Genomic DNA, 225993 nt, shown 5'->3' with positions numbered 1-225993 from the left:
CCAAGGTTAAAATCAGCCATGAAACTCACTGTGTGGCCTTGGGCCTGTCACTGTCTCTCAGCCTAACCTACCTCAAAGGGTTGGTGTGAAGATAACATGGAGAAAAGAATGCCACCTGTGAATGCCACCTAGGCCTGTTAGGGGGTTATCATTGCTAAAACAGTTCAGTACACTTGCAAAAAACTAGTTTCTACAATCCTTTGGAGAAAGCACTGCACCTTAAACTAGTTTAATCTTGTGAAGTATATGTGCTGTTTTGATCTTGGTGCCATCCTGACAATGGTTGTATGTGTTCCTTTGTAGTACACAAAATGGGAGTGGAGGAGGTATTCCAGAAAAATCTCTTGTCCAAGACATTTCGCCATTCAGATGGTAGCAACAACAATTTATCAGTCTCTGGCAATCCTGCAGTTTATCAGAATTTAGTATAGGCTAGCCTGACCCAGCTTGTACACTTGTACTGACTTAAATGACTGTATAAGAGTGTGCACAGATCACAGAAGTGCAACAGTAACACCTGTATGGAGTACCTGAACATTCTTTTGTGCTGTATTGCTACAATAAGAAAAAACTGTGCCTTTTTAAAAAATCCATTCTAATAACATGATATATGCCTTTGCAAATGTGTACTACGAGTAATAAGCATTATGGAAGGATTCTGACTTAAGTGACTGGCTTTATGTAAACATCTTTTGCTCCCAGTTGTAATGAATCTATTTTTTCATATATTTTCACAGCTTTTTAAGTTACTAGTTCTGTAGTTTCACACTTCATGCACACTTACCAATGCTAGCAGTGTGATATATTTTGTAATGTTGTGAAAGTAACAGCACTACAGAACAATGTTATAAAATAAAGTGCCTGTGGGGAAAAACGGTTCATACGGTGTACAGCATTTTGAAATGTGTATATTAAAAAACTATAGTCTTAATTTCCTTGCACACCTGTTATTTTCTGGTCTCTTCCATAGCGTGCTTAAAAAAACAATTCTGCACCAGAAACCCTACATTCTGTAACCTGCACACATTATACAAAATGAAGAAATTTGCATATAGTAGTTTATTTCGCATAAAATGGTGTCTAGTCCATGGAGACATGCAGGCACTGCAGCTACAACCACAGAAAATCCTCAGCAGCAGCCTTAAGGACTAGAAGCTGGAGGCATGGTCCAGACAACATTAACAAGATAGCTCTGTATATACTTTCTTATCTATTGCCTTGAGCTACTCAGCACTGGCAATGCAACTCTTGGGATGGATGGCTATGGCTACAGTTCCATGAAGACTTACTTAGGAGTAGGTCCCATTGAATTCAGTGGGACTTGTGCATCTCAGTAAACATCCATAGGGATAAGTTGTGTGTTTTTATTTATTGAACCATTTATTTACAATAAAAGGGGTCCCCAAAGCAATTTACAATTAAATCCAGAATATTAAAATAAGCTAGACTGTGTCACTAGGTGATGCAGGTGTTGACCCATCTTGCATTTCTAGTTTTCTTGAGGCTAGGATGCGCTGTTCCAAGTCCTCCTGAACCACATCAACTAGTTTATGTCACTGTTTGTTTACCTGTTTCTGTTCCTTTTTCGCACTGAGACTTGTTTATGAATTCAGTCTGTCTAGGATGCGGCAGTGGTTTTGTGTTAGGCCAAGCCAGATGATGCAGTGCCTTGCAGGTTTTTGCTGACTTTCTGCATGTCTTCCAGGATGGCAGCTGTTCTGGATACTTCCAGGTCACTCTCTACCTTTTCCCAGGCTCTGCTGCACTTCATGGAGAGTTCAGCCTCTTGTGCTTCTAGAGACTCCCTCATCTTATGTTAGTTTCATTTTTCTTCTGTTTGACAGGGATGCAGCACTTTCAGCCTTATCCTGATTGCCTTCATTGCAGTTTGCTTCATTGGGAAGTAGCATTGTGGAAACCTGCATTTTGCAGTTTGCAAAGGCTTTCTAAAATGGCTGCAGTTTCTAATGTAGGTAGCTGGACTGCAGTTTTGCTTGGAGTCCAGCAGGTGGACTTTGGCGCTCACTCAATGTGGGGAAATAGGGCTGGCTCCTTGTAGGCCAATCTGCATTTTGAGCTGAGTACAAGGTGGTCTGAGGGCTTGCCTTGAGCAGTCAGGCTTTGTGAATAGCTGGTGGGCTACTGCCTTCAGCATGGTTGGAATACCCGTGTGCTTTGTTCTGTCTCCCGCTTGGCTTGGTCTGCGCCGTCTGGGGGTTGGAGAACTCTGCGTATGAGTTTCCAGTCTGCTTTGGAGTAACATACAGCCAAACACAGTCTCCTGATCACTCAGAATGGGTCCCGCTACTTTGTGAGACAAGCAGGCTAGAAACTTGTAAGAGAAGCTGAGTGGATTTTTTAGCAGGAGGGTTAAATGCTAATTCACTTGCTTTCAAGACTTCAGAGGAAGTATAAGACACTCCTTTTTGTACTGTTCTGAGCCCGTGGTTATGAAACCCACTTTGCCAGACAGTCAACTCAATCTCTCTTTTAATCAGAACTATTTTATTAAACCAGAAAACACAAAGGTATAAAGAAACTTCAAAGGAAGTGTATAGTCTCTGGGGATGGGAACTGAGGATGGTGGTGGTGATGATGAAGAAGGTTGATAGCAGGTAGGATATTGTAGGATTGTTGAAGAGGTAGATAGATTCAGTGGAGGAGGTACGGTCTGAGAGAGACAGCTTCTGGAAGAGGTAGTCCCCAATAAGGTGTCCAGTGCAATATCTGTTGCAACCTTAGAAACTGTTTCAGCTGATGTTGCCTGATGACATAGACAAGGTCCTTGCGATGATGCAGCCATCAACATGTCCTCTTGACCCTTGTCCTTCTTGGCTTATTAAAGCTTGCTGAGGGAGGTTGACCGAGTGGATCCAGGGTGTGGTCAATGCATCATTGCGGGAGGGAATGGTTCCAGCCACCCTGAAAGAGGCAGTGGTCCGACTGCTCCTGAAAAAGTCCACCCTGGACCCATTGGTTTGCAACAATTACCGACCGGGTTGCAAATATTTAAAATTTTTTAGGGAAGGTGATTGAGAGGGTTGTGGTGCAGCAATTGCAAGTACTCTTAGATGAAAGAGATTATCTTGACCCATTCCAGTCTGGGTTCAGGCCTGGTTATGGGATTGAATTGGCCTTGGTCACCCTGATGGATGACTTTTATCGGAAGAAGTACAGGGGGAGTGCCACCCTGTTACTCTTACTTGATCTCTCAGTGGCTTTTGATACCATTGACCATGGTATCCTTCTGGTATCCTTCAACTAGGTGAGATGGGTATTGGAGGCACTGTTTTAGCGTGGTTCTGATCCTATCTCCAAGGTCGTTTTCAGATAATAGCATTGGATGATTGTCGTTTGGTCCCCTGGCAGTTGTGCTGTGGGGTGCCACAGGGTACCAACTTGTCCCCCATGGTGTTTAACATCTATATGAAGCCCTTGGGAGTAATCATCAGGAGATTTGGGGCGAGGTGTCAGCAGTACCCTGATGATACCCAGCTCTATTCCTCTGTAACATCTGAATTGGGAGAGGCTATGCAAGCCCTGGACTGCTGCCTGGACTTGGTGGTGGGCTGGATGAGGGCCAATAAACTGAGTCTGAATCCTAGCAAGACAGAGATTGATTGATTGATTGATTGATTGATTGATTGATTGCACTTGTATACCACCCCATAGCCGAAGCTCTCTGGGCGGCTTACAGCAATCAAGAACATTAAAAGAAATATACAATTTAAAACACATATTTTAAAAACAATTTAAAACACAATTTAAAAATTTAAAACAATATAAAAACAATTTTAAACACATGCTAAAATGCCTGGGAGAAGAGGAAAGTCTCGACCTGGTGTCGAAAAGATAACAGTGTTGGTGACAGGTGCACCTCATCAGGGACATCATTCCATAATTTGGGGGCCACCACTGAGAAGGCCCTCTGCCTTGTTGCCACCCTCCCAGGTTCCCTTGGAGTAGGTACCCAGAGGAGGGCCTTTGATCTTAAACATAGTGTACGGGTGGGTTCGTATCGGGAGAGGCGTTCCATCAGGTATTGTGGTCCCAAGTTGGGTAAGGCTTTATAGGTCAAAACCAGCACCTTGAATCGAGCTCAGAAACAAACAGGCAGCCAATGCAAGCGGGCCAGAATCGGTTTTATATGTTTGGACCGTCTGGTCCCTGTTACCAATCTGGCCGCTGCATTTTGCACAAGCTGCAGTTTCCGAACCGTCTTCAAAGGCAGCCCCACGTACAGTGCATTGCAGTAATCTAATTTGGAGGTTACCAGAGCATGAACAACTGAAGCCAGGTTATCCCTGTCCAGATAGGGACGTAGTTGGGCCACCAACCGAAGTTGGTAGAAGGCACTCCGTGCCACCGAGGCTACCTGAGCCTCAAGTGACAGAGATTATTCTAGGAGAACCCCCAAGCTACGAACCTGCTCCGTCAGGAGGAGTGCAACCCCATCCAGGACAGGTTGGACATCCACCATCTGGTCAGAAGAACCACCCACTAGCAGCATCTCAGTTTTGTCTGGATTGAGCCTCAGTTTATTAGCCCTCATCCAGTCCATTGTCGCAGCCAGGCACCGGTTCAGCACATTGACAGCCTCACCTGAAGAGGATGAAAAGGAGAAATAGAGCTGTGTGTCATCAGCATACTGATGGCAATGCACTCCAAAGCTCCAGATGACCGCACCCAACGGTTTCATGTTGAACAGCATGGGGGGACAGAACTGACCCCTGCAGAACCCAATATTGGAGAGTCCAGGGTGCCGAGTAATGTTCCCCAAGCACCACCTTCTGGACGCGACCTGCCAAGTAGGAGTGGAACCACCGCCATGTAGTACCTCCCACTCCCAACTCAGCCAGTCTCCCCAGAAGGATACCATGGTCGATGGTATCGAAAGCCGCTGAGAGATCAAGGAGAATCAACAGAGTCACACTCCCCGTCTCTCTCCCGACAAAGGTCATCATACAGGGAGACCAAGGCTGTTTTCGTGCCAAAACCAGGCCTGAAACCCGACTGAAATGGATCCAGATAATTGGACTCATCCAAGAGTGTCTGGAGCTGGCCCGCAACCACTCGTTCCAGGACCTTGCCCAGGAATGGAACATTTGCTACCGGCCTATAGTTATTAAGATTTTCTGGGTCCAGGGAGGGTCTCTGCAGGAGTGGTCTCACTACTACCTCTTTCAGGCAGCCAGGGAGCACCCCCTCTCACAGAGAGGCATTAATCACTTCCCTGGCCCAGCTGGCTGTTCCATTCCTGCTAGCTTTTATTAGCCAAGAAGGGCAAGGATCCAGCACAGAAGTGGTTGCACAAACCTGTCCAAGCACCTTGTCAACGTCCTCAAGCTGCATTAACTGAAACTCATCCAAGAAGTCGGGACAAGGCTGTGCTCTGGATACCTCGCTTGCTTCACTTGCTATAACACTGGAGTCTAAGTCCTGGCAGATGCTAAAGATTTTATCCTGGAAGTGCCTAGCAAATTCATTACAGCGGGCCTCAGATGGTTCTACCCTGTCCCTGGGGCCAGAGTGTAATAGCCCCCTGATAATTCTGAAGAACTCCACTGGCCGGCAGATTGATGATTCGATAGTGGCAGCAAAATATTGTTTTTTTGCTGCCCTCACTGCCCCTAAATACAGCTTACCATAGGCACTTACCAGTATATATATTGTGGGTTGGTAGTTTCCGAGTTCAGATAATTGGTAGTTACCTGCTTTGGATGGGGTTGTACTCCCTGTGAAAGAGCAGGTCTGTAGTCTGGGGGTGCTCCTTTATCCATCTTTGTTCCTAGAGACCCAGGTGACCTCAGTGGCTAGAAGTGCCTTTTACCAGCTTCGGCTGGTAAGACAGCTGCGGCCGTTTCTGGACCGGGATAGGCTGACCACTGTTGTCCATGCTCTGGTAACCTCTAGGCACAATTACTGTAATGCGTTCTATGTGGGGCTGCCATTGAGGTTGGTCAGGAAGCTGCAGCTGGTGCAGAATGCGGTGGCGAGACTGCTGACTGGGGCAGGTATCGCCCACATATCACTCCACTGCCCATTTGCTACCAGGCCAAGTTCAAGGTTCTAGTTTTGGTGTACAAAGCTTGGGACCAGGATACCTGAAAGACCGTCTTATCCCTTATATACCCAGTCGATCACTGTGCTCTGCAGGTGAGGGCCTCCTGTAGATACCATCTTATCAGGAGATCTGTTCTGTACAACATAGGAAACGGACCTTTAGTGTGGTGGCACCTACCCTGTGGAATTCCCTATCCTTCAATATTACTCAGGCGCCATCTCTGTTATCTTTCGGCGCCTATTGAAGACCTTCCTCTTTGAACAAGCCTTTTAAGTTGTGACTTTATCCCAGTCTGTGTCAGTTGTGGAACTGGTTTTTAATATGTTTTTAAACCTTTTTTTAAAACAATATGCTCCTAACCTTTTTAAAAAAAGATGTCTTGAAAGCTTTTAAAAAAGTTTTTAAAGATCCTTTGTTTTAATGTATTTTAAAGTCTGTTTTTATGATGTTTTAAATGTTTTTAGTGCTTTTGTTTGCGCTCTGGGCTCCTGCTGGGAGGAAGGGTGGGATGTAAATCAAATAAATAAATAATAATAATAGTTATTATTGTTATTATTATTTTATTGTTATTATTACCACCTGCCCTTAACTGGTAGGTCTCAGGGTGGGTTGCAACAATATGTTGTTGTTATGTGCCTTCAAGTCAATTACGACTTATGGCAACCCTATGAATCAGTGACCTCTGATAGCATCTGTCATGAACCACCCTGTTCAGATCTTGTAAGTTCAGGTCTGTGGCTTCCTTTATGGAATCGACCCATCTCTTGTTTGGCCTTCCTCTTTTTCTACTCCCTTCTGTTTTTCCCAGCATTATGGTCTTTTCTAGTGAATCCTGTCTTCTCATGATGTGTCCAAAGTATGATAACCTCACATCATTGTAGCTTCTAGTGATATTTCTGGTTTAATTTGTTCTAACACCCAATTATTTGTCTTTTTCACTGTCCATGGTATGCACAAAGCTCTCCTCCAACACCACATTTCAAATGAGTTGATTTTTCTCTTATCCGCTTTTTTCACTGTCCAACTTTCACATCCATACATAGAGATCAGAAATACCATGGTCTGAATGATCCTGACTTTAGTGTTCAGTGATACATCTTTGCATTTGAGGACCTTTTCTAGTTCTCTCACAGCTGCCCTCCCCAGTCCTAGCCTTCTTCTGATTTCTTGACTATTGTCTCCATTTGGGTTAATGGCTGTGGCGAGGTATTGATAATCCTTGACAAGTTCAATGTCCACATTGTCAACTTTGAAGTTACATAAATTTTCTGTCGCCATTACTTTAGTCTTTTTCATGTTCAGCTGTAGTCCTGCTTTTGCGTTTTCTTCTTTAATTTTCATAAGCATTCATTTCAAATCATTACTGGTTTCTGCTAGTAGTATGGTATTGTCTGCATATCTTTAATTATTTATATTTCTCCCTCCAGTTTTCACACCTCCTTCATCTTGGTCCAATCCTGCTTTTCGTATGATATGTTCTGCATACAGATTAAACGAAAAGGGTGATAAAATACACCCCTGTCTCACACTCTTTCTGATTGGGAACCAATCGGTTTCTCCATATTCTGTCCTTACAGTAGCCTCTTGTTGAGAGTATAGGTTGCGCATCAGGACAATCAGGTGCTGAGGTACCCCCATTTCTTTTAAAGCATTGCATAGTTTTTCATGATCTACACAGTCAAAGGCTTTGCTGTAATCTATAAAGCACAGGGTGATTTTCTTCCGAGATTCATTGGTCTGTTCCAATATCCAACGTATGTTTGCAGTATGATCTCTGTTGCCTCTTCCCTTTCTAAATCCAGCTTGGACATCTGGCATTTCTCGCTCCATATATGGTAAGAGCCTTTGCTGTAGAATCTTGAGCATTACTTTACTTGCATGGGATATTAAGGCAATAGTTCGATAATAGTTTGATACTGCATTCCCTGGGATCCCCTTTCTTTGGAATTGGGATATATATTGAACGCTTGCAGTCTGTGGGTCATTGTTTTATTTTCCATATTTGTTGACAATTTTTTGTCAAAATTTGAACAGATTCCATCTCAGTCACTTGTAGCAAATCTATTGGTATGCCTTCGTATCCCAAACGGAACAAGCAAGCCTTCGTATTCACCCACACCCTTCTCAACCCTGCCTATCTTGTGCAACCTAGAGAGAGGCGACAGCAAGCCAGGATGCTCGCCCCAGTCGAGCCTCCCTCCCTCAGCAGCATAAACCAAGGCTGCTGAAGCAGAGCCGCATCCCCACAGGAAACAACAGACAGGAAATGTAAATGTAAAATGTAAATGTAAATTTAATTTCTTAGTCACCTATCTGGCCAAAGCCGCTCTAGGCGACGTACACATCAATTTCCAATAAATACAATAAAATACAGTAATATACAATTGATACAATAAAATATTATATAATCAACAATACAAACAGCATATACAGTGCATAACAACGGGCATTCAGTATGTAAATTAGCCCATCTTGGTGGTCTCAAAGGCCTGTCCAAACAGCCAAGTTTTTAATGCTCGGCGGAAAATATCCAGGGAAGGGGCATGCCGAAGATTGAAGGGGAGGGAATTCCAGAGAGCGGGGGCCGCCACTGAGAAAGCCCTCTCCCTAGTCCCCACCAACCCAGCCACTGTTGTTGGTGGGACTGAGAGAAGGCCTTGCGTGGCTGATGTTGTCGGGCGGCATAATTGGTGATGCTGGAGATGCTCCTTCAGATAGACTGGCCCGAAACCGTATAGGGATTTAAAGGTTAACACCAACACCTTGAATTGGGCCCGGAAAACTACTGGAAGCCAGTGTAGATTGAATAATACTGGCGTAATATGATCACGGCGATGACTGTTTGTAAGTAAACGCGCCGCCGCATTCTGTACCAGTTGAAGTTTCCGGACCGTTTTCAAGGGTAACCCCACGTAGAGCACATTGCAGTAATCTAATCGAGAAGTGACCAAGGCATGTACTACTAGTGGGAGCTGATGAACAGGAAGGTAGGGTTGCAGCCTACGTATGAGGTGTAATTGGTACCAGGCTGCCCGGCTCACCGCCGAAATCTGAGCCTCCATGGACAGCCTGGAATCAAGAACACCCCCAAGGCTGCGGACCTGATCCTTCAGGGGTAATTGAACCCCATTAAACCTCAGGTCAACAGGGCCCAACCTTCCTTTGTCTCCCACAAGCAGCACCTCGGTCTTATCCGGGTTTAGTTTCAGCCTGTTCCTTCCCATCCAACCACTCACGGATTCCAGGCACTTGGACATGGTCTCCACAGCCAACTCTGGTGAGGACTTAAACGAGAGATAGAGCTGAGTGTCATCTGCATATTGGTGACACTGCAGCCCAAAACTCCTGATGATGGATCCCAGCGGCTTCATATAGATGTTGAATAGACATCTCTCCCTCTTTCTTATCTTCATTTTTTTGGCTTTCTTCCTCCCACCGGATGCATTATTTCCAGAACGACAACGGAGAGCGACACAACCCCCCCCCCACACACACACATAGAGGCTTTACCCAACTCTGCGCTTTGTTGCTTAGCTTGACTTTCTTGCACTGGCTTGCGGGTAAATCCATTTGCAGAGAGTGGGGGAGCCGCGGGGTTGGAAGAGGAAGGAAGGAAAGAAAGAAAGCCACAGCCAAGACAGGCGCCCCGAGCGCAACAATTCGACACAGTACGGAAGAAGAAGGAGAAAATATAAAGCCCGGAGGGGAGGGACGGAGGAAGAGAGAGAGAGAGGAAGGATGGATGCTGTGTGCTTAAGATGCCGATTTGGTGGAGATTCCTGACCAGGCTGCGCACAAACCCGGCTTGTAAAACGAAGAGGAGGGGAGTAGGTGGGGCACGCGCAAAAGACGAGAAGGGACCGAAAGGGAGGAGCAAGAACGAAGCAGGGAGGGCTGAAGCGCGCGCAGAAGCGCGTTCCCGTTTCCCCCTACTGCCACGCCGCCCAGCGCTTCCTGCGGCTTCTCTGCGTGCGCCTGCCCAGCAAGCAAATTGACGCTAGAGAAGGAAAAAAAGGGGGCGGTGCCAAGTCGGATCCGGCGTATAGAGAGAAGGAATGGGATGGCCAGTGCTTCCGGGTTTGCCGCTCTAGGTTCCTCCTCTTCTTCTTCGTTTTCTTGGTTTACTGGCGTTGCAAGGTATAAGACGTTCTAGTGTTGTAGACCCTTGCTCTCTTTCGTCCGCTTGCGGAGTAGAGTGCTGCCAGAGGCGTGGGCGGGAGGTAGATTAGAACTTCTGACTCCCCAGTTGTTTAATAATTTTGTTGTTACGTGCCTTTAAATCGATTACGACTTAGGGCAACCCTTGTTGTTATGTGCCTTCAAGTCGAATACGACTTACGGCGACCCTATGAATCACCGACTCCAAAAGCATCTGTCATGAACCACGCTGTTCAGATCTTGTAAGTTAAGGTCTGTAGCTTCCTTTATGGAATCGATCCATCTCTTGTTTGGCTTTCCTCTTTTTCTGTTCCATTCTGTTTTTCCCAGCATTATTGTCTTTTCTAGTGAATCATGTCTTTTCATTATGTGTCCAAAGTATGATAACCTCAGTTTCATCATTTTAGCTTCTAGTGATAGTTCTGGTTTAATTTGTTCTAACACCCAATTATTTGTCTTTTTTGGGGTCCATGGTATGTGCAAAGTTCCCCTCCAACACCACATTTCAAATGAGTTGATATTTCTCTTATCCGCTTTTTTCACTGTCCAACTTTCACATTCACACGTAGAGATCGGGAATACCATGGTCTGAATGATCCTGACTTTGGTGTTCAGTGATGCATCTTTGCATTTGAGAACCTTTTCTAGTTCTCTCATAGCTGCCCTCCCCAGTCCTAGCCTTCTTCTGATTTCTTGACTGTTGTCTGCATTTTAGTTAATGACTGTGCCAAAGTATTGATAATCCTTGACAAGTTCAATGTCCACATTGTCAGGTTTAAAGTTACATAAATCTTCTGTTGTCATTACTTTAGTCTTCTTGACGTTCAGCTGTAGTTGTGCTTTCCTCTTTAAACAGCATTTGTTTCAAATCATTACTGGTTTCTGCTAGTAGTATGGTATCGTCTGCATATCTTAAATTATTGATATTTCTCCCTCCAATTTTCACACCTCCATCTTGGTCCAATCCTGCTTTCCGTATGATATTTCTGTGTATAGATTAAACAAACAGGGTGATACAATACACCCCTGTCTTGCACCCTTTCCGATTGGGAACCAGTCGGTTTCTCCATATTCTGTCCTTACAGTAGCCTCTTGTCCAGAGTATAGGTTGCACATCAGGACAATCAGATGCTGTGGCACCCCCATTTCTTTTAAAGCATCCCATAGTTTTTCATGATCTACTAAAGCACAGGGTGATTTTCTTCTGAAATTCTTTGCTCTGTTCCATTATCCAATGTATGTTTGCGATATGATCTCTGTTGCTTCTTCCCTTTCTAAATCCAGTTTGGACATCTGGCATTTCTCGCTCCATATATGGTAAGCGCCTTTGTTGTAGAATCTTGAGCATTTCTTTACTTGCATGGGATATTAAGGCAATAGCTCGATTACTGCATTCTCTGGGATCCCCTTTCTTTGGAATAGGGATATATATTGAATGCTTCCAGTCTGTGGCTATTGTTTAGATTTCCATATTTCTTGACAGATTTTTGTCAAAATTTGGACAGATTCAGTCTCAGTAGCTTGCAGTAGCTCTATTGGTATGTCATCTATTCCTGGTTATTTGTTTCTTCCAAGTATTTTAAGAGCAGCTTTCACCTCACATTCTAAAATTTCTGGTTCTTCATCATACGGTTTCTCCATGAATGAATCTCTCATCCTGGCATCTCTTTTATAGAGTTCTTCAGTGTATTGCTTCCATCTTCCTTTTATTTCATCTCGGTCAGTCAGTGTGTTCCCCTCTTAATTATTCAACATCCCTACTCTTGCTTTAAATTTTCCTTTCATTTCTCTAACCTTTTGGAAAAGGGCTCTTGTTCTTCCCTTTTTGTTGTCCTCTTGTATTTCTATATAGAAACTATTATAATAGTTCTCTTTGTCCCTACATACTAGTCACTGTATTGTTGCATTTAGGGTTCTGACCATGCTTCTGTCTCCTCTTGCTTTTGCTTTCCTTCTCTCTTTAACCATTTTAAGAGTTTCTTCAGTCATCCATTGAGGTCTTTCTCTCTTTTTAACTAGAGGTATTGTCTTTTTGCATTCTTCCCTGATAATGTCTCTGACTTCACTCCATAGTTCTTCTGGTTCTCTGTCAACTAAGTTTAAAGCCTTAAATCTGTTCCTTATTTGATCTTTATATTCTTCTGGGATGTTATATAAATTGTATTTTGGCATTATGATTGGTTTGTTCTTCTTCTTTAGCTTTACTCTGATTTTCGATACGACCAGTCCATGTCTGTACCGCAGTCTGCTCCTGGTCTTTTTTTTGCAGAAAGTATGGAACTTCTCCATCTTCTACTACCAATTACATAATCAATTTGATCCCTATATTGACCATTTGGTGATGTCCACGTGTACAGTCTTCTTTTTGGTTGTTCAAAAAATGTTTTTGAAGAAACAAATTATTGGCTTCACAGAATTCTGTAAGTCTTTCTCCTGCTTCATTTCTGTCTCCTAAGCCCCATTTCCCCACAATTCCTAGTTCTTCTCTGTTCCCTGCTTTTGCATCCCAGTCCCCCATGATTATCAGCACATCTTGTTTTGGTGTGTGATCAATTTCCTCCTGTACATCTGTGTAAAATCTCTCCAGTTCCTCTTCTGCATTTGCCGTTGGAGCATAGACTTGGATGATGGTTATGGTAATAGGTTTCCCATTTAATCTCATTGATATCACTCACTCAACTTGTGTTGTAGCTTCTGATTGCGTTTGTTACATCACTTCTCACTATTAAAGCAACCCTGTTTCTTCTTAATTTCTCATTTCCTGCATAAAATACTTTGTAGTTTTCTTATTGAAAATGTGCCATTCTCGTCCATTTTAATTCACTCACGCCAAGTATTGAAATGTTGATGCGTTCCATTTCTTGCTTGACAATTTCTAACTTTCCCTGGTTCATGTTTCTCACATTCCATGTTCCTATTGTCGTACAACTCTGGACTCTCCTTTCGCATCTGTGCGCATCAGCCTCTAGGCTTCCTTTCGGCTTTGACTCAGCTGTGTCATTAGTCACAGCGCTACTTGTACTTGTCCTTTGTTCTTCTCCAGTAGCTCGGTGAGTGCCTTCTGACTTGGGGGGTCTCATCTTCCAGCAGTATCTCATGTTGCGTTTTGGATACTCTGTTCATAGGTTTTTCGTGGTAAGAGGTATTCAGAGGTGGTTTATGTCATGAAATTGTAAAATGGTTTAAAATGCTTTTTTGCAACATGGCTCAGATGCAGAGAATTGTGGGGATTTCATCTTGGGAGGAGATGGGCCTCTGTGTGAGTGGAAAACTTTTAAGTTTCGTTTCTCAGCTGCCACTAATTAAGAGCTGGAGAAGCAGCACCTGGTTATCTCTGTTAGCTGTTGAGAGCCTGGTGCTGAAGGTGAAGTGGGCCTGAGAAGAGTTGAGATCAGAAAAGGAGGGGGGCCTGCTAAGGCGAGAAAAGTGAAGAAGCTTCGGGAAAATTACTTCATTAGGAAGCCCGCTGATTGGCTGATTCATTGTGACCTGTTGCTAGGGTTTTTTCCTTAAGTATAGGGGGTGACACCTATAGTTTTTTGTTCCCCTGGGTTCCATCTGGACGGTGGTTACCTGAGTGGGGTTCCACTGCCTTCACTACCCTACTTATGTCTCTCTGAGGAGAGATGAGATTTACAACAACTACCTCTTCAAGTAAGTAGAATAGGTTAATCAGTTTTGTTATTTTGGTTGTGTCTGAACTCTCTTGTATGTCTCACCTAAATACCTGGTTGGATGTGGGTTTTGAGGAACTGTTTTGCTTCTATTAATTGTGCACTTATATTTTATTAATAAAGCTACTTCTTATTTACCCTGGTGTGTTCATTGAGCGAGAATAACTTTGGTTCTGAATCTGGCACCTTGACCACTGGCCACAAACTACCAAGAGTGTGTTTTGGTTTTACCAGAGGGCTTCTGGACGAGGGGTGCCTGTTTGGCTCTTGTCCTTAGAAATCTTTGGTATACCTATATCTGGGCTCTGGGTCCCCCTGACTCAGAGTGTGAACCAGTAGAAGGGGTGGTGGCAGCCTATCTTCTACCTTTCAGGGTTGGTGTTGGTTTGCACAGCCTTGGCAAGGGGAAATTGGGTTCCGGATCAATTACCAAGGGTGGAGAATTGGGTCCGAAGCATGTACCTGGCAACCCTGGGGGTTGCAAGGTCATGACAGTTTACCATTGCTTTCCTCTGAGTTTGGAGGCATTCTGTTGGGCACAGGGCACGGATGAGGTCATCTGGCCCAGGCGGGACGCAGTGGCATCTCATAGAGGACACCCTCCCCTTTCATGGGGTGTATGATTTGTCCTGGCCCAGAGCAGATTTTGGGGTGGGCACCCCCAGTTACTTATTTTTCCTGTATGTTTTTCTCTGCTTTGATTTTGCATAGATGCCCTCCTCTGTGCCCTACACCCAGCAGAAGCTCTGGGCCAGGTGGGACGCAGTGGCATCTTATAGAGTATACCCTCCCCTTTCTTGGGATATATGATTTGTCCTGGCCCAGAGCAGATTTTGGGGTGGGTATCACCAGTTACTTATTTTTTTCTGCATGTTTTTGTCCATTTTGATTTTGTATTTATGCACTCGTTCGTGCCCGGTGCCCAGGAGAAGCTCTGGGCCGGATGGGATGCACTGGCATCTCATAGACGACACTGTCCCCTGTTCTGGGGTATATGATTTGTCCTAGCCCAGAGCAGATTTTGGGGTGGGCACTGTCAGGATCCCACCTGCTGCCACCGCTTGTCAGGCTCCTTCCCGTCAGGATCCCACCTCAGGCACCACCTGCTAGGATCCCGCCTGTGGTCACCGCCTTGTCCCACCTCAGGGTCCTGCTCTCAAAATGGTTCTCTCACTGGCTCTAGCAAAGATCTCTCAAGATCCCACTGCTAGGCAGCAGCACCAGACACTCCCTGCAAACAATATTGCCTTGAGACTGTGCCTTAGTCTCCTTCTGGTTTATTGCTACTTTGTGTCTGGGTGTGTGATGTCCCTGTATATTACTGTAAATATGGTAAGTGCAGGTTTATTAGAGTAAATGAGGTAAGTAGGCAGAGTGAGAGGGGGAGTACATGGGCTAGAATGCTGTATGATGATTGGCTGAGCATTTGAGTGGCTGAAGGTATAAATGAGAGGTTCTGTAGGGGGAGTTTGTGGAGTTTGGAATTTGGTTGTGGGTTGGAGTTGGTTGTGGGTTGGATTGTATTAGGCTGGTATTGAGGCAGATTATATATGACTAGAAACATAAAGAGTAATGCAATATATGAAATCATACACTTGTTAAATATACCTTAAGTAATCTTGTTATTTCCTGGTGTTTATAAATAAGTATTTTCTTGGTTTACCAAAGGCCTGATCCTTCGCTGGGGCTTTCACAGACCAGAAGGGTGGGCAGGGTATTTACCAAGGTGGAGAAACAGTATCAAATGGTGGCAGCGGTGAAAAGATAGTGTATCATCAAGTATCCAGAGCAACCCAGGGCTGTATGCTTTATTGGCACAAAGATACAGGGGGATTGTGGCCTGCAAGTGCACCCAGACACAAAGTAACAATAAGCCAGAAGGAGACTAAGGCAAAGTCCCAAGGCAATATTGTGAAATAGGGAGTGGCTGGTGGTGCTGCCTAGCAGTGGGATCTTGCAAGATCTGTGCTAGAGCCAGTGAGAGAACAAATAAAAACCAGGATCCTGACTGGAGGGACCTGACAGGTGGTGGCAGCAGGAGGGATCCTGACACGGTGCACTTGCAGGCCACAACCCCCCTGCATCTTTGTGCCTATAAAGAATTCACTAATAGGCAAAAAACCTTGCGGTTTAAGAATGTACCTATAGCCCACAGCTATTTCTATCAAACTTTAAAAAGCAGGGAAATTGGGCAGCTATAGTGAATGCACCAGGGAAGCAGGAGACCTGAACTCCTCTCTGAGATATTGGACTGCCCTACAAATTTGTCAAAATTCAAACACCATTTGGGTTGGTCTTTCACAGTCCAATCCACTTCCTGTGTAGCTTGTAAGAATTTAGTAACATGTCCCTCTGAGCATGTGGTGAGTGGTGGCAACACCTGCCATCTCCAAAGATAGAGAATTATATTTTTGTATGTTTGTTGCTGTTCTTCTTACTTTGTTTCTTTTCTGTGTTATTACTGTTTCTACAGAGAATCTAAACTAGAAAAGTTTATTTTCCTCATTATTCATCCCAGAAATCTGTGTCAAATTTATTTTTACTAATTTCAAAGCCTTTTTATTGGTCAGTGTCATATGATGGTGAAGACAGCCTTTTGTGTTTCAAATTGGAGGTTATGTTCTATTTCTATTTTGGGTGCATTAACAGTGGAATCTGAAACTGTAGTTTGATGTAAAATTAGACTGATTCCAATATGTTGCTCCTTCAGCAATGACTCTAGCTGTTGGGAAAAAGAGGATGCATGTTTTGATCCTGCTATGTTTAAACCTCTTCATTTAAGGCAAGGTGGGCACGGTCAATTAAAAACATAGAGCACACCTAGCATTTTGCTAGAATATATTTCACCTCCCACTGTTTTATCTTGGCCAAATTGACACACTCCTGAGGTCTACTGGAGACTATTCTGCAGAAGTCAGAGCCATTATTATGTTTGGAGTTTTTTTAGTATAAATTTTGCGAAGTGTTGCTGTACTTCACATATTCACAGAAATAGAAACAAAAGAAAATGATTTCCTATAGGAAACTTCACTAAAATTGCAAAGGAAATCAGACATATTCAAAGTGACCATCTGATCTATATCAACTGTCTTAATAATGTTGCTTCCTCCCCTGCTAAAACAAGATCAGCACAGCACATGTCTTCTTTCTATTCTTTGGGCTGATTGCAGGTGTTGCCACCACTCACCATATGCTCAGAGGCACATGTTACCAAATTCTTCCAAGCTGCACAGGAAGTGGATTGGACTGTGAAAGACCAACCCAAATGGTGTTTGCATTTTGACAAATTTGTAGGGCAGTCTAATATCTCAGAGAGGAGTTCAGGTCTCCTGCTCCCCTGGTGCATTCACTATAGCCCAATTTCCCTGCTTTTTAAAGTTTGATAGAAATAGCTGTGGGCTATAGGTACATTCTTAAACCGCAAGGTTTTTTGCCTATTAGTGAATTTCCCTGCTTTTTAATCCGGGAGGTAAGAGATGGGATCCTGTGCAAGTTAGCACCAGCAGTAACAGAAATAGTTCAGCAGTGTATTTAAAATGTTATATTACCATCAAGAATGCCTTTACTTTTACAAGAGGGTCATGGCTTAGTGGCAGAGAACATGCTTTGCATGCAAAAGTCCCCACATTCAGTACCCAGCATCTCCAATTAGGGCTGGGAGAGAGCATTATCTGAAACCTTGTCAGTCAGTACTGAGCTAGGGATGTCTATTGTTATAGGAGAAGGCATTAAAAAGGATCTTATTCTCAACCCAGCAGCAAAAAAAGAAGGAGGGGCATAGCTGTGACTATCATGAAGAGACCCTGCACTTTTTAATTTGATACTGTGCTACTGGTCACAAAGAGAAAAACCACTTGGCCACCTCATTCGTGTAATATGGTACTACACTAACTGCAAATGTTTGATGCCCCTGCAAATGTTTGATGAAGACCTTCTGTTCTCTGCAAAAGACGAAGAGGAAAATGCCTCTTCCCTATACAGCAAAGGCTTTCACATAGATGCCCTCATCTGTGCCCTGCGCACAACAGAAGCTCTGGGCCAGGTGGGACGCAGAGGCATCTCATAGAGGACACCCTCCTCTTTCATGGGGTGTATGATTTGTCCTGGCCCAGAGCAGATTTTGGGGTGGGCACCCCCAGTTACTTATTTTTTCCTGTATGTTTTTCTCTGCTTTGATTTTGCATAGATGCTCTCCTCTGTGCCCTGCACCCAGCAGAAGCTCTGGGCCAGGCGGGGTGCAGTGGCATCTCGTAGAGGATACCCTCCCCTTTCCAAGGGTATATAATTTGTCCTGGCCCAAAGCAGATATTGGGGCGGGTACCCCCAGTTACTTATTTTTTTCTGCGTGTTTTTGTCCGTTTTGATTTTGCATTGATGCACCCTTGCATGCCCGGTGCCCAGAAGAAGCTCTGGGCTGGACGGGATGCACTGGCATCTCGCAGATGACACCCTCCCCTTTTCTGAGGTATATGATTTGTCCTGGCCCAGAGCAGATTTTGGGGTGGGCACTGGTAGGATCCCCACCTCAGACCTCCACCTGTCAGGTCCCTCCAGTCAGGATCCTGGTTTTTATTTGTTCTCTCACACGCTCTAGCACAGATCTCACAAGATCCCACTGCTAGGCAGCACCACCAGTCACTCCCTGTAAACAATACTGCTAGAGACTTCACCTTAGTCTCCCTGTGGCTTGTTACTTTGTGTCTGGGTGCCCTTGCTGTCCACAACCCCCTTGTATCTTTGTCTATAAAGCATACAATCCTGGGTTGCTCTGGATACTTGACAATGTTACAATATCTCCCTTCACCGCTGCCACCATTTATTTGATACTGTTTCCCTCCAGCCTTGGTAATTACCCTGCCCTCCCAGGTAATAACAAGATTACTTTAGGAATGTTCAACAAGCGTATGGTTTCATTTAGTGTCATTCTTTATGTTTCCAGTCATATATATTCTGCCTAAATACCAGCCAAATATAATCCAACCCACAACCAACTCCAATCCACACTCCACAACCAATCGCCAACAACTCCCTCCCCACTCAACTGTCATCCTCTCATTTATACCTTCAGCCATTCAAACACTCAGCTAATCATCATCCAACATTCTCCAGCATTCTAGCCCATGTACTCCCCCCTCTTACTCAATCAGTTACCATATATCACTTAATAAACCCGCACTTACCATATTTACAGATATTAAAATACAGGGACATCACAAACACCCCCAGTTACTTATTTTTTCCTGTATGTTTTTCTCTGCTTTGATTTGCATAGATGCCTTCATCCGTGCCCTGTGCCCAACAGAAGCTCTGGGCCAGGCGGGATGCAGTGGCATCTCGTAGAGGACACCCTCCCCTTTCATGGGGTGTATGATTTGTCCTGGGCCAGAGCAGATTTTGGGGTGGGCACCCTCAGTTACTTATTTTTTCCTGTATGTTTTTCTCTGCTTTGATTTTGCATAGATGTCCTCCTCTGTGCCCTCGCCCAGCAGAAGCTCTGGGCCAGGCGGGATGCAGTGGCATCTCTTAGAGTATACCCTCCCCTTTCCTGGGGTATATGATTTGCCCTGGCCCAAAGCAGATTTTGGGGTGGGTATCCCTAGTTACTTATTTCTTTCTACGTGTTTTTGTCCCTTTTGGTTTTGCATTGATGCACCCGTGCATGCCCGGTGCCCAGGAGCTCTGGGCCAGAAGGGATGCACTGGCTTCTTGCAGAGGACACCCTCCCCCTTTCTGAGGTATATGATTTGTCCTAGCCCAGAGCAGATATTGGGGTGGGCACCCCCAGTTACTTATTTTTTATAATTTTATATCATTATGTAGTTATGATAATATCAGAAGCCTGATGATTTTGATTGCATAAATGTATTGTTATTCTTGATGGGGAGGGTCCCCCGATCACAGTGATATATCATACAGGGTACCCCAACATATATTTTGGGGTTCAGAGACATGTTAAGTTTAGCTTGAAGTTGTTGTAGCTGTCAACTTTTCTTGTGTTTTAGTGTTTTGAACTTTCAAGCAAATAAGGAACTGGGAACTGGGAACTAGGAACCAACTTCAGTGTCGTGATTGGGGGAGGGGGCGAGGCAAGTGTGGAGAGCCGAGGCAAGTGTGACGCCACGCCTCGGGGGAGTTCGCCCTCTTCCCAGCGCTCTGAGCTGAGATCCGCGTTCTGATTGCTCCTCCTCTCCCCGCGGGCTGCCAACCAGAAGAGGAGGAGGTGTGGTCCCCGGAGGCTTCAGTCAACGGGAGCCGCGAAGAGGATGTAACTGCCGCGGAGAATCCAGGGGGAGACCGAACAGTGGATCCGTTTTGCACACGGACAAGGATGGCGGCGGCGGCGGCTTTGGACTGGCGGCCCGTTCTAATGCAGCATCCCGTTAGCTCGGCGCTGCTGGCAGCCGCCGGACTCCTGCTGGGGCTGTGGTGGCTGCTGCGCCGTCGGCCGCTGCAGGGACTCCCGCCGGGTCCCAGGCCGTGGCCTTTGTTAGGCAACCTCACCTACTCCCTGATGCCCAGCCTGCTGCTGCCCAGGCGACACAGTGGCGACAGACGCCACTTCCACCGCAAGTACAAAGGCGGCGGCGGTGCCCCCCGGTCCCTCGCGGCCCATCTGCTGCTGACCAATGCGGCAGAGATCTACGGCAGCATCTTCACCTTCTTCGTGGGCAGTCGCCCCTTCATCGTGCTCAGCGACTTCGAGGCCGTGCGGGATGCCCTGGTCAACAAGGCCGAGGTCTTCAGCGACCGGCCCAGCGTGCCCATCGTGGACATCGTCACCCAGAAGAAAGGTAAAAGGAGGGAGGGAGAGACGGAGATCCGCGCGGAAGAGGGCTTTTTCCGCGGCCCTTCCAACTCCTATAGCGCACGGTCGCGTCAAACTCGCAGCATCTGTGACAGACATCATGCTGGCACTTCCCAGGTGGGCACTCGTTACGTGGAAGGCCCATCTGCAGGGTTGGCTTTGGAAAAGCTGGGCTGAGAACATGGCAGTCGGGTGACAGCTTATCATTACAGGGACATCGTGGGAGTGAAAATCTCTATTTAATTGGGGGCTTGATGAGAATAATACTTAACATTAACAGAATGCTTCACATATATTATCTCAAGCCAGCCTTCACTACCCTGGGGCCCTCCAGACATTTTAGACTTTGACAGCTGCTGATGGGACTTGTGGTCCAAAAGATCTGGTGGGAACATTCTTAAACAGTAAGGTTTTTTGTCTGTTAGTGAATTTCTGTGGTTTTTAATCCAGGAGGTAAGAAATGGGATCCTGTGCAAGTTTGCTGAGAATGACTTGATCATTTGCATGTTTATCAAGTTCAATGGGGTTTACTCTGCTGCAATTATGGTTAGGATAGGTAATACTGACCATGGGGGAGAGGGAGGAAGGGGAGGGAGGGGAGAAGGAAGGGGCAAAAGGGAGGGGATAGGAGGGAGGAGGAGGGGAGGGGAGGTGTGATCATTTGCATGCTTTTTGAGTTCAGTGGGATTTACTCCTGTACAATCATGCCTAGCATAGGTGAAACTGATATGGGGGAGGGGGAAGGAGGGTGAAGGGAGAGAGAAGGGGAGGAAGGGGAGGATATTGGGTGGGTGGGCACTTGGCAGAGGGAAAGCCCCTTTCCTTTCCAAAAGGAAAATGTTGTGAACAGTATCATTGTTTTTCAGGGTTTCCCCCACCTTTTTATTCTACAGCAGGCACATGTGTTCTCCCACCCAAATTTAAACCAAAACTGTCACTGGCCACATCCACACCAAACCTTTATTTCATTTTAGAAAGTCATGGCTTCCCCCAAAGAATCCTGGGAAGCATACTTAGTGAAGGGTGCTGAGAGTTGCTAGGAGATGCCCTGTTCCCCTCACAGAGCTACAATCCCCAGAAGAGGGGCTGACTGATAAACAACTCTGGCCGCTGGAGCTCTCTCAGGGGAATAGGAGCGTCCTTACAACTCTCAGCACCCTTCATAAACTATACTTCCCAGGATTCTTTGGGAGAAGCCATGACTGTCTAAAGTGAAATAAATGGCTGGCGTGGGTGTGGCCACCTGATTAGCCAAGCCAAATGGCTGTGAGTTTGGCTTTTAGAACATTGACAGTTGCTTCTTAGTGAGTATGACCGATGTTATCATTGAGTTCCATGTTAAATTTCTTAAATTAATTAAAAATCATCCATGCATATTTTTTTAAACTGCAGAAGATGGTCAGAGTATGGGACAAGGTCAGTAATAGGATTACAGGCACTCTGTGAACATGGCTGATTTTTAGTTAATTTCAAAAAATGCAGTAATTATCGAACTATTGCCGTAATATCCCATGCAAGTAAAGTATTGCTCAAGATTCTACAACAAAGGCTCTTACCGTATATGGAGCGAGAAATGCCAGACGTCCAAGCTGGATTTGCAAAGGGAAGAGTCACCAGAGATCATATCGCAAACATATGTTGGATAATGGAACAGACCAAGGAATTTCAGAAGAAAATCATCTTGTGCTTTATGGATTACAGCAAAGCCTTTGATTGTGTAGATGAAAAACTGTGGAATGCTTTAAAAGAAATGGGAGTCCCACAGCATCTGATTGTCCTGATGCACAACCATACTCTGGACAAGAGGCTACTATAAGGACAGAATATGGAGAAACTGATTGGTTTCCAATCGGAAAGGGTGTGAGACGGGGTGTATTTTATCACCCTATTTGTTTAATGCGGAACATATCATACGGAAAGCGGGACTGGACCAAGATGGGGATGTGAAAATTGGAGGGAGAAATATCAATAATTTAAGATATGCAGACAATACCATACTACTAGCAGAAACCAGTAATGATTTGAAACTAATGTTGAAGGAAGTTAAAGAGGAAAGCACAAAAGCAGGACTACAGCTGAATGTCAGGAAGACAACAGAAGATTTATATAACTTTAAAGTTGACAATGAGGACATGGAACTTGTCAAGGATTATCATTACCTCGGCACAGTCATTAACCCAAATGGAGACAATAGTCAAGAAACCAGAAGACGGCTGGAACTGGGGAGGACAGCTATGAGAGAACTAGAAAAGGTCCTCAAATGCAAAGATGTATCACTGAACACTAAAGTCAGGATCATTCAGACCATGGTATTTCCAATATCTATGTATGGATGTGAAAGTTGGACAGTGAAAAAAGTGGATAAGTGAAAAATCAACTCATTTGAAATGTGGTGTTGGAGGAGAGCTTTGTGCATATCATGGACTGCAAAACAGACAAATAATAGTGTGTCAGAACAAATTAAACCAGAACTGTCACTAGAAGCTAAAATGATGAAACTGTGGTTATCATACTTTGGACACATCATGAGAAGACATGATTCACTAGAAAAGACCATAATGCTTGGAAAAACAGAAGTGAGTAGAAAAAGAGGAAGACCAAACAAGAGATGGATTGATTCCATAAAGGAAGCCCAGGACCTGAACTTAGAAGATCTGAACAGGGTAGTTCATGACAGATGCTCTTGGAGGTCACTGATTCATAGGGTCACCATAAGTCATAATCAACTTGAAGGCACATAACAACAACATATTGCCCTTAAATTCAAATAATAGAATAGTAGAGTTGGAAGGATTGTATAAGGCCATCAGGTCCAACCCCCTGCTCAATGGAGAAATCCATCTTAAAGCATACCTGACAGGTGGCTGACCAGCTGCCTCTTGAATGCCTCCCAGTGTTTGAGAGCTGACTCATCCCTAGGTAATTAGTTCCATTCTCATACCTCTCTAACAGTTAGGAAGTTTCTCCTCATGTTCAGCTGAAATCTGGCTTCCTGTAACTTGAGCCCATTATTCCATGTCATGCTCTCTGGAGTGATTGAGGAGAGATCCTGGCCCTCCTCTGTGTGGCAACCTTTCAAGTACTTGAAGAGTGCTATCATATCTCCCCTCAGTCTTCTCTTCTCAAGGCTAAACATGCCCAGTTCATTCAATCTCTCCTCATAGGGCTCTGTTTCCAGTCCCCTGATCATCCTTGTTGCCCTCCTCTGAACCCATTTCAGTTTGTCTGCAGCCTTTTTAAATTGTAATGCCCATAACTGGATGCAGTACTCAAGATGAGGCCTAATCAGTGCCAAATAGAGGGGAACTAGTACACAGTTTGAACACTATACTTCTGTTAATGCGCCCTAAAATAGCATTTGCTTTTTTTGCAGCTACATTGCACTGTTGGCTCATATTCATCTTGTGAATTACAGCAATTCCAAGATCTTTCTTGCATGTGGTATTGCTGAACCAAGTTTTCCCCATCTTATAATTGTGCACTTGGTGACTTTTTCCTAGGTGTAGAACTTTTCCTAGGTGTAATCATTTTCAAGGGCAATTTCCAGTAACTCATAAAACACAGTACAAAGAACAATAATCAATGCAAACAGTTTACAATAGTTGCAGAATAAACAAATTTATTTATTTATTTATTGGTTTATTTATATCCCGCCCTTCCTCCCAGCAGGAGCCCAGGGTGGCAAATAATACACAAAGTGTGGGGAAAGAATGTCTTTGCCTGGCAGGCACCTAAAATACATTAGCATACATCATAGTGGTGTGTGCAAATCCTGCCTGTCATTAGACAAAGATGCCATTACTTGAAAATGGGGTAGGCACTTTCCAGGCATCACCTCTGTCATGAACTTGTCAGAATGGTTCAGAATGGTTCAATGTAACATGGCTCTGATCCAGGGAATTGTGGGGATTTCATCTTGTGCAGAGCTAGGCCTCAGAGTGAGTGGGAAAATCCCAGTTTCATTTCCCAGCTGCAGTTAATTAGGAGGCCTGAGAAGATACACCTGTTTATCTGATAAGAGCCTGGTACCAAGGTCAAACAGGCCTGAGAACAGAGGGGAGGAGGGGCTTGTTAGGTGCAAAGCCTCGAGAAGCATTACCTCATTAGAAAGCCCCCTGATTGGCCAAGATAGTATGGTCTGTTGCTAGGATCTTTATCTTAAGAATAGGGGGTGAAACCTATAGCCTTTGTTCCCCTGGGTTTCATCTAGATGGGTGGTTACCTGAGTGGGGTTCCACTGCCTTTCACTACTCATGCTATGCCTCTCTGAGGAGAGGTGAGATTTTCAACAACTACCTCTTCTAGTAAGTAGAATAGATTAGTTAGTTTTGTTATTTTGGTTTCTGTCTGAACTCTCCGTATTTTACCTAAGCCCCTTTTTTGGGTGTGGGTTTTAAGGAATGTTTGGCTGCTATTAATTGTACACTTATATTTTATTCAAATAAAGCTACTTCTTATTTACCCATGTGAGTTCTTTGCAGGAGGGGAAATCTGGCTCTGAATCTTGTACTTTGGCCACTGACCACTGACTGTCGTGTTTTGGGGCTGCTTGGGGCTCCAGGACAAGGAGTGCCTGTTTGGCTCTTGTCTTTGGGAATCCCTGGCAGAACTATTTCTGGGCTCTGGGTTTCCCCTGACTCAGAGTGGTTACTCAGATTAAGGAGCGGTGGCAGCCTAAGTACTACCTTGTAGGTTGTTGTTGGTTTGCTCAACCTTGGCAAGGGAGTATACTTTGCTGGGATCAGTTGTCCTGGGTTGGGAATTGGATCCTGGAAATGTACCTAGTGCCTGTGGAGGTTGTCATGCCCTAGTGTCACCCAACAACACCCACACTTCATACAATACTGTTTTCTCTTTAATTAATCTGTCTGACAGGAATCCAAGAGGAGAGGTTTCCAATTTATGCCTCTTCTCCTACCTAGTCAAAATGAGAATTGCCCCAAGTTCCCATCTCCAAAGGGTTCATATGTTACAGTGGCTTGTCTCATGCCTGCTAACCCAGGCACCCACCCCATTGATTGGGCTCCTGTATCCACCCATGACAGAGGTGATAGTTCTTGTCTTCATCAAAACATCTTGAAGAAGCATGCATATTCCAGGGATGTAAGTTGAACTTTGTAGCTTGCTCAAGGCTAATTAGATGCTTGAGTTTTTGTTTTATTTTATCTTGTACTCTGCTTTTCTCTCTTCCCCCTTACTCGCTACTTTTAAAATAATCTCTATATCATTTGGAACATTGGAAGTTTAATGCAATCTGTTACCTATGAAGTGTGCTTAGGTCTACAGGCAGGCAACCAGAAATCTCTCAACAGCAGCACATAGAATGAATTATTTTGACAGTCGCTGTTGGAAGTGGGGCAACAGCAACTCTTTTTGGGTTCTTTTGTTTGTATTACAGAAGAGAGATAGAGTTAGGGTCCTCCAGCTGGCTAGGCTTGCCTACCTTTACCTGGGCTCTTCTCTACCTAACTTCCTTCCGTTGTAAACTGATATGCTCAGGGAAGCTGACCTGCCTCTCCTTCCTTTGTCTTCTTCAACTGTCTGAGGAGAGAGGAGACATCTTTGTCTTTGCTCTCTCTCCTGAGCCATGAGGGCAATACCCAAGTCTGGGCATTGCGCCTCCAACTTAGTTAGTTAGGAAAGGTATACGTAGTTCTAACTATCTGCTATGTATTTCTATAAATTAAGTAGCTTTTCTGATTTTACTAAGTGATCTCAGTGATCTAAATGCAGGGTAAAAGCCTGCTACTTAGGTAAAAACACACACTGGCACACACGCAGCTCAGATGCTGAGGATCTGTGCATATTTCCTTAACAGTTGCTCGTATGATGTCCTGAAGACATGAACGGAACAGATCTACCCTACTGTGCTGTGTGACATAAGTAGGATGGGGTGAAATTTGACTTATTGAAAGGTGAACCTATCTAATGCACATTTTCCAAACTAAAACCCAGCCATCCTTTGAAATCCACATTTGTTTGGATTTTGCAACGCAGTGCTCTAGCTGCTAAGAAATTTACACAAAAATGCATATTTGGGATAAAGTGTGCATAAAAATGCATATATTCATGAAAATAGCATCCAAAATGTGTTCTGTTAGGGAGCATTGCTTTGCAAAAATGTGTAAAATGGCATGCAAAAATGTGTAGATTAAGAGAAAAATGCTAATTAATTTTGATGAGGGCTTTTTAAGAAATCCTAAACTGATGTGGAAATGTGGAGAATTGAAGATTGGAAAAATGAGAAACAAAAATGGACAAAAGCACCTATCCCTAGTTATAAATTGTAGCTCCTCAGCTGCTTACTGATAGAGAGGCCAGTGCAGTAGAATGGGACCCACTGCGGGAATTTCAGCTGGGGCAATCTGTATTCATACCCTTGCTAGGTTCCAAAGTCCATTGGGTGGCCTTGGGCAAGATATCTTGGTAACAGTGTTAACTATTGTGAAGATACAGTTTCAGATCTCAGCATTTTTCTTTTCGTTTTCTCCAGGTGTGGTGTTTGCACCTTACGGCCCGGTATGGAAGAAACAGAGGAAGTTCTGTCTTTTGACTCTCCGCCACTTCGGATTAGGAAAGCACAGCCTGGAGCCTAAAATTATTGAAGAATTCAAGTATGTGAAAGCAGAAATCCTGAAGCATGGAAAGGAGCAGTTTAACCCCTTCCCCATTATTGGCAATGCGGTGTCCAACATCATCTGCTCTATGGCGTTGGGCAGGCGCTTTGACTACGACGATAAGGCATTCAAGAGCTTACTGGAGCTCATGTCGCGTTCTCTGGAGGTCTGCCTGAATGGAAACATCCTTCTGATCAACATCTGCCCTTGGCTCTACTACCTCCCTTTCGGCCTTTTCCGAGAGTTCAGGCAGAATGTGCTGGACATCACAGCCTTCCTGAAGATGATAATTCAGCAGCATAGGGAAAGCCTGGATGCTCAGAATCCCCGGGACTTCATTGATATGTATCTCCTTCATGCAGATGAGGAAAAAAAGACGGACCATGAAAGCAGCTTTAATGATGACTACTTATTTTTTATCATTGCAGACCTCTTTATTGCAGGCACAGACACTACATCCAACACCCTAAAATGGAGCCTGCTTTACATGTCACTTCACCCACAAGAACAAAGTAAATGGCATCTTTTCTCCTGTGGCTAATTCTGAATTGGATTTCCTCTTAAGCTTCTTGTTTTCAAACTTTCTGTTTCAGGGGAGTTTTCCACAGGGGTCTGCATTGCTGGAAAGAATTGTGCGTAGAAGCTGGTCTTAGCTGCACCTTTTGAGCTAATCTTCCTTGCAAGCAATCAGTTGCCACCTCTTACAGTGAACCCAGTGCCCTTGTGCTGACAAGCTCTCCATGAGTAGTACTAGTCAAAATGGCTTTATATTTCCTCCAGTGTTGGAGGCAGTATACCTCTAAATCACAATTGCCAGGGAACAACGGGTGGGGGTGGGTGGGATAGGGCTATTGTGCTCAAGTCATGCTGTTGTGCTCAGGTCATAAGCATCTGGTAGGCCCCTGTGGGAAGCAGGGTGTTGGAGTGGATGAGCCTTTGGTCTGATCCAGGAGAACTCTTACCAAGTTTTTAAAGGAGCCAAAATGGGGCCACTGCGGAAGAAGCAGAAAGATGTTGGCATGCTTGAGTGAGCCCTGAGGTATGCAGAACTTCCCAGGCTATGGTCTGAAGGCACATTAGGCCAGCTCCCTGCTGAATCTAAGCAGGGTCAGGTCTGGTCAGTGCCTGGATGGGAGACCACCTGGGAACCTTATGTAAGTCGCCTTGGGTTTCTATCATGGAAAGAAAGGTGGGGTATAAATGTTAATAATAATAATAATAATACACACACCACACAAAAAAGAGTTTTGTAAAAGTACTGGACATACCTGGTGTTCTCCAGGAGCCACGGAATGTTGAGAGTAGCAAAAGAAAAACAGGTTTTCTTGAGCCCCCTATAGCAGAGCTGGGGAACCTGGTCCTCCGGATATTGTTGAACTGCAGCTCCCATCAGTCTCAGCCACTATGGCCACTGGTCAAGGATGATGGGAGTTGTAGTCCAACAACATTTGGAGGGCCACAGTTTCCTCATCCTTGGCTTATTATAGCATCCTGGACTTAAGGCATGAGGGCCTGGCTTGAAACTTGAATAGGAACACTCCTGACGGGTGGGGATGAGAGGATAAAACAATTAGGCTATACTGCAACATTTTGTTGCAGGTTTGACTTGTACTTACCTGCCTGAAAAGGATACTCTTGTTGTGGACTGTTTATCAAGCCAGCCTCAGAAAAGCCCCCAGGAGAAGACTGCATTTACTGTAAATGTTCCTGTTCTCCATGACCTCTGCTTGGGCCTTGCTGTTCTGCATGTTTGTCTACAGAAGGCCAAGAGAGTGCTTCTGAACAAACAGATCTTGTGCGGGTCAGGCACCTCCCCCATCGTCACTTTTTTTGTAGTTTCAGGGAGAATGTGAGCGGAGGAGGAAGGAGGAAGAAACTTGCCAGAAGGGAAATAGCTCTTGTGCTGGTGAGGGGAATTTGTAGAGCCCTGCCTGGGACACAGTAGAAAACCACCAACACCATACCATTTTTGGTGTCATCCATATGTGAAACTGATCCACATTTGAATATCTCAAAGTTAAAACATTTCTTGTCCTTCAGTGGACTGCATTCGGACTTCACCCAAGGACAAGGTTAAACAACTGTGCCTATCTGCATGATTGACCAATTGTTATAACCACGTGATAGCTTTTTATTTCATCTTAGCTTGATTGTCTGCCACAATACGTTACACAAATTATCAGTCTCAGTAGAGCTGAGTAAGGCCCAGTCTACACGTGCAGCAGAATGAGGTGGTGGAATGGGTTGTACTACTTCAAATTGCAGATAGGGGTTGTTATTTCCAAGCCAAATTGATGCAGCCATGGGTGGTTGGTCCATCTCTAGTGAGAATAGGCTTCTTGGTTTGCTTGTAGGGCGTAACATATTTTGCAAGAAGCAAAGAAGGAGGAAGCTGTTAACAGAATTAGTGCCTCTTGCATCACTCTGAAAGTATTAAAAAACCTCTCCAAATTCTACGAAAAAATCCAGACTTTGCAGCTAGAACCGGCTGAAGATTTTAAGTAAATGAAGGTGTGGGCTTAATTTTCATAAATTATTCTAGATACAGAACCTGGGCTTACTCGTTACAGGGTTATCTTGCGGCAGAGATCTAGGCTCACATATCCTTAGTGTTATTAAAGCAAACGTTACTTAACATTTTTACTATATCCCAACTATTAGTCAGGCCCCATCTACATTATAGTTTTAAAATAGTATCATACTACTTTAAATAGTCATGGATTTCCCTGAAAGAATCCATGGAACTGTAGTTTGTCAAAGGAGTGGAGAGTTTCTAGGGGACCCCTATTCCTCTCACACAGTGGTTTAACAATTAACCCCTCATCTCAGTGAACTCTGGGAATTGTAGGTCCCTTAACAAACTATATTTCCCAGGATTCTTTGGGGACACCATGCCTTTTTCAAGTGACATGATACTGCTTTAAATGCATGGCATATTCTCTTTCCACGATAGCCTCTTTGACCTCTAAATCACATATCTGTGATGAGTATTGCAACTGCAACTCAGTGTACTGCACTTTGGATATACTGATATGTGGTTAGGAAAACCAGATAGCTGTTGGCATTCTGGGATATTTCTTGGTTTGCCCTTAAATGCCACTATGAATTGGACTGGCCAAGTGTGGTACAGATACACTGATTATGGAGAGATTTAACAAACAGATAGAGGGAAAACATACATCTTGTGGTAGACCAAATATACTTGCAATATGAGATGGATCCTGCATAGTCATTTCTGAATGTGCGGAGGAGGGAGGCTGGTGTGGGTAGGTGATGGCTGTGAATGCCCATCTCAGCTTGGGTTTCCAGATGTTTATGATTTACAGAGCAGTCTTAACCATAGAAAGCCAGTGTAAGTGACTCTGGCGTGCATTAAGCCGGCATAAGTTATCTCTGTTCCAAACTCCATTCAGGAGGAACTTTACTTACATCACTCTTTTTGCCAGCCTTTTTATGCTACGTCATATGACTGAACTGAAAGAGGGTTGGAATAGGTGTAAGTCTCTCCTTGCTCTGTCCCACCATGCCCCTGGAATGCCCTTTTTTGGGGACTTACTCCAACTTAGGTTCTGCAGGATGAGCCAAGGTGAGCGACTTACATCAGCATAGCCCTAGCTCAGCTGGGAAAGCCCAAGATCCACCATATCAAAACTCTGTCAGCCCAGCTGATCTTGGATTTGAAATGTGCTGTTAAATAACTGTGGGACTGGCAGAAATTGAATAATCCAATCATGGCATCTCCAGGCTCTGAAAAACACAGAGTAAAAGTCTAAAAGAAGTGTAAAGCAAAAGGCACATTAAAGCTAGCTACATAGTCTTTTCCTCTTATGCTTGCACATGTCAAAATGTGGAATTGAATGTGCATTTCTGCAATGACTCCAAAAATGTTCAGAGCAGCTGAAATGAGGTCAAATAGAAAACCAGATCAGTTTATTTTAGTGCCTGGAGTATTGTTAATGCTAGTTGTCTCCCCCCCCCCCAAAAAAGTATATTATTTTAGTTTCTTCTAGAAAAAAGACAGCTACATCTTGATTGTATGTTAGATGGGTTGTAGCATAAATGTCAAAGATAGCGGTGTAACCACAGGCAGTCTGTCATGTTTGGTCTTCATCTTGCGAAAGCTCTCCAAAAGTAGTAATAGTGCCCTTAACCATAAAAATTTTTGCAGCAGTAGAACATTCCTGTTCTAATTTAATTCGAAGAGAGTCCCATTTATTTTACTTGTGATTGAGGTCATTTCCAGACAACCTGTTCGTTGAGCATTCTTTCTGATTTGCTTGCAAGGAGGTTAGACAAAGTTACATCAAGCAATTGTTCTCACGCAGTTTCCAGTGTATTTCCCCATCACTTTGCTTATTGCAAAAAGTCTGATTTTGTTGGGGGGGGGGATGGTATGTGCAATCTTTTTTTTTTAAAGCCTTGCCACCTAACTCCAGAAGCATGTGATGTCATCATGGAAACCTAATTTAATGTAACGTAAGTTTTATAAAGCCATCTTTTTAAAAAGCACTTTTGCTTATACTTATTTTAAATCTAGTATTATTTCAAAATTTGTAATTTTTATGACAGAGAAGGACAAAATCAACAGAAGAAGGACACCCCCAAAACTGGCCCAGTCTGGAATGGCATTGCAAACCTCTCCATAAGCCTGTTGCATGAATGACCGTATTCCTCGTATCTGTCATCCTACATTATTGTTTATGGCTACAGATGAGTCAACCTGCCCCCATCTCTTCTAATGCTTATCTTACTGTCTTTTGTTCTGCATAGAAAAAGTTCAAGAAGAAATTGATTTGGTCATTGGATGCAATAGACCTTCCCTTGCTGACAAAGCACGCATGCCTTTCACAGAAGCAACTATCATGGAAGTTCAAAGGATGACAGTGGTCGTCCCTTTGTCTATTCCTCGAATGGCCTCAGAAAGTACAGGTATGCTTTTTGGTGGGCTTCAGCTCTCACCTTTTGCCACAAATTCATTTAGCTGAGAGCTGCACATTGCACATTGGAGAGAAACAAGGAAAACTGAAATTTGAACAATGTGCACTTTTGCTTTTCTTGCTTCTGCTTTAACTTATGAAGTAGAGGCTCAAAACATAGTTTTTAAAAATAAAAATTGGGAGGGGCAGGGGATGGCAGAGGACACCCATGGTGACCACAGGAGCTACATTGGGGACCATAGGAGTAGAATAAGATATATATTTTTTTGCCAAACTGTGTTGGGTGTACTATATTGCAAAATAAGATGGGGTGTGTGTGTTCAGATTAAACATATCTGTCTACAGCTGACACACAAAACACAGGAAAGTTGTTGTCCTGTTAAAGGAGCCCTGTTGAAATATAGTTGCAAAGCCACTTTCTCACGTGGCCATTAATCATGTGCTTTTTAAAAAAAAAAATCTATTGCAACTCAAGTATTTTATAACTGTATTTCTGTCATTCACACCAGCACAACAAGAATAGGAGAAAAACTCAAAAGTGTTTTAAGTAGTATGTATGAATTCAGTCTAGAAATGGGACAGTCGAAGAGACAAGGCCACCTTGGGCTCCTACTGGGAGGGTGGGATATAAATTTAATAAATAAATAAAGAATAAAGGGCTGTGGCTTTTGGAAACCAAGCCTTCTAGCTGAGCTTGGTTTGGAGTTGTGGAATTTAAACTAGGGAAGCCTAGAAACAAGGTTTATTCTAATGTGCAGCTAGACACATTTTGTACAGCGCAAAAAAAATTATACAGTGCGAAATAAGTTTTTGTGCAGTTGATCATATGGGATTTAATAAGGAGCTAGGTAGTTTCTAGAAAAGAATATATGAGAAAAAATTAAAATAAATAGAAAATGAAGATAAATACTGGCTCCTTTCAGATCTTCATAACCATATGCTACTAGTCAGTGCTTTTTTGGTAAAAGAAAAATATGAGATGCCAGTACTCATATATTGATAAAAGCGCTATGGTTGCCAGCACAAAATGCCACGCATCAGCAGGAAAAAAAGAGGTGCAGTTGCTCCGTACCTGTGAGTACTGTCACCAAAAAAGCCCTGCAAATAGTATATTATGGGACAAATTACTGACTAGTTTGGGGCTGACGGTGTGCTGGCTGCTTGTGCAGTAGGAAAAAAAGCTTAGAAATAAACATAGCAAGCTTTCTTATACTAAGCCAGACCTTTGGCCCATCTTGTTTAATATTGATTGATGGCTGCTCTCCAGGGTTTGGAGCAGAAGTTTTGGGAATTTTACAAACAAATTCACCATTATCTCTTCTTTGCCAGAGCTGATATGAGAATGACCTATGATCAGGCTCAAGTGCATCAGGTATCTCTCATTTTGTAGATATGTCATTAATGAGTTACTTTTGCAGCTAGTTGAGTCACCAAGGACGTGTTTTGAACTGAAGTAAACTGTAGCACTGATTGCAGTAGTGCTTCATGGAGTATGCACCACCTTTGGGTTGGATGGCATCCTTTAGTGGCTGACAAATCTGAAGCAAGCAACTCCTGTGTTTACATAGTAGTGTGTGATATCTAGTGCCAAGAGGGCTGTGTTGGGCACATTTTTCATCTCCTATGCTATGTGAGGTTTTTACTTGTCCTGCATGTTCTTAGAGAGGCCCATAACACATTAAATTGCATATAGGAATACACAATTGTGTATTTAAATTGCATATAGGAATTTCACACAGTACTGAAATAACAATTTGCCACAAACTCTTGCTTGCGGTAAAAAAGAGAAAAGTCCAGTCCTCTCAGACTTAAGGATTTTTATGTTTCTTTGATTTTTGTGGACAGAGATTAAAAGATTTATAAGTAAAATCTTTCTGTAAGGAAAATGCAGTATATTAATATAGTTAACTCTCTGGCTATGTGTATGTTTTTTTTAAAGTGCTCCAGGGCTACACTATTCCAAAGGGCAGCATAATCATTCCTAACTTGTGGTCCGTGCACAGAGATACCAACGTATGGGAGAATCCCGATGATTTCTGCCCAGCAAGGTTTCTGGATGAAAATGGCCAGCTCATCAAAAAAGAAACATTTATTCCTTTTGGAACTGGTAATTTAACTTAACTGTATTTGAGGGGAATATTATGGTGACACGCATAGTCTCTTGATAGTAGTAGATCTTTAAAACCATGTATATTACATATTGTATGCTCAGTGTCTTAAAGGAGCCAGATAAATGCTTGCTTCTCTCTCTCTCTCTCTCCCCGTATATTTTATTACAGGGGAAAGCAGATTTCAATCTTGTCAGATTTGCCTTGTTCTGTTTTTTTTACTAGAACGCCAAGATCTCAATGGGAAACCATGCAAAGGCTACTTCTGATTTTTTATAAGAAATCCTCATGAAAATTCTCTAGAATTTTAGTGAGAATTTCTACCACGAAACACATTTTTGTGCGCCATTTTCACTAATGTACACATTTTTGCAAGCAGTTTCTCCTCATGTAATGCATGTTTGTATGTTATTTTCAGGAACATATTCATTTTTATGCACACTTTTCCCTGGGCACCTACTGGGAGGAAGGGCGGAATATAAATATAATTTTGTTGTTTTATTGTTATGTGCCTCCAAGTCTATTACAACTTATGGCGACCCTATGAATCGGTGACCTCCAAGAGCATCTGTCATGAACCACCCTGTTCAGATCTTGTAAGTTCAGGTCTGTGGCTTTCTTTATGGAATCAATCCACTCGTTTGGCCTTCCTCTTTTTCTACTCCCTTCTGTTTTTCCCAGCATTGTTATCTTTTATAATGAATCATGTCTTCTCATTATGTGTCAAAAGTATGATAACCTCAGTTTCATCATTTTAGCCACTCGCTATGGGCGGTTTAAAAATGAAACAAATAAAAATAAATAAATAAAAATAAATAGTGATAGCTCTGGTTTAATTTGTTCTAACACCCAATTATTTGTCTTTTTCACAGTCCATGGTATCCGCAAAGCTCTCCTCCAACACCACATTTCAAAGGAGTTGATTTTTCTCTTATCCGCTTTTTTCACTGTCCAACTTTCACATCCATACATAGAGATCGGAAATACCATGGTCTGAATGATCCTGACTTTAGTGTTCAGTGAGACATCTTTGCATTTGAGGACCTTTTCTAGTTCTCTCATAGCTGCCCTCCCCAGTCCTAGCCTTCTTCTGATTTCTTGACTATTGTCTCCATTTTGGTTAATGACTGTGCCGAGGTATTGATAATCCTTGACAAGTCCAATGTCCTCATTGTCAACTGTGACGTTACATAAATCTTCTGTTGTCATTACTTTAGTCTTCTTGACATTCAGCTGTACTCCTGCTTCTGTGCTTTCCTCTTTAACTTTCATCAGCATTCATTTCAAATCATTACTGGTTTCTGCTAGTAGTATGGTATCGTCTGCATATCTTAAATTATTGATATTTCTCCCTCCAATTTTCACACCTCCATCATCTTGGTGCAATCCTGCTTTCCGTATGATATGTTCTGTGTATAAATTAAATAAGTAGGGTGATAAAATACATCCCTGTCTCACACACTTTCCGATGGGGAACCAATTGGTTTCTCCATATACTGTCTTTACAGTAGCCTCTTGTCCAGAGTATAGGTTGTGCATCAGGATAATCAGATGCTGTGGCACCCCCATTTCTTGTAAAGCATTCCATAGTTTTTCATGATCTACACAGACAAAGGCTTTGCTGTAATCTATAAAGCACAGGGTGATTTTCTTCTGAGATTCATTGGTCTGTTCCATTATCCAACATATGTTCGCGATATGATCTCTGCTGCCTCTTCCCTTTCTAAATCCAGGTTGGACGTCTGGCATTTCTCGCTCTATATATGGTAAGAGCTTTTGTTGTAGAATCTTGAGCATTACAGGAATACCCCGCATTAACATACGCAATGGGACCGGAGCGTGTATGTAAAGTGAAAATGTACTTAAAGTGAAGCACTACTTTTTTTCACTTATCGATGCATGTACTGCACTGCAGTCGTCATATATGGGCATAACTGATGTAAATAACGCATTTATAACTAAAATAAACATAAAATAAAATACTGTAAACCCTTTAAGAAAAAGGGTAAGCTTACCTTTAATGTCAGCTGGCAGATGCGAAATGGATGAACAAAAATTTACATGTATTGCAGGAAGGATGAAGGAGAGGGCTTATCTTCTGTTTCATAAGTTGAGTCATCAAGGGCTAGACGCTTTCTTGCTGGCGATTTGGATGGACTACTTGAAGTAGGAGTAGGGCTTGGGGCTGATGCCGATGCTAGAGATGGACTTTCAGTGGATGTTGATGGTCTGGGAGATTGACTGGGTGCTGCTGCTGGCCTTTTACGAAAGAAGGTGTCTAAGGAGGTTTGAACTGTAGCTCTTTTCTTTTCCCTGTAGATTTCTTTGTAACAGGCATAAGTCCCCGAAATCATAGCATTGACTTTGGAACTTCTTTCAAAGTCCCTATCATGCTTTTCAAAAAGAGCCATGGCGCTATCAAGATGACGGAAAGCTTCCAAGAGAATTTTTGAAGTTAGGCCTTCAGGCTGTTCCATGGTCTCATCCTCATCCCGCACATTTTCTTCTTCTCTCTCCTCTTCAAGTTCCAGAAGATCTTCATTGCTGAGGGGTTCAGTATGGGACGCCATAAGTTCAGCAACATCTTCTGGCTCCACTTCCAGCTCTAACTGCCTTGCCATCTCTACAGTATTTTCAGTAACATTAGCTACAGGATCTTCAAAGCCTTTGGAATCATCAACTAACTGTGGGCATAATTTTTTCCAGGCCCCTTTCATTGTTGTTTCCTTGATGTCATAAGCATCTCTTATAGTTTTGATGCAATCCAAGATGTTGTAGCTTTTCCAAAATTTCTTTAGGACTTCTTGCCCTGTTCCCTCTTCATTGTCTATTGCTGCAATACACTTACTGAAGGTTCTTTTCAAGTAGTTCAACTTGAAGGTGGCTATGACACATTGATCCATGGGCTGCAGGAGTGAGGTGGTATTCGGTGGTAGGAATACCACTCGAATGTTAGGTAGGGTTCAGTTCATCTAACGTTCAAAGGTGGCCAGGAGCATTGTCTACAAGGAGCAAAATGTTAAAAGGGATATTGTTGCCCTTGCAATAGGCTTTCACCTCTGGTACAAAGCAGGTGTCAAACCAATCTTTGAAAATCGCTGCAGTCACCCATGCTTTTCTATTAGACCTCCAATGCACTGGAAGTCTAGTTTTCACGTAGTTCTTCAAAGCTCTAGGGTTTTCCCAACGATAAATTAGCATAGGCTTTAGCTTTAAGGTACCAGAGGCATTGCCACCTAACAGAAGGGTTATTCTATCTTTAACTGCCTTGTAGCCTGGCATTGTTTTCTCCTCTCTTGCGATGAAGGTTCTTGCAGGTATCTTTTTCCAGAACAGCCCAGTCTCATCCACATTAAAAATTTGTTCCTTGGAGTAGCCTCCCTCTTCAATAATTTTGGCAAGGTCGCGTGGATAGCTTTCTGCAGCCTCAGTATCTGCAGCAGCTGCCTCTCCTTGCACTTTAATGTTATGTAGGGTAGACCTCTTCTTGAACCTATCAAACCATCCACTGCTTGCAACAAATTCGGCATCCTTCGCTGCCTCACTTTTCTTAGCCTTCAGGTCATTGAATAGGCTTAAGGCCTTACTTTGAATCATTGCCTGGCTTACAGGAACCTGGCGTGCAGTCTGATTTTCTATCCAAACTATTAAGAGTCTCTCCATGTCTGCAACAACACTATCCCTTTTTCTAATTTTTGTTGTGTTTACTGGCGTAGCACTCTTAACTTCTGCAAGAATTTTTTCTTTGCTCTTCATGACCGTGTTAACTGTAGTTCGAGTGAAGCATAGCCTTCGGCCTATCTCAGCTTGAGGAACACCTTCATCAGACATTTTAATAATTTTAAGCTTCATATCTAAGGTGACAGATTTATGACTTTTCTTTATATCTGCCATTATGTACTGTAATACTGTACAGTACTACTGTACTGTACTGTGCTGTACTGAAGGCAAGGGAAAACAATACCAATACAGTACACCCCCCACACACACGCTATTGGTAGTCACAAGCCAGCAGTGGCAAAAGCCAGAACTAACGATGGGCAGAAACAGAGAGAAAAGTATTCAATTAAAGCAGGAAAGGAAGATGGAACAATGGAGAGGTATAAAATGAAATCTGGGGGATCTAAAGATTTTTTTATTTTATTTTTTTATTATTATTTTTTTATCACAATCAAAGCAGGAAAGGAAGATGGGACAATGGAGAGGTATAAAATGAAATCGGGGTCTACAGAATTTTATTTATTTATTTATTTATTTATTTATCACAATCAGTTAAAGCAGGAAAGGAAGATGGGACAATGGGGGACAGTGGAGAGGTATAAAATTAGACAATGGAGATATATACAATGAAATCAGGGGGATCTACAGTAAAGAGCATGAGGTGCCCCACACACACACACACACACACACACACACACACACTGCCACCACCGACCTAGGCCAGGGCAGGCAGAGCTCTGATTGCTCTGTACTGTACAGAGTAAAGTACAGTACAGTACTCTAGTACTAACAATTTAAATAAGATCTTTACTGTAAACAACGAGAACCTTCAGGTCAGCAGTCGCTCAGAGTCGCTCTGATCGCTCTGAACACTACGGGAGATGACAGGGAGATGACGCTTCGCAACACACATGGCACGTGGAACGCAAGTTCGGGCGTTCCATCAGTGTCTGTAATTGCAAAGCGTGTGTACTTTAAATGGGGTATGGTGGAGTATTGATCATGTCTGCAATTGTGAGGGTCCGTTAAATGAGGGTCCATTAATCGGGGTATTCCTGTACTTTACTTGCATGGGATATTGAGGCAATAGTTTGATAATTACTGCATTCCCTGGGATCCCCTTTCTTTGGAATTGGGATGTATATGGAACGCTTCCAGTCTGTGGGTCATTCTTTAGTTTTCCATATTTCTTGATTTTTTTTGTCAAAATTTGGACAGATTCAGTCTCAGTAGCTTGTAGCAACTCTATCGGTATGCCATCTATTCCTGGTGATTTGTTTCTTCCAAGTATTTTAAGAGCAGCTTTCACCTCGCATTCTAAAATTTCTGGTTCTTCATCATACAGTTCCTCCTTCAATGAATCTGTCATCCTTGCATCAAAGAGTTCTTCAGAGTATTGCTTCCATCTTCCTTTTATTTCATCTTGGTAAGTCAGTGTGTTCCTGTTGATTATGCAACATCCCTACTTTTGGTTTAAATTTTCCTTTCATTTCTCTAATCTTTTGAAACAGGGCTCTTGTTCTACCCTTTTTGTTGTCCTCTTCTATTTCTGTACAGTAACGTAATAGTTCTCTTTGTCCCTACGTACTAGTTGCTGTATTGTTGCATTTAGGGTTCTGACTGTGTTTCTATCTCCTTTTGCTTTTGCTTTCCTTCTCTCTTTAACCATTTTAAGAGTTTCTTCAGTCATCCATTGAGGTCTTTCTCTCTTTTTAACTAGAGGTATTGTCTTTTTGCATTCTTCCCTGATAACGTCTCTGACTTCATTCCATAGTTCTTCTGGTTCTCTGTCAACTAAGTTTAAAGCCTCAAATCTGTTTCTTATTTGATCTTTATATGCCTCTGGGATGTTATTTAAATTGTATTTTGGCACCATGATTGGTTTGTTCTTCTTCTTTAGCTTTACTCTGATTTTTGATATGACCAGTTCATGATCTGTACCGCAGTCTGCTCCTGGTCTTGTTTTTGCCAAAAGTATGGAACTTCTCCATCTTCTACTACTAATTATATAATCAATTTGATTCCTATATTGACCACTTGGTGATGTCCATGTGTACAGTCTTCTTTTCAGTTGCTCAAAAAATGTGTTTGCAAGAAACAAATTATTGGCTTCACAGAATTCTCTAAGTCTTTCTCCTGCTTCATTTCTGTCTCCTAGGCCCCATTTCCCCACAATTCCTAATTCTTCTCTGTTCCCTACTTTTGAATTCCAATCCCCCATGATTATCAGCACATCTTGTTTTAGTGTGTGATCAATTTCTTCCTGTACTTCCGTGTAAAATCTCTCGAATTCCTATTCTTCTGCATTTGCCATTGGAGCATAAACTTGGATGATGGTTGTGTTGATAGGTTTCCCGTTTAATCTCATTGATATAACTCGCTCAGACCTTGCGTTGTAGCTCCTAATTGCTCTTGCTACATCACTTCTCACTATTAAAGCAACCCCATTTCTTCTTAATTTCTCATTTCCTGCATAAAATATTTTGTAGTTGCCTGATTGAAAATGTCCCATTCCCGTCCATTTTAGTTCGCTTACACCAAGTATTGTAATGTTGATGCGTTCCATTTCTTGCTTGACAATTTCTAACTTTCCCTGGTTCATGCTTCTCACATTCCATGTTCCTATTGTGTGCGTAGTACAACTCCAGACTCTCATTTCGCATCTGTGTGCATCAGCCTCTAGGCTTCCTTTCGGCTTTGACCCAGCTGCATCTTTAGTCACAGCGCTCCTCGTACTTGTCCTTTGTTCTTCCCCAGTAGCTTGTTGAATGCCTTCTGACCTGGGGGTCTCATCTTCCAGCACTATCTCGTGTTGCATTTTGGATAATCTCTTCATAGGGTTTTCATGGTAAGATGTATTCAGAGGTGGTTTACCATTGCCTTCCTCTGAGTTTGGATGCATCTTAGTCTGGTGTTTCAGCTTTGACCATTCCGCCTTGGGTGCCCCTGCTAGGAGTCTAGCCTCTTGGTCTAGACTCCTGATGGCATTGCTCTCAGCTTCTTCAGCACTCTCAAACCCCCTCACCACGTTAAGGTGTGCATCCTAGAGGGGGATAAATGTAATAAATAAAGAAAATAATAATATATGATTTTTTGCAAGCATTGCTTAGTTGGAGAACTGCATTGCAAAATTTGGGTAAGTGTGAATTTCAAAGGATGGCTGTGTTTCTGTTCTCATATTGTTTCGAAAAGTGCAAATTTGATAAATTTGGCATGAAATATGAACCAAAGTGAATTTCTCCCCCATCTCTAGTGGCTTTCTGGGGTTTCAGTCAAATGTCTCTTACACCCCTACCTGAAGATGCTGAGGACTGAACCAAGGATCTTGTGCATGCAAAAAAGATGCTCTACCACTGAACTATGGTTCCCTAAATGGCTGTGTAGCCTCATTGTATAAGGCTGCTGTTCGGTAGGGGGCAGGTCCCGGCTCACAAAGCGTTCTTTGTCTGAAGGAAGCTTCTTGTACCACTTGTGCTATAGGAGTTATTGCTGTATGAGACACATATTAGTGGTCTCCATCTTCTGGCCATATTCCAATACAAACAGCAGCTGTTGCATGGGAAGGATTTTGATGTTGGAGAATTGTCCCTCCTTTTACAAAAAAAAAATCAGCTGAAATATGCCTTGAAGTATTGAGGAACTAGGGTGATTCTTGATTCACATAGATCTAATATTCAGCCAGGCTTCTGTTCCTGGCGACCGTGAAATATCATTGCCTGAGAAATGTGATTGTTTTTAACTATTTTTAGAATGTTTTTAATGATACTGATGTGCTTGCTGCTCCGGGCTATTTTGGGAGGAAGAGCAGGATATAAATGGAATAAATAAATAAAATAATTTTTTTCTATACAGAGAGTACTGCTTTAATTTCCCCAAGGGAGGGGAGAGCTTACCTTTTGTGCTGGCCCATTTTAAATATTGATTGATAATGATTGATTAAATATTGATAATAACTTAGAAGGGGAATAATAGGGCTTAAAATTAGGGGATGTCAGGCGTATTCATTAAGAGCTGCCCACCTTTCCCTCTCATTCTTTGAGCACTTTTGGGAAGGGACGGAGGCAGGACAGGGTAATGGGTGAAACAGAAGCACCTTCCCTGCTGTACTGTGCTCATACATTAATGGATGATGAGACTCTTTATTCTTCACCTGTAACTTGGCAATCAATACAGCAACTGTATCTAGAACATAATTGGGGCTTTATGAAGAATAACATGATATTCAAACTTAAAAACATGCTGGAAAATTAAATTAAGGAGATTATCATCTTATACCAGTTCTTCTTTTAAGGGGCAGGAGCTTTGTGCTTAAAAAATCTTAATGGATTTCTAAAGGCTTTTTATGATAGGACACTTCATGAATCTCTTATTTCTTTTTTTTAAAAAGAATCCAATGCTACTATTTATTTAAAATATTTTCTCTTTTATCTAACCCTTTTTGTTTTCTTTTTCAGGAAAACGTGTGTGCATGGGAGAACAACTGGCCAAGATGGAACTCTTCTTGATGTTTGTGAGCCTCCTGCAAAATTTCACGTTTCAATATCCCGAAGACATGAAGAAGCCATCAATGAATGGAAGATTTGGTCTGACTTTAGCTCCATTTCCATTCAACATAATTGCCTTAGAAAGATGAAGGAACCTCAGACAAAAACGCTGCAAGAAGTTTGTATTACTCTTATGAAACTTCAGGGCTATATTTGCCGCCCTGGGCTCCTACTGGAAGGGCAGGATACAAATTTAATAAATAATAATAATAATATTAAATGCACTTCTATTACAAAATCACCAACCCTGAGCAGGGATAGGGAACTTGCAACTAATAGGGTACCCAAACCTCATAAAGCACTTTCCCCTTAGCCAGGGGGCTCTTTTATTTAGATGTGATGAAGCTCTTGAATGTGGGAAAGAAAACCAAAGTTTTTCCCCAGGTAGCATGCCATCATGTGGGTTATATAGTGCCTCCTAGCGTCCGAAGGCAAGAATGCAAAGGAGTCAGGATCCCAGCTGCTCCTTCTGGTCCCACTCCAGTTCATTCTTGCCTTCGTCTGAGGCTATTGTCTTTATCCTTGTCTCCTGTTCTGTATAAGTGAGTTGATTGATTCTATAGTGTGTGTTACTGTGTGTGCTTAGTGTGTGTAGGGGTGTATTGTGGGGACTGGTATAAGTTTTTGTTTTGTCTGTGAGGGTGATTTTTCTTTCAGCCCCAACAGTGAAGTTTAGACTTCTTCACCCTTAACCCTCCCCACCTGTTCCAGGACCCTACCTAATCCGCCTTCCTGGCACGATACCTAGGAAAACCACCTTTCAGGTGAGACCTATGGTCCATTCTAGTTCTCATAGTTGCAGGGTAACAAGTGACAATTGGTGCAGAAACTGTTAACGAAATTGTCAGGCATCAAGTGTCTTTTTATATTAAATTAGCAGGAAAAGCTTGAAAATCCAATTTATATTCACAATAGGAGATAAAAATCAACAGAGTAAATAATGTCTGTGAGTTTTGGATATCTCCTTCATTCAAGAGTTGTGACATCCTTTGACAAGGACACATTGAAAGTGCAACAAAACATATCATAAAAACAGGATTCATCTGGTGTTTGCTCTCCTGGGGTGAGTCCAGGTTCTATCCACCTTCACTGTGAAGAGAGCAGCCTTACACACCACTGATTCAAGTGCTGATTCAGTCTTCAGGGTTGCCTCTCACCTGTGTTTCAGGCAGATAGACTTTTTTTTAACTTTCAAAGCATTGAGTGTGCATTTGTGTGCAAATATACATTTCATCCCTTTTAATAATAAAAAAGCAAAATCGTTTTTAAACTGTTGATGGGTTGCTGACATCACCAGTTCCAGACAATCAGCACTGAGCACAGCTGAGGTCTGTTTCAACCATGCAGTATCTATTTCCCCTTAGTTTAATCTAGAGATCACTTCCACAGCAGGCTTACTGCTCAGATGATATGCATCTGTATGAACCCTGAGGTTTGTCTCTTGGCATCTCCATTTATTACTGCTAACAATACCTCTTGAAATAGTAAACTCTTATTTTCTGTCATTATTTCTTCTTAGGACTGGCCTGTATTCTGAGTTTTCTGCAGATCACCACTGCGCTAAACCTGATTTTTAGGTAGCAACCACCCTGCAGTATTGGCTAACAACCACCCTGCACCCTGTAGTGAATGTTTGAAGATCAGTGTTGGTGCCATAGGAAGCAGTGTTTACATGGTTCAAAGTGTACTGCTCCATATAATTGGGCAAATCTTCACATTCGAACTGTACATGATGACAAAATGTGTACAGGAAGAGAAACCTTAATTATTGATTCCATACTTCTCATTTTGCTGTGTGTGGGAGGAACCTTTGTCCTTATCCTCTCTCTTTGTTCTCCCTTTGTGGGAATGTGAAGGCACAAATGGCAATGCATGTATCCATGCAAGACAGGAACTTTTTTTTGTTAGTATGAATTCAGGCAATTGCATTCCTTCATTGTGCTATCTGTGTGCATCTGAATGATGATAATTTTTTTAAAAGGTCATCAAGGAAGATGGCAGGCATGTAATATTTCCCCTGCATAAATATCATACCTATATACCCTAGGAGGGAAAACTATACTGCCAAAACCTGGGTTGGCCATTTTGGCAGGGGATAATCCACTTTGATATAAACATGGAGTTCATTTCTAATTCATTCCCAAGGAGGAATGAATTAGGTAGTGACATGAGACAAAGTGGTACAAACGTACAAAACAAATCAACACTCTGCAGGTTTGAGCTTCAGAAAGCTTGCAGTGTGACTCAGACTCTTTGGACAGTTCTTAATAACTGGAATCTTCAATAGAAAAGCTGAAATTGTACTGATAATTTTCAGCTGAATACTGTTAAACAGCCAGACATCAGTGGGGCAAAATGACTGCAATGCTGGCAATGCAACTAATTCTTTGTATGGGATGTAAGCTGTCTTGTAATAAGCCAGTCTTTTTAGTGAAGCACTTTATAATTTGTCAGGATCCAAAGATCTATATTCTTATCTTTTAATAGGTCTTAAAGGCCTCATGAATGGTAATATATATTATGTGTATTGCCTATATGTTGCTGACGTTTACCTTGCCTGCTTTATTCCCCCCTCGCCTCCCCATGAATTCCTTGTTTAGAATTTTAGTATGGAAGATGTCATAGCTGTTAGAAACTAGCATTTGAGACCACTGCTGACTATTTTTAAAAGATGCCTATATTTCTACATATAGCTTGAGATCTGTTTCTCAGTATGAATCTTTGTCTAAATAAACCTTTTTTTATTTCAAAAGCATTACTGTCTGGAAATTGACTTTGCTTTTAAACAAATCATATTGTGGGTATAAATTGTTACTGATTTCAGCCTTTTTTCTTATTGAGCCCTCTTAAAGATCTTAAATATCATAATTCCTTCTATTTGCAACATTTAGACTGGGCATGCTGTTGTTTATGTAACCAGAACAATACCATTATTGCACACGAGGGAGGTATCAGCAGGCTTGGGGGAATCCTGAGACTTGCAGATGTATAAAAATAGTGGGTTTTTTTGGGGGGGGAATGGAACAGTCTGTTGAGAACTGAACTTGCTCAGTGGTCATAGGATGTTGATTATTTTATTTGCAGGAGGGTGGGGGATGGACTGAAGATGCTTGATTCCTGAACAAGGAGCACTCCGCATTTTGTTGCAGGTAACACTTGTTTATCTACATAGAAAGTTGCCTTACACCTGGAAAGACCATTGGTCCATCTAGCTCAGTATTGTCTACAGTGATTGGCAGCAGCTCTCCAGGGTTTCAGGCAAGAAATCTCTCCCAGCCCTACTTGGAGATGCTGGGGACTGAATCTGGAACCTTCTGCATGCAAACCAGATGCTCTACCACCGAGCTATGGCCCTACCCCTAATTTAGAATATATCACATAAGTCCCATTTTGTTGTAAGTGGGGCAAGACCAACTCCTGTTTGGGTTCTCTTTGTTTGTATTTCAGAAGGAATACAGAGTTAGGGTCTTCCAGCTGGCTAGGCTTCCCTACCTTTACCTTGGCTCTTCTTTACCTAACTTCCTTCCTTTGTAAACTGATATGCTCAGGGAAGCTGACCTACCCCTCCTTACTTGTCTTCTTCTTCAACTGTCCGAGGAGAGAGGAGACATCTCTGTCTTTGTATTCTCTCCTGAAACGTGAGGGCAATACGCAAGTCTGGGCATTGTGCCTCCAACTTCGTTAGTTAGTTAGAACTAGGTATGCCTTTCCTATCTACTATGTATTTCTCTACATAAAGTAGCTTTTCTTATTTTACTAAGTCTCAGTGATCTAAATGCAGGGTAAAAGTCTGCTTCTAAGGTAATTATACACACTGGCACACACACAGCTCAGACCACTGAAACACTCTGCATACATATATTTCCATAATAGAGCACACTTGTCTAGCAGCTGCTCTCCAGAAGACTGGCTTCATCTGGCAAAGCTTAATGCAAGTGTCCATGCACACACATGAAGTGCTAGAGATAAGAGGAGAAAGCTGTTGCCTTCATGTCCTGGTTGAAGAGGAAACATGCTGCACACCGTAGGAGACAGAATGCTGGCCTCGACAGAGCTTTGATGAGAACCCAAAAAAACTCTTCTTGTGTTTTTGCTAATATGTCTTAATTGCTAGACTTTATGCAGTTTTAAAAATATTTCATTTCACTGATGCCTACTTCTTGAACATCTCATCCTGATTTATTTGGAATCAAAGCAATCTTTGCACTGTAACGTTCAAGTATGTACTCTTAAGATCTGAATGTAAAGTTCATGCTGGAAGTGGCAGAAATGGCATCCTTGTGCAATATGCATCTTTGAAGTGCCCTGGAATTCATTACATTCATGTTAATTTTATGCCAATTACATAAATAGTGCTGTCCTTTGGCTTAAGATGCCATTGCACATTCCTCCTCCCTGTGAAGATTCAGTAATTTTTTTCAGCTATAACTTTGTAGAGTTGATTCTACAATGGTATATTTTGTAAAGATTTGACACAATTTAAATGGGGGTGAGGGGAGAGAATTTCTCAACACCTTTTGTTTCTGCAAATATTACCCAAACACATTACAATATCCTAGCAGCCAAAAAGAAAAATAATAAGTACATGTTAGCACATACAAGTACACATACAGTCCATTATGGTTTAAGAGCTCTGCATGTCTAGAATGCATATGTTAGAAGTGTTGACATTGTTCCTGACTCATAAATTAAAAGAAATTTGGATAAGTTCATAGTAAGAACTTACAGTTGGACAAGTAGTAATATCACCACAGAGGGCACTTTCAGACACCATTTGAAAAATCCTCTAGTCCAGGGTTGGGGAACCTGAGGCCCTCCCAGTATTGTTGGACTCCAACTCTCATCAGCTCCAGCCAGCATAGCCAATGGTCAGGGATGCTGGGAGTTGTAATCCAAAAACATCTGGAGGGCCACAGGTTCCCCATTCATGTGGCTCTCAACCTACTTTAGGAACACAGGGAACTGCCTTATGTTGAGTCAGACTATTGGTCAATCTAGCTCAGTATTGTCTACACTGACTGGCAGTGGCTGTCTAGGGTTTCAGGCAGGAAGTTTTTTCCACCCCTACCTGCCTTCTGCATGCAAAGCAGATGCTCTACCATTGAACTATGGCCCTTTCATGTGGCCCTCAGCCTAATTTCATATGGGTGGCAAGGAGACGGGGAAAATGGAAAAAGGAGTGTCCCATCATCACCACCACTATGCAACCCTGACACAGAACCCCTGGGGGAATGGGGCCCTTGACAGAAAACAGGTTCCTTTTTCCTGCTCTATGTGTTCCAACTGCTAAGTAATCCCAATGTGAAATGCTCCCATTCTACTCCTATATAAACTATGCGGGGGTGGTTATGCAAGAAAATCCTACATATAAACTTTTACCTGTATTCTTCCGAGAGGCAGTGATTGGAATCCCATGATTATTTTCTCATAGATGACCTGTCAGTTTCTATGCAGGAATGCATGCCGTGTACAATGTAAATTGCATTCTTTGTGCATCTTATGAAAGCTTTGTGCATCTAGCAAATGGGCCCAATTAAGGTACTGCAGGAAGAACCTGAGGTGCCATTTTGCTGCCTGAGGTGGAACAGCAAATGGTGTCCCTGTCCCCCTGATTAAAGGTGTATAGGACAATTTATTTTGGTACCTGACGCAGAAAATCCCACAATAACCTCTCCCTGAGAGATGATGATTTGTTGTCCTCTGATGCTACCCAAAATCAGCTGCCTGAGGAGGCTGCCTCACTCTCCCTAATCTTAGGGTGTCCACTAGCTCAGGGTTAGAACATAGGAAGCTGTTATATTGAATCAGACCATTGGTTCATCTAGCTCAGTGTTGACTACAGTGACTGGCAGCAGCTGTCCAGGGTTTCAGGTAGGGAGTCTCTCCCAGCCTTACCTGGAGATGTCAGCGATTGAACCTGGGACCTTTGCACACAAAGCAGATGTGCTGCGACCCTTCCCCTTATTCTCTTTTTAAGGTGGAATGTAGTCCCTGAAAGGGGCCATATAGATGTCATGGTACTTTTTAATACTACTTCTTTTTTTTTAATGAGAACAAAAATTCTTTTCCTTATCTGTTGAGATTAATTCACCAAGATAGCTTTGGAGCCTTTTTGGAGGAAAAAGAACCCGAGCAGAAGGGTCAGGATAGGAGGACGTGATTTCTGCAGCCACCACTGATTACTGTGGTCTTTTAGGCTATAGTTAATAGTCATAATTTGCTTTCATTCTTTTTAGTATCGTCATCAATCTTTATTTACAGTCAACTGACCACAAATATAAAACATAATGCTGGGAGTTATAAAATAAGATTACTGAATTATATAAACAACTCAAGTTATTTAATTACCGTTGACAATCATACAGGGTCTAGATTGGACTTTTTGGTAAAAACAGTGAAGAATTTTGTGGCACCTTTTAGACTGAGAGATTTATTGAGACATAAACGTTGATGGACTACAACCCACTTCATAAGATACTTGCGTCTTGAAGACTCTCTTTTTAAAAGTCTGCGTTAACAGACCATTTCTATTACCTGATTTGACACTCACAACGCGTTTCGTGGATGTTTACTCAAGAGCAAGGCTCACTGTGTCCAATGAGGCTTTCTCCCTAGCGTGTTGTACTGTTGCAGCCGAATACCTTTTTAAATAAATAGGCCCATGGCTGCTAAAAAGTCATGAAAAGACTGAACGTCTGGCATTGATGTTTCTCTCTCACAGAGCTACAATTCCCAGCACCTTCAACAAACAACAGTTCCCAGGAATCTTTGGGCGAAGCCATGTGCTTTAAACGTGCTGTGGGGAGGTCAACCTTTGTCACGAGCTTTCCGAAGGCCAGTCACATGAATATTTTGAGTATGTGCAGACGCAGTTTTTTTGTGTGTTGGAAAATAATGTGTGAATACTATTTCATCTCGAAACGAGGGAGTAGAGGGAAACAGCCCAAGGAGAAAGTAAGCCGACCACCATGTTTTCCTAAAACAAGGTAATAAAGAGCGAGTGAAGCTGAGTAAGCTGCAGGCAGGCTGGGACGCCTATAGCCAAGAGCTCCCGCCCTCTTCCTCCGCCGCCTCCGCCTCCTTTGCCTGGGCTTAAGGCAAATAGGAGGAGCTGATTCGCAGCACGGCCCTCCCTGGCTCAGTTGCACTCTGTTGGGTTTCTTAGCGCAGGCCCGGCCCCAGCCGCCGCTCGTTCGGCGGCCCGCCTTCTCCTCCTCCTCTGCTCCCGGTGCAACGCGCTTCGCCATGGCCTTCGCCACCCGTCCGTTCGTGCGCTTGGCGTCCACCGCCGCCGCCAAGAAGCTGGTGGTGAAGCATCTGACGGTGATCGGAGGCGGCCTCATGGGCGCCGGGATCGCCCAGGTGAGCGAGCGGGCCGGCGGGCTTCTTCAGTGGAAGGCAGGGGGTGGCCGCTACAGCAGTTCGCGTTCAGGGGATCGACTTGCTGAAGCGTCTTTTCCTTTTCTTTACTGCGCTCAAGTTGCTCAGGGGAAGCCTGCTCCTCTCCCCTCCCCGCCGCCCTGTTTTTACATTCCCACGCTGTGCTGACAGAGAAGGCAGGAGGGTGTCCGATGGCTAATTCCTTAATCTCTTTAATAAATAGAGGATGCTGTTAGATTATGTAGATATAATAGTAAGGGTGTATTAAGACTGCTGGGACGCTAGATCACCTGACGTGGTAAATTGTGTCCCCTTTGTCCTAGATATGGGGGGGGGGAAGGTTACTCGGCGACTTCCCGCCCACTTTCGTGCCTGATTAGGGCACACTTGCTGCTCTGTTGTTGTTGCAGGTTCTCCTGTCTTCCTCCAAGGCTGTGTGCCTCTGATGCACGCCTATCTCATTTTCTGAACCCCAGAAGTAAAATATTCTTAGCACTTGGTTGGCAAGGTGCATGTTTCAAATACCAACCAAAATACCAATGAACTATGTGCAGAAAGAAAGTGGTTGTGCAAAATGTCATGGCCAAGTCCAACACTATCTTAGGCAGGAGGAGAGATTGTATCTTAGAGGCCAAGCATCAAATTGACAATTACTTAATTTATTGTTATATATTTACCATCATGGAGGGTTGTGCTATTTGCATTTTCTGCCTCTGAACCCAAAATGCATTGGTTTAAACTGTCCAAATATGTTGGATATTTTTTCATAAGTCAGCTAATGATGATTACTGCCACTGTACACCAAACAAATCCTAATCGTGACCATCTTCCATCTGGAAACCGATGTCCTCACTGTGGGAGGCTGTGTGGATCCAGAATTGGCCTCCACAGTCACTTAGGGACCCACTGTTAAAGACCTTATCTCGGAAGACAATCTTACTCAGCCACGAGTGATCGCCAATGAAAAATGAATGAATAAATGACCCTTCTCCATGACCACAAGTTTTGTGAAGTGTACATCTGCTTTATTTTTGCTGTTCTTACACTTGACTATATTAATTACTCACTGTGTGAACATACCCACCTGAAGTGATCGTTGCAGAGGGCCCTGGTCTGTATTCCCTCAGTGTGAGAAGTGGCAGAAGGGAGGGATTTTTTTGGTTGTGGTGCCAGGACTGTAGATCAGCTTCCCTCTTATACCTCTCTCCTGGCTTTCAGGCAACTTACTTTTTGGGAACTCATAAGAGCTGGATCCTTTCACTTTTTTGGGGGGTGGGGGTGCATGCAAGAGTTTTATGCTATGGGCAGTGAGTGGTATTGCTATTGCGAGTTGCTTGTGATGTTGGGTTTTATGGAGATTCTTTAATTGTGGTTATTGTGTTGAATTGTACACTTATTGGAAAGGTAGAGAAAAAATTAGAAATCCTTGAACTGAGTGACATTCCTAACCTTCCGTTTGCCAAATATGGTAATATTGCCTCACTAGAGAATTTGTTTTCCCACCCAAATAATGAGAGCCCTTGTAACTGTATGACTTGCACCTTGATTCTGCCTTGCCTATTCAGGATATGTCCTATGTGCCTGTAACATTAGGCAGAGTGAGGCAACCAGGGCTGTGGAGTCAGTATGTCAAACCTTCGACTCCGACTCCTCTATTTTTCTACTCTCCAACTCCGACTCCTTCATAAATGGCAAATGTATATTATTTTATTTATTTATTTATTTATTTATTTATTATTTGATTTATATCTCGCCCTTCCTCCCAACAGGAGCCCAGGGCGGCAAACAGAAATGCTAAAAACACTTTAAGACCTTAACATACATTAAAACAAAAAAATTAAATTATTAATTTTATTTTGAAGTCAGAGTTGGTACATTTCTTCCAACTCCACCCAAAATTGCTTCCAACTCTGACTCCAACTCCACAGCCCTGGAGGCAACTACCTCAGGTAACAGATGTGTGTTTGGGGGGAGGGCAGCAGTAGCTTCCTGGCCGTACCCTTGTGTTAGAGCAGTGTTCTTCTCTAACGGTCTCCAACGGTCTTCAGATGCTGATGGAGTACCACTCCCTTCATCCCCAGGTAGTTTAGCCAATAGTCAGGGATAACGGGAGTTGCAGTCCAACAACACCTGGGGGCCCAAGGTGGGAGAACACTTTGTTAGATGACAGAGCCGTATGTGCCATATTGGCCTGGCCTGCAGTCCCATTAACTAGCCTGTCATCGTCAGGTGCAGTGGAGGATATTGTACCATTGGCAGTATTGAAATAAGAGACAACTGCCGGTCCAGCCGGCTTCTATACATGGAATGATAGGGGTGTCATCTTGTCCTTTGATTCAGGCAGCAAAATGTTTTGAGCCAGCCCTACTTCCAAAACAGGTAAAATGCTTTGATGTAGGAGTACACAAGGCTTCAAGTTACACAATACTTTGTCTGCAAGTGAAACACAAAAATGTGCACGTTCCTGCAGTCCTGTCTACTCTACATTAACAAGATGGTGCAGTAAAAGGCAACAGTTTACCTATACACACCCTATAATTGTGTCTATTTTGCTAACATAAAACAAATGCACTATCGAGCATGTTACAGAAGCTTTGGATCACTGTAATAATATGTTTATCCCAATATTTTTACAGAATGGTGTATGTTAAATTCCCAGGAACATCTCTTCAAAGTGTTGCAGAGAAGAGTTTTTTTTCTAGAACAAGGACTTGCCATGTCGGAGAGTGTCTGATGGCTTTGGGAATTGATTGCTATTACAAAGTAACTTTCCTGATGAGGGAAATGAATTCTGTTACCTTGTGAGGTCTCTGTGGGTGTGGCTGGTGAAGGTTCATCTTGAACACTCATGCCTATTGTTTCTGACTGACTTTTGCTCTAGTAATAAACGTGAGGTCATTCCAGCACAGGATTGGCTGAGGCATTTCATTTTCCATTTGTATCTAGGGATTCAAATGTTATTATTTAGGAAATGCTTGGTGTTCTTTTAACATTCATGAAGTCCATTTTGCTTCTTCTAGAAGGCATGGGATAACCAGGGTGCCATCACCATCCACCACCTGATTTAATTCTTGTTCCAAATTGGGACTGCCACCACTTTGGACACGTAGGGATGGCAGAGGTCTTCTATCTTCTTCAGAGCTTTTTTATGTGCACAAGGGAGGAGAGTTCCAGGTGCACTGATGTATATGTTTTTATTTTTGTGTCCAACCCTTGGTTTTATCCAGGAGTGTCCCTAATTGCAGGCATTGGTCTAAAGACTTGCAAGTATTTTCTGCAGAGTTTGGACACAAAACCTGAAAATGGTTGTGCTGCAGAGTGCCCCAGAAGAATTCAGTTTGAAATGTGTTGAAACATGTACATGGAAGTCTCCTGGTTTCTTTATTTGGTGCCTTCTGGAATTCCCTTTTTCCTTTCTCAGCCTCTCTGTGAGACCAGGCCATAAACTGGGGCAGCTCCCCTTGCTTTTTTTTGTTGCATTTATGAGGTTGCAGTTTCAGTCACAAGCATCTGTTATTTACGAGGATGTCAGATAACGGCCCTGGGAAGGGTGTTTCATCTCTCTAATTGGAAGGTAGGAGGATCAAAGATCTGAGTTCAGTGTATCCTTGTTGGCAGCTGCTGAAAACTGCTGGGTCCTTTCTGTAGGTGTTGAGCAGTACTGCTTGGTACTGAAGGGCAGCTCTCTGGTACAGTAGCTGTTTTAAATGCATAAGGTCTCAGTTCAATCCCAGGCATCTCTAAGTAGGGCTGGGACTTTCCACTGTCTGCGACCCTGAAGAGCTGCTGTCAGTCACTGTAGACAATGCTGAGCTAGATGCACCAATGGTTTGACTGAGTATAAGGCAGCTTCCTATATTGCTGCCCTTAAACCAAGAGCTGGAGTACTGCAGTGGATGTGTGGTGGACTAAAACTGGGGACACTCGTGTTCAAATCCCTACTCAGCCATAAAATCCACTGAGTGATCTTGGGCCAGCCACAGTCGCTCAGCGTAATCCACCTCACAGGGTTGTTGTGAAGATAAACATTTTGGGGAGCAACCATGTATGCCACCTTGAACTCCTTGGCAGAAAGGTATGATATTAATGTACTAAATAGATATTAGCAATCAGCTCAACTCACTCAGTTTGGTTTTCATGGGTTACTTTTCTTTCTCTCCCCCATGGAGTTCATCCTTGTAGACTGACTTTGTTTCTCTCTCTCTCTCTCTCTCTCTCTCTCTCTCTCTCTCTCTCTCCCTCCTCCCCCCCTTTCCCCCTTAGATTGCTGCAGCAACTGGCCACACTGTGATATTGGTGGACCAGTCAAATGAAATACTAAATAAATCCAAGCAAGGAATTGAAGATAGCCTGAAAAGACTGGCCAAGAAAAAGTTTGCAGACAAACCTGAGGTGATATCTTAGAATTTATAAATATTGGATATGGTCGTTGAATGTTGACAAATCTATCTTGTTTCTTTCGTTTCTTTTGAGCTTTAATGCCTAGACAGACAAGTACAGCAATGTTAGATTAATAGGATATTTTAAACAGATTCCTTTCAAAAGCTGGGTTAAATTGCAGGCTAATAAACACTCTTTCTCCGCCATCCCCACCCATCCTTCATCAACAAGGGAAAGCTGCAAGCAGAATAAAACTTCTATGGCGCAGGTTGTCTTTCTGCAGAAGTTAACCATGCAAAAGGGAGCTGTGTATAGGAAGACTCCTGTGAGTAGGAGTAGCACCTATGACTGCACACATAGTGACCCTTGCTGGTTTTCACATACACATACACACCTCTTAGCAGATGAGTGGGACTGTCATCTAAGAGTGCATCAAACACCAATTAGATGGGGAAGTTAGGGAACGGAATTCTGCCCCTCCCATCCTTATCTATTGTACATGTCTGGTTTTAGAGCAGCTTACAAGAGTTTTTTTAATGTTAATAGTCCTTTCCCTTAGGGCACCATAATGCTGGAGGAATCAGTTGGTTCGGGGGATAAAAGTGGCCAGTCAAAATCAACATGACATTTACAACATTTGTTTAAACATTGTTGGATTCCAACTCCCACCAGCCCCAGCCATCATGGCTAATGGTGAGAGATAGTGGTAATTGTAGTCCAACAGCGTTCAGGGGGTAGGGGAAGGCTGTACTATGCTATGCATAAACAGTCCAAAAAGCCACTGAAAGGATAGTGCATTTTGCAGGCAGCCTCAAAGAGGTGCTGCAAAGTGGAACAGACTGTCTGACTGGGAAGCAGAGCTCAGACCCAGCTGTGATGGTTTGTCTGGAGTTCTGCTCAGGAGGTTGATGAATCTTTACTCCCAAGCCCGGCAATGCTGCTTCACCACCACCAAGTGTCACTGCCAGCCAGTGGGAAAGATGCTGCAAAGTGGGGAACAGAGATCATTTCTGCATGTGATGGTTCTGCCCAGGAGGTAGATGGATTTTCCCTGAATTTGGACATTTGGGTGGGGAGAGAAATGATAGACTTAAAATTATTTAATGCTTAAATTTAAGAGAGAGAGGTTTATACTGCCACCCATTTAATAGGCCATTTGCTTTTCTCTTTACTGGTTAGTGTGTTAGGAGGATGGGAAAGTAACAGCATTCATGCACAGTTAGCAGGAACTGTTAATATTATTTTGCAGTGCTTAATTGTTTTGTCAAAACACATTTTTATAGTTGAAATAGTGGTCCTTCCTGTGAAGACAAATGAAATGTTCTGTGAACAGGTTTTGTTGTTTCTCCAACTTCTCAGGCTGGTGCTGAATTCATTGAGAAGACCTTAAAGAACTTGACCGTGAGCACAGATCCAGTCTCTGTAGTACACAGCACTGACCTCGTAGTGGAAGCCATTGTGGAAAACTTAGCAGCAAAAAACGAGCTCTTCAAGACACTGGATAAGTTTGCCCCAGAGTATGTTCATTAAATCCTACAATGCTAATGCAAAATTATTTTTTTATCTACTAGCTTGCAGTAAAATATGGGCCCATGTATCGATTGAGGATGGAAAGCAATCCAAAGATAGTTGAAAGCTATCTTTTCTACTTTTGATTTTATTCCTTGTATCTTTTGACCATCAGTTTCCATATCTCTGTGCCTCCCTGAGGACTAGAACCACACTTTTCTTTGTAATAAATAAAAAGTGAAAGCAAATTAGGCTGTCAAAAATATGTCACATATTTCCATAATAGGTCTATTAGTGAAGTGTGGTTTTCACATCACATCAAGGCTATTCAATTAGCATAATTGTTCTGATAATGTTTCTTTTGCATAGTGAAATATCTTTTGTTTTATTTATTTATACTTAAGCAATTTTTTATACTTAAGCAATTTTTGAATCAACATATATCATTTAAAATAAAATATAGCAATGACAGAATCCAGCAAATATTAAAGAATCTGCATCTATAAGCTATAGTCATAAGCAGGCAATGATAAATTCAAAACTTATTGGTAAGTTGTTATCTCCTTCCAGAAGCCTGGGCAGAAAGGTGTGTCTTCACCTGATGATGAAAAGTTAGCAATATCTGTGCCAGATGCAACTTGGAGGAGAGGACGTTCCAAAGATGGGGAACCACTGGGAAGAATGCCCCCTGTCTCTATTTTTGTGTTAGCCTTTTTTTAACCTTTATAGCACTGTATTTTTTAAAAAACAAATTACTGCTAACCAGTAGTGCAAACTGAGATGTTTCAAAAGGAAGCATTCCATATGAAATTTCAGTTCTACAGGAAGTTTGGAAGCTCATCATACTTTCATATTTATTCTGTGATAACATATCATTTGAAGATCTTTTTTTATTTTTCATTTGCTCACTGGGAGAAGCCTGAGAAGTGAAGATATTAACTTCTGAAGGGAAGGTGAAGATTTATCTGCTTGTGAGCAAAGATTAAAAAGAAATTCTTATACCAAAGAACCACTTCCAATTAATTATTTAAATGAAGTCCCACCCAGCTCTCCAGCTGCTCATGCCAAAGGGGTTTAATCTTTGCTGCTACCGTAGGTTCTGAAGATTCCTACCAAGTGAGCAATATTACCATATTTTTTCTAGATTGATAAATAATCAACTAAGGCTACGGGTGGAGGGAGACATAATAGAATATAGGCCTATTCTAAAGTGATATATTTGTAGGCAGTGTGCTAATTACCATCAAAAGATTCCATTCTTCTTCCATAGTGGATAGTACTTTGCTGTCATTTATTATTTATTGAAACATTTCTATATCACCTTTCACATAGTCTCAAACTGGTATACAATAACTTTTCAAATATAAACATGAACATTTCAATGCAGCTGGTAACCAAGGGCAGAATTAGAGTTACAACAACCCGCTAAAATAAAACACCCACAAAAGCCTGGGAACATAAATATGCTTTTCACAGGCATAGAAATGCCATCAATGTTGGTGCTTGCCTAAGCTTAGAGGAGAAGTGATTCTATAGAGAGGGTGCCGCTGTAGAAAAGCCCCCCCCCCCCAAAATCACTGCTAAGTGAATCTCCAAAGGCTGTAGTACAACCAGCAGGGCCTCCTCAGCCAAACATAGTGACCAAGTAGGACAACGGAGGAGAAGGCACTCCTTCAAGTAACCTGGTCCCAAGTTGTTTGCAGCTTTATAGGTTAGAACCAAAACATTAAACCTGGCCCAACAGAGCTTATTGGTGGCCAGTGCAGCTCCTTTTAGTGAAGTAATGTGCACGCAGTAGGGTGTCCCAGAGAGTAGCTTAGCTGCTGCATTTTGCACTATATCTGCAGCTTCTAGACCACCCTTAAGGGCAGCCCCATGGAACACATTGCAGTAGTCCAATCTTGAGGTTACCAGTGTGTGAGTTACAATGGCCAGGTTATCCCTGTCCAGGAACAGTAGCTACTGCCATACTGGCCAAAGGTGCTCATAGCCACTGCAGCTCCATGGGTGTCCAGTGACAAGGATGAATCAAAAAGGCATGCTACCCATTTCCTGGATCTGGGAACCACTCACACACCATCTTGTCAGGATTCAGTTTTCAGGTTATTGGCCCTCATCGAGCCCATCACTGCATCCAGACACTGGACTGGGCCTGTATGACTCCACCTGACACAGATGTGGCAGATAACTAAAGCTGGGTATCATCAGTTTGTTGATGACACCATGCTTAAGAACCCCTAACATGAATGCTAATTGTTTCATATACTTATTAAATAGCATTGGGGAGAAGGTGATTCCCTGTGGCACCCCACAGCATAATTGCCAAGGAGGCACACAGTATAGTCACCCAATGCTATTTTCTAAACCAGCCCTGCAGATAAGATCAAAACCACTGCAAAACAGGGCCTCCAACTCACATTTCAAAGAATCAGTTCACAAAGATACCTTAGTCAATTTGACAGCCACTGAGAGATCCAGCAAGAGCAGTAGGGTCCTGGTGAAAGTCATCCATCACAGTTGATTTGGTCCCCAAACAGGCCTGAACCCAGATTGAAATGGTACTAAATCAATAGTTCCCAAACCTTTTTTTCACCACAGACCACTTGAAAATTGCTGATGGTCTTGGCAGACCACTTAATGATTTTTCTGCCTGTTGTAACAATTGTAATGCACTGTGCTAGATGCTGTATGATTTTAATTGCATTTTTATTGCTGCTTTTAGTTCCTGTATATTGTATTTATTGTATTATAATTTGAATTTCAAGGAACATTTAAAAATCGCTTGAAAGGTTATCTTTAACTAACCAATTTCTGTGCAGCCTTCATGGCAGCAGCCAGCCCTTTTAAGTGCCCAGTCTCTGTCTGTCAGGCATACAGATTAATGAGGTAGCAAACTTGAGTTGTAGACTAAAGTTTGTAGTAATTCATTGCATCATACTATCAAATAAATCTGGCATTAAATCTGTTCACAAGTCACTGGAACTAGTTTGAGTTTACCCCTTTTACCAGCCTGTTTTCTTGTGGCTTTGGACCACACTCCTGTCTTCCTAAGGCACTACATTGGAGCTATTTTATTTATACTACTAGTACTACGTAGTAATAGTACTAGTAATAGTAAATACCCTATCCTTCCTCCCAGTAGGAGCCCAGGGCGGCAATATTGATAGATTGGCTGTTTCTGAGACTTACAAAATTAGGTTACCAGTTTTATTAGTAAATTTGATGAACTGGAAATGAACAGTGACGGATAACTTCTTAACCAGGATATTTTAATATTGATTCCTGTTATATTTCCCACTAGGTGGCGTTGCAATTATAGGGATAGATTTTATGAAGGATATTTGAGTGATACTGGAATTTTAAAGGATGTACATCCCTTGTTTGTTAAAATCAGTACTTTAAAGAGTGTGCAGTGTAAACTCTTATCTAGAATTAAAAGCTGAAGATTTGAGATCTAAGAGCATCTGGCTATAACTACTGTGGCACTGAAGCTTTTCTTGACATTGACAAACACACAGCACTTCACAGCTGTAGGATAAGATTAACATGTTTCTTTTAAACACTGAAGCCATTAAGGTTTTTTGGTGTTCATGCCTTCTGTCATACACCTGGTGCATGTCTAAAGAACAATGTAAATCATACAGATTTAAGATGTGCTCCAATAAGTTTTTTATTTATTTATTTGAGGTATTCCTAGCCTGCTCTTAGACTCAACCCTAGAGTGGGTTACAATATAATAAACATAATGCATAATAAAACCACATTATATATAAACCGAGTTATGTTCTGTTACAATATAAGTTGAGGGAGGGCAGGCCCTGTTTCTAGAAATAACACTTTAGCTAAAAGCTTAGGTAAATAAACATGTTTTTTAAGTGGTGCCTAAAGCACATTGGGGTTGCTGCTAGTCAAACATGGGTTTCCACAGTTGGGGTGCCAGTATCAGTCATCCCTGCTGCAACAATAAGTCTTCATTCTTTTGTGTGCTTAAAATGAAGAGTTTTTTGGGGATTTTTTTTTAATTATATTTATCAAATATCCTAACATTCTGGTGATAACTTGCTGCCAGTATGTTACCAAGCTGTTGGTTGGTTTATAAATCCCTAAACAATCTGAGGTAGGTATACTTAAAAGTTCACCTTATTTCTTACTCCACTGCCTAAACTTTGTAATCGGCCACTAAGGCACTTCTGACAGTGCCTAGCAGATGGTCTTCAATGAGAAATGGTGCATTTTGTGTGGTGGCACCGAGAATATGGAACTCTTTACCTAATGAAATCAAGCTGGCAGTGTCTGTAATGAGCTTTTTAGGAGCCAGCTTAAGACGGTTATTTCAGCAAGCTTTTTAACAAAAATTATTTATTGTTTTTATAATCACCTTGTCAGATGTTCCATTTGACTTCTGTTTGCTTAATGTGTTTTGCTTTTATTTTATTTGTTACGTTGTTTGTGGGATAATTGAGATTTTTGTACACTGCACAGATATGTTTATATTAATTATTAATTTAAGACACTTCTAAACCGCTTAATCATTTGCATTTGTAAGTAGTGTACATAAAAACAAGCTGTACAGAAAATAAAACATTAAAATCATTATAAAACCAAACGCTACCATAAAATGCTTGCTGGAACAAGAAAGTCTTAATCATGAGCCTTAAGTTCAACAAGGAGGATGCCTGCCTAGTCTCAGTTGGGAAGGAGTTCCACAGGTTTAGCCCCCCTCCACTGAATGCACAGCTTGAGTTTGTGGTAAACAAATGTATGAAATAAAAATAACTATTGTGTTTTGAAATGACCCTACAAAAAACATTATTTTGCCTGTAAGAGACTGTTTGGAGAAAGGCATTTTGAATTAGATCAGTAGGTTACAGGATTCTGTATTTTGAGTTATATTTTAATAGCATAGATAGAGTTCTGAGGGTGGTGAGCTATGACTGATGCAAACTGCCTATTGTTTCTCTACAGGCACACAATATTTGCTAGCAACACTTCATCATTGCCAATCACAGATATAGCCAATGCTACCACCAGGCAGGACCGGTTTGGTGGCCTACATTTCTTTAATCCAGTGCCTCTGATGAAACTTGTGGAGGTAAAGGGTCTTGAAAATATTGCAGCATGGTCAGTATGAATTGCTGCCTGTGTGTGGTTGAAGTTCTCCATATTTATTTCTTTAAGACTTTATTATTTCAATTTCCGTCCATGATCAGTCATGATCCCAGGGTGGGTTCCATCATAGACATAAGAGCGTAAGAGCCTGCTGAATCAGGCCAATGGCCCATCTAGTCCAGCATTCTGTTCTCACAGTGGCCAACCAGATGCCCATGGGAAGTCTGCAAGCAGGACCTGAACGCAATAGCTCTCTCCCCTCCTGCAGTTCCCAGCACCTAGTATTCAGAAGCATACTGGCTCTGACAGTGGAGGTAGAACATATCCATCAGGGTTAATAGCCATTGATAATCACAATAAGATCAAAATAAAATTTAAACTCCAGACAAAAAAAAGTTAAACTATCTAAAACAAAAAATCAGCAGATGCCAGCATGTCAGTTCACAGCTGCCTCATTATGTCAATACCCTCTGAAGGCCTGGGCAAAAAAGGTGCATCTGGTGCCCAAAAGTGAATTGTGTCTGTGCCACTCCCACCTACCAGGGAAGGGTATTCCATAACACCACAGAGTAAGCTGCTATTCTGCTCCACTCATTTCCAGTGCTATTCTGATAGCGTTGGCATTTACAGGTTTTTAAAAAGGGGAGCAAAGGCTGCTCAGTTAAGCTGGTGATGGGATGAATAGTTGCACTAGGAGGTGTTCTATTATTCCCTCTAATGGTGAAAGTGGGTGGTGAGAGTTGACAGAACTTGTGCCAGAGTGGCACCACTGAGAAACGAGAGGTAGGTATTGGCATGCTTAGAGGAACCCTGAAGTTTGCAAAGTTGTAAAACTTTTTTAAAAGGGGGCACCCCCCCCAACAGCTCAGTGAGGACTGAGCTTGCTTAGTAGCCACAGAATGTGGAGTGCTGCTGGGACAGAAAAACAGAGAGAGGGAGGAAAATAATTCCCTGCTTGAGTCCCTTGCAGCTTGCAGTATCCTAGAGGCTGACTAGTAGGAAACCTGAACAAGCAAATCAGTAAAACATTTTTTTAAAGAAAATATTGGCAAATGACAACTTAAAAATGGCTAAACAGAGGAGAAGACTGAAACAGTCATTTGGATGGCTTTAAAAGTGCTTAAGACAAATTCACGGAGCAAGCAAAAACGGATCATAGTTACAATGGCTGTGTACTCCCTCCAGTATCAGAGGCAGTATGCTCTGCATACCAGTTGCTGAAGAATATAGGAGATTGCTGCTGCATTCATGTCCTGCTTGTGGGCTTTTCAAATGCCTCTGATTTGCCACTGTGAGAACAGGCCTGATTCAGCAAGGCCCTTTTTATGTTCTTATTAAAAACTTGATGGTGCTTCAGAGGGACTAGTTCACACCTGTTGATGAAGCACTTTGGTTTTTTTAATATTAAATGAGAGCCCAAGCTTTCCATATGCTTCTGCAAAGACATTTAGGATAGTTTGAAGATCTTTCTCTGAATGTGCAGAGACTACATTATCATTGGCATATTGAAGTTCTACAACAGAGGTTGACATTACTTTACTTTTTGCTTTCAGCCTACTGAGATTAATAAGCTTTCCATCTGTTCGAAATATGATTTCCACACCAGTAGAAAGTTTCCCCTCAATAAGGTATAGAATCATAGCAATGAAGATAGCAAATAAGGTAGGAGCAATGACACATCCCTGTCTTACGCCTGATCCGACTCTGAATGGATCGCTCTGAAAGCCATTGTTATCCAAAATTGTTGCTGTCATGAAGGAGTTGCAAAATATTCACAAATGTATCAGGGCATCCAGTTTTCAGAAGGATGGTCCAGAGAGCGGTTCGATTCACAGTATCAAAGGCCTTAGTCAGATCAATAAATGCCATAAATAAAGGTTGATTCTGCTCTCGGCATTTTTCTTGAAGCTGTCCTGCAGTGAAGATCATGTCTACTGTCCCCCTGGAAGGGCAGAAACCTTTTTGGGATTCGGGGAGGACATCCTCTGAGATCGGTAGAAGGTGATTTGTGAGGATCCTTGCAAGGATTTTACCTGTGAGAGCAAGAAGAGAGATACCTCGATAGTTCCCACAATCTGTTCTTTCACCCTTCTTAAAATGGGTGATAATTATGGTGTCCCTAAAGTCTTCCAGGATTGCCTCCCTCATCCAGATTTTTTCGATGAGCATATGAAGTTGTTGTGTAAGTTCAGGCCTACCTTCTTTAAAGACTTCAGCAGGAATCCCATCAGGTCTGCTAGCTTTGTTGTTCTTCATTTGATTGATGGCTTTACTGACTTCATCCAAATTAGGGGATACTGCAAGCTCGTCTCTAGTTGTTGTGGAATTTGCGAGAAGACCTCACCAGCCACAATACCTTGTGGAACGCCTCTCCCGCTATGAACCTACCCGCTCACTTCATTCAGAATCTAAGGCCCTCCTCCGGGTACCAACTCACCAGGATGCCCGGAGGACTGCTACTAGATCTAGGGCCTTTTCTGTGGTGGCCCCCGAATTGTGGAACAGCTTACCGGAGGAAATACGCCTGGCGCCTACAGTTCTTTCCTTTAGGCGCCAGGTTAAGACCTGGCTATACTCCCAGGCATTTTAATGTTTTATGTTTTAGTTTAATGTGTTCCTTTCTGTTAGTGATTTTATTCTATATTGTATTTTAATCTTGTTTTGTACACCGCCCAGAGAGCTATTAGCTATGGGCGGTCTAGAAATGAAATAAAATAAATAAATAAATAAATAGAGTTACGATTAAGGAGGTTGTGGTAATGTTTTTTGCAGCGCAGTTCAATAGACTCTTTATCCTTAAGAAGTTTGGTACCATCCATTGAACGTAAGGGATTTGTACCTTAATTTGTTGCTCCATAGATGGCCTTTGTGGCATTAAAATAGCCCAGTGCATCGTGAGCATCTGCAAAGTGCTGGATTTCTTGAGCTTTCTTTATCCACCAGGTGTTCTTAACTTCTGTAGTTCTTCGTTGGACCTCAGCCTTTGCACTAGCATAGATTTTTTTCTTAGCAGCACAGTTAACGTCTTTCTGCCATATCTGGACGGCTTTCCTTTTCTTGTTGATGATATGTTCAATCTCACTATCATTCTCATCAAACCAATCCTGATGTTTCTTAGTTTGGTATCCAATAGTTTGTTCACATGCTGCAATAATGGATGTCTTCAGTTTAATCCAGTGTTCCTCAACATTTTCAGGGAGTTCTGTTGGTAGATGTTTCTTGAGAGTTGTTTGAAAGCAGGCTCGCTTAATAGGATCTTGAAGTGCATGGATGTTCATTTTACGCCTTGGTTTTCTTCCTTGGAGCCTATGTTGAGGAACAGTATTAATGGCCATAGTGGATTGAATTAATCGGTGATCTGTCCAGCAGTCATCAACACTCGTCATGACCCTAGTGAGGAGTACATCATGATGATTTCTGGCACGGACAATAACATAATCCAGGAGATGTCAGTGTTTTGACTGAGGGTGCTTCCATGATGTTTTAAATTTATTTTTCTGGTGAAAGAGTGTGTTTGTAATAAGATTATGCTCTGCACATTTAGTCAGCAGTAGAATTCCATTCAGGTTGCTATTGCCAGCTCCTTCTTTCCCAATGGTTTCTGGCCATAAATCGAAATCACGCCCAACTCTTGCATTGAAATCGCCCAAGAGGATACTTTTACCCTCTTTGGTATCTCTGATAAGATGGTGTCCAGCTGGTTATAAATTTTTTCCTTGATGTCTTCATCAGCATCTCATGTTGGTGCATAAGCACTTAGAATAGTTGCCTGCTGGTTTTTGGCAAGTTTTAACTGGAGAGTTGGCCGTCGTTCATTAATGCCAATAGGAACTTCTGACAAAAGTTTCACAAGATTATTTTTAATAGCAAAGTCTACTCCATGTATTTGTCGTTCTAGTTCAGGCAACCCTTTCCAGAAGAAGGTATAACCTTTTTCTTCCTTCAGTTGTCCTTCTCCTGCTCTTCAAGTTTCTTGGAGTGCTGCTATGTCAATATTAAAATGTCTCAACTCCCTCGCGATGATGGCAGTCCTGTGTTCAGGATGTTCACTATCTGTATTATCCATATATTCCATGTTCCAAAGTTCAATTGTCTTTTGCAACCGTTAAGTGGTGACCCCACTGGACGCGGTAATCCAGCCAGGGAGAGAGATGAGGCAGACTATGTTTAGGGCACCTTTTCTAGACCCCTCCCCATACGGGGTGAGCAGAGTGGATTCTGGATAGGACTGCTCAGTCGTGGATATAGCTGCTGAACTACTCAACTGCCTCAGTCCTTGAGCCAGGACGACTGAGTTTGTATCCATCACCCGTGTGCCGGTCCATGACTAGGGGCTTCTGGATTTCACAGTCCTGCCCCTGTTGCCATTTGCCGATCACCATGGGACTTTGGTTTGGTGGAAGATTCCTGCGCGTGAATTTGTTTTATGTGGGGAGATTGGTGCACAACGATCAAAGCACAATCTTAGATAGAAAAAGGCTTTGATCCAATGGCATGGATACCACGACAATTGGAAGTCTTTTATCTGCTGCAGCCTTCATCCGCCTTCACAGTCATTGTAACATACACATTGTTATCCTCTGCCTGTTCTGCCATTAAGGACATTCTTGGATCGTTCTTTGTCTGGTTCCTCTCCTTTGACCTTACCGCCATGTGTGACCCTGCTGGGAGTACATGACTCCAGACGGCACCGCTCATAGGGTTCATTGGAACACACAAGCCCACTCACCACTACAAGGTGACGATCCAGTGAGGTGGTTTGCTACTCCCAGCAGCCCCAGCCAGCACAGTCTATGGTCTGGGGTGATGAGAGTCCAGCAACATCTGATGGGCCAAAAGGTTCCTACCCTGACTTCTGTAGTCCAGCATGCTATTTCCTATAGTGGCCAACCAGATGTCTATTTATTTGAAGTTTTTTTTTTACCCCAACCTTTAGCCAAAAAGGCTCCCAGACTGACTTACATGATTAATGGTAAGATGGTTCCTGCTATCAGGCTTACCACCTAAAAGTCATGGGACACAAGGAAAAGGGGATGGGGAAGGAGGAGGGGGGGAAAGCAAGTTCAGGCACCAGTTTCTTAAAGTTGTACTTGTTGTAATAACCAGCAGAGATGGAAGCAGTTCATGTAGCATGATAGAATGGCTGTTGCTAGGTGACAGTTGAGGGTGAACCAAAGGCAACTGGTTTCTCATAGGCAATGGAATAGGCCTGCTTCCCTATTCTCCGTCTGCTCTGTAGCTTGATGGAATGGCTGCTGCTACTACTGTGTGACAGTTTTGAAGAAGCCTACAGGACATGAGTGCCGTGGCCCTTCTGTTGTTCCCCAGCAACTGGTACTCAGAGGCATGCTGCCCTTGACTTGAAAATAGCTTATAGCCATCATGACTAGGAGCCATTGATAGTTTTATCCTCCATGAGTTTATTGATAAGATATTCAGCCTATTATACATGTTGCATTTTGTCAAAGGAACTCCTATTCATATATAAGCGTTGTGTGCCTCTCTTTTAATTTTAGGTAAAAGTGGGTGGAGAGGGACTGAGGGCTTCCCCTGGTTTGAAGTGACGGTTCTTTTTGCGGGTGTTGACACATCACATTCAATGAATGTACAATCTGTGTACCTGTCCTGCGTGCACAGTAGCTGAGCTGTAGAAGTGAAGAAGTGTACACTCTTTCACACAACCCCTTGTGTATGCATAGAGACAGCTTGTATCTGTGTTCAGTATAGTTTTTGAACAAGCCTTGGGTTGGTCTAGCTTCTCCTGAGGTATGGTTATTTTTATGAAAGATAATTTCCTATTAATGTAAGAACCCACCTTGATGGCTTTATTGCCAGGTTGTCAAGACGCCAATGACCAGCCAAAAAACCTTTGAATCCCTCATGGATTTCAGCAAAGCATTGGGGAAGAATCCAGTCTCGTGTAAGGCAAGTATTTTTTTACAATGAAGGAGGGAGGTCTATATAGGTTCAGCATGCTTCAGACTTGGCCACGTTGAGGATTTTCCTGCTCTAGCCTGCTATGAAGTCATACTTTTAAATTTAAAACATGTCAAGGATGACAGGTTGCTAAAATGAATTCTTCGTAAGAGCTAATAAAATTGGGATATTTGTCTCCCTTGCACTACTTGGAGAGCAGGTAATGAATCAGATGGTTTGAAGACTATGTAGAGGAGAAGGTAGGGAGCCCCTTCAGTGGGACTGGATGCTCTGCAGAACCTGGGAGCACCCCTTTGCCTTCACCTGTCCCATGGTAATTGTCCATGCAGGAAGGGGACGGATAGATGAGGGCAAAACAGATGATGAGGATTTGGACTGGGAACCCGGGAGGCTGGCATAGGGGTGGACTCACAGGGTGCTCCAGCCCCCGTCTTTGACAGCTCAGCCCCCTCAGCTCCTGACCCCCCTGTGGAAGCACCACCTGGCCTGTCGGACACTCTCCAATTGGACACACACGCCAAAGACTCAGCCTTGCACTTCAGACGTTTCCCAGCCAAGTGCTGCCCAGCTTCCCACGCCTGTTAGTAGCCCCCCTCCATTGGAGGGGGAAGTTGGGGTCAAACCACCTTTGCCCCGAGCTTGGAGGTGCTTGAGGCGGGGAGTTCAACACTTAGAGCTGCGACGGAGTCTTTGTTTGCACGTGCGATCCAAGCCTACTTAAGCTGACTTGGGTGGGGGGGACCCGGTTGCTGAGTCAACGTCTTAGAGTCGTGAAGTCATGCTTAGTCAGTGCTAGAGCAGAGCTGAGTTCCTAGAAAGAGTAGCTGGGTTAATGAGGTGAACTGCTTTGGATGCATCTATTACTTTAATAAAAAGATAAAAAAACACAGCTGAGTCTTAGTCTGAGTCCCTCGACTTCGGGCAGGACAGTAATTTACCTGGCTTTGAAGGAAGGGGAGGTGGAGGTGGCCGGCACTTCTCAAGTGCTTTTGAATCTTCACAAGTGTTAAGTTGGAATATTCCTAAAGCCCCGATGATGAGAGGGCGCTGCCCACCTCTGGTTAGCAGGAGAAATTTGTTTTGTTTAGAAGATTTCTTAATTGCTTTATATTCAAGAGAACAAAGCAATCTACAAAATAGAAATACAATACAGTATATTAATAATTTGATAGATACCTATTAAAACAATGTTACATTGTTCCAAAACAGACCAGGTAATGATTATCCTTCTGGGAAGGCCTGTTGGAATAAAAGGGTATTCAGCATATAGTTGGTATGTCAAAAGTCAAGATGCTATTATATAACCATTTTGGGAAACGTGAGCCTACATCTTCTGACTAGCAGGAGAGAGTGGTCCTTTAGGGCGAAGGGGGCCCTGGCCCACCAACCACAGTCCTTGGCCAGCTCCCCTTGCCTGCTTGCCTTACATACTTCCAGTCCAGGGGGTGGTCCTGGCTGTTAGCTTTCTCCTCCTTAGTCTCAGTGTTGCTCTTGTAGAACTGAGCAGGGAGGAGGATGGTGTCTGCCTGTCATTGCCTCTGACTTCACCTACTGTTGGTCTCCCTGCTTTCTACCCTACCTGTACCGGTGGCCACCAGCCGCTGCTGACTAGGTTTGTTTCAAACATTTGTTGGTTTCAAAGGCTAGTCTGAGTCAAAGAAAAGAGGTATGTGGCAGAAGGGGAACAAGATAACAAGACATTGTAGAATGGGCTCTGCAAAATAAACCACAATGCCTATGAGGCAAGCTGGTGTGATATAATGGCTAAGTCTTTGCTCAGGCAGCCACTGGTTTGAATCTGCCATTAAGTGGTCTTAGGCAGGTCTGTTTTTCAGCTTCAGCAACTCCCCCCCCCCCAAAAAAAATCTACCTAATACAATCTATTGATTATTCATTCTGGCTCTTCACATCCTAGCTCTTTGATTTCTGCATTTAGTTTAGTAATTGTATTTCAGTTATGGTTTATTATGGTTTTTTATTTTTTGGTAAGCCGCTTTGTGTGACTCTGCCTTGGAAGAGGTTGGAGACCAGTATTATTACCAAATTTATTTATAGTCTCCTTCACAGAGTTGTAACAAGATAATGTATGTGAAGTATTTTGAACATTTGAAAACATCCTATCAATGCTGATTTAGCAGTGGCACAATAAGAAGCTCTTCATTCCCCTTTTGTGTTCTGCATTTGATTCCCCTGCCTCACATCCTAGTAGGCACCTTTTTAAGTAATACTCCATCATTTATAGAACTTGATTGGGTTGTAATAGTGGTCCATTTTAACCCCTGCCTTTCTGTTCACAGGATACTCCTGGGTTTATTGTCAACAGGCTCCTTGTGCCTTACCTGATGGAAGCAGCTCGGCTCTTTGAGAGAGGTAAAGATGGGTGGAGTTTTACGTTGCTTTGAAAACACATGTTTAACATTATTCTTGTTCTGTGGAGAGATGACCTCTGCAAAGTAGGAGCTTGTGTGAAGATGAATGGGAGATGCTTAAGGATTGGGGGTTTAGTTTGGTTAAATAAAAGCCTTTTGCATGGCATGCAGCTTCAGATGGTCCACACCAGATCTGTTTTTATTCATGTATTCATCATCCAACCTCTGCTTTCTCCACTTTGCATGCAGGGTTGCTCTTTTATCCCCAGTGTGTTCAGTTTGTTCAGTGCTAGCCATATTGAAAATACAACATGAAGTGGAAGGATGGTGCCATTTTGCATACTGTAGTGCAGATGTGGGGAACCTTTGACCCTCCAGATGTCGCTGAACTACAGCTTCCATCATCCCTAGCCATGAGCCATGCTTGCTAGGGCTGATGGGAGTTGTAGTTCAGCAACATCTGGAGGTCCATAGGTTCCTTGCTCCTTCTGTAGTGGCACTCGGTTATTACAGTCTGCATGGCTGCATCCCAGATACGCTATTTGGCTTTATCGTGTGCCAGAAATATTTCAGATTTTTCCCCTTTGTGATATAGCACAGTGTGTTACTTGTCTGCTCTTACAACTCTTGTTGTTGTTTTTTGTCTGAAGAAATTCTCCCCATACCCAAAAGGAGCTTGTTATGCTTTGGTAGGGAGAATATCTCTGGAACTGGATCTGTAATTATCATTTTAATTAAACTGGCAGATGCCAAATTGTTCAGTACAGTGCCTTCAACTGCAGTGTTCTTCCTAAGCTGTTACTTGTTTATATATACAAAGTCTGAGCCAAAAAGAATCTAGATACATGGATTGAAAAATAAGTATTAAAAACATACGTCAATAGTAATGAATAAGAGTTTTGTTCTGCGTGTCCAAGCTGGGTATACTCTGTGCTAAAACATTCAAATTGTGCAGTAAGAATACAATTGATTCTGTAAAGAGCTATGATAGGCACTGAAGACCTACTGCAGCAATGGGAAATCCTGCTCAGCCCCACCCTGTATCTTTGGAGATTTTTCATTTTTTTTCCATTAATTTTTATTCAAATTTTTAAAGACAAAAAACAAAACAAAACAAAAATTATTAAACAATAAAATAAAATGTTGACTTCCGATTTATCGCAGATCTTTGGAGATTTTTCACAAGCTTTGTAATCATACTTTCAAGCCCATCTTTATGTTATTACTAGCAGCTTTGTACCTGTTATTGCTTAGGATTTCTAAGAAATGAAAAAGTGCCATTTTGAAATCGGTGGTTGAAATCAGTGCAGTTTTGAAAGGTTCAGTCCACCATGTTGATTCAGAATGGTGTCCAGTTGTATCCAAACAGACCAAAACCTGCTCTTTGATCTTGGGAACCATCATGCAAAATTTGGTTGCAATATCTTAAGAAGTGTCCAAATACCTAGTGAACAAACAACTTTCCAAAATACAGAGTAGATGCCATTAAAGATAAGAAACTTGCTTCAAAAAATCTGGCCTTTGGAATACTGAATCCTGTGATCTAGCCCAAGCCACACCTTTCTTGCCTGCTCAGCCCTACTCCTTCTGCAGTATTTGCCACCACGTATTTAAAGCTGTTTGCTGCAGTAATGTGGGCTGGAAACTAACATTTTTAAAAAAGTGAAAATTCAGAATACCAGTTGCTGGAAACTGCAGGAGGGGAGAGTGCTGTTGTGCTGGTTGGGTCCTGCTTGTCAGCTTCCCGCAGGCATCTGGTTGCACGGCTGTGGAGTCAGTAGGCCAAACCTTCGACTCTGAGTCCTCTATTTTTCTACTGTCCGACTCCGACTCCACCCAAAATTGCTTCCGACTCCAACTCTAACTCCATAGCCCTGGAAAGCGCTGTAAATGTCTTTTTAAATTGGAAGCTCTCGTAGGAGCATTTTTATCGCTGCCTGAATATGCGCTGATCTTGGCATCACAGCATTTGTCTTCATCTGGGTCTTGTGTCATACAATGACACACAAAATGTTTTCCATCCTGAGTTATGGTGAAATGCTCAAATACAGCTGACTTCATGGGAAGCTTCTTTGACATTGTGAATTTATATTCTTTTAAAATTGTCAATCAACATTTATTTTTAAGTCAGAGTCAGTACGTTTCTACTGACTCCGACTCCACCCAAAATTGCTTCCGACTCCACAGCCCTGTCTGGATGGCCACTGGTCTGATCCTCCAAACTGTTTTTATGTTCTTATTACATTCCAGCATCAATAACGGAAAAGCCATGGTTTGGTGCGAGTGCCCATGCTGTGCAAATAAAAGATGAAAGGTTCTGTCCCTGACATCTCCAGGTAGTGCTGGAAAAGACTCCCCTCCAAAACTGTGGAGAGGTGCTTCAAGTTGCTATAAGACAATACTAAGCTAAATGAACCAGTGATCTGACTTGGCATTGGCAGCTTCTTGTATTGCTAGTCTCCAGGACAGCACAAAAGTGTGAAGTGAGGGGTGAAAATGGGTTGTGGTGTTTGTACTGGTAACAAAGGGACTAGCAGCACATCTTCTCTGTTTCATTTTGCTACTACAGAGTGGCTCTTAGGCTGACAGCACAAAGGGGGTGGAAGAAGGCAGCTTGATAGAAGTAGGAATAGTGAGTTGGAGTAGATTAACTGGTAGCCCAAAGTGCTGGAGAGAGTAAGGAATTTTTTTTTCAAACCTCAGAGCCAGTCTTGAAATGAACCTTGTTGTCTTCAAAGGAAACATGCTTGTTGTGTGAAAAGCTAAAGAGAAAGTTACTCTGTGTAACTGTTCAGATTAAGTCCCCTGTCATGGCTGTCTGCTATTAAGACTGTTATTTCAAACATTTTATTTGGAAAGCAGCCTTCCCTTACAGATGAAAGACCTCCATTATTAGGATCTCTGTAAATATATATTAAATATTAAAGAGTCCCTTTGTAGTTCATAAAAGTGTCTTTGACTTGTGAAACAAAATTAACCATACTCCTTGCTTATCCATCAACAAATATTGCTAATTACTTCTCAAAGGCAGTATAAGAACAAATTGGAGTGATTTTTCAAAAAGCAAAAGAGTGGCATTATGGAAACAACTTCTGTTTTGTCTGAAACCTTGCCATATAAAATGCTTCAGCTAAACGTTGCATTTCTGCATGCATAAAATATATAACCATTTTAAATTTACATGGGTGGCCTTTTCTGATTAAATGTATTCTTTAATTTAATTCTTCCCTCCTTTTGACTAAGTAGTATCCTGATTTTAGTTTGTGAAGTGGCTTTTTAAAAAATGTAAAACTAGGGATTTTAAGAACTTGTTGGAAAATATATTAAAACTAATATGGTAAGAAATAGGTTGCCATTTCACTGACATTGCCGTGGTGTTTTATTTTAATTGTTTGTTCCAGACTTGAGTGAGATGCCATTTATTCCAGTAGGCAAGATGAATCCCAATGTAATTCTCTGTTTATGAAATCACCACTAATTTATGCTTGATCTTTTAGCCACACCCTTTGCACCCATCTGAGTAAGATGGAAGTTCTAGCATACTTTTTAAAAAAAACTTCTCTATTTTCTGGGCACAGTACATTGACAGGCTTTGCTGAAGAACCTCTAAGCATCTACCACAGAACCCTTGTACATTGCAAAGGATTCTAGAACACATTCTAGAGTATGTGCACGTGGGGCACTGAGCCTACATTTTTGGCTTCACTTGCTTTAAGGCTGAATGCATGCAACTGCTATCATGCAGACACTACTGTTGTGCTCCTCCCCTCTGGGGGAGTGGAGAGGAGAGAGTCAAACTCAGAATGAAGCCACTGGCTTCTGTTAAACTGGTGGTATCAAACAGGCATCAGACATTCAAAACCACTGTGAAGCCACACCGCTAGTGCTGGTCTACAGCTGGCATACCAATACTGTGCAGTATCGACAGCAAATTCTTGGTGGCCATTGCCTTCTTAAAAGCCACTGCTTTACCAAGTGGAAATAGCTCAATAAGCTGAACCACGTTTTAGGTCTTAAGAGGGAGAACGGATGCTGAACTTGGTTAACCTGCCTGTCAATTGTTTGTCTAGGAGATGCATCAAAGGAAGATATTGACATTGCCATGAAGCTCGGGGCAGGTTATCCCATGGGCCCATTTGAGCTCTTGGATTATGTTGGCTTGGATACCAGTAAATATATTATAGATGGTATGTACATTTTCCCTGACTAGCTTGATAAGAGATTTTTTAAATTTTATTTTACATTTGTTCTTTCCTTATTAAAAAAGAAACCCAAAGCGGCTCACAAGTTAACATAGAAATGGTGGGATTTCCCTCCTGCTTTTGCAGACGTGTGATTTGGTTTTGTGAAACTTCAGCTGTGTTGAATTCAGTTTCTGTTCTCACATAGAGGGAACACTGACATTTTTCTTCCTCTGAATCATAGAAGGGAATTCATCATTGTTTGTCCTCTCTCTCTGGTGAATCTTTCTTCTGATAAGAGTGCGTGCTTGACTCAACTACTCTGTTTATGCTGTTTTCCCCCCACTTTATGGGATTTTGAGGAGCTAAAGATAATAATCACATTAACATAGTCTCTGTGTTAGGGAGAATTTTACTGAATTCAGGGCTCTAATATTCCCTGTGGTCAAATGTAAAGGAATTTGCACTGTCCACCTTAACATTCCAACTTCATCTCCTATACATTTTATTGGTGCTTTTCAAAATTATTATTATTATTGCCTCATACCCAATGGTCTCTAGGTCAAGTCCTATGGAGAGAGGCGGTCCTTGAGATATTGAGGTCCTGAGCTGCATAAGGTTTTATAGGTCAAAACTAGCACTTTGAATTGAGCTGGAAACTAGCCTAGGAGATCTATATTTTAATACTCCTACAACAGGGTTTGGGAACGTGTTGCTCTCCAGATGTTGTACTATAACTCCCGTCACCCCTGACCATTGACCATGTTGGCTGGGAGGGCGATGAAAGTTGGAAGAACATCATCATAACATTCACAGATTCCCCAACCCTTTCCCTAGAGGAAAATCATATGACCTAATTCACACCTACGTAATTCATGGTATTGGCCTCAGGATCTGAGGATCTGCATAACAACACTAAGTCCCACCCCAAGATTGCTGGAAGGGAGAGGAGAAGGTGCTGGTCCTGTGCTGGATTGAATGCTAAATGAAATAACCACCCTGGGCTCTTACTGGGAGGAAGGGCAGGATACAAATCAAATAAATAAATAAATAATGTACTGTTGGAAATCCCCCCTGCTCCCTTTGAGTATGTCAAGTATCCAGTTTCCCCCTCCACTCCAGAATACCATTGTGACTTAGTTGGGAATGAAGGGTTTGAGAAATAACAGAAGCATCCTGATCAAATTGAGATTGTATGCATTGGGCACCCACTGCTCCTTTTACTCTCTCTCACCAGGGTGGCATTTGTTAGAGCCAGACAACCCTCTTTTTGCTCCAAGCCCACTACTGAATCAACTCGTAGAGGAGAAGAAACTGGGGAAGAAGACTGGAGAAGGATTTTATAAACACAATTGAACCTGCTTTTCTCATACAAGGATAACCCTTCTGTGCCATTTGGCATTCCCATGCTGTACTTGGAATACTGCTTAATCAGGGCTTTAAAAAGAAGAAGTCAGCACTCTATAATCAAAATGTACAATGTGTCTGGAGGCAGTTGTTTTCCCTGTCTAATGATTCCCTTGATCTCTAATACTGAGAGCTTTACATACTCAAGTGCCTTTCTTTATAAGCTCCCTTTATACTGGTTCAAGACACTGTCTCAAAGACCAAATGGGGTCTGAGTTCATAAGACTTGTTAAAAAAAAAAAGTTTAAACTGGCAGACACTTTAAACCAAATAAAATTGTCCCAAGATCATCATGATATGAAATGCATTGCTTTTAATTAACATTGGATATTTTATTTTTGGCCAGTAGGTGGCATTATGACGATGTTGTTTTGGTTCTTAGGTGGAAGCAGTTTTTGCAAGTCGACCTTGGTAGCATTTTATCCAGTGAAAACATGCACATATTGGTGTAAATAAGTGATATGTACATCATAAGCGCCTGTATTCCATTGTCTTTGTATAGGTTTTCAACCTTTAACCACCTTTTATAATATGGAGGTGCCTCAGATTTAGAGCAGCAGCGAAGAGGTCCTAAGGTACTTAATACTTAAAAAAAAAAAGACTCCCTTCCTAAGGAAACTGAGGTAGGATCAGTTTTCTTTACAGTCCCAGTTCTCATAGAATTTTTGTTGTTTGTCATTTAAAAACCATCCTATTGACTTGTGGCTACAAGTCAAAGCTTGTACAGAGTTTACTAAATCCATGGCACAGGTTCCCCATTTCTGTTTTCAGAGCCTCAGGCAGGAGAAATGCTGGAGCCTTGCAGATATTAGCCATGCAGTTCAAGACTGCTGCTCATGAGCATGTGGGGTTTGCAGGCAGGACTTGGATACAAAGACAGACAGCAAGTATGTTAGTTTTCCCATATATCTAGCTTAAAGTATGATTCAGGCATAGAAGCAAGACAAACATAAGTGAAAGTACTTTGCGTGAGTGGTAAAAATTTTGTTCAGTATAAGCTACAGTTTAAATTGCTGATATACATGCATTTCCCATGGAAGAGAACCCCATACTGTCAAATCCCTTCCCAGTAGGTCTGGGCCCTTCACTGCCTTAAGGTTCCCTGTTCTACTAAATAATGCTGGGTTTGAATTAGGGTCATTTTATGGCTATAAAACTAGTGTACCATTATATTTTCTCTATAAATGCAGGACTGACCTTTGTGCTGAAAAGTACAAGTATTTGGTCTGCATTTTGGTCTCCATCAGAGAGCAGGTTAATTGGAGTAAAATTTGGGTCCACAATTGCGTAAAAGCAGCTATTTGTCCAAATTGGTTGTACCAAGTTTATGTAAAATATGTGCTCTGTAAGCATAACTGAATGCTGACACCAGATCTGCAAAGACAGAATACAAGGTTGGTACAACTGGCAGGATCTCTCAAAACAGCTGAGTCTTCAAACTTGACAGCCTGCAGGTTTCAAGATACTTAACTTGCTCAACAGTCTGTGATATCAACAGATATTAAACAAGGAGGCCTAAGTTAGGACAGAGCCCTACAGTAGACTTCTCTAGTCAGGCAGCCACAGCAGGGAATCTGCAGAACTTTGTCAAATGATGAAATCACACAAAATGGCAGGATATGCAGAAATACTAAAATAAAAAAGTGGGCTGCTGTTAGATAAGAGCAGCTGTTTTCAGACTCCTCTGAAGGCATCCTTGGCCAACTGTCCCAATTTGTGGTGTAACATCAAAATGAAAGTGTAGACTCTGCTGCACATTGGTCATATATCAACAGCTCACACAGCCTAGCCCCACCCCAGAGGCATACAAGCTGCAATGAGGTCAGAGGCTGAGAAGTGCATTGAAAATATACAGGCTTACAAGGACTGCTCTCAGACATAAGATGAACTATTTACTGCCTGATCCTGTGTGCCAGTCAACAAGGTTAAAAGATAGGTTCAAGAGGCAGGGCACATCAGAAAGCAAGGCAATTAATGGCCTAGCACTAGTCAGGTATGCTTGGATATAGGCCAGGTCATGGCAACAGCAACACTATGTACAATTCTGTCCACATTTCTTCTAGTAAACATTGAGGCATACTTCTACAGCCAGATTCTAATCCACCCCATGTAAATATTAGAAGGCAATTTGTAGAGACAAGGGGGCTGGAAAAAACAGACCACCATGGACTGTGATACAAGGCAATGCCTTATGCAGCCTGTTCTGTAACCATCTAGCTGGTTTCATGTATCAAGATAAAGATGCACACTTTAGGACAGAGGAGGGGAACCTTTTTGGCCTAATGGGCCAGATTTTTATCTTCTCTCAACCCTGCAGACCACCTTTGGCAGGTGGGCAAGTCCACTGACCTGTCAATAACCTGTCATAATAGCAGGTAATTGACAAGTGGCTTGTCTCCTCCATTTGTCAGAAGTGGTCTGTGGGGGAAGGTAATGACTTCAAAGCACCATATAAGGCTTGCAAAGAGTCCTGTGCGGTGCTTTGCAGCCACTGATCAGCAGGCTTGAACTCCCTGCCCATCAGCTACCAGTGCCACACCTGATGTTGCACATGAAGGCAGATGGCTGTGGTTTGGAGAAAACCTTTGCAGGCGAAATAGAAAAGCCTGGTGGGCCAAATTTGGTCTGCAGACTGGAGGTTTCCCACCCCTGCTCTTAGGACATTGTAGATAAGAAAGAATGCCGGCAGCTGGATTCCATTAATCAGGTTTTAATTGTTATTCACTCCCACAAAGGTTCTGAAGAGCCAATGGAATTTGTAAGCAGTTGAATTTCGTGAACCAGGGAGTACCTTGTGACTTTCCCCAATACTACATTATCTATTTGTGCCACACAATGCTTTATTTTAAAATCACACATTTGGAGTAGTGGTGATGTGTTTGAATCGCTTAATTAACTGTCTCTCTTCAATTAACTTTCCTTCCCACAACATGCAGCCAGACGTGCACAAAAAACATTTCCAACGCATTCCTCTATATGATATGACCTGCAAAGCAATGTTATTGTGAAGAGAACAAATGGCTGATTGAACAAATAATGATTGGTGTTTTGCAGGTGAAACGTAGTGCACACTAAAATGGCCTAACTTGCACTTTCCGATGCAATACACATACCAAAACAGCCATCCTTTGAAATTTGCACTTCTTTGAATTTACTGTGCAGTTCTCCAGCCAAGTCCTAGGGTAAAGTATGCATAACAACACATACATTAGTGAAAATAACATTAAAGGTATGCTATATTAGGGGAAATTGCTTTGCAAAAATGTATATTAGGTAAAACTGCATACAAGGTGGTGTTAGGAGAAATTTGCACTAAAATGCTGATGAATTTTCATGACTTTTTCTAAAGACTGAAAACTGATTTGGAAATGTGGAGAAGTGAATTTAAGATTGGAAAAATGAGAAACAGAGAAACCAAAATTGACAGATTTGCCAATCCCTATGTCTGAACATGAGATCATTTCTCAGTCAATGTGCACAGAATCAGGACTGACCCACTTTGCACCATCCAATAGGTTACAAATAAGTCCTATTAAAAGCAATGGTAAATGAGATCCATTGTGTGTGGATAGGATTGTAATCTTGGCCATGACTTGAGTTCCACTAATTTCAAAGAAACTTTGCAACAATAATTTTAGCTGGATCATGTCCACAGAGTAAGAAAGCATGCAAGTCTCATAACCACCAAATATCCTTCCAGTGGGGTACTTTTGCTCTTCTAAGTTGGAATGTGTTGAATAAAATCTCTCATTTAACCAGACATAATGTATTTTGTAGTTTTATTACAAAGCTTTTATTTAAAAAACAAAAACAAAAAATGCTCAGCACATTATTAAATCAAATTGGAATGACAAAATATGTATCAGTTGATGGGCATTTTTGGCAAAGGCTGTGCCTTAACTATTTTTTAAAAATGGGTACATCAATGCTCATTTCAACAACTGGCATAAAATCCCACTAAACAGGCTAACAAAAACAGATACAAATACAGAACAAGTGAAGTAATAATAATTCAAGTGCTGGGCTTTTTTTTTACAAGGAAATTCAGGATAGGTAAGGAGGAGAGCTCACTGTATTCAGATCTGATGAAATTTCTTGCCTTTACACATAGAGCAAATGAAATGGATCAACGTGGCCAGTGGCCAGCTGATAGTTATGTTTAGCATTTTAGAACTCCATAGCACACATATACAATGAGGGATGTTACAAATTGTTAACAAAACAAAACAAAATCCACAGTCCTCCAAATAGTTTGGTTACCTCCTGCAAGGAAAAAGAATCCTTTTCTTTAAAAAAAGGAAATGGGGTGGGAGTTTGGATACTTCTTTAAAAACTCAAAGACAAATAAAATGTACACCAAGGAAATAACTAAAATATAAAAGCATTCAAGTTTTCTTTTTAAAAAGCTAAAAATCCAAGACTGATCCTTTTGCAGCATTAAATAAACTGGATTGTGCCTTCCTTGACAAATTAAAATTTGTTCCTTTGGTGTGAAGGGCCAGGAGGGGAGCTGCTGCTGGCTTTACATCATTTGCTGTCTGAAGCAAAACAAACACAGCCGAACTATTTTGTTGCTGACTCAGTACTGACAACATATGAGATACAAATGTAGGAGTGTTAGGCGGAGCAAAGACAAACAAAATAAAAAGCTCTGCTGACTGGGGAAGTTCTGAACTGCTCTTCTTGCGCTCTTTTACTGTGTCAGATTTGGGACTCCATGATAGCAAAGGGGCCTGCCAGTGATTGTCTTTATGGTTCAGTGTCTTTAGCAGTGACATCAGGGCAATTGTTGACATCCTAGACATACTCCTTGCTGGTTGTTGTCTGTGCAGATGAAGGACATGCCTGGAGATTTTAACAAGCTTCCATTTCAAGAAGTGGCCCTGATGCCGCTGCCTTTGATTTGCACGTTGAGAAAGCATTTCTCTTTCCACCTGCAGGGATCAGTAAGGGGAGATGTTTTAAGTACATTAAAAAAAACCACCCCACTTTATTATGCATTTGTTTAATTATACTACTACCTAATATTTATAGAAGTGCTTTAGAGCGTGGGTGTGGAACCTCAGCCTTAATGTGGCCCCTCCCAGCCTCTATTTGGCCCAGACGACTCTTCCCAGCCTTGCTCTGCATCAACCTTGAATGCGTTCGCCTTGATCGAATGAATCCTAGAACTGATAATGCCTCTTTGCTTTCCTGGATGGAGAAGTGTGTGTAGGGATGGATAAACCTGGGAGGAGGGGGAGGTGGTTAGTGGATAGAATGTAGACTACAAATGTTAAGAGTTACATCAGTTCTTCCATCCACTTTTGCTTCTGGCCGCAGCCACCAATGGCATGCAGCTCCCAGATGGTTGCCCAGAGCGACTGTGGCCCTTGGATTAGAAACGGTTCTCCACTCCTGCTTTAGAGTGTTAATGGAGATTCACATAACGTGATCTTATATACCCACCTTTTAAAGTAGGTGTATTATATTATCACTGTATTGCAGATGTGGCAGCTGATAAGGCTGTGGCTTGCCAAAGGCCACCTAATGCCAACATGATTTGAACCAGGGACTTCCTTATCCACAGTTCACTCTTTCAGCCACACTGTTTTGAGACTAGTCTATACATTTTGTTCCTCCAATGGGTTTTATACTTGGATGTCAATAGACCAATCATCTACTGCATTAAGACATAACTAATGTTTTGTCTTGTTTTGTTTTAATATATTTCAAAGTCCCTTTTAAAGATTTCTTAGTGGTTTTTTGCCTCCCAGAGGCAGTGCAGAATATAAATTTAATAAATTATTATTATATTATTATAAGTAGCAAATGTTCAAAGGATCTGATTAGCTTGTGTTCCCAAAACCTTAATAAAAATGCCCATTATGCTGTACAGAAAGTAATCAAGCACTTAGATTCAGAATATCTATTTCATGCCAGATGATTTTATTTGCAGCAACAGTTTAGTCGTGCACTAGATATCCTCATTGCTGAAACGGTTATTCCATATAAGCCCTATGCCCACCTACAAACTGGAATTGTGGAGTGAAGGAATGGAATTGTGCCCACTAGCTCCCCACCTGACCTCGGCATAAGGTTGGGACAGACCTGTATGCATCTTGCTCCGGATGTGTGATCAGGTTCATGCCGCTCTACTACAAAGAAAAATCTATGCACAGTTGTGCACATACACACAGAGAGTTCCTTTTACAGCTTCCACTGTAAGGGGGCTAACAGATGTGATCTTGCTTCCGCTCCACACATTCCATGAACATAGCTTTAAGGTCAGACTAGAGAGTGTTGAAGAAGCTGAGAGCAATGCCGTCAGGAGTCTAGACCAAGAGGCAAGACTCCTAGCAGGGGCACCCAAGGTGGAATGGTCAAAGCTGAGACACCAGACTAAGCTGCATCCAAACTCAGAGAAAGGCAATGGTAAACCACCTCTGAATACATCTTACCATGAAAACCCTACGAACACAGTATCCAAAATAGGTCACTGATTCATAGGGTTGCCATAAGTCGTAATCAACTTGAAGGCACATAACAACAACAAAGGGCTTTAGAAACAAGCATTCATGTATTTATTTCATACTGTTTTTCCACTGTTCACAGTGGTTTACAAAACAAGAAAGATACAATGGGTGGTATCAAAGCTAGTCCCACTCAGAGTAAACCAACTGAAGCTAGTGGGCGTGACTAACTTAGGTTCATCAATTTCAATGGTCTAACTCTGAGTAGGACTTAGTTGAACACAACTCATTTAAAAAGGTTATTGCTAACAATATCCAGCAATTAAGACTAAACAGACACACAAAAGGACTATACTCAAAAGCTAGCTTAAAATGGTAAGTCCTGCAGACCTTGTGCAAAGAAAGCAACACAATAGATCTGCTACTGGGAAGAGATTCCATAGTTTCAGAGCAGCCACAGTAAAAGCCCTACTTTGAGCTGTTGCTTTACTTGCTGCTTACAGTGTGGTGTAGTGGTTAAGGTGCTGGACTACAAGCTGGGAGGCAATGGTAAACCCTCTCTGAATACCACTTACCATGAAAACCCTATTCATAGGGTCGCTATAAGTCGGAATCAACTTGAAGGCAGTCCATTTCCATTTTGAGAGCCAGTGTGGCGTAGTGGTTAGAGTGTTGGACTACGACCTGGGAGACCAGGGTTCGAATCTCCACATAGCCATGAAGCTCACTGGTTGACCTTGGGCCAGTCACTGCCCCTCAACCTCTGAGGAAGGCAATGGTAAACTCCCTCTGAATACCGCTTACCACGAAAACCCTATTCATAGGGTCGCAGTAAGTCAGAATTGACTTGAAGGCAGTACATTTACATCTTACAGGGTCTCAATAAGCACGCGGGCTCATACATCACTTTGGTTTTTAAAAAACAACACAGCCCCAGGGAACACCTGCTGGCACTCTACACTAGAGCAACATTTGGCCCTTTCTCTTCATTGGCTGAGGAGGAGACATTTTCTAAGGGGTTGATGTAAAAGACCACTAGGACCTGCTATTTAGCAGAGCCAGTACCTGACGGTGATGGAAGAACGTTGAACAACCTCATGGTTTGACAATCCTATCAACATATGCAGCTGCCTTACAGCAGACCGTTGGCCCATCTAGGCCAGTATTGTCTATTTAAATCTTTTGCTCATGTGGTGCTGGCTGGGGCTGATGCGAGTTGTGGTCCAAAACATCTGGAGGGCACCCTGTTGGTGAAGGTTGGTCAACTGTGACTTCATTCTCCAAGGTTTGAGGCAGAAGTGTCTCCCTCGGCTCTGGTACCCAAGATCCTTTTCACTAGAAACGCTGGAAGTTTAATCTGGAGGACCTTATGCACTCAGCCCCTCCATTAGTAGTAAAACACCACATGCTTTCTTCCCTCACCATAGACAGATAGCCCTAAACACTCTGCTAACATATCAAGCCAAGTTCTTGGGCAAGTCAGGCCACATCCACACCAGATATTTATTCCACTTTAAACAGTCATGGCTTTCCCCAAAGAATCCTGAGATACGTAGTTTGTGAAGGGTGCTGAGTTGTTAGGAGACTGTTGTTTCCCTCACACAGCTCCAATTTCCAGTATTCTCTGGGAAGAGGGGCTGACTTAAACCACTCTGGCCATTGGAACTCTGTCAGGAGAATAGGAGTCTCCTAATAACACTAAGTATTATTGATCTAAGTATTTTCCATATTGACTTCCAATAATGGATTGATGCAGGATATTTCTTTCTCAAACCACAAGGTATGATGCAGCCACTCTGGAGGCACCATATGCTTTATTCAGATGTTGATATATGCTCCAGTTTTCAGGCTTCATTTTTAAAAAATGCTGATGTTTTCAAATCTATGTGCTTGGCCAATTAAATTTAACATGGAGCACATCAATCAAAACTAAAGATGGAAACAAGCACAATGCATCTGTTCACATGAATGCCTATATATGTAGTCCCAATCAACACAGAGAATGATACACTGACTTTCTTTCTAAAGTGCTCATCATTGTATTATTTTTATATAGCTCCATCAGTGTACATGACACCTGTTGGATGATCGCGTGTGTAAGCTATTGGGGGGAGAGAGAATGAAGAAAACTGCATCATGAAAATAACTGCTACAGAAAAGCAAAGACTATTTTACAGTGTTTAAGATTACAGCTCGCATTCCCCCTCTCCCTATCCTCACTCGTATGAAGAGGAAATGTGTACCTGTTGCTTTGCCTGGGGCCTGATTTTATATTGCTGTTTGTTTCAGTTAAATTTTCATGACCTTTTAAACAGCAAAGTCAAGTGCTCTCTGGAACAGCACTGCTTTCAAAGGAGGCAGTCTGCAACTGACTACCCTAGTTCCCACTATCCTACCCCCAACTCAAATTAAGCTGCCTCGGTTTCCTGCTTCAAAACTGCTCCAGAAGACATGGGGATCAAAGAGTCACGACGAGCTTTACTTTTCCAAGAAGCATGAAGGAGAAAAGCCAAGCAAACAGCAAAGGAACACTGGGAAGAGAGAGAGAGCACCCTGCAGATTTATATTTACTTTGGGCCTTTTCATCCCAAATTTTCAAAGGTTTGATCCAGGTTGCTCTTCCTGGGAAGGTTTTCCTCTCAGTCTTACATTAAAACATTGTGTTTCCTGTTGAGGAATGGCCTTGAGGCGCCAGGCCAGTAGTTCACAAAGCCTGATACAAGCACTGCAATTCAGAGCTACTCCCCATTGCCAGCCAGGAATGCGTTCCTTGCTGAAGGAAATGAAATGCCCTTCTGTTGAGACGGTTCCTGCTTCCCTCCCCCAGCACCCCCTTCGTTTACCAGCAGCCCTTCTTTGAAGTGAGGAGGTTAAAATAATGTTCATGGCCTTGCTTTGGCCCTCTTCTCAACAGTTGACCTTTTAAAAATATTATTTTCCTTCAAAGTCCAGCATAGCACTTTTGTAACAACCTTCTACCTCTTTCCTATTTTTCTGCACTAGACCCCTCCTTTTTTTGGGGGGGGAGGGATACAAACACAGTAACTACATTTTTCCAGGAGGGTACCCCTAAATTCAAGTTTTCCACCTCTGGTTTTGGTTGCTTTATTAAAAAACGATTGTTTTTGCATTTGCCAAGAAATACTACAGTGAATTAATTCAATAGCTATGCTGAAGCCCATGAAGTAACACTCCTTCCCCTGCTCTAAATAATCACAGTAATAATTATCAATAAAAATCCAAGCTCCTGCAAGCATGAGCTATGAACTGGAAGCCACTTCCATTCCCTGCCAATAAGCTGATTGGAGCCTTAAAGGAACAGCTATGGTGTTGCCTTACAGATATAAAACAGGTCAAGCCAGGATTATTTTCAAGAAACCACAGGTATGTGCTACAGAGACTGAAGACTTCCCACATCTAAGGCTTCACTGGAGGGCTGCAGCTGAAGTCTCGCCAAGCCAGGCATGCCCAAGCAAAGCCCAAGCCGCAAGTAAAGTCGGCGCAATCAAAGACAGCAATTACAACTCCCTGGCTGTGGTTAGGCTTCAAAGCAAAGTGCTGCGAGTCACATTTTAGCATATGTGAAGCCTTGAGCCTGAGCCACAACAAGATCCGCTGTCTCCTCTGCCGGTTATGGTGCAGTGCAGAGAACCGAATGTGGAGAAATGAAGGGACTGTTCCTCAGAAATAAAAAGTTGAACAGGGGAATAAAAATGCTCCATTGTGAAAAGATAACAGTGAAATTTTGGCAGCAGCAAGGGTTCATAATAGGAGACTTGCAAAAAGCAGAGGTCTGAGGCTGAAATTTAATCCCCGCCTCCAACAAATGCCCAACAAGATTTTGCCCTGTTCTGTACTGTGCATTTTTAAAAGGGGTGTGCGAGCGAGTGGAAATACATTTGCACAGGAGTACATTTTTTAGTTATTTCAATTGGATCTGCTCATTAATAAATATATTTTCCTGTTAACATTTATGAGAGACTCAGAGCTTAAAAAGGACAGGAAAATAATCGAACCCAACTTCTGCCATGGCAGGAATCTCTTGATTTAAACCTCACATAAATGACATCCCTTTTACTCCAAAGCTTCTAGAAAGTATCCTTCCATTTCCCCAGGCAATTTGTCCCCCTTCTACAGCACATTTTATAGTTAAGACGCTGTAATATAGTTAATGAAAAATTCCAACCCATAGTCAATATTCAACGCTAGTTCTACTAGGAGTAGACCTACTGAAGTTAATAAACATTACTAACTTAGGTTCATGAATTTCAGTGGGTCTACTCTGAGTAGGGCTTAGTTGAATACAACCACAAGTCTACTTTGTTACATCCTATCCTATGTGGCTACTGATATTTGCTTAACCTCCTAAGTGAGCAGTACCTATTCTTTTACATTTCTGAGAAAAGCTACAGTCCATAATCTCTTTTTAATCTAAACTACATCTGACCATTGCTTTTCAACATTTCCTAATTTGCCATGCATTCCTAAGCCATAATCATTTCTATTGCTCTCCTTTGAGTTCAGTTTTCAGTTCCATTCCAGAGTCTGATGATCTTAACTCAGCACAATAATTTAATATAATCCAACGTCAGGGCTGGAAGCTTTATAAATTGGTAGATCAATCAACTAAACTTGCTACTTAATCTGATGAGGCTCATATTAATTAGTTGAGGATGCCGCTTAAAGACACACTGGATATATCAAATCAAGCCTTCAGGATGGTGCAGGACTCCACATCTAAGGCAGGCAAATGCCATTTCCTATTGATGATAAACTACGACTTCCAACTGATTAAAGGAATTTGGCTGAGGAATCGTTTGCCTTTTAACTAATCAACTGTGTATTAATATAACCTCAAGATATGTGTTAAAACATTAATATTTTCATTATAGTAACACACCAAAATTATTCTTGTAATTAATATACAGTTACAGTGCCCTGCAAAAGTAATCAGACCCCAAACCAATGCTCTCATATGACTGAATTACAAATGGTACATTGTAATTTTGTTCTGTATGATATTTTATTTTGAAACACAAACTCAAAATCAGTTATTGGAAGGTGACATTGGTTTTATGTTGGGAAATGTTTGTAAGAAACAAAAATCTGAAATATGTTCCTTGCATAAGTATTTGACCCCCACACATTAATATTTGATAGAGCCACCTTTGGCTGCATTAACAGCTTTAAGCCTTTTGGGGTAGGTATGTACCAGCTTTGCACACAGTGTCAGAGGGATTTTGGCCCATTCTTGGCAGATTCGCTCCAGGTTGTTTAGGGTGGTTGGACGTCACTTGCGGACTGCAATTTCCAAAGAGCGTCACAGATTCTCAATGGGATTGAGATCAGGACTTGACTGGGCCACTGTAGAACATTCACCTTTTTGTCCTTGAGCCACTCCAATGTTGCTTTGGTCTTGTGCTTGGGATCATTGTCCTGCTGAAAAGTGAATTTCCTCCCAAGCTTCAGTTTTTTAGTGGACTGAAGCAGGTTCTCTTACAGTATTTCCCTGTATTTTGCTCCATCCATTCTTCCTTCGATTTTAACAAGATGCCCAGTCCCTGCTGATGAGAAGCATCCCTACAGCATGGTGCTGCCACCACCACCCTTCACAGTAGGGATGGTGTGTCTTGAGGCATGAGCAGCGTTAGGTTTGTGACACATATAGTGCTTGGGGTTTTGGCCAAGAAGCTCCATCTTGGTCTCATCTGACCACAAAACCTTTTCCCACATCGCACCTGGGGCACTGTCATGCTTTCTGGCAAACTCCAGACATGCTTTCAGATGATACTTTTTGAGTAACAGCTTCTTTCTTGCCACCCTCCCATCCAGCTCAGTGTTATGCAGAGCTCTTGATATGGTTGACTGGTGCACCATTACTCCACTCCCAGCCACTGAACGCTGTAGCTCCTTCCAAGTGATTGTTGGCCTCTTTGTGGCTTCTCTCACAAGTCTCCTTCTTGTTCGAGCACTGAGTTTTGAGGGACAGCCTTTTCTTGGCAGTGCTTGGGTGGTGTAATGCAGCTTCCAGTTCCTGATTATTGATCCAACTCTGCTCACAGGGATATCCAAACAGTTGGATATTATTTTGTACCCTTTTCCTAATCTAAGCATTTGTATTACTGTATCTCTCACTTCTGTAGAATGTTGTTTGGTCTCCATTTTCCTTCAGTTCCACAGTCTGACCAATGATCCTTCAACAGTGGGGTTTTTATCCTGACAATGTGGCAGCAACTTGAATGGTTCACAGGTGGAGGCCAATGGGAAGGTCATTGTGTCCTCGACAGGGCAATTTCTTTCATCTGTGTAAACTGTACTGAAATCCATGCTGACTATAGTATACAGCCACTCTTGTGGCTGTATAATCATGGCAATATGAAACATAACATTTGCACTTTTAGCAGACATTTAGACATATCATCATTATTGGCATTAATTTTGGTATCTTCCTTATTGTTTGCTGCTTTAACCCCTTTGTAAGTACTGCAGCCTCTACCATACCCAACACTTACACAACATTATAGGAGAAAAGAGATAAAATATAAAGCCTCTTCTTTATAGCATTCATAACTAAGAAATTCAAATAAAATAGAGCAAGACAATATCAAACCAGTGTCCCCCCTTCTCCTGTCCAGTCTGCAATATGCATGTAATTGTTTATAGCAAGTTAACTAGGGTGCTAAGAAACCACTCTAACTCGCTTCTAATGAGGATTTTTGTCAGCCAAAATGGTTCAACTACTTAAGTATGGGGTTGGCGAACCTGTGGCCCTTTCGAAGTTGGTGGACTACAAATCCCATCATCACTGTTGACTGGGGCTGATTGGAGTTGGAGTCCAACAACATCTGGAGGGCCACAGGTTCCCCAACCCTGACTTAGTGAAATTGTTCTTGTGCTCCACAGGCAGACTTGCAGACTCAGTGAGGTATGGTCAGTTTGGGTGGTGCAAGTTAAATAAAAATAGTTGGGGCTAAAGTACACAGCCGGTATAAAAACCATCCATCGTGAGAGCATTCATTTGAGGATAAAGCACTTTTTTAAAGCCATGTGCTATAAAGTTCACGATTTGTTCAAGAGTTAAAGTGAGAGAGACAAGATATTTTTATAAATTTAGCAGAAAGGCTTTAAAAATATTCTTACCATGCTTCAGATGTAGGCAGCTGTCATTCGTGGGGCTGCACCTGTAGAAGATTGTTGCTTTTAACAAATTTCCATTAAAGATTTTTTTGCACACCCCAAATACAAGGTCTTATGCTGGAATATTGATTGCAGATTGATTTCGTCTGCCTTTCATGGTTCTTATACCAGCCATTTTGTTTTATTTAATATACAAAAAAAGTAAAAGGACCTCACTGATGCTTTGAGCCCACCTACCAGGCAGCTGTTAAGAACTGTTCCTGACTTTAAAAAAATTTGTATTTGAGGACCATAGGAGTATATATGAAATGTCGCCACATTCCCATATACAATCAGTCCATCAGCTGTCCTTGCAATGAGGGAATGTACAGACCCAAGATCCCTGCTGCTGCCGGTTTCCTTCTATTCTTAAGGAGGTCAGTAGAGGTAGAATGGGCTAGGATTCATCTCACCCTTCTTCATGCAAGAAGGAGAGACTTTCAGCTGCTGGCTTGTTGAAACTAGACCAGGGGGTGGGGGTGGGGAGTAAGGAGCCAGCCCTCTGATGCTTCATTTTTTAACTGGTGATGCCTGTATGTGCAATGAGTAGTGGTGGTAATTCTGCAGCCACAGCAAACAAACTTCAGTTGTCATTGCCATTAGAAAGTTAGCCTGTATGAGAACTTGGAAGCAAGGACTGGTTGTCCTGCAGGTGGTGCTCCTTCTCTCTGTGCTGTGCCTCAGCACACCTTTGGCAAAGAGCAGTTGGGAAGAGGTATAACCTGCACATGCAATGGTCTCCAGTGTTTCAAGCCTGTACTGACTTCCAAGAGAATGAAGACTGCATTCTCCTTCCAGAAGCTGAAACAAGCAGCGCAGAGCTGGATTCCATGCATTCCCTCAAAATTAGGGTAAGCCTCTCAGTTTGACACTGCACTGAGTGTAGAAGGACAAGGCAATGAAGATGATTTTTTTTAAAATAACAACAACAGTGCTATCCATTAGAATATGTACTATCCATTATGGAACTGTGCATACAAAGAATTTCATACATAAAACTAGAAATAAGCATGAAAGGGTAGTGCTGAATTTTTTAAATAACACATATATCTAACATGAAGATCTACCCATAAAACATACCTGCAGTTGACTCTTGTAGCTTCTCTCTCTTCCTCTTCTTTTTCTTTCCCTATATAAGGCAAGAAAAAAAGGGGGGGGGAGAGACTTTTTTACATACCATAAAATCACCTTTCTTCCAAATACCTGTAATTTGTGAAAGTGTGATGTTCACAATGGCTTTTGATGCATTATCTCCACATTATTTTTAACAATTACATTCATTTAGGGTTTTTCTGACATAGCAAATTCAGCATCTCATATTTATATGATCCTCCAAGGATTATTCTTCTGACAGTTTTGTATAAATTCAGTTACAAAGAACCTCATTTCCCTTGAAGTTTCAATATGGTGCAGAAAGATCCTCTTCAAAACTGAACTCTAGGCTCCAGAAAGTGGCTTAAACTTTACTCAGTATTCAAGTGTAAGAGTACTTCTAGTAGAAATTTAAATTATGACCAATAGTACAGCGGCAAATTCAGGAGTACAGGATCCTTTAGGATCCTTTCATGTTAATAACAGCCACGCTGTCTCACCTTTTTTTGTTGCTGAGTTGATAATGAGATCCTTGTTAATGCCTTCTTCCACAACAAGAGACATCCCTAGGAGCCAATAAGCATGAAAGGGGAGCATTTTAGCTATTGAGAAGAGTCTTCTCAGTGGCTGACTGACATCCTTTGATTGTCTGTAATCAGTAGGAAAGGGCAAGGATGCATGTTAGAAGACTATTCTCAGTGGCTAACACGCTCTCCTTTCATGCTGATTGGTTCACAGGATACTAGAGACATAAGGACCCTGCTCCCAAAAACATAAAGGGTCTAAGACCCCCTGAAGCCCCAGACAACTACACCCAATTAACATTTCAAAGAATAAAATATCCTAGGTGACTACTTGCAAGAAGCAGAGGCCTTAAAGCTTATTTCAGAAAAAAGCAACCAGACCCAATTACTTTATTAGTCATAAACTAAAACACTATTTGAAGCTATGATTCAACTTCTAGACCTGTATTTGTAGGCCAAAAGCCCTATCCAGTTGCAATAAAGAGCGATAATTTGAAATGCTGCAATTTTTTTTCCAATTTAAAATGACTAATTTCTATAATGAACAGGGATATATTAATCTCTCCTGATTGCCACAAAACATTTTCGTCTGGGTGTTTGATAGAAAATGCTGCAAAACATTTTCCATCTAGGAAGAGATTGCAACTTTAAAGGGCAGACACCCTACTGAATGTTTTGAGCACAAACTCTCAATGTTGATATTTGAGGTTTGCACGTATGCTTGACTTCTAAGAGCTGGATAGCTATTACCCTCTTCCCTCCCATTTTAACATAATTCACAAAGATGGAACAAGACTCTCAAAACAGATTTAAGAACACACAAAAAGGTTTATTAAATGAATGTAGGTTATAGGCAAATGATTCTCTATGCTCTGAAGTTCATTGGAGCTTTTATGGAGCTTTACTTGAGGGCAAGTATATTTGCCTAATATTAACTAGGCATACTGGATTATGAATATAGCCAACTAAGGACTGATGTTTTTATGAATGCACAACACACTACATTTTCAAACTCAGCACCAGGTCTCAGATTAGGTTTAGGCTTCTCTTTGAATTCTTTATTTAGACGTGATCAAAGCCCACTCTTAGCCAATTCCGAGACAAATAGTTCTTCAACTATCATCAGTATTTTTTTTAAAAAAGGACAATGCAATTTTAATTAGCAAATGGCAAATATATTGTTCAACAATAACATAATCATCATTAGATTTGGGTTTGACTAGTTTTGCTTGATACAAGTTTTCATAATTAAATATCTATCATTTTTAAAGCAGCATGGACTAAACTTTATTATTTTACAATGGATCTACAGCTGAAGATGGATGCTCTTTTCAAGTCAAAATGTGATATTCAGTCCACATCCATTCTGCCTGCTTTAAAAAAATTAACTCCACACAGTTTTTATTCAAAGGACAAACTGACAGTTCAGATTAGTTCCAGGACAATCCAACAGGGTCTCCTTCAGAAGAGATTCATTGCTTGTGTATTTATTAACCATGTGATAAACATACGTCAAAAGAGTTATCAGGTGGGGAACATATGCGAGTCAGTGCTCACAAGTTTGCAAAGCAATCTACCACTTAATTGTCATTTTGATGTTACTTGTCACATGGTACAAAGCTGGACCAGAGACACACCCATGGCCAATTCAGGATCACTTTGAGATATTCAGAAGTAATTTAAAGAAAGGCAAAGAAATAAGAGAGCGATAACTCAAAGTGAACACAAGGCAGCCGCTGGGTCTCATGTGCCATCTGCTACCTCACCTCCTTAAGTTATAACTATCACAAATGCTAGCTGAAGAAAGTGTAAATAAGGGGCTTACATAGTTGTCCCTTGCAGACCAGCCTGGATAAAGCTGCATGTGTAGCTGCCTTTCTTTCCGAGCTAGTTCATAATATTTAGCTTGTTCTTCGCGGGACAATGCATGCCACTGCAAATAAACAGAGAAATGGATGTTGTGCTATAGTACAGAACATGCCATACATAAAGGACAGTACTAGCTCTAATTACTCTCATGTATGGAAACACACTCCTCCAATAACTCAGGATGTTCAATGGTAAAGTTTAAGAAAATAGCACCATATACACAAGACTTTATTTAAGTAAGAAGATACACCCATATGACTTCCAATCCAACTTTGTTGGCATACACATGATAGTGTTTAGGGATAATCCTCATGGAGGATGAGGCTATCAATGGCTACTAGCCATGATGACTATATTCTACCTCCAAATGCAAGGGGTGTATACCTCTGAATACTAGTTGCTGGGAAACATGTAAGGAGAGTGCTGTTTTGCTCTTGTCCTGTCTACGAGCTTCCCACAACCATCTGGGTGGCAACTGGGACAATAGCATGCTCAACTAGATGGTCCTTCTGTCTGATCAACCAGGGGTCTTCATATGTTCTTTAGGCTTTCTTGGCATTGAAAAATGATCACCATGTATGCTAATCCTTTTGTTGTTATGTGTCTTCAAGTCGATTATGACTTATGGCGACCCTATAAATCAGCGACCTCCAGCTGTGCTAATAACTGATACTGCAGCTATTGGCTACTAGCTGGTAACAGAGAAGACACTGATAGGGAGAATAAGGCTAGTTGACAACTAAAGATTGTGCAGAAAAATGAGAAGTTGGGCAGCGCTTAGCACTCAATTTAACATCAATTCTGTTTGGTAAAAAAAAACAGTCTTCCCGTGTCCCTTAATTTCCATCTCTCCTCTGCAAGACAACAATGGGATGCCACTTCCTGTTTCCTCTGCCAAAGAATGGCAGAGTAAAAACAAGCACAGTTTCAAAATGAAGGAAGTGATATCATGCTTTCTTCATGTGGAAACAGAGAGCCTTCCTTCAGGCTCCAAATTTTAAGAGCACCACAATTTCTCATGATAGCTGGAGTGCACTTACTTCCTCATCCTGTCATTCCGGTTCTTTGCATTTTCCTGTTGCCAAGATGGTGCAAGGTTTTGAATATTTCTGGTATTTTTATACTATACTGAGGAAACAGTGTGTATTTTCTTTATTTCTTGCTTCAACAATGAAAAGTTCAAACCTTTAAACTCTTCCAAAAAAAGTCTGGAATATTAAATTTGGCCATAAAATTTACTCTTAAATAAAATGGCTGGATTTTGGAATAAGATTATGCTTTTCATATGGAGTTTACAATCTAGATGGCATGCAAGGAGTTAAGTACTTATTTTGTATTTAAAGGAAATTAATTTTGGTAGATTCTTTTTTATGGTAAAGCAACAGATGATAAGCTGATGTTTGGAAAGAAAATGCATAACAAAAGCACAAAACTTTGAAAAAAAATGTCTAGACAGCAGATCTGAAGTTGCTATTAGAGCCAAAGCATTGGCTAGAGCCAGGCATAAATTTGGTGCTGGCATGATAGACAAACAGAAGTCATTTCAGTTCTTGGGAATGATGAAATGGGTACCATCTGAACAGACTGACTGGCAAGGAGAATATCTAATTGCTTTTTGCAAATGAGATTAATGATAGCAGTTGAAATTGGGGGAAAACAAAAATCAGGAGATATGGGCTTGGGGTAAGAAATGACTCCAGTTATGAACAAATAATTGTTTTAAAGTTAGCTACTTTCACTCATTTGTATGTATTCGTGTCCTTGCAAGGTCAGAAGCATCAGTAGCTCCTTTTATGGCCTCTAAGAAGCAATATAGGGGTCAACAGAATATCATTCTTTTCATCCCAGGCTATGGTCTAAAGGCACATGAGGCCAGCCCCCTGCTGAAGCTAAGCAGGGTCAGATCTGGTCAGTGCCTGGATGGGAGACCACCTGGGAACCATATGTAAGCCGCCGTGGGTTTCTATGATGAAAAGAAAGGTGGGGTATAAATGTAATAAATAAATAATCTCTCAAAAGAGTGGCAGGTATCTTCAGTCTTAGCAGGTTATCCCTTTTTCAGCCATTCTTTACATTGGGAGTGTTTATTCTGCAAAGACATCTTTCCCAAGCACAGACACTCCAAGAATGGATGGTTACCAATATTTTTATTATTACACTTACTACTATATTATTCAAGAACTGAACCTTTCAGTTAAATGTTTCAAAACCCATTCTGATTAACTGGCATTTCAGGACGCCATTCTGCGCTTGAGGTTGTTCCAGCACAAGGCAATTTTTAGAACAAGTGAACTGCTGTCTCTGTGTGCATGCACACACAGCCTTCTCCCAGCCACATCAGCTTTTGCTTTCAAGAAGCAGCCAGTTCTAGCCCCAGCAGCTGCCTGTCAGCTGTTTCATAGCAGGCAGTGAGGGTAGAAGCTTACTGCGTCCAAGAGCCAGACACCAGGGAACAGGCAAGGGAGCCAACAGGGGATAAAACTGAAGCACAGAAGGCTCACAGTTTTTCAATAAAACCTAGAAATCGAGGTTTGGAGTCTTCCAGAGGAAATCATTTTTTGAAGATTATATAAGTTTCTCTGAATCTAAGTTTTCTCACCAATGTGTAATATTCTGAACAAGTTGCATGTTATTACCCAACATTTTAGCATCTCCTGGATTTCTCCCTTATTTCATTGTTTGTTGTTGATTAACAATTATACATGTGCCCAGATCAAATTAATTAATTGCACGGGATTGATTAGGGTTTAGGAGCAATCAAGAACTTTGTAAACATATAGCATAGCTAATACAGGTCTCTGTACTATTGTACAAACAGTACTTAAATGTTCTATCAATTTATTTGATAAGTGAAGTTGAAAAAGGGTTGGGGGCAGCAACATTTCAACATTTTAAACCAGAACTCACCCTCTTAATATGTGTACTGAAGTCATTTTGGAAAGAGGCTTCACCAGAAGTCTGGACAGATTCCCATAGTACCATTCTTTCACCACTACCACAACCCCCAGCTACAAGATAATTTCAGTTTTGCACCATCTGCCACTGAGTTCAAAGTTTGGCTTTTAGCAGATCATTGCAAATGCTAGAAAAGTTATATTTGATGTAGCATGCCAATAGTCAAATCCTCTTGTGGGCTGGCAGATGTACATAGCCAGCTGACCTCAGGCTAAAGTGACTGTGTACAAACACAGGCAAGACTTTTCCTTCAATCATATCCTCAGAAGGCAGTATGAGTAAACAGCCTATTTGTTGCCCTATAATTATATCTACATAAAATGGGCTGAGCGACAAGTCCAGCATGTTTCCCACTTCCTTGGACAGTCTGTTTTTAGCAAGTTTGGTTTTTGACACTAATTAAACATTTGGTGGCTGGAAAAACCAAAACACGATGCATGTGGTGTTGAAACAAATTGTGTAAATGCCCCCTCTATTGCTAGCCAGAATGTTGGAATAATCATTCTCTGTTCCTCTTTGTCAGACTATGTGCAACACTATAGAAATGCAGCTTAAAGTTAAGAGAGAAGACTGATGTAATATCAAATGAACAGGTCCTTTGGCTGTGAGATGAGCCCGATAAGGGGCTTCCTCCAGGCTTAGCAACTGAGATTGCAGACATGCACTTCAACAAACTGAGCATTTACTCAGCAGTCAGTCATGTTCCACAGCCAGCTTGTGTAGCAAGCTTTCAGAACAGTTCCCTTCACCCACCATAGCTTGAAGCTGGAGAGCATTGGGAAATTTTGATTGAATTCAGTGGAGTGCTTCCAAATTGGCCCCACTACCCTAAATGTCATGTTTGCCTTCATCTAGGAGGGCTATTGAGTGTTTGACCTATATTACAGATCCAGAAAGATATGCATATAAGACATGTGGAAGTTTATTTTTCATACCCCCCCAAAATCTTCAAGCCACTCTTTAAACTCCTGTGTCTCCCAAAGTGGTTTGTTTCACAACACGAGTGTAGCAGACAATACATTAATGCTGTTTTGTCCCTTAAATTCCTCTTAAAATCCCACAACTAATGTGGACATTTGGCATGAGAAGTTTTTAAAAGGTTTTGAAGGGGCAGCTTCCTTGGAACAAAATCTGGATGTACTAATACCTTTCTGTAGCACAACTACAGTTGTCTACCCAAAAAGACACTACTCCAATTCCTGCCTAGGTACTATCCTTTGTAATTCATTATTAAACACTGAGACCAATCATGGAATAAAGGACACAGGAGCTAGCTTGGGAGATAAGGTAATTGTAGTGCAGAAAGCTCTCAAAATATAGACAAGGGCTTAAGTTAATTCAATGTTTGTGAAAACCAGAGTAAGCATTTTCTGTCCTATGGCACATTTAGACAGCATAATAATAAAATACACAGACCATGCTTTGATGGAACCCAAGCAATAAACTTTGTAGTATTCTTTGCAAATAGATCCTTAATCACTCTGACGCCAAGCCTCATTTGTAAAGCCAAGGGTTTAGGTAATTGGCAAGCACAGCTCAAGCTACAGAAATATCAGAGGAGAAAGAAAACTCAAGACTTAAAATGAAAGTCTCAGTTTGTAATTGCAATGAAAGAGAAGTCATATTGTTAAAACTCTGAGGCAGGTACTTCCCCACCACCTCTACCTCTGGACTACTGGCAGCAACCTCCACATTAAGATCCCAGATGTGCAAAGCCAGTCCATCCCACTCAGCCACATTGGCCACCCCAGTTGGGAGACACATGAAATTAAATTCACCCCCTTATGCATGCAAAACATATGCTTTACCACAAGAGCCCACACTTTATCGTTTGGCAAGACTACTTGCTTTTAATTAAAATTGCATCATATTGCCCTCACTAGCCAATAACTACATAGTCGATGAGAGTACTGGGGGGGGGGCGGCTGGTGGATAACACATAGAACATGCATACACACAAACACAGTGTTCTGTCATACCCTTCTACCAAGGATCTGGTTGATAGCTGCACTTTCTTTCAGAGTACACTCTGCTACAACATTTGCTCTCATCTCTTTCATGTACAACATGAAAGCATTCAGAGGTTTCTTAATGTGAGGTCTTTTGGGCTCTAGTTCTTTCCGCTGTTCATGCTGAGGTTTCCTAAAGGTAGTACGAGGAAAGGAAATACAAAAAGAGCAATTGTTACCATTTTCAGTTTCAAGCGTGAAGGGGGGATACTTTATGCCTTCATTTCAGATGATCAACTATTTTCCCGCCACCTTCATTACTGAGCAGCTATGCTAGATTGGGTATTACACATTTTGGACATATGGAGAGAAAAGTAAGCACACTTGTTATTTCCTAAGGCGGGGTTTTTCAAACAGTGGGCCAGGACTCAGCAGTGGCCTTGGGCCACTTTCAGGTTGGGCCTCAGTGCCACAGGCCACCCAGTGCCTGTTAGCCATGCCATAGCCTTTTGGTTGGACCAGTGCTAGCACCGGCAACTCCTTTCATGCTGAGTAAAGGTGGCCAGGAGACAGAGGTGTTAGGTCTTCTTCCTCTGAAGGGAAAGGTCCAGAGGAGGTGTTGAAGGAAATGAGAAAGACATGAAGAAAACTGAGTTATGGGGCTCCTTGTCACAAGGAAAACACTATGGGAAAGAATTTAGCAATTTCCAAAAAATGTGTCATTGTTAGCTGATTATGTTAAACTCTCCTTACATCTGCCACCATTTAGTGACTGATGGAGGCCCACAGTAATTGTCTTCAAGCAGAGGCTGGACAGCTATCTGCGGGAGATGCTCTAGCTGTGGATTTCCTGCTGTGAGCAGGGGGTTGGACTCGATGGCCTACAAGGCCCCTTCCAACTCTATGATTCTATGATTCAGTCATCTCAAGTAGGCCCTGGAAGTAGAAAATTTGAGAACCCTTGTTCTTAGGGGTTGTTGACTGGCAATCTTCCCCTCTGCATTCTGTCAGCAAGCCTTGGAGCCATTTTCAATATCACAATGTTCACTCATAAATCATTTCCAGGATTTTTGGCATATACCCAACGCCTGATTTGTGTACACAGAAAGAGAGCAAAAAGCACAAGTCTTTCCAATATTACTATTTTAATCTAATATAAATTGAATAAATATTAAATTTTGATCAGAGAAATAAGTAATTTGCAGATTAACTCCCATAAATAGCAACGCTAGAAACAGCACTCAGTAAGATGCTAAGGAACAAACATTTGTTGAAGTCTCAACTTAAAAAACTCCAAAACCTAATAATCTTGTGTCACCCCTAAATGAGATGACTGATGCTGCTTCCACCCAGCCCCTTTAAAACATGCAGGATGCATCTACTAGACTTGGATTCATTAGCTTAAAGTAGGTGGAAGGGCAATAACTCTAATCTATTTTAGAAAGAAACAATATCCAGAAATTGTACACCTGTTCTACAAATTAGGGATACATATTATGCATTTAACACTCAATTCTCATTCATCTTGATTATAGGGTTCAATTCCCAAAAGTCACATTTTGCCATGTTTGGAAATTTTGTCACTGAAGTGGTCCTAGGAATGGGTCCATCTATTTTTGGCCTGTGTTACTTTTGCATAATTCCATAACTTTCATATTTCCCATAATTCAATTCTATTTCTACATTAACATGGATTTTAAAAAAATCAACATATGTATTTAATATTTTAATATGAATGTATATTTTATCCCCTCACAGTATCTTAGCCTTTACTTTTCTCTCACGTTTCCCATGCAGTTTTCTGAAACTCAGGAGTCCTTACCATATATCAGTAACTGACAGTGTGTGGAGAAGGGTGGGTGCTAACAGATCAGGGCCCGAGGCAGTGTTCCTTATAAGCCCCCACGGAGCTGTTGGTAAAGGACAGCACCCCTGCAGAGAGAGGGAGGACCAGAAGGAACAGCTAGAGGGAGCTGTGTCAGTTTGCTGTTTGTTACCACTGCACTTTGCAACCTCTGCTTCACTACGGGACTCCTGAAATCTAGTGTTTGTGCCTCTGGCCTAGCAGTTTCCAGCAGGTCTCCCGCTGAACTATGCCATCTGCTTGGACTGGGAGATACAACCTGGACTCCTGTGGGGGTGGGGTCGCCACTGAAGGGGGTGACACCAAAGGGGAATCGCTTTTGGGTCAACCACTCTGGAGGTGGCACGAGGCCCTGTCCCCTGCTTGAGAGAGAAGAGGACCATCTGCTTTTTAACATTTGCCTATCGGAGCGGAAGACTTTTCTGTTCTGACAAGCTTTGGGGAACTGACTGCAAGGGCTATTAAACAGGGTGTTGTTTTTACTGATTTGTACTTTATGTATGTTTTTTAATCACTATGTTTTAAATGGTTTTGAATTTTATAGTTAGTTTAATTACCTTTTAATTATAACCTGCATATTTTAACAGTATTTATATTAATTTTTGTAAGCCACCTTGAGTCCCAGTTCTGGGGAAAAGACAGGGTATAAATGAATAAAATAATATAATAATAATAAAAGCACAGGTGCCTGCAATCAGGAACAGATGAGTCAGGCTTGGCTGGCTCCTCTAGGAAGCTATACTCTCTTGCAGAGCCAAGCTTCCCTGCAAGAACGCCACAGGAAGAGGCGGCAGGCAACAGATGTTAACGTGCACTACTCACTCTCTACCTGTGCAGATGGTCCAGGCTTCCTCTCCCTCTGTTGCTGCTGGAGGTGGGTGAGTGCTAACAGCATCAGAGCATTAAATGTTTTCATAACTAGTTACTTCTACATCTCATATTTCCTCCTTTAGATTTGAGACATTTAGAAATACCAAATACTGTCATGATATTTAGATATAGTTCCAACACCTTCCCCTGGGAATATGCAAAGAGGAGAGAGACCCACAACACATTTTTGCCATGCTTGCTCAAATTCACAGGCACTGCAGGCATTGATAAAAGATTAAAGACCAGAGAAAAACTCACACATGCATTAAGTCGCTGTCTGTGTGTGGAAGTTCTTGTTTGACTTGAGGTGTTACAATAGCTGGGTGAGGAATTCCAGTTGTGTGGGGTCCTGGAGGACCAGGGATCATATGGTGTGAAAACCTACAAAAAAGAGAAGAGTGCAATCTTCTTCATAACAGCAGCTTGAACAGAATATACAATACTATAAATTCATCAAGACAGGCCTAGGAGGCAATTCATTAATACCAAGCTCGCAGTTAAGATACCATGATACACCAATGTGTGAAACAATTATTTGGCTAAAATGTGTGTGTCATAAATAGGGTTTTTACTCTTCTGTTATCTGTGGCAAAATCATAGTTTTCAGAATCCTCACAAAGAATATGGGATTAGACAGATGGAAATTTAATATGACCTATAATTTCAAAGGCATAAAGCAGTAACCAAAAAAACTGTTTCCACACAAAGTATAAAATATATTTAGTTATCCACCACCAGCCAACAAAAAGTAGGAATTGTCATGCAGAAAATTAAAAGCTCTAACAAAGGTGACTTGTGTATCTTTTATAAAAGGACATAAAAACCTGTCTTCATAACTGGGCACAGGTATGATCCCATACTCCAGCCAATATTTCATCAATCTTACTTGATCATATGTGAAGCTTTAAGCCCATAAGGACCCCACAAGAAAAAAAAAAGAATTTGATCAGGTGTCTTGATTGATTTCCCTAGGCACAGATCCAAATCAGTAAATCAGTGTATCTCCACTGGGAGAGCTCATACTAATAAATTGCATGAAATACTTAAAATAGGAATATTGGCATTACTGAACTAGTTTGCCACTTTCTCTCTGTGGCTTCTTTAACTCCTCATTCTCTCTGCCTGCTTGAAACATGTTGGTAACTTAACCAGCTGCACAGTCCATCAAGAAACTTCATAGAAATTAGCACAATTCTAAAGAGAGCAGTAGAATAGTTTTAAATGGTGGCTTGTACAACTGGGAATTTGTGATGGATTGTATCCCTAAAGAGGTATAAAAACAGTGATTAAATGATAGCAGTGCATGTAAAGACATGTGATAGAATCCACACCTAAACAGCAAATTTGAATGCTTGTGTAAATCAGTAGTGTTTTTTTTACATCTATAAAATATGCAGTAGTTCACTGAAATCTTAGGGTACACCAAGCACAGTATGTAGAGCCCCTTTCCATAGTGCAGAAACATGACATAAGAGGTGACACAAAAGTGTGTCATTGCCAAGTCCCAGTTAGTGCTGCTTGCTTGCACCAACAATAACACCCATTCATACACCACTATTACAGATATAACCATGTGTACACAGCTTCTGTTGCCTTTATTTTAAAACAGATTTGGGCTTTCAAATTCTTTTGAGATGCTGCAATCTATATTAAAAGAATGAAATATGCAGAGAAGGAGGAGGGAAATCATAGTGACTGGTCAAAACAGCAGCCATTTTATACTGTGACTATATTCACATGATTCAAAATGGCAAACACCAATGGAGTTTGAATGACTATCAGGTCATTTATTTTACTACATTTATATCCCACTTTTCCTAGGGTTACCCACAGTATACTTAGGGTTTCCAAGAAGTCTCCTATTCAAGAACTGACCAAAGTCCTGCTTAGCTACAGGTAGGCTGCTGTAACATGTGCCTTTAAACTAACTTTCCCCAGCCTGGTGCCCTCCAGATGCTTTGGATGACAGTTCCCATCATCCTTGACCATTGGCCATGTTGGCTGGAACTGATGTGAGTTGTAGTCCAAACCATCTGTAGGGTACCACTTTGGGGAAGGCTGCTTCAGATTATAGCCCTGGCTATAAGCTGCAAATAATTAGCATGTGATGATGGCAAGCTGTATATACACAGTATATTATATATAAAAAATGCATCTTAGCTGACTAGAGGAGGGGCATAGCAAGCAGAGGCATACACCGGGATGCAAGCAGAGGAACAAACTGCCACTCTGATTTCAGCAGTTACTCCTCAGCCAGTCATTCCTCACCTAGACCTACCTTGACATGGAAGTGTCGACTGAAAGTGAGGATGGGTAGGGCTGCCTGAATCCACTTGAGATGGGATATACAGGCTGACCTTGCCTGAGGTCACAGAAGAAAGGAACCCATCAATAATACTGTAACAGAAGTGAGTCTGCCTTTTACCAAACACCAATGAATTGAAAAGCCAGGTAGTAATGAAAGTATATTGTATTCTAATTCAGAGTTCTACAGTTTCCCTACAGAGAAAGTCGTCCACCATAGATTTCCGGAACATTAATTTCAACTGGATAATCTTAATACTTTCTATTAAATGGATTAGAATAAACTAGAATTTACCTTATGATAAGGGGGGGTATTTAACAGTAGCCATTTACTCACCAAGGAAATCCTGGGAACTATAGTTCTATGAGGAACAGGAGGGGGTAAAGATATCTAACAGAATCCTCAGTAAACCACAGTTCCCATGATTCTTTGAGGAATGTCATGGCAGTCAAACTGATACAAAATGGGCTGTGAACACACTAGTCACCAGAGCAAAGCATTTCCATTAGCCTCACCTGGAAGGGGGGACAGGTTGATCTGCTGATCAGTTGCAAAATGTTTTTGAAGCTCATTAAAAAAAATGCCTTCAAACTGCTCCCACCAGGTTTCACAGTAAAAAGGGGACTAGCGTCATGTGTCCCCATTTTCTGGAACCAGCAGAACAATTAGCATGATTTTGCCTTCATATAAGCTTGTAATGAGGATAGGCTCATAGTTCCATTGAAGCTAATGGATGCTTGTCTGTCAGTCTGCATTAAAAATTGAGAAGTCTTACCATGGTATTGAATATTTTTCCAAAAAGTGTTAATTAAATCAGCATCTCCTGAAGAACATGAATTTGACATTTAGGCCACTTCAGGGGTGTGGCAGGATATCATTCCGAAGATTGTATGGGAAGGTAAATCTCCATGTGTAGCAAAAAGAACATTAGCAAGGCCTAGATACTAATGAGGGTTAATTTTGCTAAACACATTACCAGGATTCAAGAATACAGCATTCATTTTTACCATACAAACTAACTAAATGGGAAGAAGAGATTAAAATGCCACTAGTATGGCATTAAGAGAAAATAAGATAAAAGGAAAAAATAGATAAGGTATTAAAATCAATTGAGATTTTGTTTTGCAGATGTTTGTTACAAATGGAACAACACTCTTATTCTAAACCTCTCACAACTTACATCAGTCTTTTATAATGAAGTACTATGTTTTTATGATAACCCAGGAAATATTTCAATGTGTCATAAAGATGGCTTAGAACATGTATACAATTTATATAAAAATGGAAATGTCTCCACCTATCAGGAGGTCATAACTAAAACAGAAGGTCAAAATCCATCGGAACTGGATTATTTACAAGTATATAGCATTTTATTAACATTAAAGAAAAATCACGCAATACATAAACTTAGGATAAAGGATTAATGGTAAAAGTATACATTTCTTCAAATGTACAGAATAACATTTGGCTTTTAGCAAAAGTGGTTGGATGATCTGGCTGAACCAATCACTAAAGAAGAATGGCGTAACAGAATGGTTATATTAAAAATCTTGCAAGAAAAGCTATTCAAACAACATTTAAAGGAAAACTTTACAAATTACAATTTCAGTAGTACTTGACCTATTCCTGATTGAAGAAAATGTATAAATTTAAAGAGGACAGATTTTTGGTAATGTTAATTTTTGGGAGCTGACTTGTTACATATGTTTTGGACTTGCCATTGAATATTTAGTTTCTGGCAAAAGTGCTAGTACTAATATAATGGCCTACAACATTCCTAAAACACCTAAATGGATACTCTCTTGATATTTCAATGAGATCATAAATGAAGAGGAATTGGATTAGTGACTACTCTTTTATCTGGTGCTGGATTGGTTATCATTGCTAATTCGAAAACGTAAAATCATTGGACCTCTTTCAGTGGATAGCAGAATTTGTGAAGCAACACTCTTAACTAAACTTACCTATAACAGAATGGACAGAGAGGGATCAGCCCCCATTAACTTATTGAAATACACACCACACACACACACAGGTTAAAGATAATGTCAAACCTTATTCTTTATTCCAATTAATATATATATATTTAGCAAATATATTCATTATAGGACAATTAACTATTTTAACAATTTTGTTAAATCTCTTCTTATTGGATAAATATAAATCTTTAGGTATAGTTGATGGATATTAGCAAACTAATTGCATTTTTTATATTTATAATTTCTATATTGTAGTCTGCTATTGTTTACAATTATTTGAAAAAGGCCACTTCAGGGGACTGGCTCCTGACTCTGACACAGTTTTCTCAAATCACAATCTGGGACAGATTTCTCTTTGCATTGTCCTCTAAGTCTGACAGATCAGTTCCTGAAACATCCAACAACACACACACTTTCCCTGGGACCTCTACTCCACAGTTGCTAACATTGGTTCTAGTACTAGGGATGGATAGATCAAATCTAATGCCATCTCTATTTCTCTTTCAGTGCGGTGTCTGACCTTGTCCTCTTGCAGCAGTACCGAAAGGAAAGTTTCCAGACTAGCACTGAGCTAGTAAAAAGAGAGAAGCAGGCACTCAAAGGAGATATGGCACATTCAGGCTGTGAGCACATTGGTCGCCTAATGTAACACATTTTCATTGGCCACACCTGGAGGAGGAACGAGTTGAATGGCCGACCAGTTGTGAAATCTCTTGAGGCAATTTTTTTTAAAAAATGCACTCAAGCTGATCCCACCAGATTTTATGGTAAAAAGGGGTGGGGTTTGACTAGCATCGTGTGCTCCCGTTTTTAGAGAGGAGAGGTAGAGAGACGCACTGGAACCGGCAGAACAGTAAGTATGTCTCTGTCCTCAGACTCCTGTAATATGGTAGGTTTGTGCACACCATGGAAACAAGCAACAGCAGGATCCACACCAATTGCAGCTAAGGTGATCAATAAATTTCTGGTTTTGCTTGGCTTTTCCTCTCTCTTCAAGTAATTGAAGACACTGAGCCAGTTTATTATCTTGTTGACCGCATCACTTTTCTACAGTCTACTAAAATAAACTCTCCTGAATTTGGTTTGAAAATATGGTTATAGTCCTCATTTTGTGCTAGCTTCCATGAAAGGATGGTTCACGTAAGAAGAGTTAAACATGTATTTGTACTTGAAGATGCATGTATGCAAGCAAGCTGAGTGCAAAACATGAATCTTAAGAGAAAGAACACACACACATAATCCCTAATTCTTTGGTTTGAAATTCTAGTCTTCTTCAGAATGCCATATCCCACTAGCACAAATTGATTCCTTCAAATACTTTGAACTTTTTCTGCTTAGTTTACATTGTCTTTTCCTCCAGTATGCATTGATGCAACTTCTGAGCAGGATTTAACACACTTAAGTAACAAAGTTCAGAGAGAATAATTGATCTACCCTTGAAAGACTACGCTCAATTCTGTTCCAGCAGAGCTATTGATTGACAGATTTAATGTTTTAAGAAACTGGCATTTCCAAAGCTATTGGCCGTTTATTATGCTCTCCGTGACAGTCTTCACACTTACATAGAGCTCAGTGCATGTGCAGTAGGGAGCTCCAGTGCACCAGAGGGGTGTGTGTGTGAAAAGAAATCCAAATACCAATCCTATAGCAATTGTTTAGTTACAGCAGAGCACTAAATAGTGATGTGTGCTAGATTTCATCATTTGTGTTTCCAGCATTTTTCCTGATTCACCCTCCTTGCAAAAATATCCACATCAAGAAAGCATTTAAAATAAATGCCATCGCTTAAGAGCTGAAAAGAAGCAACATAAAAATGGACATCCGACAGCCTGCTCTTACACATCCTCTTCTAATTAGAAGGTCATTTTGGAAAGTTGCAACCATTGTTGACTCATGATGCAGACAGCCATATGTTGGAAAATATCTAGGTAAGCTAACTCAAAGATTGGGGTCCAATCCAACAAAGTGTAGAGAGACAACAGCCGTGGAATTTTCATGTCTAAAGTGTTTTATCATCTCTGGCAAAATGGCAATATGGACATTCCCAGTATAACAAACCCCAAAGAAGTGTAGTGACTGCCAATTGTCAAACCCTAAATAATAGGAAGTTTTAGCTCGTTGCACTGCAAATAATACTTTTTTATTGTTCACAACTGAATCACTCTGACAATGCAATTGATTATATGACTGCAAGAAGCTTAACTGAAGGTAAATATACATAGTCACTCTGTAAGGAACCAACATCTCTTTTTCAATTCTGATTCCACCATGAACATGGTGAATGGTCATCTGAAGTTTGATCTGCTGATGCTTCCTGAAGTGGGATGACAAGTGCCATAACCCTTCTGCCACATGAACAGTGCAGTGAACAAATAAATTGCAATTATTCAGCTGTGAGAGGGCACTTGCATATGTTCAGTGGCAACTCATATACATACTCCAGCGCTGAACACTGCAAACATTCAGAGGAAAAGCCTTGCAAGCCCTGTACCAAATAAGCCATCCTAAAGGTACCATACCAGAATTCAGTAAATACAAACCCTACAGTTTGTGAATTGTACAGTTCAGTACACTGCTTATAAACAAACTTACTTAGAACATTTTTTCACTCCAAATATTCTCAGAAAGCCATTGGTATCTGTATGTGAATCCTTGTTACAATCAATTGTTATTTTGTTATTTAATGTTTGGTATTTCATGAACACCTACTTGTAAAAAATGTAAACACACGTAAGAGACATTTCTCAAGCCCAGAAAGGCTGCAAATTTATTATTATTATTATTATTATTATTATTATTATTATTATTATTATTATTATTATTATTATTAAAAACCAAACAATTATACAAGCACACACAAATTTTCTTCAAAAGCACCAGGAGGTTCTTACCAGCCAAGAGGTGGGGTTATTTGCCCAACACCACCAGGAGACAAGGGATAGAAAGTGGGGATATCAGGACCTGGAGGATGTCTGGACATGCCTGTTAAAAAGTATAGAGTGCAAGCTGTCATTCTGGCCAACAAATTATAAACTACTATGGTAAAAAGAAATACAGCCAACTCATCTCTAAATTCAAAACAAAAAACACACATGACTCAGATTATTTCATCAGTCCAGGTTATGAATGCTGAAATACCTCCTTTTTTCCTAAGAGTTATCTCTACCTATTTCACAGCAATAGGATGATTAGGACTGAGATGGATGGGCTCTCATTCAAACCAAAGGCATACACAGGATGTAGGAAATATTTAAAACTAGTGTGCAGCCTGCCAAAAAATTGCTTAGGTGCTAAAGTTAGGGTATGATCTGGGTGGGAAACATGCTTGCTATAGCTATAGTGTGGAACAGAGGTTTGGACCCCAAGAGGTGAATCCAGATATTAGGGGTTGGATCCAGACTGAGTTGTACACACTTAGGTACCATGTAAATTAAGGGACTTGAGTTGTTACTAGCTTGTCATCTAAATTCAACTAACTTAGCTTGGTTTATTTATTTATTGATTATATTTCTATACCGCCCAATAGCCGAAGCTCTCTGGGCGGTTTACAGCATGGTTCCAACTGTGTCTCTGCTATGGGGAAGATGGAAATATTGATGTAATTATGCCATAGACTACTAAAATCACATTTTATATGGGAACAGATTAAAAACTACCATGTCATTCAGTGAAACAGCCACAGATGCTATTATCTGAAATTAAATTAAATTAGTGATTTTACATGCCATAAAGTGTCAGTATCTAGCAAATATGGGTAGCTACCTAAGGCTTACTGATGTTTGTAAAACCCTGCTAATCCAAGCCCCAGATCTGGTGTGATCAGCTAGATACCAACTCATAGAATACATTTTATATTCCTGAGGGACAGCTATATTCGTATGTTGCAACAAAAACTTGTACATCATAAGAAAATCTTACATCACCTTAAAGGCTACTCTGTTTATTGTGGCATAAGCTTTCATGGACCAGAACACACTTTGTCAGATATACTGCATCCTTAGTGGGTAAGCATATATACCCCCCTCCCAAGTACAAAGAGAAGAGTGTGTGCTTTTCTAAAGAAAAGTCAAAGGGCAAGCACTAAAAGAGAAAGTAGTAGGTGAATCACAGCACCATGAAGAACACAAATGAATTCAACATCTCACCAAAATGGATGTAACCCATTGATTAGTGGACACTGATAATGAATAGGCATAGCAATTTCAATAGCTTAAATGCACACTTAACAATTGCTTTCTGGAGTTATCTACCAATTCCCAGGATTTGCTCAGAGTAAATTCCAGAGTGTCAAATTTGCTAATCTGACACATTCATCATATTTGAATCTTACACTGGACTACAGGGACTCTACAATCTCGTGGGACCATAAGATGTCCTGGGAACTGAAATGCTTCCCCCACTGGTATTCAAGCATTACCATTTTTAATGTCCAATTGGCATCCATTTATCTTTTGCATTAGTTACAAACTTATTTGATTTATGGCAATTGTAGGAGGACATTACTAGCCAATTATACCATTTTAGAAGATATGCAGATGAACGAGCCCTTGATTTTACAGCTATTGTTGTTTGGTCCCATGATAATGTTGCCCGCGTACATATGATAACAAAGATGCCACCAGGATTTGTATCTCCATCAAGTGACCTTTGGTTGCTTGACATTTGGTTGACATTTGGGTGCTTCAGACTGGGGTGCTATCTGTTAAGAAGTCTCATGAGGAGAAATGATCATCTTCTGGGATGGGGTATAGATAAGAAATGGCATTCCATTACCTTTCTGCTAGGTCTGTCCCATAGGAGACGCCTAGGTAACTGACTTGTTTTTTTCACTTTCCCAAGTGAGCACTTCCACTTAGGAAGTGTGCGCTTTACATGATGTAATTAGAAGTGGTAGTCTCTAACCAAAGGAATGAAAAAAAATGCAATTTCATCGTAGGCCTTGGCAATAGATAATGGATTCTGTGGTATGACCTGGATGGTAGCTAGAAGCATATAGGTATGTCAGCAAACTGTAGTTTCTCCAAGAATAGACTCCACTTAGTCAGACACCTGTACTGTGAGAATGTCAATATCTTAAACAGGGTAATTTAGTTTGTGCACTCAGGATACCAGCTAGAAGATAATCCTGGGTGTGCCTGTGTAGATTTGTTCCTGAACTTCTATAGGAAGTTTTTCAACAAGTTGCATGAAGATAGAAACACTCTATGTGAAAGACCAATCTATATTGAAACCATCAGGAGGTGTCCATGCATTAACTCTTTTCCAGTGTTGAGACAATAGTTGTTCCGTGATGCAACTGAAGAATTCCTTGAGTTACGGATGGTAGAAATAAGCTTCCAGGTCACCGTAAAACTCTAATCACACACATGGATGTTATGGAGCAGAAAGAGAGTTTCCAAGATAAGGCAAGGCTCTTTTGCCTAAACCACTGTGAGACTGGACAGATTAACAATACAGCTGAGTGAGAAAAGGGCATCACTGTCGTGGGCACTTGCAGCATGAAAGAGTTTTGTTAGTAATGTTCTTTTTTATAAAAAAGCAAACTGTATAATATATATGAATTGCTTCATTTTGGGAAAGACTTGCCAAGCACAAGCTTGGGTCTTTATGTAAGGCTCTATTCCTGAGAGTTCATTTTCAATCCTCACTAGTTTGCTGTACAGCATAGCAGCATAGAAAGCAGCATCGTATCAGGTCAGACCATTGTTTCATCCAGCTCAGTATTGTCAACAGTGGCAGCAGCTCTTCAGGGTTTCAGACAGGGGACATCCCTAGCCCTACCTAGAGAAGCTGGGGATTGAACCTGGAAACTTCTGCATGCAAATCAGAAGTTCTTTCACTGAGCTATGGTCCTTTCCCAGAATGCATATCAGATGTGATTCAGTATTCATTTATGCTTTGGTTAGTATTGCCCAATCTTGCCCAATATTTATATGTAATACTTATACATATAAAGACCATCTTGACTTTGCCATTGACCACGTCAACTTGAATTTTTCTTGTTGTGACCTGCCTTGAGATAGGTTACTATGGAAAGGCAGCATACAAATAAATCATGATGGTGATGTATCTGATGGTGCAGAAACTGATTCACACAAGCTCATGCCACAAGACCATTTTTCTTTTACATTGTATGGTTAATTTTCTGATTAAAAAGAAAAAGAAGAGGAAGGTTACTGCCCATAAGTCAGGGGTGTGGAACCTCTGGCTTGCCAAGATGCTATTGAACTTCCATCATCCCTGGCCAGTGGCTATGCTGGCTCAGGGGAGTTGGGAGTCCAACAACACATGGAAGGCCACAGGTTTCTTACTTTGCCATAAGTGATAAGATAGAAGTATTTGGGGAAGCTTAATTGATTTCTCTCTGAAAAGTTCCACTGAAAATAAGCCTTGAGAAATAGTTCAGAATGACACATCTATGGAAGGGCTGAGAGAGGAGAGAAACAACAGTTCTCAGATAAGCAGCAGACCAGACTTATTAGATTAGGTAAATTGCTGCTTGTACATTTTCTGTGGTTCCCTTATGATTCACAGATTTTGGAAACTTGCTGCCACAGAGGATCAGCGGTTAATTAAGAATCATTTTCAGGCCTGTAATGGTCACACTTGATATGATTCATTTGGCTTCTGATTGTCACTCCAGCTCCAGCTAAGCTCCTCATAGCTGACTCTTGTGGGTGCCAAGGTCAATCTTTTGTACTGGTTAGTATTTTTTGCAGTGGTGTAAGACAGTCCCACTGGAAATGATCCATCAACTCACATTCCCAAGAACATAAAAATGCTACAAACTCTAAAAACCACCTCAAGGATTAAAGCTAATCGTAGTCCCAGATGAGCACCATGGTTTTCACACTCTACCTAAATCTCATACCCCAAGGAGGCAAGCAGAATTATGGTCACAGAGACCATTAAGCCATTGATTTATTTAGTGTATTGAAGAACTGATGCAAAAGTCACAAGCCTTTTTTACATGTAAAGTCCTCTATACTAAGTGAGAAGAAATATAAGTGACCCTGCCATTTTGAAAATGTCTGGCTACATCAAAATTCAATACTATAACAAACAACAGGCTTTCAGCTAATTATCTGCCTGTTTACACCAAAGAAGCAGGCAAGTAACTTATTGCCCCCACTCCTGTTTCTTGATCATTTTAAACATCTGGACTTTGGTCTACTTTACCTCCTATCCCATCAATTGCACAAGTGATGGCCACAATTGTGGCCTGCCTATTCTCTCCATTTTATCCTCACAACAACCCTGTGAGGTAGGTCAGACTGTGAGGTAGGTCAGTGACTGGCCCAAGGTCACCCAGTGTGGATAAAAAGAATTATTCGCCTAACTCTGTATGTGTGTGTTTATTTTTAATGTTGTTTTAGGCTACTTAGATGTGCAGCAGCCAAGGCCAGCACCTTGTAGGCATTTTTTAAATGAAGTAACTGAAATGTAATTGTAGTGATTACTTTTGAGAAAAAGTAATCAGTTACTTTCAGAGCAGTTGTAAAGGTAATTACTACTTTTTGGGCAATGTAATTGTAACTTTAATTTATTACTTTTTAAAAGTAATGTTCCAAGTTCTGGCTATAGGTATGTTCTTAAACTGCAAGGGTTTTTTGTCTATTAGTGAATATTTAATGTGATGGATGTGCATCTCCAATCACAAATCTACAGACACGCTGCAGACCACCTGAATGCAGCTTGTGGGACCACAGTTTGGGAACTTTTGGATCATGGAATGTTTTATGTCACTATTTCAACACATTTACTCCATCAGCATTTATGATACCATCTATTTGCAATGAGAGTTCAAATAGTCAGCATTTGAGGGTGGGGAAAAGGAAGGCAGAATGGCAGGAAAAGTCATGTTGCAACTAGATTTTGTGGTGCCGCTGCTTCAGATTGGGACCACTACATGGAAGAAGGCTTAAAGTCATCCCCCTCCCTGCCCTCCCATCATTGTCTTGATCTGGCTTTGGACCTCTGTGATGGCTATTTCTTTTTTAAAAATCAAGCATGCCAGAGCTGAAGATGTGAATAACGTCATGTTTAATTTGGCTCTAAATTTTATGATTTAGATTGCAGAATCTCTGATTTTAGTTAACATAATTTCATCACTAATATAAATCTATCATTTATGTGACCAGAGACACAGGAAGAATGTTCCATGCTGGGTCCCAGGAACGTGTTTTTTTATTTGCAGCATTTATACCTTTAGCCAAAAAACCTCTCAAAAAGGAGCTTACAAAAATAAGTTCTAAGACAGAACCCTCAGGCTCACAACCTAAACAAGACATGACACACAAAGAAAAAGGAATGGGAGGAAGGAGAGGAAAGCAAGTTCAAACACAAGTTCTTTAAAAGGTACAGTTCTTAAAGTTACAGCTGATGTCAGTGATGGTTCTGGCTCTCTTGCCCTTGATAAAGAGTAGTCCCCCTCCTAAAACATTCTCTCTGCCAAATCCAGGAGCAGAGCTGGTGGCAACATCTAGGCCAGAAGAACAGGGCAGCTCCTATCACACAGTTCCTCTCTCGGCACACATGTTGCTAAACTGCATGTTAGATTACCAAGCACTGTCCTGAAACAGAAGACAAATTTCCATAGGAAAGATCTTGCCAAATGCTGCTAAATAGAGAAAACATAATATAAAGCACATTTCCTAAGACTTGTTGGTCTCACTTTGGTGATTTGAAAACTACTGAGGAGCCAGATGACTTAAAAAATATGCTGCAAAATGGGACATCCATATGAAGCTATCCACTTTTAGAGAGTTCAACTCAGTAGGCAATAATGCACGAACATCTAATCAATTATCTGTAGATGAATCTGGATTATAAACCATCAGGGTGGGATATAAATTCAATAATTCAATATTTTGATATTTAATATCAAATTTTAATATTTGATATAATTTTAATATTTAATATCAAATTTAATAATTTGATATAAATTCAACATTCAAATTTATATTCCAGCTTAGAAAGGTTGCTACTAACTCCATTTTCAGTTCTCTCCTGTGTGTTGTTTCTGTTACATGATGTCTGTGCCAGAGCTTGGAAGTAATTAGTTATAAAAAATGAATTACTTGTAATTTATTAATTTTTGGAGGAATGAGTGGGTAATTTTATTACTTTTGAGGAGTAACTGTAATGTTTCCAGCATTATTTTTGGCCATTACTGGGGGGGGGGGAAGCAGGGGAAGTCTTCTTCTCCTCTGATTCGTGAATGAAAATCATGTGCCTCAAACTGGGCTTCTGTGCAGCATTGCTCTTTCCTCGTGCTCTGTGGGTGGGTAGGAGGCGACAAAGGAGAAGGTAAAGAGCAAGACGGGGTGGAGTGGAGAAAACAATGGTTAAAAAAAGGATGGTGGTGGAGAAGAACAGAGTGGAGGGAGAAAGAAGCTGGAGGGCAACGACATGGATGAAAGAGGAGGAGGAAGCAGCAGAGGAATGGAGATAAAGAACTGTGGGAGTGAGAGACGACAACGTTGTGTGTGTGTGTGTGTGTGAATACTGTGTTTACATTCGGCGTGCATAGCAGCCTCCTCCACCCTCCCTAGCTACTTTACTGCATTGGCAGTGTTTTAAACTTTTTGCACCCCAGATGAAAATGTTTGCTTTGCTGGGCATGCGTTAGTTAGTGGCAGGATAGGGTCTGACAAGTGGTTGCATGATAGAGATGACACTTGCTGGCTGAGAGCGTGGGGCGGGTTCCACTTGGTTTGATACGCAAAGATCTGAGTGGTAGCCTCTGCCTCTGTCCTCACATCCCTTACCAGCAGAGAGACCACCACTATCTTATAGATAAAAAGAATTATTCGACTACCTCTGTATGTGCATGTTTATTTTTAATGTTTCGGCTACCTAGGCATGCTGCAGCCAAGGCCAGCACCTTGTAGGCACTCTAGTGTTTTTTTAACTTGACTGTAATTGTAGTGATTACTTTTGAGTAACAGCCAAGTAATTCTTTTCAGAACAACTGTAATTGCAATGGTAATGTATTCCTTTTGGGGACCATGTAACAGTAATTGTAATTTATTCCTTTTTAAAAGTAATCTTCCAGGTTCTGGCCTGTGCAACAATGCTAAACATGCTGGCTTTTACTACAGCGCCTGCAAAATTAATCAGACCCCTGACCAATGCTCTCATAATACTGAATTACAAATGATACATTGTAATTTTGTTCTGTATGATTTTTTATTTTGAAACTCAAAATCAATTATTGTAAGGTGACATTGGTTCTATGTTGGGAAATGTCAGTAAGAAACATAAAAAAACTGAACCATGTTGCTTGCATACGTATTCAACCCCTGTGTTGTGGAAGCTCCCAGTTTACACAGATGAAAGAAATTGCCCTATCGAGGACACAATGACCTTCCCATTGGCCTCCACCTGTGAACCATTCAAGTTGCTGCCACATTGTCAGGATAAAAACCCCACTGTTGAAGGATCATTGGTCAGGCTGTGGATCTGAAGGAAAATGAAGACCAAAGCATTCTACAGAAGTGAAAGATCGTGTAATACAAATGCATAGATTAGGAAGAGGGTACAAAATAATATCCAAGTCTTTGGATATCCCAGTGAGCAGAGTTGGATCAATAATCAGGAAGTGGAAGCTGCATCACACCACCCAAGCACTGCCAAGAAAAGGCCATCCCTCAAAACTCAGCATTTTCTCAGAATTAGGAGACTTGTGAGAGAAGCCACAGAGAGACCAACAATCACTTGGAAGGAGCTACAGAGTTCAGTGGCTAGGAGTGGAGTAATGGTGCACCAGTCAACCATATCAAGAGCTCTGCATAACACTGGCCTGTATGGGAGGGTGGCAAGAAAGAAGCCGTTACTTAAAAAGTATCATCTGAAAGCATGTCTGGAGTTTGTCAGAAAGCATGACAGTGCCCCAGGTGCGATGTGGGGAAAGGGTTTGTGGTCAGATGAGACAAAGATAGACCTTTGTGGCCAAAACTCAAAACACTATGTGTGGCGCAAACCTAACACTGCCCATGCCTCAATACACACTATCCCTACAGTGAAGTGTGGTGGTGGCAGCATCATGCTGTGGGGATGCTTCTCATCAGCAGGGACTGGACATCTTGTTAAAATCGAAGGAAGAATGGATGGAGCAAAATACAGGGAAATACTGCAAGAGAACCTGCTTCAGTCCACTAAAAAACTGAAGCTTGGGAGGAAATTCACTTTTCAGCAGGACAATGATCCCAAGCACAAGGCCAAAGCAACAATGAAGTGGCTCAAGAATAAAAAGGTGTGAATGTCCTACAGTGATATGTGTCACTCTTTGAAAATTGCAGTGCACAAGCGACATCCAACCAACCTGAACAACCTGGAGCTAATCTGCCAAGAAGAATGGGCCAAAATCGCTCTGACACTGTGCAAAGCTGGTACATGCCTACTCCAAAAGACTTAGAGCTGTTATTGCAGCGAAAGGTGGCTCTACCAAATATTAATGTGTGGGGGTTGAATACTTATGCAAGCAACATGGTTCAGTTTTTGTTCCTTATAAACATTTCCCAACATAAACCAATGTCACCTTCCAATAACTGATTTTGAGTTTCAGTGTTTCAAAATAAATTATCATACAGAACGAAATTACAATGTACCATTTGTAATTCAGTAACATGAGAGCATTGGTCAGGGATCTGATTATTTTAGAAAGGCGCTGTATATGTGCACTTTTGTCCCTTCCATTCTTGTGAAAGCCATTCAAAATTCACATTTGATATGTATGTTGTCTGACATCTAATTCCAGATGGTAAACGACTGAAAAGCCAGCCATTTTTACTTCTGACTACCTCTCCCCTCTCACCATATATATTCTACTTGTTTTCAGAAATTGTACTGTCAAACATAGCATGGTCCACCAAGCCTAAATTGTCACATCCACCTTCACCATTGTATATTCTACTACATCCCAAGCCACTGCAATGGTACACCTCGTTAGCCACTGCATGTGCTGTGACTGTTTCCCAAACCAGCCAAACTGTGTTTCTTGTACACACAATAGAATTCAAGCTAGCAACAGTTATACTCCAGTACTCTAAATTTCTAGGCAATAAAATACAGGAACAATGGAAGCTGACTTATAACGAGTCAGAACATTGTAGGGTTGCCAGGCTCAGGGCCTGATCCTGAACCTGTATCTTTAGGAGAAGGGATAGTCAGCCAAGTGCAGGTGTTCTTGCAACACTGCAATGGGAAAAGCCACAAGGTGAAATTCTCCCTTCCCCCTGCACAACTTTTAAAGATACAGAAGACCTCTTGGTTGCCAGGCCCAGCTTCCAAGAGGTCTTCTGTATCTTTAAAAGTTGTGCAGGGGGAAAGGGAGAATTTCACGCTGTGGTTTTTCCCATTACGCTGTTGCAAGAAAACCTGCACTTGGTTAAATTTTCTCTTCTCTTAAAGATATAGAATCATTCTCAGGCCCTGAGCCTGGCAACCCTAGAACATTGGTCTATCTAGCTGAGTACTGTTTACACTGGCTGGCAGTGGCTCTCCAGGATTTCAGACAAGAGACACTTCAAGCCACACCTGGAGATGTTGGGGATTGAAAGTGATACCTTCTGCATGCAAAGCAGATGCTCTACCGCTGCACAATAGCCCGTTCCCAAACATAGAACCTCTACAGTAAGGCCCCGCTTCCCAGCGCTTCGCTTCCCGGCGTTCCGCTAATGCAGCAGCTTTCGTTTTCCATTTTAAAGCCGATTTTTGCTCTATTGCGACGTTTTGCGACGTTTCCGCACGACGGCCCCATTATAGTCTATGGGTTCCGCTTTACGGCGGGGGCCTGGTCCCTAACCCGCAGTATAAGCGGGGCCCTACTGTACATTTTTCAACCAGGAACCTCAGATATTACAGTCAGAAAAATTTTGGAAATTCTTTTTAAAAAACATGGAATTTGAGCATGAGGCAAAGTTAAAAATAAAGGCAACTAAAAGAAAGCACTTACATAATAATACAACAAGTTCACTTTCATACTTTGAAAGCATATTGCGCATAGGTTTTAAGATTCTCTGATAATATTTGAAATTAAAACTAAATTAAATTAAAATTTCAAAATTAAAATTAAAATGCCCAAGCTAAACGTTCGAAAGACAAACAAGGAAGAAATGGCTACTATTTATTCAAACACAGGTTAACAATTTGCAAGGAAGGAAAGACTTCAGATTGCGGCCCCTTGGTTTCCTGTAAAATAAGCCTACTCAAAACTTTAAAGTATAATTTGGTTAGACATTAAGAAAGGGTGATAGAACACCTTTTCACCTTTTCTGAACCCAAATTGGGAAAACTACCTCTAACACACTGGTAATTTAGAACATGTGCACTACCCTTCTAATATGACAGAGGGCACCAAGGACTTTAATTGTGGTTTTACCAATGGTGGTGGGGAGTTGTACCAGGAAAAGCTAGGCATTTGGTTTCTTAACTAAGCAATATGTTTGGGCAGTACTAAAACATTCACTAATAGGCAAAAAACCTTGTGGTTTAAGAACGTACCTATAGCTCACATATATTTCTATCAAACTTTTAAAAGCAGGGAAATTGGGCAGCTATAGTGAATGCACCAGGGGAGCAGGAGACCTGACCTCCAATCTGTATTGTACTGCCCTACAAATTTGTAAAAATGCAAACACAATTTGGGTTGGAATTTCACAGTCCAATCCACTTCCTGTGTACCTTGCAAGAATTGGGTATGTGCCTCTGAGCATATGGTGAGTGGTGGCAACACCTGCCATCTCCAAAGATGGAGAATTATGTTTTTGTATGTTTGTTGGTGTTCTTACTTTGCTTCTTTCCTGTGTTACTAATGTTTCTACAGAGAATCTAATCAAGAAAATTTTATTTCCCTCATTATTCACCCTAGAAATCTTTGTCAAATTTATTTCCATTAATTTCAAAGCCTTTTTATTGGTCAATGTCATATGATGATGAAGACAGCCTTTTGTGTTCAAATTGGAGGTTATGTTCTATTTCTATTTTGAGTGCATTAACAGTTGAATCTGAAACTGCAGTTTGATCTAAAATCAGACTGATCACAATATGTTGCTACTTCAGCAATGACTCTTAGCTGTAGGAAAAAAGAGGATGCATGTTTTCAGCCTGCTATGTTTAAAACACTTCATTTAAGGCAAGGTAGGCACAGTCAATTAAAAACATAGAGCACACCTAGAATTTTGCTAGAATATATTTCACCTCCCACTGTTTTATCTTGTGCAAACTGAGACACTCCTGATGTCCACTGGAGACTATTCTACAGAATAGTCAGTGCCATTATTCCACAATTATTTTTGGAGTTTTTTTAGTGTAAATTTTGCAAAGTGTTGCTGTACTTCACATATTCACAGAAAGAGAAATAAAAGAAAATGATTTCCTATAGGAAACTTCACTAAAATTGCAAAGTAAACCAGACATATTTAAAGTGACCATCTGAACTATATCAACTGTTTTAATAATGTTGCTTCCTCCCTGCTAAAACAATATCAGCATAGCACATGTCTTCTTTCTATTATTTGGGTTGATTGCAGGTGTTGCCACCACTCACCATATGCTCAGAGGCACATGTTACTAAATTCTTCCAAGCTACACAGGAAGTGGATTGAACTGTGGAAGACCAACCCAAATGGTGTTTGCATTTTGACAAATTTGTAGGGCAGTCCAATATCTCAGAGAGGAGGTCAGGTCTCCTGCTCCCATGGTGCATTCACTACAGCTGCCCAATTACTTATAGCTTTTTAAAGTTTGATAGAAATATTTGTTAGCTATAGGTACATTCTTAAACCGCAAGGTTTTTTACCTATTAGTGAATTTCTCTGCTTTTTAATCCGGGGAGTAAGAAATGGGATCCTGTTCAAGTTTGCTGAGAATGGATTGATCATTTGCATGCTTATTGAGTTCAATGGGATTTACTCCCCTGCAATCATGCTTAGGATAGGTGAAACTGAGCACAGGGGATGGGTAGGGGAGGAGGGGAGGAAGGGGAGAAAGAGCAGAGGGGAGGAGGGGGATGGGACCAGGCAGGAGGGAGAGGGGAGGAAACGGACAGGTTTGATCATTTGCATATTTACTGAGTTCAGTGGGATTTACTCTCTTTCAATCATGCTTAGGATAGGTAAAACTGACTGGGGGGAGGAAGGGCTGGAGTGGGCAGAGGAGGAGGAAGAAGGAAGAGGGGAGGGGAGGCAGAAGGGAGAGGAGAAGGGAAAGACAGGTCTGATCATTTGCATGCTTACTGAGTTCAATGGGATTTACTCCTATGCAATCATGGTTAGGATAGGTAAAACTGACCATGGAGTAGGAGGAGGGGGAAGGAGCAGATTGGAGGGGGCAAAGGAAGGGGGAGGGGAGGGCAGATTTGATCATTTGCATGCTTATAGAGTTCAGTGGTATTTACTCCCATGCAATCATGCTTAAGATAGGTAAAACTGACCATGGGGAGGAGGAAGGGGAGGGGAGAAGGGGAGGAGGAAGGAGGGGATTGGAAGGGGATGGGGAGAGAGGGGCAAAGGATGAGGGAGGGAAGGGGCAAGAGGGAGGGGATAGGAGGGAGGAGATAGGAGGGAGGAGAAGGGAGGGTGGGTTTGATTATTTCCATACTTCTTGAGTTCAGTGGGATTTATTTCTGTGCAATCATGTTTGAAAATGGAAATGGACTGCCTTCAAGTCGATCCGGAATTATGGCGACCCTATGAATAGGGTTTTCATGGTAAATGGTATTCAGATGTGGTTTTACCATTGCCTTCCTCTGAGGCTGAGAGGCAGTGACTGGCCCAAGGTCACCCAGTGACCTTCATGGCTGTGTGGGGATTCGAACCCTGGTCTCCCAGGTCATAGTCCAACACTGACCTGGGGGAGGGGCAGGGAGGGGAGGAGGAGGGGAGGAGATTGGGTGGGTGGGCACTGGGCAGAGGGGAAGCCCCTTTCCTTTCCAATAGGAAAACATTGCGAACAGTATCATTCTCTTTCAGGGTTTCCCCCACCTTTTCATTCTACCGCAGGCACATGTAGCCTCCCACCCAAATTTAAACCAAAATCTGTCCCTGGCCACATCCACACCAGGCCTTTATTTCACTTTGGACAGTCATGGCTTCTCTCAAAGAATCCTGGGGAATGTAGTTAGTGCCCTGTTCCCCTCACAGACCTTCAGTCAGAGTGGCTGACTGTTAAACCACTGGCCACTGGAGCTCTGCCAGTGGAATAGGAGTCTCCTCTCAGCATTCTTCACAAACTACACTTCCCAGGATTCTTTGGGGGAAGCCATGACTGTCTCAAGTGAAACTAAAGTCTGGTGTGGGTGTGGCCCCCTGATTAGCCAAGCCCAGCAGCTGTGAGTCTGGCTTTTAGAACACTGACAGTTGATTCTTACTGAGTATGCCTGACACTATCATTCAGTTCAATACAAAATTTCTTAAATTAATTAAAAATCAACCAGGCATTTTTTTAACTGTTAAACTGCAGAAGATGAAGGTCAGAGTATAGGGCAAGGTCAATAAGATGATTACAGGTACTCTGTGAACATGGCTGATTTTTAATGAATTTCAACAGATTGTGAGAACTCTGACAGAAGAAAGTCCAAAAGGGCTCTTGGTGTTTTTTCTCTCTTTTTAGACTTTGAACTCTCTATTCTCTCTGACTTTTTTGATTGTTTTGTGTATCGCCATGAAAATTTAGAGGGTTGTTAACCTTGCATTTCTGAGTTCAGGACTATAAGTTTTGTAAGGTTTTGTTTTGAAATGAGCTTATGGGAAGCATCAGAATGGCATGGGGGTATTTTCAATTTAACATTGCGGAATGTGAAAAATCCATGCTGGCTATAGTATACAGCCACTCTTGTGGCTGTATAATAATGGTTGCCTTTAGCATCACAGGGCGAAGGGCAAAACATGGATAGCTAGTCTGTCAATGGCTTTTCAAGTGCTGCAATAAATTAAGGCCTCTCACCTTGTTTTGTGTTGACGTCTGAGGGGAGGTGTGAAGGATGCGTCCCTGGAGAAAAGTGCTCATCACTGTAGGTGATAAGTGGGGTGAGAGGGTGAACCGCATGGGAAGGCTGCACCACAGGTACTTTGTTTGACTGCAAACAAAAACAAAAAGCATTGGTAGCGATTTTGTTTGTTATTTTAAATAGGGCCTTGTAAGGTGTTTTTTTTTAAAGCAGATTTATTAGCCTCACTTTTAATTGATCGACCAGTTAAAATTTACATTAGGTGACAATTTAAGAAAAACATACATACACACATACAACACACAGTGCACACCTCTTCAGCTCACTGCACTTGCGTCTCTCAAGTTTTCCACAGTCCCCACCCCAGAGCAGTACAACATGTAATCCACTAGCATATTTTAACGCAGCACACCAGGAGCTTGATATACCTCCTGGTTTTGCTACCTACTTGGGACCAAAAAAGCAATGTGAGCTGGGGTGCCAAGCACCCAGTAAACTATAACAAATGGCTTCCAGGCAGTATTCTGTGTGATTATGGGTTAGAAGTCATACAGGCCTACTTCACATGGAAGAATATTCTCATTACCACGTGTATGAAAAAAGCCTAGTGATGTTGAGGGCGGGCATGATATCCACTACCATTCACAGATCAGGTATGGCAGGGTACCTGCCTCTTTGGTAATATGTAGATGTATTGTGGTAAAGGCCTATGGCCATACTACCCTGAGCATGTCCAATCTCGTCTGATCTCGGAAGCTAAGCAGGGTCAGGCCTGATTAGTACTTGGATGGGAGACCGCTTGTGAAAATCAGGTGCTGTAGCCTTAGAGGAAGGCAATGGTAAACCACCTCTGAATACCTCTTAATGAAAACTCTATGAATATATCCAAAAAAGATTCATAGGGTCGCCATAAGTCGTAATTGACTTGAAGGCATAGTACAACAAGTTGTGGTAAAGGAGAAAACATAACTTAAAAAAAGTAAGAAATGCAGCAAGTAGTAAAAGTAAATGATGACCAGAGTAAATAATGCAATCCTTTCTCTATAAACTGGCCTCTGCAATTACATTTTCAGCACCAAGCATGGGAATATTTAAATCCCAATGGAGTCATGAGTAAAGATCAGGAGTGGGGAACCTGTGGACCTCCAGTTGTTGTTGGGATTAGAGATGCGAAGGCCTGAAAAAATCAGAAAAATGGGGGGGGGGAATCCAGTTTTCCCCCAATTTTTTGGAAAAAACTCAGAAAAAAATATTTCCCCCGAATCTTTCTATTTTTTTCCTGGAACTTCACCTCTCTAGTTGGGACTACATCTTCAGTAATTCCTGACCACTGGTCATGCTGGCTGGAGCTGATGGGAGTTGGAGTTCAGAAACATCTGGAGGGCCTCAGGTTGCCTATTCCTGAAACACACACAGTGCTGATGTCTGTCTTCATATTTTTTTCCAGTATCTAAGGATAAATAATGTGCACCAAGTCTTACAAGCCTTTTTTTTACAACATGTTAAGAACATGTATATCATAACATGCTATGAAATGCAGACTACTGCTTTATGTTATAGCACTGGTAAAATACTATGCATCTGTAATTTAGAGTGTGCCCACCACCACACTTTTGGTCACAGACTCTCTCTAAGTTAAGTCCCCTTCTCATTGTAATTTGACCTAATGCATCATCTTTCCAACAAGGCAGGGGAAGCATGATCACCATGTCATGAGTACACCATGAGACATGGAATACAATTACACCAGTGTATTTTGACTACAGTTATGAAGATTCTCAATACTGCTTAGTTTTCTTTTAGTCCAGGGTTCCCAAACTGTGGTCCAAGGACCACCAGTGGTCTGCAAGCTTTATTCAGGTGGTTTGCTGTGTGACTGGATTTGTGGTTGAAGATGGGAGACAGCACAACCATTGCATTAAATATTCATCTTGATTTTTAACTGTATTTGTATTGCTTCTTTTATTTCTTAATATTGCATTTTATTGTATTACAATTAGACAGAATACAATAAAATACAAGAAACAAAAGCAATAAAAATGCAATTAAAAGTCATACAGCACCTAGCACAGTGCATTACATTTGTTACAAGAGTCAGAAAAATCATTAAGTGGTCTGCCCAGACTCTCAGCAATTTTCTAGTACTCAATGAGGGGGGGAAAGTTATGGAACCACTATTTTAGATAATACCACCCCCCATCTACCCCAAATACTTGTTACAAATTACTTGTTACTGAAGCACTGAAAGTCAAACTAGAACTGTGCTATTTATGTATGTGTATGTGTGTGTGGGGGGGGTAAACCTAATCCATAATAATAAAAATAATGGAAATGCTAAAAATCTCTGGCTGGATCGTGGCTACTCCTATTCTAGTAGTCCTACCTCAGATGTTAAGGTTAAACAAAGCTCACACAATGGACTTGTATTCAGTCAGTATTTTGCTAGAAGTTAATACAGCATAGCTACAGTCTGCTTCTGTGTTGGTATTGCTTTTTAATATGTTTCTAAACCTTTTTTTAAAACAATGTGTTTTTAAACATTTTTAAGATGTCTTCAAAGCTTTTTAAAAATGTTTTTAAAGTTGTTTTAATGTATTTTAAAGTCTGTTTTTATGATGTTTTAAAGTGTTTTTAGTGCTTTTGTTTGCCGCTCTGGGCTCCTGCTGGGAGGGGCAGGATATAAATAAAATAATCAAATAAATAAATAAAATGCAGCAATCCCCTCAAGCTGAAAAAAATGCTGGAGTTAGAGTAATTCCTAATTCCCCCCCCCCACAGGCTAAATCTATGCAAAACATGGAAAATGTGTGAGACTCATTTGCATTATTACACTATGTTTTGTAGTTTAATTTTCTCTTTTTCAGTATATATTTTACTAGACTCCCACTGGAGCCCCTTTTAGCTCTGTGTGTGTGTGCGTGTGCATGTCACACTAATGGGCAGGGAGTTCAGACCCAAATGCACATATCGCTTATCAAGAAATCCATATAGAAAATATTGGAAATTAAGCAGAGTAGGATTTCTTAACTGATCAAGTTTTACCTGAATGCCAATATAGTAAACATTTGTTGGCCCATATTTTAAAATACAGCACAGGAGAAGTATCTGTGTGTAATAAGCCTTTTTAGTTTGGAATGTGAAAACACAACGCCAGTGTCATATTTTCTATTTTTTCTTTGCACACTTTTTCTTGTTTTCAGAGCATCACCTCAAGGAACCTGCATTAGCAAGTGGTATCGTCTTAATGTCTGACCTATCCCTCCAGTCATAGAGGCTCAGAATATTCTGCCATGAATTTTTGTTAAATTATGCTATCCTTGGTCTCCTTTTAATTTTACGGTTTTCAACACAGATTTGCTTTCCTGTGGGAAGGAGATAAGAACCAGAGGATTTTAATTTAAGCTTTGGCCTTGTCTTATATTTTGCAAGAGCGAAACTGTGCACAAGCAGGAGAAAAAAGCACTGCTACTCATTGGTGTTTTAATGCCAACAAGCATTAGGTCCTTTTATTTGTGACCAAATAATAAAAGCAGTATGAATTTCCATTAAGGCACAGAAGTTGGCTCCCAAGGGTGATAACTCAAACTGCTATTCATATTTTCCTCTTTTAAAGACACAAATTGGATCATGAAATTCAGATTATCTATAGCCATATGCCTCAGTATTCTGGAAAGAAAACTGTATTAATATTACTGTTACTAATACTTAAGAAACAAATAAAAAAGTCAGAGAACATTATAATGCTAGTAACATTTTCAGAGATGAACACTAATGGAAACTTGTGTCACCACCATACATTAGGAGGTGCTAAACCATAGTAAAGGTCAATAATCGGAAGCTGAATACTGGCAACATGAAGGCACTATGGATAGATGGGTTCTGGGACCAGAAATTGAGTGCACAACATGTACTGGATGATGTTGCACTCTTCCTGCAGGAACGCAGCTTGGGAATGCTCCTTGATCCAGAGACCCAAGTTGCCTCAGTGGCTCAGAACACCTTTAACCAACTGTGTAAGCAGATGAGAAGGAATGATCCTGTCGCTTCAGCTAGACCTAGAAACGCCCTCATTTAGCTAAGATTTCTATCTTAATTTCCAATCAGATAATTTTTTTTGTTTGAGTGGTATGCTTCAGGCAACTGTGGTTGATGCTTAATGTATCATGCTTAATGACATCATTAGGGCCACCCACTATGACATCACTAGGGGCAGCCCCATGACATCACTAGGGCCTGCCCCTGAAATCTCAGGGTTTGGGATGCTTCTGACCTGGCAAGCCTAAACCCACATGAGCTTTCCAAGCTTTCCAAACTGAATGCGAGACAGAGATTTTAGGTCTAACATGGCAATATGAAAACAAAATAAACTTTCAGACACTTTGAACAATATGATCTGTATTATTGTATACAGTGATTCTGAAACTTTTTGGGGGGCCACTTGAAAATTGTTAATGGTCTTCGCAGACCACTTAATGATTTTTTTGCCTGCTATAGCAATTGCAGTGCACTGTACTAGATGCTATATGATTTTTAATTGTATTTTTATGGCTTCTTTCATTTCATATACACTATATTTTCCATAGTATGGTATTCAAATTGTAATACAATAAAATACAATATAAGAAATAAAACAAGCAATAAAAATACAACCAAAATCAATATAAATATTTAATGTGATGGATGCCTCCCATCTTCAGCCACAAATCCACAGACACGCTGCAGACTACCTGAATGAACCTCCACAGACCACTGGTGGTCCCGGGACCACCATTTAGAAAGCCCTGCTCTACTACTAGGAGTATATGACCCAATAATTACACTGCAACAAGAAACAAACAAGAATAGGCCTTTTATATTTTTAAACATATTACGGACTGGCTGCTGTTCGCTACATATGCAGGGTAGGGTAGCTATTTAAAACAAAACAAATACTTGTCTATCTTTCACGTGCATCAGAGCTGGGAATCTCTAGGCCAAGATAACCTAAAAATTTTCCTGCTGGCCTTTTGAATGTTGCATCCTTATACCTTTCCTTTTGCTCCTTTTCTTCCATGATCTAATGATTTTAAAACAATTCCTCCTCTGTCCTAGATAACATGGTGACAACATAAATAGCATACAGAGCCTTGTACCTTCTGATTAGAGAAGCTGGTAACCCTGCCCAGTTTCTATTATAAATGTGTTGCCATTATCTCAGAGAAACAATGGACAAGACTTGACATACCCCACCCAAAAAAGCCTAGTCATTCAGCAGTACCACATTCCCGAGACAGAATGATGTAGGGATACAATGGATTACTGTCATGATGTAGCATAGTTTCTAGGGGCATTCTGCAGCAGCAACCAGGGCTTTTTTGGGGTTGGGGTAAAGAAGGAAAACCCAACTCACTATTAAAGGTGACCTGACATCTGAAAATTTGCCTTCCCCACTCTCCCAGTAATTAAATATCCCCCTGCTTCCATGAGGGATGAATAATCCCACAAAAGGAGGCTGGATATCTGGTGCATGTGCACAGACAAGTGCACACTAGAGTTACCAGACCTCCATTTTTCAGCCAGAGACTCTGGTTTTGGGGGTCGCCTCCAGGTCTCCAGGTGAGTCACCTTAATCTCCAGACATTTAGGTTTCATTTTTAAAAAAATTACATTTCTAGGTGGTCTGGTTCCAGAGATATACACCAAAATGTCAGCCGCCGCCCCAAACTTCTTAGTTGCTTCAAGTTCTGCTCTAATCACTGCCCTTTCAGGTTTTTAGCCAATAAGAAGTCAGGGTTGTGATTGACAAGGAATTATAGAGCCAAAAATTTAAAGTCAAATTGAATTGTCTGCCTTCAAGTCAATTCTGACTTATGGAGACCCTATGAATAGTGTTTTCATGGTAAGCAGTATTCAGAGGGGGTTTACCATTGCCTCCCTCTGAGGCTGAGAGGCAGTTACTGGCCAAAGGCTCAGAAACGTGCTTTTTCCTGCTTTTCTGAACATCTCACAGATTGAATAAATAAGCTTTCAGTCTTTTTCTCTCTTGTGAGTAGGAGTTACACAGGTTTAAATTTTGAAGAGGGCAGTGTTTTGCAAACTTCCCAAATTGAAGCTTTAATCCTCTTTCCTCTTCTCTCAGGCATTTTATTTTAATAACATGTGTTTTTAACTTGCTTATCTGTTTTTATGGGTTTTAGTGGTTTAAATTTGTATACTTGTTTTTAATGTTTTTAATTGCTGTAAACCGCCCAGAGAGCGTCAGCAGGCGGTATATAAATGCAATAAATAGTAGTAATAATAATAATAATAATCCAGTGCTTGCTTTTCCAGAGTAAGCATACCCAGAGTAAACCCCATTGAATTCAATAGGATTTCCTTTTGAGTAGACATGGTTAGGATTGTGCTGTGAATTGATGGGACTTTTGAGTGAACATAGGAAAGAATTGTGCTTGTGTTGTATATCTTTCTCTCCCCCTCCAATCCTATTTTTAAAGCAATTAGGCAGGGCTTACTTAGGTATCACTGTTTTTATTATGTAGGAAACTAATACTGATGTTATTTTTTTAATGTTCTGCAATGATCAGTTGGTTTTGGCAATAAATAATAATAATAATAATAATAATAATAATAAAATTTTATTTGTAAGTCGCCTATCTGTCCGAATTAACGGACACACTAGGCGACGTACAATAGCATAGTAAAATACAATATACAAATCAAAAGCCATACTCATCAGTTAATCTAAAACCAGCCTTCAATTAATACATCATAAAAACTAATCCACCCCAGCAATCCTATAGGCCTGCCTGAATAGCCAGGTCTTTAAGGCTCGGCGAAAACCCATCAGGGAGGAGGCATGTCAAAGGTCAAAAGGAAGGGAATTCCAAAGGGCGGGGGCCACAATCGAGAATGCCCTCTCTCTGGTCCGCACCAGCCTAGCTGTTTTGACTGGTGGGACCGAGAGAAGGTCTTGTGTGGCTAATCTTGTCTGGCGGCATAATTGGTGATACTGGAGGCGTTCCTTCAGATAAACTGGGCCGAAACCATATAGGGTTTTAAAGGTCAACACCAACACCTTGAATTGGGCCCGGTAAACAACTGGTAACCAGTGTAGGTCTACTAACACCGGAGTAATGTGATCCCGGCGACGGCTATGCTTGATCAAACTATTATATGGGGTGTATGTATTTTTATATCTCCAGTGTGTGTGCATGTGCGTGTATGGAGTGTTTCCAACAACCCTGTGAGGTAGGGTTGCAGTCTGGAAGCCAAGGCAGCTCACAATAAGAAATAAATCCCTTTAAAATCCAATAACCATAAAAACAAGTATAAACAGTTGCAAAACAGCTTAAATTGGCATGATTCTGAATTTTGGGTTGCATGAATGAAGTTGCTTATCACTTGAGGTTGCAGTTCTGTCCCTGTTTGAGTAAGCCCCACTGAATACATTGGGACTTGCTTCTGAATAAATAAACATAGGATTGCACTATAAATATCTTTACGGGTTGTGTAAATAATAAATATATTTGATAGTCATGCTTATATAAATATTTCTTCATTTTTCATATTTTTGGTTTTTGGTTAGGAATCCTGACTGGTTGTGAGATGCTTAGTTTTCTGCCTTACTAGCAGGAATCTTGTTGTGGTTGGTAGAAATCATCACTGTCTTTTGTTCTTTTTCTATTTGCATTTCATTTACCTTTATCCTCACTCTTTTTTATCCATAGAAGCAACAACAGTGGTTCCATGCGCTCCGCTCAACCTTCTTAAACCCACTGATGATGCATCTTTTTGTTTGTTTCTTGCCCAATAGTGGTAAAAGAGAATTCACATATTTGGAAGTGTGGCTGCAATTGTTGTTCCCAAGCTGCTGCCTATGAAGGCAGACCAAATAATGTGTGCTTTCTCTCTATCAATTATATTCACTGGAATTGGGTTGGCTGATAAAGTGACTTTATAGCAGCCCACAGGCGAGACAGAAAAGGGTAGAGAATCTTCTTACTCATTATTCAGACCTCTTTCTGAAGTGAAGGGTCAAATCTGTAAAGAAATTTGGATGTTAAAAGGTAGGAGCAGGGCATTCCAGGCAGGGGGTTGCCAACCCTACTTGGGTATGGATATCTTTGCTTCATCAACAACACAATCCAAACCATATCTACTGAGAAGTAAGTCCTACTGAGTTGTATGGGGCTTATTCCCTTAGTGTGTTTAGAATTGCAGCTCTTTGGGCATCCATCTTTACTCCTGAGTGCTCCCATCTAACATCTCCACAACACTAGGCTCCTTTCTTCCTACAATGCCCTTCTGGTGACTGGCCTGGCCTGAGGACACTTGCACCCTTTTTGCCAGAAGTGAATTGGCTAGATTAAATGTTCCCTACCCAGGCTCCATCTTTTAGCTTAGATTTCTATCTTAATTTCCAATCAGATAAATGTTTTTGTATGAATTGTATGCGCCAAGCAACTGTGGTTGATGCTTAATGTATCATGCTTAATGACAACACTTGGGCCCGCCCCATGATGTCACTTGGACCCACCCTGTGACATCACGTGGACCCATCCCATGATGTCACTTGGACCTCCCCCATGACATCACTTGGGTCCGCCCCCAAAATCTCAGGGTTTGGGATGCTTCTGACCTGGCAACCCTAGTGCACACGCACACACACATATAAGCACAAGGAAAATCATACGAGTCATTGAACATAATGCTAGAAATTCTTATTTCCTTCCCCCCCCCCAAAAAAAACATAGGAACACAGCAAGCCCTCTAACTTACTGTTTTTTGGAGAGGATATGTGTATGTATTGTTTGTTTGTTCTGAATATTTATAAACTTTATAAACATTACAAAATACCATAATGGTGTACAATAATAAAAAATACAACAAACAGTTTTCCAAAGAGAATTTTAAGACTGCCTGCATATGACTTGCTCAAGTGTATTTAATTTTTAATCTAGAACTAGACGTTATTCCATCTAGACTTTTCTGAACACAGCATAAGACTGAGTTCCACTGCTACATACTAGAGATGTGCTCAAATTTCACAAAATTTGAATTTGACACTGGATTTCCTATTTATTCACTCTTTTTTTGTCCTCGTGGATTGGTTTTTTCCTAGCAGTTTTCTGCGGCTGAAGAGGTTTTTTGTAAAATATATATATATATCAAAAATATCAATATTAATATCAATATTATCCTCAAAATATCAATATTAAAATTGATATATTGAGGAAAATAGCAATATGTTTTTAAATCTATGAAAAAATGATATTTTAAAAAGATCTATATTAACATTGATATTTTTGCAGGAAAAACCCCTGAATCTGTATTTATGGCAAATAGTGAACACTGATCCCTTATGAAGCGGTACCAGAAGGAAGTTCGATGGAGCAAAAATCAAACCAGCATCGAAATGCGGATTGCATCCCTTCTACATACATACACATGCCTGCCTTACACCAGAACAAAGCAATAGTTCATCTTTCACTGACAGTGGCCCTTCAGGGTTTTAGGGACAGCCATCTCACAGCCCCTGCTGCTAGAGATCCTTTCAACTGGAGAAGCCAGAGAGTGAGCCTGGGACCTTCTCTAGGCTTGGAAGCAGCTCTGAACAAAGGCAAGCAGAGCTGCATTGCCATCTTCTGGGCCCCACCTCTCCTGAACTAAAGCATAGATTTCAGATGGCTTATCTGAGGAAAAAGGCTGAATGTGCACATTGTTCAGCCAACAACTCCTGGGTTCCTTCTCAGCCAACCAACTGTACAAGTTAACTATTCCCTCTTTCTAAACAATGTTGTTGCTAACTCAGTTTTGCTTAGGGCTCCTCCAGACAACCTCTTTATTCAGCATTAATCCCGATTTGCTTACATAAAGCTTATGTCCAGTCTTTATTGAGTATTTGTTACGGGGCAGTTATATGACAATGAGCATTCATCCTGATTTGGGGTGGTGGTGTTTAGACATCTCCCCATTAGTCATCTGTTCATTCTACACTTTTCAGTGCATTTCCCCATCATTCCCTAACCACATAAAGTCAATTTTTTAAAGAATTGTTGCACTACGGCAACAGAGCACTTTAATCCACTTCAAATGTACAAACCTAAAGTTTTGGTATGCACTTGAATCATCCTGCAAAACAGTCTGGAGGCACTCTTAAACAGGATTCCTTACAAGCTGCTTTTCTGTTATCTGTGACTAATCTCATAATAGAAAAAAGTATAAAAGATTCTGTTTTTCTTCCCAGAAGGGCTACAATTCAAAGTAAACATTATCTGAATACAGTATTACACCCAGATGAAGAAGAAAAAACAGAGAGAATCACTTAAGCAGATATCCAGATATCTAAGAAATACATTCAGCAAATAGATTTGGTGTGATTCTCCACATATTGGAGAGCCACTGGATAAAAACTCCGTAGTGGAGATTTATGGATAATAGCATAATCACATCCACAACTTAAAGCGGATGTGGGTTTGTTTGGGTTGCAGGTTTTTTGTTTGGTAAGTTTGGGTAGCTTCTTACTTTATAGCCCTACTTCTTACTTTGTCCACATTTTAGATAACGGGCGGGGAACCTGCAGCCCTTCAGGTGTTGTTGAACTCCAGTTACCATCAGCTCCAGTCAACATGGCCAATGGTCAGGAATGATGGGAGTTTAGTCCAACAACATATCCACCCATACCTATAAAATAAGCTATGTATTCTCTTTCCCTTGGATCAACTAACCACACTCAAAACAGGCACATACCCTCCTCAAGGTCAACACACCCTTCCACATGCACTTTCAGTCTCAAAATCCAAAACCTGTCTGCACTAACTAGAATAACAAAATGAGCCACTTTGAATCTCTCCAACACAGCAATAATGTTGCACAGTATTTGGTTTCTTTGTCTCTTAAACCACAGGGTCCTGGCTGGCCATCTCATTGCTGGATTAGATAAATAATAGGTATGAGGAAGAGAAATGCACAATTTCCACTGTGGAACGACAATGATAACAGTCACAAACAGGGTAAAACATTGGTTGCTTGTATTTAACTTGCCTCTACATACCATCTGGGGCCTATAAGCTCAGTGGTAAAGTATCTGTCTTGCATGTACAAGGTCCTAGGCTCAACAACTGGTATCTCCAAATAGGGCTGGCAATGGCCCCTACCAGAAGCTGCAGGGAGCTGCTGCCGATCAGTGTAGACAATAGCGAGTTAAGTGGATCAATAGTCTGACTGCATAAGGCAGTTTCCTATGTTCTTATAGTTCATAAATAACTTGGGGTAGGGGGGAGTGAAAGGTTTGTATTGTATGGAACACTCAAAGAGACCTTACCCCAGCATGTGTTGGAATTGCTTTTTAAGACGTTTTAAAACTTCTTTTAAAAAAAGATATTTTTAAGATGTTTTCTTTTAATATGTTTTTAAGAATGTTCTGTTGTAATATATTTTACAGTCTGTTTTAACAATGTTTTAGAGTGTTTTTAGTGATTTTGTTTGCCGCCCTGAGCTCCTACTGGGAGGAAGAGTGGGATAAATATCTACTAAATAAATAAATAAGTGAATCAGCAGTCTTTTCAGACCCACTGCCGCTAAACAAAAACTCTTCCACTCGGTATCTAAATGTCTAGGCTACAGGTTGCACCACACACTGGTGACTGGATGAGTAAAGCAAAACGATCAGAAAAATGCATGAACTTCACAGGTTTATAAAATTAAACAGCCCAGTGTCACACTTAAAAGCACCTTGTCATACGGATGTCATAATGTATTATGAACATTAAAGGTTAACAGCAAAGGAACACTCAAGCCTGTTAACCTGAGAGTGCGCCTGCTGACCATGATGAAGGGGGGGGGCATTTAACACATAAAGCTATACAGTATCACAACACCTTTTTAAGAAGTTATTATACAGCCACAAGAATGGCTGTATACTATAGCCAGCATGAATTTTTCACATTCTGCAATGTTAACTTGAAAGTACCCCCCATTCCATTCTGATGCTTCCCATAAGCTCATTTCAAAACAAACCCTTACAAAACCTATAATTCTGAACTCTGAAATGCTTGCTTAACAACACTCTAAATTTTCATGGCAATACACAACACAGTCAGAGAGAATCGAGAGTTCAAAGTGTAAAAAGAGAGAAAAAAACCTGAGAGACGTTTTGCACTTTTTTCTGTCAGAGTTCTCATAATCTGTTGAAATTTATTAAAAATCAGCCATGTTCACAGAGTACCTGTAATCCTATTACTGACCTTGCCCCATACTCTGACCTTCATCTTCTGCAGTTTAAAAGTTTAAAAACTGCCTGGCTGATGTTTAATTAATTTAAGAAATTTTGGCTTGAACCCAATGATAGTGTCGGGCATGCTCAGTAAGAACCAACTGCCAGTGTTCTAAAAGCCAGACTCACAGCTGCTGGGCTTTGCTAATCAGGGGGCCACAACCACACCAGACTTTGATTTCACTTGAGACAGTCATGGCTTCCCCCAAAGAATCCTGGGAAGTGTAGTTTGTGAAAGGTGCTGAGAGGAGACTCCAATTCAACTGAGAGAGCTCCAGTGGCCAGACTGGTTTAACAGTCAGCCACTCTGACTGAAGGTCTGTGAGAGGAATGGGGCATCTCCTAGCAACTCTCAGAACCCTTCACCAACTACTCAATAAGCATGCAAATGATCAATCCATTCTCAGCAAACTTGCACAGGATCCCATTTCTTACCTCCCGGATTAAAAAGCAGAGAATTTCATTAATAGCCAAAAATCCTTGCGGTTTAAGAACGTACCTGTAGCCCACAGATATTTCTAGCAAACTTTAAAAAGCTATACATAATTGGGCAGCTGTAGTGAATGCACCAGGGGAGCAGGAGACCTGACGACCTCTCTGAAATATTGGACTGCCCTACAAATTTGTCAAAATGCAAACACAATTTGGGTTGGTCTGTCACAGTCCAATCCACTTCCTGTGTAGCTTGGAAGAATTTGGTAACATGTGCCTCTGAGCATATGGTAAGTGGTGGCAACACCTGCAATCAGCCCAAATAATAGAAAGAAGACGTGCTATGCTGATATTGTTTTAGCAGGGAGGAAGCAACATTATTAAAACAGTTGATATAGTTCAGATGGTCACTTTAAATATGTCTGGTTTACTTTGCAATTTTAGTGAAGTTTCCTATAGGAAATCATTTTCTTTTGTTTCTCTTTCTGTGAAGTACAGCAACACTTTGCAAAATTTACACTAAAAAAACTCCAGAAATAATTGTGGAATAATGGCACTGACTATTCTGCAGAATAGTCTCCAGTGGACATCAGGGGTATCTCAGTTTTGCACAAGATAAAACTGTGGGAGATGAAATATATTCTAGCAAAATTCTAGGTGTGTTCTATGTTTTTAATTGACTGTGCCCACCTTGCCTTAAATGAAGTATTTTAAACATAGCAGGCTGAAAACACGTATCCTCTTTTTCCTACAGCTAGAGTCATTGCTGAAGTAGCAACATATTGTGATCAGCCTGATTTTAGATCAAACTGCAGTTTCAGATTCAACTGTTAATGCACTGAAAATAGAAACAGAACATAACCTCCAATTTGAAACACAAAAGGCTGTCTTCATCATTATATGACATTGACCAATAAAAAGGCTTTGAAATTAATGGAAATAAATTTGACAAAGATTTCTAGGGTGAATAATGAGGGAAATAAAATTTTCTTGATTAGATTCTCTGTAGAAACATTAGTAACGCAGGAAAGAAGCAAAGTAAGAAGAACACCAACAAACATACAAAAATATAATTCTCCATCTTTGGAGGTGGCAGGTGTTGCCACCACTCACCATATGCTCAGAGGCACATGTTACCCAATTCTTGCAAGCTACACAGGAAGTGGATTGGACTGTGAAAGACCAACCCAAATTATGTTTGCATTTTGACAAATTTGTAGGGCAGTACAATATCTCAGAGAGGAGGTCAGGTCTCCTGCTCCCCTGGTGCATTCACTATAGCTGCCCAATTTCCCTGCTTTTAAAAGTTTGATAGAAATATCTGTGGGCTATAGGTACGTTCTTAAACTGCAAGGTTTTTTGCCTATTAGTGAATATAGAATTCTAGGCTGCAGCTCTTTTGCAATATTAGAAATCAAAAACAAATACCCTACAGTAAGGTGATAATATTCATCTAGTAAACCAAGTTTAGATTATTATTACTTTAGAACTTAGAAAGGTATTCAGTACATTTGCACATTTTAAACCAATCAAGACTCTATCATTTGACTTTAGTGGCAATTGGAATGTGGTCTTAATGATCCAATGGAACTAGATTTGAGGAATATTTTGCATTTTGAGGGGTGGGGTTAACTGTTTTACTTTGTAGCTGGTATTTTATTTGCCTTCATGACAACCCTATAAGGCAGTTCATTATTAATTTCTATAGCAGTGCAAAACCTTGAAACACCTTCCCTTGAGTCACTCTCACATATTGCAACTTTCTCTCAACTTTTTTTAAAAATGAAAAGCCGACAGCTGAAGGCTACAATTAGAAGTGGAGAAAAGTTGAATGTCCTTCCTGCTGTCTGCCTGTTTGAAAGCATTCTCCTCTTATATAATATTATAGACACTAGATGGTGAACTTGCATGTCAAAAAAAGTTATTACTCTAAGGGATCAGGGGGATCAATGGTAACATAAGAACAGCACTGCTCAGACACCAAAGCCCTGTTTTCCACAAAGGCTGACAAAATGCCTATGGGCAACTTATGGCCATGAACAGGTCCCCTGTTCACATACCTCACTGTTCTCCAACATCTATCTTCCAATAAGTTTTATATAGTCCTTTCCTTCAATCCCAGGACTGATGAGCACATGTCTATTCTGGTTGGTGGAAGACAGCTTTGACAAAAGTCGGGGGCAAGAAGGAAAGGTAGTACAAGGTTACTTAGTACTGTAATCAGCCCTGATTAAATAGGTGAGAGGTGTTTTATTCTTGACCCGCAGTATCTTTGGACTTTGATCATGATTTTTTTTGTCTGAAACAATTCCAGAATGGAGAATTCCCTCACCGTTTCTCATGTGACATGATCCATGCTGACCTGCTGACCCATTCTTTATTACACATGTTTCTGATGTGCAGCTACCACTAATTACTCTGGTTAATTTCCTGCCTTCAGGCTAAAAACAACAGAGGTCTAGTTCTCACCAAGACAGTAAGCAGGGCTAGACAAAGTTCCCTTTCCCAACTCGATCAGGCCTTTCTTCTGAACAAAATCACATGGGTGGGTGGGGGGATAATATGGCATTTGTGGGGAGGGGAAGGAGAAAGTAATTTGACTTTCAGGAGAGGGAATAGTACTTATTGTTTACAAGATGGTTCTAGAGGTCCCCCCCTTTTTTTTAACTTTAAGACGACAAGCTGTGCACTCTGCAAGACAAGGGGCCCATGCAGACAGCCATCTTCCCCCCAACCCCTGTACCATGGCCCTGCAAACAACATTCAGGCTGTGAGCACACTAGCAGCCTTTGACAAAGCGTTTCCATTGGCCACACCTGGAGGGGGAACAGGTTGATCTGCCAATCAGCTGCAAAATCTTTTTGAAGCAAATTAAAAAAACCACACTTTAGCTGATCCCACCAGGTTTTACAGTAAAAAGGGGCAGGATTTGACTAGTGTCATGTGCCCCCCATTTTCATTAAAGAGAGGTGGAGACTCATTGGAACTGGCAGAACTGTAAAAGTATCTCTACCCTAAGTCATCACTTAGCACCTTCCCCAAAGACATTGGACTGTAGTCAACTAAGTCCTACTCAGAGTAAACCCACTGAAATTAATTAACCTAAGTTAGTCAAGTCCCTTAGCCTCAATAGGTTTACTCTGAGTAGGACTAGCATTGAATACCACCCATTAGCAACTCCATTAAAAAGTGCTGACTAGCTGGGCTGCTGTTAAGCACACTGCTTCTTTGTAAGGGGGGAGGGATAAAAGGCTTTAGACCTAAACACAGACCTAAAAACAACAACAAACAAATTCATACATAGAAAGGTTCTAGCCATCTCTTCTTTCCTACATGCTCGTTTTCTTTATTCGGGGTTGTACAGAGGAGCATTTAGACATGTGAGCTCCCACCTGTAGTCTTATGTGGTACAATCAAGACCCAGGTTTACTGTCTCAGTGAGAACTATGCCTGTCTTAGCCAACACAAAATAGTAGTATTCAGCAGTATTCTGGCCTCTCCCACACACGCACACTAATAAATAAATAATAATAATAAATTTTATTTTTCAGTCGCCTATCTGTCCGGGTTAGGGACACTCTAGGCAATATACAACAAAATAAAACAGTGCATATATATATCAACAACAATCAAATTAAGCTAAAAACCATCCTTCAGTTCATATAGCGTAGAATTAATATATCCCAATCTTGTATGCCTGCCTGAATAGCCAGGTCTTCAAGGCTCGGCGAAAGCTTGACAAGGAGGGAGCATGACGGAGATCAAGAGGGAGAGAGTTCCAGAGGGTGGGGGCCACAATTGAGAATGCCCTCTCTCTGGTCCGCACCAGCCTAGCTGTTTTCACCGGTGGGACCGAGAGAAGGTCTTGTGAGGCTGATCTCGTCAGGCGGCACAATCGGTGACTCTGGAGGCGTTCCTTCAGATATACTGGGCCGAAACCGTAAAGGGTTTTAAAGGTCAACACCAATGCCTTGAATTGGGCCCGGTAAACAACTGGTAGCCAGTGAAGATCTAATAACACTGGGGTGATGTGATCCCAGCGGCGGCTATGCTTAATCAAGCGTGCCGCCGCATTCTGTACCAGCTGTAATTTCCGGACCGTTTTCAAGGGTAACCCCACATAGAGCGCACTGCAGTAGTCTAAGCGAGAGGAGACCAGGGCCTGTATCACTTGTGGGAGCAGATGAACAGGAAGGTAGGGTCGCACAAGCTGCCTGGCTCACTGCTGTAATCTGAGCCTCCATGGACAGCTGGGAGTCAAGAATGACCCCAAGACTGCGGACTTGGTCCTTCAGGGGTAAACTCACCCCATTAAGCACCAGGACAGTAATTCCTAACCTTCTTTTGTCTCCCACGAGCAACACCTCAGTCTTATCGGGGTTCAGCTTCAGCCTATTCTCTCCCATCCATCCACTTACGGATTCCAGGCACTTGGACATGGTGTTCACAGCCAACTCCGATGAGGACTTAAATGAGAGATAGAGCTGAGTGTCATCTGCATACTGATGACACTGCAGCCCAAAACTCCTGATGATGGCCCCCAGAGGTTTCACATAGATGTTGAATAGCATGGGAGAGAGGATAGAACCCTGTGGCATTCCACAATGAAGAGGCCAAGGGTCTGAAACCTCATCTCCCAATGCCTCCCGTTGCTGCCTATCCGAGAGATAGGAATGGAACCACTGCAAAACAGCGCCTCCAATTCCTAATCCCTCTAGGCGACTTAACAGGATACCGTGGTCAACGGTATCGAAAGCCGCTGAGAGATCCAGGAGGACAAGGAAGGTGTATTCACCCCTATCCAATGCCCTCCTCATATCATCTACCAGAGCGACCAAGGCTGTTTCCGTTCCATGACCAGTCCTGAAACCCGATTGGAATGGATCTAAGTAATCCGTTTCCTCCAAGTGTGTCTGTAACTGCGCAGCCACCACCCTCTCAATCACCTTGCCCAAGAATGGTAAATTAGAGACTGGGCGAAAGTTGTTTAGCTCTTGGGGATCCAAGGACGGTTTTTTTAAGATGGGCTTTATTACCGCTTCCTTGAGGGCTGATGGCATTGCACCCTCTTGCAAGGATGCATTTACCACCGCCTTGATCCCTTCGCTCAGTCTCTCTTTGCAGTTCATAATGAGCCACGAAGGGCAAGGATCAACCAGACAGGTGGTTGGCTTCACAGTACCGAGCACCTTGTCCACTTCCTCAGAGAGAAGAGGCTGAAATCGATCCCAACGGACCGGAATGCAACTGGCCGACTCTGGCCCAATTCCTGCCTCCACGGCGAGCGGAAGCATGCTCTTCAGGCGCTCGCTTTTATCGGCAAAGTGTTTGGCAAAAGTATCACAGGAGATTTTAGAATGTTCCATGGGTTCCTGAGCAACTGGACCGACCAGGCTTCGGACCACTTGGAACAATCTCCTGTGACACCACTCTGCCGACGCAATAGAGGCAGCAAAGAAATCTCTCTTTGTTGCCTTTGTTGCCACCTGGTAGGCAGCTATTGCTGCTCTAACCCGTGTCCGATCGTCTTCAGTGCGAGATTTCCGCCACCGGCGCTCAAGTTGTCTCGCCTCCTGTCTCAGACCCCGCAACCATGGCGTATACCATGGTGCAGTCTGAGTTCTATTCAGGGGGAGAGGACGTTTCGGAGCCACCCGGTCCACTGGGTAGAAATTAATGTGTGGGGAGATTAATGGAATTGCCCTTGAAGATACTGCCCCCACCTCCACACATTTACACATGAGGTTGTATATGTGCATGTACACCCCAATAAATGTAAGCTTCAAATGGAGCACCTGCACATTACAGAAGTGGAGAATACAGATCTTGCATTCAGGGCCTGCATGCCTAGGGTACAAGGCACAAATTCGAACCAAAGAGGTTAAGAACCTTACTGTATCAGTCCACAGACCTATTTAGCCCAGTATTCTATTTCCCAAAATGGCCAACAGAGATTTATTGGGAAGCAACAAGCACAACATGAGAGCAATAGCCCTCATGTGCCCCAGCAATGGGTTATTCAGAGACCCCTGGACCTGGAGCACATACCCTGATCCTCCAACCCCCTTTTAAAGCCATCCGAGCTAGTGCCATTTCCTCACATCATTTGGCAGCAAATTCAATGGGTTAACTGTGAACACTAAGTGAATAAGTGTTTCCTTTTGTCTGCCAAGAATCTTCCAACACTCAGCTTCACTGGATGACTCTGTTATAAGGGGGGGGGGACGCGAGGGAAACACCTCCACACTGTATCCCTTTCCATTAGTCACATATTCCCTAAACTAAATAGCCCCAAATAGTGCAACCTTTACAGGGAGAGGGGGTTGCTCCAGGTTGGTACCACAGAAGAAAAGATGGGGACATGAAATGAAAATACACTTCCCCACACACATTATTTCCTACTTCGTTTGACTATCTGTACAGGGTTATTGTGATCCAGTTATCTTTGCCTGGTTTCAAACAGCTAACAAAATCATTTTCTAATAGGTTCATGCTACCAATATTCATCACTAAGACAGGAAAAACAAATGGTAATAAACATTAAGCCATGGACTTCCACAATGTTTGGTAATAATATAGCCAGTAAGATAGTATTACTGAGTTCAACGAAGTCCCCAAAGAATTAACTTTTTCCTGTAGCCAGGTAAGTAACTATCTTCTGCTGAGTATGTGAGTATCCAGACAGAATTCAGCAGGGGGAAAAACTAGCGAAGACAAACTGGTGAACAGTTCAGTGCCAACATTCCCAAAGCCTATATTCCTTTTTATCAGCAAAACACTGTAGCCCAACTAAAGAAATACTTCCAGAACAAATCTACCATTGTCTTTCCCTATTTGTCTGCTGTATTTGAAGAAATATGGCATGCTTTTCAAGAAAAAGCATAAAAATAACATTCAGTTAAAGGTTGCCATGTAGAAACAGTGAAATGCAGGTGTTGAAGAAGACAGCTTAAAGTTTTTCACATACAGAGGCAGCATGACTCTTGAATATGTGCATTTAAAAAATGGAAATGGACTGCCTTCAAGTCGATCCTGACTTATGGTGACCCAATGAATAGGATTTTCATGGTAATCGGTATTCAGAGGGAGTTTACCATTGCCTTCCTCTGAGGATGAGAGGCAGTGACTGGCCCAAGGTCACCCACCCAATGAGCTTCATGGCTGTGTGGGGATTCAAACCCTGGTCTCCCAGGTTGTAGTCCAACACCTTAACCACTACACCACACTGGCTCTCATATGTGCATTTAAATAACTATGTAAAAGAGAGAAGTCAGCAAAAACTCAGTCATGAATATTTCAATTAAACACAGGAAATCTGAAAGCTGCCAAGTAAAAATGAGGTGAGTATTACACATAACAGGTCACAAGAACCTAAGTAGAATTTTGCTGGATCAGACCAAAGGCCCAAATAGTTTAGCATCCTGTTCTCACAGTGGCCAACTAGATGCCTATGAGGAGCCTACATTCAGGATATGAGCGCAACAGTCACTCTCTCATTCATGTTCCCCAATAACTGGTATTCAGAGAAATACCACCTCTAATATTGGAGGCAGAACACAAACAGCTGTTATGACTAGCCACTGATTGCCTTATCCTCCTTGAATTTGTCTAATCCCTTTTCACAGCCAGCCAAGTTGGCGGCCATTATTGCATCTTCTAATAGAAAATCCAATAGGGTTAGCCAGCATGGTGCCCTCTAGAAACTGGACTAAAACTCCCATGATCTCTCACCGCTGGCCATGCTGACTGGAGTTGATGGAAGTTGTAGTCCAACAACCTCTGGAGGGCACCACATTGGCTACCCCAGCCATAGTTTTATGCACTGTGTGAATAAGTACTTCCTTTTGTCTGTCCTGAATCTTCCAATATTCAGCTTCACTGGATAACTTTGGGTTCCAGTGTGGCTTGGGACTCCAATACCCGATTGCCTCTTCCAACAACAATATACCTAGACCATATGTGTGTCTTCTGAGGCCTTCTCTTCCTCAAAGAGAAACTTGTCTTGGGGAAACACAGGAAAGGATCTTGTCAGTTGTGCCCCCCCCCCCGCCTGTGGAATGCTTTCTCAAGTGAGGCCTGCCTGGTGCTATCACTGACATATTTTCAACACCGACACTTAAAGATTTTCATTTTCACCTGGGCATGGTTAGCTTCAGTGGCAGAATTTTTTGTTATTTAGCTCTGAAAACTCAGGTTGTGAGGATGGGTGCATGTGAAAACTTGCTCCCATCCTGGCAGTTGTGATTGACTGATCTGGACTGAGCTCTGTGTAATTTCCTCTAAACTGATGCATTTGTAACAGTGTGTAGGTGTAATAAATAGGAAAAAATAAACCACGTGGAATACCATGATTATTCACATAGGCATTTACATTAAAAATTACAGTTTTTTTCACAACCAAAAACAACAGCTGATTGAATCAGCAAGTGCCAAAGGAAGTGGGAGCAAAAAAGGGTGGACTGGGATAGAACGACGGACTATCGGAATACAAGCGGATCAGAACTAGGCAGTGAACCCCATCCCTACCTGCAAGACAAAATATTTCAAAACTCCCCTCTTAAAGAATCACAAGCTGATCACAGTATCACAGGAGGACAGTGAATCTCCCACCTCTAAAAGCATATTCAGATGCAATCCTAATCCCTGGTCAGTAACAGTAGAGCTTCATGCAATGCTACATTCAGTATTGTATCCATAGCCCCAGTGCTCATGCCAGCCAGGGTTGAAGCGGGAAGAGGGAAAAATACCCCTTTGCTGCACCAGGTTGCAGTCTGGGTCACTGGAAAAGACCAGATTTGGCCCAGTGCCATCACGAAGCAGCAGTAGGATCCTCACAGAATCTAGTGGATCCTCTGAGGGTTCTGCTGGAGGTTCTGTCTGCTACTGCCAGCAGCAATGCTACTGCCAGTAGCTTTCAGTCACCTGCCATTTGGGTGGATGCATTTAGATGCTCGTAAGTAAGGCTTTCCTCCACAATTACATAGGGGTAGGCCTAGCTGGAGGGACACTCTTGCCCCAACTAAACCCCTCCAGCATGGCAGATCATTGGTTTGGATTGCTCTGCCCAACAGCTTTGCCCATCTGAAACATTTTGCAGAGAGTACTCGCTGGTACGGAGGCCAGAAAAGAAGTCTGACTATTCCTGCCCATTTCCCATGAGCCATATTTAGCATGTTTGACTTAAAACTGTCACCTACTCAGATAGTAGCAACAGCATACATCTCCAACATTTGTCAAAGGAAAACAGGTACAGTCATTTATTTGCTTGGATTTGGAACTTATAGAAACATTAACGTTACCTTTTCCCAATTACTCAGAGGGCACATTTTTCACATTGTATGTCACAAATATGTACTTCTTGCTATGAAATGTTTGCTCTCAAAATTCTACATTAGAAATTCTAAAATGTTTAATACTCATTAGGCAAGTCATAAGATCCAGTTCCCAACTCAGCACATACTGTGGGCTTAATCTGCAACTCTGTTGTGCCATGCTGATGCCCTTTCATCCTCCTCAGCTCTGACTATATTTTTCCAGCAGAATCTTAAATGCACTCTACACGTTACAGTTAATGCACAGCATGCACAGCAGGCAGCTATGTCTCTTCTTCTTCGGTAATTAATTATAGCCGGGGGTGGTGGTGCAATTGTTTATTGGGATCACAGCACAGGGAGGAGAATTATCCCTTTCTTCCCCAGCCATGCTCCTCCCAAAAAGTTCCTCCCCTCGCTCTGGTGTGGCTATAAGGCTTAGGGGAAAAGTGGCCCCAGTGTTCAACTGGTACTTTAAAAAAAAAAAAAAAAAAAAGCACAAACCACTTTTATCATTTTAAAACGGATTGAGAGGGAAAAGGAAAGGAGGGCCTACAGTATCTAGATAATCAGTGCCACTTGGTACTGTACACACCTCTTCTGCTGCAAAACCTAGAGAACTTGTTTACCCCCATACTCACTCCTGGACAGTACTTGGAAAGTTCATTTTTTAAAGGAACTAGTTCCTGTTCAAGAAGCATGGACCAGAGTGAATCTCACCACTTTAAATCCTGCATTCAGATGTGCATTCCTTTCTAGGGCTGTCTGTGAAACCTTTGCTCATACAGACACCCCTCGCAAATGTGGTATGAATGTAGTCTATGAAGGCTAAGTAGTAAAGGAAATAAATTTCTCCAAAGTGGTAATTGCTATCGCTCGTAGGATGTGCTGGTACACAGAAAAGTTTGCACAGTAATATTTGCTAAAGATGAGCAGAAGTTTAATGCAGGACTACAGGAAAAAGTGGGCCTAATAAGAGTTTATTTTAGGACTGAGTCACACAATAATTAGACATCTGGTATGCAAACAAAGTTTTTTTAAAAACAACAACAGAGCATGCAAGTTCACTGTCCATGGCTACAGAATCATACCCACCTACCAGAAAACGATCTCAGTGTCTTCAAGTCTGACTTCATTTATACAATCACTGTGTAGGGAGGATGCCTGCATGTAATTAGTGTGCTTCTATGAAGTTAATTAATACACAGAAAAATGAAAACAGGGTTGCCACCTGGCCTTTTTGTTATTGTTGTTGCTAAGCAGTTTGCCATTTTTCAATGGCTTCTACCCAAGAACAGGAAAAGCCAGTTGATGAGTCAGTCCAGGTACTGTCTCCAGACCTAGATTACAATCAGTGCTGTGTGGCTGTAGAAACAACAGTTACAGTGCTCAATGTCGTGATGGAGTTCCTAGCTGATAGTTTATGTGGTGTTCTTGATTGTCCCAGCAAATGCTCCACAGTGCAGAAGTGTTGCCCTTACCCACAGAGCTATTATAATTAGTCACTTAATAATGGGGAGAGGGAGTACCCAGACACACTCAGTTATGGCATGTCATTTTGTCATTATAAAGGTGGTAACCTTAACTAAAACCTAATTACAGAGGCTGTGTACACACCATATATTTAAAGCACATTATTTGCCCCAAAGAATACTGGGAACTGTAGTTTATCACAGAGCTACAATTCCCAGCACCCTTAGCAAACGGTAATTCCCAGGATTCTTTGGGGGAAATAATGTATTTTAAATGTACATTGTGTATGCAGCCAAAGTGCGCCTGGCGAAGAAGTGCGCTTGGCGCCGACATTGCTATCCTTTCGGCGCCAAGTTAAAACCTTCCTATTTTATCAGGCATTTTAGTTTATCTTAAATATGTTTTAACTGGTTTTAGATTATGGATTTGCATTTATATTTTTTGTATTGTTCTATGTGATTCTATTGTATTTATTATATTTGTTGTACACCGCCCAGAGAGCTATGCTAGTGGGGCGGTATAAAAATTCAATAAATAATAATAATAATAAAGACTATGGACCCTTCCAGACACTGCACATTTATAGTGATTTGTGCTCATGATGCTATGGAGGCAGTCACACACAATCCCACATTTAATATTTTAAGTTTGTGGGTAGGCACACTGTTTCCTTTCCAATCAGTGCATATCCCATGACCCTGCTGAAATTCCTTAACTTTTTATACCACAAATGTTCTGATTTAATTTTGTCCCGCTTTCGTTGTGCTATATAACACCTCCAGACATGATAGCACTGGGGCAGCATTGCAGAACAAACTAAACCACTAATGTACTATTATTGAATATTTCACATAAATACTCTCAGGAAAACTCAATACTAGAGTGCATATAAGAATATTAATGTAAAATACACCTAAGGCTGCAATCCAAAGTCCTCTTACACTGCGGCTACATAGGGTTTGGATTGAGTTGCAGCAACCTTCCACTCACTTCTGCCAGCCTCCTGCTGACTTCCACTGATGGGATGATGTTTGCACCACTGTGCTGGTACAGACCTCCCCCCTGCACACCTATGGCATCAGTGCCTGCCAAGCCCAACAGATTGTCCCAAAATGAGGCATTCCAAGTGTGGGGCAGGAGCAGGGCTGAGCCAGCCCAGGATCCACTGGATCTCAACTTGCTCTCATAGCAAGCATTTGGCACAATCTGCCTGGGAGCCCCCATCTTCCACCACCACTGCCTCACTCATTACCTGTTTCTGCCATTCATCCCCATGATCCATCTGTGTAGTTTCTCAGCAGTCAGCAATTCCAGGTTTTAACTAGTTTGTAAATGTTCAGTTCTATGTGCTTTACCCATCCACTCATTATTTTTTTAATTGAAGCATTTTAATTACTTTTCTCTGTTCAGCTGTTGAAATGCTGATTCATATTTTAGTTTGGCCAGCTGGAAAGTCTGTAAAGAGTTGGTATGAATTCCACATGCAACAAGTTTAAATTTCTGTGTAAGATCTTCTGTCTGCTGCTTAGTATTCTCTCTACAAAGACAGTTCAATAGAATACTTCTTTAAAAAAAACACTGAAACCTCAGAAGCATGATCTTATTCTGCACCTTCTGTCATGCCTCCACTCACAAATGTTGGCATCTTCTCAATTGGTGTCCAACACAATCAAATAAGTACTCTACTGAATACAAATGTTTTTAACAACAGGTCATACAGCAATCATCATACATATAACATCAGAGAATTATTCTAACAAATACTACTACACAAGTATTTCTTAAAGTCAACATTACATGGTGTTTGTTCTATGGATATGCTAAATGTCTAAATATACTGCAAAAATCCCATTTCAGAAAGATTGAAAAGTCAGGTTTTAACACAACTGAATCTGTATACATTCAAATAGTTGTCCCAAATTGGACAAGGACAAACAGAAAATGTATTCTGTTCTTTGCTCCATTTCACCCTTTGCCCTAATTCTGGAAATACTCTTGTGGCCCAAGGCTCTTCTTTGCCACACAGCCCCACTAATCTACCCTCTTCATTGTATCAGTAAATCAGTAACAGAGATCTGTTTCTCCAGTACTCTGTAGCTCAATCAAAACTTTGGGTTGTATCCAATTAAGTTCTACTCGGAGTAGACCCACTAAAATTAATGAACTTAAATTAGTCATGTCCATTAACTTCAATGACTCTATTCTGAGTAGGACTAGCACCAGATTAGGGATGGGATTCATTGTCTGGTGCCACTTCGAAAGCATTCTGTCGACCTAGTATCAAGTTCATTCTTTGTCAGATATTCACTGCTTTTACTGGTCTGATTTTTCCCCTCTCCCCAAATATTGATATTAATATTTGGAAGGAAATATTGATAAAGAAAAAGAAAAAGGCTTTGCCTCTTCCTCCTCCTCTGTGACTGAAGGTGGTCAGTTTTCATATTAGTAAGCAGGGACTGGCTATTTTCCTTTTGGAAAGGAAAGGAGGAAAGCAGCTTTCAGTGCCCCTTCCAGCTCCTCCTCAGCAAGCCTGAGTCCTTAATGTGGGCAAGACTTGGTTTGCTTCCTCCCGCTTGGAGCTTGGATTATTCGAGTGGAAGGGGGCAGCAGAAAGAGGGAGAGAGAGACCTGTACTGTTTTGCTGTGAATAAAACAAAGGAATATAGCTGAGGAAATATTCAAGGGGGAAAAAACAGGTGCTGGGGGAAAGCCACTGAAGTTGGGGAGTAAACAGGATCACTCCGCAAAGATGAAGAATATGCGGACCACTGAAAAATCCGGTGCTAAATCTGATTTCTGCTAAATTCTTGCCCACCCCTACACTGGATATAACCCTTTAACTGGATATTTACAACAGATTTTCACTGTGTGATCCTAAGCCCCAGAGCTGCTGTCTGGAAGGAATTATCATAGAATCATAGAATAGTAGAGTTGGAAGGGGCCTATAAGGCCATTGAGTCCAACCCCCTGCTCAATGCAGCAATCCAAATCAAAACATTCCTGACAGATGGCTGTCCAGCTGCCTCTTGAATGCCTCCAGTGTCAGAAAGCCCACTACCTCTCTACGTAATTGGTTTTATTCTTGTATGGCTCTAACAGTTAGGAAGTTTTTTCTGATGTCCAGTCAAAATCTGGCTTCCTGCAACTTGAGCCCATTATTCCATGTCCTGCACTCTGGGATGATCAAGAAGAGATCCCGGCCCTCCTCTATGTGACAACCTTTCATGTACTTCAAGAGTGCTATCATATCTCCCCTCAGTCTTCTCTTCTCCAGGCTGGATGCAGAACTGGATGCAGTATTCAAGATGAGGCCTAACCAGTGCTGAATAGAGGGGAACTAGTACTTCACGTGATTTGGAAACTATACTTCTCTTAATGCAGCCTAATATAGCATTTGGCTTTTTTGCAGCCACATCACACTGTTGGCTCATATTCAGCTTGTGATCAACGACAATTCCAAGATCCTTCTCACATGTCGTACTGCTGAGCCAAGTATTCCCCATCTTATAACTGTGCATTTGGTTTCTTTTTCCTAAGTGTAGAACTTTGCATTTATCCCTGTTGAATTTCATTCTGTTGTTTTCAGCCCAATGCTCCAGCCTATCAAGGTCCCTTTGAATTTTGTTTCTGTCTTCCAAGGTATTAGCTATGCCCTCAACTTTGTATCATCTGCAAATTTAATAAGCATGCTTTGTACCTCCTCATCCAAGTAGTTAATAAAGTTGTTAAAGAGCACTGGGCCCAGGCCCGAGCCCTGTGGTACCCCATTCGTTACTTCCGCCCAGTTTGAGAAGGAACCATTGATAAGCACTCTTTGAGTACAATTCTGGAGCCAACTGTGGATCCACCTGATAGTTGTTCTATCCAGCCCACATTTAGCTAGCTTGCTAGTCAGAATATCATGGGGCACTTTGTCAAAAGCTTTGCTGAAGTCAAGATATATTATGTTCACAGCATTCCCACAGTCTACAAGGGAGGTTACCCGATCAAAAATAGGATGTGATTAGAAAGGAAAGGAGGTACCTCTCAGCTGGTGGAGAAGACCTTCCTCTGCAGAGGGGCACACTGACAGCAGAAGCCCCTGCTAACCTCACTGAGAGCTCTGTGGGCATAGAGTTACTGCTGGCAGTTCTTTGCGTTGGCAGTAGCAGGCTTTAAGGCTCCCAGTAGGGTATTCCAGAATCAGTCTTTGGCTCACAGGATCTAGAATCCCTTCATTTATCAGAGGTTCCAGGATCAGGCTCTCCAAATATGCCAACTAATTTCCCACTTTTTGGAATCAATGGAGGAAGTTCTGCAAGGCAAAAAATGAGGTAAGACCAGCCTCCCACAAACATACCTCCTGACCGAGCCAGCATGGCTTTAGAAGTGGTCATATATGCACCAATTTGCCCCCCCACACCCACACATGCCCTTCTTAGAACTGCACTCTCAGGTTCCTCACAATTGTGAGTTAAGATTGAAGTTTGCTTCCACACAGGGTTTGCAGGTAACTGCACTCTAAACAAAGCAGTGATACTTGCACACTATACATTTGGAGAGTAGACTCCCATGTCTGCTACTAATTCACGTGCACAAGAAGGATCAGTGTGAGGGAAAGAACACACATTAACTACTAGAAGAAAAGCAACAGTTGACCTAAATCAAGAATAACTAACCTGGTTTCCTCCAGATATTGCTGGACTCCCATCAGCCCCAGCATGTCAGGTATGATGGCAGCTGAAGTCCAAAATCATCTGTAGGGCCACAGGTTCTCCATTCCTGCTCTAAACCCTTGCAATGGGAAGAACCTATTTATTTATGCTTCAATAACTCCAGTTTAAAGAAGTAGGTGCTATTTTTGTGGCAATTAGTTTTATTTTTGAACTACACATTTGTATGTTAGCTAATGCTGGAGTTGTGTAAATAGGAATTCCCAACCAAGGCCAAAAATCTGGGTATATTATGTATTTATGATGAGACAAAAAAACACAAGTCTCCACTGAGGCTCAAGCAAAGAAACAGACAAAAAAATTTTTTTTGTAATGCAAACATTTTTCTCAAAAGCCTCAGTGATCAATCATCAATATTGCTTAGTCCAAAGACCGTTGCAGAACAGAACTGAATACAAAACATTAAAAGACTTTCATACAATGTCTATGATCACAATTAAAATTAATAAATAAAATATATGCCTTATAAAGCTTTACTTGTAAAACAGGCAAACATTACTATAAAAGGAAATGAAATATTTAACATTTAATATCATGTCAGAGAGCATTTTACACACTCATATCTCCAAATCTCTATGACACGTTACAGACATGGAATCCAGGAACTTTTTTCTACATCTAGCAGCCTTCGCCACAAATGCAGCGACCCTCCAGATTTCATACTGATTTATTGTTCGTAACAGAAAATTTGGTTTCTCTTTCACACCCCAGTATTTCATTTTCTTTAGGAACGGCTCTAAGTAACTTTCTCTAATGTCAGTATATAACCGACACTCAAGTATGTAATGAGCCAAGTCCTCCATAACTGGGTTTCCACAAACACCCAGTTTCCACAAACACCTATCTTGTGCTGGTATACCATCAAATCTCCCCCATTTCATCACTATATCCATCTGTTCAACACGTTAATCGTGTAAAAGCTTTAAGAAATTCCACTGTCATGGGGAATGACAATTGTTCATATTCGTGCTCACGTTTTACACTGGCCAACTATTTTATTGTTCCTGAGGATGTGAGGGCAGTGATGTCAATTTGTGCTCCTACATCAGACACTCTTTGTTTAAAGATATTACTGGTAACGTCCATCCTTGGATTCAATACCTGAACGGAGAATCCAAAATTTGGAAGTAGTTTTAAAAGTTTCTGCAACCAAAAGTTTCCTTGAGGAAGTGTCCTTTGTTCCACCAGGCAGATCTAAGGGAGCCTTTCTTCCATTTGGTTATTTATTCTGCACCAATAATTTACCATCCTGACATATATTAACCCAGAGATCTTTTCCATGCCCAATTCAGCTCTAGTTAGATAAGCTGGAGTGGATTTTGAAACCCCTAAAATTGTACACGACAGCCAGTGTGGTGTAGCAGTTAAGGTGTTGGACTATGACCTGGGAGACCAGGGTTCGAATGCCCACACAGCCATAAAGCTGACTGGGTGACCTTGGGCCAGTCACTGCCTCTCAGCCTCAGAGGAAGGCAATGGTAAAACCACCTCTGAATACCGCTTACCATGAAAACCTTATCCATAGAGTCGCCCATAAGTCGGGATCAACTTGAAGGTCAGTCCATTTCATTTTTCAAAATTGTATGCAGGAAGCACAAAAGCCTCAGTGCTAAATACAAAGGCTAAGTCTATAGTTTTCTACATCTGTTGCGGGAGGGGGCAGTAATAGAGAAAAAGGGGATGAGGTAGAAACAGAATGACAATGATTGGGCGACTGAAAAAGGACACAGGAGGCACTAGCTGTGAAATTTCAACTGGAGTTTTCAGGGCCAGGGAAACCCAGGGCAGAAAGGGATCAGTAACTTTTGAGGTTGCTTTTTTAGTGTATGCTTCCCGATATGAATAATTTAGCAGCAGTTGCAATTGTTGATGTTCTGCTTTCAACTGGAAGTGGAACGGTAACTCTGCATCCAGATTTCAAACTTCTGTAGCCATGGACGGTCCCTACCCCTTTCATTAGGACCACTGTGTGTAAGGAAAGGATTACATACTCCCCCCTTTACTGCACTTCCTAGTATGATTGTCCCCTGCTACAATTGGGAGAGGGAGATAAAAAATGGACATAAAAACAATGCAATTTGAAAAAGGAAGGGTTAAAGTGATACTGTTGATTCCTACAGAGGATCTGTAAGCTCTGCCTGTGTGTTCTACTGCACTTAGGTGGAATAAAACTTGTAAATAGTCAAGCTAAACAAGTTTTCTTTAGTTGGAAGCATAATTATATAAAATATAGCAAATGTACAAAAAGATGCATGTGAATAAAATAGCTCTTCCGAATCCAAAGAGAATATAAGTTAAGACAATTCTTGTTTGCAAACTTTGTAGTCAGCCTGTCCAAACATTCCACTAACCTGCCGAGCTGCTTGATACTTCAGAGTTGCTTCTTTGCAAACCCCTTTAGTCCCAAAACAACAAGGCAACCACAGCAAATGGCAAGCATAATTTGCAGCTTGAAAGACGTAGCCCTTATACACAGTTCTAAGAGCCCAGAAATATTATTTGACTCCCCAGCAGTTCCCTCCTTCTAGCTCTCTACTAACTCCATTTTACTGTGCTAAACCAACCCATTTCACATGTAATGCTAAGCCAAACCATGGTTTAGTGTGAATGCACTGGCTCCCAGACTGGAGAGTGTAGCTGCTTTGCTCCTGCTCCTGTCCTCTTTGTGCTGCACTCCTGTGAGCTAAGGCATGGTTTGGCTTAGCATGTCATCTGAATACGAGCTTGCAACTGGTCTTGCTCCAGACAAGCTATGAGCTGTAACCAAGGTTTTTTCCCCGATTTACAGTTAATGGTTTATCTAGAACAAGACAAACCATGAACCCTGATTCAGACTGCAAGCTAAGCGAAACCAAGACTTAGTTCACTGCAGTGGAGCAGGAGCGGAGGGGAAGCAAAGCAGCCAAAATCTCCTCTCCAGGAGACCACATGTTCATGCTAAATCATAGTTTGGCTTAGCATCACACACAAACTAAGACCCACACACACCAATTTCAAATTGTGTCTCAAATCTAGCTCACAAGTATTATAATTTTCAGTTTCAATTTAATGCTAACCAAGTTGTGCAATCTGACACCAAATTTAAAAAGACGGAATTATAACAGATATATTTGGAGGGCAGTATTCCAGTGTTAGGTTGATAGCTGCAACTGCATGTATAATGAGAAATAATAAAGACACTGTTTCAGTAACTTTTAAAACTCGTTGAACTAGGAGATATGTATTAGTTCAATGTTCTAGATGCCATTTCTCTGTTTATAGAACAGAACTCTGTAGCATAGCTAGATTATGTATCAAATAGTTTGGTATACAAACCAAAGCCTCTTTTCAATGTTTTCTTCAAAGAATTAAACATTTATGGGCAAAATTATTAAAGGAAAAGCATTTTCAATGTACATAAATACAGGCTGGGTGCTTATATGGCTTTAGTTATAGCTTAAAGAAACTGAGTCAAGATTTATCTAATTAGCACATTCCTGCCAAAACCTCCAGATGTGAAATCCTTAGCATCCTATTTATATTTAGGCAAGCAGCTGTAGGACTAATTCAGATAGACTGAAAAAGGAGTATTTCATACAAGGAAGCAGAGTCAGATGCTAGTAATGGAAGATTTTTTATCTTATCTCAGAGTGCCACAACAGGAACTGAAATACATACTTGTGAACCTGAAACGAAGCTGTGGCATTGTACATACAGTGAACCTGAAATGAAGCTGTGCACACTGTGCATAGTTGCACAGTTGAAGCTGTGGCACTGTTACACATCATACTATAATTATGTGTTGGTTTTCTACCATTTAAGCAGCAATGGTTTTAATCCAAAAAAATTCTTGGATATGAAGTTCGTTGAAATGCTGAGGATTTTGTTGTTGGAGAATCTGGCCCCTTCTCATCACCTCCTTGAACTGAATGACTATTAAGCCAGCAGTATGATATTCCTGGGATACTGCAGTCTCAGCACACCCTTGTATGGAAACCACAGTTTCATGATGTCCTGCGATTTTCTGATCTGGCAGCTTTTACTGTGCACGCAGAGGTCTCTGCTATCATTTTTTTAATATGCAAAAGTTGTTTTTTTTTAAGTAGAGGTAATCTTCTTCTGCAATCAGTGCACATACTCTCTCTCTCTCTCTCTCTCACACACACACACACACACAAAACTGGGAAAATAGTATAGGTAAGGGGTTAGGAACATAGGTAAGAGGGTTTTTTAAAGCCCTCAAAGCTGCCTCTAAAAACATACACCCTTCAAGATTCTGCAAAGGGCTCATTATCTCAAACTATGAGCCCGCATGATCAAAGCCCTGGGAAAGGTCAGACATTCCACTAGGAGTGAGACTGATGCCTGCAAGCACTCTTCCAGCCTACATTTCTCACAGGGGAAGATTCAGCCCAGCACCTAACGGAAGTGTTTTATCTGGTTACCAGGTGAACTTGCAGATTAGACTTTTTAAGAAAAGCCAGGCAAGCTACTGTCTCTTATCTAAGCTTTCGGAAGAAGAAAAAGCACTTTGCACATTTCTCTACAAAGCCCTACCCCTCAGAAAATTAGCCCTATATGTATCTTTGTGTGTGCATATGTGCCCATCTGCATGTCTAACAAATGCTTTTTAATGTCCTTTCTGTTCTAAGCTGGTCACATGCATCTTCACACTTTTCAGTGCAACGTCAAGTCATACACATCTTTCTAAATAAAATTTTAGGGACAGAGCCATATTATTGCCACAGCACAAATATTCTGTGCAATTGTTCAGGTTTGGAATGGCTCTATAAAAGTGCATCTTCCTGGATTTCTTCTAGACCTTGTGTGGGGAACCTTTGGCGTGCCAGATATTGCTGAACTACAACTCCCACCACCCCAGCAAGCATGGCCAATGGTTGGGGATTATGGGAGCTGAAGTTCAGAAACATCTGGAGGGCCAAAGGTTCCCCACACCTGTAGTAGACAGAGTAACTCTCACAATTCTTAAACTGCTTTTGAGACACACATATTTTATGGTCTAGCAGGGCATTACATGTTAACCTCTATTTGAAAGTTTGTAATAATTAGAATCAAATGGATCATGTACTGAATATGGAGTGACAGCAACTCCAGGAGGAACTATACACAACCACTATGTGCACTTCTGCTAGAGCAACTTATAGAAAAGTTCATGTGTACACTGAAGATTGATACAGAAGGTGCCCATATAATTTTCTATCTATTCTCCTCATGAAGGCCTGAATATTTATTTGGAGACAACTGAACCACAGCTGTAATTACTGCAGAGATATATGAATAGATGCCTCTATGTCTATGCTACATTTAGTTTTCTGGAACAACAACGTCAATCTACTGTTGCTGAAATCATTCTGATGAGGGACACACAGTAATGAACATGAGATATTATCCTTTATTCTTATTTTAAAAGTAAATATTTGTTAACATCTCACAGACTAAGCTTTTACTAATCCCTTTATTGCAGTTTTCTATTTTTAAAAACAAACAAACAAACAAACCACATAAGTAGTTTTACCTCATGGGAGAATCATGATTGCTTACACTGCACCACCAATATTTATACATTTCAAAAATAGACAACAAAAAGAAAGAGTATTAAAGGAATGAAGAAAATGCACAGGCTTTGTTGTAGCTATAGATGAGTAAGGAGTTACTGTCTCTGGATAATATGTTTAGAGGAGTAATTTGAATTACCAATGTGTATGGCTGCATTCCAGAAATAAGGAGCAGCAAGGGCAAATCGGTGGAGTCAAGAAATCAGGAGACCTTCTAGTAGGCTCAGATGGGCCCCCTCTCTGGATCTCATCCGCTAGCAAGTGAAGATGTTTATTCCAGCAAGCCTTACCCTTGCCAGGTGATGATATTTTACTCCATGTTTATATCTTTATCTGCTATGGCTGCCTCCATAGTATTTTGTCATAATAGAACAATATCAGACAAAATACTACAGAGGCAGCCATAGCAGATAAAGATATAAACATGGAGTAAAGTATCATCTACCTGGCAAGGGTAAGGCTTGCTGGAATAAACGTCTTTAAAATAGTGTGGTTTCAATTTATTGCAAGCCACCTTGAGTAATGCATAAGCATTAGAAAGGCAGTGCAAAAACAAACAAAATAGCTAAAGGAGCAAAAGAAGCCACAAGAAAGGACATACAGAGAAATATAAAGAAACAGGTCAAAACCTTTTCTTCAAGCTTTTCCATTAGCTATATTATTTTATTTCTGCAGCTTGTTGATTTTTTTAATTTGTATGTGAGACATTTTTAATCTTGTTTCTATTTTCTATATCTTTCGTATTTTTAATATTGTTTTGAGTGGTCCTGATAGCTGTAGAACAGAGGCGAAATTCTATTAGATGCCTCAACTACTTCTGATACTGATACTAATATTACTGCTGCTGCTACTACAACTGGACATACAGTATGGGAAAAGGCTGCAGAGCAGGGATGGGGAATTTGTTGCCCTTCAAATGTTGTTTGACTACAGTTCCCGTCATCCTGGACCATTGGCCACACTAGCTTGGGCTGAAGGGAGTACTGTCCAACATCATCATATGGAAGTCCAGAGGTTCCCCATCCTTGCCGTTAGAGAAACTCAATTCGGTTTAATAGCCAAATCTATCAAATTCACACTTTCCGAAACAATATGAGAACCAGAACACAGCCATCCTTTGAAATTCTTATGTACCCGAATTTTGCAATGCTGCTTTCCAACCAAAGAATGTTCACAAAAGTTCATATATTGGGTGAAGCGTGCATAAAAATGAACATCTTAGGGAAAATAATATACAAAAATGCATTATATTAGGAGAAATTGCTTTCAAAAACGTAGTCAACTACATATAAAAATGTGTGTTAGCATAAATTTGTACTAAAATGCTGAAGGATTTTCATGAGGATTTTAAATAAATTGCAAATTGCTGCAGAAACATGGAAAACTGAATTTAAGACTGGTAAATGAGGAACTGAGAGAAACGAAACAGACAGATCCTTCCATCCCTACTGGCAGTAGAAAGGCAAGAATATTTAATGGGTCATTTTCACAAAAACCTAACTTGCCGGTTAAATCTGGGATTTAATTTTTAATAGTTACGATTAAAATGTCTCTCTCCCAGACTTTAGTAAAGGTTACAAGAAAAGCTTAACAAATGGAGCACTGTTTTGTTTTAAACAGTGTTTAAAGTCTTATTAAACAAAAAATATTAATTACCTTACATTAACACAGGTTTGCATTTTCCCATGAACCCCTCTCCTGGAATTATTTGTGCAGAATAGGAGACCTGATGGTGAAATCACATTCAGATTTTAAATACTTTATTCTCTCCTTACCCAAGTGATATGGAGTTAGAAGACATAAAACCATGACATTTTTGTTCTGTTGTGAGCCACTTTGACATGTTTATATGGAAAAGTGACAAACAAATGTAAATAATAATCAAAACTTAGTATTTTGGATGTTCAAGTTTATCTCCATCCAACCAGCTACTGCAATAGACTTATTACTCTGTGAATGCTGGGGTCTAGGCAATCATTAATCTTTCACCATTAACTAGCTGGCAAGAAAGTCATTTACTTACACAGCAGCATGTTCCAGTGGCATCTTCTCCAGCCACAAAAACCTAAAGCATCATAATAAGATGCGCTAATGCTGCTCAGTCTGGGTTTTTATGCATATTGGAAACAATGTACTAGGGCTGCCACATTGATATGATGAATTACAGAATTATCACTTTGTGGGCCTGTGTTGGAGGGAAAATTAATATATCCAGCCTTTTAAATTCAGCCCTAGTTTTTCAGACAAAGCAAGTCACAATAAAAAGCTAAGACTAACAGAAGTCACATTTCTTTATGTATTGTAGACAAACATATTGGCCTGGTTTGCACCTCATGGTAAGCTAAGCTATAGCTTACTAAGGTTTAATATGAACATGCTGGCTCCTGGAAAAGAGCTCACATGCATTTAGCTCCTCCCCAGTCATTTTAGCTCAGTACGGCACAAAACCTAAAACAAGGTATGGCGTAGTATGTTCTCCAAACTAGGATCATTGTTAAGTCATCTTCTCCATAACCATAAGCTGTAGTCTTGATCTTGGTTACAGCTCATGGTTAAGGAGAGTGCTTAACCACAAACTTGGGTTCAGACAACATGCTAAGCCAAACTTTGATCTTCTATCCAAACTCTGGCTTAGCTGCTGCACGACACTGAGCTGAACTAAAAAGACCAGAGAGGAGCAAAATGGCTATGATCTTCTACCTGGAAGTCTGCATGTTTTGCTAAGCCAAGAGTCACCAACTTATTCCCCACAGGTGCCAAGGCATCATGAAGGTCTTCAGTGGTGACCCCATCTGGTAACCCAGAATCTGAGTTTTCTTTTTTTAAGTAAGTCTCTATTCCTCCTAGGAAGAAAATTATGAAGCAAAATGTGGAGGTAACCTTCTAAACCAGTGGTTCCCAACCTTTATGAGTAAGGGACCCCCTTTAAAAGCTCAAAAAAATTCATGACCCCCCCATGCTAATTGTAATTTTAGCCTCTATTAACTGAAAAAATGGTGTGTGGCAAAATCACATCTCCAAATATCTCTTTTCATAAAAAGCTCCCTGCAGACAGGGAGGTGTTGCTTTCTTTTCTTAATGCAAAGGTTCATCAAACTGGTATCCCCTTCCTCCCACCCCACATACATAGTCTGAAGATGTACTACTCTGTCTCGCAACACCAGTGGGTTAACAGTGTTGGACTAAGACCCAGTTCAAATCCCCACCCAACCATGAAGCCCACTGGGTGACCTTGAGCCAGAGACAGTCTCTCAGGCTGACCTATGTAACAGGGTTGATGTAAGGATAAAATGGAAAGGGTGGGGAGCTATGAGCACCACCTTGAGCAACTTGGAGGAAAAGTGGGATATAAATGCAATAATAATTAAATAAATACATTTCACCTGCAATTTGTGGACCTGATCCTTAGCCAACCTGCAGAGCTTTATAATAATAATAATAATAATAATAATAATAATAATAATGAAGCAGCAATGTGGTAGTGGTGGGGATGCTAGATTGTGAAGACAAAAGGGTGCATAGATTGAGTAGGGGGGTTAGTGCTTTTAGGCCTTGGGATGATCATACGAACAGATTAGTTGGGGCTCATTCACATGGGAGCTGAACTCTGTTTTAAAGATGAAGCTTTTCTCATAGCAATAGAGTTTAAAAATTCACACTTACCTTATATGAGCCCTCAATCTGCTGTTTTCCATTCATACTGAAGGGAAAGGGTCAATCTCGCAGCTTCCTAATGATCACATCCTCTTAAAGTCAAACTATCACTTCCTCTGGTTACCTTGGCAATCGAGTATGCTCAGTTTGTTCCAGGGTAAGTTTCATTAAAAAAAGAAAAAATCCTCAAGTGCTATTGTTTGTATTTTCAGAATCCAGCAGAAATACAAATATTTGTTTGAATGAGTTATGCTTTTAGGCGGGAAAGAAAAAAAAGCACCGTTTGCAGCAGGCTTGTAGAACGGGAGCTAGCAGGAAATGACATAAACAAAGGGGGGAGTGGGCGTGGACTCACCAAAGCATTGGAGCTAAGTGTCTACAAGTCCCTAGAGTTGCGAAGTACAGATGGTTTTTCCTTCCCTTTTTGAATTAAAATTGGATTGATTTGCTGTTGATTAAAAGGGGAAAGCAGCACCTTCCCTTTGGTTCCTATGTCATGTGAACTGTGCGAATTAAACAGGCATGCAAGTAGAACCCATCTCACATTATATCGCCATGTGAACCAGCCCTTGGTTAGCGTGCACTTGGGGAATGGAAGTGGAGCAGAAGACAGACCAGCGCATGCACACATACAAACACACCTATCCCTCCTGCCAGCATCTGCAGGTGTGCATGCATTTGGGCATTGGGGAGGGCGGAAGCCCTCAACTGCTGCAGCATCTTGGAGAGAGATTGGGGGGGCAGAGTGGAAGAAAGGGGGGATGCTGGCATACACACTTAGCCTCAGAGATGGGAGGCGAGCAAGTCCTGAGCTTCCTCACTGCTCCTTGGCTCCGTCTGGGCCAAAGGTGAGATCTGGGTAGCCTCGCAAATAAGAATAATTTTTAAAAGGAGATGGCCGGAAGGAATGGGGAAAGCAGCCTTTCCTCGCAGCCTTGCTTCTTTTTGCTTCATGAAAAGCCCTCTCCTCTCATTCTGAGTAAGGGTGTCATCAGCAGCGGCAGTGCAAGGAGACAGGAGTCGGTGATACTAATTCCCTCTTCTTCCTGGTAGCTCCACCCTCAGCCTCCTTTGGCATCTGCCACGTAGTTTATAGGCAGATCCCTGCCTTTGGCACACCTGAAAGATGCTCTGGTGGTTCAGTAGAAGTCCTCCCCTCTTGTTTGGAACAAGGGGGAGGTGTCATCTGCAGCGGCAGTGGGGAGCAGACAGTGTCCAAGGCGTGAAGACGTTTAAATAAATAAATAAATTCTTTACTGTTCGTGGTCCCCTCTGGATTACTTTGCAGCCCCCAGATTGGGAACCACTGTTCTAAGTGATTTCTTTGAAATGAGCCAAACTGACTGCTCTTTCCTGTCAGTGTTATTAGCCAATGAGTTAAGTCAGAGCTGTAATTGGTAAGTGACTTGTTTGGACACCAAGCAATAAAAATCCCAGAGGTTCTAAAGAGTTGCTGCTTTGCCCTCCCTTTTAGTGCACTTTAGCTGCTTCCATCTTTTTTTCTACACCTTGGAATCTCCACATTTTGTTCTTCCTTTTTCGTGTTATGCCACATCCCCACGGCAGTCATTTTGTGGCAGGTCTCCCCAGTACACACTCAAAATTTGAAATGTGCCCTCTGGTCTAAAAAGGTTGGTGAGCCCTGTGCTAAGCCATAGTTTGGTTTAGTGTTATTTGCAAACACATCATTGTGGGGGTGTGGTTGCCACCTTTTACAAGCTACTTTGCAGGTATAAATTTAATTGCAAGCAAAACTTTTAAGAAGTCACTCACTGCTTTGCATTGAGACTGTGTTAGAAGAAAGTTAGCTGAGACAAAAAAGTAGCCATGTGTTACCAGCTCTCTGAACACAGTAAAGTAGCTTTCACATGCACATTGAAACAAAGTCTTGTGGCAACCTATAGGCTAACGGTTTTTTTATGGTGGAATCTTCTGTGGACCATAGTCCACTTCAAGTTAACTGTTGTTCATGGAAGCTTATGCATAATGTTAGTATTTAAGATACCATGAGACTGTTTTTTTTCCCTACAGCCAGGGGCGTCACAACCGGGGTGCGGAGGGTGCGAACCGCACCCAGGTGACACCCAGAGCAGCCCTGCCCCCCGCCATTGCCCAGCAAGCAGGGGCATCACAACCGGGGTGTGGAGGGTGTGGACTGCATCCGGGTGACACCCTGAGGGAAGTGACACCCAGAGCAGCCCTGCCCCCCGCTGTTGCCCGGCAAGGCTGCGCCCTCCTCGGAGGCGGGCGGGCGAGATCGGGAGCAGCATCAGCGGGGCGAGGGAGGCGTGCCGGCGTTCCCAGGCCTTCTCCAGCTGGGTGCCCCTCCAGCGCACGCCCTCCCAGGGCATGGATGGGGGTGGCTGGCCTCAAGCGCGCGCACGCGCACGCACACATGCAGGCCCAGCCACCTCGTCCATGCCCCTGGGAGGCCGCACGCCAGAGGTCCGCACCCCCCCGCACTCCTGCTAGTGACGCCGCTGCCTACAGCAGACCAACAGTTACCCTACAGCTATCCCTCTTGAAAATAGAGGTTTGTCCTAAGCAGGTGTGAAAATGCATGCAAACTGAGCAAAAAATGACCTTGTACACAGCAAGGTGAGTGCAAGTTTGCTGCCCAATGCAGTTCACATGATCTGAAATGTATGTCCTAGAATCCTTTGCAATTGGCTGCAGAGGATGTGGGCTTTAAACACTGACCTCATGCAGTTGTAGAAGTTTGAAGCACATTATCCCAGCACAGCAATGATAGGGCACACATCTCTCATTACTCAGTGGCACCCTTACAGGTGCCTTAAGGAGATTCCCTGGGCTCAGTTTCTTCCATCTTTCACAAGCTACAGGAACAGGATGACCAAATGGATTATCAACCAAGATGGGAATTTTTATTTAAAAAATCCAGCCAGATATACTCAAAAGGAAATAGCATCATATGCTTCCACACCAACATCTCCTGTACTTGTCATTATTGTTACTTTGATTGAGAGAGGTTCATTGATTCCATAAAGTAGCAAGTGTGTATTAAGATACACAGCAATATATTTCTGATTGGAACCTATCTCCCATCATACTTATAACAACTCATGAACAGAAGCTTATTCAAGGTCAGGGTACACTGACCTCATTTTACATGGTTTGGCATTCTTTTATTTACCTCTCAGGAGACCTTTTCAAAACACTCTTCTACATGGTAACAAGGGAGAGGGCCTTCTCAGTGGTGGCCCCCAAATTATGGAATGATCTGCTTGACGAGGTGCGCCTGGTACCAACACTGTTATCTTTTTGGCGCCAGGTCAAGACTTTTCTCCCAGGCATTTTAGCGTGTGTTTTATATTGTTTTAAATTTTTGAATTGTGTTTTAAATTGTGTTTTAAAAGGTGTATTTTAAATTGTATTTGTTTTTAGTTACTGTAAACCACCCAGAGAGCTTCGGCTATGGGGCGGTATACAAATATAATAAATAAATAAATAATAAATAAATACAATCAAATCTGGAGAAGCTCATGATATTTGTCTCGCCTGATGCAAGTCTTCTACTGTACTCCTGTACTGAACTTCTAATTCAGTAACAATTTTAAGAACATACATAAGTGTGGGACTTGTTAACCTATTGGTATACTGTCCTTTGGATCATGTTGAGGTTTGAAAGGCGACAGAAACAAAGATGAATAATGACTGTTGTAATGTGGGTCTCAGATGCATACTATGTTTACTTGACTTGTATGTTTCTCTTTTTGTTTACTGTATCAAAACAAGAAAATAATATTCAAAAAACAATTTCTGCCGGAGACCTCTGCTTTTAACACAACATACATCTTTTTCCACCCAACCACATCATTTTATTGAATTAGTTGCTTTAAACACTACTGTTAAACAAGATTGAAACGCCTGGTTGATTGCCAAACATACACATGGAAGCATCAATTATAAGATTATGATCTTCAAGCATTTATACTAGCATTTTTGGTTGCTGTTTTATGCCAGAATTTCTGTGCCACTCCTGCCACTTGCTGCTATCCTATTTGGATAGGCAGTAATGAGCACAGCATTTTAAATCCACAAAGGGACTATGCCAATGTTAGGTTTGCCAAACCATTCCATCTGAAATGTAGAGCCTGCATTTTAGACTGCCAAGACCTCACTAGAATTCTGAAATGTTTTCCTTTAACCTTCAATTAGAATTATCAGACAGCATTGAGTTTCCACAGCACCAGCAACAATATAGATTAGGGAGAAAGCCTTGGAAAGCCATAAAGAGACCACAGGCCTGAAGTCAATGTTATTGGGCCATTGTTCTAAACATTTGGCAGTGGCATAATTTGCACACTAAGGAAAGCCATATTCTGAAATAAATGATGGTTTAACCTGAATGAAAGCATGCTTGTGCACACTGCTTAATCATGCCTTCTTCATGCCTTCCCTTCCTGAGAAGCGAAATAAACCACAGCTTAGCGTATCATGCAAACCAATATTGGTGGTTTGTTTCTTAAAACACACACACACACAAAAGGAATCTAAGATTTGTTCTTGGCTTACCACTTGTGATTTGGAGAGGAAAAGCCATGAGCTCTGGTTTGCATGTCAGACTAAGCCAGCTGCACTATGGTTTGTTTCTTGGGAAGGGGAGGCGTGAAGTGGGCTCATTTGAGCAGCATGCACCAGAAAGATGCTTGTTCATGGTAAACCATCATTTATTTCAGACTATGGCTTACCTTAAAATGGAAGAGAGGCGATATATATAAATGCCTGCACATTCTAACAAGGATTATTTTTTTAGGGTAAAATTAGACAAGTTAATGAAGAACCTGCTCCTGGAGGACCCATCATTGGATGTCCCATCTTTTCTACTTTCGCAAACAGCAGCCACAGAGGATAGAAGAAGGCTGATCTGGATTATAGTACTGGAGGAGCGGTTATTTCCTTCCCTTGCCATTTTTCCAATGAAAAACTCACTTATCTAACATTGGTATTTGCTCAGTTAGGGAAAACCTACATAAACAGTAACTTTGGGAGCGAGGAGCAATTTTCATTGGAACAACAGCGTGTGTTTGTTTGGGAGGATATTTGCCAAAATAGAGATGAAGCATCCAGTCATGATTTGCCATCATCATATATAGTTCAGTCATATCTAGTTTAGTCCTTAGTTATATACCATTTTGGCATATGTGGTATATAAATTAATTATTATTTGACTCAGTGGCTGTCAGCAACTATGTTCCATTTATGCAAGGACTTCCACTTGAGCAATGAGTCCCCTCCCTTTCCTCCCCCCATGCACCCCTCCAAATCTGTTCTGAGATTCCTCCAACCCTCCAGAGCAGATCTGGGAGGGGCAGGAAGACTGGAATAAAAATGTGAAAATAGAGTTTGAAATTCAGCTCTTGATATTCAGAATAATTTCTGACCATATATAAATCACATGTCCATCACTGAATAATGGAAGAATCCCACTGCAGTGCAGCTCTTAAGCATATTTCCTCAGAAGTAAGTCCCATTTGTTCAATGGGGAATATTATACCCTAGCACATGTAGCTAGGATTGCAGCCTTCCAAGTCACAGAGCTTTTTTTGTTTGTTTCCTTTATTATATTCTACCCACTAACTTTTAAAATTGGTTGAGGCTAGGTAAGCATTCCAGCTTGAGGATATCAAGATGTCCATTAAGAATAAAATAATTTTTTGATTTACCAGAAAAGGGAAAAAAAGATCATGAATAATGGGATTCAAATTTCATGAATACATCTACTTAACTAGCTTTAACTGTATTTTCCTCTAAGCTTTGGAGTCAGCTAAGTCAAAACATGCTGTTTATTAATAAACTATGAGAACGGCTGCTCTCTTGAGAACAGCTTTGACTGCAGCACTTTTAAGATGCTGTTCCCCATTATAATTTTGTGAAGTAACCAGAAACCATTTCTGAATCCTGCAATCCCTATTGTAAGACAGGCAGCTAGGAAGTGCAGCAGTCATACCAAAAACAGGCATTGCATTTGTAGTGTATTATTGTCTTATAGCATCCATTCAATGTACAAAGCCATTCACAAGAGAGCAGCTGGCTTTATCTCCATGTAGAAAATGAAGTGTATCTCAAGTGGTCCCACCTGGAGCCTGTCTTTATATACCTTGCTGCAGAATTGCTTTTACACTTGTAGCTGTCTTTCTCACAAAGGAAACCATAGGGATCAGAAAGGATCTTTAGTTACTTTAACTAGCTTAAAAATAGTAAGCATAAGAAATTGTAAATGAAAGCAATCAGCAAGTCACTGCACTGAGTAAAAACTCCCCAACAAACCTCTTCAGCTTCTTTTCCACTGAATTATTATGGCCTAACATTTCACTTTAAATCCAATGCCAATCTATAATACATTTGTGCTATAAAAGGTTTCTAAAACTGTTCTGAACAGTAATCCAATTATTTTAAGATATGAAAGCAGATTCAGTTGTTGGTCAGCATGTTTTCTCTTTGGAAAACAAATGGACTTGCAGGTTCTTTTATAGAGAACTTAAAAAAGAGCAGATTGCACTTGTGCCCCCACCCACTCAAATACTTATAATACCTGCTTGTGTGTGTATTTGTCAGCAAAAGTTCAGAAGTCACTGCTATCAAAAATAAAGGTGATATCCAGTGCTTTTCTGACAAAAAATGAGGTGCCGATACAAGTAACTACTATCACCAAAAATAGCCCTGGTGGTATCTAACTAGCTTGTTCTGAAAGGGAAAGGATTTCTGCTTGCTCAACAGAACTTCCTTCCTCCTCTCCCACACCCTGCACCCTCCTAAAATCTGCTCTGCAGAGTTGGGGGAGGGTAACCCCTGGAAAAGATGTAGAAGATACACGTGGCATGGGGAAAGTTCTGTTGTGCAAGCAGAAATCCTTGCGCTAGCAAAATGAGTTGGTTACCACCCATACTGATTTTAGACCATCTTAAAATTGCTAAATGAAGCATGTAACATTAAAACAAATTATTCCACTTATGTTTATCACATCTTCTCCCTTGCCCCATACACACTTTGAAAATTAGGTTGGTTTTACCCTGTCGTGGATTTGTACCCTCCTGAATTCAAGCCATAAATCTGAACATGCTTATGGAGATACAAATAATTTTCCTCCTCAAAGCATTGAAAGCTGCTTGATGCAGACATTTTGTCTATAATGTGCACATTCTGGTCTATCATTGTCACAGCTATAACAACTTCTTACAGAAAGAGTGGGGGGTGGAGGACAAGCAAAAAATCACTACAAGTGATGATGGTACTATTATACTACCTTTAATTCTTAAAAAAATATTGTGTCTCAGGAAATGCAAGAATGTACCACACAATATTAGCTTATGTTAACTGTAGGTAAGTTTAGCATATTATCAGAATAATTATAATAAAATGGTGTTTTTTTAAAAAAAAATCAAACATGGGATGGTATGGGTTTGTGTTACCAGATATCATGATATGACATCTACAAGATGAGGTTAATTAGTATGCACATGTTGCAATCTGAACCATCCAATATACAGTGCCTTGCAAAAGTAATCCGACCCCTGACCAATGCTCTCATATTACTGAATTACAAATGGTATATTGTAATTTTGTCCTGTGATATTTTATTTTGAAACACTGAAACTCAAAATCAATTATTGTAAGGTGACATTGGTTCTATGTTGGGAAATGTTGGTAAGAAACATACAAAACTGAAACATGTTGCTTGCATAAGTATTCAACCCCTGTGCTGTGGAAGCTCCAAGTTTACACAGATGAAAGAAATTGCCCTATTGAGGACACAATGACCTTACCATTGGCCTCCACCTGTGAACCATTCAAGTTGCTGCCACATTGTCAGGATAAAAACCCCACTGTTGAAGGATCATTGGTCAGGCTGTGGATCTGAAGGAAAATGAAGACCAAAGCATTCTACAGAAGTGAGAGATAATGTAATACAAATGCATAGATTAGGAAAAGGGTACAAAATAATATCCAAGTGTTTGGATATCACGGTGAGCACAGCTGAATCAATAATCAGGAAGTGGAAGCTGCATTACACCACCCAAGCACTGCCAAGAAAAGGCCGTCCCTCAAAACTCAGTGCTCGAACAAGAAGGAGACTTGTGAGAGAAGCCACAGAGAGGCCAACAATCACTTGGAAGGAGCTACAGAGTTCAGTGGCTGGGAATGGAGTAATGGTGCACCAGTCAACCATATCAAGAGCTCTGCATAACACTGACCTGGATGGGAGGGTGGCAAGAAAGAAGCTGTTACTCAAAAAGTATCATCTGAAAGCATGTCTGGAGTTTGCCAGAAAGCATGACAGTGCCCCAGGTGCAATGTGGGAAAAGGTTTTGTGGTCAGATGAGACCAAGATGGAGCTTCTTGGCCAAAACCCCAAGCACTATATGTGTCACAAACCTAACGCTGCTCATGCCTCAAGACACACCATCCCTACTGTGAAGGGTGGTGGTGGCAGCACCATGCTGTAGGGATGCTTCTCATCAGCAGGGACTGGGCATCTTGTTAAAATCAAGGAAGAATTGATGGAGCAAAATTCAAGGAAATACTGCAAGAGAACCTGCTTCAGTCCACTAAAAAACTGAAGCTTGGGAGGAAATTCACTTTTCAGCAGGACAATGATCCCAAGCACAAGGCCATACAACACTGGAGTGGCTCAAGAACAAAAACGTGAATTGCTACACTGGCCCAGTCAAAGACCTGATCTCAATCCCATTGAGAATCTGTGGCACTTTGAACATTATGGTCCACAAATGACATCCAACCAACCTGAACAACTTGGAGCGAATCTGCCAAGAAGAATGGGCCAAAATCATCTGTGTAAACTGGGAGCTTCCACAGAACAGAGGATGAATATTTATGCAAGTAACAAGTTTCAGTTTTTTCTTACAAACATTTCCCAACATAAAACTAATGTCACCTTACAATAATTGATTTTGAGTTTCAGTTTTTCAAAATAAGAGATCATACAGAATGAAATTGCAATGTACATTTGTAATTCAGTAATATGAGAGCATTGGTCAGGGGTCTGATTACTTTTGGAAGGCACTGTATTAGTTCTGTTCCTAGTACTCTGCTGTTTCGAGAACTACAGGTAGAGTATGTAGGTTAGTGGTTTTATGGCACAGCAACAGCTAAACAATATTGTGCCATCCATATGATATTTGGAGTTAATTTCAAAATGGAGAAAAACAGCTAATCTTAAAAAAGCAACTTAAAAAGAGTTTAAACTCTTCATTAGATAAGCTATGTGATTTCAACTCAGTCATGTTGTTCATTTCTGATTTTCTGCAACTGTGCAGAAACAAACTGAGATATGTTCACCACATAGCAGCTTTTGGCAGAAGGACCACGGTAATTACCCACAAGTCTTAGAAAGCTGTAGAGGGGAACAAAAAAGGAGAAAAATAGGTTTAAAAGGGACACTTTGGGAACAAATTAAAAGGTTTTATATACTAAAATGATTAATGTATTCCTGTGGACTGAGATACTATCCACATTGTGTCCCTTGGCAAAGGTAGATTGCTCTTGTATCCATTTCACATACAGGAATGATATGAACACTGAGAAAGTTAATGTACTCAACATTAGCGTTGGAGTGCTATTTTTAAAAAAGGTAGTTCATGATATTCAGTTTAGGATGCACAGTCAAGATTTTTAAATCCCTTGGAAGTCAATGGGATTTTAATACAAAGGTAATGTATGGGGCCCCACTCTGAGCACCCAGCCATCAGAGGTGAGGTGGGTGACTGGGGAGTGGAGAGAGAACTTTCTGAGAATATCTCTCTCTCACACACACACACCAGGTAACTACTACTTCCCTTGGAAGCTCATCTGCTAAACACTTTTTAATATTCCTGGGCTTTTGCTATCTGAAGGATAGAGCAAGGCCAGTGTGGTGTATGGCCTGGGGAGAGTCTCAAGGGTCAGAGAAAGAGCCCCAAAAGCCTACATTCAGCTCCCAGGAATGACGTTCCCCACCCCCGCACTAAATTGCTTTACTGTGGCATTCCTATGCTGGACCCAGAGTGTGGGAGGGAGAAGTAGATGCCTTTCCTGAACAAACCTTTGGGTGTGAACAAGTATGCACATTTGAGTTACACAGAAAACTTCTCAACAGGGTGAATAAAAACATTTTTTTTTAAAAAAAATGGAATTTAATTTAAACTAAATTTCTGTTTTAAAAAATTGTAAATTCCAAGTTTATCTTAAAGAATAACTGGGTAAATATGACATATTCTGAATATAAACATGCAATCCCTAGAGTAACGTTTCTAAACAGAATCAATGGCTCTACCAGATACATTGTGTTAGATGAGGCATTTCTACATAAATGAAGAATCAATTTTATTATTTCTCAGTTGTGAACAATTACACTCCACCTATTAAAACCTAAGCATTTCATTTTTGCCTGATTAAAATAAACTGCTGTTGTCTGCCCAGTAATTATCAGACATTACCTAGATCTATCAACCATGAACATTTAATTTTGTTTGCCACTTTGCTTGAAAGAAGACGGGGCTGCAAGAAAGAAGAATAAAGTAGAAAAGAGGCAACACTGGAAAGAAGAGAAGGCAAAAGTTGTCCAGTGCTCAGATCTCTATATCCTCCCCTGTGCTTAACCTCAGAAACTGTCACAGCTGCAGGATATAAGAAAGACTCTAGATGGCAATATTTTAAAGACATTCCCTCTATACAAAAAGAGGTAAGCGTGCAAAATGTATATAGTGTGAAAAAGAGATGCAAGGCCTGCCTGTAGGAGTGAAACAAAGTAATATTCTTATTTAGTTGTAAATGAACATAGCTTAGTGCAGGGGTTCCCAAACTGCAATCTGTGGACCACCAGTGGTCTGCAAGGTTAATCCAGATATTCCATGGTGTGCCTGTAAAGAACAGGAACAGTGGCTGTGAACAGCAACAGCTGCTCCAGGATGGAGCATAAGTGAGGAGCAGAAGAACACGGCATGAACTGGGTGGAAAGAGGATTAGGAGACAGAAACACATTGTATTTTATCGTCTTACAATTTGAATTCTTAGAATTCAGATTTTAATACAAAAATGATACAGCATCTAGCACAGTACATTACAATTGCTAAATAACAGGCAGAAAAATCATTAAGTGGTCCACCAAGACCCTCAGCAACTTTCAAGTGGTGGTGGTGGTGGTGAGTTTGGAAGTGACTGGTTTAACGGTCAGATTTATTTAGGAAATATATTAAGTAGTATCAGTGGGAAACTTGATTTAAACTAGCCTCTCTTTTTTTTTTGTGACAATTAAAATCACTTATTTAAACCACCTTGATTTAAAGATTAATCTATCTTGCTTCTCAAGCAGGCTTTTAAAAAAAATAAATAAGTAAAGTTATATCCTGCCTTTTTAGGCATACCCCACTCATGATGGCTTACACAGCATAAAAGCATAATACAAAGAATACAAGAATAATGCAAGAAACACCATCCTCATCACTTGGCACTTTAGAGCATTCAAAACACTTTCACATGCATTCTCCCAGTAATCCTTACAACAAACCTGTAAAGAAGACCCCTTATTACGGATGAGAACGGGAGTGGCATTAACACCTGGCATATTTGGGGCCCACACCTACTTCGCCTACAGCCCTCCCTCTGACAACCCCCCATTCAGCATTGTCATCAAGGTCCCACCTGTCATTGCCCCTAACACCCACCACCATTTGGGCCCTTCCAGTGCTACTGAAGAGCTAGAAGTCAGCCTCCCCATGATGTGCGGACTAGCTCTATCTGGCCACCATGTAGTATTTCCCAAAAGACAACACCCTACATTTCATGTATTTTGGGAGATATAACATGATGGCTGCTCAGCTTCCATCCTAGAAGTACTACTGTCTCTGGGTAAATGCATCTGGGGCTGGGGGAGAGATGAGTTACTAGTGGCTTCAGTACCACTAGGCTGCCCTATCCTGAGAGCCCATTCAACTCTCATCCAGGCCTGGAACCAGGCTTAAATCTGAACAATAACTCACAACAACACCCTAAGAGTTAATCACCAAGATTTTATTGATTGCAATTTTGATTTTGACATGGAATTTTATTTTTCAAGTAAGGTTAAAGAAGGGTGCAAGAAGAAAGGACACACATTACAACAAGATCATTTAATTATTGTCTGATCAGATTTGTGTAATCTGCCAATTGGCTGAAAGATAGAATATAAGTTTCTAAAATAATAAATTGCACTTTGAACCAGGTGTTCCTAGTTCACAGCTCAGCCACTATTAGCTTTGGAAAGAAGAGGCTTAACGGTTAGCAGATTCATGTAAAACCCAATTAAATAAGTTATATCCCAGTGGTCTCTGTGACTCTGCAATGGGGCTGATGGGAGTTGTAGTTCAAAACATCTGGAAGGCACCAGGTTGGGAAAGACTAGGCTATATCATTTAGGGCAGGTATATAGAAGCATCACTTGTAATATAAAGACTAGGAGACTGAAGTATGAGTCTGGAAGCCGCTAGTTCAAATCTCATCTTTCTAAGTAACCACAGGCAATCCATATTCCCTGCCTGTCTCCACAATTGTTACTGTAAATCATATGCAATATGGAAAAAATACAACAGCCCTGTTAAGTAAGTAACAAGAATTATGACAAGATAAAATACTGGAAAATACTTCAAGCATTTTTAAGTACCACATAAATATTAAATATTATTGATCAATATAGTAAAACAATTACTTTAGCATTGTTAAAGAGATCCCTCCTCTCATAGGCAAACTATTCTTTGTATATGGAATAATGCTACAAGTAACAAAATATAATCTGAAATAGACAGCAGCCCCATAAATTTCCAACAATAGAATTATAAACTGTAGTTACCATTTGGTTTACACGCAGGACAAAAAAAGAATATTTGGTTTTCTGGTTCTAATGAGAAATTTGTACTCTGTCTTTAAAATAGAATTCTGCAACAAAGGAATCTAGTATTGTACCAAAAAAACCCTGAATTCTGAAACCCATAAAAGTTTGGAAAAAATTATATCCATTTGTATAAAAAATTCCAAATATGTATACATTAAATTTACTTCTTTTAATTGTGGAGAAGGTCAAATTGCTAAGCAGAGCAAAGAAGCATTATTCCCAAATCTCTGGAAACCCTTCTTGGGCTTCAGAAATTTCATCAGGTACAGCTCAAACACTTCCAGACATAACTCAACAATTATGAAGACTGGAAAATGAAGAACATAAGAAGAGTACTGCTGGATCAGCCCTAAGGCCCATCCAGTCCACCATTCTGTCCTCATAACCAATCAAATGTCATTGGGAAACCCACAAGCAGGACATGAAAAATGATAGCACTCTCACACTTATGATCTCCAACTACAGGTATTCACAGCAGAGCTTGGAAAATTACTTTTAAAAAGTAATAAATTACAGATACAATTACATGGCCCAAAAAAGTAGCAATTACCGTTACAATTACAATTGCTCTGAAAGTAACTTTTGAGAAAAAGTAATCACTACAATTACATTTCAGTTACTTTAAAAAAAAACGCCTACACGGTGTTGGCCTTGGCAGGCTGCCTCACATCTAAGTAGCCTGAAACAACATCACAAATAAACACACACCTACAGAGTTAGGTGAATTCTTTTTATCCATAAGATAGCAATGGTGGTCTCTCCGCTGGTAAGGGAGGTGGGGAGGGAGGCAGAGGCCACTACTCAGATCTTTGCACATCAAATCAAGTGCAACACCCCCACTCAGCCAGCAAGCATAATCTCTCTCACTTAACCACCTTCTGGACCCTGCCCTGCCACTCACCCAAGCAAACATTTTCCCCTGAGATGCAAAAAAGTTAAAATACTGCAAATGCAGCACAGTAGCCAGAGATGGTGGTGTAGGCCACTTTGTGTGCCAAGTGCAAACACAGTATTCTCTCTCTCTCTCTCTCTCTCTCTCTCTCTCTCTCTCTCTCTCTCTCTCACACACACACACAGAGTCACGTTTCACCTCCACAGTTCTTTATCTCCATTCTGCTGCTGCCTCCCTTCTCCTCCATTATCCATGTTCTTGCCCTTTGGCTCCTTTTTCCCTCCACTCCATTCTTCACCACCACCATCCATTTTTTTAAACAATTGTTTTCTCCACTCCACCCCATCTCACTCTCCACCTCCTCACTCGTCGCCTCCTGCCCTGCCCACAGAGCATGAGGGAAGAGCAACGCTGCACAGATGTTAAGCTAACTGGTCAGTAATTTCCCAAATCCCTTTTTAAAAATTGGTGTTACACTGGCTACTCTTCACTCCTGAAGTACAGCGGCCAATCTTAAGGACAAGTTATACAGTCTGCATTTGATTTCTTTAAGAACTTTTGGATGGATGCCAACTGGAAGATGTCCATTGATTTTAATTGCTATACTTGGTATCCTCAAATAGGTAATCTCAGCAATGTGAAGATTTTAAATGTGAACATGCTAAAAGCATAAACTGAAGTCCTATGCCTCAAGAAGTACTCTGCAAGAATTGGGTGAATTTCAAGAACCAGTTTCAGCACAGCTGATCCCACAGTTTGGTAACAATATTCCAGATAACAGACACCCAATATTACTGTTTAACACAGTACAACACACACCAAAAATACTGTTTAGGTACACATCCAAGATTAAATTTTGAATTTGATACATAGCACGATAAATTCTTAGGGACTGGCATGAAACACACAAAACAGAAAATTTTAATTTGGAACCCACTCGTTACGAAGCAACTTTATGGCAACTACAGAACTAGTTTGCATAAAAGGGTGCATATATAAAAATGTTAAGTGTCAAATTAACAGGTGGTGGCATCTTTTCTTCTACCTCCTAGGCTATACCAACTATCATTTATCATCATCATCATCAACAACAATAATATATTTATTATATCCCATCCTTCCTCCCAGCAGGAGCCCAGGGCTTCAGACACTAAAAAAGTTTTGAAGTTCCCAGGTTACAAGCATAAAGACACTCAACATATATTACTCTGCAAACATGTAGGAGAACTGAAGTCTTCATCTATAGTTGTATTAGCCAAAAACTGTAAATTTCTTATGAAACAGCAAAATGTTTGGGCCAGTCCAGATGTGATACAGGAAATTTGTGACTGGCTTTCCATGTGGTGCTTTTCTTTTATAACAAATACAAGTGGTTCCAGATTTGATCAGAGCAATGGCTCTTGGGGATCTGTGACTTTTTCCCTCTGCACTGTCTCCAGTCTGAATTACCTAGGGTGGTCATTTCTTTCTCTCTTTATTCCTTTGACTTATAGCCCACCCTTCAACCCAGAAGTCCCAAGGGCAGTAACATTTAATTAAAGTGCAACATGCACAGGATGAGAACATAACATTTCAGTAAAATATAACATGGTCAAATATAAAACCATAATACAAAAACAGCAATTCAGCAACAAGGGTCTCAATTCTTTAAAGCAATCACCCCCATAAGCCCCACAAAAGATACACCTTGAGTTGAAATGCTGCAAGTACATAGGGCAACTGTAACACCAAGGGGTGGTGGTGAGGGATAGTTCCACATTCAAGGTCCAAAAACAAAGAAGGCCTTGCTCTGCTTTGTTGTGCAGTGAGCCACAGTTGTCGATGGAAATGCAAGCAGGGCCTCCCCATAGATCTTAAGACACATGTCAGAAGATAAAGAGAGAAACTCCTTCAAATATTTTGGTCACAGGCCATTTAAAGCTTTTTATTAGCCTAAATTTAGCCTGATAGCAAATATGGGGCTCCTTAAGAACTGGTGAAAATATGATCCCATGTTGTGGTGCTGGTCAACACCCTGGAAGCCACATTCTGCCCCAGCTGGAGTTTTTTTTACCACCTTCAAAGGCAGCCCAGCATAGTATGTATTGCCATAACCTAATTGTGAGGTTACCAGGGCATGTACTGATGGAGCTAAGGTGTCCTGGTCCAAGAAACACCAGAGCTGGGAATAAGCAGGTCTTGCCACTAAGGATAGCTGAGCCTCAAGAGATAATGACTCTAGGAACACCTTAAACTGCAAATCTGCTCCTTCAAGAGGAATGCAACACCATGCAGTACATGCAACCCAACCAAATCCCTAACTTGGGAACTGTCCACTATCAACAAGGCCGGCCCAAACCATTTTGCTGCCTGAGTCAAAGACAAGATGGCAACTTCCCAATTCCATGTACTGAAGATTGACTGGATCAATTTTACATGAACACTGGCAACAGTTTAGCATCTTCTGCTACACCCGAGGGCAACAGGCTAGTTTAGGAGGTGCATGACAGACTATGTAACACAGAAGACAATGGTCGGGTCTCAAGAGGAATGGCCATGGTGGCTGCTGCCAACCCCAAGCATTTGCTACTGCACTCTGCCTAATGGTAGGGCCAGTCCTGACCATTAGCACCTCCATCTTGCTGCAATTCATTCTCAGTTTATTGACCTTCATCCAGCCCATTACAGCTTTCAAATACTGCTTGAGCAACTGGACAGCCTCTTCTGAGTCAGCTGGAATTAGGAGATAGAGCTAGGTGTCATCTGTACTCCAAATTCCCAGATAACAAACCCCCCAATGCTTCATACCGATGTTAAAAACCATGGCAGAGAAGATGGATTACTGTGGAACCCCAGCAGCGCAACTGTCAAGGGGCTGAGCAGAAATATCCCAATGGTACTTCTGGTTTCAATTCTGCTGATAGGAGCTGAACCACTGCAACACCGTGCCCCCAACTCCCACTCCACAGAGCCGGCGCAGGAGGATATTGCGGTCAGTGATATTAAAGGCTGCAGAAAGATCATGGAGAACCAACAGTGTTGAACTTCCCCTGTCTCTTTCCAGATAAATGGCAATCAATTAGAACCAGTAATTGAAGCTAGATTGAAATGGATTTAGATACTCAGCTTCCTCTAGGCACACTGAAGCTGACTGACAATAATCTTGTCCAGAAAAAGGGCATTAGCAACTGGGCAGTAGTTATCCAACACCTGAGGATCCAGAGGGCATCTTAATGGGCCTCACCACTGCCTTGCTCATTGCAGTAGGCCTCACCCCCTTCTCTAAATGATGCATTAACCACACTCTGGACCCAGCCAGCCAGTCCCTCCTGGCTAGCCCTTCAGGTTGCATTTCTCCTCCATAAGTTATAGAAAGTTAAACTTTTCTCTCAAGTGGATTGTATTTTTGCTGCAACTTTCAGACCACTAAATGACAAATAAGAAACTCACTACCTATTCATCACTTTTTATGGTTTGTACACACCTATCAACATTTTTAAAGGATTTCATTTTATATTCCAGATGGCAAGGAAGAATAATTCCAGTCTTTAATTTACTTTTGAAGTATGTGGCAAAGTTTTATATTATGAGTGAAATGTAGTGTAGTTCCTCTGTGGTTATATTTAAGAGTGAAAGAAAGTGACTTTACTGAAGCTAGTGGTTCAGGCTGCCCTGAAGCAGACTGTATCAAGACTGAAAAGAATTGGCAACCCTAAAACTTTTTGATAAGATAACAATTCATTGATGTTGGCTCATACTGGGCCCACTTCAACTCTGCACTCGTCCTGTGTTTCCTTGGCATATCTGTTCCTTTCCTCTATCTGCTTTAGCATAACTTTATTTTTCTCTTTTATCTCTAGATAACTGCAGCCAGGGACCGGAGGGATTGATTTTTTGTTTTGACTTATTGTTTGAAGATCTGTAACTCAAAGCAGCTCTCACGCCTCTGATGTCTAAAGCCTGAGCAGCATAAAAGGTAAACCTGTGTATCAAACTGAGCAGTGATGCCATTTTATAATCGGCCATCTCTCTGTATTTTATTTTGCTTTAGGAGGGGGAAATGAGTCTGTATTTTAAGATGAAGTGACACTTTTTTAAAAATCCGTGAATGATGCTCTCTTTGTAAAATATTATTTTTCAAAAAATTCTGGTATATTGTCCCTTCACTCCCATTATTTCAAATGAATCTTATTTCTTAAAAAAGAGAAAGAGGAGAAACCTTTTTTTAAAAAAAGTCTGTTTGCATATTAAATAGAGTATCACAGCTGAAATATTTTGATAGGTGCTTTAAGATCTCTGCACATAAAAAGGCTCAGCTCTACATAAATGTGATTATAAGCCATGTGAATGTCCAACTTGGATAGGAAAGCAGTGGGAGGCATTTACACTTGCAATTCAAACACATAACCATTAATCAGACTACTGCTAGCACCCTCAAAAATAAAAAGGCCGCCTTAGAGCATATTTCAGAATTACTCAATATTTCCCTGTCCCCTCCGCACGCTTCTTGGTCCATTCTCTCCATCCTGCTAACCTTCACACCTGCAAACATTACTGGGATACTTATGAATAAAATCTTTTAACAACATTCTGCAATATACATCTCCACATTTATATCAAGTGCACTACAATACTACTACTGCTGCACATGAACACTTTTTGCCGTAGCCCAGCTAGCCTGTCCCCTGAAGTTGCCCAGCTTGATGAAATATGGTTACATATGCAAACATTATCTCCCAATTGTAACCTCATTTTCTGCTCTGCTGGACAGCGTGACCAGCATTTGTCATCTCGCCTCCCCCGCCCGCTACATCATTCATATGTCTATAATTGTCATCAAGATGTGGCATGTCAGCAGGACTCCTGTGTTCAGAGTTCCCCCATCTCTACGCAGTCACTCAGGTAACAAACCCATAATCTCGTCCTGTTTTCATGATGGTTGAATTACACATAATTGTTTCTGCACAGTGATTGATTTCTGCCTGAATAGAGACCTCTGCCTTTTTTCAATGCAAGCGAGTGGCAGCCAAGTCTCTCCATCTAGGAGGAGGCAGCAGCCTTTGAAGAGATCAAAGCCAAGGCCGCAAGCAGTTGTGCGCCCTGGGAATATGGAAAGCCTTTATGTTCTCAACCCCATTTCCAACATCATGTTGGATTGCAGCTGCATTACATTCTGCCAGCATTCTTAATGCTTTTAGTATTGACTCTGACATCACTGATAGCTGTTTTAAAGAAACAAAAAGCTGAAAGATGACTTATTTTCACAACTCTGTAATTGGAACATGCAAAGTTAGGGGAGGGAAGCATTTGTTTTTAATCTGAAATAATAAAAGAAAAGCATGTGAGCACACAAAAAATTACATAAAATTTCTCAAAATGAAAAACATGTTTTTCATATGGAAACAAGAGAAGGGGCATTTTATAGCTTGGACCACACAAAACGAATTGCTTATTATGCACACACATTTTGAGACTTAAAGAACAACAGCATAGAGGAAGGCAGACTAGAAAATTAGTGCTTTAAAATGAGCCCTTAAATCCAATTGCAAGTCAAGCATCTTATCTAAGGTAGAACTTTCCCTGTAGTAATATATTCCTTGATATCAGTCACATTTTCATGTTCTCATGGTACAAAAATATTCATTTCAGTGTATTACCACTTTTTTAAAAGTCCAATATATTGATTTATAAAGTTGTAAAACATACAATTTCAAACTTCAACCACAATTTAAAAAATGGATGCGATTGCCTTGCCCAAGACATGAAGACTGTAGTCCTTTACACAAAAAAGTCCTCTCCACCAGGAAAGATGGGAGCACCACCTGAAAAGTACAAATTCATTTTGAAGCAAGTTCTGTTGATTTAGTGAAATATACCTCCTAATATATATCAACAGTTACACGTATTAAACCAATATGATATCAATTGAACTTAGGTTTATATTTAAAAAGCACAGACCAATATATATCTTGTGTAGCTTGAACAGTCTACACATAAATCCTGGAAAATAGCCAAACTGGGACTCATCTAGACACTGCAAAAAATCTGCAATTAGGATCTTCCACTACAATAAACAAAGCAAGCAAGCATCTAGTCCAGGCATGGCGGTGAAAATCAGATCGGAGGTATGGTGCTGGGATAGTGGGTACTAACCCCTTCATCCCATACGATTTTCCTGAATCTGCTATTTGCTCCTTAGGGAGCTAACTTACAAGTTCTCATATGATACATACAAGTCCTCTCTCTCAATGGGGCAAATAGAAGCTTTTGGGAGATAGGATATTTTAAACCAGGAAAACTGCATGGAGGGAAAGCATTACACCTCTTTTCCCCAGCACCATGGCTCCAATGCATCCCACCCAACCACGATTGCTCTTTTTTTTTTAAGTGGGAGATCCTAATATATGATTTCCTGTATTATTCTTAGTTTTATGTAGCCCTACTGTTCCAGTTGCGGGTTTATTATCACCTTATCAAGCAAATTCTAACTGTACCACAACATCCCTTGTGGTAATTTGGACAAATTGTTCACAATGCTTCTATCCTGGCCACTGTCTTACCTCTCCTCCTCTGTTATCAAGGCTTTGACTTTATTCCAGTTGTGCACACATCCACCTATTCACCAATCTGTGCCAATAGCCACTTTTTCTATTTTCTGCCTTCAACATTATATCATCTAGTTACTTTGTATCACACCAACATTTGAAGCATCCTCCCCATTTTTGTAATAACATCTCTAGGGGGATGGATTTGGTGCCTGTGCACAGATTTAAAAAGCTTTTGTTAAAGGTGTAATGCACCTGAAAGAGCAACTCAATTTCTGTACAATTTCAGAATTATGATAGCTTTTTTTGTTCCTCACTTTATAACATGATGTATATAAGTGTCGGTAATGTGCACATTATATACACACAGAGAGAATAATCAGTCAGAAATGCAGTTCTTTACATACGACAAACAGGCCAGCCCTATCAGGCCAGACTAGAACATCTTGCTGCCTGAGACAGCAGCAAATGCCGCACCTCCGCTCCAAGTCAAGATGCACAGTACACCCAAGGCCAGCCAAGTTATTTTGGCATTAGAGGCAGATAATCCCACAAGCAGCTCTCTCCCTTCCTAGCAGCAAAATAAGATAACAGCAGCAACAATTTAAATAATTAAACAATTTGCATTAGCACTAGACCCGGACTGGCTATCTGACAATTCTGGCAAAGGGCAAAGGCTAGTGGGCAAGTCTTCGTGAAAAAAATAAAAACCAAGAACAGCAACAATGTGATAATGTGATAAAAAAATTAAAAAAACCAAGATCAGCAGTTTGAGGATGCCCATTAACAAGATGACCTCTCCATCCACCTATGGGTAGAGGGGAGGGATGGACATCCTCCCTGCCTGCCTTTGACCTCTTTTGGCTTCACCCTTTCATGCTTGGGTGCCTGTGTGTTAAACAGCAACTCAGGTGAACAAAGCTCCTGCTGTGGCAACCTCACAGAGAGGCAGCCAGGGTTGTGTGTGAGAGAAAAGAGAACCAGGCAGAGGCACCTTAGCTTATGGCAGTGCATGGGATCTGCCAGAAGCAGCAATAGCCATGGAGAGTAAGCAGGTCAGGAGACATTCCCTGAGTTCTCTCTGGAAAGGGAAGGGTGAGAGGGAAAGAAATGGTGTACAGATGACAGGGGATTGCCCACCACTCCTCACAGGTGTCACGAGGGGTGTGCCTGGCTCTCTCCTCTTCATGTTTTTGACTGGCAGGTTGGTATTGCCTCATCCAGACGGTTGGATTAAGAAGAGGAGAACTTCTGGCTTTCAGTCACAGAGACAGAGGGAGGTGGAGAGGATGGGACTGAGACTGGCTTAAGAGTTTGAACAATGTCTTGCTTCCAACTAACTCATACAAGAACTAGACAGGGGGGACAGCAGAGAAAAATGGGGGGGGGAATCTACCCCTACTGGACTGGATGGCTCAACCTCAAGATGAAGTTGCAACAACTCACCTGGAAACCACCCCAACCCCAAATGACCAGAAGGGGGACCTGACTGAGTGTGACCCTTCAGTGGTGATGTGGACTAGCCAAAACCAAGCCTAGAGGCTGTCTAGGGCAGCAAAATCCAAGAGGTATTCCCCAGTTGAGAAGAGGGTGGAAAGCCCACTCCACATGTTAAGAGCTCTGGAGCACCACTCTGGGGAAGATAAAACATGTTTAGCTATTTAGAAGGTTGCTGTTTTAAAAAATTAAACACATATTCATGCTTTTTTTAAAAAATGGCAAAAGCACAGAAAAATAGTGGCAAAGGGCCGACAGCCTGATCTTGGGCCATTGTGCTAAAAATGCCAAGACCAGTTTTTAATCTCAGCCTATCACTGTATGACAGCCAAAACTGGATGCCTGAGTCAGCTGCCATACTCTGTCTAATGCTACAGCTGGAACTGATCCCTATGGAAAAGAATCAGGGGTCCAAAAATCTGATATCAGAAATGTCAGTATTCAGAAATCAAGTAGCAGACCATTTCAGTCTACCAGAGCACAATGCTATTGATCTTAGGATGACCATACTTGAACAAAGGGAGGCTTCAACAAGAACCTGCCAAATTATAATTAATCAAGAAGTTCAGTTCTATCCATTGGGGTTTGAATACAGACAATAGCTTCCTGCCCCACCACAGATGTTAATAAACTCAGCATTACCAATTTGATTGTTTTAACACCCATTGCTGCTGTTGTCCAAGCTCACTGTACTTATTTTTCATATATTGTAATGCTAGTCAAATTGCCATCTGTTCTTCCTTTTCATTTCCCTCTGTACTCACTGCTTACAATCTCTGTGTTGTGTGTGTTCGTTCCTGCAACTGAAGATTACATTTCATGCATATGATGCAAGGGACTATCCATAAGAACAAAAGAAGAGTCTGTTGGATCAGGCTAATGGGCCATCTAGTCCAGCATCCTCTCACAGTACCCAACCACTTGCCCATGTGAAACCCTCAAGCAGGACTTGAGTACAAAGAGCACTCTCCACTCCTGCAGTTTCCAGCAAGTGGTATTTGGAAGCATACTGCTTCCCCCTATGGAGGCAGAGTGCAGCCATGGATAGCTTTTTCCTTCATGAATTTGTCTAATCCTCTTTTAAAACCATCCAAGTTGGTGGCCATCACTGCTCTCTGTGACAGAGAATTCCATAGTTCAACTATGCACTTTGTGAAGTACTTTCTTTTGTCTGTCCTAAATCTTCCAACGTTGTTTTAATACATTTTAAAGTCTTTTGTTTTCAATATGTTTTAAAGTGATTTTATTGCTTGTTTGCCACCCTAGGTGGAGGGAGGGAGGGAGGGAGGGAGGGATGGGCCCCGATGCTGCAGCCTTTCCTCATAGGGAGGTCACTCCATCCCCTTGATCATTTTGATTGCCCTTTTCTGAACCTTTTCCAACTCTACAATATTCTTTTTGAAGTGAGGTGACCAGAACTCTACACAGATGCACCACTGATTTATATAACAGCATTTTGATATCCAGAGTTTTATTTTCAAAACCTTTCCTAATGATTCCTAACACGGAATTTGCCTTTTTTACCGCTGCCACACACTGGGTCAACATCTTGATCGAGCTATCCACTATGACCCCAAGGTCTCATTCCTGGTCAGTCACTGCCAATTCAGACCCCATGGGTATATATGTGAAATTAAGAATTTTTTTGCCCAATATGCACAACTTTACACTTGTTTACAGTGAATTGCATTTGCCATTTTACTGCCCATTCACTCAGTTTAGAAATAAATTTCTCAGTCTGCAAGACAGGTATAGGGAACCTTTAACCCTCCAGGTGTTGCTGAACTACAACACCCATTAGTCCTAGGCAGCATGGCTAATGGCCAGGAATTATGGGAGTTGTACTTCAGCAACAGCTGGAGGGCCACAGGTTCCCTACACTTGCTTAAGATGTCAAAAAGCTTTTTCTTGCTTATGCATATTGGTCCCTTCAACCTTACTCCACTGCCATCTTTGCCACCATCTGAGGAAAGGTCACCAAGTGGTCCACAACTAGCTGGATCAGATGGGCCATAGGATATTTTGTTAGGTTTCCTCAGGCACAGAAGAGTGGTGGCAGCTGTGGACAGGAGACAGCAGCACTGAGCAATAGTGCAAATACAGGGCAGTGGGAAAATAAACACTGAAAGGTCTAACAATTCCATCCTGACTGTGGAGCTGAAGAACACACTGTAAGCTCTCTGCTTATATTATGTTACTCTTTAACCTAAATCCACTCAATTGCCTTTCACTCAGTGGCGGCTAGTGCCCATTGGGACTGGTAGGGCAAAAGATGGGGAGACGAGTGGTAGGTGGAGCCAGAGCCAATAACAGGCAGAGCCAACTAACACTGATTTTGTCTCTATCCTCCTCCCTGCTAAATTCTGCTGAGGAAGAAGATGACAGGCAGTGCCACGCCTTAGATTAGTTCTAAGTAAGAAGGCAGGCAGGTGGGAGCTGACTAAGAGCAAGCCAAGGTTGGTACGGCAGTGCCCCATTTGCCCTAATGGACTTGTTGGCAGGCTGGCTACGAGCCTATCAACATGAGAGAGACTCCACCCCAACATGGCCTATATGATTTTTAAAATGGCTTCAAGTTTGGTTCATTTTGCAAAGAGGCTACAAGACCTGATGGAAAAGTAGCTGAAAGAGTTACGGTTGTCATCTCAACTGAGAGGATGTTGCCAGTCATATGCACAGGACATGGCCTTTGGCAATCCAATCAATGCAATCCCAAAAGTAACTGTAAATGTTTGGTTCTCAGGAGAGGAGCCCATTGTTCAAATCTTATCAAGCTAGCTGAAAAGTGAATGCCACCGCCTATCTTCATCCCCCCCCCCCAAAAGCCCATTACCTTGATCATCTGATTCATAATAGGTATGGAAATTAAGGAAGGACGCCTGCATGATCCAATAAATCATGTACTCTCCTTTGGGGCTTTTGTTCATAAAGGTATAAAAACTGGACTCCTAGAGCGGTCCTGGGTTCTGGCTGCCTAGTTCCACTATGAAATCACCTGTTGAATTGCTGTTTTGGGCTCTGGGTCCTGGTCACCCACTTCCACTCAGCTGACTATCACTCTACCTGAAATTGCCTGATGAATCATTTAGCCAACCAGAACCCAGGGGTCTGGCTCCCCTGCTTTTCCTTCATTGTCTCTGGACCCCTGCCTGCTGAAGCTGCTTCAAAAAGCTCTTTCAGGGGCTCCACTATTTTGCTGCTTTGCTCTGGACCTTTGCTAGCCAAAGCAGAGATCCAAGAAGCCTGCTGCATTTGCTGTTTCCCTGGCTGACCCAGGAATTTCATCGTGCTCCAGTTCTACTTGCAGATTGCCCATACAGTCTAGGAAAGGTATGTCTTGCTCTCTGTCTTCTATAGGCCCTTTCCCTACAAACTGTAGTCTCCACATATGCTCCTGCTGCCTACCTTTGACTGTGTATGTGTGACTCTGTTTCAGAAGCCATATTCTGGTCCTCCCTGCTGCACATGATTGAGGCCTAGTCTGCAAAGTGAGCCCAGAGAGAGAAGACAGGCTAGTGTGCCTTCCTCAGTTGTGCTGAACTCACCCCTCATCCCCTTATGCCTTTTGTGCTTGCTCCCTTGTGTGTGTAGTTATGATTAGGTTTTTTTCACTGAACTATTCCCATTGAGGCTAATAGATATATACTAGTACTGAGCTATTCTCCACTGAAGTATTAATGAAGACTGAAGTATTAATGTGTATGTTTTGATTTTTTGTGTGTATGCTTAATAAATATGCCCATGTTTAAGACCTGTGTAAGTTACTGGGTAAATCTGACAACTTGCACTATTGCCAGTGTCTAAAGATCCTAATTCACAGGAGTCCTAGAATGTGTGAATGTGAAACAGGAGTCTTGCTAACAGACTAGGCCCCACTGCTTTCAGCCTAAGTCTACTCATCTGTCTTTCGGGGGGGGGGGGCGAAATTCACGAAAGACCAATTCTTTGTAAGATTAGGAAAAAGAAAAATCCAGACCAACATCAGGAAAATTTTGATTTACTTTTACTGCAGGACTGTATTTGCATTTAATACTTTACCTACACTTTCCCTTTTCTTTTATATTCTTCCAAGGAAAGCAGTTGAACTCCTCTCCTAGATGTCTTTGTTCTTCTGAGGTTTCCCTGACTATTTTGATTCCTATATCTTACCTACCTAGAATTTGAAACCCAATGCTTCTTATTCTCAAATGAGTGAGCAATTATTTACTCTTGCATCCAATATCCTTTTCATTCTCTGAGACCGTATTCCCTAGCAGGTATATGGCCAAATCCACAGTTCTGTCCTTTAGTGACTATTTTTCAGGTGGTTGACAGGATGAAAAACAAAATGTTTAGCTGGTATGCCGCCTTTGGGGTCGGGAGGAGATGCACCTGTTTATTAATTTTATTTATTTATTTATATCCCACCCTTCCAATTGTTCCAACAGAACAATTCCAAGAGCAGTTCGTATTATATTGAAATAATGCAAAATACACATAAGTACTAAGCAAATCGGAGACAGGCAGAGCAGATAAATACAGTCTTGTAGCAAGAGGGTGGTTGATTCAGGGCAATTCCATGAACCTGGCAACCAAGAAAATGTTTTAACAAGGCGATGGAAAGCCAACAGAAAAGGAGCCAGGTAAACCTCCTCAGGCAGCAGCCTTGCCAGAGTTAAGGAGCTTTGGTCAATACTGATATAAGAACCAATAGGAAACTGTATGTAACTGAAAGAAAGGTGGAAGATAAACGTTATAATTAAATTAAAATACACATTAAAATAAAGGTCTTGCCAATTCACAAGAGATTACGTAGCCAAGCATCCTGTTTACAGAACTGGCTAAGAAGGTGCTTCTGAGAAGTCCACAAGCAGGCCATGAAGGCAGCAGAGGATTCATTTGTTCCCAGGAGGAGGAAGAAAATACCCCACTATTCCAAAACATTATTGCCTATACTTTTCTTACCTTTTAGCCATTTATATGGTGATGCCCACTGCAAGCCATAGTCAAAGATAAGAATCATAACAAGGGTGCTACCATTTATGCACATCAAATATCACGCCATTAAAAATATATATATATAGCTATAAAAATAATTTTTGAATGCAGTCTAGCACTGCAAAGACTAGTCTTACATGCAAACATGTGCAGTGGCTAACACCTGATTTCTCATTTACCTTGGGGCTAGACAGGTCCAGTGCCAGACATGACTGGACCCTTGGGCACCAGCCTGCCCCAGGCGCGCAGCTCCTGCCTGTTCCACCTACCTCTCTCCTGTTTTTACTGCTGTGTGCACTGTGCATGCAGGGCTGCCATCAACCAAGATGGCAGCAGAGGCTTCTCTAAGGGGCCAATGCCCCCGCTCGCATCTTAGTTGTGCCCTCAGGCCAACCCAGTCACCAGAAGGGCCACTGTAGGAAGAAAGGAGCCTAGTGTTGTGGAGATATTAGATGGGAGCACTCAGGAGTAAAGATGGATGCCCCGAAAGATGCAATTTTAAACACGCTTACAAAGGGACTAAGCCCCATAGAACTCAATAGGACTTAGTTCTGAATAGTTATGGTTTGGATTGAGCTGTTGGTAAAGCTTGACTAGGGAATCCTCTGCAAAGATATCCATATCCAAGCAGGGTTGGCACCCCCCTGCCTGCAATGCCCTGCCCTTACTTTTTAACATGACTGCTCCAAATTTCTTTACAGATTTGATCCTTCACTTCAGAAAGAGGTCTGAGAAATGAGTAAGAGTAAGAAGATTTTCTACCCTTTTCTGCCTATTTTGTGGGTTGCTATAAATTCACTTTGACAGCCAACCCAATCCCAGTGAGTAATAGCTGACAGAGAGAAAATGCACATGGTTTGATCTACCTTCACAGGCAGCAGCTTGGGAACAACAATTGCAGCCACAGTTCCCAGTATGAGAATTCTCTTTTACCACTATTGGGCAAGAAACAAACTATCACGCAACCAACAAGGTGCATCATCAGTGGGTTTAAGGGGTTGCGCTGAGCACATGGAACCACTGTTGTTGCTTCTATGGATGTAAGGGAGTGAGGTGAAAGGTAAATGAAATGCAAATAGAAAAAGAAAAAGATAGTGATGATTTCCTAAATGCAATACCATGACAACCACAACAAGATTCTAATGAGTATGGCAGAAAACTTAGCATTCCACAACCAGTCAGGATTCCTAACCAAAAACTAAAACTAAAAAAATCCTGGCAGCCAGTTAGCCAAGGTCACAGAAATCCCTATGCAACACAACTTGATCCTAGGGCTGCAGTTAGTGCAGAATGCTGTGGCGAGACTGCTGACATGAGTGAGACCCTATCAGCACATAATACCTCTGCTCTGAAATCTGCATTGGTTGCCAATTTGCTACCAGGCCAAGTTCAAGATGTGCTTTCCATGTTACAGGTCCCACATAGTACTTGTTCTGCTCTTGTAAGAAATCAGTCCTCTAGTGTGGCAGCACATACACTTTGGAACTCCCTGCCTATTGACATTAGGCAGATGCCTTCATTATACTCTTTCCAGCACCCAGGGCTGTGGAGTCAGAGTCGTGGAGTCGGAGTTGGGAGCAATTTTGGGTGGAGTCGGAGTCGGAAGAAATGTACTGACTCTGATTCCGATTCCAACTCCGACTCCTTCATAAATGGCAAATATTAACTAGTAATAACAAATTTACTCTAGTAAAATGGTAGCACAAGGCATTTCATCACCACCACGTGAATCCAGAGCTTGGAAAAGTTACTTTTTTGAACTACAACTCCCATCAGCCCCAGGGATTGGGCTCGTGGGAGTTGTAGTTCAAAAAAGTAACTTCTCCAAGCTCTGGATTCACATGGTGGTGATGAAACGCCTTGTGCTACCATTTTACTAGAGTAAATTTGTTATTACTAGTTAATATACATTTGCCATGAAGGAGTCGGAGTCGGACAGTAGAAAAATAGAGGAGTCGGAGTTGGAGTCGAAGGTCTGGCGTACTGACTCCACAGCCCTGCCACCACCTGCTAAAAACATTTTTGTTTAGGCAACCCTACCCAGACATGTAGAAACTATTGTGTTTGTTATCTGTTTTAACTCATTGTTGGTTTTATTTTGAATATTTTTAAATACCTATCTGTTTTTGCTTATTTTATTATTTTAATTCCTTCTGTAAACCACTTTGAGATTTTTTTACAAAAAAGCAGTATATAAATGTTGTAAATAAAATACAGAAATAAATTTTAGAGTCACTGTGGCCCTTGGATCTCTTTCCACTTTTAGGAACAAAGGAATCTGCCTTATACCGACTCAGGCCATTTGATACTATCTAGCTCAGTACTGATGACATCAACTAGCATTGGCAAAAAAGTATCTTTTAAAATTGTTCTTTCAATTCACTAATGAATGCACATCATACCTAGGGCAGATCCACATCATTTATTTCAAACACATTCAACACATATTTGAAGCACATGAGTCCTAGAACAGAATCATGGGAAGTGCAGTTTGTTAATGGTGGTGGGAACTGTAACTGTGAGGTGGAAACTACACTTCCCAGGATTCTTTAGCGGAAGCCATGCACTTTAAATGCCAGTTGGATGTGCTTAAAATGTATTGTGTCGGTCTACTTCATAAACAGGGCAGTTTGGAGGCTGTCTGTAGGATCTATCCTCCTAAAACTTTATGCCATGTCACTTGGAACCAAGTACCAATTATTGCTTGAGAGATACCTGTGTGAATAAACTCTTTGGCAACAAATCAATTCAGCAACAAATCAATTTTTGCCTAACAGCTGCAAGAAAAAGAGGGTTTCTATGGCAGCTGGGAATGTAAGTAGCAGCATATACAGACAGACTGAAAGTATCCTATCAATATTTTAAAGCTACACATCTAGCTTCTTAAAATAGCTCAGATTTTAAAGACTGGATTTCATCAAATCCCTCACCATTAATGATTGTTTTTGATGTATGAATAAGACTGGGAACATGCACTGAAATGTAGCTCCAAAAAAATCCCACTCTTCGTGCAAAGACCACCCATTCCTAGGCTACCTCGCTGTGATTGCTCAATATGACAATATATTCCTCATCTTATCTCAAGCACACATAGCTATCCTCTTGACACACAGTGCATTGTTGTTCCTGATCAAATATTTATATACAGATAGTATTTGTGTGTGATATATTTAGCAGGAATTTCACAAGATTCAGTGTATCCATGGTTAATTAAGTGGTTTTTTGTGGATATTATTTTGCAAACAAGAAACCAGTACCTAAGTATGTCCACAACACCTGAATCCCCAAGAAGCCACCCCTCATCAAATTGCTGTGCATTTTTCTCCAACGCTTTTTAAGCATAACTGAGTAATGTATTATGAGGAACCAATGTTCTGCTTTCAGAGCAAGGGCAAGCTTGGTCAACTTTTACATAAACTTCACCATAAAACTTTTAGCAAAACTTCTGCCTACGGAAGGACCAGCCTCTCCAAGGAAGGATTCAGCCTGTCCATGTAGATGCAGCTTTGTCCTCTCTGCAAGTGAAACACATAGGAAATCCATTTTCCTTGATAGCAGAGATCACTACCTTATTGCAGTAGCTGTTTCCTACCCTCTTACTCTTTAAGGCAGACTTGACTCTGGAAAGGCCAGTCCTGAAGCATCTTCAGGAAGGGACCTAGCACATTGGCAGAACATCTGCTTTGCATGCAGGAGGTCCCAGTTTCAATCCCTGGTGTCTTCAGGTAGGGCTCGGAGAGACCCCTTTCTGAAATGCTGGAGAGCCACGGGCAGTCAGTACAGACCAGTGTTGTTCAACCTTAGGTCCCCAGATGTGGATAGGCTACAACTACCATCACCCCTGAACATTGACTATGCTGTCTGGGGATGATGCGAGCTATAGTCCAACAACATCTGGGGACCCAAGGTTGAAGAACAGTGATATAGTCAATACTGAGCTAGATAGACCAATGGTCTACTCAGCGTAAGGCAGCTTCCGATGCTCCTTTTCAGTGACAAATGCACAAATTCCACCACTGCACCAATCTCTAATAGCCATTTCATCTTCTTTTGGGTATGTGCCTATGTAAGGAACTTAATAACAACATTTTAAATGGGGCAACAGTGATAATAGCTGTAGTAGCTCTTTAAAGTATATTGGACATTTGGATTCCAGTTCCAGTAACCAAGCACAAAGTACACACATACCAGATAGATTATATGTTATAATTCATTTATTGAGAGGGGGGGCTCAAAGACCCCCCAAAACAGTTTAGAGCATGTTAATACAAAAGAAAAGTACAATAAAAATACGATAAATACAGTAAAATCATGTAAGATCAATAGAAGTATGGTAAGACCACAAAATACCCAACAATCACACTGTATGATGGGCATATCCCCTTCAATATGATGTAACTAGGAAAGTGCCATTTAGAAGAGGAATATTAATATACATATGTACTCCATTACAACTGACATAATAGGCATGCATTTTATACTAGGGTATCTGAGCTCAAGTACAAAATGTCTCATAAGAAGCAGCCATTAGAATCACGTGGAAACCCATTGTTTTGTTGAACATTTCCGTATTGCTTTCCTTTCCACAGTACAAGCTGGGCATGCCAATTTGGTCTGAGCCCAAAACATTTGAAATGTATTCTTTCTGCCTAGGCTGGAATTCATCTCAGAACTCTGTAAATCAGTGCCAATGCCAGCAGCCTCTACAAGTGTAGCAATAGAATAATGCTCTCCATATGTGCAATGCAGTGTTCTATTTGTTCTTGATTTGTGCTACACAGAGATCCTGCTCTCAAGTTTCCAAAGGGCTTATAGGAACCTTTACTTATGATTTTTCCGATGCGCATTCTTAAGTTGGGTTCTTGGGGCCAAGTTCTGAATGCATGTAATCAGGATTCTTGCCAAAGCCAAGTATATCTCGGTCTAGTCCGTGTGTGGAGAACCTCTGGTCCTCCAGATGTTGCTGAACTACATCCCCCATCATCCTTAACCATTGGTCATACTTTCTAGAGCTGATGGAAGTTGTAGTTCAGCAACATCTTGGAGACCAAAGGTTCCCCACTCCTGGTCTAGTTAGTGCCCCCCTTGAATGTTATGGCAGAAATGTGAGGCAGAAATGTAATAAAACGGGCATGGAAAATGGCAGAATAATTTTATTTATAAAAGTATTTATATACTGTCCTCTCACAAAACATCAGGGCGATATACAACATAAAAACATTTTAAAACAATGCTAAACAATGACTAAAACGGCTACTCAAAAACCATTTTAAACAGCTTCATTCAACTCTTTGTAACATGCAAAAAGCATCAGTTATGTTCCTTTAGAATTACCAACAATTACCAAAAGCCATACATATCACAAGCTGCAAGGGACACTCATCATCATTTTCCACATGTGAGAATTTTAAATATGAAATACTAAATGAAAACAAACATCTTAAATACTAAAGGACTACACAGAGCACATATGAACGAAGGGTACCCAGGCATGGGAATTATTTATTTATATTAATTTGTTTATTTATTATTTGATTTATATCCTGCCCTTCCCCCCAGTAGGAGTCCATAGTAAAACAGTAAATTATCACAGTAAAAGATACAAATTCCTCCTCAGGAGGCAAATCAGAAAGAACAATTTCATTATAGATAATTTCAGAGAGAGTTGTTATAATTTCAGAGGTTAACTCTGCAGGCCACTGAAACCCTTCTGTCAAGTTTTGCACTAGAACAGTGGTTCTCAAACTTCCTCCACCACCCACAGGGTCTAGGGTAAGCCACTTAATGGTATATTTTTCATAATGCTGATTGTACTGCTAGGTAACTATTATAATTATATCCTTTTTTAAAAAAAACATTTTTGGTCTACAAATAAAACCACACATTCATTGTTATTTTCAGTACCCTGATCTTGCCAAATAAATTAAATGCAAATAAAAATAACTCTGCCCCTCCCCATTGTGCTGATATAATTGTCAAAACAGACTTGACCTCTCCTCATGTATACCCTGATTCTTTAAGCACTTTTGCCGCCAAGGGAAAAGAACCACCAGGACCAGGACCAGGATGATACCCAAGCCAGGGTGGCAATGACGGAGCTCCTTGTCTGAAGTCCCTCCCAGGTGCAGTCCACCCAGCAGCTGCTTTCCCCCTGTGAATAAAGGAGCCTTTAACACTGAAATACTTCCTAGCCCCTCCTCCATGTCGGCTCTTGGTCTGGACACCGCCAGCCAACATTCTGCATTCTTAATAGGTACAGTATCCTAGGGCAGAAGCAGCTTCCTCCTCTTACATCAACCTTAATACTGTTCCCTCCTCCCCTTTTTGCAGAGCACATGAATGGAGCTCATGGAGCACTGATGGTCTGTGGACCATTTGTGCCAAAACAACTAAAAAGCAGTTGTCTTGGCTAGCCTTCAGTTTCAACTTGCCTGCTACTTGGTCTGTACCCTAACACACTCAGGTTACAGTTTCAGACCACTAAGCCTGCAAGTATTCTGCCTCTACCTTCTCCAAGACTGGATGTATTTATTTATAAGATTAATTATAGGCCAGTTTTAGCCCACTCTGTACAGGTAACACAGCATAAAAACACAATCTAAAAATAGCAGCTGCACCAACATTTCAAAACAGAGGTTAGTTAAAACAAGTAGAAACAGCATAAAATTCTAGCAGACATAGCAACAGAATTTAATGTGGATATCTTTTCTAAAAAAGAAGGCCTTATTTAGGTCAAAGAGGCCCAAAATAAAGTTTTTTTTAAAATTAATGGTTTTTTAAGAGGTTGGATTCCTCTAATTTCCACCTGTCTTGCAGAGCAAAACGCTGCTAGTGCTCTCCTCTAAACCTGTTAAACCAGAAGATCCAGGCTTAAGTCCATTTTAGTCCAGGCATGTTTCTAGGTTTTGACACATCTCTGTCGTGCTACAGAGTGGAAATCTTTTAAGTCAGTTTTTGTGCTACATCTCTTCTGGGTTGAATGAACTTATCTCTCATCAACCCTAATGCTAACAAATAATTGAGTCCCCAGATAATCCAATTGTTTTTAAAATATTATGGGTTCTTCTCTTTTGTTTGACTTCTAATTTCAGAGCATTTACCATGTTGCAGATTCTCTTCAGTATTTTTCCTGAAAGACAGGATGACCAGAATCAAAGGAAGACAGGGCTGCAATTCTTGTAAACACACCTCTAATTGGTCTTTTTTCTGATTAGCTTTGCAAATACATATCTAAGTTTTAACAGTGCTGAAAAGGGAATTTAGATACATGATTCTTTTCTCCTCTGTTGCTTAGCAGGCTTTACCTGCCATCATATCCCATTCTATATGCCCATTAAGGTCACATCCACACAATACATTTAAGGCACTCTTATACCACTTTAAGAGTCATGGCTTTCCCCACAGAGTCCTTGGAATTGTAGTTTGTTCAGGTTGTTGGGATTTGCAGCTGTGAGGGTTCTCCTAACAACTCTCAGCATCCTTATCAAACTATGTTTCCCAAGGAACAGAAGCCCTGTCCTACTTTGTGTCTAGTAAGACCTCATGCTTCTGCTAAAATCTGCTCTTCCCTGCATCCTTTGAGGTACCTTCTGCTGCATCCCTCGGTATGGTGGCCATGTGATAAAGATAGGGTTCCTGCACCTTTAATACCTTGCTGAAATTCTTTCTTCTGCACAGCTACTAAAAGTGTAGGAGCCCTATCCTCTTGTTTTAATCAGGCCACACTGTCCCTCAGCTGGAAAAACCATGAGTCTTTCCTACGTTTTACATACTTTTTAAACAGATAAAATTCTAATTCATCATATACTTTTCTCTAATATATCCTGGAATATAATTATGGGGGTTATCTCCATAAGGCAGTGGTTCTCAAACTTTTTTGGTTCACGGCACATTATTTATTTATTTATTATTATTATTATTATTTTGTTCAATTTATATACCGCCCACAGCCCGAAGGCTCTCAGGTTTTACATTTATGTAAAACATAAAAAAATTCTGGTGCACTTCGTGTACAAATTAAAAATATATTAATATATTTTAAACTATGAATAAAAATAACTATACAAATGGGTTTCTTCACATTTTTAAAATATATTTTCATAATATTCACAGCACACCTAGTCACATCTTGCGGCACACCGTTTGAGAATCACTGCCATAAGGCCTCAAAACCTTTTTCCCATCCCAGGCAAGTGGCTGACTCTTCAAGGTTGTTATTCTTATAATCATATTGAGAAAAGTGTTAACTCTTTGTTTTTCATGCAAGATTAAAGCAGGAGCCAGATAATCTCACACGTGCACAAACACAAGCCCTTTGGATAGTCAGAGCTCATTCACACAATCCTTTCATAACATTAACATTTCATTTCCCCAGATAATCTGAAACAGTAATTTGGGTTTCTGCTAAGAGAAGGAAGATAGAAGCAGAGACTGCAATAAAAATTAACATTCTGGATAATGCAGCCATCAGGATAGCTTCTGGCAAAATAGTTGTAGTTTCAAACCTTTATAAATTACAAATGCTGTCACATAAACTGACAATTTTATAGCGTTTATGATTTCACTTCATAGAATAGTCAAATGCAACTAGTAACCAACCCTAATCATCTTAAACCTGCTCACTTGGAAATAAGTCACAAATTTCAAGAGGATGTACTTCAGCACATATATATTTAAATTTGCAGCCAAGACAAGTACATTTACAACCAGATCGTCAAAACTGTAACACACAGCAAAAGTAGTTGCACAATGTCCCTTGGCAAATAAAATATGCATAGGCTACTTTGGTTTTCCTTTCAGTTTGAGATTTCTGAGGGCAAAACTATAAGTTCTGCCTCCACTTTGTTTCTTTAAAGCCCAGCTGCCGCTATGCCTTTGTGAGGTGGGGCCCAGGAGATCATGATTTCCAGAGAAGAATTGGTGGGTGCTTAACCTTTCAATTTCCCATCATCTTGCCCTTCCACCTTCTCCTTTTTACCACCTACTTTTCTCCTGCCAAAATTCATATTCTGATAGAAATACAGATTTGTGCCCCTACCGGCCAGGGTCACAAGGGAAAGAGAAAGAGAACAGGACATGTAGGAATCAACTAGGGAGGTGCTTGAGAAGAACAGCAGCACATTCTCCTCCTACCCCCTCCTTCCATCCACTGCTCCTCTACTGGGAAATCTTGGTTTTCACACCAGGTTGCAAAAGAAAAGCAACACTAGGGCTTTGATTTCACACAGTGGAAACAGGCATGGGGTTCCCCCCTATGCCCATGAAAGCTAAGAATGTGCAATTACTTCAGAATACCATGCGACCTTTAACTGTTTGTGTCATTTAACTACAAAGGGAATCCACATTGTCATACAGTAAAGCTAACATTGGGGTTGTTGCATATAAAACCCCAGGAACTCCTGGGCTCCTACTGGGAGAAAGGATGGGATATAAATCAAATAAATAAATAAATAAACTCAACAAGTGTAGAAAAGAACAGCTCTTCACTAACCCTATGGCAAGTGCTAAAAAAGAGGTTGTGTACAGTGGAACAATCAACAACTGGAGAATTTCTATGTGCATTTTGTTTTCCTCCCATGAAGGAATTCTCTTATTTATCACAGACAAATGCACAGATGAGTTATTTGGAAAGCAATCAGCAAACTAAGGAAATTCTGCTTCATGCACCATTTTAATTACCTACCTAGTTTTAAATAAATATATATTTGTACATGTTTCAAAATGTACCATGACCTAAATGTCCTTGCACAATTAATGTCCCCATAAAGCACCACTATCAGTGTTTTAAAAAAATTGAAATTCTACCTAGACGCAGCTTGAAATTTGGTCATGCTGAGAATGCACTTTTTTATAAGATGGTCTTTCATCATATCAACAATTAACTATTACTATTCCTCTATAATTCTTTTTAAAAATAATTGTACCAGTCAAGTTTCAACACACCACTCACTTATATCTGCTGAGTAAAGAGCTCAAATAACTGGAGATTCAACGTATACTGTATGTTATCCCTATATTAATTTAACAAGGAAAACTCTTGAATTGTGTATGAATGCTGGCTCTCCAACAGATTTGCCCTTATGAAAGCTATCCTGATACATCCTTATCTAGCTACAGAGCCATTATTATATGGAGAAATGCAAGCATGAGCCAGACAGATGTAATGCAGTCAACATCACATTCACACCATACATTTATTCCACTATTATTCCACTTTTAACAATCATGGCTTTCCCCAAAGAATTCTAGGAAGTCCAGTTTGTGAATGGTACTGAGAGTCGTTAGGAGACCCCAGTTCGAGACAGAGCTACAATTGCCAAAGTTATTTAACAGTCAGTCCCTCTTCCCAGAGAACTCTGAGAACTGTAGCTCTATTGCAGGAATAGGGGTCTCCTAATAACTCTCAGCACCCTTCACAAACTACACTTCCCACGATTCTTTGGGGGAAGTCTTGAGTGTGTAAAGTAGAATAGCAGTGGAATAAATGCATGGTGCTAATCTGGCTTTTGAAAGCAGCCTCAGTTTCTTAGCCTGGATAAGGAGCAGCATGTCAGTGGAATATGCCTTACTGTATCTTTTGGTGGAAGATATAAAGAATATAAATGGACAACATAGGGCCTATCACTTTAATATAACCTAACTGCAAAAGTTAGAACACTAAAAACTGCAATTTCCATGTTTCTACAAAAAGGAATATAATACATAATTAGCAAAAACATTTTTAAAATCTCATAAATTACATAATTAACATCATAAAAATGATTTAACCCATCAGCCTGTAAAAGCCTGCCAAAAACTTTTTTTTAACCAGGCATTTAAAATAATATAAAGTTGGGGCAAGATGAACTTCAGTGGCGAAGTCATTCCACAGATGTGGGCCATCTCCGAAAAGGCTCTGCCACTATGAACCTCATTTAATGCAGAGACCACTAGGTCTTCCACTGATCTCAATGCACGGGCAGATTGATATAGGAGGTTTTCTTTCAGATTCTTGGGCCCCAGGTCATCCAGGCCTTGAAATGTCAATATATGCACCTTGAATTGGGTCCAGAAGATAACTGGCAACCAGTGCAGATGTTTTGAGTACAGAAGTTATATGCAACTGGCCTATTGCTCTCATCAACACTCTGTTCACCTCATTCTGCAGTACTTGTACCTTTCAGATAGTCTTGAAAGGCAGCCCCACATGAAGTGTATGCATAGTCCGTCATGGAGATCACCACAGCACATATAACTATAACCAGGCCCTGTCCAGAAAAGGCCATCATTGGTACACCAACCAAAGCCATGTATAGGCACTCCTAGCCACTGAGATCAAGTGGGCCTCAAATGAAAATGATGGTTCTAGCACTACTCTCAAGCCGCAAACCTGCATCTTCACGGAGAGGGCAACCCAATCCAGAACCACTACCAAATTCCAGACCAAGGAATGACTCATATCACAGAACCTCCATCTTGTCTGGAGTCAGCTTTAATTTACAGATCCACATCCAGCCCATTACCATTTCCTCAGGACTGCCTCTCTTATGAAGGAAAAGGAGGTAGGAGAGGATCCCTGTGGCGGGGGGGAGTGCGGGGGCACAGAGAGGATCAGCACTTTGCTCAAAATCCTCTGATGTCTGCCTCCCAGTTTCATACAGATATTAAACACCATAGGCAACAAGAGTGATCCTCAAAGGGTGTTTTTTTGTTGTTTTGCTACCACCACTATCACATGGTAGGCACAAAAATGTACTCATACCTGTGTTCGGTGGAATTCATACTGCAATTTACGCCACCTATGTTCTAGCATTGCTTGCAGCTCTCCAGAATACCAGGGAGCCCTACAGGTTCCACAGTATCAGAAGGGAGCACCTAGGAGTGATCCTGTCAAGAGCCTTTTCCATCTCACTGTTCCACAGTGAGACCACAGCACCACCAGGAGCAGAAACCATGTCAGTTGGAAACTGCCTCGCCCCAAGCATTCAGAAACCCACCAGATTCCATAAGCCTCCAAGGGTGGACCACCTTAACAGGTCCCCAGTCACTGGAAGAGGGTAATATCATTGTCAAACCAAACTTCACCAAGTAACAGGCTCCCCATGAACCCCAAACAACAACAGAACACCACTTTTGCATTTTATTGCAAAGGCCATATTAAGGGTATATCCTGCCACACGGGTTGGGCCTTTGATGCATTGAGGCAGTCCCATAGTTGTCATGGAGGCCATGAAGCCTCAAGCTCGCCATGCAGAGTTGGCCTTGACACAGATGTTGAAGTCCACCAACATGGAGGGTTGCTCTGAGACCAGCTCAACCAGGGAGGTTGGCGGGCACTGGGGCTGACGATACACCAACAGCATCCCTATTCTGTCTCTCAAACCCAGCACCAAGAACAGACCCTCAATTACAGTCACAGGATGAACTGGCTGCCTGGTAGCAACACCGGAAGTCTCATGGATGAATGCAGCTTCTTCCTGCCCCTCCAGTCTGAGCTGGTGCTGCACTGAGTACTTGGGGGAAGGGGCAAAGGTGATCACCCTGCTCTCTGTGACACATACCAGGTCAGCCTACACCTCCACAATTAAATCACAGAGCACATATGTTTTATTCAGAACTGACTGGCATTTATCAACAGCGTCACCAGACTTGGGTGAGGGGACTGGACTGGCATGATCACTCAAATTTAGAAAGCTGGGGAGTAGCTGAAGAGTGGTGGTTTTTAAAGCTAACACCCCTTCTACAAGATTTTGTTAATTGCTCCCTAACACCTCATCTCCTTTCTACCCTCACTCCCTGTAATCACTGAAATGGCACCTCCACATCCCAACCCCTCATCCCAATTCCCCAACATATAGCAAAGGAGTGATCACCCTCCCCTCAAAAAGCTAAAAGTTATTAACATTCTTCCCCAAAAGTGCAGTATGAAGAGTGGTACATCTACTTATCATGTGGCAAGCCCTGTGCGCATGAAAATAATATTCCATTTACCATCATCTCTAATCATACAGGTCGGCTGTGGAAATCTAAAGTTTATGAGAAATCAGACTTCTGGTGCAACACAAGTTGCTAACCTCTATATCAGATAAAAATGCATTATGATCAGGCTTCTATAGTCATAGCATCAAGTTTTTAGTTTCAGCTGTGATTTTAAGATGTGGGTTGTATATCAAAATGTCAGCTGACTATAACTCTTCCTTCAGTGGAACAGGGAGGAAGCAATTTTCAGTGATTCCACCTCCCCACTAAATCTGCTCTAGAGACTTCACAGCAGATGGGGAGCGGGTGGGGGGGGAGGCTCCAGGGATAAGAGTTACTGAAAATTGTTTCTCTTCTGTTCCACTGATGGAAGTCTTACCATCAACTGAGTGACACCATTGGATACAATCCTCAGTATGCAATTCCTGTGATTTAAAATCATAAGCCACAATCTCTGGATATCACTAAGACTGAGATTTGTGAAAGCTACAAAATGAAACTCAGCTTCAAATGCTAACAACATTATTAGAGTTTGCATTAAAAGTGGCATTTAGTTCATTGCCTATACTAGAACATATGTGGGCTCTTGCCTTATCACCAAGAGGCCTATTCAGTCTAATTATTCTAGTTAGGAACTAAAACCAGGATGCTTATACACAAAGCAAAAAAGACTTTTTCTTGCCAAGAATACAGGCCACAACAGAATTACTTAAACTTGTCATTCCACATCTTACTCAAGCCTTAATCTAATTGCTTTAGAAAGAGATACATATAAATAGCCTAATAATGTAAGATAATTAAACACTCAAGAAATACAAGGATAGATCCTGCTCCAGCACAGATACCCAAAACCAATCTTACTTGAAGTGCCATAATATAGAGAAAACCTTTCTGTCTTCTCCCACATTTGACACTTAATGCTATGATGAAACAGCCAAAAGGTACACAAGGCTATATTCACAAGTATATGACATATGTGCTACATTAGCACTTTATGAAGAACAACATTTCTGCCTTCTGCCAATACCAACTGTTCATACCATTTTCTTCCATTGTTATAGCAGCTTTTCTCCCACTAAGTTGGAAGTTTGTAATCCAAAATGTTCAAAAGCAGCATATTTCAAAACAAAAACAAGCTAGGCAAAATTTAAAAGAACTAGTGGATTTTTGAACAACAGATCTGCTGATATGCTTTTCATCGAAATGCATTAACTGCCTTTCAGGCCTTTCTTTCTAGGACAATTTGTGTAACTGCTTTAGGAGATGCTCTGTGCAAGCACCACACATGAAAAGTGATCTCATGAGTTGATCCAGAAAGCTTTGGATCCTTTAATGCCTTGTAATAAGTCAGATCACTGGTTCATCTTTCCCAGAACTAAAGTCTACAGAACTAAAGTTTCCACTTGTACATGAGCAATCTTTAAAAAAAAAAAAAGTTCCAAGCTCAAGATAGCAAGGGAGCCATAAACACATTTCATAGCCCAATATTACAAGCTACTTTCAGAGAACTCCAAGACATAAAAAGGTGTCCTAACTGATAGCCAAACCAGATTCGCTCATCCATTCACAAGGCTGTCCACTTCTCTGAATCTCCCTAGGGGATAACTGAACATATATAAATAGATGTGCAATTTAAAACCATTCACATAACACCATAGGGAAAACATAAAAGTTTTTTTTCAAATTGACTGAACCTGTCATTATTTCAGCAAAGCACTTTCCTTCACACATTGAAAGTCATGCAAATACTGTTATTCAACCTTACTCAAGTAAAAATTGGTTAAAACTGGTATAATATACAAGCATATATTCTAGCCTTATATAAGCTTATATTAAAGCTGTAATGTTTCAGAGAAACATGCATATTTCTGTCTGTAGATTTTTTCAGTAGAAATACTCAAAAGTGCAGAATTATGTCATAATCAGTAAGAATTTTAGCATCTGATATTAGACACAGTTTAATAATGGACTGGATGAGAGCGAACAAATTGAATCTCAATCCAGACAAGACTGAGATGCTGTTAGTAAATGGATCCCTTGACCAGTTGGATGTTCTACCTGTTCTGGATGAGGTTACACTCCCCCTGAAGGAGCAGGTGCGCAGCTTGGGAGTCCTTCTGGACCCATCCTTGTCACTTGAGGCGCAGGTGGCCTCGGTGGCACGGAGTGCTTTTTACCAACTTAGGCTGGTAGCCCAGCTACGCCCGTATCTGGACAGGGAACATCTTGCTTCAGTTGTTCATGCTCTGGTAACCTCAAGATTGGACTACTGCAATGCACTTTACGTGGGGCTGCCCTTGAAGACGATTCGGAAACTGCAGCTTGTGCAGAATGCGGCGGCCAGATTAATAACCGGGACCAAACGGTTGGAACATTTGACACCTATTCTGGCCCGCTTGCACTGGCTGCCTATATGTTTCCGGGCCCGATTCAAGGTGCTGGTTTTAACCTATAAAGCCTTACACGGCACGGGCCCACAATACCTGATGGAGCGTCTCTCCCGATATGAACCTACCTGTACACTACGCTCAACATCGAAGGCCCTCCTCCGGGTGCCTACTCAGAAAGACACCCGGAAGGCGACTACAAGAAAGAGGGCCTTCTCGATAGTGGCCCCCGAACTATGGAACACCCTTCCTGACGAGGTACGCCTGGCGCCTACTTTATTATCTTTTCGGCACCAGGTGAAAACCTTCCTCTTTGCCCAGGCATTTTAATATTTTAATATTTCTATCTTTTAGTATTTTAGTATTTGTATTAATGTTGAAAAGATAGTTATATGTTTTATCTTTTCTGAATTTTTTACTTTTGATTTGTATTTAATATGGGTTTTTATGTTAATTTCGTATTTGTTGTATGTATAAACTGTTGTCTTGATGATTAGGTGGTTTTAAAATTGACTGTTTATATATTTATATTTGATGTACACCGCCCAGAGAGCCTCGCTATGGGCAGTATAAAAATTAAATTAATTAATTAATTAATTAAATAAATAATATCTACGTACTACAAAATTTTTTGCAAAAGAATATTCATCAGCAATAGGCCATTGATTAATCATGATCTACAAACCACTCCATTTAAATAAGCAGCAATATTCATCAGATTCCCTACACATTAACAAAGCCAGGCTGTCCAGAACAGGATGAAAAAATTCACTGCCCTCCAGGTGATTCAAATCCTGACTAATGCCTCTGGGCAACAGATGTAGTAGACAGATGCTTTGTTATGCTAATGACAAATTCCACACAAACTGTCAAGCAAATCTGCAATTCGGAACTGTCTTAATCTTAGAGAAAGAAACCAGAAGAATGAAGGTGAAGCCCTGCTTAAAAAAAAAAAAGGTAGCTAAGGGCAGAACAACATTACCCCAGAAAATGTGTGCTCCCAAATATGTTTAACAAGGTATTTTTCCTCTGTCAGGCTTACCCCCAACCATAGGGGATTTTCCTTATGGGAACACACAAGTTTTGGAAAGTTGTGTAAAAATATTGTTTTAAAATGTCATGATTGCTATCACCAAATATACCTAACACACACAAAAGCACTTTTTCTCACATTGTGATTAAAGTGATATAAACAAATTGATGTCAACTGGGTATAAATAAAATATGACACTACACTAAAATGCAAGAACAATAATTAGTTTCACTTCTGGTAAGTTTTCCACTTCTTATGCACAATACCTTTCAAATATTTAAAATGCCAAAGCACACAATTTTTATAAATGATTTTATTGCTATTATTAAAACTACCTGTGTGTTTATACACACATTGTTACACACATACCTGTTTTTAAACACACCCACTCAAATTCACAGTACTCTTCCTTTTTCTAGTATTAAACAAAACTTTAGATGTTTAGAACAGATAAGCAACATTGTCTTCTCCAATAGGATTCTGCCAGTGTTAGATTATTTGTTTAGATTGTTTTCCTGCACAATCATATTTTTGCTTTACAAGGAAATAAACACAAATGCAATGATAACTTACTAGTTACAGTGTTGGTATTCTCAGGTCCACATGCCAAACACAGCTAGCTAAAGCAATCTATAGAGTAAGCCAATCACAAACATGAAGGAGATGCACTCAACTAGGAAACAACTAATAAAATTTTGGATCTCAGCTATTTCACATACTGAATCTCCCACTAGTCTGCTTATTTCTAGAACTTGCAAAGATTAACATATCAGCTTCATGTTCAGAAGCACAGGTAATACATACATATCAAAAAGAATAAAAAGCACCGTGTAACCAGTTTTAGCTATCCATCTCACTCAACATCAGAAGCAGAGAACAGAAATCCCGATCATTTTAATCCCTATAATCATCAGCATCATTTAAATTAACAAGAGAAGGGCATTTATACAAACAGTCCTCAAACACACAGGGAGATCATATTCATGTTTACTTAGAAGTAAGTCCCACTTACTTCAAAGGGCCTCTCTTCAAAATAAGTGAGCACAGAGCTGTACCTTTAGAATCTCTTCAGTGGTAAATCATGTTTACCAGGAAATTTGTATTTGTCACAGAGGTGCAGCCAATCCCAGTGTTCTATCTGTATAAATGCATGCACTGAGACTTATCACATGCCTAAGTCAAAAGTTTCATGTTAACATGAAGAAATTATATGTACATTTTTAAAATGTACTGAGTTTCAACTCCAAAGGTAAAAGGGAATACAAATTTGAACCTCTCCCAGTACAGCAAGGACAGAGGCAGCTGGTTCACTTAACTACCCACTTTGTTTTCTGCTATTCAGCCAATTGACAATAAGATATATATAGTGACACTCTAAAATGCAAGAGCTCTTAATTTCTGATAAATTCTCCTCTCCTACCCAATTGTTGTTAATTAAATAATTATTTAAGGAAACCCCGACTAGCATGTTGACATATGCTAGAAAATGCCTAACACAGAGAAATAAGATAGCATTTAGGGCATCTGAGCAACTAGCATGTTTTTCAATAGCTTTCCATTTAAAAAACCTAACTTATTTTAGAAGACTATAGTTGTCATTGATAGGCTACTGACATCATCAAGGAGGTATATATAGCTTGTTAAAGTACCTCCCAAATTTTTCATGTTAAAAGGAGACACTACGAGGGCTACATGGACACTGATAATGTGTTATCCCAGAAGGAGGATTCTAAGAAAACAAAATGTTTGCAAGAAACCATTACACCAATTAACATTTCTGACACAAAATGACCACTGGTGTATTGCACTGTTTGGGACAGGCTGGCTGGAAATTACACCTCAGCCTCTTTAGCCCAACAAAGATAAACAGTCAGAGGAACTTGAACCTCCTGTAGCAATTGTCTGCATCTTCCTAGGTAGGCTGCCTTCACAATGACCACCACAAATGGACACCACTGACATCATGCTATTCTGTATGGTCCACTTCTTATGCTGTGCTGTAGATTGTTCAAAATTCTTAGAAAGCTGCACAGAGTTAGAAATGAGCCTAAGCAGCAGGAATGCACTATCAGCATCTTAATTAACAGCAAGTATTCCTCTCAAATCCTGCCAAAACCAAGGCTTACTAATCTGTAAACAAAGCTTGTCTTTCCAAAGAATGATTTGTATGTGCATATATACATAAAAATATTTTTAAAAGTAAACTTACTGTTCTAGGAATCGGTGGAGAAAGAGATCCATTAGACATATATGGATCATTAGTCATATTTGGCATCATGATATACCCAGAATAACCAGAGTAAGAAGGTCCTTTACTATATAAGCCACCATCTGTGTGTTTTCCTGTAAAAAGCAAAAGTTATTAATTGAGCTGCCACTTTCATTTTTAATAGAGCTCTGTGTAAGATGACATGACTTCTATACTTGCAACAGTTTTACATTTTGAAAAAAAAAATCTTGGTTTTCCTGTTAGTGTTTTCATCTTTAAAGTTCTTATTGGGGAGGTGTCACAGCTCAATGGTATTGCATTGTCCAAAGCTCAATCCCCAGCTTCTCTAAGTAGGGCTGGGAATGTCTCCTGCCTGGAGCCACTACCAGTCAGTGTAGACAATACTGAGCTAGATGGACCAATGGTCTGCCTCACCATAAGGCGATAGGCCAAGAAGCCAAGTATAAGGTGAGTTTCCCTATGAGTCCGGCCATCACAGCGGGTGTTAGCTCCACCTATCGTGCGAAGGCAAGAATGTCTTTGAAGTCAAGACTAGGGGCGTCAGGCCCCTCCCACTCTCCAGTTCATTCTTGCCTTCGTACGAACAAGATTGGAAAACTTATCATTGAGAGCCTATCGCGTAGCATTTAGCTAAGTTGTTTTTGTATTTGTTTATTTGTTTTGACTGGGTGCGAACCCAGCGTCGCTTGTGTGTCTTCCCAGTCCTTCTTTCCCTACTTTCACTTACCTCTGTTGCTTGTTAGAGGTTTTTTCCCTCAAAGACCGCGGCTGCGGTTCTCCCTGATTTGGCTTTAACATTTTATTTTCGTTCTCTCTCCTGCTTGTCTGGCGACCCCCACAGAGACCGCGGCTGCGGTGTTCTGTGTTTTTTGGCCGTCTTGAGCTTCGGGAGATCGCAGCCTTTTCTCTCCCGTAGCGGTTCTGCTTTTACTCACGTCGCGCTCTGTGGAGCCCTTGAAGAGACCGCGGCTGCCGTTCTCTCCGAGGCGGGAGCCTGTGGCTGCGGCTCCCTCCAACCTTTTTTAACCTACCAGGGTTCTGCCTCACAGGCTTTTCTCAGCACGTTAGTTTTGCCACGGCTAGCCCTGTTCCCGGCGCCGGCAGCGGCTTGCCTCCTGCTGCCTTATCCCTCACAGGCTTCTATCTGCACTTTCTTTTTGGGGGTTTTCTGGAGCCGCTAGTGCGGTTATCGGCCCCGTGGCTTCCCCTGCTAGTCTGTGCTGGACAGCCCTTCCCCCCACTTCGTCCCCAGACGGCCGCCATTGCTCCTTCTCTCTCCGCCTTTTTTGATCGTTTTTTCCCGCCCTTTTTTCCGGGCGCCATTTTTTGAATTCAAAATTCCCGCCTTTTTTGTTACCCTTTATTAACCATCGGATACCTTCCCTGCAGGCTATCTATCCGTATGTGTGTTATATACGTGCTGCAAACAGACTTACACAGGGCTCACTTGCACACAAATTTACTGTGGTGCTGCAAACAGACTTACACAGGGCTGACTTGCACACAAATTTACTGTGGCTGTAATCCTAGTGGCTGGATTATATTATCAAGGCTGGAGCTCCAATCCTAGTGGCTGGATTGTATTATCAAGGCTGAAGCTTTAATCCTAGTGGCTGGATTGTATTATCAAGGCTGGAGCTTTAATCCTAGTGGCTGGATTGTATTATCAAGGCTGAAGCTTTAATCCTAGTGGCTGGATTGTATTATCAAGGCTGGAGCTTTAATCCTAGTGGCTGAATGGTATTATCAAGGCTGGAGCTTTAATCCTAGTGGCTGGATTGTATTATCAAGGCTGGAGCTTTAATCTTAGTGGCTGACTTGTACTAAATCTGATTTATATTGGTATATCCTGCCCCCTCTGGGGCCGTGTACCACGCCTAAAACCCAGCCTACAGCACTAATCTGAGTGCGCTAAGTCTAAATACAGCCTATAACATATTAACGCTAATACCTTAGTGCATCCTGCCCCCTCTGTGGCAGTGCACTCCGCCATCTGCCAGTGTATTCTACCCCCTCCGTGGTCGTACGCTGAGCCAGTTCGGGTCTTTACATCCTGACCCCTCCGTGGCAGTGTATTGTACCCAAGTTAATATAAGATGGCAGAACAGCCAGGCATGCCGCAATCAACCCATATGGTGCCAGATCAGCCAGGCATGCCACAAACAGCCAAGCCACAACATTCTAACACGACTAAGACCAGACACGCCAAAGCCCTGGCTAAGACAAAACATCTTTCCAGCCATAGCAAACCAAAGCGCCCACGTTACGTCTCTGTGCCAACCACCAACACAGCACCTCAGGCACACATAAGCGATATTCTCCATTCCCCTGCTGCTTCCTCTGACGAGGAAGAATTTGTTGGCTTTCCCGCTCAGTATTCGACAAATGAACCTTCCTCCGATTTACCGCCCCAAACATCTGTTCCAATAGCTCCTCAGGCACATACATCTGCCACATCCGGGCTGCAGCTGTCTCCTGATTTCCTCTCCCAACTTCAAGCCATGCTGGCATTTTTTACCCAAATGCAGTCACTACCACAAGTTCCTGCCATACCTCAACTCAACATGGAACATCGTGCGTGTCATGAAACTCACCCTTCCTGTTCACCTAACCCCTTTGATGTAGCCAGAGGCAGATGTATTGACGAAGCCTCGTATGCGGAGGAGTCAACCTTCAATGACCACGTTGAAGGAGATGACTGGAGCGACTATTCAGATCATGAGGAGGATACATCATATCGCTTGTTTAATGCCTCAGACTATCAGCCCCTGGCACGCAGGGTAGTTAATACTCTTGGTCTCCAGACAGCGCCTTCAACTTCGTCCGCCCCAGCTATCAAAGGGGCCAAGGTCCTCAAATCCCCTGCACCTACTGAACACTACATCCCGGTGCCAGACCCAATTGCCAAATTAGCCTCTGAAGAATGGGCCCATCCACTCAAAGCTCGACGCTTCAAGAACCTGGCTGACAGACTTAACGCCCTAGCCCCAGACTTTGCCACCAAGTTAGATGTCCCTGGCATAGATGAACCAATCGCTCGCCTCGTTTCACGATCTCTTTTGCCCAGGGAAGGGGAATCCCACCTAAAAGACACTACTGAGCGACGAATAGACTTCGCCCTCCGCAAGAATCACGAGGCCACTGCCCTAGCCATGCGTGCCTCCGCTTCAGCCTCCATCTTCTCCAGAGCATCTATGATGTGGCTGGATGACCTTCTAGAGGACGCTAACCCTGATCCTGTCGCCCTCAGAAGAGCACTATTGAAATTGTGTAAGACAGCAGCTTTTGTGGCCGATGCCACTTTGGATGCCACTCAATTAGGGGCACGAGCCATGACGGCTCAAATAGTCGCTCGTCGCACCCTCTGGCTTCGCCACTGGCAAGCTGATTCAGCGGCCAGATTGAATCTGTCCAGGGCTCCTTACTCCGGATCTCTACTCTTCGGCGAGGAAGCTCTAAAGGCAGTGCTGGTTGATCCAAAAGACGCCCACAAACCGGTTCTGGCCACAGTCAAGAACAGCGACCACAGGCCCTTCAGGCGATTTCCTTCCTTCCGTTCTAACCAGCCCTTTCGAGGAACGCGGCCAGGAGGACGAGGACGCGACTTCAGATCCTATGATCCCAACGCATTCAGGGGCTCCTGGAACCGACGCTTCCAGGGCAGAGGTCAGTACCAAGGGCGCAGGGGCAACTCATCGTCCTCATATAAGGGAGGCCCTCGCCTACGCAAGTAGTCTTAACGCCCTCCCCATAGGTGGCAGATTACTTAATTTTGGAGATAGTATGGCTGCGCCTTACTATGGTCTCCTGGATCAGGGACCTTTTCAGTTATGGCTATGCCATAGAGTTCTGGGCAACCCCATCAGACAGATTCCATCCGTCCCCTTGCCCAAGGGCACCAGCCAGGCACAACATCATGCAGACAGCTATCCACCACCTCTTGGACATAGCGGCGATAGAGCCAGTTCCCACAACTGAGAGGTCGGAAGGGGTGTACTCCCTCTTATTTGCTGTCCCAAAACGAGATTTATCATGGAGGGCGGTATTGGACCTCAAGTTTGTCAACCGTTTTGTAACATATCGCAGGTTCAAAATGGAATCACTCCATTCCATTACGGAGAGTCTGCATGAAGGAGACTTCCTGGCTTCTATCGACCTTAAGGAAGCGTATCTCCATGTGCCCATTTGTATAGCTCACAGGAAGTTTCTTCGGTTTGCTTTTGGCCACCAGCACTTTCAATATAGAGCGATGCCATTCGGCCTCTCCTCTGCTCCAAGAGTGTTTACCAAGGTGCTACTCATCCTAGTGGCTTACCTCCGGACCCAAGGGGTTCATATCTACCCATATCTGGATGATCTGTTAATATGGGCCAAGTCTGAGGAGCTGGCTCATCATCACTTAATGATCACCCTCAATGTTTTGCAGGCCTACAGCTGGCTTGTCAACTTCGACAAAAGCCATCTCCAACCAACCCAACGCCTACTACATCTAGGGGCAATGTTGGACACCCTGCAGGCAATGGTCTTCTTGGCTCCAGATCGCATCACTGCCATCACAAACATCGCAAGGTCCCTGATGCAACAAACATCCACAGACGTCATGCTTCTTGCCAGAACGCTCGGGATGTTCATTTCTACCATCCACATTGTGCCATGGGCTCGAGCACACACTCGACACCTTCAATGGACTCTGTTGCCGTTTCAACAGGACATTGCCAGCACCAACCATCGCAAAGTTCGTTTGAGCCCCGCACTGCGCCTCTCCTTCCGCTGGTGGACCAAGGTTCAACACCTCTCCAAGGGCACGTCGTTCAGAGAACCCCGCAGAACCATTGTAACCACAGATGCCAGCCTCATCGGTTGGGGAGCCCACTGCAATTCCCAGTACGTTCAGGGGGTTTGGTCCACCGCGGAGCAAACTCAAAGCATCAACTGGCTGGAGCTAAAGGCTGTCCACTTAGCTCTACGTCATTTTCAGTCTCTGTTCCCTTTGGACCATGTGCTCATTCGAACAGACAACACATGTGTAAAATCACATTTGAACAGACAAGGGGACACCAGGTCTCGTCCCCTGCAGGACTTAGCCTCCCTCATTTTTGTCTGGGCAGAACAACATCTACAATCCCTGAAAGCAGAACATCTCAGAGGGATTTGGAATGTGACAGCAGACTGGCTCAGCAGACAACAGGTCTTTCCGGGAGAATGGAAACTTCATCCAGCCATTTTCCATCGTCTCCAATGTCGGTTCGGCGCCCTCTCAGTCGACCTGTTTGTTTCCAGTCGCAATTGCTAGCTTCCCAGGTACTTTGCCTGATACCTGGACTCAACAGCAGAAGCAGTGGATGCTCTGACAACACCATGGCCAGACGGTCTATTGTACGCCTTTCCTCCCATACCATTGTTAGCCAAAACCTTGAGGAAGGCGCGAACCGAGAGGGCACAGCTGGTTCTGATAGCACCATTTTGGCCACGCTGACCGTAGTTTTCAGATCTTCTGGCAATGTCAATGATGGATCCTTGGACACTTCCAGTCAGGCCAGACCTTCTATCCCAGGGTCCAGTACTGCATCAGGACCCTACTTGGCTCAATCTAACAGCGTGGCGTTTGAACGGGGACATTTGAGGTCAGCTGGACTGTCTGACGCGTGATTGATATTATTTTGGCCTCAAGAAGACCATCTACCACTCGTATTTATCAACATACCTGGGTAGCTTTCTCCAAGTGGTGTCAGTCCCACCACCATGATCCATCCCAAGCCATTGTGCATCAGGTGCTGCAATTTCTTCATAGCGGCTTTATGATGGGACTTCGACCCAACACTCTACGTCGACATGCGTCCACTCTGTCGTCCATTCTCTCAGTGTCCTTTCCTGGAGATCATATTTCCTCACATCCATTCATCAAACGCTTTTTGAGGGGAGTCGCCCTACACTCTCCGCCTGTTGTCCATCGGTTCCCTTCATGGAGTTTGCCGAAGGTTCTGCAGGCTTTGCAACGCCCTCCGTTTGAACCCATCAGGTCTGTGCCCCTACGTATGCTGTCCTTCAAGGTCTTGTTTCTGATCGCAATCACATCTGCCAGACGCGTTTCGGAGTTGGGCGCACTGTCTTCTGCTCGACACCTCTGCGTCTTCCATAAGGACTCTGTTGTGCTGAAGACTGATCCTTCCTTCCGTCCCAAGGTCGATTCAGTTTTTCATTGCAACCAGGACATTGTTTTACCTTCCTTTTGCCTGAATCCTACCCATCCGCTCGAGAAGGCTTGGCATTCGTTGGATGTTCGGAGGGCTCTCAAGACATACCTGTTGCCGATATTTGTAGGGCTGCAGTCTGGTCTACCCCACACTCGTGTATAAGGCATTATACAATTGATCGTTATGCCTCAACTGACGCTTCTTTCGGCAGACGAGTGTTGCAACAGGTTCTTAATAAGGATTAACACGTGGGTGGTCCCTCCCTGTATGGGCTGCTGTGGTACATCCCGCTGTGATGGCCGGACTCATAGGGAAAATGGACCATTGGTCTCACCTGAAGGGTGATTTTCCTATGAGTACGGACATCACGACCCTCCCAGTTGGAGGATGACTATATATTTTTTAATGTGTTATATATTACTGTTACACTATTATATTTAAATTTAAGAGTGAAGTCAAGACTTCTAGTTCTGTTATACCGCTATGTTGCAGTCATGTTACTATGCATGGTACTATTGTGTTATTTTCCTGCTGCCAGGCTGGTTGGCCTTGTTCTTGTATCTTTAGATATTTCTCCTTAGACTCGCTGCGAATGAACTGGAGACTGGGAGGGGCCTGACGCCCCTAGTCTTGACTTCAAAGACATTCTTGCCTTCGCACAATAGGTGGAGCTAACACCCGCTGTGATGTCCGTACTCATAGGAAAATCACCCTTCAGGTGAGACCAATGGTCCATTTCTATATTCCTATAATAGCACTAAAGTATACCTTAAACCACCATCACTTATGCATTTCAGCGAGTTCTACTGTCTGACTTCTGGCATCTCTGAAGACACAAATGACACTTCCAAGGGAGAAGGAGCTCAGCCCACTGAGTATCAACAATACTAAAACTTCAAGTAAATCACTTTACAACTACATCTAAGAATTGGTTGCTCTTCATAAAAAGTGTGCTGCATGTATGATGGTCCAGTGAAGGACTAGGACATTCTTACTAGTTTTTGATGTTCTTAAAAAAAAAGAAAGAAACTTCCTTCTGGTAGTCAGCATCAGCAGGAGCAAGTTTATTCTGGTCATGCCAATTAGAAGCAATTAAGGAGAAAAAGTGTTCTGGCTTCTGTACAACAATACCTGCTACTAGTGGTGGGCCTATTCAACCTAGGGGGTTCCATTTATAATCTGCTCAATATCTAATTTAAATAATAATAGCTATTTCACAATCAAATGAAATGCTGACTTTTCTATGTTACAAGTCTTACTGACAAAGGTCCGCCCAACACTTCAATTCCCTGGCGGCAGAAAACATTTCCATGTTGGGTACCTAAATGAAGCCAATATGTACAGCAGTCCGAATCATGTTAATTTAAATTAACACTGAAAAATATCATCTAACCAAGTGGCTTGGGGGCCATCCAAACTATTTAGTTAATCAGCAGGTGACCAACATGTTGTTTGAATGATGCTTCCTACGTCATGTTATAGAGCAAGGGAGTACTTGCTAAGATAACTCCTTCTAAATTTACGAAAAGCCTGAATGAGAAAGTACTAAATAGTTGTGCATAGTCTCCGGTAGGAGAGATGTGTACATGTTTTACAGTGATCAGATATGCATAATATAGGAATTTGCCGTGATGGCTGTGCTGTGCCACCCTAGTCAGAGGCAGCATGCTTCTGAAAACCAGTTGCCGGAAGCCTCAGGAGGGGAGAGTGTTCTTGCACTCGGGTCCTGCTTGTGGGCTTCCCCCAGGCACCTGGTTGGCCACTGTGAGAACAGGATGCTGGACTAGATGGGCCACTGGCCTGATCCAGCAGGCTCTTCTTATGTTCTTATGTTCTTAATCCTTTTTAGTGCTATTATTTCCAAATGCTTTGGATGCAGGAGTAATTTGCAGAAACATTCCCATGGCATTAGGTCACAACATGAGAAGTGCCCCATATGGAAAGCCATATCCAAATAAACAGGAGTTAGGGCCAGACTGTATTTTAAAGTTTGCCCTTAAGTGCATGCTTTTTTATTTTTAAAAAAATCCAACGCAGGGGACCCAGTTAAGACCCTTGGATTGGGGTAACGGGGCCTAAACCATATGCACCCCACTCTGAACGAGATCAGGATGCCCACACCTTCAATTTGCACATACAAAAAAGCTACCACTGCAGCAAATGGGAGCTGTTTCCCCATATGCAAATTGCAGACTCGGGCAGTCAAAACTGGATTGGGATCCTAGCAGGCAGCAAAGGGTTAAAGCCCACTAAACACACACACACAAACACACACAGAGTCCCAGTCCAAACTGAACTTAACACTGGCAATATTTGGGGGGGGGGACTTGCACTCGGGGGCAAGCTACAAAGTAAACATTGCAGTAGCTTGGCCCTCAGATGTCAAATAATCAGTATTGTTGTTTGACGTCAGGGTGCCAATTGCACAGTTTTACCAGAAAAACTATGCTCAGATTATATAAATACTTTTGAACCAATATACAAGTCAGCATTATAGGTTTACCTCCACCAATAGCAGCCCTATTCACGTGTTAATAAGACATTAACACTTTAGGCCCACTAGGGCCGGCTCCAGACATGCCGGGGCCCTTGGGCATCAGCTTGCCCTCGGGCCCCGGCATGTGTGCGTGTTTGTGCGTGCGTTCCCCCACCTACCCGTCTCCTGTCTTTTACTATTGCCATTAACCAAGATGGCGGCCACGGTTTCCCTAAGGGGATGAATCCTCTGCCACCATCTCTGTTGATGGCACACGCGTGTGCTACGTGTGCGCATCTCTGCCATCTAAGATGGCGGCAGGGGCTTCAGTATTTTAGGGAAACCGCAGCCACCATCTTCATTAAGGGCAATACTAAAAGGCAGGAGACAGGTAAGTAGGGGGCGTGGGGGGCGCAGATCACCACGGATTGCAGAAGGGGAGCGGAGGGGCCACTGAGAGCCCCCTGTTACCCTGTCGCTCCAGGGGCCCTCAGGCCAGTGCCCCACCTGGCCGCCCTTTAGAACCGGCCCTGAGGCCCACCCCTAACATGCTACAGTGTTAGGCCCACGCATTGCAACAGTAATAGTTGTATGAAGAAGCTGTCATGTTGAGGGCAGGGCCCTGTTACATAATCAACACAGAAATGCCCTGCATGCAAGTAAAGCGTGAGAAGGAATATAATAGCATAAAAGAAAGAAAGAAAGAAAGAAAGAAAGAAAGAAAGAAAGAAAGAAAGAAAGAAAGAAAGAAAGAAAGAAAGAAAGAAAGAAAGAAAGATTTTACCTTCTTCAGGATGTTCTCTGCCTTTCTCATGGTAAGATTCCTGAGACTGACCTTGCCTGGACACCTAGCCAAAAATAATCAATCATACAACATTATTACATTTCTATTGATTTTTACCTTATTTTGTTCCTTATATTTTTCTTATAATAAAAATTGACAGTGTCCAATTCCAGCACTAGCACTTCTTTACATAGTTGCTTTTATTTTAAGAAAAAGGATAGTGCTTTAAAAACAGACTATTTTATGTTCTTGTTCAATTTGTCCGACTTTATTAGTGTTATTTTCAGTGATATAAGAATAGTTTCCATCATCCTTATTTTACGTAAGCAAGTTCTCTATTTTAGCTTGAACTCTCCAAGCTTTCCAAAATATTTAATGTTTTAATATTGGTAAGTTGCCCAACAGTATATGCAAATCAATACAGAGTTTATGACTAATACTCTGACCTTGCTGATTTTAACCCAAGAAATTTCATGGCTAGTCTAAAGCATAATGCTATTATATGATCCTGTGATTCATACAAACCTTTTCCTGCACTATGAAAACTGATTTAGGGAGGAAAGCGCTCATCCTCACAAAAAACCCAGTCCATCCTCACAAAAAATAATGCATTACTGCTTTTTTTGTATAAGAACTAACGGCAAGTTACAAGGACCAATAGTTAACAAGCATTTACCTATTGCAAATATGAAATACATACTAACATTTCTTAGTAACAATAAATTTCACAGACCACAAACTCTATTTGAATCAATACAAGCTCCTACAAGTTTAAGGGGCAATCCAGAAACGATCAAATCCAAACTAAACCTTCAATGGACAATCTAACATAAACAGAGTTGCACGTCAATTTCCAGTGTGCCAGAACCAAGTTCCTCCTTGGAAACAAGTCTTGCTGACTTCAATGTGACTTATTTTCAAGTATACAGAAAACTAAACCCTTAATTGTGAGTCGCAGCAATTCCGAATTTACTTGCCTTAAGTGTGCTTGGAATCATTATTAATGGTAGGGTACAGCACCTCGTCTACTTCCCTAAAATATTATTACAGCATACTAATGCCAGAAGCTACATGGAAAAGTAGCTTTCTCCAGTTGTAAGCAGCTACTAGCTCAAATGGTCAAGCCACCGATGCCGCAAAAGTAATAAAAAATTATCCTTGACATTTATGGACCATCCGTTAGCCATGTCATATTGGTTCACCCCTCAAAAACAGTAAGAATAAAAATATCACAAGCAGCACAAAATCATTCTAAAACAGAAGACCTACATTCCAAGAGCTAAAATACATAATTTTAAAAGGCCCAGTAGAATAAGGTCTTCACCTGGTGCCAGGAAGAAAGATCTTAATGTAGGTACAAGCCCCTCTGTGAAGGCATTCTGTAGCCAGGGTACCAGGACAGAAAAGGCCCTGTCCCTAGTGGCTACCCGCCTCACCTCTGTAGCCAGGTGAAGGGCCTCTGATTAAGATCTTCAGGTACGGGCAGGTATGTAAGGGAAGAGGATCTTTTAGGTAACCTGGCCAAACTATTTACTAAAGTTACTCAAAGCCTCTCCTGTGTCTTTTTTGCAGCAAGCAAACTTCTGACCTTCAGGTTTTTTAAATGCATGAGTCAACTCAGCCTGCAGGTATCTCTTTTGGCAACAAATGTACATTGGAGGTCTGCCTGCTTGATACTATACTGGCTTTCTACAATACAGCTCCTGAACTTGTGGTTGGACTTTCTTTAAAAAAGAAAAGAGCATTGTAACTCGGTGATCTATGATCCCAAAGAATTTCCCCTTGAATGATGCACAGGATGTTGACTTTCTAGTGCTTTCCCTGGTCTGCCCATACCACATTCATTTCTCTCTCTGGAGTTAGAGAGCTACTGCTGAGCCACCCATGTGTCTCTATGTATCGTGTTTGCTACTGTGGTACATTGGCAAGGCAGGGCACTAAGTGTAATCATGATAACACAAAGAATATGGCACCAAACTCAAGTTTTAATCTCAAACTAAGTAGGAGGCTTATGCTTCAGCCTCAATCACTACCTGCAAAAGCACAAGGAACAAATGTAAAGGAGATCAATTTAGCAAAACGCTAACAAGAGAGAGGGAGACGTTCTACCATACCTCCAATGTTCCCTACAAAATGTGCCCCCCCAAATGGATTTAAGCTGGGGTAAGGTAGCAGGAATAAGAAAGTATTGGGTAAGCAATACAATCACTCCTCTTCAACCTCTGTGCCTTTTCCAACCCCTCCAATTCCAAAGAGGAAAGATAGCGGTGGGGGGAGAAAACTGCAGCAAACAGAGCTTTCAACTAACTCCACTCCCTCCTCCACCGTGCCAAGTGCTACTCATTCATGGGGAACTGTGGAGTATCAGTTTTCAAAGTGCCATGGCCAAAACAGTATCCCACTTGGCGGCTTACAGTTTCCCGTTTTCCACGCCATGCACACACACACACACACCCTTTCCTTTGCTCGCCTGAAAGAAAAAAAATCTTTCTACACTTAAAAAAAAATCCCTGAAAATAACTAAATTTCCAGAAACCAACTCTTCCCCAACCCCTTGCTCTCTAGCCCCAGAATAGTTAAGCCACCCACTCCAATGCATTCCAGGGACCTTATGAGGCCAAGGCTCATTTGCTGCTTTAGATAAGGGGGGGGGAAGAATCAAGAAGACATCCCCCTTCCCCAGGAAGGCCACCCAAAGAGTGACACCAGATTGTTCTCTGTGCATAACAAAGTTCTCTGTATTGCTGCTCCTGTTGCTAATACTTGGCTATGGCCCTTTCCAGAAAGTTTGTTCCACTCCTCCAGCTGTTGTACACTCCCCCCTTGCCCTTCACTCAAACACCCACAGTTTGCACGCGTCTCTCTCACACACACTTTCCCTCCATACCTCGTGCCCGTTGCTGTTGGGGATTGTTTCCGACTCATTCACCAGCGAAGACTTGATGTCGGCCAAGTCTCCCTCTTCCTCCGGGTGGCTGATCTCGGCGAAGATCTTCTCCTTCTGGGGGTCTCCTTCGTCCTTGAAAGGGATCATCTCGTCGGTAGCACAAAGCTCCGGATCGCCGCCGCCTCCGCCTCCTCCGGCTCCTGAGAGCTGAGGCATAGTGGCTGCTGTTTCGAGTCTGCTCCACCCCGGGAATAAATAAAGGAAAGGAAGAAGGGAGAACAGGAAGAGAGAAGAAGGGATTACAGAAGGGATGATGGAAAGTTAAGAGTCTTGGACGATCGTTTCCTTTGCTCTTAAGTCTAGCAGCCCCCACGCCTCTCAACCTAAACCCTGCGCCCCCCCCCAACGCCATCCACAACCCAAACACCGGGGGGAGGGGACAACAGGAAAGGGATCGAGAGTGGCCTGGACTGTCTATCTGCCTTTAAAAGGGGGGGGAGAGAAAGAGATATATATACAGAAACACACTCACATTAGTTACCCCTCCCCCCTTCTCTCCCGGTTTCTGTTGTGTCTGCAGCAAGAGGCCAGGAAAGTCTGGACAAGTTTGCGTCCCTTCCCGTTTGCTTTTATCTCCTCTGCTTCCCTCCACCCCTCTTCAAGAAGAGAGACGTCTAGCTTCTCGTTGACCCCTGTGTTTTTACTGCGCCACGTTTTGGGTGGTTTGTATTTTAAACAAAATACAACTGTCCGTGCTATTTTTTTTAAAAAAAACTACTGAAGGCGGGGAAGATCTTTTTTATTTGTTTTTTTAGAGGGGAAATTTCGGGATTCCGAACTGGAACCTTCAATTCGAATTCTTGGAAGCGATGCGGAGCGGGGGCGTGGGTGGAGTGGGGGGGCGTGGGTGGAGTGGGGGGGGCGTGGGTGGAGTGGGGGGCCCTTTGGCTGGGTTAAAAGAGTTTTCTTTTTATCTGGTAATTCGGGGATGGGAAGGGAAATGCCCGAGAGATACCTCACGGCAAAGGGGAGCGAGTAAGAAGAAGGAAAAGCCGCGCGTACACAGACACACATTCACACACCAGGGCTCTGCCTTTGTCCCTTTGACCAGCGGAGATTTTCTTTCTCTTCCTTTTCTTTCTTCCTTTGCTGCTCAACTTCCTTTCGCTGTCCTCAGCTCTGTGGAGGAGAAGCAGGAGGGTGGGGTTCACACGATGCGGGGATGGTGCAGAAGATCCCCCAAGGGACGAAGAAAAAGTTCTTGCGTGACAGGAAAAGGTGGGAGGGAGAAGAGAGAGTGAATCTCCTTAATTTGGTTTCTTTAAATAAAAAAGTTAGCTTTTCCTCATGAATAGGAAGCACCAAAAGCTCCTCCAGGGTCACCGACTCTCAGTACGAGTACGCGGGTCGGTTACTGCCTCCTGGGAGTAAAGGACAAACCCCGCTGCTCGCCGCTCTTCTTTCTCTCATTTGACGACTTCTTGGTCCAGGTGCAGCAGCTCCGCTCCGTGGTCCAATTAGCGCGGCAAAACAAGCCACCCGGGTGCGCGCGCACACGCCAAGACGCGCGCGCGCGCTTTCTCTCTCCCCTTCGCTCTTGCGCGCGTGAGGTAGTGGGGGGGGAGGAGGAGAAGAAGCCCCTCCACTTGCCCGAGGAGGTGCTTGCGACACGGGTTCCTGCGGTCGTGCGGGCGCGTGTAGTTACGCGCCAGCCGGCTCTTGAACCGCTCGGCTGGGGATTAGCTTGCGACACGGGGCGTGTGAAGTGGAAAGCCAGTAGTCTGTCTCCGGCTCCCTCAGTAATGTAACTTTAACATCCCCTCCACCCACTCCGTCTCCACCTCCTCTTTCTCGCTTTACCTTCCCCCCCCCTCCGCTCTCGCTCATACTGTTGAAAGGGTGGGGGCGGGAGGAAAGAAGATGAAAGGGAAGCCGCCGCTCTGATTGACAGTGCATTGATAGACGCTCTTGAGAGGGAGAGAGAAAAAGGAAATGTATCCATACAGAGAAGAAGGGGAGGAAAAAAACAACCTAAACCTGGCTTAGAAAGCAAACTGGAAAGGACAGGAGTGGGATGGAAGCTCTCTTCTTGGGAAATGAGCCCAAAGCCTCCCCAGCAAAGCGATCTAAGTTTGAAACAATCTCAGCTTAGCAAGGGAAAGGTGCCTGCGAATAAAGCAAAGGCGTAGCTAAAAAGGAGGAAAGTGGGGGGAAACGCCAGCGCGCGTGTATTCCCACCATCCTCACTCAAGAAAGGCTCCCTTATCGCCTCCCTAATTTTTTGCACTTTCATCGCTTTAGCTTTGATGGCTGCCCTCTCTCCAATTCTCCTGGCGTCGTTTGTTATTCTTATTTATTATTTTAGATGGGCTGAGATGAGAAAGAAAGCAAAAGCGATGACGGTGGGAAGGGAATTGCTAGTCCAAGGGGTATTCTAATTCACTCTCCCCCTCCCCAAGGAAGCCTCTCAAGAGAGGGCAAATAATAGTTATCTGAACATCTTCAGACAAATCTGGAACAAGGATGTTTTTCTAGGGCTGCTTTGTTAAGACTTCCCCCTTTTGGAGGGGAGGGGGATATACATACAACATTGTTTTGTAGCTGGAAAAGGGGAGGTTGTGTGGGTGTGTTTTTGCTTGTTTATTTACAGTTTTAGATACACACACAGAGAGAGACTAAAACTGCTAAGGCAGGAAGAGAGACAAAGAGATCCAAATGAACATAGCAATATAAGTTTCTGGTTATTTAGATAAGTTCTAGAATCTTACTTGGTCTAGAAAAAAATGGGAAAGACGGCCTTACAACTCCCCCCCCCCAATTTTAAGGTTACTGTCCTGAACATATTAAATGTATTGGAAAACAAGCAGCATTCACTTCAATGGAACTTACTTTCAAGAAAACAAGCAGAGGATGGGCCGCATTTTTTTTAATTATTGCCACAGCACATATAGCCAAACACCCTCCTTATCTGTAAACTATGACCATGTTTAGTGACCGGTATGATAAAAGGGAATCAGAGTATACTACAGTACAATGTTTTTTTAAATCAGCACTAGCAATGTGAAAAGCTATCTTTTCGGCGCCAGGTGAAAACCTTTTTATATTCCCAGGCATTTTAATGCGTATTAGTATATGTATTTGATGTATTTTGCTACTGTTTGATTTTATTGTATTATTGTATTTATATATTTTGATTGCTTTATTGTATGTACACCGCCCAGAGAGCCCTTGGGCTTAGGGCGGTATATAAATTAAATTAAATAAATAAAATAAATAAAAAGGAAACTCCAAACTCCCAGCGTGATCCTGTGTGTATTTACTTGGAAGTAACTGACGTTGAGTTGGATGAGTTTTCCGAGTAAGTAAGTGCTCTTAGGATTGCAGCGTTTCTATTATGTGTGCGAAGTTTTTCTTGGTGGTGGTGGTGGAGGGGGTTAAGCTAACCCAAAGGCACAAATACGCCAGTAGAGGAAAACGGAGCAGTAGGAATATCATAGCCAATGTGCAGCCCGATCCATAATCTGTTTATAAGAACGTTTTTAACTCTTCCTAAGACCTCCGGGGGTGGGGAATAAAGAGCTTCTTGTGACGGGACTATTTGGTGAAATAAGCAAATGTGGAATATTTCCGTGACATAATTTTCCACCTGCAACTTGTAATGAAAATCCACTAGAAATGTAGGTGGAGGAGGAGGGGGAGAGAGGAGACCCTATGGTATAAGCTAGAAGAAGCAATGCATCTCCATGCTTCCTTTCTCAGAAAAACATTGGGGAGGGGGTGCGCTACTTGAATTCTAAGATCCTGTGGCTGCAGTCCTATTCGCATTTACCTGGGAGTAAACTCCACTGAACAGAGTGGGGCTTGCCCACGAGTAAACATATCGGGATTGCGCGCCATGGCTGCGTTGCTTGCAGGCCGATCCTATGTGTGTTTTCTTAGAAGTAAGTCCCACTGCATTCAGTGAGGCAAACAAGAGTTGCCTGGAACTGCAGCCTCAACGTGAGCATGCTTATCCGGAAGAGAATCCCGCTGTGTTCACAGATGCTTTATTCCCCAGTTTCTTTCGGACTACAGTCTAATTTGGAAATCAGTTCTGTTGGAATCAGTGGGATTTATTTCTGAGCAAACATTTATAAGAGAAGGCTGCGAAATACTTCCCTTTGGAGCACGCTCCATTGAAGTGAATGGGACTTCCACATAAATGTGTGCTTCTCGGTGTGGTACAAAACTACCTACCCGCCCCTCTTTTTGCTGAGGCAGCTACTTGGAATCTGAAGAAGTTTAAGGGATTGGTTAAATTTTGATCTTGTTCCACCTAATTCGAATCCTATTTCCCCTTTCATGTTAATTGTTGGGACCGCCATACTCATTTGCTTCCCTTTGCCCTCCAGATTATTGTAGTTTAAACTACCTAATGGGAACTACTGGAGGGGAAGGGAGGGGAGGGGAGGGGAGGGGGGGAGTTGAGAGAATTAGCGCATAAAAAGGAAAAGCTCCATTTGATGTATTCTGGCAGAGAGATCTTCTGCTTCAGAAAACCAACCAAGCCCCTTTCGACAAGCTTAGGATTTTCTTTAACAGGCACACGTAATTTCAACGTTTTGCTGTTTATATCGTCATTTATGTGGGTTCCCCCTTTAAAACATGGCAGCCTTAAAAAGGTGAAGAGGTTTTTTTTAAGCCCATATATCTATCTATAGATAGATATTAGTATGGAACCTTGGAATAAAATTATTTTAAAATCTCTGTTAACGAGGAGCCGTTGTCACAACCAGCAGCAATCAACCTAGGAAAGGCATTGTTTTGGGAAGAACTCCCCTTAGCTGTCATAAAGATTAGGCATTTGGGTCTCCAATTAGCACGCGTCTGTCTAATCGATTGTTACTCCTCTAATCGATCGAGGAAGGGTGGTGAAATCCTTTGCCGTTCCAACGAGATTTGTGTCAATTTTGGTGGTGTTTACCGTCCCTGGACCGCTGAGGGAGGGTGCGGGAAGGAGAGACGTTTTCTCCAGGGAATACTGTTCACACGGAGGTTTAGTATTAATCTAATCCCACTAAGAAAACAATTAAGGAAGGATTTGTGCCTGTTCTGAAATGTGCCCTAAATCTATTATCCCCCCATCCCTCCCCGCCGTTCCCCCTCTGTTAGACTACATACCCATCGGCTAGTAAGCCTGCTTTACCTCTCAGGGGTGTAGTCGTTCAGGACCTCAAGGGTCTTAGACTCCTTACTTTTTTGGCAACGGGATTCCTATGTCTCCAACATCCTACCAGCCAATCGTCATAAAAGGAGAGTGTGTGAGCCACTGAGAAGAACCTTCGAACGTGCTCCCTTTTCCTTTCCTGCTGATTGGAGCCAGTCTGAGTGAAAGGAGGTGAGTGAGCCACCTGAGAAGACTCTTCTCAGTAGCTAATACCCTCCCCTGTCATGCTGTTGGGCTCCTAGGGACGTCTGTTGTGGGAGAAGGCACACAGGGGAAGGACTGAGAAGTGTGGAGATCAAGACGACAGCAAACAAGCGAGTGAGGGGATGTGGCTGTGAGAGGGCGTGGCGTGACTATCAGGAAGGGATCCTGCCCATCTGGATTTGCCACTGCGCTACTGCCCTCAGCACCGCCACACTCTTTGCAAAAGGCAGGCTGTTGATGATTGGATAGATAGATTTACTGAAAAAGTAGAGGCATGTTGTACGCAGTTCCGCCGGGCTGCAGATATGCCTTTTTGTTAGTAGCTAGAAGGGCAAAAATCGGACCTGCAGCAGCGGTGTCCTGCCAAATTAGTTTCTAGCAAAAATAAACTGTGTGCTCAACTAAAGGGAAAGGTGCTGTGTCCCCCTCGTTTTGTTTTTGCTACTGCTGCTTCTTTTGTAATTGAAGCAAAAAGGATTCTCTCTTCCCTTTCATGTGGTCTGGTGGTTTTCCCATTCCCATTTTTGGTGGGAGTCTTCTAAAGAGAGAAGAGGGTAACGGGTGGGGTGGGGGAGAGAAACTTAATGATTTATGATGAGAAGATAAACTCAGGAAAATCTCCAACGCCAGATTTGACTGGAGACAACACAAGGCTGTCAGGAACACTCTTGAGTTCATAGGTTGCGAGGCTGCTCCAGGCGAGCGTCTCTGTTTCAAAGCGCAGATTCCTCCCGGTACTGAGGGGTGGAGATAAAAAAGACTCGAAGGTGAGCAGAATAGCAAAGGTGGCGCTCAAGCCCTCCTGCTGCTGGAGTGTATGCAGGCTTACTTGGAAGCAAGTCTCACACAATTTGTTGGGGCTTACTCTCATGTAAACATGGCTCACCTCCAATTAAGCCTGTACAGGGTCCATACTCTACGACTGTAATCATATATTCAGTTGCCCGAGATTAAGCATCATTGAACTCAGTGGGATTTATGATTGTGTCCATAGAATCGGGCTGCGCAAAAAGCTCTCAAGAAGTTTAAGGTTCTTAGGTATCTCAGAAAATAGAGCCTTCGAACAAAGTCCTGTTGAATTCGGTAGGATTCCACACAGACACACCCTTCCAGGTTCAATATACCTAGGATTGCAGCAAGGCTATATACTGCTACGAAGGCTTATTTGGGACTTAATTGAACTGAGTTAACATCAAAATAAGCAAGCACTGGGTCGGGCTGAGTCGGATTTACAATGCAATCCTCTGCAGGTTTACTCAGAAGTAAACTCTACTGTGTGGACGTACTCCCTAGTCAGAGTGTTTAGGAAGGCAGCCCTACAGCGCAAACATATGCACGTTTATTCATAAATAAGTTCAATTGTGTTTAGGCGTGCACAGGATTGTAGCCTTAGGATGAACACAATGGGCCTTACCTCCGACCTAGCTCGCATAGGATAACTCAACTAGCCTGGCATAAACTATGGTAGACAAGAGAAGTTGTGTCTTGTGTAGTACACATCTGGTGCACTTCATCAGATAATTGACTGGACGTAAAAAAGGGGGGAGGTTAGGAAGAGAGTGCCTGAATAGAAAACTGGCTGAGGATAAGCCATGTTATGGAGGCCTAACAGGAATGGAAAAAGCATATCCTGAAGCCCAGTTATTTAGATAGGTATATAATGCACTACCTAACCAAAGGGGTGATCTCCAAATGTTTTTGGACTCCAGCAGCCATCATCATTGCTCACACTGTCTGGGGCTCATGGAAGTCATTCGGAGGGTGCCACGTTGGCTACCCCTCGTCTAAACAGAATCTGCATTTGCTTGGCGGAAAGCAGGAATTCTAATTCGTTTGCAATCAGTTAATTCCCTCCCTCAGAACGAAGTAGGCAAACAAGCTACATCGTTATGATTTCACTCCCCTTACTTCCCACAAACATACTCTTCATGACGTGGATCAAAGCGCTCGTGCCACGTCATCCGAAGTAATTATTAACTATTTAATAGTATTAGGATGCTCACGGACTTAAGCGGGTTAAATAAGAAACAATGTTAAGGGAGGCTTATTTGAACGGTGTCGATTTAAGCCATATCAGATAGTGAAAGTTTGTTTGGAGGAAGGGAGAGAGGAAGGGCAATGGTGGTGGGTGAGGAGGATCTTCCCTAATCGGTAAACGAGCCGAAGAATGGACGGGTGGAAAGATGCGTCGTGGTAATAGAACGGATTTAAACAGACACCAGGATGTGATTTCGGTGGCTGTAAATTATCATCAATAACAGTAAAAAGTTGAATAGCCCGGCAAGAAACCACAGAAAAAGAGAGATGGGGGGGGGCAACAAGGGTCGCATCAGGAGTTGACTTCTCAACAACAGGTCCCGGGTCTGAAATTTACCTGGAAGCTACGGCTATTAAGTCCCAGCTATATGGGATCGAAGGCAGTGTTTAGCGGCGGGGACCAAACCACTCAGCACATGCCCAGAAAGGAACAATTATTTACTTATTCCTGAACAGGGACCCGGGGATCATGGCAAACAGGTTCGGGGGCTGGCTCGGCGTTAAGCGCTGTTGTGTGGGTTGCACAAGAAGAAAGCACAAACAAAATTAAAACGCCCCTCTGTCTAAAAACATCCTCTAGGCATGTCTACTCGGCACTACGTCCCACTGGTTTCAATAAGCCCTGCTCCCTAGTGAGCGCGCATCTAGGACTGTCGCCGCTACCATTCCATCTTATCTCGGCTGTTTTAGGGTTCTAATGACGTTTACTCCTGCCCGGACCGTGCAGAAGACTGCGGCAGCCACAGTCCAAGACTCAGCCCTCTATTTAACGGGGGGTGGGTGGAAATCGGGACGAAAAGTGTGAGAGAAAGAACCCCAGAGGAGAAAATAATGTTGTGAGGAAAAGAAGCGTTTCCTCCCCGGCAAGCGAGTTACGGCTGCCTTAAAAAGCGAACACGTTTATAATTTAATATCTTTTGTTTCATCGCGAGGGCAGAGGAAGGCATGCCATGTCACTGCAAAAACCAAGGCAAGCCAGAGACTCGCCAGGGAGCAAGTCGAAGAGGAGCGGTTGCGTGAGAAAAGGCCACCTCGGCGAGCCAGCCATTATATAGCCAGAAGGCGGGGTTGCGGGGCGCGCAGGGGCGGAGCAGCGGCTCCCTTTGATGTCCCGCGGCTGTCTCTTTCATCCTCTTTTTCTTTCCGTTTCTGGCCTCTTTGTGTGACTAAATTTGGCAAGAACGTGGAGCCGCGCCAGGTTTTCCACGTGTGCTTAGAGCTCCCAGCTGAGCGGGCGAGGGTTCTCTTCCGGGTAAGGAGGCAGAGAGAAAGATCAAAGAGTTTGGGGAGTTGGATCTGAAATGTGAATTGAAAATAATAATAAAAAAGAAAGAACCACATGGGAGGGGGACCAGCTAAGTCTGGACACATGCCAGCCCGTCAACAGATTCACTGGAGCGAGCTTGGAGCACATGGTGTCAAAATAAAAGCAACCAGCGGAAACGAGTGAGATCCCCGCTCCTCCTTTTCCAGATTTCTGTTCGGCATTTTAGCAATTATTTTAAGAGAAAAAGGGCTTGTTCTTAATTTGCACTCCGCGGAGTTCAATGTCTTCCATTGTCAATATTATTTTAGCAACAAATATGTACCTCGCACCTCTTTTCTCCAGCTGAAACAATCAGAACAGAGGTGCTGATGAGAGGTTGTTGTTGCTGTTATGCCCCCCCCCCGTGACTCACAGCAAAAACCTTAATCGTAACATTGCTACACTGAGGGGGGCGGGCGGAGGGGGAGAGGGTGCTGCCTCCCAGATTAATCCCTAATTAGGGAGCCTCCTTTCAGGCACAGTAAACTCTGGCAGATCTTGGGCGATTGGGGGGTGGAGGAGTCAGGGACTACTATCGAGTGAAAGCCCCTTTAAAAACAGAGCAATTTTGCCGGGGCAAATATATTTAGAACCAAACGCGTGTAACGCTGTTGATTATAATAGACTCTTTATATGGAGCTGTTTCCTATGGATTTAGTCTTAGCTGTGGAATTGCTAACATAGCGATTACATCGTATTAGGGCTAATGAAAGAATTCGTAGGCAGATGCTATTCCTGAATCATAAACTATTTTTTAAAAATTGTAACTACAGTATATGTTATACTTGTTAATAAGCATCTTTGCAATCAGTGGGACTTAATTTTGAATTGGATCAAACTTCTCAGAGGCCAGTGCTTCTGTGTGCAGAGTGGCATTTCCTTATGAGTATATAATGCAAATAGGGTTGCCAGGCTCAGGGCCTGAGAATGATTCTGTATGTTTAAGAGAAGAGAAAATTCAGCCAAGTGTAGGTTTTCTTGCAACAATGTAATAGGAAAAAACACAAGGTGAAATTTCCCCTTCCCCCTGCACAACTTTTAAAGTTACAGAAGACCTCTTGGTTGCCAGGCCCAGCTTCCAAGCAATCTTAAATCCAAAGCAGTCTGCAGGAATCTGTCATAAGCTAGATCAGCTAACAGTTGTAAATGTAATCAGTGTTCTCCTTAAATCAGGCAAGGTGTGTTAAGATTTTTTGCCCAAATAAATTACTTGAAAGCTCTAAGGTAGGGAGAGAAAGCTT

At 41.8% G+C, this 225993-nt stretch overlaps 3 protein-coding genes and 1 pseudogene across 8 annotated transcripts; 3 read left to right on the top strand and 1 right to left on the bottom strand.

Moving 5' to 3' along the window:
* The first annotated feature begins 13615 nt into the window (after positions 1-13615).
* LOC133364562 (cytochrome P450 2U1) lies at positions 13616-45382 on the top strand. 3 transcript variants are annotated; one of them, XM_061585439.1, is made up of 6 exons: positions 19912-20687; positions 27195-27830; positions 32089-32247; positions 34195-34362; positions 42538-42745; positions 44147-45382. In XM_061585439.1, the coding sequence occupies exons 1-5, from the start codon at positions 20225-20227 to the stop codon at positions 42714-42716; spliced, it is 1605 nt and encodes a 534-aa protein (XP_061441423.1). In that variant the 5' UTR covers positions 19912-20224; the 3' UTR covers positions 42717-42745; positions 44147-45382. The 3 variants fall into 3 exon arrangements, with proteins under 3 accessions (XP_061441424.1, XP_061441423.1, XP_061441422.1); XM_061585440.1 differs by lacking the exon at positions 19912-20687 and adding an exon at positions 13616-13876 and having other exon boundaries at positions 42538-45382; XM_061585438.1 differs by having other exon boundaries at positions 42538-45382.
* A 4124-nt stretch (positions 45383-49506) lies between these two features.
* Positions 49507-75189, top strand: HADH (hydroxyacyl-CoA dehydrogenase). 3 transcript variants are annotated; one of them, XM_061585435.1, is made up of 9 exons: positions 49507-49613; positions 52644-52770; positions 54271-54399; positions 55747-55904; positions 60862-60988; positions 66841-66930; positions 69240-69312; positions 73382-73498; positions 74730-75189. In XM_061585435.1, exons 1-9 carry the CDS (start codon positions 49522-49524, stop codon positions 74846-74848), a joined length of 1032 nt encoding a protein of 343 aa, XP_061441419.1. In that variant the 5' UTR covers positions 49507-49521; the 3' UTR covers positions 74849-75189. The 3 variants fall into 3 exon arrangements, with proteins under 3 accessions (XP_061441419.1, XP_061441421.1, XP_061441420.1); XM_061585436.1 differs by lacking the exon at positions 49507-49613 and adding an exon at positions 49929-49989; XM_061585437.1 differs by lacking the exons at positions 49507-49613; positions 52644-52770 and adding an exon at positions 49737-49989.
* Positions 75190-78688: 3499 nt separating this feature from the next.
* LEF1 (lymphoid enhancer binding factor 1) lies at positions 78689-217830 on the bottom strand. 2 transcript variants are annotated; one of them, XM_061585432.1, is made up of 13 exons: positions 217082-217830; positions 216000-216234; positions 213113-213176; positions 203638-203771; positions 120882-121014; positions 106826-106916; positions 101929-102012; positions 99909-100031; positions 96947-97109; positions 91969-92076; positions 89608-89656; positions 88492-88532; positions 78689-79833 (listed from the first exon to the last, which is right to left on the bottom strand). In XM_061585432.1, the coding sequence occupies exons 2-12, from the start codon at positions 216213-216215 to the stop codon at positions 88498-88500; spliced, it is 1200 nt and encodes a 399-aa protein (XP_061441416.1). In that variant the 5' UTR covers positions 216216-216234; positions 217082-217830; the 3' UTR covers positions 78689-79833; positions 88492-88497. The 2 variants fall into 2 exon arrangements, with proteins under 2 accessions (XP_061441416.1, XP_061441417.1); XM_061585433.1 differs by lacking the exon at positions 101929-102012.
* Positions 121591-121709, top strand: LOC133364741 (5S ribosomal RNA; annotated as a pseudogene).
* Positions 217831-225993: the final 8163 nt, after the last annotated feature.

The sequence above is a fragment of the Rhineura floridana genome, chromosome 9, assembly GCF_030035675.1.
Source record: "Rhineura floridana isolate rRhiFlo1 chromosome 9, rRhiFlo1.hap2, whole genome shotgun sequence".
NCBI lineage: Eukaryota > Metazoa > Chordata > Lepidosauria > Squamata > Rhineuridae > Rhineura > Rhineura floridana.
This window is presented reverse-complemented; position numbering and strand designations above follow the sequence as displayed.

What these genes read in the sequence shown, in the direction of transcription:
- LOC133364562 (XM_061585439.1), top strand. Translation starts at nt 20,225, where the DNA reads ATGGCGGCGGCGGCGGCTTTGGACTGGCGGCCCGTTCTAATGCAGCAT. An exon ending in AATGGCCTCAGAAAGTACAG is followed by an intron (nt 32,248 to 34,194) that starts GTATGCTTTTTG and finishes TTTTTTTTAAAG; the next exon opens with TGCTCCAGGGCTACACTATT. An exon ending in ATTTATTCCTTTTGGAACTG is followed by an intron (nt 34,363 to 42,537) that starts GTAATTTAACTT and finishes TTTCTTTTTCAG; the next exon opens with GAAAACGTGTGTGCATGGGA.
- LEF1 (XM_061585432.1), bottom strand. Translation starts at nt 216,215, where the DNA reads ATGCCTCAGCTCTCAGGAGCCGGAGGAGGCGGAGGCGGCGGCGATCCG. An exon ending in GACAGCGACTTAATGCATGT is followed by an intron (nt 97,110 to 99,908) that starts GTGAGTTTTTCT and finishes TACTACCTTTAG; the next exon opens with GAAACCTCAGCATGAACAGC. An exon ending in ACCAGATCCTTGGTAGAAGG is followed by an intron (nt 92,077 to 96,946) that starts GTATGACAGAAC and finishes GTTTATTTGCAG; the next exon opens with TGGCATGCATTGTCCCGCGA.
- HADH (XM_061585435.1), top strand. Translation starts at nt 49,522, where the DNA reads ATGTGTGAATACTATTTCATCTCGAAACGAGGGAGTAGAGGGAAACAG. An exon ending in GAATTGATTGCTATTACAAA is followed by an intron (nt 52,771 to 54,270) that starts GTAACTTTCCTG and finishes TTTCCCCCTTAG; the next exon opens with ATTGCTGCAGCAACTGGCCA. An exon ending in AGCTCGGCTCTTTGAGAGAG is followed by an intron (nt 69,313 to 73,381) that starts GTAAAGATGGGT and finishes TTGTTTGTCTAG; the next exon opens with GAGATGCATCAAAGGAAGAT.